This window comes from Adiantum capillus-veneris, chromosome 23 (genome assembly GCF_014529385.1).
Source record: "Adiantum capillus-veneris isolate H3 chromosome 23, ASM1452938v2, whole genome shotgun sequence".
Taxonomy (NCBI): domain Eukaryota; kingdom Viridiplantae; phylum Streptophyta; class Polypodiopsida; order Polypodiales; family Pteridaceae; genus Adiantum; species Adiantum capillus-veneris.
In genome coordinates, this window is record NC_140953.1 from 51,736,056 (window position 1) to 52,024,413 (window position 288,358).

Below are 288,358 nucleotides of genomic sequence, written 5' to 3' on the forward strand. Positions count from 1 at the left end.
CTTAAAAACCCACTTTGTACCAATAGGCTTTTTACCTGTAGGCAAGTCCCCTAGATCCCATGTATGATTCTTATGAATAGAATCAATTTCTTGCTGCATAGCATCTTTCCACTGAACACACTCTAAAGCTTGTTCAAATGAATCAGGCTCATCTGCATCACAAAGAGTGCTAAAGCAAGCCAAATCTACTTGCTCTCTGCCAAAAGTAGTACCAGCATGTGTTTTTCGTGGCAACGGTGCATCCAACTTACTATCCTGCAAAGTTTTTTGAACCCATTTAGGCAAGGTTCTTTCTTCCCTGAGAACTTCTTGCTCTTCACGCACAATTTCCTCTACATCATGAGGTGTCACATGCTGATCAAAAGATTGATCAAGGTTATCAACCTATTGTGATTCTTGATTCTCCACAAAAGAAGGAAGCAAACCTTCAAATACATCATGTGTCTGCATATGAGGTACAACAAAAGCAACCATAGGTTGAGCAGTAGTTTCTGCAAAAATTACATCACGACTTTCAAAAATCTTGTTTGTAGCAGGATTGTAAAGTCTATAACCTTTACTTCCACTACTGTACCCCACAAATATACATTTGATTTCCTTATCATCAAGCTTCCCACGTAACTGCTGAGGGATGTGAGCATAAGCAAGACAACCAAAAACACGAAGATAACTGACTGAAGGTTTTCTGTCATACCAAGCTTCATATGGAGTAATGGTCTTCAAGGCACGAGGAGGACACCTGTTCAAAACATGTGCTGCACAAGCAACTGCCTCCATCCATAGCTTATGAGGCAAACTCTTAGCCTTGAGCATACATCTAGCCGTCTCCATTAAAGACCTGTTCTTCCTTTCTGCAACACCATTCTGTTGTGGTGTGTATGGCATAGTGCATTGGTATTTAATGCCTTTCTTTCCCAAAAAATCCTTAAATGCACCTGACATGTATTCACCTCCTCGATCAGTACAAAGAGTCTGTACTTTGCAACCTGTTTCATTTTCAACCATGGCGACAATGTTGAAAAATTGCAAACACATCTGACTTTGCTTTGAGTGGATACACCCAACAAAACCTGGAAAATTCATCAATGAAGATCACAAAATAAAGGCTGTTTCCTATAGATGGCGTCCTCATAGGACCACATACATCACTGTGTACAAGCTGCAACTTTCGTGTCCCTCTAACTGAACCATCCTGCGAAAATGCAAATATGTGCATCTTTCCAAGAATGCAACCTTCACATACATGTCTTGGTGGCATCTCCAATAAGACAAATCATGCACCATATTATGACGTTGTAAAGTCATCAAACTGCCATAACTAACATGCCCAAATCTAGCATGCCACAACTCAGCATCCTGCATGGCTTGAGTCTTTGTTTCTGCAATACATACCCGAATCTGCTTTTCATAACGATCTAGCACAAATAGTCCATTTTCCAGCGTACCTGTAGTGATAAGAGAATAGCCATTCTCTCGATCTCGTACAACACATCTGTCATCCTCAAAAATGACCCGAAGACCATTTTTTGCAAGAGAGGATACAGACAACAAATTCTTCTTGATCCTTGGAACATATAAGACATCTGGCAAGCATAAATCTAAACCATCTGAGATGGTAATCAAAATCTTACAAACGCCTTTGATTGGATAAGAAGCATTATTTGCACATGTCACCTTCTTTCCTGCTGGAGCTGCATCCAATGAACAAAACAAATCCTTCCTTGAAGTAATATGCCTGGATGCACCACTATCAAAGTACCAAATCATTTGTGTCTCATCAACACTGTAAGCAGAAAAATTTGAATATACTAAGAAAGCATAAGAATCTTGCACAAAGTTTGCAGACTCTTCTTTAGCTATACAAGAGTCGCCAGAAGCTGAAACAACCAAACTTGACTCTTTCTTCTTTTCTTTAGCAATTCGCTTTTGACACTCACTAATGTAGTGACCAGGTTTCTTGCAGTAGTGACATTTACCTTTCTTCTTGGACTTGTCGGAATCACCTTTAGACTTCTCTGAAGACTGTCCTTGTTCTTACGTGATTGATCCTCCTGCAATAGCAAAGCCACAAACTCTTCAAAATGAAGAGGCTCAGGATTAGCTTGCAAAGACATAGTCAAAGAAGTCTGAAAAGTCAAATAAGATGGTGGTAGTGAATTGAGTGTTTTGGAAACCAAGTTCTTCTCTGGAATCACTTCATCAATGCTAAGCAATTTCTCTTTAAGATCCCTGATTTTTGTAAGATGCTCGACGATATCGTCACCTTCGTCCATCTGTATTTTGTCAAGTTGTTTCTTCAAAAACTCTATTCTGGCAGCGTTTCTTCCTCCAAACATAGCTTGCAGAGTGTTCCAAGCATCCTCAGAAGTTCTGCAAGATCTGATATGTAGTGTGATTGTCCTCTTTATGGTTAAGACAATCACAGCCATAGCTTGTGCATCTTTAGTATCCTATCTCTTTGCTCTGGAGTGACTTGTGAGAGTCCTACACCAATAGCTGCACCACGACCAGGCGTGGCAAGTGCAATGCTACCTGGACGAACTTCATCTCCAGATACATAATCCCACAATCCTTTACCAACCAAAACATTTTTGGCCATAAAAGACCAAAGAGAATAGTTGGTACCATCCAATTTGTCTTCGGATGTAAACGCACCAAAAATCTCTTTCTCCGTAGATTGAGCCATACTGTGGATGCACACAAGAGAGCAAATGAACCTCCAACAGATTCACAAATCTCCTCTCCAATGAAAGCAAAACTCTACACAAAATCGCAGCACAAAGCTAAGACAAGCTGATTCCCAAAAGAACTGTTTACCTGAAGAAAATCTGTTAAAAAGCACACCCTCTTGATCTAAACGCCTCCAAAAAGTAACTTCTGCTACGCTGCTCAGAACAAAATTCTGAGGGCTCGAACGGCTTCAAAAGGGGGATAATACTGCAAGTCACCTGTTTAGAATACTCGCGGAACGTCGAAGATGCTCCCACGAGCAAATTTTCCGAAAACTGCCTGAAAACTGCGATTGCACGCGCGGACGCGAAAACGCAAGTAGAGGCTCTGGAAATCACCTTGCTCTGATACCAATTGTTGAAGATGATGAAACAGGAAACAGAAGGAAGATAGCAACTCGGAGTAGGAAGAAGATGGAGAAGGAGAAGACACAGAGCTTGTGTACGAGATCTCTGTAGTCTATCTCTCTGTATTAGAATAATAGAGTATATACAAACTCCAAGCTACAAAGCTTATATGAGACCCTAAGAGATAAGGTGTCCTTTCACACCAGATGTCCAGGGGGAAAAACCCAGTGGGAGAAAAGTGCCCCTGGTGAAGCGCGTATACACACTAACACTACTACATGTCTACATTATGGGCTGATTGTACAACTCATAGCTCAATTACTGGTTATATCCCTTTTGAGTTGATGTATGGTCAAAACCTATAACGCCAATTGAGGATGTAACTCCCACATGGAATGTATTGCCTTGGGAAGATGGAATGAGTAGCAAAGACCTTCTTGCTTTGTGCATACAACAATTAGAAAGAAGGCCCCAAGACATTGAGATTGCAGTAGCACAATTGAAAGATGCAAGGTTGAAGAATAAAGATAGATTTAATAAGAGGCATAGGCTCATACCTAAAGCTATTGTGGAAGCTGAATGGGTGTTGGTGTATGACAACAGTCTTGACAACCAACATTCAACAATAATAAATCTTTCTAAGAGATGGTTTGGTCCTTATGTGGTTCAACATGTACATGGGAATGCGACTTACACCTTGCATGAATTAGATGGGACAAAAGTTAAGATTCCCATCGCAGGGAAAAGAAAGTTATTCAAAAGAAGAGCTGATACAAATCCCTTTGATTTACAGGAAAGTCAGAATGAAGGCTTTGCTGAAAATATTATCTATGTGGATGATGAATGAGAGGATGATGTGTTAGATTTTGTTGCAAGAGATGATGAGATCGATATGTATGTTGACTTAAATGAAGACTGAACCTGCAAAAGATATGTGTGGCACATGCCGGAGGATGTGCAGGTTTAGAGGGGGTGGATGTCATGCTGTGTCACGTTAATAGTGTGAAACTAAAATATTTACCTCACTCTCAATGCTTCTGTTATGTGGGACCGAATTCTATAATGTACATAGTGTGATATATGCGAAAATAGATGCCACGATTGCAGTCATGTACATACCTTGCCGAGCGGGCGAGGCCCTATAAGTGGCACTATGGCATTCCTTTTTCTATAAATATATGCCTATTTTGCTTTAGAAATGTACAAATTTCAAGTGTATTGAATTGGCACGCTTGTTTTGCCTAGAAAGTTCAATGCGGGCAGTTCGATAAAAAATAGCAGGTTTCAGACGTATCCAAAGTGCTTACCAAGTGGAAAAATGAGGTTCATGATGAAATTTGAGCCCAATGGGATTTTTCAATAAATTGAGGGATTTTTTCGAGCTCATTTGGGCTTTTTACGGACAAAAAGGGCCATTTTTGGGCAAAAAAGGGCTAAAAACGGCCTTAAAATGATAAAAATTAGCCTAACAACAGCTAGGAATAGCTCAAAATGCCACATCAATGATAGTTCCATCATTTCCCAAGCTGTGTGGGAAATGTTAGAGCCACAAATTAGCTCATTTGGGCACAAGACAGAGGAGATACATCCATTTCTTTATGGGGTGCTCTTGCAGTCCGGTGCTGCTTCCACTACATGGTTGAGGCTATGAGGCCTCCAATTAGGGTTTCCCCTCCTCAAATAACTACTTGGGCTTGTCCAATGATGTATTGAAGCTTCCATAAAATGGTCACGACAAAAAATCAAAGCGTAAACTTAGGATTTTTAACAGGTCGAATGAGCACTGCATCTGTGTAATTCGGAGCGAGGGTACACCTATTCTAAACACACACAAGAGTTTTGAGTTGATCTTGGTTCATTTTCAAAGTGGAGCTTTCATGGCTGGAGTTTTCTGCTTTTTTAGTGTGTTTTTGGCTTCAAATCATCTATGCCTTGCTTGAATTTTCTACGGATCCCCACGGTCAGAGGCCCGACGCTTTCCTAGTCGTATTGCACACTTCTTGACAACGTACACCCATCATTGGCTGTAATGGAATTTCATCTCTCCGTAGGGGTGGTTTTGTGCGTTGAAATTTATCACATTGTTTGACATAGTTCTCTGCATACCTAAACAGGGTTGGGCACCATATGCCTAAGTGAAGTACTGGCTCAGGTCACACCAGTCCCTTCTAAAGTCAACCCAAAACCTTCATATTGAGTATGGAAATCAATTACCTATTTTGCCCTCAACACTTGTTTGAATATTGAAACATGGGCATATGGATCTCTCGATCAACTATACGTTTTGGGTACACATTTTGCCACTTGAGATGGTCGCATGCGTGTGGACTCTGCAACCATCCTCACCACCCTTGGTCCTCCTGGTGTGGTCTCTCTAGGTTCATAATGTCCCCTTGGCACTATATTTGGTATCATATATGCTATACATTCATCAAGTTGATCTCGTGTAATAGTCAAAAAGATTCTAGTTGTGTAAGTTACATCAAGTGTTGCACTGCCCCTGTGTGTTCATATAAACCCTAGATCCCGTTGATCCCATAGGCCTTGTGTTCGAAAATTTTTCATGTCCAAAAGAATCTTCCACTCTGGTTCTCACTAGACTTACATGCCTAGTTTCTGGTTGCATGTGAGTAGTTGTTGTTTTCACTTCTTTTGGATTTACATAGTATTGGTGGAGTGGCATTCCAAAATATGTATATCGTTCTAACTCCTTATGATCCATAGGAGAGTATTTTTTGCCATACTTGTTCATTATGACCACTTAAACACCTCTCCCCTCTGTGTAACTAGAAATGTTTAGTTTTTTGCGGTCAATCAGATCCTTGATGTGGGGTTCATTAGTCAATCAGTCAGTCAGTTCCTTGATGCAAGGTTCATCACATCTATAATAAAGTGTTTGTTCTCCATTATTAAATTTATATATCCCCACATAAGTGTTGTCTCTATTAATCCACTCTATCTCGTTGGTGCATTTGAGCATCGCGTTTTGCTTATCCATTTTGGTTGGTTCATGTGCTAGCTCTTCATCTATCTTGTCCTTGGTGCCAGTCATCCCTCATTTGTCCACCATAAAGGGGTTATGAACCACTAAGTACATCATTCCCTCTCTGTCAAAATACATATCCCCATCATAATCCACATCTACAAGGTCTCTAAACTCGCTTGGCTTATTTTCCAACTTAACACGGTAGCTGTCCATTCCATCCTTATAGATTTTGGCTTTAATCACATTTTCAAATTGAAACTTCAAGTACAACAATTTTACATCAGATGCAGGTTGAGAAGGACCTGCCCCCATGGAACCTGTTTCCTTAGGGTTCAACTTGTTGGAGTCTTCAGGCATTAGGCTGTATGATCTTTCTGATGAGGTGTTAGAAAATCTTTCCTCCACAATGGGTTCTAAAGGATGCGATGGTCTTTGATTCCCACTACCTTTAGTAGAGTGATTGCTTACCTGGTCTATGATGTTGGGATTCCTATTCAAGTACAATCTTCCTGATCGCAAATTCATGAAGAATTGGTATTGCAAAATCCAAACCGGGTTACCTCATTAGCTAGCCTGAATTTCCCGTTTTGATCTTACTTTTTGGGTAGTATTCTCTAGCACCTGCAATCTGTCAAACAATGCTTGATAGCTGTGAGTTTACAGCCATTCTATTAGTTCTAGCTTTCAATCGACAAAGCTCAACAAGATTTTCCAATAGCACACAATTTTACTCACAACATCACACAATTCAGGTCCAATTTCAATTTTGAAAAAGCCCCCAAGTTCTTGTGGACTACCTCTCTGTGTGGTCAAATTTTTCTTTTGTTCAGACTCAGAGAAACATGGATCACAATCCATATTGGGAAGCCAAATTGACTTTTCATGGTACCATCAGATTGAGCATGATTAGTAGGTACTATGTCATGAAAGTTTTTGGAAATGGATCTTTGGATTAAAAATTAGGTTAATTATGATACTTTGCCAGATTTCTTGGCAGTTTTGGGCTTTTGGTCTCGTTTTTAATATCCAAATTCAGTTTTGAAAAGGCCACTAGACTCCCTATGATGTCCTCTAGCTATGGTGCAAATTTTGTATCAAATTGTGTTAGAGGAACATGGATCACGATACATGTACCTCAGTGCCAGAATGTACTGAAACTTGACCCACATCTAGTCCTTGGTCTACTGAAAGAGGCTATATGGTTTTTGAGTGTTTTGGAGTTTTTTTTTTTGGTCAACCAAAAATCAATTTTAGGGTTTCTTTTAGTGGTTTCCCCTTGATTTGTTTCTTGCCCTTTTGGCCCACGTGCTAATCATTTTGATAAGAGTTCTTTGGGCGAAAGTACTTCAAATGTTATCACTTTTCTACCTGTCAAGTATAAACTTAAAATTCCAAAAAGTGATCCATGTTTGGCCAGATTTTGGCATGTCCTTTCGTGAGTTATTGACAGAGGATATGGTGATGCTCTTCCCCAAATCTTTTTGGATTTGACGCACTTTTTCCAATTCAAAAGCAAGATTTTGTGCCTGCTTGTAAACCCCCTTTTTGCAAGTTTTGTTGGGTTTGGTTCAGCTTTGAAGCTCTCACCATCAATTTCATAACTTTTCAGAGTTACGGTCTTCGACACCAAAAATAAGGTTTTGGACAGTTTTTTCCCTGATCCTTTTGGCCCAAATTGATGGTGGAAATTATTACTTAGCCTACTCCTTTAAACTAAAATAGATGCACAAACATAAACGAATTTAACAGTACAGAAACGATAATGAAGTGTGTGGTGAAACAGTCCTTTCCAAGCATGGGAAAATAAAAGAACGAAATACTCTTTTGTACTTCACTCACAACTTTCTTTGCTTATAAGGAGTAGCATTGGCTAGTCTCGGACTCTAGTCTCTACTAAGCACTAAACCTACATCTAGATGCTTTAATGTCTATGTGTAGACGAAATGGGTGTCACAAGCTTTGGAAGGGATTTTTTTGTACAACTGAGTCATTTACCACCTAAGGATCGACTTCCCCGGTAGCGGCACCAATGCTAGCGGGCCGCTGCGACGACGGATGTCTGCAGCATAAGTTTTTGGTACTAACACAATGTCAATATGCAAGGATGCGACTCAGGATGGGGAACAAAGACTTAATGAAAGTGTCAATGTCAAAAAAGTGAACTCAGAGGGCTATTCATACTACGACAAAAGCAAATCAACCACCTCCTAGTCAGAAAATCAGTCTATGTCTGATCTCACTGCTCTAGGTTATCATGCCTTTTTGGCATCCAAACGAATTTGCAATGCAACGAAACTTAAGGAGAGGTATAACAACACCTAAGGGTACAATCCTACCAAGTTTTGCAATCATTTGGGAAGGTACATAAATCACGATCCATCACAAAAAATATGCAAAAAATTGAAACAGAACTACACGAAAAGGTTCCTCGTAAACATAGAAACACTTATCCATGGTCAAAACATCAAAAAACAACAATTTAAGACCTCAAATAAATGCATTTAGCTCACAAGCAAGACTTCATGAACCATAGCGGAATCAAGAATGATTACACTTAGATTGTAGAGCAAGAGACAAGGAACACAATAAGCTATTCGAAAATGAATTTTGATTACCAGAGAAGGAGAAAAGTGGATTACAAATTGTAGCAGGAAGAGGCTCTCACACTAAATGTCCAATCCTTCTTCAAGCTAATGATAATGTGTTAGTCAAAAACTAAGGGTTTTGACTTAAGAGCTAAGGGGACTTTCCCCCCGGGGTGGTCACTTATCAAAAGCTTCCTATATCACGTGCGTTCAAGAGGTTATTAATAATACCTCAATATACATACTATATTTACACTATGTGTCTATTTTAAAAAACCCCACCCCCCTCTGTATGTATACATTTTGATCTTTTAATAATCCTCTCCGGTTGACTCACGTGATAGCATACACATTCTAAAAAGTGACTGCCCCGGGACTTTCCCACGGCTATTCGGCCACTTACAAGGGGTGTAGACTCATAGGGCCTAATAGGGCATGAAAAAATACATTACAATTGAGAATCCTCATTAGCTGAATTACACCTCTTCTTTAGAAAAATGAGCGACTACTACAAGGTTTGGTGTACATCCTCCTTTTACATGTTAGTTCGTTGTGTCCACTAATGTGTCCACCAAACAGAGGGGAGAGTGGGAGAGAGAATGCAAGATAGCTCCCATTCAGAGACCACCAATTCCTTGTCTTCTTTCCTTTAAAGAAAACCAAAACCTATTCATTACCAATTTTTTGAAAAGACCATTGAAATTGTCGGGATTTGCTATCACATCCAATCAAGAGAACAAGAGAAAGTATGACTATTCCCCATCCCCTCTTCTTTCCCTCTAAGATCTTGCCAAAAACTTTCATTTCTGCACTCTCTTACGAGAGATTTCAAAAAATCAAACTTTTTCACGGTCTCCTTTGAGAGTGAGAGAGAGAGAGAGAGAGAGAGAGAGAGAGAGAGAGAGAGAGAGATTTGGTGCACCTTCAACATGATATTGTAAATATGTAATATAAAAATTTCCCGAGAGAGAGAGAGAGAGAGAGAGAGAGAGAGAGAGAGAGAGAGAGAGAGAGAGAGATTTGGTGCCACACAATGGGATATACCAAGAATTTGAATATGTGGACCCTAGGAAGTCTCTTTCTTGCCCAAACCAATGATTTGAAATGTTTAGATGCTACATCAATCAACAAGGGTATATTCAAGTTAAGCTTCAAGGTTGGTAACGATAAAAACAAGTTATAAAATTGCATAGACTTTAGAAAATTAGAGTTAAAAGCCCCAAAAAAGAACTATGTCATTGGCAAAGGCCTATTTGAGAAGCTTGCTAGCTCTCATATGTAGGCCTTTGATGCTACCGGATTGGGAATAAGCCTCTAACATAGAAAATAGAGGATGGGAGGAGACAACGAATTAAGAAAACAAGATAAAAGGGGAAATCCAGTCGGATAGATGCAGAAAGAGGCATGGCCCTAAAAAGTCTACCATTGATAATAAGTTTGCACATGGCCTCCTCACCTAGAAGCATAATGCAGATAGCCATTTTGAGGTCAAATCCCAATTGCTCCATGACAACAACAATAAAGGATGTCCATAAACTTATGTAGGAGTATTTGGTTTAACATTCCGAACCGCATAGGCAGATATGAATAAAATAGTTGTCTTTTGGGGTTATTGTTTGTTGTGTGAGTACCATATGGTCAAAGTGATGAGATAGAGTGATATTTTATATTATGGATCTAAGCTTGATGCATTGGTTTGAGGTCAAATAATTTCATTTGCATGTTTTTCATACTCCCAAAAATGCCAAAATTTTTGTTTTTTGCATATGTGTGAAGTTATGGTTTATAGTTGACCTAAAGGTCGGAGCTGTATTGTATCATGTTTATGGTGATGTAATGTTATCATATGATGTATGGGAACTCATGGATCGATGTGGATGCCTCATATGAATGGTTATGACTGCTTTCCACCTTTCTAGGTGAAAAAACTAGCCCTATGTGCTAGAGAGGTGAAGTGAGGTGTGATGCATCAACTTTGCATGGTTGGATGTTGCCAAAATTGGATTTTTATATCATGATTAGTTTTTGGTCGGACTCTTTTTATGCAAAAAAGACTCACATCTTAAGGCTCACATGTGTGTGTACTCCTATTGATTGTAGGGGGGGGATGTGTCAAACTACAAGTGTGGGAGTTGGTTCAATGTGATTATGATTCATGGTCAAGGGCTGACATTCCCTCATGGATTATGGTTGATATTCTACGGTGTAAACCAGTGTGGCTCATGGTTTTTTTTTTTTGGATTTGTTTATGCTGCAAAACATTTTGCAGCCATGTTATGTTCTAAAGTGGTTATGTAAGATTGGTCGTGCCTCACCCAAGTTGGGTGGAGTGCTCGCCCGTGTGATGTGATTAGATTATGGTACATGGTTTTGAAATTGAATCATGAAGTGATTTGGATGGTTTATGGTAAACGTGTAAGGTTAGAGACCCTGTACATTCTAATTAAGGGAAACCAAAAGAGCAAGGCCTACATGAACGGTCGACTAGTGCTGAATCAAATCGCCTACCAAGCATTGGAAATGATTGTTGATCTACCACCTGTAGAAGCACAGATAGATTTGATCCACAAATCTAGAAGAGCAGTAAAACCGGTAGCCAGACCATCCACAAGGCCAAAACTAGAGGTTAAACAAACAAGGCAGAGCGCGACAAGGACGGACACCGACAGTGAAAAGACATACTTGGATGCAGTGAATAGCGAGGAAGCGGGGTCTAAGGAAAGAGATACCCCTTCAGAATACTAGTCTTCATATGAGGAGCATGGGAGTGAGTTTTCCATGAGATATAAAAGATTGAAAAAGAGAACAGTCGAGGCGGTAGAGGGAATCCACTTACCCAAGCCAGAAGAACAATGGAAGAAGCGCAAGCGCAAAGCTAAAAAATGTGACAATAGAAGCACGAAGAGAAAATAAATAAGGAAATAGAAGCGGACGATGAAAAAGAGGAAGAGGAAGAAGAAGATGTCCCTTTACTACGCAGGTAGACAATAGCTCTTGAACGGATCAAACAACGTAAAAGACAGGAAGCGGAGGAGAATCTGAATATTGTCAGCCACATGTAGCAACGAATTCAGAACGAGCTCAAACAAAAGATGGAGCAAAGAGAAAGAGAAGAGGCAAAGCAGCCACATGTCGATGATCTTGAATCATCCGAAGAATCTACGAAGGCCAAGGAAAAAGATGATAACCAAGAAGAGAAGGGAAAGCACCTGGGGGATTCACTCTATATATAAAACGAGACACCACCTGCGAGTGGACAACTTTGATAAAACCCGTATATATGACTCATACTAAGGATATCACACCCACTATCTATGCTTATACGACAATCAATGCATAAAATTATCATACCCCTATCTTACATATAAAATTTAGGTCTCACATGATCTAGCTAAGTAAAACTAGTCAAAGAGCGTGTAGCATAGTGACTGGCAACATACTAAGGAGCCACTTATGTTGATAATTGTACCCTCAATGTGTCTTAGTTTGACTCTCAAACTATGTATCCAGTCAGCTTGCACTCTAGGTACTCGTCCAATTCTGCCCCATCTAAATTACTCAAAAAACATGGTCTTAAAGTTGTCTATGTTCTTTGTGTAAATTTGCATCTATACAAACTCTTTATATCTTTCATCCCTAAACAAATGTAATTTAATCACAAAACAAGGAATTGATACAAAGCACTATTAGTTCTTGCATAGATCTTTGTAGCTATTGACTCAAAAGTTCAAGGGCGGACTCTTTTGGGAAGCCATGATTTCGAAACACAAAAACTTCCTCTAATTTTTCCCTTTTCTCACTCCCCCCCCACAAAGCAATAAATATGATACCCCCACCCTTATTTTAAAGATTTGGAGATAAATTATTGGGGGTCTATCCCTAACTTATATGCTTATGTAACTTGTTAAAAAAAACCCCTCCCTTGCACTTATGTGGTGCGGTAAGTTTTCCATGGTGAATCCCCCAAGGGAGAGGAGGACACGATAGACTAACACGGTTATGATTTTGAATCTCCAAAAGACATAGAGGTACCTTCAGAGGCTAAAAGAGAAACAAGAGAAGAAGTTGTAGACCTCCAAAATAAGGGGCAAATAAGATGCTAGCACAAGAGAAGGTGGATCAAGAAAAAGAGACAGCACCATCAGAAACTACTATAGTTTCAGCTGCTTCTCAAGCACTAAAAATAAAGGAAAGAATGACAGAAGAGGTTGGAACATCAAAACAAGGCCAAAAAAGCCAACAAAAACCACGATAGCCTCATTCGCAAGCTGTAGTAGAGGAGGGAGCAAAAATGATCAGGTCATTCAACATTGATGCCTATTTAGAGCATATCAAGCTCCAAGTCCAATGCCAAAGAACTCTCTACAACTTGCGTGATCTAGAGCTGGAAGACACCAAGAAGGAGGCATCTAAAGAAACTGAAAACAATTTGCAGCTATAAGACAAAATAGAGGAGGTGCAAAAAGTTCAGCCACAACTCCAATCAGAGTTGCAAAGAGAATAAGAAAGTGCGGCCTATTACTACAAGGAGGTACAGCAATTTAATGAGGCCAACACTACTCTTCAAGTCGAGCAAGAATGACTAGAGGAGGAGCTAACCATAGAAAGAGAGCAGAGGGAAAAGTTGCAAGAGTCTTAGGTGGTGGTCAGCAAGACTCTGACCCATCTTTTATCCTTGCAGGAGACGCCGAGCTCCTCAAGCTTGACAGCTAAATCAACCTCGCTGAACAAAGAGGTCCAAGATATAAGGGAGGTCCTTGCTCAAGACAAATATGACAGACAAATCATGACAGCAGGACATAGAGCACTACAAAAAGCCAAAGACAAGGAGATTGAAGATTTGAGAAATGAGTTGAGAGAGGCCCGAGGAGATTTGGAGGCTTTGAGGGCAACACAAGCAAAGCCTAAACAAATAGCCCCAATGGAGTTTGAGCAAACAGGAGGATTTGAGCACTCCACTTTTGAAGCTCACCAAATAGATGTGCCAAGTACAAGCACAAGAAAAGTAACACATGAATCTGAAAATCCAACCACGACATCCATCTCCGATTTGGCCAAGGAAGAAATTCAGCACTAGATCTCACGATTCAAAGACCCCTTACACAAAGAATATATGCAATTTAAGTGTTGTAATCGGTTGCCCTGCTCATGATCACTCCAAATGAAGTAGTGAAAAACCTTGGGCATGAGATGATCGCCGTGCCATTGATGCGGCAGGATGCTAGATTATGGAAACAAAAAATGCTAACTGCCCTTGAGCCAAACAATAGAGGGTATTACAGAGATGTTCATATCACCGCAATACAAATTCAGACTATCATTGACAATCAACCTCCTCTAGCAAAATAAATGGTTTGAGTAGCCACCAACAGATGAAACATACTATAGGAATGTTGCGCAGCATCTCAGGATCGACCCGACTTACTGTCCCATCCAACAAACGGTGATCCTGGGACAGCTTTTACTCTTAACAAAGCAAAAAGACCGACAATATTGAACTACCCCATCATAACAAAGCCAAGCAATAACAACCCCCCGTCAGAGAAGTATATGATTCAGTCACTCAAAGGGGTCATCAACATGATGAAGGAGATCCCAGATCTCACATGCCAAATGCTCAAGAAAACTGCCAAGATGCTAATCACCTGCATAACGGCATTCAATGATATAGAAGCAAGAGAGCATCCCTAGCAGGTTTTTGTGGAAGGCACAAGAGGGCTCTGCTCAAATATGGAGACAAAAATCACAAGCAAAAATGTCATCATGTCATTCTATGCGAGAGTCATGTTCCTGCCCTCCCACTACATGAAGACTTTCAAACAGACATTAATGACCGGATTCTTTGAGGTAGACTCCTCCATATTTAATCTCAGCCGGACATGTAACCTATCAAAGCACTCTCATCAATAATCCTTTCAAAGAGCTGGCGACAAAAGTGGAGATTGAGGCAAGAGCGCAAAAGTTCAAGCACCTCACTGCCATGCTAGAAAAACAACCGATCAACTACTAGAAGACACTCAAAGACAGATTGCACGAGGATGTGTAATGGGAATAGGAAGGGGGGAATGTTTGGTGGACACAACGGACTGACACGTGAAAGGTGGATGTACACCAAACCTTGTAGTACTCGCTCATTTTTTTCAAAGAAGCGGTGTAATTCAGCTAATGAGGATTCTCAATTGTAATATATTTGTCACGCCCTCTTAGCCTCTCTGAGTCTACACCCCTTGTAAGTGGCCGAATGGCTGTGGGAAAATTCCCTTAGCTCTTAAGTCAAAACCCTTAGTTTTTGACTAACACTTTATCATTAGCTTGAAGAAGGATTGGACGTTAATTGTGAGAGCCTCTTGCTGCTATAATTTGTAATCCATTTTTCTCCTTGTCTGATAATCAGAATTCATTTCCGAATAGCACATTGTGTTCCTTGTCTCTTACTCTACAATCTAAGTGTAATGATTCTAGATTCTGTTGTGGTTTGCAAAGTCTTGCTTGTGAGCTAAATGCATTGATTTGAGGTCTTAAATGAATTTTTTTTACTATTTTGACCATGGATAAGTCCCGGGGGACTCACCATGGAAAACTTATCGCACCACATAAGTGCAGGGGAGGGGGGTTTTTTTTACAAGCTACATAAGCGTATAAGCTAAGGGTAGGCCCCCAATAATTTATGTCCCAAGCTTAAAAATAAGGGAGGGGGGTATCATATTTGGGGGGGGGGGGGGGTGAGAAAAGGGAAAAAAGAGACGAAGTTTTTGTGTTTCAAAATCATGGCTTCCCAAAAGAGTCTTCCCTAGAACTTGTGAGTCAATATCTACAAAGATACATGCAAGAACTAGCACTGCTTTGTATCAATTGCTTTTTTTTCTATTATTATTTGTTGAAGGATGAAAGCTTTAAAGAGTTTATATATATGCAAATTTACACAGAGAACCTAACACAACTTTATAACCATGTTATTTGAGTAGTTTAGATGGGTCCGAATTGGAGTAGCCATAGTGGAGGCTGATTGGGCACATAGTTTGAAAGTCAAACTAAGATACATTGAGGGTACATCTAGTTATCAATAAAAGTGGTTCCTTAGTACGTTTCTAGTTACTATGCTACACACTCTTTGACTAGTTTTACTCAGTTAGATAATGTGAGATCTAAATTTTATATGTAAGATAGGGGTATGATAGTTTTCTTCATTGATTATCGTATAAGCGTAGAAAGAGGGGTCATATTCCCTAATATGAGTCATATATAGGGGTTTTATCAAAGTTGTCCGCTCGCAGGTGGCATCTCATTTTGTATATAGAGTGAATCCCCCGGGGGATAAGTGTTTCTACGTTTAAGGGGGACCTTTCCGTGTAGTTCTGTTTCAGTTTTCTACACATTTTTTGTGATGGATCATGATTTATGTACCTTCCCAGATGACTTCATAACTTGGTAAGATTGTACCTTTAGGTGTTGTTATACCTCTCCTTAAGTTTTGCTGCATTCTGAATTCGTTTGGATGTCGAAAAGGCATGATAACCTAGAGCGGTGAGATTGGACATACACTGATTTTTTGACTAGGAAGTGGTTGATTTGCTTTTGCCATAGTATGAATAGCCCTTTCAGTTCACTTTGATGAGATTGACACTCTCATTAAGTCTCTGTGTCCCATCCCGAGTCGCTTCCTTGCATACTGACATTACGTTAGTATCAAAAACCTATGATACAGACGTCCATCGCGGCGACCTGCTAAAATCCTCAAACCAAAGGGGATATTTCTTTTGCAGAATTTTGGAAAGCCAAGTACCTAGATCTCTCTCAAGGAACATAGAGGTGAAGAGGACAGAGGATTACCTTCTCTCAAGGAACTCAGAGCTGAAGAGAATGAGAGCTCTCTCCGAAAGTAATGTTATCATCATTTCCAAACATGCAAGTAGGAAGGGCTCCATAACATTGCTCTTGACTGGGTTTGGAGATTATTAATCAACTTGGGATTGCTTTGTGTTTGGGTTTTCATGGTCGAGGTGCATAATGGTTGAGTATGTGTTTGAGTTGTGTTTTTTGACTTCAAAAACCATCAATTGGACTTCATTTTTGGCTATTGGCTCATAACCTTTTCTAGTTCAGATTATTTTCTTCTTCATCATCAATTAGGTATTTGTATGTACAACCCATTCTCTTTATTTCCATTTCACAAAAAAGGCCCAATGCCTATGCAGTTTCCCACAAACATCAGCGCCATGAAAGATTGATTAGGGTGAGAATGTGACAATGGGGTCACATACAGATATGAAGCAGAATTCACAAGAAATTGCATAAATTATCTCAACCTACACGTCCAAAGATGATCAAATGATGCCAAAGTTTGCTAAATTAATGCATATGATTCAAGCTACAGCAATCAATGAAGATACATAGGAAACAATGCACAAAGAATGACTAGGAGTGTATCATATTGATTAAGTACCACTAATTTTGTTATTACTTAGTGAAGCTCGTCTCAAACCCACTAAAATTGTAAAATTGCAATTAAACTTTGAGCTTGCCAATAAGAAAACTGAAAAAAATACACAAGTTTTAGTGAAATTACCAAGAAAAGCTTCAAGTCTTGACCTAAAAATTGACAAATTTTCAAGTTTTCCCATATTTTCATCTGTTAGGAAAATGTATTTCTCTAGCAAAGAAGAGAGAGAGAGAGAGAGAGAGAGAGAGAGAGAGAGAGAGAGAGAGAGAGAGAGAGAAATGGCATGGAGGCTAGGGCTTTTGTGTTGCGGGAGGATGTAGCAGGCATCAACATCAACCCTTGATGCAACATACCTCCATCCTCTATATCACACGTCCACTATTCCTCTTTGGAACTATGGATTCCCTCCCCCCTACCTTTCAACTTGATCCTCGTACCACAGCGGTGTCGTGCAGCTCCGCTTCCATGATGGGAAAAAGATCAAAGAACTACAAGCTAAGCTTTGTTGAAGCCTAAGCATTTATCGAGCAGTAATCAAGGCTTGTTAACAGGCTAAGTTTAATGATTAATGTATGCCAGATGTGGCTTAAAAGGGCCAAAAGATGACTTAATGATGCTTAAAAAGAGTATGTTTTAAGTGAGCACAAATGGGAGTTTATGATCTATAATTGTAGTGCTTGAAGTTCTCTACCAGCCTATCTTTATGGCTCGTCGATTGGAGCTATGGTGAGGAAGTTATGGAAGTTTGAAGTTTGAATTAATGCAGATCCGTACCGGATTGGGCAACTACATCTGAGGTGACAGAGATGAAGTGGATGCACGGGCCTAAAGTGCTCACTTTGTAGAGTGCATCAGTCTTTTCAGATTGGTGATCGGAGTTCTGGTTGCCAAGATATTCATCGTTAAAGATTCATCAGGGGCCGGTCCCCAGTCCCGGTCCGCTTGGTCGGTGTGCCATCTGGGAATTTTGAGCTTCAATCAGAAATGGCCAAAAACCGATATGCTTTGGTAGATATAATGTGGTGCCCGTACGGAATCACATAAGGTTATGAAGAGCTTCATATCCGGAATGTCATCTCTTGGAATGAAATGATTGCGGGATATACCCAACAGAGGCAGGGCCAGGAAGCTCGCTATTAAAGCAGATGCAAGCAGAGGGAACATGTCCAAATTCAATCACTTATACTTGCATATTGAAGGCATATGGCACTGTCGAAGAAGTAATGCGGGCAACAAATTCACGCTGTTATTGTTAGGCAAGGGCTGTTGGACAAAGTGCATGCCAAATGAGGTGCCCTTTGAGAGCCGCCCATGAACTTAAAGGGGTCGAATGGCCGTCCAAGAGCTCAATGGGAAGGGCCTCCCATTATCACCAAAGGCCAAGAGGCATGGCCGCCCGCTTTAAAAAGAAAGTGGAAAATGGGAAAGGGCCCAGGAAGGAGGAAACGAGGGCATGGCGTTCAACAGCGAGGGGCGCAGGAGAGGAAGAGGGAGATGATCGCACTGGCAGAGGTGATGTTTAGACGAGCTCGCAGCACTAACTAAAAACGCTCAGCTCGGTAGGGCGACCATTTTTGGGGCCGATTTTGCTGCAAACGTTGCAGTTAAAAAAAGTCGCTGACGTATCATCGTTTAGGTTTTCATGCCTTAGCAACCACGATGCCGTTGTTGCTAAAGGCTTAAAAAAAGGAACATAAGTGATGGAGAGAAGGTAACAAAGGGGGAAAAATAGGGTAACAAGAGCTCAGCAAGGCGAAGAAGAAAGTAGAAGGGATGAACTCCGACGAAGGCAAGGAGGAGTTGAAGGCTCTTGAGTGGTGAGATCTTCAATGAAGGCAAGCAGGGTCTCTCTCTCTCTCTCTCTCTCTCTCTCTCTCTCTCTCTCTCTCTCTCTCTATCTCTCTTTCTCTCTCTCTCTCTCTTAAAAAGGGGAGGCAAAGAGAAGGCTCTCTCTTGCTCTTGTGTTGGAGAAGCAAAGCGAGGGCTCTCTCTTGTCCTCAGCTAGCAAAACAAGGCAAAGCTCTCTCTCTCTCCCTCTCAACCTTGAGGCAAAAAGGGGAACGAAGAAAAAGGGTTGGAGAAGCAAAGAAGCAAGGCGAGATAGTGTTGGTGAAGCAAAGCAAAGGGAGGTCTCTCTTGCGGGACCTTGAAGCGAGAAGGCAGGATGACACAAAAGGGAAATAGCATGATGGAGTCGAAGAGGCAAGGAAAGGAGCCACTCTCTCTCGCTCGCTCTTCAATCTAAGCAAGGAGTTGGAGAGGCAACGAAAGGAGCAGCTCTCTCTCTCTCTCTCTCTCTCTCTCTCTCTCTCTCTCAGATAAAACAGAGAAACCCTCTTCCTCTCTCTTGAACTGGGAAAGAGAAAGCACCAAGGACGTATAAAGCACGATTGCAATCAAAGCAAAATTATCAGATAAGAAGGTTGAAGATTATTTTGGCAATTAAGGTAGTGCAAAGCACACAAAGTAGGAAGTTGCAAAACAGACAAATAATTGAAGCATGATGATCGACATAGTGAACTTCAATGAATTTTGCAGAATCTTGAATGTAGATGAAGCAAATAAAGCGACAAGAGGAAATTTCCATCATCGGTGCCGTTAACAGCCCGATTAATCCTGTAAAATGGGAGCTTAAACTCTTAATTAGCAGATGATCCAAGTGATGGTGTTGATTGTAGTCCGCCTTGGCTAAGTATTAAGTCATACTCAAAGCATTATTCAATTAATTGATGATCACGATGATTACGAGATCTTTCCGTGTCTACTATTCTCTCTCTTTCACATCTCTCACAGCCAGAGGCCCGGCGCCTACCCGGCTCACTTTTCGAACACATATCCCTCGACCAGTGGGCCATGCAGTGTTGGGTAAGGGATTAGAAGATTTTGACATGCATGTCATGGCTAACATTCTGAAAGATACCCTCACTCTAGAGCCGGAGGTTAAGGGGGCGACGACAAGGTTTTCTTGAATACATTTGTTGTCTCATCGCAACTCTCTTGATTTTAGGAAAAGGTCTTTGGTCCATTCTTAACTAGTAAACTAATTAATCTTGCTGCCATTGCTTTTGATATTGATGCAGGCTTTAAATGCCCTATCATTGATAAGATCTTCTTTTTGAGTTTTGGATTGTTTGAGGTTCTATTCTTCAAAGCTAAGGATAAACGAGCATTTCTCACCGCACCTACTGTAATTCTGTGTGGGAAATTTGTTCATATAATCCTATCAAAACTTATCAAGCTTATTAAAGATGATTTGTTAACCAGATGCTTGGTCTAAGTGGAATTTGTGGATCTTACAAATTTCTTATGACCATGCATAGGAGAGTTAGCTACACTAGGTTGCGTGAATTGTTATTCGACATTCGTTTTATTCGTGAATAATGAGCGATTAATACGTTCTAAATATTTATTCGTGTGTATTATTTGCTGCCACGTCAACTTTTTTCAAAAATATTTTATTGCTTACATATCGATCGATAAACTATCAATCGATATTTAATCGATTGATAAACTTTCGACCGATAGTTTAAATCAATCTATATGTTTTTTATAGATATATTAGTAGTATATAAAGCCTAGGTTTGCGTGTTTTAGTTGCAATTCCCTTCATCAAAGTGTCAGGTTACCTCCGACATAGAAAGGTTGAGTTGTCAACTTTAAAAATATTTGATTTTATAAGAAAATATTATTTTTAATGTTTATACATTAGAAATAAAATAATGATATAGATTTGAATCACCTATAATCCGTAACAATAGAAGTTATCCATTAACTCTATTTCTAAGATTAAATAAATTACTCTAATCAATAGAGACTATACTTTTAGCTCTACTTGTTTAAAAATATATAAATAAATTGTATGCATTAGAGGCTACTTTTCTAGCTATAGTGTGAATGTATAATTCTAAACATTAGAAGCTATACTCTTAGCTCTATTTGTTCTAGAATAGATAGTAAAAGTGATATTTGATGGTTAAAATCTATCATAGCTATAATATGCACAAATAATAGTGTTAGTTCATACATTTTGGAACGTATACACATACATGTAGGGTCTTTTGGTTGTCATGAAAAAATGTTCTTACCTCCATATAGACGTTCTTACCTCCATATAGGCATAGAATAGGTCCACTTAGTGCCTCTTGGTTGTTATGAGATGATTCTCTTACTTCCAAGTGAGGTTTAAGGTATGAAGTAGGATTCACTTGGTTGCATAGAATAGGTCCACTTAGTGCCTCTTGGTTGTTATGAGATAATTCTCTTACTTCCAAGTGAGGTTTAAGGTATGAAGTAGGATTCACTTGGTTGTTAGCGAGCTTATGCTCTTACCTCTAAGTGAATATGGTGGATTACCTATAGAATTCACCAGGTTGTGATCGAGCGAAAGCTCTTACCTCCTAGTGAATATTAGTCATGCATAGTACTTAGGAGTCACATGGATGTTATCGAGCTCATGCTCTTACCTCTATGTTGATATAGAAATTAGAGACCTCAGTTATTTTAGGGTCGATTGGTTGTGTTTGAGCAGTAGCTCCTACCTCAAAGAGACATAGATAGTGGAATGTGAGATGACTCCATCGCTCATCTAGGTTGTCTTGAGAAAACGCTCTTTACCGCGTAGTAGCCAAGAACGATATATCCATTGGTGATCTTCCCTAAAATATTATCTTAACACTATTCATTCATCATTTTAATTTACCAAATCATATCTATAACCTTTTATCTTTCTCATTGCGCTATTATGGTGAAAAATTATAACCATAGTTTATCTATTGATTGTAGTATATATTTTGTTGAAGTCAGAAAGCATGGTGCGAGGAAAAGAGTGGTTGTATGTGGAGGAAAAAGAGAGAAGCAAAACAGTTTCATTTTTGGAATGCAAACATTGTGGGCATAAGTGGCATGGCAATGCAACTCGCACCAAAGAACATTTATTCGGCACTAGTCACAATGTGAAAGAATGTGGAGCACCACCTAACGACATATGGGTCCATTTTGCAGGGTATGTAAGGAAATGCAAACAGGCAGGACTTCTTCCAAAGAGATGGAAGGGTATGACAGGTGCTTCATCTATCAACATAGAAGAAGTGAGTGTGGATCAAGAAGACATGCGACCTAACCAAGGACCTTCAATGGGAACAACCCGAACACCTCAAAGTCCTTACACTTTTCCAAATGGTGCCATGGGAGGGATAGATGCTAGTCTGGAGACATCCAGTAGAGCCGGTACGCCTGGGACTCTACAGCCAGCATTCACTCAATAGGACATGCTCGAATTGCATCCAAAGTGGACACAAGCCTTCATGGCTTGTGGAGTCCCATTTATTGTCATAAAAAAGCCTATTTTCAAAGATGTTTTAATGTCAACTGCAAAAAAAGGATTCATCTATCCTGATTATAATAAAATGCAAACAGAGTATGTTGACAAAGTCAAGAGCAGTACAAAAGCGATTCTCAGGCGAACAGTGCTTGATTTTGTTCCAGTGTTTGGTTGTACCATAGCCCTCGACGGATGGACAAGCTGTCAGAAAAAACCATTGATTAATGTCATGGTAATTTGTCCCAAAGATGCAGTGTTTTTGGAGGCCATTGATACCTCATTAAAAGAGAAGACATCTCTGTACTTGACAAAGGTATATGAGTGAGCTATTGCTCGACTGGGTGGACCGAAGAATGTGACAACTATTGTTATAGATAATTCTTCAAACTACAAAGGAGCGGGTTAAGCCATTATGAAAAAGTACTCAGAAATTACATGGATTGGATGTGCAGCTCACACCTTGAACTTACTTCTAAAGGATATGGGCAGATTATCAATCATAAAATAGGTTCTTATTGATGCCAATCACATAGTCAAGTTTATACGGGAACATCAGTTTACATATGCTTTATTTCGCTCCAAGTATCCAAAAAAATCACTTCAAATTTTTTGTGCCACACGGTTCGCTACATCATACTATGTTTTGAATAATCTCATTGAAGTACAAGCGGCTCTTACAAAAACAGTTGCAGATCACGGTTGGGAGGCTTGGCTCAGCAAGTATCCAAGCCATCATGAAGCAGCTCAAAAGTGTGTGTCCTGGTGCAATCTCCTCTCTTTTGGCAGAACATTGACAAACTTGTTAGGGTTAGTAATCCCTATGTGGAACTACTAAGGGTTGTCTACACAGATAAGTTTGTCATTGGTAAGTTTTATTGGATCATGTCTAAGGCATTGCGTCAAACCAAAGAATGCAACCACTACAATGCAAGAGAGATATCACAAATCGTGCATCTTGTGGAAAAACGATGGGCTCAAATGCACAAACCATTGCATGGTGCTGTATTTGTCTTGGATCCAAAGTTCCAGATGAACGGACAAGCCTCCAACAAAGAAGTGATGAGAGACTTTAGAAAAGTCTGATCGCACTTGTTGCAAGGCGACGATGGCATGGATGCATTCCAACAGAGGGTGGATTATGCCAATGGGGAAGGAACTTTTGGATATCCTTGGGTTCTTAATAGCGTAAAACATAGCCCAGTATGGTGGAAAGAATAGCTTTCGATCGTGGCATCCAGTGGTAATTGTGAGCGCAATTGGTCTTCTTATGACTTTATGCACTCAAAGCACAGAAATCGCTTAAGTCCTGCTCGTGCCGTAAACCTTGTGTACGTCTTTTGTAACATGCGTCTCCTTCATGCACCCACAAAATAGCCACACGTGCGATCAAAGTACACTTTGGAATGCTTCAAACTCATGAAATTGTGGTGGAACAGAGATATGGCGACGATGAGATGGAGTGGGAAGTGGCTACAGAATGTTCAGACAATGAAGAGGTTGATCACCTGGTGCCTGTGATTGATTGCAAAATGTAAACATCTTTTCATGATAATGTATCTCACTTTTTCTCATTGTAGCTCCCTATTGAGCTATATATCTCACTTTTTTTATTTAATAGAAACAACGTCAAGTATTGAAGAGAATTCGCATAAACATAAGTATTGAGGACATTGTTTGGCAATCAAATAAAAATGCATTGCTTGACTCTCAACAAAGTCATCAGTTAGCAACTCCAGAACAAATTCACTACCATAAACATAGAGAGAATACAATGCATCTCGAGAGTATAAGGTAGAGAGTGTGAGCTGTAGACAACTAGAAAGCTCCAAAACCGAAATCGATTGAAAACGTATCTAACAACGACCCGTGTTTTTTATATAAATCTATCATATCGATCGATACTCTATCAATCAATATTGTACCGATTGATACTGTACCGATCAACAAACTATCGATCGATAGATTATAAATTATTCAAAAATACCACGTATTTATGATAATACGCGAATAATGACGAGTTATTCGATATAAATTGCATTATTCGATCGAATAAATGCAACACGGTAGCTGCATCATGGGCCAAGGTCTTGTTCTCAACAAACATACATTGCCCTAACAGAAATAATTTATTTTTTTTATGGAAAACTGATTAGAGATCCCCTGAAATTCTAGAAATTGACTTGGACACTTTCAGGAAGCTTGTTATATATCTAAAACGGGGGAAACTTGTTGGGGCCTATTTCCATTGTGGAAAACTAGGGCACTTTTCCAAAAGTTTCCCAATGGTTAATGAGGCACTTGACCTTATACCCTCTTATATAGGGAGCAAGACGATGATGCCATGGAGAAAATTTATGGTAAAACTTTGGTGAAAGGGGATCAAGGCACATAATATTTCACCCCTTCAAAAATAATACCTCCTACCCCTTCCTATGCTAGGATACCAAGGGCAAGAGCTCCCTCCAATCTGATATCTCTATTAAGAATTCTACAGGGGGAAGTAATGTAGCATCCTCCTCGAATGGTTCAAGGAACTTGGACAAAGGACACAAGTTGTTGACATACAAGGCTTTAGTCCATCTAGGAAAACCTTCAAATCAAAAGGGTTTTCTTCACGTTACTAATCACATAACTTCTATGAGGTTCTCATGGAAGATATTCCATCACCCAAAACACTGACTGCTATAGAAACCATAATGGAGCATTATGAGTCCAATAAGAAAGCTAGATTACATTCAAAAGACGGACAAGGTGTTCAGTTAGAGGTATGATAATGACAGTGAGGATGGGGATACACAAATAGTGCATAACACTTCCCAACGTGAGGGGGATTAATGACCCCACCCGCCTATATTCTTTTAATAAATGGATTCTTTCTTCAATATTGGATGTACGTTTTATTCAAGAGCATAAAATGCATCACAGAGCTGGTAAAGTCTTGCACACTATAGAGGAATGTAGTGTTTTTACGATGAAACACATGCACGATATTCAAGTGCCTTGACATGCATTAAGTCATCACATAACCCTCAGTGGATGTTGGACCACCCTAGTGGTAGCTGCTTAATCTTCTTGGTTGACACAAAATGGGGGAAAGAAACTCTAGTTAACATATATGTTGATAGTGACCAAAGCATAAGGAAGGAACCCTAGGCATGGCTAGCATCAGTAGACCTTCAGCCAGGTATTATCAGGGGGGACTTCAATATGGTATGTACTAGCAGAGATACTACCTCTCCTGCTACAGTTATGTCAAATTCAGAAGCTTAGAATTCGGATGAGTTAACTTCTGGTAAATGGAATGATGCATGGTGAATGAATGGTCACATGCATACTGGGTACACTTTTCATTCTCACTATTACTCATCTTCATGGTCCAGAATGGATAGACTATATTTTATCGAATCTGGCTGGTTACTTGCCTGTACACATTTGAGTGTTGAATTTTAAATGCCATTCTCTAATCCTTTTCATCTGGTTCTCATTTTAAATAATGTCAATATGCAATCATTTAAGAAAGTGGGCTGTAATAGGCCTCTCGTTAACAACACTTTACTGCAAAATATTGGCTTTAAGCAACGTGACACAGTAGCCAATTCTTTAGAAACTTCTCTATCACAGTATGGTATGCAGGAGCCTGTGCAGACTTGGCTTCATTTTTGTGTTGAGATGCAACATTCTATTAGACTTACTAGGAAAAGGGTTGCCAGGGAGAAAAAAAGGATGTAATGTAGGATGCAAAACTTGTAAACCTAATCATGGGTCAGGATGTTGATCAGCTAAGGGATCAATACATTGAGGGTCTTAAGGCATCCAGATAGGTGCTAAAACAATATGAGTCAGAGATGGCCTCTAGGGCTAGTAGACAACATGAACTTAAGGATGTAGATTGCTTATCTAAAATGTTTTTCAAAAAAATACAGACCAAGCATGCTAGAGAATGCATTCACAAAATCACCAAATAAGATGGGGAAACCATATCAAAACCAGCACATGTAATGGAGGAATGTACACAATGCTTTGAGGGAATATTGAATAAACAAGCAGATAAGTCTTCTAAGACAGCAGAATTTTGAGTTGTTGCTTTTAGTGGTAGATCCATGCATTGAGGAACGTAATGCCAAAAGATTGGAAATACCATTTAATGAGAAGGAAATTCTATGGGCCCTTAAGAAATTGGGCAATGATAAAACCCCATGTGTTTGTGGTCTGACAAAGGAATTCATCTTGGCATTTTGGGAACAGCTTAACCATTTGATAGTAGCACTAACCACTAAAGTATGGTAGACACAATGCATGGATCCATTATTGAAGCAAGGGCTCATCAAACTGTTGCCTAAGAAAACTTTTCCTACTTGTCTTTCAGATTGGAGACCCATAATAATGATGGGTATAATGTATAAAATGTTGGCTACGCCAATAGCAATTAGGATTTCCCCATTCTTGATGAGGAAACATTTGCGTGAGGCACAAGCTGGGTTTATTGGGGGAGATCTATCTTTGACAGCATATTTATTGTGATGTTGCAGATTGAGGCTTGTCAAGAAACAAATCAAAAGGTGGTGATGCTACAACTGGACTTTTCTACAGCATTTGATTCCATATTATGGGACTTTGTAGTTAAAGTGATGGAAAAACTAGGAGCCACATCATTTATATAAATGGGATACTTTCAGGTAATTTAACTATAGGAAGATCAGTCAGGGAGGGATGTCCATTGAGCCCTTTGTTGTTTGCAGTAGCTACTCACCCTCTGTTTTGCTTTTTGTTTGCTCAACTTAATGCTGGTAATCTAAAAGGGTTGAAAGTGAGACAAGAGCAAGTGGTGACACTAGGTTTGTTGATGATACCATAACCTTTCTATAGGCTGAAAATGCTAATATTGACAAGTGTGTGAACTATTTGAGTTTCTACTCACTTGCTGTTGGCCTTGAAATTAATTGGGATAAATAAAATCTCATTGATGTTTCTACTGAGGACTTTAACTCTCTGATTTGGAAGGGGCAAAGAATTGCTAGTGGCACTGTGTTCAAACATCTAAGCTATCCTATTGGTGAGGATGAAGTTTTCAAAAAAAATCATGCATGGGTGAAGATATAATTTGTACTAAAGTTGTTAAATGGTTCTGTGATGAATGGACCTTTCATGTTAGAGTCAAGATTTTGCAGTCTATTCTGACTCCTTATGTATTGTACTTTCTACCTTTGCTAAACACGGTTGATAATGTATTGCTTAGAATTAGATCTATGTATATTACGTTTTTGTGGGGAGAATCCCAAAAAGCTTGGCTAGCTTGGGACTCTGACTCTTTGCATGCAAACTTGGAAGGTCTTGGGATTCTAAACTTGAAACTACACATGCTGGCCAAAAGGGATACCCTTTACACATGCTTAACTGAGACAAGTGCTAGTCTTGTTTTCTGTGGTATCTGATTGGAAAAGCTGTTGTGTATTTTCATGGCTCATGGGATAGGGGCATGTGGGATAAACTTTTTATTGCACCTTCTTTGAAACTATGTGGGATAACTGGAAATATGATTTCGCTATCATGGAAAAATATACTTGTTAAACGTGTGTGGGTGGGTAGAGCCGGATACATAGGTAACTCTTTGGGAGTGGAATCTTGTTTTTGGAGTTTTGTTTTAAAAAACCCCCCTACTCTGTTATTGGGGAGGAAAGCTCTCACCTTCTTTACAAGAGGGATCAGTTCCATTGAGCAAGTTGTGGAATCTAACAGCCAATTGGTTGCCTTTTTTTTTTCCAAGAGTATGTATAGATTAGGCAATGGACTAAGAATTCCATGGGGACTGTTAGCAACATGTGTATTCAATATTCAGACTCCATGTAGCTAGAATTCCACTCAAAGGTGCAAAGACTGGGAGTTGCCCCATTCCTCAACAAATTGGTGAAATGTGTGAAATTCAAGTAGTATTGCACATGTACCTATGGGTGTTGCCTTTGCAATCCAAAGCCCTTGGTTAAAATCTACCTTGTCAAATCCCTTGTTTAGACTTTACAAGGAGTCAACTTTGGAAGTCTAAAGTATCCATTATCCCTTGGTAGCTTGTGGACTGCTTTCCTTGAAAGTGCGAGTGTGAAGGTTTCAAGAATTGACCATCAACACTTAAAAGTGATTTAGTAATCACAAGCTGGGTCTTACCCAAAAACTATACTTGTATAAACACTCTTACTGTTATAGATAAAATAGGAGATCCACTCAATTTGGAGTCGAATTCACAATTGGATCTTTTCAAAACTCGAAAATCAATAATCTTGGGTATTTTCTGAACAATCGTGCTATCTGGATTGCTTGCTTCATCTATATACCGTGGTAGAGATAATCATTTACGATCTTGAGACTTTCAAAAACTCAACTTGATCTTCGCACTTAAAGTATGTAGTGCTAAAGTAATGCCCAAAAAAATTCTAATGGCAAGAGTCTTGCGTGTCCATTAGAATCGATTGGTACTCAACTGGATAGAATTGTTCGATCTTGAAAACAATCACTGATTGATTACAAACAGATGGCTCTTAGCCATTCCAAAATAGGTGGCTCTTATCCCTTCACAAAAAAGATGGCTCTTAGCTTTTTCTGTTACCATATTGGTATAGAAATATTTTACTAAAATTATGCTTAGTTTCACTTTTCTAGTAGAGAATCTGGAGAGAGAGAGAGAGAGAGAGAGAGAGAGAGAGAGAGAGAATGCTAAGCTAAGAAAAATCCCTTATTCTATTGTGTTGTATGCTCCTTATGTATACCTCTGTGCAGAAAGTGGTTGTGTGGTAGCTTATCCTATAAGCGTACAACAGTCTGCTTGTACAATGCTCTCTTAGAGAGAGGTAACATAAGTCACATCTTGACCGACCTACCTTGTATGTGGTCACATGAATGTACCAAAGTTACTTAGATATGGCGCTTTTCCTGTAAGTAAATAGAAATAGACATCAATAACTTTTCTCGTCCTTGACAAAACAACTAGTTTTATAGCCGAAGCGTATACAATAATGGAGTGTCATACGTCCATCGTACTATTGTCAGGCATACATATTAAAAAATAATAATCCGTTGGCTTTAATGACAGCCTCAACCATGTGATCCCTTGGTATACATGCCTTGCATGATTACACTAGCAAGGATACATCATAGTGAGTCATTGCATAAATTGTGAGCTTATATCCATGTAGTGCCAAAGATGTGTGTCATTATCATTGTTTCGAATTCAATCTATAATACCTTGGCACATAAGAGAATCCTTCCTTCACATGAAGTCTGACAAAGAACTTTGCTTTACACAATCGAGAAATATTTTTTCAAATAAAAGGTTAAATTACAGAACAAACAAGCATAACTTGAAATTTACTAACCTTGTCTCCACTTGTGGCCAGGTTTTGGTAATTTAGAAATAAGAATATCGCTCAAATTTGGCTCATAGCCATATGTACTGCTCGAGTGAGTTAGCGTATGTATCATATACTTGCTCTTGTGACGTAAAACCTGTAGACATCTTGGCAAGTTCCCCCAAGTTCGTATACGAAATGATGCCAAATGCCGAAAAGGAAGCCTTGCTTCACATAAGTACTCATGGACTTCTGGTGCTCGTAGCTAACAAGTAATATTGCCAATAATGTCATAGCAAAATAAAGTCGACCTTGTTGAATATTCATAGATAATTGACCTTGTCGAATTGTACAACGTATTGAAAGAAAAGAAAAAATAATGTGTGTCACATGACCATGCATGCCAAGCCAGGTGTGCCCTGCAGAATCTTGAGCCTTCCTCTAGTACACCAAATTTTGTTGTAGTCTTAACTATTGTCCTCCCATGTTGGCTCGTGGCCTTGCCAATTTTCCAAGCTGAATCTCAAGCCATGCTCAAAATTGCTCGACCTTGTCATAGCCTTTATGTTGAGAGTGCTCCATGGCAAAGCATAGGGCTTTGTCATTTACAAGTTATCTTTGCCATGGTCGAGAGGTGTGGGAAAACCATTGTAGGAACCCCAAGACCATCTTGAGGTTTATCTTCAGCTTGCATTAATTGTCTACATCTGGTATCCATCATTGACTCTTACTGTACCTGAATTCATTGCATGTTCGAGGGAACCAACCCTTGTGCCATCACCGCTCTACACCATACGGTTATTCCCATGGAATGAGCCCCTTGGTTTGCCCTTGGGTTGCCCTTGGGCACCTTTGGGTGCCCCAAAAATTACAATAAAGTGTGAATCGGTATGGTCATGGCGTTCACAGAGGAGCATTGTCTGTGTGCCAAGCTTTCTTGCTCACGATGGTGGCTAGAAACCCAACAGATGGCCCTATTGAAATGAATTTTCTCCTTGTTCCAGTGTGAGCTCACAGAGCTCCTCAGCGCATGCTTTGGTTGCCATAGAATTTTCCCTCTACCCCCTCCAAGGGTTGTTACATGGTGATGTTATCCGACCTTTCTTCCTCACGGCTCTGTATCAGCAGTTTCCCACGGCCATGTCTTGTTGCTTGATTCAATGCCTTGCACAACGGTTTGTCCACAGCGAGAGAGAGAGAGAGAGAGAGAGAGAGAGAGAGAGAGAGAGAGAGAGAGAGAGAGAGAGAGAGAGAGAGAGAGAGAGAGATCATGAAAAAGGCATGCTAGGGCTTTCCCTCGTCCTTCATAGCTCTCGCCTCCCTTGAGCTCTGATACCAATCTGAGACAGAGGGGACTAGAGCTTGCAACTCTCCACCTATTCATGCCCTACAAAGGCCCTATCTTGCTAATAATAGGGCCCCCTTGACAGCATGGCTCCGTCTTGGCCCTTGGCCTCTGCCCAATCATACCCTAGGCCTAACACATGTGCTGCATCACAAATAGCCTCTCAGGATCATCTACATTCTTGCTAGTGGATGCATAATTATTTTGCTACCTCCTATCTAGATAGTCACGTTGAAAGTGACCATGTATTTCACAACCCCAACATACTATATTTCCATGTTGACCTGCATTGTTACGCTACAGATTTCCATGACCATTTAGACTCTCCGTACCTTGATAGTTTCCTCGATCATATTAGGGAATAAGACGTAGCTAAATAGATATTTGAGTAGATTACTTAATGGAGAGAGATAGATTTCACACACACGAGATTATAGAGTAGAGAGAGAGAGAGAGAGTACACACGATATACGTGGTTCACCGAATGTGGGCTACGTCCACGGGAAAACAGCAACTCAATGTCTCTAGTACTTCAAAACAAGAAGTAGTTTACAAAGGGATTATAGCCTTAATAGAGCTCCCGCTTTGCTTCACTCTCACCACCTCACACTCACCTTGTTGCATCAACTTCACACTATGAAATGCATGTAGAAATGGCCTCCTTTTATAGGCCAAAAGGGTTGTCCTCTCTCATGAGAGGCACGGCTCTGTAGGGGGCGTTGCCCACGGCCATGTCTTGTTGCTTGATTCAATGCCTTGCACAACGGTTTGTCCACAGCGACAGATAGAGAGAGAGAGAGAGAGAGAGAGAGAGAGAGAGAGAGAGAGAGAGATCATGCAAAAGGCATGCCAGGGCTTTCCCTCTTCCTTCATAGCTCTCGCCTCCCCTGAGCTCTGATACCAATCTGAGACAGAGGGGACTAGAGCTTGCAACTCTCCACCTATCCATGCCCTACAAAGGCCCTATCTTGCTAATAATAGGGCCCCCTTGATAGCATGGCTCCGTCTTGGCCCTTGGCCTCTGTCCAATCATACCCTAGGCCTAACACATGTGCTACATCACAAATAGCCTCTCAGGATCATCTACATTCTTGCTAGTGGATGCATAACTATTTTGCTACCTCCTATCTAGATAGTCACGTTGAAAGTGACCATGTATTTCACAACCCCAACATACTATATTTCCATGTTGACCTGCATTGTTACGCTACAGATTTCCATGACCATTTAGACTCTCCGTACCTTGATAGTTTCCTCGATCATGTTAGGGAATAAGACGTAGCTAAATAGATATTTGAGTAGATTACTTAATGGAGAGAGATAGATTTCACACACACGAGATTATAGAGTAGAGAGAGAGAGAGAGAGAGTACACACGATATACGTGGTTCACCGAATGTGGGCTACGTCCATGGGAAAACAGCAACTCAATGTCTCTAGTACTTCAAAACAAGAAGTAGTTTACAAAGGGATTATAGCCTTAATAGAGCTCCTGCTTTGCTTCACTCTCACCACCTCACACTCACCTTGTTGCATCAACTTCACACTATGAAATGCATGTAGAAATGGCCTCCTTTTATAGTCCAAAAGGGTTGTCCTCTCTCATGAGAGGCACGGCTCTGTAGGGGGCGTTGCCCACGGCCATGTCTTGTTGCTTGATTCAATGCCTTGCACAACGGTTTGTCCACAGCGACAGAGAGAGAGAGAGAGAGAGAGAGAGAGAGAGAGAGAGAGAGAGAGAGAGAGAGAGAGAGAGAGAGAGAGAGATCATGCAAAAGGCATGCCAGGGCTTTCCCTCGTCCTTCATAGCTCTCGCCTCCCCTGAGCTCTGATACCAATCTGAGACAGAGGGGACTAGAGCTTGCAACTCTCCACCTATCCATGCCCTACAAAGGCCCTATCTTGCTAATAATAGGGCCCCCTTGATAGCATGGCTCCGTCTTGGCCCTTGGCCTCTGTCCAATCATACCCTAGGCCTAACACATGTGCTACATCACAAATAGCCTCTCAGGATCATCTACATTCTTGCTAGTGGATGCATAACTATTTTGCTACCTCCTATCTAGATAGTCACGTTGAAAGTGACCATGTATTTCACAACCCCAACATACTATATTTCCATGTTGACCTGCATTGTTACGCTACAGATTTCCATGACCATTTAGACTCTCCGTACCTTGATAGTTTCCTCGATCATGTTAGGGAATAAGACGTAGCTAAATAGATATTTGAGTAGATTACTTAATGGAGAGAGATAGATTTCACACACACGAGATTATAGAGTAGAGAGAGAGAGAGAGTACACATGATATACGTGGTTCACCAAATGTGGGCTACGTCCACGAGAAAACAGCAACTCAATGTCTCTAGTACTTCAAAACAAGAAGTAGTTTACAAAGGGATTATAGCCTTAATAGAGCTCCCGCTCTGCTTCACTCTCACCACCTCACACTCACCTTGTTGCATCAACTTCACACTATGAAATTCATGTAGAAATGGCCTCCTTTTATAGGCCAAAAGGGTTGTCAGCTCTCATGAGAGGCACGGCTCTGTAGGGGGCGTTGCCCACGGCCATGTCTTGTTGCTTGATTCAATGCCTTGCACAACGGTTTGTCCACAGCGACAGATAGAGAGAGAGAGAGAGAGAGAGAGAGAGAGAGAGAGAGATCATGCAAAAGACATGCCAGGGCTTTCCCTCGTCCTTCATAGCTGTCGCCTCCCCTGAGCTCTGATACCAATCTGAGACAGAGGGGACTAGAGCTTGCAACTCTCCACCTATCCATGCCCTACAAAGGCCCTATCTTGCTAATAATAGGGCCCCCTTGATAGCATGGCTCCGTCTTGGCCCTTGGCCTCTGCCCAATCATACCCTAGGCATAACACATGTGCTACATCACAAATAGCCTCTCAGGATCATCTACATTCTTGCTAGTGGATGCATAACTATTTTGCTACCTCCTATCTAGATAGTCACCGTGAAAGTGACCATGTATTTCACAACCCCAACATACTATATTTCCATGTTGACCTGCATTGTTACGCTACAGATTTCCATGACCATTTAGACTCTCCGTACCTTGATAGTTTCCTCGATCATGTTAGGGAATAAGACGTAGCTAAATAGATATTTGAGTAGATTACTTAATGGAGAGAGATAGATTTCACACACACACGAGATTTTAGAGTAGAGAGAGAGAGAGTACACACGATATACGTGGTTCACCGAATGTGGGCTACGTCCACGGGAAAGCAACCACTCAATGTCTCTAGTACTTCAAAACAAGAAGTAGTTTACAAAAGGATTATAGCCTTAATAGAGCTCCCGCCTTGCTTCACTCTCACCACCTCACACTCACCTTGTTGCATCAACTTCACACTATGAAATGCATGTAGAAATGGCCTCCTTTTATAGGCCAAAAGGGTTGTCCTCTCTCATCACAGGCAACCATGTGTAGCCGCCCTTGTGTAGATAAGTCCAAATTGGACCCTCCAATCCTCCCACGTGTGGCCGCCCTTGAGAAGACAAGTCCGCTTTTGAATTCGGCCACCGGCCCACCGGCCATTGACTTCCGACCACCGGTCATTAACTACCGGCCAACCGATGGGCCGTTTTCCAACCACTTTCCGGCCGCTGTCCGGCCATAAAGAAATGTTCCGGCGAAAAGGCCCCTGAATTTTGGCTATGAAAATTTTGGTTTCCGGTGAGTGATTTTCCTTCACGCACGATGGCTTCTCCTCATAATGGGGGCCTTACAAATGTGCGCTTTTACCACATAAAATTACAAGGGGTAAATGAGGCTCCATACTTAACAGATCACATGTACTCTATCTTGGATTGTTATCCTGTTGTTATACTTAGTGGTTACCTCTTCCTAGGACCCAAACCTCACAAACAGACTTCCACTTTATCATCGTCATCCACTATAGCACCAATTGATGCAAGTGACTCACATATATTATTTATCTTCAATGAGTGTTCATCGAAGACCAATTTTTCTTCTGCAATGTATTCAGCTCAGTCTTAAATTGTAGCTTCCGTGCCTTTATGTTGGTAACATCCAACGCCAGTAAGGTGTCCCAAACCTCCTTAGGGGTGTGAGCATCTTGTATATGTTCAATCCTAGTGTTGTCCTACACACTCACAAAAAGCCAGTACATGACTTTCCAAGCTCCCTACTTCCAATCTTCAAATATTTTTATATGAGCAACACTTGCACCTTCCTCTGGTAATGGTGGAGTGGTCTCATGCTCTCTATCAATGTACTCCCAATAACCTTTACCCATAAGGAAATTAGTCATTTTGAACTTCCAAGCATGGAAGTTATTCTTGTCTAGCTTCTCACTAACAATCTGGTTAAGTCCCATCATTGTTGGATGACATGTTTCCAACCCTTCATCAAGTCTCTGAGAAACCTGCTAAAGATATCTAATTACCACCTGTAACCACAATACACATACATACACTTGTTTCATAGTACCAAATAGGAAACAAGTACCAAAATAATATTTGTGAACATTGCATCCGAACCGAAGCTTTTTACACCACCAAAATGTAGATCTGCAGAAATCCAAAACTTAGCGTTTTTGTTTGCAAATGCACTCTAACTCCAAAACCAAGTTTGAAAGCGTCCAAATAAATATAACTGGACAATCACAATCCAAAGGACTATATAGAACCCTAAGATGCACATTCTCCAAAAAGAAGCACCTCAATTGGACATCGTTTGATGATTAATCTCAGGAATCCAAAGATTGCTTTCTATTGCTTGCTGCTCCAAGCTCCTCAAAGACAACCAGGATCTGATATCATGAAGAGAGAGAGAGAGAGAGAGAGAGGGAAAAAGAGAGATTGAGCTCACGGGCGCACGCGCGCACACACACACACACACACACATACAAAGATGGAGGCAAGAAACTCGTACTTCTTCTTCTTCACGGGCGCACGCGCGCACACACACACACACATACAAAGATGGAGGCAAGAAACTCGTACTTCTTCTTCTTCACTTAAAATGTTGCAAAAATTTCATATTTCTCTACATGCCTCTAACAATACACACATGAAAGAGAACATATCTTCAGTTCAATCAAGGAAATTTCCAATTCAATGTACATACTCTCATAAAGTCATTTCGCAAAATACTCTCAGTGTCCCGAAAATGTTAAAAACTAATTATTCAATCTAGGCAATCTATGACAAAGGAGCTTTTGTGGCTCTTTCTTTTTTTATTTTCTAGGGTTAGGCTCAAAGAAGAGCACCTTAAATGTAGCAGAGACTACAAGACTACAAGACTTTCGTTTTTAGCATTTTGCATTTTTCAACCAGCTTGGAAAATATAAGGATGTATAGTGGAGTGTAAGTGAAAGTGCCAAAAACACATGGGAGGCACATTTTTCTCTTGACCAGCTAAGGATAAATCTCAAACACCTTTGTACTTCCATTTTATTTAGTACACTAATCATGCATGGTTTGCTAGAGATAAAGTAGGCAACTATAAACCTAAAACGCTTCTAAGGCTACTACCATTAATAGGTAGTTTACCAACTAAGTCCAGTAAATAAACTCACCAGAGTTAACCTCGGGTGAGGCTACCTACCTTTAGAAAAACCAATAAGACTAAAGTCTATGTCAATTACTCAAAACAAACTTCTAGAGGTCCAAGAACCTGTATCATCTATATTGGCAACAAGTAGTAGAATCATGACTAATGTAGTAATGAAACCATAACAGCAACATGCAACAATATTGAAGATCTAGAGAAATCAATGTGGATAGTACACATGCTAAGTTGATGGATGTGTTGCCCATTCCATGAACACATAAGCTAGTCTCAAATAGTCCACTATCGGTTGCACAAAAGAGCACTACACCTCCAAGAGGCATGTGAGCATAGCAAGTGAAAGAATTATTTTAAAAATAATAATAAAAACCTTACCCAAAGGTCTCAAACCTAGACATCCAAAGGAAAAAAAGTGTAAAACAAACCAATAAACTACACAAATAGAGATCATTGAGAATGGAAGTGGTGCAAACCTATGATCAATTTGGTGCAACCATTGTGAAACAACAAAATCGTAAAGGAATTCCACATGTTGAGGTTGCTTGGGCAAGGAGAGGAATGATCTACTATGCTTTTGGTGATATGGAAAAAAAATTATGCAAGAAGCAAAAATGTTGCTCTTGTCATCCCTTCAGTATATCATACAAGTCTAAGGATTGCTTGGAAACCCTACTATGCTCTTTATACAATTCTACAAGCCATTGCAATGTGGTAACGTGCTCCAATTTTCCAAGGGATTTTTTCAAGAAACTTCGTTTTTCCCCTTGTTCTTGCAATAACTCGCTTTTTTTTTTCCTTCTTTTCTAAACCAAAAGCAGGGCATGAATTTATTAGAAAGAAACTAATTTCACATTCGCGCACATGGGGATGGGTGATAGTTATCGAGGAACATAAAAAATTATAGAAGGTGCATCCATCAAGGCAAAAAAAGGGGGTGCAATCATGAACCCATGCTAGTTACTTTTGTAACGATGAATCTAACATCTATATGAAAATCTCCTCTTTGGAGATGCATTTAATGAAGTTTTGTCACAAAAAATTGTGTAGAACGTCCTTTATTCGGCACCACTTCTCAGTCCATTGTTGACGATGACTTGTAGACTTAAGAACTTCATCAACCTCTTTCTAATCTTTTTGCAAAGCCTCATATCAACCGTTCCCTTCACCAAACTGACCTCATTTCGATGTCAAATGTGGAGTATGGCTACACAAGAGAGGAGACAAACACAATGTAGAGAGAACTACCCTAGAGAAATAAATAACTCAAGAGAGTGCTCATACAATTAGACAATGAGAACGTGGGGTAGGGGGGTTCCTTATATACTATTATATAAGTGGCATAGAGTCTTGCAAACAAAAAAACTCTAGGGCGTCTAGTTTTATGTGGAGTCTCCACATCAAGGGAAAGTGACATGGCAAAAAAGCTAATCAATGTACTACATCACCTAAAAATACATGTCATTGGCATAAAAGGTAATATTTATATAGAATGGGTATGTGCACGACATTAGACAAACAATTTGTAGTCTTTTGTGGGTTTTTCTATATAAGACATTGGGTTTGTGTAATTTTTTCTTTGCACAAACAACTTTTGCATCACGTGCATTCACCATCCATGATTGAGAAAAATGATGTTTCTTGCATGTCTTCAAAGAAAATTTTGAGTGGGGACAAATAGGGTTGTGGGATTTCATGACGTATATGTTCTTGTTTAAAAAAGCATTTCAAACATTGTGCACATAATAGTATCAGCTAATGTGTTTGTCGATGTGTCCATTGTAGCAGTTATGTTTCTAGAGTCTTGTTACGTTTGGATGGTAGAGTTGCACGAGCTCCTGCATTGATTACACTCTGTGTTAAGTGTTCAACTACTCAACACCCTTCCTTAGCATATGATATTCCAACACTTTATATGGAAGATGTAAAGGGGGCAAAATACTAACTTGCATAGAGAGAGAAGAAGAAGAAGAAGAAGAAGAAGAAGAAGAGAGTTTTAACGTTGTAGGAAACTATCCAAAGAGACCTTAAAGATCTAGCCGACGAGGAGTTGAACTCAAGACTTGTTATTCAAGAGGGAAATGGGAGAGAGAGAGAGAGAGAGAGAGAGAGAGAGAGAGAAGTGCCACTCGTTAAAGACTTCACAACTAGTTTTGGTACTAGGGAACCTAAAGAAAGAACAGAAACCAATGTCACTCAAGTACACTCCACCTAAACCTCAATCTCTACATGCCTCGAAAGCCTTAAGGTAAAAAAGCCTTAAGATAAAATCTTTTAAGTTTTCCTTATTCTCCCTAGTACCCTACGCCACATTTGGGGCTCGGGTTCGATGGATCCGCTGCCTACCGAAGGGGAAGGGCCGGGTGTAGATAGCTATACCACCCAAAAAAAAAAAAAACAGCTACATTTAAGCGGAGAAACAGAGAAACTGTACTATCACCAGGATCATTACGAGTGGGGAAAACGTCCAAGATACATGATGAACTAATGATGGAGAAGGTCCAGATGATGTTCAAATCAGAGCTAAACTACATGAGAGATGACATCAGGAAGGAAATACACACGAGCGCTGAGAGCTACAGGAACTCCATGTATGGAGACATGATGAGAGAACTAAGGAGAGAGATCCGGGGGATACAAAATGAGGAGATTCAGATCTTGAAAACGGAATTACGAAACCTAATCAAGGCCGAAGTAAATGTAACAGAATGCGTTATGCAAAAGAAACTCGATGAGGCAATAGCAAGTTTTGAAGCATGGAGAACAAATATGGAAAAGCAGATGAGGGAAAAAGATGCAATAATCGAGGAGCTAAAAGGAGAACTTGCGGCTTGCTAATCTACAACTAAGGAGAAGGGAGACGACCAACCTTCGGTGCTGAAGGAGCTCGAGGACATGAAGGATCAAATCAAAGCTCTACGGGAAGAAGATAAACAAAAATCGAAAACGGCATCTTCATGGGCAGAACGTCTTTTTAAGACACAAGAAAAGGTTGATGAAGCAGAGAAATGGATTGAGGATGCGAAGAAAGGGAAGGCCCAGATGCTCGAGACCACACCTACTTCTACCATTATTAATATGACCATTGAGAAAGAGCAGAGCTCTGCATGTGCGGGTAACAGGAGTCAAGGACAAAGAGAATGTAGATGAAGAAGTGAGGGAACTGCTACAACACATGGGCATCACAGAGCCTACTCACACAAGTGCATGGAGAGAGGGCAAGAAAGGAATCGATGAGAAGGGAAACGTAAAGGATAGGGCACTTATTCTCCGCTTCCCGAATATAGAAATAAGGAAAGAATTTCTAAAGAAGAGGCCAACTCTTAAGAAAACCGGTATCTTCCTGGGAGATGACCTTACATTGGCACAAGTGGCACACATACAAGAGTTGATGCCAGAGATCAGGGCAGCAAGAGAAAAGGGGAAAATCGCCTTTTATAGAGGAGGGAAAGTAGTGGTTCTCGAAAAGCGCTCAGCATGACGGTGCGAGACCTATGGGGCGATGCTTCAAATAGCGGCGTGGAATTATAATGGATCATATAGGCTTGATGTAGGTGCCTTTGAAGACAGCTTTAGGGACAGAGACATAGTTTTCTACTCAGAGACACACCAGATACCGGGACAGCGTATGCCACATGTGAAGGGTTATTTATGGGAAACAACTGGTCGACCAGACAAGAGATCTCTACAAGGTAGCCGGGGTTCAGGAGGAGTAGCAGTCTTATTTAAAGAGGAGCTGAAACCACTACTACAGATTATCAGGAAAGATGAGCAAGCAAGGTATATGTGGGTGAGAATGAGAGCCGAGACAGGTAGATTTCTATATATCGCTATATGCTACTTCCCTCCAAGTACCTCAGTCTACTCCTCATCTAAAGGATAGTCCATAGTGAATAATGACATATGGGAGTTCTCTGGAGATGGAGACATCGTTCTCTTAGGAGACTTTAATGCCAGAACGGCCAACTCTCAAGCAGTATTCTATGATACTTCTGAAGAAATGCTCAAAGAAGTGGATTTATCACAGAGGGGGCTTACTAGAAACTCACAGGATAAAGAACACACTGAATATGGGAGACATCTCATGGAGATGGCAACCATACATGGTTTGGCCATACTTAATGGTCTAGAGAATTTCCTGTTATCTGGGGGATTCACATGCTTCCCGCACAGGCATGGGGCCAGTACAATGGATTATTTCATGACTTCACCAAGCTTTATTTCTAGTATCAAGGACTTTAAGGTGGGACCCAAACCGGTTGGGGTTGCAGTCGATCATGCTCTCTTGACCTTATCAATCTCCTTCCAATACAATGCCTCTCAAGTACAAAGGAAGAAGACACACACAAGATACACTTTTATGCCAGAAACTGATTCAGTCTATGTGGAAAAGATCTATAATAGGATGTGGGCATCCGAGCCAGTATATACTGTAGAGGAGATTACTTCTCAGTTAACAGAGATACTACATGGAGCAACACAAGAGGCATACCCACATACTCAACCTGATCAGAAGAGAGGAGCTAGGAACATGCCTCAAAAGAGCTGGTATGACGAGGAATGCAGAGAGACGAGAACCCAGGTCCAGAAAGAGCTTACACTTGGGATCATCACATATAAGCAGTCTTGGATTGCTCTTTGGCGTATAGTACGTCACAAGAAAAGGGCATTTTTAGCCAAACTAGAGAAGGATTTATATCAGCTCTTCTTGAGTCAGGACTCACATGAGGCATGGCGCTTATTTCAAGAGCACTCACCGCCTTCGACGATTACTTCTCCTGAGATCTGGGGTCAATATGTAACATCATTATATATGGTATCTGGACAACCTCCATTACCATATCCGCTAGAGCCATGCCCTACTACTAGTACTTTCTTTACTACGAAAATGGTGGAAAAAGCCATTGATAAGATGAAGACAAGAAGAGCATATGATCATGATGGTTTAGTAGCAGAACATTTGATCCATGCCAGGGATCTACTTTCAGAAGTCCTTGCTCGTCTGTTTAATCGGGTCATCTGTGAAGGATTACCTGAATCTTGGAAATTATCTACTATCGTACCTATTTTCAAGTCAGGGGATCCTATGATACCCGGGAACTACCGTACCATTATGGTAGGTCACACTTTGACCCGATTGTACGCATCCATTCTTGAACAAAAATTGAGTAGATGGGCAGAGAATGAGGACATAAGAGCAACAAGGCAAGCTGGATTCAGAAGGGGTTATTCCACTTTAGATCATATTCTTATGCTCAGAGCCATTATTGAGGAAGGAAGAGCAAACGGGAGAAGGATGTATTGTTGCTTTGTGGATTTTAGGAAAGCTTTTGATACAGTACCAAGGGCCAGATTGATGCCCAGGATGCAAGAGTTAGGGGTCCCCAAAGAGATTATTTGGGGGATCATAGCCTAATACGGGTCAGTAACTGGTTATGTACGTACTCCAGAAGGGGATTTCGACATTGTTCATTCCACCATTGGAGTAAAGCAGGGATGCCCACTGTCCCCTGCTTTATTTGGTATGTACATAGATGAGGTATCAGATTACATTCAAAGAGAAGGTGACAGAGGGGTTCAATTTGCAGGGTCATGGATCCCTTTGTTGTTGTATGCAGATGATATTGTATTGATAGCAGAATCACCATATGGAATGCAGAGGCAGCTAGATGCATTACATAAATTCGCGGAGGACAGTCAACTGTCGGTAAACTTGGGTAAAACCAAAGTTATGGTGTTTAACACCACACCGCAGTGGGTTAGGAGATCGGCACCTACATTTGCATATGGCCAAGATACACTAGAGTACACAGATGCATACACATACCTTGGGGTGGTATTTGCAAGACCGAAGTTTACTCTTAAGAAAGCAGCGGATGCTAGATTATCCAGAGCCTCTGCGGCCTTGGGAGGGTTGGAGAGGATGTGTTCACAAGTGCAGTTTCAAGAACCACGAACAAAACTTTGGCTCTTTGATACTGTGGTGGCTTCGGCTATGCTTTATGGGGTCCAGATTTGGGGACCATCTGTGGACCAGGATAATTGGAAGTCAATGGAGAGACCTTTGGTATCTATGATTTCTCGAATAACTAGAGGCAAGGCCTCCGTACCACACGAGATTACCCGAGCGGAACTAGCGGCCCCTCCGATAGAAATTGAAGCTCTTACCAGATCAGTGTCCTTCATACCTGGTTTGTGGGATACAAAAAATTGCCGATATACTAGACTAGCCCTCGAATCCTCTCAACAATTAGCAATGAAAATGGATACATCATGCTGGTATGCGCAACTGTCCTCGTGGTTTCAGAGACTCGGGTTCAATATGGAAAGATTATCCCCCTTCCAATACTCTCTTGACGCTCCATCATTGGCAATTACACGAATGGAGATTAATAAAATCATCCGACAAGATCTTATACAGTTGGATACTAAGAGGACATGGGTAGACCCTACACAAGAATTGGGCACGAAGATGGCTAACTACAAAGAAAACTTCCTACAACTATGTGAAGATGGATTTCTGAGTTGTTAGTTAGAAAAGAGAAGACCTTAAGGTGTTCAATGCTATATAAAGTTTTTGTTCCTACCGATTCTGGACACAATAAAATGACATACAATATTTGTTAAATTCATAATCCTAGTTTGATTTGTTTCCTTGGAGAGGGAAAAGCTATCAGTTGGATGCCAAAGTCCTTATGTGCTCATTGGCTGGCATGCAACCAGTGCTACATGTTTGAGAGGGAGATTAACAAGGTAAAGATATGAAAGTGTACTCTCAGTTCGAGTAAAATACATATTCTGTTTTTTTGTTAAGAGAAGAGGAGATCAAAATTTTAGTTAAGCCATGAAATACTAGGTGGCCTGATGATTTTATCTCCACTGTTTCCCCCAGCGACGATTTGTATTTGAAGTTGTTGCATTGAATACAAAAAAATAGGTAATGGGATTCATGAAACTCAATCTTAGAACACCAAGTCAGATGACCATTATTTGCACATCATTATGGGACATGGTCCATCTAAAGAATATCATGATGACTGGTAATGCCTTGCACAGTTACCTAACGAGGAAGAAGACAACGGAGATTGGCAATGGAAAATGCCCACACAGCTAGAGCAGCTGCACACCTCTGCAACTGCTCAGGTGAAAGCTTATCGATGGTGTCAGCTTCTGTATGATGATACCTGCCATTTGTGCTGTGTTAGAGCTTTTTCATGGTGAAGGCAACTCAAACCCAAGTAAAAACAAGACCCTTAAGGGAAAAAGCAGGTTACCAGAAATATGCACTCATCTCCATATCTGGCTCTGGATACGGTGGGTTACTAAACTCTAAGCAAGGATTGTTGGCATAGTTTCCAACCCTTGGATCCAGTGTCTTGAAACTCCCACAAGGAACGCCTTTCTCGCACTGCCATTTTTTCACCAAAAAAAAAAAAAAAAAACTTCAGATTGAGAAGGATGTAAGCTTTTCTATACCATATAAATAATTCCCTGATGACAAATAACCATTTTGCTAACTGGTGGGAAAATGGTAGAGCTTGCTAAGGCGGTTCAGAGCAGAACTGCTTGTTCAGGCTCACTTATTGCAGCCTTCTCTACCTTAATATGTACAAATTGAGCCAAGATGGCTTGATTTTTTAAGTTGAAATAAAATAACTAGAGTGTGGGGGACTTCATGAAATTTTTTTCCTCTTTCTCAGGAGCATTGTCTTTGAACTCAGGGGAAAAAAAAGAAAGAAATTTCTCATTAGGGGCACGACCTTAGTACAAGCATTGTATGCGTGGCAAGATGTCTTGTTCATGTCTGTGAAGAACGATAATTGTACCCTTCAAGGCAATTGGAATGCTTTGCATATAGCTTGGGATCCTCGATAAATGTACTCCATGCACAATTCATGCGTCGTTTTGGATGATTATAGCTTGCTATCCAATACTGATGCATGGATTATCATAAGCAACTTTGATAATTCCAAGGATGATGATTGGGTTGTTAGAGTTGTAGGCTTCAGGAGACGACAAACAGTGTATATGAACGAAAGAAATTAGCTTTGCCACATGCGGTAGAGAAAAGTACCATGGCACCATGTTGCCTGATCATTCCCTATGCATTTGTCTCCTTAAAACCTGAACCTATCTTTCCCTATAAGGGGATGCAAGATCCTAAACAAGACATATCAAATGCAAGAGATCAGAGAGTCTAACGAGAAGGTGTGGGAAAAAGGCTAGGGAGGTTTCAGCTGGTAGCTTGGACAATGCTTGATGCCATCGTTGGCAATGGATTTTAGCCTTCATATAACAGCTTTAACAAATATCAGTACACTTTCATGCTTAGCCAAGGAGAAGAGAATATACCACATAACTAATGTCCGTTCCGTAGTCCTCGCCAGACACATTTCCTGCTCCAAGCTGCCCTAGTAGTTCTTGCCCCAGCTGGACAGGAAACAATCCATGATAGTATCAAGAGATATCAAGTTGGAGGTGGAAAAACATTGTTTCAAGTAAAAACTAAGAACTATAGATGTCTCCTATACCTCCAAAAGATTCTTTGGAATGAAAAAAAAAAAAAAAAAACATCATGCCACATAGGATTGTCAATGCACGCATGTGTTGGCCCACCGGTATAACCAGTTCTTGGATGAATTTTGAATGGATGGTCAGGAAAACCACAAATCCACCATCCACCAAGACCAAAAGTAAAAGGTAAAGGCATTCTAATGGATACTACTAGAACAAAGAGCACCGAGACTAAGACTTCACTTCCATTTTCTTGATTGCACCTAGTTTTGTTATTGTGGTCATTGAAAGTTACCTACTTAACCTGTTGTTGTGACCATATGGCTTCAGGGGGTTTGGTGCAACAATTTAGTCCACTCTTTGATCTCTCTTACTCAATGGGTTGGCGAAGTAGCTCATGGTATTCTTTGGGCTCCTAGTTGGAGATGTAGATGCATCAAGTTAGCTGGGTGAAGGACAGTCAGAACAATTTTCGTGCTAGTCTCAAGGTTCGCTCTGAACCTCTGGGTTGCGAGTCCAAGTCCCACAGGGTTCAACTCGGGCTGTAGTGATGTTTCATCTCCGGAAATGTTGATTTCCCTCAATCCCATTCCACAAAGGAGTCTTGTTCCATTGATACATAGTCGATCCATGCCGCAGATTGTATCAGACATCAGATGGTCGTACCCTTTAAGGCCTCGTAAGTCACTTTAAGAATCAAAATCAATATCGCTCTCTCAAGTTTATCGGTTCTCAATCCAGCCTATGAACTTTAAGTCTTCATTCCTTACCTCTCCCCATCCCCTGTTCTTGCTTTCCGTTCCCATTCAACATGCAAAAGCTGTTCTCAGATTATGGTGCACATGCCAAGCATGATTTCAAACCTAAGATTGTTCATTTTCTTATCTTGGATAGATCTTTTACACTTTCTGGTTTGCTGGAAACTCTCCAGCTGCACCACAAATTAAAATTGAACTACGAGAATTTCAAATTGAACTTTATCATTGTGACTGAGCTCATCATAAATCAAGAAAACAATACTCTCTTTGCAACAGAGATATGTTCCTGTCACACATAATGCACCGGCTTATGTGACCTAGCAGTACTCAAGTAAAACGTGTAAGGATAAAGCTTACATCTGTCAATAAATTTCGGGCCTTGTGTGACCCTGAGAAAGAGATACCATATGGTGAAAAATTTCCTTCATCTGTCTCGATGGCAATGCTTGTCCTGCTCCAAAACATCAAAAATTAGATATTTGCAAATCATCTGCTAAATGAGTATATTTCTAGTTGCAAAAATACTCACACACAAAAAAAGATGCACATGAGTACATTAATGAGACTTCACTAATATTTGTCTGAAGCCTGTATGACATGCATTTTTCTCATTCATAGAAGTGACATTCCACATAAAGAACGTAAGGCTCTCATGGACGTTGGACAATCCCAACAAGCGGCATTTCTTGGTTACTCAAGGTAAGCTTCTAGGGCATATTGTATCAAGTGAGTTGCTTTGTCAACTTCTCAGGCACATGACGAATGGTTTGGTTTAGCGAGTTGTAGCCACTTGTGAAGTTGACTTCACAAGTATTCTGTCACTTGTCATTATCCTCCTTGATCAATTATGTAATTTAAACAATTGTTCTGAAGATGTTCATGTAAGAATGTCTCAAGCCTCCAATAGTTAAGAAAACTATTACATGTGCAAGTGGGACCTTCGTATATTTTAGTCTATGAGACATCTTGATGGAAATAGAGATGATCTAATTCTAACTCATTGTGTAAATTCGCCATCACATACTTCAACACATCACCTGCATTTGCACTGATCTTGCCATTTCAATATAATGGCATCGAATAGGCGTGCAATCAGTCATACCATAACTGGAAGAACATGTTCAAGGTATGGTATACTTTCTTTGTTGGAAAACTTTTTTAAACAGTCAATCAATTTAAATTTGATGCCAGCAGTCAAACATCCCAATTTAGTTTTGTTACTTCCCTCTTACCAATTACCTTTCTAAACTTCCATCAACTAATTTGAGATATAATGATGAAATTGTATGTAGCTACATTTAAGAGCTAGTCTTTTCTTCAACAAATCCTTCAAGGAGTGGAAAAAACCCTTTTCTTACAGATTCAACTCATGCACATGATCTGTATAATATTGTTGACCTCCCATTGCTCCATTCTCCTCGTTCACAAAGAGCACAGCCCGTACAGTTCTTTTTGGCACAAGGCCCAACGAATGAATCAAACGTATCGCCTGGTAAAAGAAAATCAAGAGTCCTGGTTGAATTTCAGAACACACTAAAGACGTAGAAATCAAAGTCAGAATGAAGCTAGATCAAGTGCTCTTTCAATTATTATAGACTTTCAAAAGGCCAGGACTATTCTGACAAAACCTAAGGACAGCCTTGATGGTGTGGAAAGCACAGACAAGTGAACGGTATAAAGGATGATAACTTCAGACTGCTTACGCATTTCAGTCCATAAAACCAAGGAACTCTGTACTAAATGCTTTCAACCTTCAACCAGAATTTTGCTAATAACTTAACAACTAGCAACGTGTGATTGCAGACAATGTGAGCACAAAATGTTTCTGAATCCTCCCAAACTTTCAACATTTACGAAACTGCACAAAAAACACAAAGTTAACGATAAATTTATACCTCCAATATGGAACAAGAGAACAGAATCTATACATCCTTTTCACTAAAAAGCCACAAGCAAACTTCCTCAAATTGCTCAATTTCTAAGCCACGGCCCACATGCAAACTTCTTCAAATTGATCAATTTCTAAGCCACAGGCAAACTTCCTCAAAACACTCAATTTCTAATGTAGTCAAGACTTGAATAGATGATATCCTACAAGAAATGAGAGGATTTCAAAAGTGCTTTTCATTTATGATATCCTATGTTTATTAAGCCAATAACAAGTCACCTATCAACCTCAAGTGCTTTCATAACCTCTTTTGACTTTTATAGTGAAGTAGTACGTGTTGGTTATAAGGTCAATGTGCACATGGCAATCCCGTGGCCTGCCGTCCACTCACTAAAACTAACCATTCTTTATATATTATCAACACACACACACAAAATAAGGAGCTTATCCTGTGTGCTGCAACCTGAAGCAGCTGTTCCATCCACCTTGGTGTCTCCTCTCTGCTGTTGCTTACATTCTTCAGCTCCAAGAAGTTGTTTCAGAGATAACAGGTACAGTCGGTGTCAACCTATGGAGCTTGAACCAGCATGGGAGTGAAGCTCACTGGAGGCGTGTGCCTCTATGGGCTTTTTGGAACTCAGAGCAGAGACATTGTGATGCGCTATGTGTGAAGAACTCTACATTACAACAATGAGAACTCCTTACAAATGAAATGAAATTTATATACATCTGCAAAAGGACTAAAAGACCTATGAGACCACAATATTACGTCATTGTCATATAATCGAAATGTCTAGCATAGAAATACGAAAGACTAGGGTAAAAAACTAAAATGTAAACTAATAAGTGAACCAGTAGAGCCAGCTGGTGGCATATCTCCCAAAGCCTGATCTCCTCAATGGGCTGCCACTGTAAGTACCATCCCATAAACTCTCGTGAGCCATTGCATCATGGCATCACTCTCCTCCTCTGCAGAATCTCCTAGGAGCTTATCTATGTCTCTCAACAATGACCTGGATGCAACGATGATCTGCGAGAGAGACAAGGGTCTCGAGATCTACTAATCTCTTTAGCTCTATCTAGAAGAGTCCCATGAGCAGAAAAGTGTCTTGGGGCCTTGCTGAAAACTTTCGCTCTCGAAGAAATCTGTTACCTGCCTCTAAATAGGTCCTCTGCCAGTGCATGTGGTACTCCATAATGAGATGTGTCTATGCCTGTGTGGCTCCGGCAAGAATAGCCTGAGGCATCTCTGATCAACGTAATCCATCACCTTGGACACGTGCCAGAAGCCCTCTCTGAAAAGAAAATAAAATTTCCATACTACCTTGGGCACCGACATATGTAATGCTCCTCTATCTCTGGCTTTGAGTTGCATAGCTGGCATATCCGCAACTCTGCACATACCACGTGTATTTATTTGTCTCTATCTGCAACTGATGAGAGGTGCGAAGCTGTCCTATGACACACGGAAGCCGGTGCAAGAGGCATGAATCCATGTATGTCAACCGTAAAATAAATCCACCATCAATAGTGTGAAGAGAATGCTCTTTGTAAAAAGCCATTCTCTTCCCCCAACAATCGAGAGGAGTCATCCATGTACTCTCTCTATCAATCTACGTGAGATCTTGTCTCATAATCCTGTTCACCTCTAGACATGTGAGTGCGAGTGATGGTGCATCCAAGGAGTACTGAAAGTGTGGATATCTGTCCATCATGTAGCTAAAGCCAGGTTGATGTAGAGCTATTGGTTTGGTGTCATCAGTCGATGAAGCACTTTTGGTGGAGATCACGAGAAGACAAAGAGTGTTTGTCGAGTGTACAATTGCCAATCTAAAAGCTATAACTTTTAGATTGGCATATATAAAACATTAGCTTTCCATATATAAATTATAAATTTTGCGATTTCTTAAAATTTTCTATATGAGACATAAATGTATGTCACCAGGATTCATTATATCATATGCTGAGGACTATGGATAAGAGTCTCTTTCCATGTTGTGTGATGCTTACATTGTTAGAGACAAGTATATTTCCTCAACAAAAAGAGAGAAAACCACAAGGGAAACATCACCATCATGCTTCATTTACAGATTAAGATGCGATAAACATGCAGTGAAGCCTTGAGGTGTGAGAAATTGAAATACAGGTCTTAACTCGTTTTACTATCTTCTGAATTGATCGATCTTCAAATACAAGTCTTAACTCCTATTACTATTTTTTACCTTGGAGGTCCCTCTAATGATGATTTACATTAAAAGGGCCCCAAAACTACCCCTAGCCTAAAAAAACAAAGGATGCTTAGGCATTTTCTAGGCATGCTAAACTGCTTTCACAAAGTGCAGTGCCTTGGAAATAAAATACAAAATAGAACCGAACAGAATGACTTATTTTCGGTTACCTCCCAAGAGACATATGCTCCACCACCATCATCCATGGCACCATCAGCAATGTCCCAACTGTCCATATGTCCACCGAAGACAACGACTTCCTCGGGCTTCTCGGAACCCTTGATTTCAATGATCAAGTTTCTGTACTTCGACACATTTTAACCATCATATATGATGCATCATATTCAAAACATAGCCCTAATCAATCCTGCAACTGATAAAGTCTTATGGAAACAGCATGAGTACCGTGACATCTGATCAGGTAATGTGTGCGCCTGCAGATTATACACAAAAATAAGATGAGACTCAACCAGAAATTCGACAATAATGGAAAACAACCTGAGTTTGTAAAGCTCCCTGCTGTCACCTCCATGTAGAGTTCAATTTCCATCTCTTGTCCGCGTTCTTGCATTCTTGAAAACATCAGTGCATCTTCTTTGGTGATTGCAGCACTTGGTATGGAGGCTGCATTTGTGTACCCAGTATGAACTGTCTGTGGAGTTATTTCATCAAAGAATAACTACCTTAAAACTTGCAATGAGAAAGACCACATATATACAGAGACGAGAAAATGCAATCAGTACCTGAAGACCAAAAGGAGAAACAGATCGTACTAAGGCAGCCACAGCTCCATATTTTTCTGCTCTTTGAGCTCCTGTAAGCCGGTATTTGATGGTGGTACTATAACCTTCAAATATCTCATTGTACACTACAATCCGGCCTGTGACATGTGTGAAAAGCAGACATTTAGCACATAGCAGTTCAAGGGGCATTTTCCATCGTAGAATGTGTCTTTTTGTTTTGTGGAATAAAGAAAATGTATCTGTATTTTTGGACACTTGCCAAGATGTCCCTAAGATTGCAAAGCATAATATTTTGTTCATAGCTTTTTGTGCCATTTTTCATGTCCAATAGCAAATTTTTTCTTGAGAGTGAAGTTGATTTTCATTTTCCACCTTTCTGCATCTGTGTTTGTAGATGCTTGCAACACATATCTAAGATTGCAATTTGCATAAGGGATTGTATTTTGTTCATTGCTTTTGTACCATTTTTCTTGTACATCCCTGTCGTTCTCAACGAGACACGCAAAAAAACATCATCCAATAGTGAAGTAGAATGCAGATACCCCTCTGATCCACTCCAAGGGGGAAGCCATCCTCTGTATAGTGCCCTCTAAGAAACCCAAATCTACTCTATCATAAGCCTTCTCAAAATCAAGAATCATGAAAGCTATGGGCTGGTCTCTCTGATGAGCCCACACAACTGCCTCATAGAATGTGAAGATGTTAGACATCGCTCGCTGCTGCTGCATCACACACCATCGCCAGCCTCATCCCCTCCCCTCTCCCCCCCTGCCCACACCCCCCCCCCCCCCCCCGCCGCTGCGACCTGCTCACCAGCCTACTCCCGCGGCCCCAACTTCACCCTCTCATTCGGCGCTGCCGTCGCCCCTGCTCTTCCCCAGCCCGCTGCCCTGTTCCCTGCAAACACACCCCCCCCCCCCCCAATTTCGGTAGCGCTGCCCAGCCGTGCGCACGTGCTGCCTCTCCATCCCGCCTTCGCTCCACACACTCACTCCCCCTACCTCCCTCATTTCCCCCCTTTGCTGTGGGCTGTTTGCATCCTATTGGCAAAGGAATTGACACATTCGCCCCCTCTTCGACAGCAGAAGACACACAATGGCGGCCCCTGCTCCACCACAGAGGGACTCCTCAGAAGCCCCCTCGCCCGACCCCGCGGAGCCAACCCTAAGACTTGCTCTTTCGCCAGAAGAGCAAGCGAGCTTGATGGCCGAGGTGGAACGCTTGCAAGCTACCTCGGTTATCTGCAAGATTATTAGCACTCAACCTAGCCGAGGTGAGGTTCGTGATTTACTTCAAGCCCGACTCCTCTCCGATGTGGGCAAGATCACCGATGTCCAGATCCTCGAAAGAGGGCATTATCAAATAGAGTTGGAGTCTCCAAAGATGACGGCCAAGGTGATATTGATGAGCCCGCTTGGTATCCGAGCAGCTCGAGCTTACCTCAAGGCTCAGACGATGGCATCATGGCTTCGACCCTACTACACATGTGCTTGAGGCTGGATTGCCTATTTCAGTCTGCTTCTGAAGCCTGAGGAGAGAGTACCTTCCTCTATTTCCTAGGATTGGTTCTATTTTTGGGACACTTCTAGAGTCACCACGCACTACAGCTTCATTTGTGGCCAAGGCCGCAGGTTTACTTGTTGTGCGGGTTCTTATTTGAGACAGAGTGGCAGTTGGATCAAACAAAGTGTGGAGTATTTGGGTCTCCCGAACCAGTGCTTCATTTGCAAGCAGATGGGCCACTTAGCAAAGGCCTGTCCTTGCAAGAGATCTCGACCCACAACGCATGCGCTGTAAGGTGCAGCAGAAGTGAATGTTAAACTTTGCTCAAGATGAGTGCTCCGAACTGTGCTCAAGGTTCCTTTTACTTGTGGAAGCGAGAGCCTTCCGTTCCTTTAGTGAGAGAGTGCAATGGACACAAACAAAGTGGATGAACACTGTGAATGAAGGTACTTAGATTGAGAGATAGAGAGAGAAGAGAATACGACACTAGAGACGTTGTCAAACCCTCCTCCGAAGGCCCCACTCTCTATCGCAAGAGCAGTCTAATTATGATTGCACAAATCTCTACAATGCTTGGACTTGCCGACGATGTCGACGACGATGAGACGGGCTGAAATCTGAAAACGCTAAGGGCTGAAATCTGCAAATCTTGTATCTGCTGAATTCTGACTCTATGTCGATGACGACGATGCGACGACGACACGCTGAAAACGCAGATGCTGAAATCTGCGTTTTCTAGGTTGTATCTGCAAACCTTGCGGAATCTGACCGTGCGGCAAGGAACTGCTGCCGGAAGGTGAGATCTGCAAGGTTCGCGGGTTCTACTGTGGAGTCTGACTGCTGAAAACTGAAAACACTGATGCTATTGTTGCTTCTGTCGCGAAGATCTGCAAAAACGCTAGGTTGTCTGGCAGATCCAAAAACGCTAGGGCTGATCTTGGTGCTGATGCAAAAACGCTGGCTCTCCTACCGTTCTGGTGACGCTAGGGCCTGTTTGTCGCGAGCAAGTCAAGGCGGTAATGATCCGCTACCACAATGGCTATGCTGCGAAGTCGTAGGGCTGAAATCTGAAAAAACACTAGCAGACTTGCACCATGCAAAAACGCTAGGGCTGATTAGTCTCTGATGGGGGGGTCTTGCTGAGAAGGTGCATGTTGAACAAGGTGTTTCTGCTCCCTCTTCTGCCAGAAAGTGCTAGCGCTAGGTTTCTATTCATAGAAACTTAGTAAATTTGCCCTACCTACTTTCCTACAAAAGTCACTTAAAAATAATAAGTGAAAAATGTCAAAAATAGGGAAAATAGGTCTATGCACTGTAAAAATGCTACTGATGGGATTTGACTGGAATCTGATGGTCATGCTGTGTGCAACCAGAGGATATGCATCTAATCTAAGTGTCTAGACATGCACGGTTTGCGAACAGACGCATAAAAGTGCCAGATCACTTCCTATTCTAGACTTGACTTGACTGAACTGAACCCTGGTCATGATGTAGCTTGTCCACGGACACATAGGGTTGGATGTGTCACGTGACATCCCCTCCTTTTCAAAGTGAGGTACCGGTACCGAACTGTATGGCGTCGAGGGAGATCGCCAATAACATCTGGAATCCTCGAAAGGACTCTTCGTCGGCCCACTCTGATGCGTGGGTCATGCGATACTTGAACTTCATAAAGGTCTGCAACGCTTGCTTCTTTGGGCCGCGCCGAAAGCGACACAAAGTCTTCTATGGCTCCTTTGATGCTTCAACTTCGTCTAGAGTTGTGTTTCTTCCGTCTTCAAGAATCTCCATGGCTGAAAATTCCTAAAACCACTTCCAACACAAAAACATGAACATACCCATTCCATGTAAAGTGAGTGGAAAAAATCTAGTCTTCTCTAAGGACTATTCATGCAATGTAGATAAACATAGAAACGGAGTGCCAAACCATTCATCAAACACACGCAAACAATGAGATCGAATCTTGACTTTCTGATCTAAATCAATCGACTGTGGCAAAACACAATGGAAATGCCGATGCTTGGTGCTCATACTTTCTTGTGCTCTTTCTACGAATGTGTCGTGCCAAGGAAGAGACATGGTATGTGACTTCCTTTAATGCATACCTTTTAGCTTTTCACGAGAAATCTGCATACATCCGTGCTAATCCATGAGTGAAACGTGCTCAACGTACAATATGTCATGCCTAGGTCCACCGCCTCTCCCCCTCCACCTTCAAACGCCTCCCTCTCCTGCACCCTCACCCCCACCTCCCGCTCCTCCTCTCTCCCCGATGGGGCCCTCAACCTCATCACCCGACCCATCCCACACTCCTCAGATGCAGAGAGAGGATAGGACACACATCCGCAGCGAGATGATCTCTTGGTAGTGCTTTCGCTACGAGTTGCATGGCTCGAGAGGGACAGCCCAACTTGAGGACGCCACTTCTCGTTCAAACCTCTCCTTTTGTAGCAATCCTCAGGGTTTGACCCGCTTTGACATCCGCAGACGATGGGACTTCTTCGATTACAGCTTCACACGCTTCCTAGGTGACTCTTCTCCCAACCTAGAGGATGCTTGCTTTCGAGTCCACGTCCTCTTTCTAGCATCCCAAAGCACTGAGGCTCTGAATACAGCGGTAGGTTTCTCCTTTCCGTTGTGCTGCAGGGATCATACAGAGTGGACCCTGTACACAGCTCTTGACTGGCTCCAAGTCAAGGCCATTGAGTTCTCACACCACACAAGGGACCCGGGGCTGACAGATTTGGTACAAACACTTTGGCCTTTAGCCATGTTTAGCATGAAGCCGTCGGATGCACCAAGTTGCAGGCACATTGTGGTGCGTTTGTTTGCTGACACTCAGAGCCTCCCTTGCTATGTATTTGTACATGATGATTCTTGGACAGAGGATGTAGCCCTACGGGCTGCACGCTCGGCCTGGGCTTGGGTGGGACAATCACTTCAGACACGTTTGTCTAAAGGTCGCTCAAATGCAGATTACTCCCCATCCAAACCGGCCCCAAAGATAGCGAGGTTGGCTGTTGTTGCAACATCTGTTTTTTCTCACTGACTCCATGAGGATCGTCTCATGGAATGTGCAGGATTAGGAGGGCCCCAGTTTGAGCGTCAGAGGGGTCTGTTGCATCAGGAGCTTCAGTGATGTCTTGTGGATGGTGAGATTGATATTCTTATGCTACAAGAGCATCATCTTTGTGAGAGCCGCATTGGACGATGTGGTCAGATTATGTGTGGTTGCCATGAGACATTTTGATCAGCTGCATTTGGACCTCGAAGTATCCAGAGAGGGGTATGTATGACTATTGCGGATTCTTGGCAGCAGGCCATTGTGGACAGAGGTATTATTGTGTCAGGCAAAGCTCAATGGATTACTATGCAGGTTCAAGGTTGCCTCATGGGTTTCCTTAATATATATGCGCCCAATGTGGCAAGTGCACAAGCAGATTTTTGGTCTCATGTTGTTGAGTCTTTGCCGCATGCAGAGTAGTGGTGTGTTGGAGGACCCCTTTGACAGGATTGGAGGTGGCCATGCTACGGTGCACGGGGCTAAGTTGGCAGCTTGGGAGTGGCTATGTATGACTGTGAGGGTTTCTGATGTTTGGCAACACTCACGCTTTGTGAGAACCCTAGACAACCTGTCTTTCTCTCGCTATGACCGCAGGGTATGAATCTATCTTCGATAGATCGCTTCTACGCCAATGACCACATTTGTGACATGGGGGGATTTGTTTGCATCCTTGCAGGGACTACTTTTTTCAATCATGCACCAGTTCTATTATCAAAGTAATCCACCACATCATGGTTTCTTTGCGCATCAATTTCCAACAAGGGGCTAGACGGAAAGTCAAGCCCATGGAAAACAAAAGACAAGAGTGATGCAAAGGGGAAAACCAATGCCCAAAATTCTTCCCAAGGCAATTCTAACAACAACAACAACAATCGGTCCAAGGAGAAGGGAGTTTACAAAGATAAAAAAAAACTCTCTCCTGAAGATCTTGAAGCTTTTTGCAAGGACCATAAATGTTTTAAGTGTGGAGAGCAAGGACATGGCTATCGTTCTTACTGCAAAATGTTTATGAATCTTCCAAAAGATCTCTACATGAAGCATCATCCAATTCTAAGCCCATGGCTCCTAAATTAATAAAGAGAAATGAAATTGTCGTTTGTGGATGCATTGCCTTCATTATCTTTGAGTTTGTCATCCTTCATCTCATCATCTTCATCATCATGACAATCATCCTCGCTAAGACTTGCTGCCGCCGGACTTGATTCATCGACCTCCCTTTCCTCTGTTTCCACCTCATCCAAAGTCGGAGGTGGAAGAGGGTCGAAGATAGTCTCCACTTCATTAGTGGAAAACATGGTTCTCCCCCGTGGTGTTATGGGAATTATGAACCAAAGTTTTGGTTCGTCTCAGACGTGCCATGTAATCGGAAAATCATCGCGATCATTCTGTGTTCTTGGGAGATCAAAAATGAAATCCATTGCAATACTTTCCTAGGGGTGGGTGGGTATGGGTAAAGGCTGTAACAATCCCTGTGCCTTATACCTGTCAAACTTGACCTTCTGGCATACCAAGCAACTGCGCACAAACTCTTCCACATCCTTTTTGAGTCTCGGCCCAACGAAGTATCTCTCTACCCGCTTCATGGTGGTAGCAATGCCGCGGTGACCCGTAAAAGGTGGACAGTGGCATTTAGTCATAACCTTATCCCTCAACGGCTGTGTAACGCACAACATAGTCTTTTTCATCAAGTAGCCTTCCCGAAGGGAGTATCCAGCTACTGTCTCCCCATCCCGTATCCGTGTGAAAATATCTGCAAAATCTGTATCTGTGGCATACCGATCGACCATATCCTCGAAGCTCCTATGATGTATCGCGGAAACAGCCAGAACCAACGGTTTCCGAGACAAAGCATCTGCCACCATTTTCTTCTGCCCCTGTACATGGACAATCTGGAAGTGGAACTGTGACAAGATGTTCGCCCACCGCATCTGCTTTTCTGAAAGCTGCTTCTGTGACAAGAAGTAGCGCAAACTCTGATGGTCTGTAAAGACAGTAAAATCCGCTCCGAGTAGGTAATGCCGCCACTGAGTAAGAGCATGGATAACCGCCAAAAGCTCTTTCTCATAGATCTGTGTTGTCATCTCCGGCCTAGAGAACAAACGGCTCTCGTAAGCTATGACATGGCCTTCTTGCATCAAGACCGCACCCAGACTACAACCACAAGCATCACAATATACTTCAAATGACTTCTGCAAGTCCGGCAAAGTCAAATTTGGTCCTGTAGTCAATTTCTCTTTCAATGTCCGAAAGGCAGTCACCTCTGTGGGTCCCCACGAAAAAGGTACTCCTTTTTGTGTCAAGGTATGCAAAGGGGAAGCAACCTCTGCAAACTTTCGTATGAACCGCCTGTAGTACGAACACAGTCCCAAGAAGCTTCTAACTTCATGGACATTCCTCAAATCGGGCCAATCACGGATAGTCTCTATCTTGGCCGGGTCCATTTGCACTCCTGCTGTGCTGACACAATGTGTCCCAAAAAGTGTATCTCTGGTAGGAAAAAATCACTTTTCTTTGCATTAATCACTAACGTGTGATATCGTAATGCCTGAAAGACTTGAAGCAGATGATCTCTGTGTTTTGCCTCATTCTTGGAGAAAACAATGATGTCGTCAAAGAAAGTGCCAACAAATACCCTGTACTCTCGAAAAATCCTGTCCATCATCCGGTTAAATGTCGCAGGAGCATTGGTTAAGCCAAAAGGCATCACCAAAAACTCAAATAACCCAAAAGTCGTCTGAAAAGCTGTCTTGTAGACATCTCTCGATGCTATCCTGATTTGATGATATCCACTCTTCAAGTCAATCTTGCTAAAGCACGAGGATCCCTGTAACCTGTCGAGTATATCATCGATCCTAGGAATCGGAAATCTGTTCTTGATGGTGATTTGTTGAGAGCTCTATAATCGATGCACATTCTCCAAGATCCGTCTTTCTTCAAAACCAACAACACTGGAGAGCAATACGGTGAAGTACTAGGCTGGACAAGACCCTTTTCCAAGAGGTCTTTCACTGGGCTCATAATCTTTTCATTCTGTACTCGGCTCACACGGTAAGGTGGCCGATTCGGTGGCGTGCTTCCAGGTATCAGATCAATGGTTTGATCTTCAGGCCCTCTGAAAAGAAATCGGCATGAGTGTGGAGAAAAATCTTGGCGTTCTTTTGATCAGGTCAAAACATATTCAACCTTTATCCAGCGTTCAGTTCTCTCCCAAAAGAACGAGTAAGAAACTGAAGTTCATCAAGTACAATCTCTAAGCCCTTCATTTATCAAAGTCGCTTTCTCAGCCCGGTAGTCAACCACCGCGTAGTTCTTGTGGTACCAAGGGATCCTGAGTAGAACGTCACTCGCGTGCCCTGAACACCCCTGTCATTGCAAACAAAGTTTGCCAATGCTCGGTGTAATGGCAACATCCCATCCGGGTGCCAGTCGAACTACCTCTGCCTATGGCGTCAATCTGTCGGGCGTAATTCCAAATCGAGCCGCCAATTCCAAGTGAAAAGAAGTTGGCCTTGGCTCCTTCAAAAGAGCTTCCTGATCCTTCACTTTGCCCCAAAAGCGGCAAAGTTTGTACTTTCATTCATTAGATTCGATGCAGGTCCCACGCCATGTGGTACCAGTTCTGCTTTTCTATCTGCCTTTTCTGCCACATTCCTCAGTTGCTCTCGAACTCTCAGACCTGTCGTCGTCTTTATCATTTTGTTCTTTCTGTGCCTTATTAGGGCACTTCACGGAGATATGTTCCTGTTCCCCGCATCCAAAGCACTTCCCCTCTCTGATGAAGCGAGCTCTCTCCTCAGGAGTAAGCTTGGGTCGTGCATCATTTTTCTCTGGGTTGCTCTTTTTCTTTCTACTTTCATTCCCAGAAGTCTGTTCGGCTCGTTGTGTCATGGCCTCATCTGTGGGGTAGGTCAGACTATTAGAGTGAATGGCAAAACTCCGCTTCGCATGACTCATCAACTCCTGAATAGAAGCTGACTTCTGTTCCAAGCAGTGGTCTCGGATCTTTGTAGGTAGACCCAAGGTAAACCGCTCAATCTGTTCTCTGAACGAGATCTTCTTGAATGAAGAGGCGGGTAGAAAAGAGTTCCAGAATCTTTCACAATAAGCATTGATTGTATCTTTCTTGGTCATCTGAAGATGGTTCCAAGCAGCTCGTATATCTCGTTCATATTCTTGCGTCAACCAAGAAGATATAAAAAGCTTCTTAAATTTCAGCCATTTAACTGGTGCAGTCTTGTTTAAAAGAAGCGTGGACCACCAAGTACGAGCATTCCTCTTAAAGTAAGAGGCAGCTCTCCGAATCTTGGAGTGCTCTGAATAGCGTCCTCCCGCGAAAGCGATGTCAAACTGCTGAAAAAAGACAAAGCCTTCGAAGCATCCAAGTATCCTGAAAAAGTATCAAACTTGATCGAGTGGCCACCTTCCTTAAACTCTCGGACTTTCTTGCTTTTATCTTCGAGAAAGTGATACTGGTTAGCTTTGTAAAAATTCTTCTTGTTCGCATAAAAGTTTCCATCATCAGAATCTGAGCTGTCTGTAGGTGAGTCCTCAGTAGAACTGTCACTCATTGGGCGAGATGTAGCCTTCTTTGCCTTTTTCTTGCCCTTTCCGAAGCGTTGTTTCTTGCTTCGCTTTTTGCTTTTCTTGTCTTCTTTGCTCGAGTCTGAAGAGCTAGAAGAACTATCAGAAGAAGAAAAAGAAGAACTGGGTAGGTCTTCAAACTTGACGCGCTTCTTCAATTTCTTTGCCTTGTCAAATGTCGACCGACGACCCAAATATCCCGGGAAGTCAGTGCCTTTCTTCTACTTTTTTGCCGTGCTTTTTGGCGTTCTTTTGCGCGTCAAAAAGCTGAGCAATTCGTGCATCAACCACGTTCTCTAGTTCCTTCTCCGTATATTTTCTTGGAGGCAGAAGGTTTCTTGAGAGCGGGTTTCGGGAGTGGTGTTGTGGTTCTCTGCCACTCCATCTGTACCTCTTCCAAAGAGGTCTGGTTCATATATTTTGCCATCTTCAGGTCCTTGGTAAAATTGAGCATCATCTTTGTTGCATCGCCAATCAATTGACGACGCTCCATCTCTCGTTGCTCCGCCTGAGTAGGCCAAGGCGGGCCATACTCTCTATCTGAATCTTCGTTGTGATCCCAGCCCGCATCTCCAGATGCAGAGGGAGTCGACTGATCATTGCCTGAAGCCATAGCTGCCGCGGAAAAAAAAATTGGGGATCGGATTTCCCTTAGAAGAGAAATCGGCCGTGCTCTGATACCACTGTAACAGACTTGGACACTCCAAGTCAAGAATCAACCGCGACAGCACCAAATAACCACTTCAAAACAAGTCACAGATCACAATAGATGTACACTGGCCCGGCGGAGTTCCGTGCCTAGAGATATTGGCCCCAAAGACTCGTGCCCCTTTCGGTATTTCTTTTTATATTAATCAATCATCAAAGTACAAGAGAGCGGTTAGGGTTTCACTCTCAAACTCTACGTCCAGATGCTCTGAGAAGTGAAGCCCTCACCACTAATTTAAAGGTACAAGGGATGCCCAAAAACAGAGCCCCAAAAGCTTTTAAAAGAAAAAGCATCAGTTCTCTCTCTCTCTTAGAGAGTCTTTTCTCTTTTTTATTAAAAAAAAGCAAAATTCGCGTCGCTCATCATTTTCCACGAAAAAAAAAAAAAATCAACCTCCGCGATTTCCGAGAATTAGGGTTCCTGGCAGAAATTAGGGTTTCTGCTATCCGCCACATCATCACTTTGTGACATTCTCATTGGCACATCTGTAACAGACAGACACAAGATTGGGGGGGGGGGGGGGGGGAGGATGCTAGGCATCCTCGAGAGGATCTTGTTGGATCCAGAGCTTAGAGAGCAGGTGGAGGCACTTTGGACAGAGAGGCTAGACACGCAACACACCCGTGTTGATACAGTGGCCTCTGGGCTGGTAGAGCTTAGTTGTTTCTTCCTTCAGGAGTCTGCAACTCGCTTTCGGCTGCAGCCTGGGAGGAGGAGAAGCGTCTTCGACGAGGCATTGTTTCCTTGCAGAGGATGCAGGAGCACCATCTAGACAATCCTTGGTTGGAGGAGCAAATGCAACAGGCTTGACAGCAGTTGGCTAGCATTGAGGAGCGGCGTCATGAGTTTGCTTTCCATCGGCAGGCATCTCAATGGACCCAAGTGGGTGACAGAGTTACTGGAGAGTTTTTTGAGACAGTGGGGCCACATAGCAAAAACGCTAGATCTACTGTTCTGTTGAGAAAACGCCAGGGATGTTGGGATACTGCAGGACACTGCTTATCTGTGCTCCTTGGTCTTCTTCACTCGTCTCTTCTGCTCTTCATGGTGCCCCATGGGCCACATATATAGGCGTTTTTATGCATGGGTTGAGCAGAGCTCCACACAGCCCCCACGATTAGGAAACAAAGTCATTTATTAAAAAATAAGTATAAGAGGTGATTCGTATGCACTTGGGTAAATGCGGTGGAAATATGCTCGTGCTAGGTACTGATGGTAATGCTAGTGATCATGGGTTGTGCAATCAGAGGGTATGCAGCTACTCTAAGTGCCTAAACATGCACGGTGTCACAAGACGGGCACCACGTGCCAATAGAAAAGAACAGACTGAACAGACTTTTAGCACTTCAATAAAAACAGAACTGAGAGAGAGAGAGAGAGACGACACGCGACACGGAGTGGCGGAATTCCACCCCAGAGAGTATTGGCCCCAAACCTTGGCGCCCCTTTCGGTATTTCTTTATATTGCATCAACACAATACAAGCCGGTACTCCAGACTCTGCACCTTCTCCAGGAAGCATGCCAGAGAATGAGCCCTAACCTCATATTTAAAGGCCCTTGGCCTGAAAAGCAATTACAGTACAAAGCCTTTAAAGCTCAAAAGCTTCTGGTCCAAAAAGCAATGCCAAAAGCTGCCAGCATAATTTATGGAAATCCGTACAGCCTGCCACGTCATCAGTTTTTGTGTGTATGCGGGTCTTGCTTTATTTTAGTCCTTTATGTCACTTGGGGCCCCATCGAACGGGTTCCCATAAGTTGGTAGGACTTCTTCTGTTACTTGTTCTTCTTAGGGTTTAGGCCCCTCCACCGGCTTCTGTAAGTTGACTCCATTCTTTAGGCTTTGACACGTCAGCAGTTTGTTAAACACGGCCCGCGTACAAGCTTACAAGGGTGTCAGAACACTTCCTAGGCTACCTAAACCCTAAGAGTAGGAATAGCTTGTCCACATGCACATAGGGTTAGATTTGCACGTGGCATCCCCCTCTTTTCAAGGTGAGGTACTGGTACCGAGCTAGATTGCTTCTTTGTAATCTGCCAACAACTCAAGGTAATCTCTAAAAAATGTTTCATCAACCTACACTACCTCGTGGGTTCCTCGATCTTTGAACTTCAAAAGGTATTGTCGTGCTTGCTTCTTTGAACCATGGCGAAACCGATGCAGCAAAATTTGCTCTGGTTTCATGAGTTATGCTTCATCAATAATCTCAGGTTCTTCTTCAAAAATGTCCTTTGGTGGGTCTCCCTGAAACAACTTCAACCAAGAAACATGGAAAACGTTGTGCATTGACCATGACTTAGGCAACTGCAATTTCACAAAAACCTCATTTATCTTTTTAACCACTTGGAATGGACCATACATACGAAAAGACAACTTTGGACACTTCTTTCCTACTTGCTTGAGACGTTGCCTCATGATCCTAAGATAGACCCGATCCCTTTCCTTGATAGTAACATCCTGACGATGCTTGTTAACCTGACAAGAATAAGACTCTTGAGTCTTGCTTAGCCGAAGTTTCACACTCTTAGTAATCTCATCCAAAGACTCGCTTTCAACATTGTCATCAGGCAATTGACTAACCGATCGAGTCAACAAAGACTGAAACGGACGGCGAAATGCTGCCTCATACGGAGTTCTACCGATGGCACTTGAATATGAGTCATTCAAAATTGCTTGAGCTAACGGGAGATGTTGCACCCAATGAGACTATTGATCATGCATATAAGACTTAAAAACATTAAAAGCCAACTGATTATAGATCTTAGTTTGATCATTGGACTGTGGGTGAAATGGGGATTAAAAATTCAACTTGGTGCCAAAATTTTCAAAAAGTGCTTTCCAAAAATGTGACATGAACACCCTTATGTTGGATGAACCTGGAAAGGCCCGCTGCTGCTGCACGCTCCCCCCCCCCTTGCGCCATCGCTCCCTCTCCCCCCCTTTTCTCCTCCTAACCCTCGCGCTGCCCTCAGCCACCCTTGCGCTGCCCCCCCCCCCCCCCCCCCCCCCCCCCCCTCTTCGCCCTCGCGCCACCGTGCCCAGCCCGCCACCTGCCCATCCCGCCACCTCCTGCCCCCTTCGCCCTCGCGCCACCCTGCCCAGACCCCCACCCTGCCCAGCCCGCCACCTCCTGCCCCTGCTGCCCACCGCCCTCCCCCCCTGGCCCTCCCGCTGCCCCCCCCACTCCTTGCCTGCCGCCCTCCCCCCCTAGCCCTCCCGCTGTACCCGTGCTCGCCCGGCTCTGCAACACCTTTTCTTCAAAACACGTGTTCGGCGTTCTCGGCTGCAGATTGTTCTTCTCCGTCCGCTTCTTCGACTCAGCAGTAGACACAAATGGAGGCTCCAGCTCCGCCACAGAGGGACTCACCTGAAGCCCCCTCGCCTGACCCCGCTGAGCCCACCATTCGCCTTGCTCTTTCGCCGACAGAGCAAGTGAGCCTTGCCGCAGAGGTAGAGCGCTTGCAGGCGACTTCTGTCATCTGCAAGGTTCTCGGCACCCGTCCTAGCAGAGGAGAGCTGCGAGACCTTCTCCAGGCCCGCCTTCTCACAGAGGTGGGCAAGATTTTGGATGTCCAGATCCTCGGACGGGGGTACTACCAGATCGAGTTCGAGACTTCCGAGATGGCCTCCAAGGTCATAGCTATGAGTCCACTGGCTATCCGAGCATCACGCGCCCACTTTCGACAGTGGCGACACGGTTTTGACCTGACTTCGGATGTACTCGTAGAGGAGGCAGACATCCCCATCTCAGTCTGCTTTCCGGGTTTACGGAGAGAGTACCTTCCACTGCTCTCCAGGATTGGCTCCGCCATCGGGACTGTTCTGGAGACACCTCGTACGACAGCATCAGTAGCTGCCAAGGCGGCCGGCATCCCTTCAGTTCGAGTTTTGGTCAGAGATACCCACACACTCCCGAAGGTCATCCTTTTGCCTCGGTGAGTGGAGGTTGGTTTAGGCAGAGTGTGGAGTACTCGGGTCTCCCGAACCAATGCTTCATTTGCAGACAGATGGGCCACCTAGTGAAGGCCTGTCCACGGAGGAGACCACGACCTGCACCTCAGCCTCAGCCCCAGCCTGCCAAGGCTGGGCCGCAGCCTCAGCCAGCGACAGCGCACAGATTCTGAGCCACCATCCGAGCCTGGGGCTCCAGCGGAGGAGAGGTGGCAGCAGGCCCATGGCCGTCGACGCCAGGGGCCACAGCGACAGCCTGGCACTCAGAGTGGCCCTCAGGTGCCTACTCAGCAGCAGTGGGTTCCCACGGGGAACCGCTTTGGTCCTCTTGAGCAGGAGGAGCCTCCTACGCCAGCCTTCTCTTCCGTTTCACCCTCGCCAGCCCCTCCACCTTCAGATTTCCCCTCTTCCTCCTCATCCCCTCCCCCGCCCTTTGCTCCCGCCCACTCCCCACCTCGCCCCCCTGTCTCTGTCGTCCCGCCCCGCTTCTCTTCTCCTCCGCCCCCTCCAGCTCCTTCTCCCCCTCCTCCTGCTTCAGTACCGCAGTCGACTCAGGAGACTGGCCCCTCGCCGGCGGCTAGGAGATCTCTTGGCAGCGCTTTTGCCACGAGTCGCCTAGCGAGAGAGGGTCAGCCCTTCTTGCGGCCCCCTTTGAAGATTCAGACATCTTCCCTTGCAGCTATCCCTCGTGGTCTGACAAGCATTGACCTCCGACGCCGCTGGGACTTCTTCGATTACGGATTCACTCGCTTTCTCGGCGATTCCGCAGCAGACCACGAGGCAGCCTACTTCAGGGTCCACGCTCTGTTCCTCCCCGCTAGGGGGACAGAGGCCTTGGACTCAGCAGTTGGTTTCTCCTTTCCTCTCTGCGGTAGGACCGAGACAGAGTGGTCCCTCGACTCAGTGGTGGGATGGTTGCATACACAGGTTCTCGAGTTCTCTCACCACATGGGAGAACTTGGAGTTACAGATTTGCTGCAGACTTTGTGGCCACTGGCCAAGTTTGCGGTGACACCCCCAGACTCAGCAGGATGTAGGCACATTGTGGTGTACTTTTTTGCTGATACACAGTGTTTGCCTTGCTATGTATACATACATGAGGACTCCTGGACAGAGGAGGTTGCTTTACGCTCGGCTCACTCTGCTTGGGCTTGGGCCAGGCACTCACTACAGGCTCGCCTATCTAGAGGACGCTCGGATGCGGATTACTCCCCATCCAAGCCTGCCTCGAAGATAGCCCGTCTTGCTGCTGCGGCAGCATCTATTCTCTCTCGCTCCCCATGAGGATCGTCTCATGGAACGTGCAGGGATTAGGTGGGCCCCAGTTTCAGTGACAGCGAGGCCGATTGCGGCAGGAGCTTCAGCGTTGCCTTGTGGGAGGAGAGATTGATCTCCTTATGCTCCAGGAGCACCATTTGTCTGAGAGCCGCATCCGGCGCTGTGGTCAAATTTTGCGTGGACGTTATGATACCTTTTGGTCAGCTGCTTTTGGACCTGGAGGCATCCAGGGTGGGGTATGTATAACTATTGCGGACTCATTGCAGCAGGCCATTGTGGGCAGAGGGATTATTGTGCCAGGCAGGGCTCAGTGGATTACTTTGCAGGTTCAAGGTGGCCTTGTGGGCTTCTTGAACATCTATGCGCCCAATGTGGCGAGTGCTCGTGCAGCGTTTTGGTCACAAATTGTTGAGTCTTTGCCACAGGTTGACCATTGGTGTGTAGGAGGGGACTTCAACATGTTGGAGGACCCTTCTGACAGGATCGGAGGAAGCCATGCTACTGTACATGGAGTCGAGTTAGCAGCTTGGGAGAGGTTGTGTATGACCTTGAGGGTCTCGGATACATGGCAGCATTCTGGCTTTGTGAGGCCTCCAGAGAGTCTTGCCTTCTCTAGATCAGACCGCAAAGTGGGAGGAGTGAATCTATCGCGGATAGATCGCTTCTACACTAGTGACCACTTCAGTGACTTGGGGGGATCAGTGGGCATCCTGGCAGGGGCATCCTTCTCGGACCATGCACCACTGATCCTCACAGTGGCAGACAGGCAGAGGAGTGGGAGAACGATGCTTCGCATCCCAGAGCGGGTCTTGTTGGACACAGCACTCAAAGAGAGGGTAGAGGCTCTTTGGACAGAGGGCATGGACAGCCAGGCTCTACTGGCAGACAGAGTGGCCTTAGGCCTAGCTCAGCTTAGCCACTTTTTTCTCCAGGAGTCTTTGGCTCGACGGGCCGCAGCGAGAGAGGAGGAGCAACGTCTCAGACGAGGTATTGCTTCACTACAGAGGATGCAGGAGCAGCATCCAGACAGTCCATGGCTGGAGGAGCAGTTACAGCAGGCTCGACAGGAGCTTGCTTGCACAGAGGAGAGGCGCCATGAGTTTGCCTTTCACCGACAGGCATCTCAGTGGACTCAGGTAGGTGACAGAGTGACAGGTGCCTTTTTTGAGACAGTAGGACCTCGGCACTCGCATGCCAAGGTCACTCAGCTGAGGAGACCCGATGGGTCAGTTGCTTGTGAGCCTGAGGATATGCGTGCAGTTGCTACTGACTTTTACCATGAGCTACTGACGGTTGAGCCCCAGTCAGAGAGACAGGATGCATACAGGGAGCAGGTTTGGGCGCAGATGCCTTGTCTTGTGACTGAGGAGATGCGCCAGAGGCTGGAGATACCTCTTCAGCTTGAGGAGCTGCATACGTCTCTGAGGGCCCTTCCTCGTGGTAGCTGTCCAGGTGAGGATGGGCTGACTCCCAGCTTCTTCTTGGAGTACTGGGACTTGCTTGGCCCAGATCTTTGTAGTGCCTTTCAGTACATTCTGCACACAGGAGTGATGCCGGACAGCATGAGTGAGGGCCTGATTTACCTCATTCCAAAGGAGCGTGGCTCCTTGGATGAGATTCGACAGTGGCGCCCCATCACCATCCTCAACTCAGCCTACAAAATTCTTGCCAAGGCTCTGAGTTTGAGGATTCAGCCACTTTTGGAGAGCCTTATACATGGGACTCAGACAGGTTTTGTCAAGGAACGCAGTATACATCTTCACTTTCTGGGAGGCTTCTGCCCTGGCACGTCTCCGTGGGGAGGACCTTGTGATTCTTCTTCTCGATTTTGAGAAGGCATACGACAGAGTTGACTGGGACTTTCTAGAGGGCACGCTTCGCAGGATGGGCTTTTCAGATGCTTGGATCAGAGGGGTGTCAGCTTTGTACAGACAGGCTCACAGTCAGGTGCTTTTGGCAGGAGGTAGAGGTGAGCGCTTCATGCTCACACGATCGGTCAAACAGGGTTGTCCTCTTGCCCCCTTTCTCTTTATGTTCTATGCGGAGACGATGAGCAGATTTTTGGTGTCACAGCAGGTTGGTTTGAGGGGCTTAGCACTCCCGATACGGGGAGATGAGCTTCTGCACGCTGAGTTTGCCGACGGCTCAGCCTTGTACTTAGAGGGCCAAGAGGCCAATTTACACAGGTGTGGGCAGGCTCTTGAGACCTTCTGCTGTGCATCGGGCGCATTGATCAACTGGAGAAAGACAGTGGCTTTCTCGGTTGGCAGTGCTCCTGTGCCAGAGTGGATGCCAGGAGAGGGTTTCAGGTGGATTCCCCTAGGGACTGCAGTTCGATACTTGGGTTGTCAGGTTGGTTTGGATTTGTCCCCCGAGCAGCAGATTGCTCCTCTTCTCCTGTCCATCAGGAGAAAGCTGTTACACTGGAGTTCAGCACGACTTTCGCTGGCCGGTAGAGTGGTAGTTGCCAACCAGGTGTTGTTGGCAACTATGTGGTACATCACTTCTTGCTGTATCTTCTCGAGTTCTTGTATCAGCCAGGTAGAGAGGCTGATCAGGAACTTCCTTTGGTCATGTAGCGACACTCAGGTTGCCCGAGCCAAGGTGGCTTGGTCGGTCATCACACTTCCTTGTTCTCAAGGAGGGCTTGGGATCATTGATCCAGCACAGCAGAGCAGAGCCCTTCTTGGGAAGTTCGTCGTCAGAGGACTTCTTCCAAGCGAGGAGCCCTGGAAAGAGTTCTTGCTGCAGAGGCTTCGTGCCAGGGTGTCTCAGTCAGGAGGCCCTTGGCAACCTTCGACCAGATGGATCTTTACAGAGTTACGCCGAGTTGGTTTGAGCAGGAGACTGGAGGACCGATTCGCTGTGAGTTTGCTTCACTCTTGGGAGCTCTTACGGCGTGGCCTAGAGCAGAGACAACCGACATGCACGGAGGAGCGCCTACGACAGCCCCTCGTCTGGAACCCCATGGTTAGCACTCAGAGAGGCCACTTGGTTGGGAGTAGGCCTCATGTTTCATGGGGTCCCATGGCAGCAGGTCCAGCGCGCTCTCTAGGTGACTGGCTAGAGTTCACAGGTTTGTCAGAGGAGGTGCAAGGTGTCCAGCTACAGGGCATGAGAGGGGTTCAGAGCATGTGTCAGGACATCTCAGAGTCAGTTCCAACTAAGTGGCTCACGCCTCTCGAGCCAGTAGCACCCCGATGGATGGGAGCCTTCACACGACTGGAGGTTCTCATCTCAGTCAGGGCTTGTTCAGAGACTGTCCCAGCCCTGTTCTTTGAGCTTCAGGGTGGGGGACGTTTACAACGAGTTACAGTAGAGGCCCCGCAGGTAGCAGAGTGCTGTTTCCAGAGGATCCGAGTTGTGGACATCTGTGGGAGGACTTGCGTCATAGACCCTGACCCAGCAGCTCTCGAGACAGGACACTGGAGGCTATGGGCTTGGGAGTGTTGTCCACTGGCACGAGTACAGTGGGATCCTGGTGAGTGGCTATGGAGGGACCCCTTCTCTTCTGCAGACCGCCCAGGAGTCCCTTTCTTCCAGTACACTGTTCGGCTTGGACATCATATACTTGCAGCGCAGAGAGAGGCCCGCCCCGCTGCAGCACGTCATTGGCAGGAGGAGGGTCTCACAGTTGAGTTCTTGGCAGCTTTTTGGCAGAGGCTGTGGGACTCCAGACAGCCGAGGCGCGTCACTTTGTTCCAGTGGTTGGTTGCACACAGAGCCACAGCAGTAGGGAGCTGGCTTGTGCATAGTGGTCTCTCGGCCGCATGTACAGCCTGTGACCAGTTGGTGGAGAGTCAGCGACACTTTCTTTGGGACTGTCCTTCGGCCCAGCAGGTGTGGCTACAAGTTCTTCGGCTGATGCCTGCCCTCTCCGCGGCTCGACAGTACACTTGGGGGGCAGCGGCTTGGTCCACCCTCACGGGCCCGGCACTACAGTTTGAGCTATCTTCCACCAGCAGGATGATAGTGATACAGGGGGGGCGACCTGCACTCCAGCCTGCTACAGACCTTACTCCACAGGAGTGGTGCAGTGAGAGAGAGGAGTGCTGGGAGCTCATCAGCGGCCTAGCTCTTTGGTTCATCTGGCGGGCCCGTTGTTTCCGCATCTTTGAGGCTCGCCCTGTGCCACCAGCAGAGACTGTTCGTGACTTTTGGCTAGAGCTGATCCATACTCTCAAAGGACAGCTTGAGGGACTACAGGGCAGCTCCGACCGCATGCGGGAGCGCCGCGAGGCTTTCCTTCGACTCTGGCGCCCTGGGCCTTTCTACACCATGGTCCAGGGGGTGCTCAGATGGCACTACTGTCCACCTGTGTGGCTCTTCCCTCCTCCCATTTCTTGATTTAGCCCCATTGTATATATGCTGTTTTTTCATTAGGAGAGTCTCCCCATCATGCGTGTTGTAGCCCTCTCTTGCAGAGGTGGATGTAGCCCTATGGGCAGTTTTCATTAACTAATAGAAGGATCTTTTTCTTGGGAAAAAAAAAATGTGACATGAATTTGACATCCCTATCTGACACAATTGACTCATACCAATGTTTAATGCATAGAAGTGCTACATCTTGTGTTGTTATTGTGGCCTTACAAGGAATCAACATGCAAAACTTGTTGAAACGATCAACGATGGTTAGACATTGAGTATTCCTTGAATGCAAACTAGCGGGAAGATTAGTCACAAAATCCATGAAAATATCTTGAAATGGGTCTTCAGAAATAGGCAACGGTAGCAAGAGGCCTTGCTGCTTATCCCTAGGGGCTTTGACTTTTTGACAAATGAAACACTATGTGACATACTTGAACACATCTTTTCGTCTTTAAGGCCTAAAAAAGAATCTTTCTACCTTTTCTACAATGGTATTCATGCCTCTGTGCCCACCCGTGAGTGCATCATGCGCATCGTACAATATGGCTTGCCTAAGAGAAGGCAACACACAAAGAGGGTGACGAAAATACAAAAGACCCTCACAAATGAGATAGTTGCTAGACCCTTGGGAAGCAAGAGCCTGCAACCATTGCTTACCAAAATCGGAATCCGCATACCTGTTCTTCATGCTGTCAAAAAGAGACTCCTTGAATAGAGACTCTTGAACTTGTCTCTAGAGCCAAAATTTGTCCTTTGCAACTTAACGCATCTGATGCTTTCTATGCTTATGCGAGTGATCCCACAAATTTAAGGATTTTTGTAAATCCGTTTGGGATTTTTCGCATCAAAAATGGTCTTTTTGGGTCAAAAATGAGCTGAAAACGGCCTAGTTTTAGTCCAAAGTGGCAAAATGGCCCAAAAATTGACACATCGGCTAATATTGCCATGGGAAGAGAGAGAAGGCTGCCTGTCGTTCTTGAGATTTTTGCAAAGCCTCGCGGACCTTGGCAAAAGCCGTGTCTAAGTCGCGCATATACTCATCCGCTTCAAAAAACTTATCTTTCGTGCTTAGGAAGGTGGGAACCTTCGCAACACCTTCAACAATCTCAAATGGTGCCTTCGTCGAAGAGTGTATCGTGTTATTGTAGGCAAATTCCACCAAAGGTAGATACTTTTCCTATTGATTCTTCTGATCCGAGATATAAGACTTCAATAAATCTAGAACCACTGAATTGGCAATCTCACATTGCCCGTCAGTCTGTGGGTGGAAAGATGACAAGAACTGCAACCGCGTGCCAATGTTCTCCCAAATTGCCTTCCAAAAAGAACTTGTAAATCTAGGGTCCCTATCGGAGACAATCGTCTCAGGCATGCCATGTAATCTGAAAATCTGGGCCACAAATAGTCTCGCTAAGTGATCCGGCTTGACTGTTTTCTTCACTTTGAATGAAATGAGCTTGTTTGCTAAATCTGTCAATTACAGTCCAAATACCATCGTGACCACTCTCTGTTCTTGGGAGATCAAAAATGAAATCCATTGCAATACTTTCCCAAGGGCGGGTGGGTATGGGCAAAGGCTGTAACAGTCCTTGCGCTTTATGCCTGTCAAACTTCACCTTCTGGCATACCAAGCAACTGCGCACAAACTCTTCCACATCTTTCTTGAGTCTCGGCCAAAAGAAGTATCTCTCTACCCCTTTCATGGTAGTAGCAATGCTGCGGTGACCCGTAAAAGGTGGACACTGGCATTCAGTCATAACCTTTTCCCTCAACTGCTGTGTAACGCACAACATGGTTTTCCTCATCAAGTAGCCATCCCGAATGGAATATCCCGCTACCGTCTCCCCATCCCGTATCCGTGTGAAAACGTCTGCAAAATCCGAATCTGTGGCATACTGGTCGACCATATCCTCGAAGCTCCTATTATGTATCACGGAAATAGCCAGAACCAACGGCTTCCGAGACAAAGCATCTGCCACCACATTCTTCTGTCCCTGAACATGGACAATCTGTCACAAGAAGAACAAACTGAACAGACTTTTAGCACTTCATTAACAACTACGCCCCTTTCGGTATTTCTTTATATTGCATCAACACAGTACAAGCAGGTACTCCAGACTCGTGCCCTTCTCCAGGAAGCATGCCAGAGAATGAGCCCTAACCTCATATTTAAAGACCCTTGGCCTAAAAAGCAATTACAATGAAAAGCCTTTAAAACTCAAAAGCTTCTGGTCCAAAAGCAAAACCAAAAACTGCCAGCGTAAATCACGGAAATCCGTATAGCCTGCCATGTCATCAGCTAGCGCAAACATCGAAAATCTGCCCTTAGGGTTAGGGTTAGGGTTTTTGCAGTTTTAGGGTTTCTGGCAGCAAAATTAGGGTTTGCAGGTTTTAGGGTTAGGGTTTCCAGAATTAGGGTTTCAGCAGTTAGGGTTTCTGGCAGAAATTAAAAATAGGGTTTTTGCTCACGGGCAACCACATCATCACTTTGTGACACTTCTTCTGTTACTTGTTCTTCTTAGGGTTTAGGCCCCTCGGCCAGTAGCTCCGTTCTTCAGTAGGCCGACACATCAGCAGTTTGTTACATCTCCCCTTCTTGAGAGAGATTAATCGTCCACGATTACAGCATATCTGCAAAACAACTCAAGTTAGCTCAAAAATTTCCGAGGGTCATTCCGAGGGACATTCCGAGGGACAATCAGTTTGCTCTTTTTATTAAGGAGTTAGCTCTCCTTTCTGCTCTTTTGATCAAGGAGTTAGCTTCTCCTTTCGTCCAAATCGGAACTCTTGATATTCCAGTGTAGTAAAATTAGCCATCACACCCAAACCGCATTGATCTTCCATGGGTGTCTTGATGCACTAAAATTACATACCCAGGCAATCTCATCCAATTAGGAATATTCAGTAATTGGCACATCACAATGCAACACAAATGCTTACATATGCATGTTACAAGACACAACAAAGAGCGCCGCTGAGCACTCCCCCGAGACAAGTGGTCTGCGGTATGAAGCTACTCAAAGACTACCTCGTCACTCCCCCCGCAAATAACCTAAAAAGGTTCGGGCCATGAGCTCAAAGGACTATACAACCAAACGCTCCCCAGACCACAGTCTGCGTCGCTTGGAGATTCAAGCATACAACCAAACGCTCCCCAAGCATCGGCCTGCGTCGTTTGGAGGTTTTCTAGCATACAACGGAACGCTCCCCAAGCATCGGCCTGCGTCGTTCCGAGGTTTTCAAACATACAACGAAACGCTCCCCAAGCATCGGTATGCGTCGTTCCGAGGTTCAAACAAAAACAGTATTTCTCATTTCTCAACCCGGGAGTAAAATCACCAATCATTGAAACCAGAGTCAAACAATTCAAATCGGCACCAAAACAGGTTCAAAACAGATACAATCCATTTCAAACAAATTCCAAACAGGATCACCAAACAAGTTTAAACAGAACTCAAACAGTCGAGCTCGAAAAGTCGACTGACTTTCCATCCTGAAACCTGCATCAAAAATTTGGGTTAGGTTCATTCCATAAGGTCGTAGCCGAGCACAGCATGGTCCATCAGCTTTTGAACAAACAGTGTTTCTTTGGCGGCGATGGTAGTCCCAAGAGATAGCAATCACACCAAACCTCCAAAGTTATCAACTCGAGAAGAGACATCTACTGAGAGATGTCGAGAAATTTCAAGATATAATCTGCTAGGGTTTCCATGGCAAGCATTTCAGGATACCTTACTCTGCCAGAAGTTGCACTCCGAAGGAAGATGTCAGAAACCATATAACTTCGGGCAAAAATTTTCTTGAAAGCTTGCCAAGTACTTCGAGTATGCTGCTTGGTAGGTGTAAACATCAACATCTGCATGGTATTGCTTCTGAAAAAAAAAAAAACAGTGACTTGAAACAAATCTGGATCCTTCTCTTGCAAGTAATCTTAATTGGCTTATGCCCTGTAAGACACTGCGGTGAAGACTGGAGCGCGCCCGATGCGCGATGAAGTAAGGGTGGGAGTGGCTAATAAGTCCGGGGTCGGAGGCCGAAGATACCTCAAATAATAATTCCAATAGCTCTGTCTGCTCTTTCGTAGGACCGGTATGCTTTCAGAAAAGCACACGCCTGATGCTCTGATACCACTGTCACAAGATGGGCATCACGTGCCAATAGAAAAGAACAGACTGAACAGACTTTTAGCACTTCATTAACAACTGAACTAAAAGAGAGAGAGACGACACACGACACGGAGTGGCGGAATTCCACCCCAGAGAGTATTGGCCCCAAACCTTGACGCCCCTTTCGGTATTTCTTTATATTGCATCAACACAATACAAGCCGGTTCTCTAGACTCTGCACCTTCTCCAGGAAGCATGCCAGAGAATGAGCCCTAGCCTCATATTTAAAGGCCCTTGGACTAATAAGCAATTACAGTGAAAAGCCTTTAAAACTCAAAAGCTTCTGGTCCAAAAGCAAAGGCAAAAACTGCCATCGTAAATCACGGAAATCCGTATAGCCTGCCACATCATCAACTAGAGCAAAAAGCGGAAATCTGCCTTTAGGGTTAGGGTTAGGGTTTCTGCAGTTTTAGGGTTTTTGGCAGCAAAATTAGGGTTTGCAGGTTTTAGGGTTAGGGTTTCCAGAATTAGGGTTTCAGCAGTTAGGGTTTCTGGCAGAAATTAGGGTTAGGGTTTTTGCTCTCGGGCAACCACGTCACCACTTTGTGACACTTCCTCTGTTACTTGTTCTTCTTAGGGTTTAGGCCCCTCGACCGGTAGCTCCGTTCTTTAGTAGGTCGACACGTCAGCAGTTTGTTACACAACCTGGAAGTGAAACTGTGACAAGATGTTCGCCCACTGCATCTGCTTTTCCGATAGCTGCTTCTGTGACAAGAAGTAGCGCAAGCTCTGATGGTCTGTAAAGACAGTAAAATCCGCTCCGAGTAGGTAATGCCGCCACTGAGTAAGAGCATGAATAACCGCCAAAAGCTCTTTCTCACAAATCTGTGTTGTCTATGTGGATACATATGGTGATGCAGGATCCAGCCTGGCAGGGGTGATGATACCACTTCTTTTGTATGCAGACGATGTGGTATTGATTTCGAACTCTCCAGAGGGGCTACAGAGACAGTTGGATGCTCTCCAGAGACTTTGTGCAGATAGGGACTTGACAGTGAACGTTGGGAAAACCAAGGTTATGGTGTTCAACACCACACAGGCATGGGTCACTCGAGCAGAGCATCAGTTCACATTTAGAGGGGAGATGGTGGAACAGGTACGGTCTTATGTATACTTAGGAGTGACTTTTACAGGTCCGCGCTTCTCATTGAAGCAAGCAGCAGATGCTAGGTTGGACAGGGGCTTTGCAGCTTTGGGGAGGCTTGAGAGGCAGTGTGCTCATGTACAGTTTTAGGAGCCGCGCACGAAGCTTTGGTTGTTCGATTCGTTGGTCACCCCGGCATTGTTGTATGGATCCATGGTGTGAGGCCTAGCCTCAATACAGAGGAGTGGAGGCGTATGGAGAGACCACTAGTTATGATGATTGTAAAGATGATCCGGTGCAAGGCATCAATACCACATGCTATTGTCAGAGCTGAGATGGCAGCATCCTCCATAGTGACAGAGGCCATATTTCAGAGTGTGACAGGCCTACATCGCATATGGGAGCTCCCCCCAGAGAGAGATTCGAGATTGGCATTGGATTCCTCCAAACAATTAGCAGAAGATGGGGTTCATGATTGTTGGTATGCACAGATGCAGACATGGTTTGGGAGACATGGACTACAGATGGATGCACTTCCACCCTTCCAGTATAACTTGGATTGCCCGCACCTCCAGCTTACGTGCACTGAGCGCAACCGGGTGATCAGATCAGATATTGTGCAGCTGGAGACAGAAAGGACCTGGCAGCGACCTCCAGAGCCATTAGGCACGAAGATGGCCCATTACAGGGACCACTTCTTGCATGTTTCGTTGGAGGGTTTTGTGATTCGGCCAGCATACATGGATGTACATCTCTCAAATGGGTTGCGCAGTGCCATTGGGCAGGTCCGTACCTCCTCCCATCAACTACGCATCAAGACAGGCAGATACATGCAGATGGCCCAGAGAGATAGGACATGTCAGCTATGCCACCAAGAGGTGGAATCTGAGGAGCATTACATTTGCCGTTGCACAGTCTATCACGAGATCAGGAGGAGATACCACTGCCTTTTCAGAGAGGGCTTTGAACCATTACGTCGGGTGATGGATTATGAGGACCAGAGATGCCTCGGACTCTTTTTACTAGAGTGAGGAGGCAAAGGGACAGACTATTACAAGACAGTTCTCCACCAGCAGATCGACAGTGCACTATGCGTGACTTCTTCAGTAGAGAGGGAGAGGACCTTGGGACACAGACTCCGTCTATGGAACAGCCACACCCCCAGGACCACATCCATCGAGGCCTAGAGGAGTCCATCTTGATCAGGCCACTGCACAGGGTCGTACTCGCCGTCCTCGATCACCCGGTCCTCGACCCAGACCCCGCCATTTGCACCAAATCAGAGCCATCATCGCTCGACATCGGAGACGAGTGCCACCTTTCAACGGCCTCTCTATACTGGATCTACCCATCTGGGATATCCTGGGATAGAGGACAAGGAGAGAGAGAGAGTTGATGGTCAGATTTGGATGGGATCAGTCATGTATTTGTACATATTCTCAGTTTTAGCTTAGTTTTAGCTTTGTAGACTCAAACATCACTATGATGTTGAGTAGATCTTTTTTTTTTTTTCTGTTTCAGTAGACGAGAGATGTATTACCAGATGTATAGTTTATTGTCTCATGGGCCAGTTTGGCTCTTTCGAGACGTTAATATATCTCTCTGTCTTTCTTTCTTTCTCTCTCTCTCTCATTCTCAGCACTTTCATTCACAATAGCATTCACTTTGATTGTGATCATTGCACTTGCACTCTCTCTCTAAGAACGAAAGGATCTCCCTTCCGTAAGTAAAAAGGAACCCTTGAGCACAGTTCGGAGCACTCATCCTCAGCACTATCAACATTCACTTCTGTTGTACCTTACACTTCCTCCAGTTGATCAATGCCCCTGATGCACAACAAAACACCTCAATAGCCTGCTCACACCTGTGCAGATTGGCCTCCTGGCCCTCAAAGTATAAGGTTGAGTCGTTGCAAACTCAACGTCAAGGAGCTCATCTGTCCTAATAGGGAGCTCGAGGGCACGCAAGGCAACCTATTGAGAAGTCAAAATTTGCTCATCGCCTCAGCATAGAACAGAAAGAGGAAGGGGCTAGAGGGCAACCCTGTCTGACCCAACGTGTGAACAAGAAGCGTTCCCCTCTTCCCCCTCCAAGAGCACCTGATTGTGTGCATGCCTATAGAGTGACATGCCTCTGATCCAAGCATATGAGAAACCCATTTTGCATAGAGTGCCCTCCAGGAAGTCCCAGTCAACTCTGTCTAGGCCTTCTCAAAATTGAGAAGGAGTATCACCTAATCCTCTCCTCGGAGAGGCGTGAGGGCAAATGCCTTCCAAAAAGTGAAGATGTTGTCAAGGATACTACACTCCTTGACAAAACCTGTCTGGGTCCCATGTACAATGAATGCTCTTTAGTAGTGGCTCAATCCTCAAGCTCAGAGCCTTTGCCAGTCTTTTGTAGGATGAGTTGAGGATAGTGATGGGTCGTCACTCGCGAATCTCATCCAAGGAGCCTCCCTCCTTGGGAATAAGGTAGATCAAGCCCTCACTCATGTTGTCAGGGATCTTGCCACTTTGAAAAACATATCGAAATGTACTGCAAAGATCTGAACCAAGCAAGTCCCAGTACTCCAAGAAAAAGTTGGAATTCAAACCATCCTTCCTTGGACAACTACCTCGGGGGAGTGCTTTGAGGGCCTCATGAAGTTCCTCTAGCTGGAGAGGAAGCTCAAGTCTTTGTCGCATCTCCTCAGTAACAAGGCAAGGCATGTGTGCCCAAACCTGCTCTCTGCATGCATCCTGAGGCTTTGACTGAGGCTCAGCTGACAACAGATCACGGTAAAATTCAGTAGCAACTGCACGCATATCCTCAGGCTCTCAAGCAAGTGACACGTCAGGTCTCCTCAACTGGCTGACGCTGGTGTGCGCATGGCGTGGCCCCACCATCTCAAAAAACTCCCTAGTAACTCTGCCACCCACCTGGGTCTACTGAGATGCCTGCCGATTGAAGGCAAATAGTCACCAGGAAGTGTATTTTTCATGTTGCCTTCTTTAAATATGTACTACATATTTTTATTTATTTTATTTTTACTTGTTTTCCTAGAACCCTTGAAAAGGTGCAAGTGGACATTGCATGGCCAGTGTGAAACGGTTGTGGCCGAACAAGTTTCTCACATCAAGAGTCTAGGTCGATCAGTTTGGGACTGGTCAGGCCAGTTAGCACTGAATTCTGATGAGTATAGAAGCTTGTGTGCGCCATAAGGAATTTGGGCCACAAGGCAAGTCACTTACAGCTTCATAAGTTGGTGGGAGCTAGGGAATTAAACCAAAGGGGCAAATTGGACACATGGCAGTAGGAGAGCAACCTGCAGGTCAAAACACACACTCCAAGCTCTCATGCCAAGAGGGGGCGCCCAAAACTCAGAGAGAAAGCTGATTTTATTCAGTGTGCATTTACAGAGTGTGTGTGAGTAGTGGGTGCAGGTTCACAGCTTTAATGGAAAGCTTGCCTTCTCCGAGAGGGGGGCCCTTGGAGAAGGGTTTGAGAACCGCCTGGTGTAGTATTCTTTTCTCTCTCTCTCTCTCTCTCTCTCTCTCTCTCTCTCTCTCTCTCTCTCTCTCTCTCTCTCTCTCTCTCTTGATGCATTCTCATGATTGTACTACCTTGAGCATACAGACATGCATATACCCCTAGAGATAGAGCTCCATCCCTCCTCAGATACTCCACTACCTACACTCAGCTCAGTTTTGTATCAATTTTGTTTCATTTGTCTTTCCGATAGACGGATGACATACACACAATGTACATTTGATTTGTCTCATAGGCCGATTTCGGCCTGACATAGACGTTAAAAATCTTTCTTTCTTTCTTCTTTCTTTCTCTCTCTCTCTCTCTCACAGCACCTTCATTCACAGTAGCATTCACTTTGTTTGTGATCATTGCACTCTCTCTCTAAACGAACGGAAGGTTCTCCCTTCCATAAGTAAAAGGAACCCTTGAGCACAATTCGGAGCACTCATCTTGAGCAATATCAACTTTCACTTCAGCTGCACCTTACATTGGTATCAGAGCTTTTGGCAATGTTCTGTATCACTCAAGGAAAGAACCACAAGAAATTTTTTGCTTATTGCGGACCCAAGTCCACTTGGGCGTGTCGAATCCTAATCGTGTTTTTGAAGAGTGACAAGTAACCCAAGAAAGAAGGGCTTGTCCAACCTCCCCTTGTTCCTTTTTTCACTCATTGAGAGCGGACCGTGCACTTCGCGACTAGCCAATCGACATGAGGTGGTAAAAAGCAACTTTGGTGTGAGCGCAAGGCCGCCAAGGGGTGCGCCCGTAGAGAAGAGTCGAGCTTGGTGGGTAAGAGAAAAGCCTTCTTAAACACCGATTGCAAGCTAAAGAACCTCATGAACCCAAGAACCTCAAAAACCTCAAGAACACAAGTTCCTCAAGAACTTAAGTACCCAAGATCTCAGTGTATGGTCATCACTTGAAGCGGAATGGATACTTTGTGTGAAGTGATGAGAGTGGAGTTGGTGACAAAGAAGTTTCCCCACCAGGAGGATTTTTTCTTGATCCTCCCACATCCCCATCTATGCCACGGGTTGCACCAAATCCTATGGAGGCTTTGGTCAAGTCGATGATGGATATGATGCTACAACAAGAGGCGCAACGCATAGCGGCCGAAGAAAGGCGAGCGGCTATGGAGTTAAAGCGTGAGGCACAGGGAGACCAACGCATGCAAGAGTTGGTCCTACAGGTACTCACCTCGAAATTCGAGCCAGCCAAAGATGTGGAGAGTTCATCAAGGGACACAAGTAGAGATGCAGACTCCAACAATCCAACCACTGAGAAGTTGACGTTCAGTAAGTATGACGGTAAGATGGATGCTAATGTTATTCATTCTTGGTTGCATCAATTTAATGCTTACTTTGCGACAACTAAGAAAACAGGAAATAGCTAGGTTTTGATGGCAGCCATGTATCATGCCGATGATGCCATTAATTGCTATCAAGCGTGGCAAGAGGCACAGTTGGCCGTGCACCTAGAGGAAGCCGAACACAACGTACCCCTTTCTTTCAATCGGGCCAACTTCCAAGAAAAGCTAAAGGCGTGGTTATGCCACCTCAGTACCTAGCACGGTTGAAAGACGATTGGCGCAGTTTCAAGCAAAAATGGTATGCCAGTTATGACTTCTCCGTCCTCTAAATGATAAGGCTTAATGAACTTCTCACAATGTCGCCGGCGGCGAACCGCCGGCGTCGCCACGATCCAAAAACTTCACCGGACCATTCAATCGGTAGGAGCGACAGGCGGTGTGTACAAAGAGCAGGGACCTAGTCAACGCGAGCTAATGACTCGCGCTTACTAGGAATTCCTCGTTGAAGATCATTAATCGCAATAATCTATCCCCATCACGATGAAATTTCAAAAGATTACCCGAGCCTATCAGCCCAGGTGGTAAACTCATTGAATTCGTCAATGTAGTGTACGTGCAACCCAGAACGTCTAAGGGCATCACAAACTTGTTATTGCCTCAAACTTCCATGGCCTAGACGGCCATAGTCCCTCTAAGAAGTTGGCCACGAAATTATACAAACTCATAACGCCGTTCCTCAATGCTAACCAACTCCTGCCTAGCCTGTTGCATCTACTCCTCCAACAAAGGATTGTCTGGATGCTGCTCTTGCATCCTCTGCAAGGAAACAGTGCCCCGTCGTAGACGCTTCTCCTCCTCCCTAGCTGCAATAGAGCGAGCCGCAGACTCTTGGAGGAAGAAGCTACTAAGCTCAGCCAGTCGAGAGGCCACTCTACCAGTCGGGTGTCCTGCGTGTCCAAGCACTCTGTCCAAGGTGCCTCCATCCGCTCTGGATCCGGCAAGATCCTCTCAAGAATGCGTAGCATCCACCCCCCGCTCTTCTGTCTGTATGTCACAATGAGAATCATTGGTGCATGGTCCGGAGAAAGTAGTCCCTGCGAAGATGTAAACAGATCCCCCCATGTCACAAATGGGGTCATTGGCGTAGAACGATTTATCCGAGATAGATTCACTTCTTGTTGCGGTCAAAGCTAGAGAAAGACAAATTGTCTGGGGGCCTCACAAAGCCTCAATGCTGCCAAACATCAGAAACCCTCAAAGTCATACATAGACGCTCCCAAGCTGCCAACTGAGCCCCATGCACAGCAGCATGGCCACCTCCAATCCTGCGAGAAGGATCCTCCAACATGTTGAAGTCTCCCCCAACACACCACTACTCTACATGCGGCAAAGGCTCTACATCATGAGACTAAAACTCTACTCGTGCACTTGCCACATTGGGCGCATATATGTTCAGGAAACCCATGAGGCGACCCTGAACCTACATAGTAATCCACCGAGCTGTGCCTGGTACAATAATACCTCTGCCCACAATGGCCTGATGCCATGAGTTTGCAATAGTCATACATACCCCTCCGTGGATACCTCCAAGTCCAGATGCGGCTGACCAAAATGTCTCATAGCGACCATGCAACATCTAACCACATCGTCTAATGCGGCTCTCACGGAGATGATGCTCCCCTAGCATAAGAATATCAATCTCACCACCCGCAAGGCATTGCTAAAGCTCCTGACGCAACCGACCCCTGTGACGCTGGAACTGGGGTCCTCCCCTTGCACATTCCATGAGACAATCCTCATGGAGTCAGTGAGAAAAAACAGATGTTGCAGCAACAGCCAACCTTGCTGTCTTTGAGGCCGGCTTAGATGGGAAGTAATCCGCATCTAAGCGACCTCTAGACAACCGCATTCGAAGTGATTGTCCCACCCAGGCCCAAGCCGAGCGTGCAGTCTGTAGGGTGACATCCTCTGTCCAAGAATCCTCATGTACAAATACATAGCAAGGGGGGCTCTGAGTGTCACCAAACAAGTGCACCACAATGTGCCTGCAACATGCTGCATCCGGCGACGTCACACTAAACTTGGCTAAAGGCCAAAGTGTGTGTACCAAATCTGTCACCCCCAGGTCCCTTGTGTGGTGTGAGAACTCAATAGTCTGGATCTGGAGCCACTCTAGAACTGTGTGCAAGGTTCAATCTGTATGATCCCTGCCGCACAGCGGAAAGGAGAAACCTACCGCTGTATCCAGAGCCTTAGTGCCTCCGGCTGCTAGAAAGAGGACGTGACCTCGAAAGCAAGCTTCCTCCAGGTCGAGAGAAGGGTCACCAAGGAAGCGTGTGAAACTGTAGTCGAAGAAGGTTTCCTTCTCCCATATCCTAATTTAGCCGTCATTGAACATATCTTTTTTTTCATCTGGGAGAATCTCCCCTCATGCTGATGTAGCCCGGCAGTTTGTACTATGTAGCCCACTGGGCAGTTTTATTAACTAATAGAAGGATCTTTTTCTTGGAAAAAAATAAAATAAAATATCTGAGATATGAGCTCTACGTCTGATGCCTTGCATACAATTTCCAGAGCATTTTCCACAAAACACGACGAAGGTGTTGCGAACGATGCACTCTAGATGAGTATGTCAATAACAAACACAGCTATCCATATTCCCAAATACAAATGATACAAATTGTTCATCTTGGACTAAAAATTTGGCTTAACCCAAAAGGTTGCACCAAGAACTAGTAATGCCTGCCTCGAGTATGAAACTTGATCTTCAAGGATCCAAGGATGCGTTCAAGTCTGATGGTACCCTAACTTTAGATCCTTGGTGAAATATTTTGCACTTGTAAAAGTCAATCTATAAGGTCATCTCATCAATGGTAACTTTTCAAGCATGACAACAATCCTATAGAGAAAAGCTATTTACAACATAGGCCATCAAACAAAACTTGCAACGGAACTACTACATAATGGAAGAACGTTTGAGAACCTATTCTCAATGCAAATCCCTGTGAGGTGCCCAGGTCCTACCTGCCAAGAAAAAAGGTATCCTAACATTCTTAACACCTTTTCTTCTTGGCAAGTAGGACCTGGGCACCTCACAAAGACACACTCAGCTTGATAAACCCTTCTCAGATTTGCAAGTGCCTACCAATCTCGTCCTCCTCATTCTGGAAAAACTGACGAAGCTACCTAGAGATGGGATTGCTACTATGCATTACGCCTATCTTGTGATCAAAGTCGGAACCATAAGAGCGTGGCGACCCATGTGGTGAATCCAACCAAAATGCATCAACAAACTTTTTAAGGAGATGCTCTACATACTGCTTAGATAAATGAAATGATGATCATCAGACACAAATGCAACTCTAGAGTTACATTAAAAACCAAGAACAACAACCATTTATGCATGAGCATTTGAACATCATAATTTCAATGCAAAGACATTGTTTCATTTAGAGAACTAAAGTCTACATTGAATGCAGTGGTCCTGAGGAAAGGAACCTCAACCACATGGTATCTCTTATTATATTCAGTGAAAATATCATTCATTTTCTAGTCAATAGACAGTCAAGTTCACTCACTTTAAGACCTTGGAATGCCCAAAATAACACCTACATTTTGGCAACTCATAAGTTGGAAGTGTAGAGACTCATGGTACAGCTAGATATGGAGATCCAACTGTCCCTGTCCTTCGATCCAAGCCCTAATTTTCTACATGCCTAAAAAGGTATGTTTCTCTCGCAAAGACCATTTGTATTGTCCCATGTCAAATTTTCTTCATGCAAATGAGCAGTCTTGCTGTCTGATTTGCAAGAGCCCTAGAGGAGTTTTGCAACAATAACAGATGAAATACAATCAAGCTTGGGAGGACAACGTTACAAGTTTCTGTACATCCCCCATATTGACTAGGAGTACACATATCATGTGTGCAAGCACTGAGATATGCTCAGCCCATAGAAACATGGAGTGCAGACCAGGAATGATAAAGGGAAAAGAAACAGGAACGGCCAAAAGGGGGAAACGGGAACAGGGGACCCAGAACAGAGTGGCCATTTTCTAATTGCAAAACAGGTCTGGACAACCAGAATGATACGACAATGCATTGCGGAACGGGGCAAAAATGTGTTCCATGTTTGAAATGCAAGTTGAAACGGCACATGGCCGGAACAGACATTTCGGATCACCACCTGGTCGGAACGCATTCTGAGCATGGGGGAAGGGGGGGGGGGGGGCGGCCAGCCATTCCCTGCTGTTTCTATGATTCAGCTGCACATAGCATCCCCCAATCCCACAATGAATCATAGTACACAGCACATTGGCTATGCAAACATGAACAAATCATATCCCTGTTCAAAAAGCATGAAAGCAAGAAGCAATCAGAAGCCGGCAGGCCTCCAGAGTCTTTAACTCATGGTGGGTAAACTGCCTACTACTATACAGAAACCTTAAAGAACCCCAGTACAGGAGTGGCACAAGTTTTTTTCTCACCAAGAAATGAACCTTTTTCTGAAACTATGTATCTCCTTAATGGCTGCTTTCCCCAAGTCCCCTTCATGCTACCATGTGCTCTATTTGCATTGCCATTCTAACACAATGTTGTTTTTTACTGACAGCTGGCTCACTATGTACTTTTTTGAGAGGAAAGCACTCAAAACTGTGCTTACCATAGAAAACCTCCAGCAAGTAGTGCATACTAATATCTAACAATTGAATTCAGGCTTCCTGAGTGAGTATCAAGTAGCACCTTTTACTTCGTTTTTCCTTGTTTCAAGCTCATCAAAGGAAGAAACAACTAGTACTCGTGCTATCAAAGGTTTCCCATTTGGTGTGCCAATACTGCCGCCTAGGCCTGCTATGCGCACATCTTTCACTCGAGGAGATCTCAAAGTGGCATACTCATGACCTCGTACCCAGCAAGGAACTTTCACAGGCTCTTCTTGCACCTCTAAACCATCCTTAAATATCTCCTCCTATACAATGTCAAAACCAAGTCAGCCCATATTAACAAAATTTTGCGATGACCACGTAGATGCCAACAAAAAATAGGCATTACCTTTGTCCAGTTCAAAGCCTTTTCCAATGCAATGGATCCACTCAATCGAGGACCAAAGGTATCAGTCATGTAGGCAAGTCTATTATATGCAGAGCTGAACATGCAGAGCACAAGTCAACAAAAGCCTTGAAACTTGAAAGTAACAGACTATTGACTTTTTTTTTGAGCTTTATTGCAAAATCTTCTGAAGGTAATTGGGGTTGACCAAATCTAAAACAAAAATCTTTTTAAGAAATGATAACATACTTCTTGTAAGTGTTTTGTGAGCATGTACCAAGCTATGATATATAGCATCGAACATTTATTTAGGAAAGGAGAATAAGAACATAATTGGCTTAATCAAGTCACTAGAAAAGGGTTGAAAAACACCCATGCAAATCTGTTTTTAGGAAAAAAAGAATTTTCTGCAAAGACGAGTGAGTCGCTTTTCATTCGCAAGCGATAATAGGCTTAGAAGTTCCCTCATATGGAGCCATGAAAAGAATGTCACTAAATAAACTTATATATCATGAACTATCCCTCATTTAGCTTAAAATCAAACAAATAAGAAATCTCCCTCTCTTTGAGCCAGCAGACAAACTTATGATATGTGTTTGAAGCATTCTTCAATCAATCAAGAAAAAATGCAAGTGAGAATTTCTGCCATAATTGAGTACCTTGTATTTCTGAATTCGGTCATTTTCACTGTTTTTCAGTGTACTTTCAAAAAATTTAGCTCCTATTTTGAAGTTCTAGCCAGTTGATTTTACATTGGATACCAAAATCATCTAAGGATAGGGGCAGAAGAAAATCATGAAAAGCAGATACTACTGTTGGGTACACACCATCATCGTATTGATTGTTATGGGTTTGAGAAATGGTGAGCTTCTACTGATTTCCCCTATGAAAAGGGTGTTACATGTTACGCTGGAGTGTGAACACGAGGACAGTGTCCTTGGGCCCGTGGAGGACTCCCATCACCTAGACCTACACTCGCTCTCACTACAAACCTAATTGATTATTGCACACACCTTTATCAAACTTCTCTCAACCATCTGAATCTAAAAAATACATTTAATAGACACAATTTGACCTAAAAGTGTACCTAAGAAATGACACTGTTGGGGTTGAGATTATGGCACACTTCCTAGCACTTAACAAAAGTAGCAATGAGCTGTGAGATGCTCCTCAAAGCTTTTGAGAGGTGTGGAACACTAAGGAACTTAGGTAGTGGGCTGAAGATTATGTGGACAACTTTGTTGAAGGATGGAGGAGCATTTGTCATTCCAAAAGGCATCTTGGTTTAAATCAATCTACCTCAGGGAATCATGAATGCTGTCTTGATTTGATCAGCCAGATGGATAGCCACCTGTGTTCATGAAATCGTACAGAGCATGCCGTGCTACATTCTCCAGGACTCTTTTTATAAATGGTGTTGGAAATCCATCTTGGATGGTTGCTTTGTGAGTGCTCGAGAATCCACATAAACTTTGATTTTGTTGGAGTGCTTCTCTCGGGCTATCATATAGGTGAAATCCATTCTGAGTGCTCCACTGGCACTATTACCTTTCCCTCTATTGTTTTCTCCGATCTCTACTTCACTACCAATTGAGCTTGTAGGCTCGCCCATTAACTAGCCGAGCTCATGGGACGAATGGATCTCCAGCTCAATTGGTACGGCTCTAGGTCAGGATAAGTCCAGGAAAAATACATCCTTAAAAGAGTGCATAAATGTGGTTACTTGGTCAAGTAGGAGACAATTGTCCCACAGCCAAGCAGCCAAGAGAAAAACTTCAGAATCCTCTGGTGTCCACATGTTGAAGTCTTTGACTGGGTCGTGGTAAAGTGTGTCACAAATGAGCTGGCGTGGCATGGCCCATGGCCTATGGAACCTTTTTGGCCCCTGAAGGGGTCACTGAAGCAAGAAGTAAAAGCTGGACAAACTCCCCACGACAACCGGATGCTGGCGTGGCTCCGTTATTCGCGCCGCGTTTTATGGGCTGCCACATGGCAGTCCGTACGGATGCTAAGCAGGGCTCTTGACACAGCTTTTGAAGACTACTGCTTTTGGGCTAGTGAAAAGCTACTACGACGCCCAGTTTAGGGACCCCCACATACAGTTTCTAAGCAATGCTAGGGCCTCTCTCTCGGGCAGATTAGCTTGGGAGCACTCCAAAGAGAGGATCTTTGGCCACTGTACTTTGTGAAGCATCACTAAAGAAAAAAATACCGAAACGAGCACCAATGCATCTCGAAGCGGAACTCCGCCGCTTTGTGCTGACTCTCCTTCTCTCTCTCTCTCTCTCTCTCTCTCTCTCTCTCTCTCTCTCTCTCTCTCTCTCTCTCTCTCTCTCTCTCTCTACGACAGAGGACCCATACCATACTGGCGCGACATAGAAGCCGTCCCGGATACCAATGTATATGTATATGATGCCTCGACTGTTAGAGAGCTCCATTGTATCAGCTCACCCTTTGTATTTCCTATTCCCTTTGTGTCAGCTTTCACCCCACCCCTACCCACTATTTTATTTTCTTTTCAGTTCTTTGTACTTTTTGTACCCAGACCTGGTATTACATTCACCACATGTAACCTTTTGGTCTCATAGGTCATTTTGGCCTTTTGAAGATGTTAATATTACATATCTCTCTCTCTCTCTCTCTCTCTCTCTCTCTCTCTCTCTCTCTCTCACCAGATCAGTGTCCTTTATACATGGTTTCTGGGATACAAATAATTGCCGATATACTAGATTGGCCCTCGAATCCTCTCGACAATTAGCAATGAAAGGAGATACATCATGCTGGTATGTGCAACTGTCCTCGTGGTTTCAGAGACACGGGTTCAGTATGGAAAGATTACCCCCCTTCCAATACTCTCTTGAGGCTCCATCACTGGCAATCACACGCACGGAGATTAATAAAATCATCCGCCAGGATCTTATACAGTTGGACACTAAGAGGACATGGGTAGACCCTACACAAAATTGGGCACGAAGATGGCCGACTACAAAGAAAACTTCCTACAGCTATCTGAAGATGGTTTGTGATTCGCCCGAGCTACATGGATACCCACCTGTCTCATGGTTTGAGATGTGCTATTGTTCAGATTCGTACATCCTCACACCAGCTGGAAATTGAATTTGGCAGATTTAGGGGAATCCCACCTGAGAGCAGAATTTGTAAGTTATGCGGAATGGAGCTGGAGACAGAATTACACTACATATGCCATTTCACCGTATACTATGAGATACGTGGGCGTTTCCATTGCCTATTTAAAGAAGCCTTTGGACCTCTAGATAGAGTCATGCAATACCACGATCAAAGATGCTTAGGCCTGTACCTACTGGAACTACATCGGCACAGGGATAATCTAATGAGAAGACAAAGAGCACTACAGCCTCAGAGGCAGATCATAGATTTCTTCGGATCGAGAGAAGCAGGAATGGAAGGAGAAGTAAGAGGCCAGCAGCGAGCACAAAGGAGTACCCACATTCATACCAAAGGCACCCTCATTGACAGGGCGATTGAGCTTAGGAAATCGAGACGACCACGACCGAGATGCAGAAGCACACTTCACCGAAGGAGACTACAACAAAGGATTAGAAGCATTCTAGCCAGACACCTAGAATGCTCCTAAGAAGTTTGATTAATACTTTGTATTTAGTTTTTCACATTTATTTTCACACTTACACACTTTTCACACTTAATACTTTAGTACTAAGGTACCCAGACATTGTAACAGATTCACCACTTTTGTATCACTTTGGTCTCATAGGTCATTCTGGCCTTTTGAAGACGTTAATATAACATTTCGTCTCTCTCTCTCTCTCTCTCTCTCTCTCTCTCTCTCTCTCTCTCTCTCTCTCAAAGAACTAAGGAGAGAGATCCGGGGGATACAGAATGAGGAGATTCAGATCTTGAAAACGGAATTACGAAACCTAATCAAGGCCGAAGTAAACGTAACAGAATGCGTTATGCAAAAGAAACTCGATGAGGCAGTAGCAAGTTTTGAAGCATGGAGAACAAATATGGAAAAGTACATGGGGGAAAAAGATGCAATAATTGAGGAGCTAAAAGGAGAACTTGCGGCTTACAAATCTGCAACTAAGGAGAAGGGAGACGACCAACCTTCGGTGCTGAAGGAGCTTGAGGACATGAAGGATCAAATCAAAGCTCTACGGGAAGAAGATGAACAGAAATCGAAAACGGCATCTTCATGGGCGGAACGTCTTTTTAAGACACAAGAAAAGGTTGATGAAGCACAAAAATGGATTGAGGATGCGTAGAAAGGGAAGGCCCAGATGCTCGAGACCACACCTACTTCTACCATTATTAATATGACCATTGAGGAAGAGCAGAAAAGGAAGAATCGGGCTCTGCATGTGCGGGTTACAGGAGTCAAAGACAGAGAGAATGTAGATGAAGTGAAGGAACTGCTACAACGCATGGGCATCACAGAGCCTACTCACACAAGTGCATGGAGAGTGGGCAAGAAAGGAATCGATGAGAAGGGGTTTAAACGTAAAGGATCGGGCACTCATTCTCCGCTTCCCGAATATAGAAATAAGGAAAGAATTTCTAAAGAAGAGGCCAACTCTTAAGAAAACCGGTATTTTTCTGGGAGATGACCTTATATTGGCACAAGTGGCACACATACAAGAGTTGATGCCAGAGATCAGGGCAGCAAGAGAAAAGGGGAAAATCGCCTTTTATAGAGGAGGGAAAGTAGTGGTTCTCGAAAAGCGCTCAGCATGACGGTCTGAGACCTATGGGGCGACGCTTCAGATAGCGGCGTGGAATTGTAATGGGTCATATAGGCTAGATGTAGGTGCCTTTGAAGACAGCTTTAGGGACAGAGACATAGTTTTCTACTCAGAGACACACCAGATACCGGGACAGCGTATGCCACATGTGAAGGGTTATTTATGGGAAACATCTGGTCGACCAGACGAGATCTCTACAGGGTAGCCGGGGGTCAAGAGGAGTAGCAGTCTTATTTAAAGAGGAGCTGAAACACTACTACAGATTATCAGGAAAGATGAGCAAGCAAGGTATATGTGGGTGAGAATGAGAGCCGAGACAGGTAGATTTCTATATATCGCTATATGCTACTTCCCTCCAAGTACCTCAGTCTACTCCTCACCAAATGGACAGTCCCCTTTCTCCATATTGAATAATGACATATGGGAGTTCTCTAGAGATGGAGACATAGTTCTCTTAGGAGACTTTAATGCCAGAACGGCCAACTCTCAAGCAGTATTCTATGATACTTCTGAGGAAATGCTCAGAGAAGTGGATTTATCACAAAGGGGGCTTACTAGAAACTCACAGGATAAAGAACACACTGAATATGGGAGACATCTCATGGAGATGGCAACTATACATGGTTTGGCCATACTTAATGGTCTAGAGAATTTCCCGTTATCTGGGGGATTCACATGCTTCCCACACAGGCATGGGGCCAATACAGTGGATTATGTCATGACTTCACCAAGCTTTATTTCTAGTATCAAGGACTTTAAGGTGGGACCCAGACCGGTTGGGATTGCAGTGGATCATGCTCTCTTGACCTTATCAATCTCCTTCCAATACAATGCCTCTAGCCATGCCCTGTTGCTAGTACTTTCTTTACTACGGAAATGGTGGAAAAAGCCATTGATAAGATGAAGACAAGAAGAGCATATGATCATGAAGGTTTAGTAGCAGAACATCTGATCCATGCCAGGGATCTACTTTCAGAAGTCCTTGCTCGGCTGTTTAATCGGGTCATGTGTGAAGGATTACCTGAATCTTGGAAATTATCTACTACCTATTTTCAAGTCAGGGGATCCTATGATACCCGGGAACTACCGCACCATTATGGTAGGTCACACTTTGACCCGACTGTACGCATCCATTCTTGAACAAAAATTGAGTAGATGGGCCGAGAATGAGGGCATAAGAGCAACAAGACAAGCTGGATTCAAAAGGGGTTATTCCACTTTAGATCATATTCTTACGCTCAGAGCCATTATTGAGGAAGGAAGAGCAAACGGGAGAAGGATGTATTGTTGCTTTGTGGATTTTCGGAAAGCTTTTGATACAGTACCAAGGGCCAGATTGATGCGTAGGATGCAAGAGTTAGGGGTCCCCAAAGAGATTATTTGGGGGATCGTGGCCTTATACGGGTCAGTAACTGGTTATGTACGTACTCCAGAAGGGGTGTCCGACATTGTTCATTCCACCGTTGGAGTAAAGCAGGGATGCCCACTGTCCCCTACTTTATTTGGTATGTACATAGATGAGGTATCAGATTACATTGATAGCGAGGGTGACAGAGGGGCTCAACTTGCAGGGTCATGGATCTCTTTGTTGTTGTATGCAGATGATATTGTATTGATAGCAAAATCACCAGATGGAATGCATAGGCAGCTCGATGCATTACATAAATTCGCGGAGGACAGTGGACTGTCGATAAACTTGGGTAAAACCAAAGTTATGGTGTTTAACACCACACCGTAGTGGGTCAGGAGATCGGCACCTACATTTGCATATGGCCAGGATACACAGATGCATACACGTACCTTGGGGTTTGGTATTTGCAGGACCGAAGTTTACTCTTAAGAAAGCAGCGGATGCTAGATTATCCAGAGCCTCTGCGGCCTTGGGAGGGTTGGAGAGGATGTGTTCACAAGTGCAGTTTCAGGAACCACGAACAAAACTTTGGCTCTTTGATACTGTGGTGGCTTCGGCTATGCTTTATGGGGTCCAGATTTGGGAACCATCAGTGGATCAGGATAATTGGAAGTCAATGGAGAGACCTTTGGTATCTATGATTTCCCGAATGATTAGAGCCAAGGCCTCCGTACCACACGCGATTACCCGAGCGGAACTAGCGGCCCCTCCGATAGAAATTGAAGCTCTTACCCGATCAATGTCCTTTATACATGGTTTGTGGGATACAAATAATTGCCGATATACTAGACTGGCCCTCGAATCCTCTCAACAATTAGCAATGAAAGGGGATACATCATGCTGGTATGCGCAACTATCCTCGTGGTTTGTCGGAGACACGGGTTCAGTATGGAAAGATTACCCCCCTTCCAATACTCTCTTGAGGCTCCATCATTGGCAATTACACGAACGGAGATTAATAAAATCATCCGACAGGATCTTATACAGTTGGATACTAAGAGGACATGGGTAGACCCTACACAAGAATTGGGCACGAAGATGGCCGACTACAAAGAAAACTTCCTACAACTATCTGAAGATGGATTTGTGATTCGCCCGAGTTACATGGATACCCACCTGTCTCATGGTTTGAGATGTGCTATTGGTCAGATTCGTACATCCTCACACCAGTTGGAAATTGAATTTGGCAGATTTAGGGGAATCCCACCTGAGAGCAGAATTTGCAAGTTATGCGGAATGGAGCCGGAGACAAAATTACACTATATATGCCACTGCACAGTATACTATGAGATACGGGGGTGTTTTCATTGCCTCTTTAAAGAAGGCTTTGGACCTCTAGATAGAATCATGCAATACCAAGATCAAAGATGCTTAGGCTTGTACCTAATGGAACTACATCGGCACAGGGATAATCTAATGAGAAGACAAAGAGCACTACAGCCTCAGAGGCCGATCACAGATTTCTTCGGATCGAGAGAAGCAGGAGTGGAAGGAGAAGCAAGAGGCCAACAGCCAGCACAAAGGAGTACCCACAGTCATACCAAAGGCACGCTAATTGACAGAGCGACTGAGCTTAGGAAATCGAGACAACCACGACCAAGATGCAGAAGCACACTTCATCGGAGGAGACTACAACAAAGGATTAGAAGCATTCTAGCCAGACACCTAGAATGCTCCTAAGAAGTTTATTTAATACTTTGTATTTAGTTTTTCACATTTATTTTCACACTTTCACACTTTTCACACTTAGTACTTTAGTACTAAGGTACCCAGACATTGTAACAGATTCACCACTTTTGTATCAGTTTGGTCTCATAGGTCATTCTGGCCTTTTGAAGACGTTAATATAACATTTCATTTCTCTCTCTCTCTCTCTCTCTCTCTCTCTCTCTCTCTCTCTCTCTCTCTCTCTCTCTCTCTCTCTCTCTCTCTCTCTCTCTCTCTCTCTCTGCCCCTCCTATGGAGATTGAGGCACTTACCAGATCAATCTCCTTTGTGCACAGCTTGTGGGATACTACTAGAGACAGATATGCTAGACTCTCCCTTGAGTCTTTTTTCAGTCACAGACAGAGGAGTTCGAGCAGCCCCACAAACATAGCAGCACCAGAGGCATACTGCTTGATCGGGTGATAAGAGTTGGGGCGGTCCTGTCGCCCACAGATGAGGGGGCCCTCTCAACATCGACGCAGATTGCGACAGAGGATCCATACCATATTGGCGCAACATAGGAGCCGTCCCGACAGAGTGCTTACCTTGAAGGACATTGAACCTCTACAGCCTTTTGGATACTGATGTCTCTACTGTCAGAGAGCTCCATTGTATCATATACATACATATACATATACATATACACACATATGTATACATATACATACACACACACACACACACACACACACACACATATATATATATATATATATATATATATATATATATATATACATACATACATACATACATACATACATACATACATACACACACACACACATATACATATATTCGACGGTCTTGAAAAAGGAAACATAATCCACTTGAACCTACTGAAACATGAGGAAATTACGTGCTCTCCACACTGTCTATAGGACCCTGAATCTAACCCAGCCGAAGAAGCATGCGTATGGCCAAAGTAATGGCAGAAGCACTCCAAAGATCCAGAAAAATCTACCGAAATGCATACCAAGAAAACGCATGCGAAGAGCTGTAGAGATGCACTCCACAAATTGTTGCGTACGAGAACAAGACCACAATAAATGTGGAATATTCTCAATGCCTGCCACAGTGAATACATCTCGAAGAGGCCAATCTTTTGGAGCGCATAAATTTTCCAGTCGGGAGAACCCCAACGATACATCTGCACATAAACAATCGCTCCTTTAGAGGCAACTGAGCATGCCATACTTTACTCCCACCATGAAACACTCTTAGTCATGTTCCATACCTTATTACAGTGATCTTGGATCCAGGAAGATAACTACAAATGAGAGTACACTTTCTTTGCAGAGATCGAACGAATCGAAGTACCAGCATAGAGCCAATCACAAATTCAATTCTCCGCAACCAGCGGTGGAATGGGAGACATCGAGTCTACCAGATCCTTAATGGTGTCCCACATACGCCTATAGTGCATCCCAAGCCCAAAGGAAAGAGTAGCTTGTCTAAACGAGAGCACCTGTCCATTAGTGTCTATCAAATCTATTATCTTGTCAATACCTTTCCGGGAGAGAAAATAAGCCTGTCTAGGAAAGCGTTGAACAAGAGTTCGATCAAAAACTCGACTCCAATGCAAACTCTCCAATCGAAGTGCATTTCAATTTTCCACAGGCATCATCTCTACCATGCCACAACAATTCCTTTGTGACCAATTTCCAATCGGCTACAAGACTGGAAGCAACGGGGCATCTAGGTATTGTAGCTTCAAACTTACCACAAACCACATCCCAATACGACGGCTGCCAATGGAAAAAGCCAGTGTAGAAACCGCATGAGAGCACAGAAATGCAAACAATTGTGTCCGGGGCTGCTTTTGCTCAACCAGCACCAACAACAAAGTAGCCTTCCCTGCTGTAACATGAGAACAAAAATGTAAAATACTCAGACCACCACAACGCTTTGGAGTACACAACTTATCCATCGCAAGCAATCAGAGGCCCTTTTTCTAGGAGGAAGTAGACCAGAAGTGCTCTAGAATCCGAGACATGAAGGTCCGAAGACGACGAGGTAGCCAATGCAACAATGGCAAGAAAAATTGCATGTATGCCACCAGGATAGACTGCACTATTCTGAGTCTTTCATGTAGCGGCCAGATAGACAATTTCCCATAATGAAATTTAGACCTCAATTTATTCTAAACCCAATCCAATAATTTTGCATTGTTAACCGAGCAAGCCAGCGGATATCTAAGATGCCTCACAATTTGATCAGGGTTCACTATCTCATCTGGCCATAATATAGAATTCCAATCCATTTGATGCAGTGGTAACAATTAAAATTTCAAAAAATTCACATGCAGACCTGCAGCCAACCCATAAATATGGAGTGCTTTCATGATGCATCGACATCCTCAGGTCGATTTCTAGGCCAAAACATGGAGTCCTCCGCATGCGCTTGCGCCACAAAATGATCTCGAGATGGCAGTTCCGATCCGTGTAAATGGCCAGATGTCGTTAAGGAGTCCGGATACAACAACAGAGGATGTGTAGCAATAGCATACAACATAGCACTCAAAGGGCGTCCTTGCCCGACCGATCTACCAAGATCCCATAACCGAGTCAGCTCACCATCAAGAATTCCAACAGATTCACTATGCTCATAAAGAAAATAGACCACCCAACGCATTCTTGGCCCAAAGCCCAGAGCCATCATGGTCTGAGTAATAAAGTCCCAATGAACAGTGTCAAAGGCTTTCTCTATATCAACTCGCATGATAAGTACATCTTGTCCAGTATATTTTGTATACTCAATCCCAATGAAAGCACAATATTATCCATAATTTGTCGACGAGGGATGAATCCATATTAAGCTGGATGTATGCCACAGAACAAATGATCATTAATACGTGCAGCTGTCATTTTCGACAACAATTTATAAATGAATGGCATAAGCGTGATCCGACGCCAATGTGAGAAATTTTCACATAATTTGCTTGGGCAACACTTTCACTGGTCCTTCTTTCCACGATTGCGGCACAGATTGTGTAGTCCATACATGATTTATCATGAAAAGTAGAGGCTGCTTAAGGAACTCCCAAAAGCGAAGAAAAAAATTCAACCACAAGACCGTCCCATCCAGGTGATTTCCAACAACCAAGATGCAACAAACTGTTGTGCAACTCAGCCTCAATAAAACTGTCCTCAAGGGTAGTCACATCCTTCAATGCCAATATAGGATGTACATGTGACAACAGCAGTTGTTTGGCTTGCAAAACCTCACATGAGGGAGCCTCAGGCCTAGCCAAAACCCGCTGAAAATGATCCACCATAGAATCCGCTAATTCACACACTTTTATTTGCCGTCCATTGCCCAAAAGCATCCTTAACTCTTTTGATAGAGACAGATTGCCTCGAATGGTGCAAATGTTTAAAAAATTGTTTCGATGAACAACCTTTATCCATAAAAGCATGCTGTCTCGATCTTACCTTCCATTTGTCAAGTTTCCGCAAGTTATTATGCATCAAAAAGGCTTTAGCTACACATAATCTCTCTTGTTCCGAATCAGTAAGCCGTCTAGTGTCTGTAAGACTTTCTAAAGCTTGACAAGTCGCCTTATCTTCCTACACTTTACCTCTCAGCTGACACATGTACCACGAACCATAATCCTTTATAACTGCCTGTATTCGCACGATAAAACGATACCACGCCACATCCACATCGATAAACGTATGAGAGACAAGTGGAAGAATCGCCGCTTCAATCAACTTTCGAAATGCCTTGCGTGAAAGATATGCATTATTAATATGCAACAACCGCTTATAGGGAAGTGGGGAATCTGCATCCAATGCGTCACAGTGGACCAAGAGCCAAAGAGGAAAATGATCAAATAGAGTAAAGGCACGATCAATCCTCACATCACATGCGAACATATCAAATTGTTGAGTGCCTAGTAATCATCTCAATGTCAGTCACACGACCACCTCTATTGAAGGAGGCTCTTTGTGGGCTTATAAACTGCCAAACTTGTCCAGATTGTCACTCAAAAGTTGGTAGAGTAATCATTAAGCTAGATGGCATGGCTTCATTAATTGTGGGATAAGATTGGTTAGTCTTTATGCTTGGTGGCTTGGGACTTCTTCTCTCTTTCTTCTCTAATCATATCAATCTTTTGCCCCATATCAATATTAGGTGATTGCTATTTTGAGGTTAACTACTCCCATCAATGCTAAAGGGGTGTAGAACTTTGTTGGCCATGCGAGAATCATCTTGGTGTAAATGTAGATGTGGCTAGGCCCCTTACCCGCCTCACCAATAGCTCTACTCCCTTCGAGTGGTCTAAGGAGAAATCAAATGCCTTCCACTATCTCAAAAAGAGGCCGACTGACTCCTATCTAGTGGCTCCAAACTAGTCGGACACTGTCATATTGACCCGAATATCTTTGTGGGAGGGGTGGTCCTCACATAGCCTAGTTAAGAATAAACTTGGATAGACCGATCTTGTATGTTAGCTGCATCCAAACTAAGGTTAAAGCCAATTACATCCTGATTGCACGTAATGTTCTTCAAAAGTTCAGAGTCCAAACACTACCTCCTGGTTATACACTTCACAGTCATCACTCATCAACATGCTCCCGGGTACTTACTTAAAAACCTCAAGTTGCTACTAGAGTATGAAGGTGGTCACTTCTCTTCCTAGAGTTTGATTTTGATGTTGTTCTCGGTCGGAAGAACATCATCAAATGGCCAACTGATTTTGAGGATGGCCTACCATATAGTTTCCTCTTCAATGTAGATGCTATACCCGATTGGTTCCTAGATGTTTTACGCTTATTGTCTACAAGGGCCTATCCTCCAGGATAATCTCCTCTAGAAAAAAGGCGCCTTTTTATCAAAAGCAGACCTTGGACTGCATTGAGTGGACAGCTCTACAAAGCAAACTCAGACAACATCCGTTGCAAATGAATCCCCCCCGCCCCCTCCCCCCCAGTTAAGGTCCGAGCATCCTAAACGACGCACATTCTGGTCCTACAGGGGGCCACTACCCAGGTTCCTCAAAGGATTTTGCACAGTGGGCGGTTAGTGGCACTAACTATACACATGCTATTGCCTATGTCAAAGTCTACGACAAATGTCACTAGAGATGGGCCCAAACCAACTAAACAAGCCAACTGCCCATTGCAGGTCTCTTTGGCATGGCTACCCTACCCTTCAGCAGATGGGGAATCGCTAGGTATATTCTAGTGGCCATAGATTATGCTGCAAAATGGGTGGGGGTATCAAAGTTCTTGTATGAGAATATCTTCTGTTCATTTGGATACGTAACACATATCACCAGTGCCCCCATAATGTTAACAGGCTCTTGAGGATGGACACTAGGCCAGAATAGCTGCAAAGCTCCCAGGCTCAAAATAGAGCCCATCGTTAGCTCTATGGCTGGGAGACAAATCATTTGTCAATCCTTACGTTCGCTCATGTGATTGTATGGTTTGTGCCATGTTCATGTTTGCAGCATGGATCCTAGGGAAGCACTAACTCATGAGTTGCTTGGACAATTCCCTAAAAACTAGGCTTGCTCATCATAGATGGGAGCAAGCCTAATCGAAGAGAGCTCTTACAAAATGTAAGAAGCGGGTTTATGAAGAATCATAGGATTGAGACATATGCCACATGCTCATAAGTGGGGCATGATGAGCCAATTGTACTTAATCAAAGTTCATGTTTGCTCATAAGCCCTCCTTTCTGTAAAGCACAAGCCTACCCCCATGCTTCCATAGAATTGTGTGCAATTTAATTTTAACTGCTTGTAAGGTTCAAATTAAATGGAAGAGAACGAGAACAAAAGTCAACCAGTGATTTTGCTTCAAAAATAACTTACTTGGAGGATAGAGCAGCTTCAATAATTGAATGTGAATCTTTCTTAGCATTCTGATCTTTCTGAAGTTCCCAAGAATGAGATGGCAGCTGTATTACAGCCATGCTCAAACTTATCTGCAAAACACACTCAAGGCAATCAGTTGATCATTACCCATGCCTCTAGGGAATAAATATAATCAATTGATTTTAATTTATGGCAAGATCTTTCGAGATTAACCAAAACAGTTGATTTAATCATACCTCAGAAATTATATGTAGATTGATGTGTACAGCTTGCAATTTAGAGACTTATAAATATTTATTTTGCCTATTTGTAGACTGTTGAGATACTTGCAGTTAAGAAACATATTCCTCACAAAGCAATCCATGTACTGACATAGGTTCTGCACTCTTAACAGCTTTGGAGGATCAAATTGAAAGCCAAGAGCTAGAGGAGGTCTTCATGGATAAAGCAAACTGTGTTTTGGTAAGATGTAGACGACATCAAGTAAAATTAACCATCATCTCCTCCCTTTCACATTCAAAACAACCACTTGATTTGAGTGTTGTACAACACAGCTCTAGCCTATGTCTTGGAGAGAGGACCACATACAAAACAATCAGCGGCAGGATTTTTGTAATAACAGAAGCAAGATTTTTGTTCATGAGAGAGTTAACAACATGCCACATGAGAGGTGTAACTTGTTTATATGTAAATAACATTTGAGATACGCAATAGGAGGCCTTGTCATGTTTGTCTCTGTTGTCGCCCTCTACAACAATCCCTCAATAGATGTCCCATCTCATGACATCTAATGCACTGGTTCGGTCTTTCTGTAACCACAGTCCTCTGCGAGTGTAGCACCCCTTTCCACTCAAAGGTGACGGGTAATGGTATATGGAAAGACTGTGGAAGGGGTGGTAGCGACCTTTATCGAGGGCACAAATGCCCAAATCTGTACTGAACGCATGAATGGTATACCAAAGATAGAACCCATCTGTCTCAACATGTCTGGCAGCCAAAACTGTGTGGGAAGCTCTGGAAAAGAAATTGTTACAAGATACTTCGGGACCTAACATCTGACCTCAAAAGCAAATAATGTAAAATCCTCATATCACAGATCCAGAAAAACCAATCTGTCCACAAAGCCGAGAGTGCAGCTGACGACCCTAGAGGCAAGCTTCTGTGATGAGAAAATAGCAATAAAATAAACCCTATAGCCTGTCAAGTATATCATCAATCCTAGGTATTGGAAACCTGTTCTTGATGACGCCCACAGACAGTCACAAAACTGATGATGACTACCATGTTAAACCCACGAGATTGTTGGAGTATGTGACATGTTTCGCACCTCCATATGGAGCCTTTCCCTAGCCACTTATGCATGCTTAGCCATCTCAAATGACGCCAATACATATGTATATGACTCATGGATGTTCTTACACATGTTCCACTTGTGTATGAAGCCAAGAGGTAGGTCAAAACAGCCAATAAAAGGGTGCATACGAGTTTTCCACTTGATTCTCTCCATTTGGGTTGATCCTTAAGCTCTCTCACACCTCATCCATGATGTAAGAAATAAACTCTAGCCTATGCCTATACAAGAGGCACTCTTGTAGTCGTTTTCAAGTTCAATAATCAAGCTCTACTATGTTATTTTCTTCCCATGAAAGGTTCATTTGAATTTCCACCATAACTCTACATCTGATATCAGAGCCTTATGCATGATTAGTGCTTTCTAATCATCTAATAAAATCCTTAGCATTAGCCTTTAATCTTCCCTCTCCAAACCATATGCCTAGTTGAGCTCTAATGATTAGTATGAGCAAGCCTTTGAGTCTTTGAGCTCTTAGGCCGCTACTCTTTGATCATTAGCACCCTAATTAGTGCTAGGCTTCATTAATGTTTACGATTAGGAGCCTTAATCAAGCCCTTTCCGCATTATTCAAGCTTGACTTTGAGCTAGCTTAGGTGCATTCGAAGCATGTTATTTAATTATCATCCTGCACTAGCCTTTTCATTGGAAGAAGCTTGCATCGAAGCCTTTCCAATGAGCCCCTAAGTCTTGCATTCGGATCACATTTGATAACCCAATCATTGTGAGTTTTTGCCTCTGTTTTACAGTGTGTGCAAAGCTTAACACACCTTGTTTTTAGGAGGGGAGCACATCTGAGGTCGTGACTTGGTGGCTAGCCCAATTTGGATTGTCCATTTGTGGGGAGGTCCCATGTTCCAACCTTGGCCACCAATTTTGGTTAGGCAACATGGACGGACACGAATTTTGAACTCAAACTCAGCCTATAAAGCTGTCGGGTCCCGACCACAGACTTCAATCAACTGGGCAGATCCTTTTCCTTCCTTCCGCTCTGTTCCGACTGAACACACCGACTGCCCGTTGTTGCCCGCCGCTACCAACCAAACGCCCTGCTTTGTGAGAGCGCACGCGTGCGGAAGAGAGAGAGAGAGAGAGAGAGAGAGAGAGAGAGAGAGAGAGAGAGAGAGAGAGAAATGAAATGAAATGAAATGTTATATTAACCTCTTCAAGAGGCCAAAATGACCTATGAGACCAAAAAGTTACAGTTGGTGAATCTGATACCATGTTTTTTTTTTTCCGAGAAAAAGATCCTTCTATTAGTTACTGAAAGCTGCCCGTAGGGCTACAACCACCTCTGCAAGAGAGGGCTACAACAAACATGATGGGGAGACTCTCCCAATGAAAGAACAACATATATACAATGAGGCTAAATCAAGGGATGGGAGGAGGGAAGAGCCACACAGGTGGTCGGTAGTGCCATCTGAGCCCTGGACAATGGTATAGAAAGGCCCAAGGCGCCAGAGTCGAAGGAAAGCCTCGCGGCGCTCCCGCATGCGGTCGGAGCTGCCCTGTAGTCCCTCAAGCTGTCCTCTGAGAGTATGGATCAGCTCTAGCCAAAAGTCACGAACAGTCTCTGCTGGCGGCACAGAGCGGGCCTCAAAAATGCGGAAACAGCGGGCCCGCCAGATGAACCATAGTGTCAGGCCACTGATGAGCTCCCAACACTCCTCTCTCTCACTGCACCACTCTTGTGGAGTAAGCTCTGTAGAGTAGGCTGGAGTGTAGGACGCCCCCCCTGTATCACTATCATCCTGCTGGTGGAAGATAGCTCAAACTGAAGTGCCGGGCCCGTGAGAGTGGACCAAGCCGCTGCCCCCCAAGTGTACTGTCTAGCCGTGGAGAGAGTAGGCATCAGCCGAAGAACTCGTAGCCACACCTGCTGGGCCGAGGGACAGTCCCAAAGACAATGACGCTGACTCTCCACCAACTGGTCACAAGCTGCACATGCGGCCGAGAGACCACTATGCACAAGCCAGCTCCCTACTGCCGTAGCTCTGTGTGCAACCAGCCACTGAAACAAAGTGACGCGCCTCGGCTGTTTGGAGTCCCACAGCCTCTGCCAACAGGCTGCCAAGAACTCGACTGTGAGGCTCTCCTCCTGCCAATGACGTGCTGCAGCGGGGCGGGCCTCTCTCTGTGCTGCAAGTATATGACGTCCAAGCCGAACAGTGTACTGAAAGAAGGGGACTCTTGGGTGGTCTGCAGAAGAGAAGGGGTCCCTCCATAGCCACTCACCAGGATCCGACTGTACTCGTGCCAGTGGACAACACTCCCAAGCCCATAGCCCCCAGTGTCCAGTCTCAAGAGCTGCTGGGTCAGGGTCTATGACGCAAGTCCACCCACAGATGCCCATAACTCGGATCCTCTGAAAACAGCACTCTACTACCTGCGGGGCCTCTACTGCAACTCTCTGTAATCGTCCCCCACCCTGAAGCTTGAAGAACAGGGCTGGGACAGTCTCTGAATAGGCCCTGACTGAAATGAGAACCTCCAGTCGTGTGAAGGCTCCCATCCACCGGGGTGCTACTAGCTCGAGAGGCGTGAGCCACTCAGCTGGAACTGACTCTGAGATGTCCTGACACATGCTCTGCACCCCTCTCATGCCCTGCAGCTGGAAACCCTGCACCTCCTCTGGCAAACCTATGAACTCTAGCCAGTCACCTAGAGAGCGTGCTGGACCTGCTGCCATGGGACCCCAGGAAACATGAGGCCGACTACCAACCAAGTGGCCTCTCTGAGTGCTAACCATAGGGTTCCAGACGAGGGGCTGCCGTAGGCGCTCCTCCGTACACATCGGCTGTTGCTGCTCCAGGCCACGCCGTAAGAGCTCCCAAGAACGAAGCAAACTCACAGCGAAGTGGTCCTCCAGTCTCCTGCTCAAACCAACTCGGCGAATCTCTGTAAAGATCCATCTAGTCGAAGGTTGCCAAGGACCTCCTGACTGAGGCACCTTGGCACGAAGCCTCTGCAACAAGAACTCCTTCCAGGGCTCCTCACCTGGAAGAAGTCCTCACTATGAACTTCCCTAGAAGGGCTCTGCTCTGCTGTGCTGGATCAATGATCCCAAGCCCTCCTTGAGAAAAAGGAAGCGTGATGACCGACCAAGCCACCTTGGCTCGGGCCATCTGAGTGTCACGTCTTCACCTAAGTTCCTGATCAGCCTCTCTACCTGGCTGATACAAGAACTCGAGAAGATCCAGCATGAAGTGATGTACCACATAGTCGCCAACAACACCTGGTTGGCAACTACTACTCTACCAGCCAGCGAAAGTCGTGCTGAGCTCCAATGTAACAGCTTTCTCCTGATGGACAGGAGAAGAGGAGCAATCTGCTGCTCGGGAGACAAGTCCAAACCAACCTGACAACCCAAGTACCGAACTGCAGTCCCTGGGGGAATCCACCTGAAAACCTCTCCTGGCATCCAATCTGGCATAGGAGCACTACCAACCGAGAAAGCCACTGTCTTTCTCCAGTTGATCAGTGCGTTCGATGCACAACAGAAGGTCTCCAGAGCCTGCTCACAGCTGTGAAGATTGGCCTCCTGGCCATCTAAGTACAAGGCTAAGTCATCGGCAAACTCAGCGTCCAATAGCTCCTCTCCCCGAATAGGGAGTGCTAAGCCCCGAAGACCAACCTACTGTGACACCAAAAATCTGCTCATCGCCTCCGCATAGAACAAGGGGGCAAGAGGACAACCTTGTCTGACCGAGCCTGTGAGCATGAAGCGCTCACCTCTCCCCCCTGCCAAAAGCACCTGACTGTGAGCCTGTCTGTACAAAGCTGACACCCCTCTGATCCAAGCATCTGAGAAGCCCATCCTACGGAGAGTGCCCTCTAGAAAGTCCCAGTCAACTCGGTCGTATGCCTTCTCAAAATCGAGAAGAATCACAAGGTCCTCACCACGGAGCCGTGCCAGGGCAGAAGCCTCCCAGAAAGTAAAGATGTTGTCAAGGATACTGCGTTCCTTGACAAAACCTGTCTGAGTCCCATAAATAAGGCTCTCTAAAAGTGGCTGGATCCTCAAACTCAGAGCCTTGGCAAGAATTTTGTAGGCTGAGTTGAGGATGGTGATGGGGCGCCACTGTCGAATCTCATCCAAGGAGCCACCCTCCTTGGGAATGAGGTAGATCAAGCCCTCACTCATGCTGTCAGGCATCACTCCTGTGTGCAAAATGTACTGAAAAGCACTACAAAGATCTGGGCCAAGCAGGTCCCAGCTTGAGGAGCTTGGCCCTAAGAGCTGTGTGCAGCTCCTCAAGCTGAAGTGGCATCTCTAGCCTCTGGCACATCTCCTCTGTCAAAAGACATGGCATCTGTGCCCAAACCTGCTCCCTGCATACATCCTGCCGCTCTAACTGAGGCTCAACCAACAGTAACTCACGGTAAAAGTCAGTAGCAACTGCACGCATATCCTCGGGCTCACAAGCAAATGACACATCGGGCCTCCTCAACTGAATGACCTTGGCATGCGAGTGCCGAGGTCCCACTGTCTCAAAAAAAGCACAAGTCACTCTGTCACTGTCACAAAAATACGGAAGCGTAAACTGACGTTTAATTGCACTTCAAATACTCAAGAGAATTAGAGGGAGAGAGAAAACTTGACACTCCATTGGGGACAAGAAGATGGGCTGGTCCCCCCCCATAAAGAGAATATCTATATTACTAAGGGAGAATCTTTACAAGCACAGGAACGGGGCATACGCCCGTCCTCTATTCTTTCTTCTGTTCTGTTCTGACTACTGACTGAGAAAGTGTTTCCACTTTCTTTCTGCTTAGGGGACTTCCCATCTTCTGCGAGACTGGTTGGAAGCTCTCGAAAAGAGAGTCTATCTTCCAAAATAGCTCATCGAAAGCTCTCACCGAGGAGAGTCCATCTTCCGTTATGTGTTGCCTTCATGCTCATTCATTCATGCATCGAACACAAAAGAGAAACAAGCAAAATGCACACGCACATGCTTGCTGTAATTTTCTGCACATAACCTGAAATTCTTACCTGTGCACACCCCTATGCCGAAACAGAGGTCTTCTTCGCGATGGAATCGCGCCAAACTTGATGTAGACTTAGGATAAGGAGAGAGAAGAGAATTTCTATGGCTGATCTGCTGAAAACAGCCCTAATCGAGGTGATTAGGGGCTGAAAACAGAGAATTACAGCAGCCGCACTCTGCTAAGAGAGCGTCTACGTCTTGCTTCTCGCGATGAAACTTCACCAGAAGGTGTCTATGACTATGAGATCCCTTGTTCTTGACAATGGGAGCACAAGGCTACCACATATGTCGCAAGGGGCTGCTCTCAAGCTTCAATGGAGGGCTCCACCGCGTAGAGCACGCTCACATTAGGGGGGGGTAGGTGCACTGCCAGCCCTGAAAATGGGGGAAGGGGGCTCCTAAATAGCCATCAGGGAGAGGGGGCACTAGGAAGAGAGAGAGGGTGAGAGTGAGAGTGAGAGAGAGTTAGTTTGCATTGGTAAGTGTGCCACTTGGCACACTTACTTTAAAAACTTAAAAGCCATTCAACTTTTGACTTTAAAAACTTCTAGCTCATTAATTAAAAATGTGCAACTAACTAACAAATGCTACCAATGATTCTTTTATGAGAACACCAAAGGTCTGCCGACGCAATGCCGCACTTGCACTGCACCGCCTTTACCTGTTCACACTTGTCCGGCCGCCTGCCCGGGCACGGACCGTTAAATTTAATTTAACGAAACTTACCCTAAGGCTTTATTAGCTTTATTAGCCTTAGGGTCACTGTTCTAAGGACCCCATCTCATTCATGTACTTGTACTCACGCGCGTATTTTTCCTGAACCTAAAATCTGAGGCTACTGCTTACCCCTTTCTGAAGACCCGATTTCCCAATCACTAGGGCTTTAGGGTAATTTCTGCTAAGGTCCCTCTGAGGTGTTGTGGCCCGCATTTAGGCTCACCTGAGGCCTTAGAACTGCTAGGTCTATTCTGGTGTGCACACAACTAATTAGATAATTCTTTTCTCGTAAATAAATTAATTATTTACAAAGTCTGACTTAGTTACATCCCTCTTGGTTCTAAACAGTTGACCTCAACTATAGAGCGTCAACATAACTGTGCAAGATGTCAAGGTAGTCCTTGAGATCGGACTCAGTCATCCACTTTGCATCTAAAGGAGTGTAATTCTTGAACTTGACTAAATACTTTCGATGTAGACTCCCCGACTTGAGTTGTCTCTCCGAGTGGTGTATTATCTGTTCAGGTTGAAGGATTTCCTCAGTCTCTTCGACTTCCGGAGGATCTTCTTGTACGGGCGCCACTGGAGGAGGTCCAACATATGGTCGGAGGAGACTGACATGAAAAGCATTGTGGATGCGCCAGTTAGAAGGCAAATCCACTCTGAAAGTCACATCATTGACTTTATCTGTAATTTTGAAAGGGCCGTAAAATCTATGGGAAAGTTTGACAACTTTCCCTTTGCCGACCCGCTTTTTCAATCTAGCTTTCTCAAACCGAAGCAAGACATATTGTCCTTTTTCAAGAGTGAGATTCCTTCTGTGCTTGTCTACTTTTCTCTTCTGTTGCTCTTGAGTACGAAGAATCACTTGCTTTACTTGTTGATGGGCAATATCAATATTGCGCACAAATTCATCTGCGGCGAAGATGTTTTCTTTGGTCACCATAATAGGAAGTAAGAGTGGCTTCCCATAAATAATTTCGAAAGGGGCTTTACCAGTTGAGGAATGTATGGTATTATTATACGCAAACTCAACTATTGGTAAGTACTGTTCCCATTCGGATTGTCGTTCCGAAACATAGCACTTGAGAAGATCTAAAACAGTGGCATTAGCGATTTCGCTTTGACCATCTGTTTGAGGATGATAAGCTGATGAAAAATCAAGCTTAGTTCCCAAGTTTTCGAACAATGCCTGTCAAAATAGACTAGTCATGCGGGGATCTCTGTCGCTCACAATAGTCTTTGGCAATCCATGGTGTTTAAAAATCTGAGCTAGAAATATTCTAGCCATGTGATCAGCTTTGATCGTCTTCTTTACTGGAAGAAAATGGGCTTGCTTACTGAATCTGTCTACTATAGTCCAGATTGCATCATTTCCATTCTTGGATCGAGGAAGATCCGTAATAAAATCCATGGCAATACTTTCCCATGGCGTGTTAGGCACAGGGAGCGGTTGAAGCTTGCCATAAACTTTATGTCTGTCATATTTTACCTTTTGGCAGACTAAACACTCACGTACATATTTTTCAATGTCCGCACGAAGTGTTGGCCAAAAGAAATACCTTTCGAGGGCACTAGTGGTGGAAGCAATTCCCCGATGCCCGGCATAAGGAGAATTATGTGCTTCATCCATCACCTTTTGTCGTAAGGGTTGAGCTATGCATATTTCTTGTTGACGATAGAGTGTATTATCGCTGAGAGATTCTAGTTCCTCATGATAAATGGTTGTTAGTGCATTGATCTTTGGACGCCTGGAGAGAGCATCTGCAACTGCATTCTTTGTTCCAGAAGTGTGTAAAATCTGAAAATGAAACATTGAAAGAAAGTTGGCCCATCTCATCTACTTTTCTGATAACTTTCTCTGTGTGAGAAAGTAGCGAAGACTTTGATGATCTGTCTTGATAATAAAATCAGCTCCTAATAGATAGTGTTTCCAAATGGAAAGAGCATGAATTACTGCCATTAGCTCTTTTTCGTATATGGAGGCATGCAACTCTGCATCTTTAAGGCGCCGACTTTCATAGGCTATCGCGTGACCCTCTTGGTTCAAAACTGTTCCTACACAATCTCCAGATGCATCGCAGTATACCTCAAAAGGTTTGCGAAGATCAAGGACGGTGAGAACAGGTCCGTGACTGAGTAGATACTTAAGCTTTTCGAAAGCTTGTTTTTGTCCATACCCCCAATGGAATGGAATCCGCTTCTTTGTCAGGTCATGGAGGGGACCTGCTATCGCGGTAAAAGCTCGAATGAAACGCCGATAATAAGAACAGAGGCCAAGGAAACTTCGTACATCAAGTACTGTAGTTGGCGTAGGCCATTCTACAACTGCTTGAATCTTATCAGGGTCCATTCTCACCTGGTTGTGAGATACTATATGGCCCAAATAGTGGATTTCTTTTAGAAAGAACTCACTCTTCTTAGCATTCACAAATAATTTGTGTTTGCGTAATTCCTCAAACACTAAGGCGAGATGCTTATAGTGTTCGTCTTCCGTCTCTGAGAAGATTAAGACGTCATCAAAGAAAACGCCTGTAAAGCTTCTGTATGAGTGGAAGATTCTATCCATCATTCTGTTGAATGTAGCTGGTGCATTAGTGAGCCCAAAAGGCATCACTAGAAATTCATACAACCCGAAGGTTGTTCTAAATGAAGTCTTATGCACATCATGAGGCGCTATGCGGATTTGATGATAACCGCTCTTCAAGTCTATACGACTAAAGACACTGGCTCCTTGTAACTTATCAAGAATGTCGTCAATCCGAGGGATTGGAAATCGATTCTTGATTGTGATCTTGTTTAGAGATCTATAGTCTATGCACATGCGGAAGGTGCCATCCTTTTTCTGTACTAGCAAAACAGGTGAACAATATGGAGAAGTACTAGGCCTTATTAAGCCCTTCTCCAAAAGTTCGTTAACCTGCTTGAGAATTTCCTCTTGCTGCATTAGACTAACTCGATAAGGGAGCTGATTTGGAGGAGAACTTCCTGGGATCAAATCAATTGTATGATCCTCAGGTCGCGAAGGTGGGAGTTCATTTGGAAGTTCATCTGCAAAACAATCTTTATATCTTTCTATTAACTTAAGTCTTTTTTGCTCTAAAAAGGAAGAAAGTTGTGAAACAGACACATCTCTCTCTCTTGCAAAAATCAAGTACGCTGAAACACACTTTTTCATTTCTTTCTTGATGGCAATGTGATTGGCGATAGGAATACGCCAATCACCTGCATCTGCAAGTACAAGATACTCCTTTCCTTTATGAGCAAAAGATAAGGTTTTCTGAACATAGTCAGGAATGGGATGCATCTTGTAGTGCCAAGGCATTCCCAAGATAACATCGCATCCTTCAAGTGAAGCTAGTAAGAAAGACTCTTGATCCTTGTAGTCGTCGACCTTTAGATTCAACTTCCCTATGATTGGAGTAGAGTTTGAGTTCTGCCCTTTGAAAGCAGATTGCGCTTGAATAGAGACTCCAAAACGATTGGGCTGCAAGTTCAGGTCGTCAGCTAGCTTGGTAGAGATGAAGTTGTCTGTACTACCAGGGTCAAACAAAATAAGAGCCTGCTAGTTGTTGATACTACCCCATGCTTTGAGAAGAGCTCTTTCTTTTCCATCCTTGGTTATATTTCTCTGTACATCTGGGACTGCATTGGAAGAGGGTGGTTGTGGAGGTTTGGTTGGACAGTCACCCTTCATATGACCAACTTGTCCGCACTTGAAGCATCTTCCTTCACTAATGTATGTTCGCAACTCAGCAGGAGAGAGATATCTCCCTTTCTTGGGCTGATTTGGCTTTGCTTCTGCTTCGGAGGTGGTTCTTTTCTTCTTTTGAGAAGAAGTAGAAGAGGTAGGCTGCTCATGGAGAGCCTTCTGCTTGGCATGGTAAGTGCTTTGCTCCATCTTCCTGGGAATACCCTTGTCATGTATTCCATCAGCTATGCGGGCTGATTCCATAAGTATCTGCAAGTTACCTCGAGGGTAAAGCTTCATAGCCTTTTGCAAGGCTTCATGCAAACCTGCTTCAAACTTGCGCATCTTCTCCGAATCGTCAATCTTCTTGAATGGAGTGACTTTCAAGAGAACGTCCCAAAACCTATCCACATAGCGTGGAACAGTTTCGTTCTCTGACTGTGAAAGTCGATCCCATTCTTTCTTTACCTCTTCCTCATAGTCTGGAGGAAGGAACTGTGCATAGAACTCCTTGAAAGCGGTCCAATCTTGGGGTTTGCGATCTTCTAGGATAAGGGTTAACCACCAATTGCTGGCGGTGCCTTTCAGGTACAAACTAACATGGCGAAGCTTGGATCTTTCTTTAAAATTCCCTTCAGCAAATGCAACTTCAAATTGGCGGATGAAAGCCAAAGCTTTGTCATTATCACGCCGTCCATTGTAGGTGTCGAATTTCACATCTCTATCTCCCGACTTGAATGTTTTCTGCTTGTGGTGCTTCTTCTTATGGTGCTCCTTCTTTCTATGCTTAGACTCCTTGGGGACAGGAGTCCTTTCCCTTGAATGTACTTCTTGTTGCGACGGATCGTCGAGAAACATGTCTTCCGGAGAAACTATGTCTTTCAGATCCTTCATGAAAGAGAACTGAGGGGAATCAAGGGGATCCTGCTCTTGAACTTTTGGATTAAACCGCACATGACGTTCTGGAGATTTCTTTTGCCTCTCGTGCATGCGGGAAGTTCCAATCAAAGGATCTTTTCTTGGTTGTGGCGCCTTTGGGTTCTGCGGAATTTCTCCCGACCCCATCGGCATTTTCTTCTTCCCTTTTTCAAGAGTATGGAGAATCTTTTGGACTTCTAGATAGGAGAGAGCTTTCTCCAACTCTTCCACCTGCTGTTGAAGGAGAGAACTCTATCTCGCGTCCTCCCATTTCTGCAGTCTGCCAAGAGTCGTCAACCCCTTCAGGAAGAGAGAGAGGACCTTGCTCTGATACCACTGTCACAAAAATACGGAAGCGTAAACTGACGTTTAATTGCACTTCAAATACTCAAGAGAATTAGAGGGAGAGAGAAAACTTGACACTCCATTGGGGACCAGAAGATGGGCTGGTCCCCCCCCATAAAGAGAATATCTATATTACTAAGGGAGAATCTTTACAAGCACAGGAACGGGGCATACGCCCGTCCTCTATTCTTTCTTCTGTTCTGTTCTGACTACTGACTGAGAAAGTGTTTCCACTTTCTTTCTGCTTAGGGGACTTCCCATCTTCTGCGAGACTGGTTGGAAGCTCTCGAAAAGAGAGTCTATCTTCCAAAACAGCTCATCGGAAGCTCTCACCGAGGAGAGTCCATCTTCCGTTATGTGTTGCCTTCATGCTCATTCATTCATGCATCGAACACAAAAGAGAAACAAGCAAAATGCACACGCACATGCTTGCTGTAATTTTCTGCACATAACCTGAAATTCTTACCTGTGCACACCCCTATGCCGAAACAGAGGTCTTCTTCGCGATGGAATCGCGCCAAACTTGATGTAGACTTAGGATAAGGAGAGAGAAGAGAATTTCTATGGCTGATCTGCTGAAAACAGCCCTAATCGAGGTGATTAGGGGCTGAAAACAGAGAATTACAGCAGCCGCACTCTGCTAAGAGAGCGTCTACGTCTTGCTTCTCGCAATGAAACTTCACCAGAAGGTGTCTATGACTGTGAGATCCCTTGTTCTTGACAATGGGAGCACAAGGCTACCACATATGTCGCAAGGGGCACATATGTCGCAAGGGGCTGCTCTCAAGCTTCAATGGAGGGCTCCACCGCGTAGAGCACGCTCACATTAGGGGGGGGTAGGTGCACTGCCAGCCCTGAAAATGGGGGAAGGGGGCTCCTAAATAGCCATCAGGGAGAGGGGGCACTAGGAAGAGAGAGAGGGTGAGAGTGAGAGTGAGAGAGAGTTAGTTTGCATTGGTAAGTGTGCCACTTGGCACACTTACTTTAAAAACTTAAAAGCCATTCAACTTTTGACTTTAAAAACTTCTAGCTCATTAATTAAAAATGTGCAACTAACTAACAAATGCTACCAATGATTCTTTTATGAGAACACCAAAGGTCTGCCGGCGCAATGCCGCACTTGCACTGCACCGCCTTTACCTGTTCACACTTGTCCGGCCGCCTGCCCGGGCACGGACCGTTAAATTTAATTTAACGAAACTTACCCTAAGGCTTTATTAGCTTTATTAGCCTTAGGGTCACTGTTCTAAGGACCCCATCTCATTCATGTGCTTGTACTGACGCGCGTATTTTTCCTGAACCTAAAATCTGAGGCTATTGCTTACCCCTTTCTGAAGACCCGATTTCCCAATCACTAGGGCTTCAGGGTAATTTCTGCTAAGGTCCCTCTGAGGTGTTGTGGCCCGCATTTAGGCTCACCTGAGGCCTTAGAACTGCTAGGTCTATTCTGGTGTGCACACAACTAATTAGATAATTCTTTTCTCGTAAATAAATTAATTATTTACAAAGTCTGACTTAGTTACAGTCACCCACCTGAGTCCACTGAGATGCCTGTCGGTGAAAGGCAAACTCATGACCCCTCTCCTCTGTGCGAGCAAGCTCCCGTCGAGCCTGTTGTAACTGCTCCTCCAACCATGGACTGTCTGGATGCTGCTCCTGCATCCTCTGTAGTGAAGCAATGCCTCGTCTGAGACGCTGCTCCGCCTCCCTCGCTGCAGCTCGGCGAGCCAGAGACTCTTGAAGAAAAAAGTGGCTAAGCTGAGTAGGCTTGAGGCCACTCTGTCTACAGGTGAAACCTGGCTGTCCATGCCCTCTGTCCAGAGAGCCTCTACCCTCTCTCTGAGTGCTGAGTCCAACAAGACCCTCTCTGGAATGCGAACCATCGTGCTCCCAATCCTCTGCCTGTCTGCCACCGTGAGGATCATTGGTGCATGGTCCGAGAAGGAAGTCCCTGCCAGGATGCCCACTGAACCCCCCAAGTCACTGAAGTGGTCACTAGTGTAGAAGCGATCTATCCGCGATAGATTCACTCCTCCCACTTTGCGGTCCGATCTAGAGAAGGCAAGACTGTCTGGGGGCCTCACAAAACCAGAGTGCTGCCATGTATCCGAGACCAACAAAGTCATACAAAACCTCTCCCAAGCTGCCAACTCGACTCCATGCACAGTAGCATGGCTGCCACCAATCCTGTCAGACGGGTCCTCCAACATTTTGAAGTCCCCTCCTATACACCAATGATCGGCCTGCGGCAAAGACTCAACAATCTGTGACCAAAACTCTACACGAGCACTCGCCACATTGGGCGCATAGATGTTCAGGAAGCCCACAAGGCCACCCTGAACCTGCATAGTAATCCACTGAGCAATGCCTGGCACAATAATCCCTCTGCCCACAATGGCCTGCTGCAATGAGTCCGCAATAGTCATACATACCCCACCCTGGATGCCTCCAGGTCCAAAAGCAGCTGACCAAAAGGTATCATAACGTCCACCCAAAATCTGACCACATCGCCGAATGCGGCTCTCACACAGATGGTGCTCCTGAAGCATAAGGAGATCAATCTCTCCTCCCACAAGGCAACGCTGAAGCTCCTGACGCAATCAGCCCCGCTGTCCACTGAAACTGGGGCCCACCTAGTCCCTGCACGTTCCATGAGACGATCCTCATGGGGAGCGAGAGAGAACAAATGCTGCCGCAGCAGCAAGACGGGCTATCTTCGAGGCAAGCTTAGATGGGGAGTAATCCGCATCCGAGCGTCCTCTAGAGAGGCGTGACTGCAGTGAGTGCCTAGACCAAGCCCAAGCAGAGCGAGCTGTGCGTAACGCAACCTCCTCTGTCCAGGAGTCCTCATGAATGTATACATAGCAAGGCAACACTGCGTATCAGCAAAGAAGTACACCACAATGTGCCTACATCCTGCTGAGTCTGGGGGTGTCACCGCAAACTTGGCCAATGGCCACAAAGTCTGCAGCATATCTGTAACTCCAAGTTCTCCCATGTGGTGAGAGAACTCTAAGACCTGTGTATGCAACCATCCCACCACTGAGTCAAGGGACCACTCTGTCTCGGCCCTACCACAGAGAGGGAAGGAGAAACCAATTGCTGAGTCCAAGGCCTCTGTCCCCCTAGCGGCGAGGAACAAAACATGGACCCTGAAACAGGCTGCCTCATGGTCTGCTGCGGAATCGCCGAGAAAACGAGTGAACCCGTAGTCGAAGAAGTCCCAGCGGCGTCGGATGTCAATGCTCGTCAGCCCACGAGGGATGGCTGCAAGGGAGGATGTCTGAATCTGCAGAGGGGGCCGCAAGAAGGGCTCACCTTCTCTCGCTAGGCGACTCGCGGCAAAGGCGCTGCCAAGAGATCTCCTAGCCGCCGGAGAGGGACCAGTCTCCTGAGCCAAGTGAGGAATTGGAGCAGGAGGGGGGGGAGAAGGAGCTGGGGAGAGTGGAGGAGAAGAGGGGCGGGATGGGGCGACAGAGGTAGAGGGGCGAGGTGGAGAGGCGACGGGAGCAGAAGGCGGGGAGGATGAGGAAGAGGGGGGGAACTTTGGGGGGGGAGCGGCTGTCGAGGGAGAAGCGGAGGTGGGGGCTGACGCAGGGATCTCCTCCTGCTCAAGAGGACCAAAACGGTTCCCCGTGGGAACCCACTGCTGCTGAGTAGGCACCGAAGGGCCACTCTGAGTGCCAGGCTGACGTTGTGGCCCCTGGCGTCGGCGGCCACGGGCCTGCTGCCACCCCTCCTCCGCTGGAGCCCCAGGCTCGGAGAGTGGCTCTGTATCTGTACGTTGTGCCGCTGGCTGTGGTTGCGGGCCAGCCCTGGCAGGCTGGGGCTGAGGCTGAGGCTGAGGCTGAGGCTGTGGTGCAGGTCGCGGCCTCCTCCGTCGACAGGCCTTCGCTAGATGGCCCATCTGTCGACAAATGAAGCACTGGTTCGGGAGACCCGAGTACTCCACACTGTAGAAACCAACCCCCACTCACCCGAGGTAAACGGATAACCTTCGGGAGCGTGTGGGTATCTCGGACCAAAACTCGAACTGAGGGAATGCCAGCTGCCTTGGCAGCTACTGATGCTGCCGTACGAGGTGTCTCCAGGACAGTCCCAATGGCAAAACCGATCCTGGAAAGAAGTGGTAGGTACTCCCTCCGTAAACCCGGAAAGCAGACTGAGATGGGGATGTCTGCTTCCTCTACTAGAACATCCGAAGCTGGGTCAAAACCATGTCGCCACTGTCGAAAGTGGGCACGTGATGCTTGGATGGCCAGTGGACTCATAGCTATGACCTTGGATGCCATCTCGGAGGACTCAAACTCGATCTGATAATAACCCCGTCAGAGAATCTGGACATCCAAAATCTTTCCCACCTTTGCAAGAAGGCGGACCTAGAGAAGGTCTCGCAGCTCTCCTCTGCTAGGTCGTGTGCCGAGAATCTTGCAGATGACCGAGGTCGCCTGCAATCGCTCTACCTCTGCGGCAAGGCTCGCTTGCTCTGTAGGCGAGAGAGCAAGTCGAATGGTGGGCTCAACGGGGTCGGGCGAGGGGGCTTCTGGCGAGTCCCTCTGTGGCGAAGCTGGAGCCTCCATCTGTTTCTACTGCTGTAGCGTAAGAAGGGGACGACGGGAGGGTGCTGCAATTGGGCGCGCCAAACACTGCTCCAAGGAGTTGAAACAAATGCCGAAAGTGCCGAACTGCAGGGAGTAACCGAGGAGAAGGACCCAAACGGGCGGGCGAACGGGCCGAGGCGGGGGGGGGGGGGATATAGCGGGCTGGGGCAAGCGGGCAGGCAGCGAAAAAAGCACAGGGGATAGGGCAGCAGGCGGCGGCAGCTGGGGCTGAGGGCGGGTGGACGGACTGGGACGGGGGCAGCGCAAGGGGGGGTAGCGGGGGCTAAGGGCAGGCGGGAGGGGGGAGGCAGCCAGCGGGATGGCAAGGCAGCGCGGAGGGGGGGGGGGGGGCGCTAGGGGGGGTTGGGGGGTGGCTATGGCGCAGTGAGGATTGCACAGCAGCAGCGAGCGCGCGTTCAGCCTTTCATGTTAGACTGACTACGGAATAGGGCTCTTCATTACAATAGGATATGGGAGCCAAATGCATTTCTTGTTGACAATGTAACTGTTGAGATAAATGCTATAAGGTAACTCATTGTCATGTTATTGAAATTCTCACTTGTTCCTCTTTTGTGGTTTCACAAGTGGTGCTTATGAATGTTTTTAACCATTGTCGTTTGTTTCAAACAGGGTAGTATTCAATATTCCAACTTATTTGTGCTTATGGCATGTCCGACGTAGTTGGCTCAAAAATTTGATAAAGAAAGTCGAAGATTGGACAACAAGAGCTCTAATGTTTTTCGGCACCTTGGTGCAATCATGAACCGGATAATCTCATGTGGTACCGAGGCCTTAGCCCAAATCATCCGAGCGATCATAGAGACCAGAGAACTCTCCATACATCTCCATCCATCTGTGTTGACAGATCTCCCATGGTGGTCTACTGAGGGTCCCCATACCTAAACTCCATAGAGCATAGCTGGAGTCACCACAATGTCAAAAAGCCAAAGCTTTGTTCGCAGTTCCTGAAACTGAACCTGCGAACACATCCTCTCCAATCCGCCCAAAGCTGCATATACTCTTGTCAGTCTAGTCTCTGATGCTCTCCTTAGTGAAAACACCGGTCCGCCGAAGACTACTCCAAGATAAGTATATGTATGTGTACTCCACGGTCTCTTGGCCATACATAAATGTGGGTGCCGACCTCCTAACCCACTATGGTGTGGTGTTAAACTGCCACAAGCGGCTCTGCACACGCTTTGCATCCGGTTTCAACCTCTCGGCCTGTGGAGAAACCATGCTTCCCACGGCCCCCTTCTTTGGTACTTGGCATGCAAAAGCATACACGCCCTTTTTCTTCCTTGAAGGCAATAGAGAAAATTCATAGCCCAAAGAAAGCGTAAACGAGAGAGAGAGAGAGAGAGAGAGAGAGAGAGAGAGAGAGAGAGAGAGAGAGATCATGCAGCCATGCAAAACCTTTCTCCCTCCTCCATAGCCTCTCACCTCCCTGAGCTCTGATACCAATGAAAGACCATAGGGAGACTGAACTCCGGATCCTCCTCCCAGCCAACCTAATATAGGAGAGCCCATGTCCCTTTGCCTTAAACGGATCCTTTGTCCACATCTTCAGTCGGGCCCTTGGCCTAAGTCCTTGACTCCCCTAGGTCGGGCCCAGTCCTCTAGCCCTTGGCCTGACAAGTGCAATGGACACGAACAAAGTGGTGAACACTGTGAATGAAGGTGTTGAGACTGAGAGATAGAGAGAGAAGAATACGACACCAGAATGTTGTCAAACCCTCCTCCGAAGGCCCCACTCTCTATGGCGAGAGCGGTCTACTATTGTTTGCACAAATCTCTACAATGCTTTGGACTTGCCGACGATGTCGACAACGACAAGATGGGTTGAAATCTGAAAATGCTAATGGCTGAAATCTGCAAATCTTCATCTACTGAATTCTGATCTATGTCGGTGACGATGTCGATGGCGACGATGCGACGATGCGCTGACAACGCAGATGCTGGAATCTGTGTTTTCCGGGCTGAAACTGCAAATTGTGGCTGATCTCACCATGAAGCGAGGATTTGCTGTGGGAAGGTGAGATCTACGAGGTTTGGGACTTCTACTACGGTGTCGGACAGCTAAAAACTGAAAATGCTAGTGCTTCTAATAATTCTGTCGCAGTGAATTTGCAAAATGCTGATTTGTCCTGCTGATCCAAAAACACTAGGGCTGAATTTGGTCCAGATGCAAAAACGCTAGGTGTCCTGCTGCTGTGGTCTGCTAACGCCAAGTAGATATGCAAGTTGCAAAACGCTGGCTGATCTGCAATTGTTGAAAAACGCTCGTTGATTCTTGTTGATGGTTGAAAATGCTAGGTTGACATGCAGGGGGGTGGACTTGTGAGAAGGTGCCTGTTGGATGTGCTGCCTCTATTGCCAGAAAGTGCTAGCGCTAGGGTTTCTTATATACTCACTTGCAAAGTTTTCCCTACCTAGTTCCCAACAAAAGGCACTTAAAAATAATAGGTGAAAATTGGCTAAAATAGGGAAAATAGGTCTATGCACTGTAAAAATGCTCCTCATGGATTCTGATGGAAATCTGGTGATCATGTTGTGTGCAACCAGAGGATATGCATCTACTCTAAGTGTCTGGGCATGCACGGTCTGCGAACACTCACAAAAGTGCCAGAACACTCCTAAGCTAACTGAACTGAACCCATCTCATTAAGTAGCTTGTCCACGTACACATAGGGTTGGATTTGCACGTGAAAACTGTCTATTCAGAGAGGGTTTTGGGCCACTTTCTAGAGTCATGAGATACCAGGATCAAAGATGCCTCGGAATATACTTACTAGAGATCGCAAACACACAAAGGACCTCTTGAAGAGGGGCACAATGAGAGAGATCACATCCCGCCATGAGAAAACAACCTCACACTACGTGGGCACACCCACAAAACAATCCTCACTCCCTAACACCTGTCTCTAGGAGAAACTGGGACCGACTAGACGAATCTAGAGAGATGCATAAACTCTAACAAGCCTCTCTCTCAGTGCGCTCTCACAAAAGGAAAGTGGCATCTCTCATGAGCATTGTATTGTAACAATTTACATAAATAGAGAAACACCAAAAGGGGCGCCTATTCAGGGGCCAATACCACGTAGGGGAGAACTCCGCCTCTTCACCTCTCCCGATCCCGTCTCTATCTCTCAGTCTTTGTATCTCTCTAATTACTCTAACTTATAACTACATTATCTAGGTGCTAAAATTCTGGCTTACAAAGCTGAAATTTATTGTCTTGTTGTCCCGCATCACCTAGACCGTACGCCTGCCATTTAATCGAGGAGAATTTTCCACCTTGTTACCATGATAAAATGTGCGAGGAGGTATGCGAGATTAAGAATCAAGAAAGAGTTTCAGTATTTGATTGTACACCTTATGCAGATTGGGATCACAATGCACGCCCCTCTATGGTGGTTTGCATATTTTGTATATTTATCTTTATATTATTTTAATTTTTAAAAAACTTTGTTAAAAAGTTAAAAAAATAATTTCGAGGTGTAGTGGCTGCCCACTGTTGAGGAGAGGCTTATATGCACCTGTTGTTGCTATTTTCAGCCATGCTATTGCACCTTCCGCTGCCACTTTGACTAAACAAGGCATTAGTGTAATGTGGTTATGAGTGGTATCTAAGCTTGCCACATGACTATGCCAGGTGTTATTGGTGCAAACATGAAAATCACTAGTGCATCGTATCAATCATGCTATTATGTATTGATGAAGAGGAAATTTCTTCTTGATGGATCAAATGCTGAGCTTCACATTCTAACATATATGAGCTAGCTCAAGGGGTGATTGATCAAGAGCCAACCTAGGATACCAGAAGCCTATATATAGGCATGCCAAGGGCAAGTCAAGCTAGACCTAAAAACAACCTTGACCCCACAATATATGGAAAGATGAAAAATGTTGAAAACACAGCAAGTGGAGTCCGTGCAATGATTAGGGTGTGCAATGTTCAGTGGCTTGTGCACAACTGAGAAAACCTAGAGATAACAATCAGAAAGCATCTGGAAGGGGAATCTCCAGAATGCCTTCCTCTACAGAGATATCCTAGGTTGGCTCTTGATCAATTACAGGTATTGCTGCATTGGCAAGATTTCATGTGTATATCTGCCAATTGTATAGAGCGATAGTGCATGTAATTGCCTTCGTTGTCTGAAAGGCTCATCTTATTAGTGCGTAGACTCAAAATTCAATGGGAAGCAACTAAAAAGAAATGTTGCAAAGATGGGACATCACAGGAGATATTACGTATCCAACTCTCCTTCACCTAGCAAACGAATTTCAAAAGTTGAAAATTGCGACTTCTATTCTCCCCTCGTGCACAAATAGGGCATCATGTGGTTGGTTACTTTCACAGCTGAGAGACCCAGAAAAGAGGGATGAGAGAGGCACCTGAAGCTGCAAGAGAAACGAAATGCAGCAGACCCAGACCATCGTCATCTTCTAACCTCAGCCGGCGCTTGAGCTGCATGTACTACAGACTTGCAGTAACCGCGTAACGCCTTCAAAAAAAAATGTGAGCGCCCTTGTACTCTCAGTCGTGAATCTCGTGGCACGCGAGCGACTAGTGACAACGAGACAACCCGGCGGGGAAAAGAGAGCAAGGTGAAAGATTTTTGAATCACTTTTTGGCCTGCTAAAGGCCTTTAGTATCGTGTGGGTGATATGGGTGAAGGTAGAGAAAGAAATCTTGTTCTTTTCAAATGCTATTTATCAAAGTTACATTTTTTTGCCATTTCTCAAAGTTGCATTCATTTTTTTGGCATGCTGAAAAAGGCTTGTATTCATAGGAGTGTGATCTCATGTATTGATTCAATAATATTTTGATTTGAAATAGTCCTTTCATTTAAGAACTTCATAAAGATTCATTTCATTAAAAAAAATTCTTATATTTTATTTATTACATTTATTTTTTATAAGAATATTAAAATACATCAAGGTGATACGAAGCACCTTACAAAGGCAAGTCTTACTTGCTACTAACAGACATGATGGCAAGAGCTGTCTGATTCCACTAGTCTGAGTTCTTCCTTTTTCCAATGGTAAGAATCACCTCCCTACTATCATGGATGGTCTCCACGAAGCTAGCTATAGGCATGTCATTCTCAAATACCCGAGGATTCCTAGGCTTCCAAATGTGCTGCAAGATGTACAAGCCTATAGAGATCTTTATTATTAGAATATATTGAGAAATTACATACGTGGAGGTTCTCTAAAGAAAGAGGTAGTAGTCAAATTGATAATCAATCCATCTAAGTTGGATCTATGTACTTGTGTTTTTCTCTTTGAATGAAATTAATAGACACGTTGAGAAGCATTTAGGAGTGTGGCACGGTCTTGTACACGAGAGTTAGTATACGGAATGAACTTAGTACTACAAATTACAGAATAGTATAGATATTTGACATAAAAACCAAGGAGAGAACTTGCCTGGTTGGTTTTCTCTAAGTGTGCTTAGTCTCAATGGTATGCATGCATTAAGCCAGAATAAAGATAGTAGGCCACATTATGTTCTACATAGCCCTTTGTGAATCATTAGAAGCTAAACAAGTGATCAAAACAACAAAATCATTTGGTTAATGTCATTTGGGATAGACACTTGGATTACCTTTAAAAAATTATAGATTAAAAGAAGGTTCAATTGCTAACTCATTGTCAGAGGGTCGTGAAAATCATGCCATAATAAGTTATAATTTATAAGTACAATGACAATGTGAAATGCTACATTGGTATCTGGGATATTTGCTAAATTATTTATCTTTTTTTTTAGCTAAGTTAGTCTAGGTTATGAACAGTACACTCATCTCTAAAACCTTGTGCATCAATAACTTTACCTATCCAAACGTAGGGAAGACATGTTGTGAGAAATCCTTTTAGCACAAAGAAATAATCTGCAAAACAGCACACTTATTAACTGCTCTCACCGCCTCTTACAACATTATATAATAACAAGGCATAACATTATCAAGCAAAAAGAAGAGGTACCTTAAAGCCACATCTTACCCCTAAGACAAGCATCATATTAGGATCAAATATTGTGCTATTGTCACCTAGGTCATGAGTAGGCTATGGTTAAGGGTCGAAGACCAAAGCTAACACCTAATATTTGCCATATACTCATATATGCCGTGAAAAATTACCTAATATCTAACTCCAACAAAAGACTTTATCATTATTCTTTATGGTCAGTACCATCAGCTAGTACCATGAGCTATATATAATAGGAAAATGGAACATTAACTATAGATAAAAATTCCCATGAGCAACAGATTGATATTTGTTTTTGATGAGTACCATCAGATGTAGACAATTGAAAACTACAGAAATCAAAAATCGGTAACACTTTGTGTGGAGTAAGAAATATTATTCGATTGATGAGTAGTCCGTGATTTGGTAGCCCAACTTATATATTTTGTAGTAACAACAGTGTGCCTTGTACCAACAAGTTGTAGACTTGATAGTTGACCACTGAGACGTGCGACCTTCTAATGAATGGGAGTGGTATCAACAATTGGAGCAGGATGCCCAAGGTGTAAATGTCAATATGCTTATCGTGGAAGAATTTTTGCCTCACCTCTAGAGCCATGTAGAAGGGGTCCTGGTGTACTTGCTCAGCTTGAAGGCATGTTTGTGCAGGAGCGTTGTTACGATGCCCAAGTCGGCAAAGAGAATATCCAACTTCAAAAACATGTTGTGTCGATTGAATGATGTGACTCTAGATCAATATGGCATATGCAGCAAGTCGCATACGATAAAGACCCTCAATGGGATCTTGCTTCCAAATGCTTGTGTCGATGATTGTTGTCACTCTGAGGATACCCATTGCGCTTATCTCGTAGGTGTCATACGTTCTAAAAGTCCTTTGACCACCATGTTTGTGGTTATGATCATTTTTGTCACGATATCTTTGTCTTTTATACCTTCTGATGATGCCTAGCAAGATCTCGATCATCATCTCTTGTGGGACTTCGGTCATCGTGTAGACTATGCTCGTTTTTTATTCTAGGTCTAGAATCACCATTATGTGTTTTTGCTCTTATTCCACTTAGGCTTTTAGTCACTCTTTGACATCAGGGACACAAAGCCTTGGTTGTGTTTCTCGTTCTTGGTGGTTTTGCTTATAGGCGAACAACATACATGAAAAGTGTGGATCATTGAAACGAGAAAGAGAGAGAGCTAACATGCATGTTTGAGGGTGGTTGATGTGGCAAATGCTAGAGTTTGCAGTGCCATAGGTTGCCTTAAGACGACGATAGAGATCTCTCTTGAAGAAACTGACACGCCTGGATGCAGATATCTTGAGTCTTGAGGAGACTTTTCACGCATGAATTAGTAGCGCACAAAAGCACAGAGGACTTGGAGGCTTAAATGAAGCATAGAACTTAATCTTCTATGGCAGGCATGCCATGGTCGGTACTAGAGTTGTTGTAGCTTGAGGATAAAACACAAGTTGCCAACACCACGTGGCATGAGACAAAAGCCCCCCCCCCCCCCCCCCCCACCCCGAGAGCGCACGACGGTAGGCGGGCAAAAGGCGACATCCCCACACTGATATGGGTAGCTCTCCATTCGCCAAGCTTTTGTCACACTGGAATCTCCTCTTGAGCTACCCGTCGCGCTCTGTATCTCAAGCTCGCCTTGCCATGTGGCGTTGGCAGCTTGTGAGAAAGGTTATTGGATGGTCATTAGAGAGAGAGAGAGAGAGAGAGAGAGAGAGAGAGAGAGAGAGAGAGAGAGAGAGAGAGAGAGAGAGAGAGAGAGAGAGAGAGAGAGAGAGAGAGAGAGTTGGTTGCAGTGGTTGGGGTTGCTGTAGAAAGAGAGGAGAAAAAAACTAACGATCGCATGTTAAGTCAGGGGTTGATGAGAGGTGGAAAGGTGGTAGCTTGTGGCAATGTTGCATGGCGATGTGAGCTATGAGTTGACCAAAAAAATTTGTGCGGTCCTCCTATTGCATACGAGAACAAGAACTGCGAGAGGTAGTGGGTGGTTGACGAGGGATTGTCGCCATTATTGGTGGCCATGATGAAGAGATGCTAGAATTGTTGCATGTTATTGCCGCTATGGGTGGTCGTGAGACAAGGTGTCATGTTGCCAGTGTTGGCCTTGCCATTGGATGACGTTTTGCACTGGTGGATGTTGGCCCTGGTGTTGCACCTGCAAGGGTCTGGGCATCGCCAGTGCGGTGATGAGAGGGGAATTGGATGTTGTGACCAATGTTGTCTATATTATAATTGAAGCTATATGCGACATCGAGAGAGAGCGAGGGAGCACGTGTAGATGCACCTCCTAGAGTGGAGTGCTACACCGTCACGACAAGAGAGGAGAGAAAAGAGAAGAGAAGAATAGACATAGGCACTGGGTGCAATCTTCCCTCATGCAAGAGTGGGCATTTTCCTCTAGCATGGATTTATTTATAGATTTCTTGAATGCTCAAAATGAGTACATACTACCCAATCAGACATAATAATGATGATAGCTCATAAAGAGCACTAAATGTGATGTCCTTTTGCATAGCCCATTGCTCTTTCATGCTTTTCCACCTGTCAGTTGCAGTAAATGTGATGTCCTTTCGCATAGCCCATTGCTTGGTCATGCTTTTTCCACCTGTCAGTGGCAATAAATAACAAAATATCAATTTCCATCACACAACTTACACCGATGTCACCATCATTTTGAACATGACCAAGGTGGAGTTGATGGGTTGGGTCGTCTCCAAAGTTAGGTGTGGGGGCAAAGTAGTACACATACCATCAAAACCCCTGCCATATCAATACCTTTGTGGAATGAACTTGGATTCTTTTCATGTGGACTCTCTTACATAGTTGAACTCTACTTTTGACAACCCCCTCGAGTCCACCGTCAAATGGAAGACCAAGGAGTCCTAGTGTTCAAGAAAGGTTTGTCTCGGCTTAGCCTTGAGCCGATTGGAAATCAAGATAACCCTAGTCGCAAACCATGGTAAAGGGAGAAAAAATCGATACAAAATAGAAGAAATTGACTCAAAAGTCCTACAAGTTTGAAATTTTCTACTAGAGAAATCCTACTAGTGTTTCATGTTTGCATCTTGAGAAGGGGGAACCCAATTGTTTAAGAAAAAAGACTTTCTGAACAATGGCAAGGACGTGTCCATCTCAGTCTCAACATGGGTACATTGGTTGCCACCATTGACATGTTTTTGGTTTACCCAAGCTAGCATCCCCTTCGTATTCAATACGTTAATGGCTACCCCATAACCTCTACCACCTCTCTCAAATTTAGAGGATGTCCCTCTACCTACTGCTCTTCCTCCTTCCTGTGATATATATCAATGTTGTGTGCACAACAAATGCGTTCGATATTGATTTATGAAAAAAAAAAACAATTTTTAAGAAGCACAAGAAGGAGAAGGATTGAAATCAATATATAAGCGAGGAGTAGCACTCTAAAGTCTCTTTCATGGGGATGTGCATAAGCACGCATAGAGAAATGGAGAGTCCATTTAGCTACGGTCAAATGTACAATAGTACAGGAAGCACCATCATACAGTTCACATCATCGACAATACAACCCCAATATCGTATTTACTTAGCCTCCAATCATTCCTGTTTTTAACTTCCCGGCCAGAGCCGATCATGCCACATGACTAAGTGACACACAACATTTAATGACAAGGGGTGAGGGGATCGACGGCTCAAAAATGCAAGGGGGGATGTTGAGTTGGGCTAGACTTGGGCAACACAAGAGTCAAGGCAAAAGGGAATCTGAGCATCGCAAAAAATCAAGGCTCGCTGGTGGTTTTGAACCCACCACCTCAGCGCGTATGTTTTGGGTCACATGGGGTAACCAACTCACTTGTGCGCACATGTTGTACCCAGGCCCGATTTTATGATCTTTTAATCTAGAACCCTCCCCCTGAAACATGCACTGCCTGGGTTTAGGAGTTTCAATTTGTGGCCGGGTCTAATTTTAATGTGATGGTTGCAATTGTGGTTGCATAGAATTTCGTGTGTGGACTTGTGAATCTTGGATCCCCTCACCAGCCCTCATTAAATTTGTGTGTTACTTAGTCCTGAGGCCTACCATGTATATACTCAAACCCACTATGTGAAAGAAGAGGCGGCAACACATACAACTTCAACACCTCGTCTATTAGCACGAGCTGTGCGCATGCACACGCTCTCTCTCTCTCTCACACACACACATACACAGCAAGGGCTGCAATCTAGAGGAGCATCCATTTCCTTCTACAAGTAGGACTTTGGGTCGGGCTGAGGAGGTGGTGAAAACATCTGTCGAGAACTGTCTTGTTGTCATCTTAATACACTCCCTTTAAGAATTATACCCTCTTTTCTTTAATGATGACTCCGCTTTGTCTATCAGCCAATTACAAGAATTTTTTATCTTTGTCTTCAAAAGAAAATTTAGCCGGCAAAAAAGGGAACTGATCTCTATGGCCTTTGGCCTAGCCAAAAAGTTGAAAGCACCATGCACAAACTAAAACAAGTCTTTTGAAAACAAAAATAAAAAGGAAGAACTAAGAGCCAAGTCCCACTTTGGCTAAAAAGATTAGTAGCATTTAGGATTTATTGTGGTCTCATGCAAATGTGAGTTTCAATTAGTGGTAGTAAAGATATCAACTCCTTGAAATAGGTGCACCTTTTGAATTGTGTTTCTCCTAAATTAGAGAGGACAATCCCCTACAAAGAAGGTGAACCAAGAATGGGTTAAATGGAAGGCAAGTTGCAATTTTACTTAGTTGAGAAACTTTTATAATACCATCAATCATACTAATGCATAGTGAGACCTTGCTCTAACAAGTGTGTCCTTGATTGTTAGACTTTGATGCAAGATTGAGAGAAATTGTTATGGATTTATAAATGTGAAACAATCAACAATAGGGTTTTGTAAGTAGAGTTGCTTTCCTGCAGCTTGAAAACAAAGTTGCTTTGGTGAAGTTATAAAACTTTATTTTACATCAAAAGAGGAATGGAAAAAAATTATAAATGAGAATTATCTCTCTCTCTCTCTCTCTCTCTCACACACACACACACACACACACACACACACACACAGATCATCTTCTATGTGTTTGTAGTAGAAGATAGTTTCTTCTGCAAATCGTGATTTTGACCTTGGAACGTGTATAAAAGCATCTATATAGGGAGTGTTTTGTGGAAGAAGGTGGTACTAATCAAATATGATCTATTTCAAAAAATTGACTTGCTCCAAATTTTTTGTGAAAGTCATCAATTCTTTCATGTTATTGCGTTGAAAGATTTCATTAACATCTTTATAAATAATTTGTTTATCCTTGTTCCGTTTGGCCAATCCCCAACATTGAAGTAGTATGTGGTAAACGGATCGTTCTCATCAACGTAGTCCTCTTTCTTGTATACATTTTCATGTGTATTTGATTAAGATATCGAGTTGAAGTTCCATCGGTAACTTGTGGTCAAGTAATTGCATTGCTGTTTGAAATTCATCTAGAGCTTCACTTGGGATCGATATAGTAACTTTGTTGGACATTGTAATGATGTTGTATGTTGTGTACATGTAATGAAAGAATGTAGTGTTTTATCCATAAGGTTCATTGCCCTACAATTTTTAAGTATTGGCATATGCCAAAAACAAACGTGATTTTTGTAACAAACATGGAATGTGTGTTGTAAATGTAAAACTAGAATTGAGAGATGTATGCTTCAAATACATGATTTTTGCTACAAACACGAAATGTATGTTACAAATGTAAAATTAAAATCAAAAGATGTATGCTTTCTGAGACTTCATCGGCTATGAGCATGAAGAACAAATTGAGTAGGCCCCACATTTTTACCATTGTGATAAAGTACCCCATAGATGTTTACAATGACATGGTGGTGTCCCTGGCATGTTTGATGATAGTTTGTATCAGATGTTTTTTATAGTGTTTTGGTTGGTTGGGTTCTTGTTTTTCCATCTCTAGGTAGTATCAATGTCCCTTCAAGCAAGGTCATGTTTGCGGCATTTGCAATCATTATGGCTTGTCGTAGCTGGTACATCATCAACAAATAGGGTATGCAGAGAGTAGAGATTGAAAACATAGTTCTGATCTTCATTTGTAAATTATCATTCAAATGCATATCTCCCTTGTAGTGACTTTTTTCCATTGGGAATAAGAATGGGAACATTGCCATTTCTATTGTGATGACTTTCACCTTTGAATGTGGCAATGAAATCCCATTGTATGTAAACTCAATGTTTCACTCAACCATGTATGAGCTATCACGTACTTGTATCGATCCGAATTTGTGTGTATCGTCTGTGTTAAATGCCATTCTTCTTGGTGTGGTATACATATTCTTGAGGATGTTGATGTCAGATAGTGTGTCTAGTCGTTGCGTCAACTTGAAGGATTGTTTATCGATTGTCTTTTTATGATATTTGCAACAGTGTTTGGAGATAGAACACATATTAAATCGTTTTTACTATTAGACTCTGCAATGATCTTGTATTTTTGGATGATTGGATTGTATTTTAGGTTGTATTTTAAATGTCTGAGAAAAAACTGGTTTAGGTGTATTGACGAACAAAAAGAATTGAGGTTTGTCAACCAACAAACTAAAGGATTGTTTAGCAAAGACCTTCTATCCAACATTCCTTTTGCTATTGCATTTGTAGTTGTTGACACACAAATAGTGATGGCTGGGGATAAATTTCGAGCACTCCTCCACGTTGGCAGTGTTGAGAGAGAAAGAGAGAGCATAAAAATAGAACCCCAAAGTGTGTAGAATACACACATGAGATGATGTATATATAGAGGGGACCTGGGTGCCATATATAAAGAAGCCATATATTGAGTAGCTTCACATATAAGCTCAACACCTCCGCTCAATAAAGGTCCCTAACTGTGGATGAAAAAAAAACCCTTGGGGGATCAAGGGAAAAACCCACAGCTCTATATACACCCACCGTTATATTATAAAAATCATTGAATATACAAATGTTCATGAGGAGCTACATCACTCCTTTTACAATGAATATTTTATGAGGAGCTACATCACTCCTTTTACAATGAATGTTTTATGAGGAGTTACATTACTCCTATCCTATCAAATACAATAATGAATATAAAGGTTCAATAAAGAGGTGTAAAGGCTATCGATTAGCTCGTAATCAGAAGTGTCTCCATGAATCTGCTATGTAGCTTGTCATCACTATCACATCACCAAACATATCTTCATGTTGTCATCAATATGGCATCACCAAACATGTCTTCATAAATCTTTTATTGCCACCAAGTTTGTCTTCATGAAATCAATTCTTTGATCAATCCTACATAGATCATAGACTCAAAAAACATAGTCATGAAAATTATTAGCATCGTTAGTGAAATAATTACGTTTACAATGCCATAAGAGATGGTTCACGACGCCACTCTTTTGACGAAATATATACGAACGACAACATATGTGAACATAAAATATGAACATAAAAAGTACAAGATGCATGATATGTGATGCAAATGACATGTGTATATACTACATAAAACGAAATTTATCAACGTAGTGATATCAATGAGTATCATCAAAGCATTAACAAAATATCATCATTGTATCAATAAAAACGAATAAATCATCATGCTATCAACGAAAAGCATCATAGAATAATCATTGTATCAACGAAACAACATCATGGTATCACCGAAAATAACCATGGTATCAATGAAACAACATCATGGTATCATCGAGAATAACCATGGTATCAACGAAACAACATCATGGTATCACCGAGAATAACCATGGTATCAACGAAACAACATCATGGTATCACCGAGAATAACCATGGTATCAACGAAACATCATCATGGTATCAACGAAAATCACCATGGAATCAACGAAATATCATCATGGCATCACTGAGAATAACCATGGTATCAACGAAATATCATCATGGCATCACCGAGAATAACCATGGTATCAATGAAATATCATCATGGTATCAACGAAAATTACCATGACCAAAGTACTAAGAAAACATCGTCATGGTATCAATGAAAATTACCATGACCAAAGTACTAAGAAAACATCATCATGGTACCATCAAAATCACTATGGTATCAACGAGAAATTATCAATAAAACGACATAAACTATATCTCTAGAAGAATAATTATACGAGAATCAATAAACGAGTATATCATATAACAAAAGATCATGTACCAACAGTAGCTCGATAGAATTTGGATGATCATCAACGGCTCGACTGAATCGGAACGATATGTAACTGGCTTCTACAACAAAGTTACGTCAGTAACAAATATATGATTGATCAATAAAAAAATATAATTGAAAAGTTTTCAATTATGAGGAAAATCAAAAGCGAAAAGTAAAATTTTTCTTTTCAAACATATTCGCAGTCCGAGACGATAACCCAAAATCGGTGCAGAATTTAGAGAAACTTTCTTCTGCAAAGCTGTAGACCACATCGATTCCGATGGCTCAGGCGAATAGTTTCTTCAAAATCAGTCTCAATTATAAGAAAAATTAAAAAGAAAACAAAAAATGAAAGTTGCTTTTCAGGCATATATGTACGCAGTCCGCCAACGATAACTCAAAATCAGTGCAGAATTTGAGAAAAAAAAAACTTTCTTCTGCAAAGTTATAGACCACATCGATTTCAGTGCCTTCGCGGGCTGTTTCTGCAAAATCGTTCTCAATTATGAGAAAAATCGAAAACAAAAAGCGAAAGTTGCTTTTCACACATGTATGTAGTCCGCCAATGATAACTCAAAATCGATGCAGAATTTGAAAAAAATTTCTTTTGCAAAGTTGTAGACCACATCGATTCTAATACCTGCGACGGTTAGTTTCTACAAAATCATTTTTAATCAGGAGAAAAATAAAAAACAAAAAGCGAAGTTGCTTTTCAGGCATGTACGCAGTCTACGGACGATAACCCAAAATCGGTGCAGAATTTAGAGAAAATTTCTTATGCAAAGCTGTAGACCACATCGATTCCGATGGCTCAGGTGAATAGTTTCTGCAAAATCATTCCCAATTAGAAGAAAAATCAAAAAACAAAAAGCGAAAGTTGCTTTTCAGGCATGTACGCAGTCCGCCAACGATAACTCAAAATCAGTGCAGAATTTGAGAAAAAAAAAACTTTCTTCTGCAAAGTTATAGACCACATCGATTTCAGTGCCTTCGCGGGCTGTTTCTGCAAAATCTTTCTCAATTAGGAGAAAAATCAAAAACATAAAACAAAAGTTGCTTTTCAAGTATGTACGCAGTCCGCGAACAACAACTCAAAAGCGGTGCAGAATTCGAAAAAACTTTCTTCTGCAAAGTTGTAGACCACATCGATTCTGGTGCCTCCTACAAGTAGTTTCTGCAAAATCGTTTTCAATAAGGAGAAAAATCGAAAACAAAAACGTACTGCTCTGATACCATGTTGAGAGAGAAAGAGAGAGCATAGAAATAGAACCCCAAAGTGTGTAGAATACACACATGAGATGATGTATATATAGAGGGGACCTGGGTGCCATATATAGAGAAGCCATATATTGAGTAGCTTCACATATAAGCTAAACAGGCAGGAGAGCGCCCATTGCCACCTCAACAAGAAACCAGCGTGGCGATGCTCGTGGCCAAAAAAAGTTGCAGAACCCAATCTGCAGGTAATTGTATCGCGCCCTAGCCTATCTCGCAGGTGCTGCAACCTGCTACTTGAGCCCTGCTTGAAGCACGCATGATGAACCGATCGTTGTTGGCCTCGTTTTCCGCCCTCAGGCCCTCCTTTAAAGCCCGCTACCCTTCTTTATTTAGAGAGAGAGAGAGAGAGAGAGAGAGAGAGAGAGAGAGAGAGAGAGAACTTAAAAAGCTTAATGGAGAAAAATTGTGTAAATTTTAAAAAAGTAAACCTAATTTTCTAAAATTTTCTCTTGGAAAAATCAAGGATATGAATTTTGTATGCCGTTTGGAAAAATGATTTTTTCAGAACACCATGTGTGTGTGTGTGTGTGTGTGTGTGTGTGTGTGAGAGAGAGAGAGAGAGAGAGAGAGAGAGAGAGAGAGAGAGAGAGAGAGAGAGAGAGAGGAATTTTGTATGCCGTTTGGAAAATTGATTTTTTCAGAACACCATGTGTGTGTGTGTGTGTGTGTGTGTGTGTGTGAGAGAGAGAGAGAGAGAGAGAGAGAGAGAGAGAGAGAGAGAGAGAGAGAGAGAGAGAGAAACCCCCTTAATCCTCTTCTATTGAAAAGGCCAACCATGTCTCTCTTAACCCCTTGAGCCTTAGAGCCTAATCCTGCACTACTATTAAACCCTCTCTTCTTAACCTCTACATTCTATTCCTATCTAAATGATGTTACTACTTCATTTGCTTAATCCCTCTTTGTTTAACAATGATTTCATTTACTAACCCCTTTTTCATTATCTTCTCTTACGTCCGTATATCTTCTTCATCTCTACATGCTATTGTAGTCCCACTTAACCTCTATGCAACTCATGTCCAAAGTAATCATTCTTGGGTATGAATAATACCTTCTCTTGGCGCATTGGCAGAGGCCATCGGATGCTAACAAGAACCCTCAAAAAGAGCCAATCATTTTCTTCTCCCAGTTTTCCATCCAAATCAACTAATGGCGATTCAAGGTTAGTTTGGGCTAGTTGGTCTATAATTGATTCAATTGATGTAATTGGATTTGGTATAAATATGGAGATTGTATTGCGTGTTTAACCTATTGTTCTAAAAGCAAGCATGCTAATGTCGATTTTGTGTGTGTGTGTGTGTGTGTGTGTGTGTGTGTGTGTGTGTGTGTAGCAATGGCGACCCAAAATTGAACTCTAACATCCACCTGGTGTGTAGCAATGGCGACCCAAATTGAACTCTAACATCCACCTAGTGGTCCCTTCAATGCAAATGAACTCAAATAGAGAAGAAGCGTGATAAGTCTATTTTTGGATATATTCATGTTGCATACTTTCCTTGGAATCACTTGGGTGATTTTCTCAAGGGGGAAGAGACTCTTGCAAACATGGGAACTAATTTTAGGCGCCATTCGGTTGGAAGAAATCAAGTTGGTAGCTTGAAGCAACCCACTATTGAGATCTATTTAGAAGAAGTCTTATTTTGATGTGGTTATGGTCCTAAAGATATGAGTGGAAAGCAAACAATGATTCCACGCACTGAGAAGACACCAAAGATAGGGCCGGAAAGGAAGCCGTCCACACTATTTAAATGGAAATCGAATGTGTGGTTGCCAATGCCACTTCTTCGCAAAGAGATTGTATCTTCTTGAAGATGTCGCTTGCATTCGCTACATTCAGATGCATCATGTTGATGAGAATGACGAGCTTTGCCATAAAGAAGGCATGGTGACAAGCTTATGTCAAAATCTATGCTTTGCACCTTGGCTTTCTTTAGAAATCAAATCATGGGTCTTCGACATGTTATGCAAAGACATGCGTGTTGAAGGTGGAGCTTCAGAGGCTATTGCACTAGATAACATAAGAGATAGCGTTGTAGATTCCTTAAGGGATTTTGCACATGAGAATGCCTTCATTGAATATTTTGTACTTATTGGGTGGGAAAATTTGGTAAGTTTGATTTCTAACTTAAGCACTTGATATCTACCTATTGTTCTCTAGTACTTATGTGAAATCATTTTCTATGCTTGTGTAGAGATGTGGGCTAGAAGTGTGAGGATGCTTCCCCATGCTAATCAAGACACAAATGGAGCCATAGAATCGTATCATGCTACATTGAAGTCTCGATTTTCATGTGGCAAGAAATATATATGGGGTTATAGAATTGATTGGCTCTTAAATAAACTAATAACCTCTTGTTTTCCTTACTTTTGGTACATAGATGAGGCAAAGAAAGGTGGATTTGTTAGAAACAAATCAATACAAAAATTGATTGAGCATTCAATTGAAAGGGCTCAAACAATTCCAGATGGTGATGTGGCTTTTTTCAAGAGGGTTCTAGAGTTACGGCAAAAATCAAGAGCCAATCTTCTCGTGGTGGGGTGCATTACCTTGTGTACAATGCCGATTGTGATTGGGGATGTTATAATTGCCTATGGGCAATGAAGGGTAATATGTGCAAGCATGAAGTCAAAGTTATGCTACTCAAGGGTTTTAATTTGAGCACTATTGTGGGCAAGTGCCTTAACTTGTATCATGATGGACATGACAATATTATTGCTTCTACTAGCAACTCGCCCATAATGGCTCATAGGTGTGAGGAGATAGATTATGTCAAATTGGTATGAAAGAGCAAACCATAAAAAAGCCAAATGCGGCCCAATGCTATGCACATGCTCTTGATATGGTGAAAGAAAATCCGGGTTTAAAAGCACATTTTGATGTTTTGATGCAAAAACTCTTGCTCCATTTGCAAGAGGTGCAAGCAAGGGGATTGGATGGAGTTTTACATCCCGCCAAAGACTTTCAACCAATACAAGATGGATTTGGTAACTCTATACAACGAGCGAAGCCATTCATTGAACGTCATGTGAGAAAAATGACCTCAACAACAACGAGTCACAACACGTCTATGCCATTTCCACGACCAATTGCGAAGAAAAAGCGGTCAATGCAATCTACATTAGACTCCCATGCTTTGGAAGAAGGGGATATGCATTGTTGATGATTGTAGTGTTGGATGTTTATGGACATTTTGAGTTTGGGTAGTATCTCTTTCATCAATTGTGATCTTTCATCGCCAAAATTTCACTTGCACAAATGGCTTTGATATATTTTGAGTATAAATGTAATGGGCACCTCCTTTTGTGGATAATTTGTGGAGTGTAGTGAGGAAAGTGGCAAAAAGTGTAGAAGTAGGGATGTTTGTGTGTGTGTAAAAATTAAAGTGGGTAAAGATGGAGAAATAGAGTGTGTGTGTGTGTGTGTGTGTGTGTGTGCACGCATGTACATGTACCCTCAAAATGTAAAGTGGGTGAAGATATAGAGATAATGTGTGTGTGTGTGTGTTAAAACAATGTACATAGTTGATTTGATTGCCACCAAATTTCTCTCTCTCTCTCTCTCTCTCTCTCTCTCTCTCTCTCACACACACACACACACACACACACACACAGTACACACACACACACACCCACACACCCACACACACACCCAAGCGTGGTAGATTGGTTATGCCATTTCGCTCTTGAATAACAGGTCTTGAGCTCAACCCTCCTCGTCAGCTAGATCTTTAAGATTTAGTTTCCTACGACATTAAAACTCTCTTTTTCTTCTTCTTCTTCTTCTCTCCTCTCTCTCCTCTCTCTCTCTCTCTTCCGGTCCAAAAATTGAGATTTTGTGTATTTGAACCGGCTAATTTTGCAAATACTCGGCTTAGGTTTTAGTCTAAAGATGCCGACAAATGCTTCAAATTGACCTTAAACCCAAAGGTTTAGTATTTAGTGTATTTTTTAGTGGTTTATTTTAAACCTGAAAAGCCCGCCCCCGCACTCTCTGTCTAGACTCTCTCTCTCTCTCTCTCTCTCTCTCTCTCTCTCTCTCTCTCTCTCTCTCTCTCTCTCTCTCTCTCTCTCTCTCTCAATAAAGGTAGGTCTAAGGAATTATTAGGCACCGCAATCTGAAAACGAGGGTAGCGGTTGCCTGGAGCTTTCTGACTCCGAGGTCATGCAGCATTGCAGCGTTGCAACTTTTCGAGGTTTAGCTTTCTATTGCAGGCTGCATCGTACGTGCTTCGGCCACGAGCGGCTCGTCACACTGGTTTATTGTTGAGGTGGCAACAGGCGCTCTCCTGCCAACATGGAGGAGAGCTCAAAATTTATCCCCTGTCCACTGCAAAAATAGTGATATCGATGATGCTCAACAATTGTACATGCAGATAGTTGTGACTCAATATTTCTTGCATGTAATCATTCTACAAAATGATGATGTTTTTTCTCATTTAGATTTTATATAATTCAAGCAGCTTGTCCAATCCATTTTGATATAACTTAGCGCAGGTTTCCAAAGTAATGTTTTATATGCAAACTTCACTCAATGGTTGTTGCTCGATTGTTTTGAATGTCAATCAACTGAAAGATGAAAATGTCACAATCTACACAAATCCATATTTGCATCATTGATTCTATGCAACTTTTTATCCATTGATCACATAGAATATCTATCTTGTGCCGTGATAATAATTTTGGTTAATAGACATACTTCTATGTGTTAAGAGCTGGGTTTTTCAACACGCTCGTTGCTCTGCTGCTCACCCCTGCGCACCTCCCCTTGGTCGCCTATTCGCAGCTTCACCCTCACGTCACCAATGCCCCCATCACTCCCCCCTCCCCCTTTACTTGCACTGCCCTCTTGCATCGTCTTTTGCCTTGCCCGCAACCCCATAACCCGCCACACCCATAGCCCTCCTCGCCCCACCCCCCCCCATCCATCCCCTTTCCCCCCTCATCCCCTCCTCATTTCCCCTTGGCTCTCTCCATGCTGACTCTCGTTCCCTGTTACGGCCCCTCCTTGTGAGGAAGGTCTTTTGGAGCAGATAAGGGGCGTTGACACTCCGTTCATAAGTAGTAGCAGTCACAGATGGAAGCTTGTGCTCCGTCACCAGAGGGACTCAGATGAATCCCCCTCGTCCGACCCCATCGAGCCCACCATCCGACTTGCTTTGTCGTCAGTAGAGCAAGCGAGCCTCGAAGTAGAGGTGGAGTGCCTTCAGGCCACCTCTGTCATCTGCAAAATTATTGGTAGCCATCCCAATTGAGGAGAGTTACGCAACCTTCTACAGGCTCTCCTTCTAGTAGAGGTGGGAAAGATCAATGACATTCAACTTCTCGGGCGGGGATACTATCAGATAGAGTTTGAGACTCCCTAGCGGCCAAGGTCATCTTGATGAGGCCGTTGGCCATTCGAGCGATCAGAGCTCATCTTGGACAATGGTTCCATGGGATTGATCCCGCATCATATGTTCTTGTAGAGGAGGCAAACTTGCCTATTTTAGACTGCTTCCCCGACTTGAGGGGAGAATACCTACCGCTTCTTTCCAAGATTGGTTCCAAGATCAAGACAGTCTTGGAGACCCCGTGCACGGTAGCTTTAGTTGCAGCCAAGGCTGCTGGTGTGCCTTCAGTATGCGTTCTGGTTTTCGACATTCATACTCTCGTGAAGGTGGTCCTTCTACCTAGGGTGAGTGGGGGATGGTTACCCAAGAGAGTGGAGTATTCGAGACTCCCAAACAAGCAGATGGGCCACTTAGCGAAGGCATGTCTTCACAAGAGATCTCAACCCATAACAGAGTCGGAGGCTCCCAAGGTTGAGCATGCTCATGAGAAGATACCCACGACACAGAGACTGGTACCTCGACAGAGCCCAGCAATCAGCCAGCCGGCATTAGGTGCCCTACTGCCATCAACAGGGACGAGCTCGCCACACTGCCCCCGATGGCCAATTTCCTATAGCTTAGTAGCATTGGGTTCAGACAGGGAATCATTTTGACCCCCTCCAGCAGGAGCCCCCTGAGGAGCCCCTCTCCATCTCAATTCCAACACCTCCACCTCCAACAACCTTCCCCCCTCCACCTTCAGACTCCCCCGCCGTTTCGCCTCCTCCGCCTCCCTCACCTCCACCTACACCCCCACCTCCCTCTCCTCCTATCTCCCCGGTGGGGTCCTCAGCCTCATCACCAAACCCATCCCACACTCCCTCAAACGCAGGGGACTAGACACACATCCACAGCGAGACGATCTCTTGGTAGTGCTTTCGCTATGAGTCACATGGCTCGAGAGGGCATTGCCACCTGCCCATGTGAGGGACAATCCCACCCGAGGATGCTTATGCAACCAAAGTTGGTCCGAGCCAATAAGTGTGTTATGTAATGCTATGGGTGCCTACATGTGTGGGACCAAATGCTAAAGCGGGTACGAAAGGCCTAGGCAGGCAAGGTGCAATTGAAATGCATGATTAATGCAGTTTCTTAGGCCAAAAGTTCTCTAAAAAGGGACACTTTGGATGGCAAGACAAGGTGTCAAAAGTGCTTGGAATGTGTCCTAGAATGCAATGTTCAAAACACTCTAGAAGCCCGTTCAAACGGCTCAGAAAACGAGGCCATGGTGTGAAAGATAGAGTAGTTAAAATTTAGAAGATTTTGCAGATTCTCGACGGGCAGGGCAGGTATGAATAGGTGGCCAGAGATGGGATGGGCATATAGGTGTGTAAAGCTTGAATTGTGGAGCATGCCAGTCTTCTCGGATTGTTAATCGAAACTCGAGGGGGAAAGTTATGGCCATCTAAAAATTTGTTGGGGGTCAGTTTTGTGTCCACCTGATCGCATTGGTAAGTGTGCCATCTGAAGGTTTTTGGGCCCCTCTAGAGTTCTCGAGGGTAGTGCACATCATGTGGAGTTAGTAGGAATTGATGATTCCCCAATCAGAGTCTCAGACAATGAGTCATGCCAAGTTGAATTCCGGGCATCGACTCAAAGTAAAGTGCAAGCTGTTTTATGCCAATTTTTGTGGCCTTGATTGGTGGGCGTGACAATGTCCAAGTGTGGCAAGGTTTGTAAGTTTTGGAGTCGGAAAATCAAAGATACAGTGTGACTTGGCCGACGGGGGATCGGAGCATCAGACACCAAATGGCAGTAGTATGAAATGGGGAGGAAAATAAAAGGGGTTTCTTAGAGTTTTTGGGTGGTTGTGGGAGAGTAAAAGGGGTGAGACGAGTAGGGGCCGCCACTTGGCAATCTTAATAAACCCACATGGGGTTTCATGTGATGGAGGCTTGGGGTATCTGCGTAGGTGATGATTGGGGCGGTGCTGCACATACAGGGTGATGATGTGGCATGTAGGCCCACGGGGGTGCATTCAGACGAGAGGTTAAAACCGCCCCTCCCCAAACCAACTTTGAAGGCAAATGCTCAAAGGGAGCAACGACGGCACTGTCGTTGCCCCCTCCCCCCCTTTTGAGTAAAAAGAAGCTCAATGTGCATAAGAGAGAGAGGGAGACAGTGCCTTCAAAGACTTCCAAAGTGGGTTCCTAAAGTCGACCAATGGGGTGAAAGATTCCAAGAAGTGAGGAGTCTCTATAAGAAGGGAAAAAACGTTTTTTAAAAGGAGGAGACTTCTTTTCAAGTTTTTTATTCAGTTCTTCTTTTTCTCTGTCAAGAGGAAGCAAGCCCAAGGAGGAACTTTTCCTTTCGGATGATGGAAGCTCAAGGGAGGATGTTACCATATACATGTGGTAGTGATGCGTGTGAACACACTAGGACCACCGGGGCATTTTTTCCCTCCTTAGGAGGTTTTTTCCCCCGTGCATTGTATATACGCCCATCACTCTAGGGCTATCTATCTTTCCATTGCACACTAAGTTATACACTCTTTATTGTGTGCCTTGAGCTTCCTTCGTCTTCTCCAAGCTGTGTGCATTTCTCTGCAGCCCTAATTCCAACAATTGGTATTAGAGCAGGTTGCATCCTCCCGGGGCTTAGTCACCAGCTGCTCCAGCACACGCCTGCTCACTTTCTCTGATTACAGTGAGGTTTGGTGAATGCTTGCAGGTCGACAAATATTTCGAGTGAGCTCATAGAGCACGCGTCTGCTCAGATTTTTGATTCGGGCTCATTTCAGCCTCCGTTTCCACTACAGGTAGGTTTGCACATGCAATTTCGTCATTTTGTGCAGAATTTCTAAAAGTGCTGTTTTTTTCATAACAGGTGCCTTACACTCTTCTACGGTTTGTGCTATATAGCACGTGTTGTTCCCGCTCAGTTTCTCCTATTTTCGGGCAGTTTTCACATCAGGTGCAGCATTTACCATGGCTGACAACAACAACACAGACGTGTCCAAGATGTTTGCTGCTGAGGAGAGGTTGGATGGGGACAATTACCCTATGTGGGCTTATATGATGCAACACCTTCTTGTGTCAAAGGGCGTGTGGAATATTGTGTAGGGCATTGATGTACGTCCTGGTTCTTAGGATGTAGGCGATGTTGAGGAAGTTCCAGGTCTTGCTGCAAGGATTGCTACCATTAGAATTGTTTTGCCTACGGTAGAGCAAGCTCGTTGGGATGTAAAGGATGCGCAGGCTCATGCATTGATTGCGTTTTCTATGAAGCTCACCATTGTTCCTCACATTCGTTCAGCAAAATCTGCAAAACAGGCTTGGGATATTCTAGCAGGTCTTTATGCAAGCCGCAATGAGGCTAAAATTGCTTTGCTGCGTAAAGAGCTAGAGTCAAAGATTATGCATGAGGAAGATGATATGGACACTTTCCTTGCTAGTATCAAGGATATCAATGAGCAACTTATTTCTACAGGTGAAGTCATTTCAAACAGTTCCCATGTGCAGACTGTTCTTGATGCCTTACCAGATTCTTACCAGACTTCTGCTAGTACTTGGAGACTTATGACCCAAGGAAATCCAAAAGTTGTCAAGTTTGATGCATTATGCACATTGCTGTTGCAAGAGTCACTTTCCAGAAAAAACAAGACTAGACAACGTGCAGTTGAACAGGCTTTTATTGCTTCTCAAAAAAAGGGTGGTAACAGCAATGCAGCCACTTCTTATGGTTCTGCTGTGAGTGGCAAAACTTCTGTTCCTAATGCTTCTGCTGGCAGCACTTTGTCTGGCAATTCTGGTGATAAGGGCAAAAAGAAGATGCGTTGCTATTATTGTAAAGCTAATGATCACTTGATCAAGCAGTGTCTTAAGTTGAAGGCCAAAGAGGCTAAGAAGAAAGAGGGTGGTTCCACTACAAATGTAGCCATTGTTGAGTCTTCTGTGAAAGGAGATTGTGATGCTGATGTCGATGCAGAATGGGCTTTTAGCGCAGAGTGCACTTATAATCCTACTGTCCATGATGCATGCTGTCAGTTGCTGCAGATTCACATGTGTGGTATTTTGACAGTGGAGCTACAAAGCACATCACCTCACATCGTGAATTGTTTACCTCTCTCGAAGCTGTCCCTCATGGGAATTCAGTCACTTGTGCCAACAATGCCTCTTATCCGGTTCAGGGAGTTGGAAAGATTGTGCTTACTGCTGCAAATGGCAGTTCCTTCACACTTGTTGATGCACTTTATGTACTTGGGATTAAGAAGAATCTCTTGTCTATATCCGCACTTGCTAGACTTGGACTTGTAGTCAAATTTGTGGATGACAAATGTACAGTTCATGATCTCAGCTTTGGTGATGAAATTGTTGCATCTGGCCTTTTGTGCCGTGGGCTGTATAAGCTCATTTTGTATGACAAGTGTGGACAAAATTTTGCAAATGCTGTTGCAGATTCAAGGGCTATTTCAGATGCAAAACTTTGGCATGCACGTTTTGGTTATCTGAATTTTGCCAGTTTGCTGCGTTTGCAGAAATCTGATATGGTTGCTTCTTTGCCACCTCTTGAAGCACCTGTCAAACATGTTTGTGAAGGCTGTATTTTGAGTAAAATGCAGCGTTCTAAGTTTCCAAAGGATGGTTCAGTTAGGGCCACATGCAGGTTGCAGCTTGTGCATAGTGATGTTTGTGGGCCCATGCAAACTCCGTCTCTTGGCAATTACCTTTACTTCATGACTTTCATTGATGATTACTCCAGGCATGCATGGGTATTTCCGCTTAAAGCGAAGTCCAAAGTTTTTATGTGCTTCAAAAAATTTCGGGCTATGGCTGAAAATGTTAGTGATTGGTTGCTGGAACCTCCAATCTACCTTCAACCTAGTTGGTTGTCTCCATTCCATATCGAGTATATGGATGGATACTCAATGATTGAGTCATAGTTTGTCGTCAGTCGTGGAAGACTGTCTGTAAGTGGTTGGGGAAAGTACCTCACTCTTACTGCTGTTATTCATCCCACGTTGGATAGGCAGCTGACAAGTATTCTATTTAGTACTAAAGGATATGCTAAGCGCATACGTTAGTAAACCGTGCTAAAGGATCTGCTAAGAGCATATGTTAGCACAATGCATTCTGAATAGGTGATTCTCTCCTTATTCTAGAATTTGCTTAGGTTAGGTTTTCAACTTTGAACACCTGTTGTGGTGGGGTTGGATACCGATAGTTTCATAAGTCAAGGACTTAGTAGGTGTGCTGACAGAGTATGTTGGCATGTAACCTTTGTTAGGGGTGAACATGTGGTTCTGTGTGTTCCAAAATGTTCAGAAGTCTGACATGAGGACACTCCTTATTCTATCTTTCAGTAGCTATAAACTTTTCAAGATACTCACATGAGTTATCATGAGTTACCATTTAGATAAGGGTGGTTGCAAAAGGACAACAATGTTGAAAATCAAGATGTTGCTCTTGGTTTCATTGAACCTCCTCACTGCACCAGGTATCGGTCATATGGAAAATTGGCCCGTGTAGAGGATGCCAATAAGGAAAACATGAGTGTTCTTACGAAGATACTACCACTTGTGTTTTCGAGGACGAAAACGCTTCTCCAAGGGGGAAGTAATGTCAGGCCAAGGGCAGGGCCAAGGGCCAGGACGGACATGCGGTCAAGGGGCGCTATATTTAGGGGCTAGGAGTCTATATATGGCACGGTTGGGTGGAGAGTTGCATGGTCCAGTCCCCCGCGGTCTTACACAATAGGGATCCAAAGGAGGGAAAATAGGGATCCAAAGGGGGGGCCATCTGCAAAAGAGCCATGTGTAACAATGGGCTAAAAAGACCCTAAGGTTCAGCCCATTAAGACTTCCAAAATGCTAAGGTTCCAAAATTCAAAGGTTGTGTCCAAAGGTCAACCATGGGGGGAATTGGATGCTTTGTGTGTGACCCAAAAAGTATTTACAAATCCCTACATAGGAGGGGGCGAGCCTTGGAGTAGGGGATGAGAGAGAAAGTCACACACACACACACACACACACACACACACACAAGCTCCTTTTACACAAAGGGAATGAGGGACACATGTCAGCTCCCTAGCCCAGATGCCCACAAGGTGTACCCAATTCCTATTGGATGGCCTTGGAGGTGGACCACTCAGAATTAGGCTAGAGTAAATCTAGTTTAATTAATTTAAAAGCACTTAATAAAAGAACCAATGAGAATTAAGTCCTCTAGAAGACTATTGGACAGTCTCCCAAGGGGCCCAATGAGCATTCAGTAGCCCAATGGCTTGCCTGATTCCTATTGGCCAGGAGGCAAAGGGATCCAATGAGAGTTTCGTTGAATTATTAAATTACCTTAAGCTCTCACAAAAGGGAAAAGGGGGACACATGTCAGAAGGCTATCACTTATGCTGCTTAATTGTCATTGGCTAGCTCTAGGGAGGTCCAATGGGAGGACAGCAAGAGCAAATAGCAAGGGGGCTCGCCCAAGAGAGAGAGGGGGCTAATTTTTGCAAGGCATTATCACACACACACTCACACAATCTCATGTGTGAAGTAAAGAAGACTCTCTCTCCTTCTCAAGCTTTAATGGAAAGCTTACCACCTACTCCAAGCTTGTGAGAAGGGAGGCCTACACCAACAACTCTTGGCTTTGTGATGCAAATCCAACCAAGAGCCAAGCTTCAATGCATGCTCATCTCCTCTACCATGCTAATTACTAAGCTAAGCTATGCTAATATGAGTGATTATGTGAGGAGATGTACATCTTTCTCGTAAGATACTCCTTCCTCTCAATCTACTCTCATACCCTGCTAGCTCTCACCATGTTTGAAGGTGTGTGAGGTCTTGGGTCTGAGACCGGGGATAATTGATGTTGTGTTTGATAAGTGTTTTGCTTAGTGCATAAAACTTTCATCTTCATTGCACTAGCTAGTCTTGAAGGAACACAAAGAATTGTATTGTACAATGTCTCTCTTGATGGGAGAAACCATAATACAAAGCCTTTTGGAGGGGTGACCGGCTCCATGCAAATCCGGTCCTCAACTGTCGTCAATAGCTTAATTTCTCTCTCTTTTGAAAGTATTGTTCATGCTATCTAACTAGGTGTTATGCTTTTTGTTGCTCTCTCCACCCAAGCACTCTTGTAATTCTCATTAGGAATCTATTCTAATGAAATGCCCACTATGTTCATGTTAATTTCCGCTACACACAAGTTTTTAGGCCATTAAATGTTACAGCCTTCATATGGCACATTGACCGAGACAACCAATCTGGTTCAGAACTAGCCCCCGGTGAAACTTAAACGGGCAGTATCTTGGCAACCAGAGCTCTAATTGCCAATCTGAAAAGATTGACACTCTCCACAAAGTGAGCTCTTCAGGCTCATGCATTCACTTTATCCGTTATCCCTCATTTGCAGTTGCCCAATATGGTACATATCTGCAATCAATCCCAACTTCAGACTGCCATAACTACCTTACCGTAGCTCCGATTGACGAGCCGTAAAGATAAGCATATAGAGCACTTTGAGTACTACAGTGCTAGTCCATAATCTTCCATTTGTGCTCACTTCAAACATCCTCTTTTTTAGCATTATTAAGACATATGTTAGCCCCTTAAAGCCACATTTGGCATACATTTAGCATATAACCTGCTTGTTATCAAGCCCTTATTATTCTTGAATAATCATATAGGCTTCAATTAGGCTTAACCTGTATCCTTTTGCTATTTTTTCCATCATGGAAGCGGAGATGCACGACAACGTGATGTACACTGTTGGTGTAAAACTTGCCATGAACGTCAGACCGCAGGGGAAAGGAGGCTAATACCAGAGTCACAGGGAGCTATTGTAGCCTAGATTGCTTCTTTGGATGTGGCTTGACTGCTCCAATAATACTTTTGTTTGCAGCTTTTGTGCTTGCAAAAACCAATGATAGTCCTGTAGTTCTGCATGACTTTGACCTTAGTACTACAATTATGAGGCACATGTGGAGCTGAGTCACCGTTGCCTAGCGCTTCGTCTCCATGGCAAAAATGGTGTGTGCGTGTATGAGAGAGAGAGAGAGAGAGAGAGAGAGAGAGAGAGAAGAAGAAGAAGAAGAAGAAGAAGAGGACCGCTTTATTGAACAATGCGAGGGAGGGAGAGAGAATCTTCCTAGATTCCTCTCCTTCCTCTTTTTTCGAAATTTTTGCTACATATCTTTTATGAGAGAATCTTCCTAGATTCCTTTCCTTCCTCTTTTTTCAAAATCTTTGCTACATACCTTTTATCTTTTTGAAATTCTTTGAAAAGAAGGTTCAATGTTGTGAAAGGAACCGTTTAGAAATTTCCGTCCTGCTCCCAAAAAGAAAACCTGACAACCCCAGTTGTAGATGTGCATGAGTAGCAGGGGACGGTCATTACAGCCTCTGATGATTTAGGTGCTTTGCCTGTCGTGCTACAGGGTTACGGATTTGAGCTTGCAAGACTTGGAGAGGAGATGGGCGTCTGTGCGAGGCAAGGGCCGCCTCATGTGGACGTCGCAGATAATGTGAACATGGACTTCTCTTGAACGAAAGCTCCAGACGTGAACACGCAGGCGAGTCATGGCATTCACCTGCATCCACACGCTATTGCTACTGCTCGGTCGCCCTTGCAGTACCTTCTGCAAGGCCAAACCCACCCTTTCCTGAAGGAGAATATCGGCGCCCTTCACCTGCAGCTCTACTTGCATGCGATCACTCGGCCCGACGTACAGAGCTGCAGGAATTGCGCCTCTGCCGATGACCTGTGCGCCATAGCTGAGCTCCACAGAGACTTGCTCGTAGCGAAACCCTATCTTACTATTTGAATTTTCCGCAAGTAGTGTGAAATTCACATCGCTTACGAGATGGAGATGGGCGCTCGAGCTTTGTGATGGGCCGCCATCATTACGCTGCTGCTGCTCATGTGCTGTCAAAGCGAATTGGTTGATGTGCGCCCTCGTGATAGAGAAGGTGGGTGCCTTGGGACGCAAGAGCAGGTAAAGCGATGCGCCCACTATGAATAGCAGGAGGAAGAACGCGGCCATAGTCACGCAGATGTAGCAACAGCAGCTGCAGCGAGAGCAGGCCCTCCGCCGCTCTCCATCACCATTGAAGGCAGGCGGGAGAGAATACAGAGGAGAGGCTCGTGTGAAGCCCCTCTTATGAAGCTCATCTCTATCCCCCGACAATGGAAACACTCTATCAGCCATGGCCAAAGTCGTCTTCTTTCCTTGTTCTAGCTCTTCTTGATTTTGTGGTGGGACTTACACTCAACCCAAACACATCGAGGCCTTGCCTTAAACGTTAATATAGATCAGGTTGACCATAGTGCTCAAATTGTGCCCGCTCCACAAGGTATCGATGAGACTCTATCTTGTTACAAGAAATGAGAATGCTAGTATTCGAACTTGTGCCTTGAGGGTTGGCTCTTGAGTTCAATACACACCTATCAATTCAAACAAGATATGATAGGAGTAGATGTTGCTAGTGGTGTGGGACCAATCTACTTGGTGTGGGCTTTTGGTGAAGGTGATTTTCAGCACCATGCCTTTCCTCCTACAACACCAACCACCTTCACTATGTGCCAACTAACTCTAATTTGATCCATTGAGCTGCAAAAAGAAGTTCTCACATATATGCCACTTTGTATCGACTGTAAGTTTCTCGGCTAAAAATGCAAAATCTCGATCGTGATTTCTTTGGCGCTTAATTTCCAAGGTACAAAATTTAGCATTTTATTTATGTGTCTCGATATACACCTTAGATTTTGGCATAAATCTAGACCCTTTATCATGCCCTTAAAAAAGAAGGCCTTAAATCCGGGTTTGCTCAGAGCACTGTGGAGAAAAGCACAAGCTCATCGCATACTCACTTAAACTTATCACCTCTTTGTTTTTTTTGGCCCTCCGATGCTTCACATTAGCTAGTTCGATGGGATTGCGTCCACACACCCACACCCACATGTCGCAAGGGTTGAACCATAGCGAGCATGCTTAAAGCCCCTCGCCTTTACCACTAGCCCAACTCCCCTCAGCAACTTATCATCTCTTTTTAAAAAAATTGCACATGTCCCGTGCGAAGCGATACAAAACGTTTGTGAGCGCTACCAGAGTCGCTTGGCCGCTCTCGAGCCCATGACTTGGGTCATGACGGTTGAGTGCTCAGTCGAACCAAGCTAGCTCCTTTGGACACAACTTATCACCTGTCTCTCACCTCTTAGCTTCATTTTCAAGCTCACAAAATAAACCACTTTTCAAAAGTATTGCTTTCAAAAATCTTGCGTAACAACCCTTCATTTCTTTGGTCCAAACGTGTACTCACTTTTGCTACCCTTACCTACAAAGCCAACAAAACGCACTGAGTCTATTCTAACTATCCTACCACTATTTTTTCCACCAACTCTTGACACTTGTCACCCTTATACAAAGCATTGCCAAAATTGTTTCAGTCTGTCGGTCGACTCACCAATATATCACGCCATTACTTATTTTGATTGGTCAACCGCTACTTAGAGGATGCCTTCAAGAGAAGGGGGTATTTGTTTCAAGTTATCCTCCCTCTCCTCAAATAAGTGCACCTCAGAGAGCTGCAATTAGCATACTCGCATATATTACCCCCATTCTCTTTTCTCATGAAGAAGAATTTATGAACATCTATGACTCCCCCCCCCCCCAACCTACCTCCAGCAACACGTGGAGGTTGTAGATGTATAAAAACTAAAAATATTACATAATAGTCAACAGTACCACGAGGACCAAGACTACCCAAGACTACAATGATGTTTTTATCACCACAAAACAAACCAGTTGAACATGGAATGCTAACCCCAACCATAACAAGACTCAAAACATTGACATACATATTGATCAAAACCATACCATCCATAAAGCCGATAGAAGGGCAAGGCGGAGAGTCCCCATCACCACTAGGAAATATCCACTGGGGTGGTCAGCTACTACTGCCACTAGAAGCCACACCCAAGAGATCACTACAACCAGACTAAACCAACACCCCCCCCCCCCCCCCCCCCCCCCCCCCCCCCCCCCGCGGTGCAAATGAGGCCAAATATGAGAGACCATCAAGGAGAGAGAGAGAGAGAGAGAGAGAGAGAGAGAGAGAGAGAGAGAGAGAGAGAGAGAGAGAGAGACTTGTGAACCAACCAACCTTGGCAATGAATTGATATAAAATAAATTGGGGGTTGAAGATGCTTATATACTAGCCTTGGGAACCATAAATACCCCCCTAAGCAAATTGCCCTACCCAAGATTTGACAAATAAGTAAAATAAATACCTAAATTCAAAATAAATATTGGGATCGCCTTGGGCTATTCACTTGAGATGCTATAAACTGTAACACCCTCTGTGCAGCTCAAAGTGGACATTAATAACGAGACCTGAGAATAATGCCATCCTGAGCACTAGTTGCCTCATAGAAAATTGAGATGTAGACCACACTACGTCCAAGAATCCCCATTCATGAACTGTGAACACATCACGTCCAAACTCTCCAAGATAATGAAGTTTGAAGCACATCCTATCCATAATCCAACCAACAACAATGGATTCATGCACTTATCCATAGTGTTTAAGATACTTGCATTGGTTCCTTGCCAGATGCATGTGCATTGAATTTCGATCCACATTTTCAAACACCGATAACATGAACTTCAACACATGGGTCCAAATTTAAGAAAAGTTTTCCACAGAAAATAGGAATTTTGTTCGACTCGTTTGTGTTTTTTTGCTAAAAAACGATCATTTTTGGGCCAAACATGGCATGAGAATGATTAAAAAAAACCTTTTTTGAGAGAAAAATACACAAAACTTGACACCTCAAAAATTTCCACCGAATTTTAAGCAAGGGGGATTCTTGCTTATGTACGAAAACCAACAATTTTCCCCTTTGTGTGTATTCACTTCATGGTTGCTCTGTGAATGTCTAGTGTAATCCTACTTCTCTACTATCTTGTATATGAGCATGTGAGAGAGTGAATTAGGGTTTCCATTCATCAAAATTGTGTGTGGGCTTCCATATGGAAGCTCTTAAATTTCTAAAATCATAAAATGATAAATGTGACGGTGGAAGCTCGTGATTTCCTTTCAACAGTTTGGAGTTACAATTATGTAATTAGAGGCGAGGCTGCAAGATTCCATGAAAGAGGTTTGGGCTTTGAATGGGATTTGTGCTTGTATGTAAGTTGAGTTCTCATGGCTGAAACTTAAGTGTTTTTTGTTGCTCTTTAAAGTAAAAATGGTAATGAGTATCACGAAATGCTCTTAAATTTTAAGCCATATTTAAGAAGATGGTTGGTAAATACCATCAACAATTTTTCACACAAAGTGTTTGTGACTCTTATCATGAACTCTCATAGCCATGGTTTTGCACCTTCCTAGCTAGATCACAATTTTCTTCACACGCTTTTTGGTGAGGTTGACGCGAAGTAGCTGGGGTAAGGGTTCAAAAGCTTGATCAAAGGTTTTAGTACAAATTTTGAAAGCTAATAACAACACTTTACCCTATACATATGGTAGTGATGTGTGGAAACACACTTAGGACCGTCGGGGCAAAATTGCCGTCTCTAGGAGGTTTTACCTCCATGCATTATATACACGCCCATCATTCATGGCTATCTATCTTCCACTGCACACTAAGTAATACACTCTTTGTTGTGTGCCTTAAGCATCCTTTGTCTTCTCCTAACTGTGTGTGTTTTCCTGCAACCCTAATTCCAACAATTGGTATCAGAGTAGGTTGCATCCTCATGCCTTAGTCGCCAGCAGCTCTAGCACAGGCATGCTCACTTTCTCCAATTTCTGTGAGCTTTGGAGAGCGTTCGCAGGTCGACAAAAATTTCGGAATCATTTCGGTCTCCATTTCCATTACAAGCAGTACTATGTAGGCTATTTCGTCATTTTGTGCAGAAATTTTGTCAGTGCCGTTTTTTGCATAACAGGTCCCTTACGGTCTTCTAGGGTTTGTGCTGTATAGCACGTGTTGGCATTCCTTCTCCTCTGTTTGGGTAGTTTTCACATCAGGTGCAACATATACCACGGTTGACAGCAACACAAATGGGTTCAAGATGTTTACTGCTGAGGACAGATTGGATAGGGACAATTATCCTATGTGGGCTTACATAATGCAACATGTTCTTGTGTCAAAGGGAATTTGGAACATTGTGCAGGGCATTGATGTATGTCTTGGCTCTGAGAATACAAGCGATGTTGAGAATGTTGCAGGTCTTACTGCAAGGATTGTTGTTGTTAGAGTTGTTTTGCCTACGACTGAACAAGCTTGTTGGGATGTAAAAAGATGCATAGGCTCATGCATTGATTGCGTTGTCTGTGAAGCGCACTATTACTCCTCACATTTGTTTAGAAAAATCTACAAAATAAGCTTGGGATATTCTGGCTAGTCTTTATGCAAGTCACAATAAGGCAAAAATTGCATTGCTGCGTAAAGAGTTGGAGGCGAAAATTATGCATGAGAAAGATGATGTGGACACTTTCCTTGCTGGTGTCAAGGATATCAATGAGCAACTTATTTCTGTAGGTGAAGTCATTTCAGATAGTTCCCTTGTGCAGAGTGTTCTTGATGTCTTGCCAGATTCTTACAAGACTTTTGCTAGTACTTGGAGACTTATGACCCAAGGAAATCCTGAAGTCGTCAAGTTTGATGCATTGTGCACATTGTTGTTGCAAGAGTCACTATCCAAAGAAAACAGGACTAGACAGGGTGTAGTTGAATAGGCTTTTATTACTGCTCAAAGAAAAGGTGGTAGTAGCAATGCTACCACTTCTTATGGTTCTTTTGCGAGTGGAAAATCACATGTTCCTAATGATTCTGCTGGTAGCAATTCTTCTAGAAATTTTGGTGATAAGGGCAAAAAGAAGACGCATTGCCATTATTGTAAAGCTAATAATTACATGATCAAGCAGTGTCCTAAGTTGAAGGCCAGAGAGACTGGTTCCACTACTAATGATGGTTCCACTACAAATGTAGCTATTGTTGAGTCTTCTGTGAAAGGAGACTGTGATGTAGAATGGGCTTTTAGTGCAGAATGCACTTATAACCCTGCTGTCCATGATGCATGCATGTTAGGTGTTGTAGATTCACATGTGTGGTATTTTGACAGTGGTGCTACAAAACATATTACCTCACATCATGATTTTTTCACCTCTCTTGAGTCTATCCCTCATGGGATTTAGTTACTTATGCCAACAATGCCTCTTATTTGGTTCAGGGAGTTGGAAAGATTATGCTTACTGCTGCAAATGGCAGTTCTTTCATACTTGTTGATACACTTTATTCACTTGGAATCAAGAAGAATCTTTTGTCTGTATTTGCACTTGCTAGACTTGGTCTTGTAGTCAGATTTATGAATGACAGATGTACAATACATGATCTTAATTTTGGTGATAAAATTGTTGCATCTGGCATTTTATGTTGTGGGCTATATAAGCTCACATTGTTTGACAAGTGTGAGCAGAATTTTGCAAACACAGTTGTGGATTCGAAGGCTATTTCAGATACAAAACTTTGGCATTTATGTTTTGGACATCTGAATTTTATCAGTTTACTGCGTTTGCAAAAATATGATATGGTTGCTTCTTTGCTGCCTCTTGAAGCAACTGTCAAACATGTTTGTGAAGGTTGTATTTTGGGTAAGATGTAGCGTTAAAAGTTTCCAAAGGATGGTTCAGCTTATGCATAGTAGTGTTTGTGGGCCCATGCAAACTCTAGGCATGCATGGGTATTTACACTTAAAGTGAAGTCCAAAGTATTGATGTGCTTCAATTTTTTTTTGGCTGTGGCTAAACATGTCTTAAAATGTACTATGGGCACCCTCCGTTCTGATCGAGGGGGGGAGTATATGTCTCATGCATTTAATGCATTTTTGGCTATTTGTGGGATAAAATATAAATGTACAGTGCCTTATACACTCAACAAAATGGCGTTGATGAGAGGAAAAATAGGTCACTTACGGAAATGGCACGATGTATGGTCAAAATTCAAGCTTTGCCACATTCTTTTTGGATTGAGGCCATCATGTGTGCCACTTATGTACTTAATAGTGTCCTACTTTATCTTTTTAGTCTATTACTCCATATGAAACGGCATGATAGAAAGCCTTCTATTGAGAGCATGCGTGTTTTTGGTTGTTTGGCATATGCTTTGGTTCCACAAACACAAGCAAAAAATTGGATGATAAGGCTGTCAAATGTATTTTTGTTGGTTATAGTGCTGAAAGCAAAGGTTACATGTTGTATCATCCACAAACAAAGCATATCTTGGTCTCATGGAAAGTTGTGTTTGTGGAAGATTCTGCTCAACCCTTGTTGTCATTTGCTAGAGACAATAATGGAAGCTCATAAGACATTTATGACACTTTGTTGCCTCTTTTCAGTGGTGGAAGTTCAAATGTGAATTCCAATGAGGAAAATGTACAACCTATGGGGGTTTTTGAAAATGTTACAAATCAACCTATTACTGATGTAGATGTACATGATGTACTTGATGAGGAAAGGACCGAGGCCTGAGAATGAGCAGGCTAGAGGTATGTCTAAATGGCTGGTACATACTTTGCATGACAAAAAATTGGATGCACCTTTATCTAGTCGTACTCGTTTAGGTTCTCGCCATGCATCTTCTACATCAGATTGTTATGCTTTGTCTTTGCTAGCCTTCATGACATTGAGGAACCTCTGTCTTTGATGAAGCACATAATTCAAAAAATGGGATGGCTACCATGCAGTCAAAATATGATGCACTATAGAAAATGACACATGGACTTTATGTGATTTGCCTCCTACTGGCAAAAAGGCCATTGATATGAAGTGGGTTTACACGTTAAAACGCAAGCCGGATGGTGAGATTGATCGCCACAAGGCTCAACTTGTTGCAAAAGGTTATGCACATAAAAAAGACATAGATTATAAAGAGACTTTTGCTCCCACTTGTTGTATGACTGCTGTGCATTTTATATGGCAGCTCATTTTGGTTGGGATGCATGTACATCAATCTGACATTGTTTCTGCTTTCTTGAATGGTGACATATTTGAGGAAGTTTATGTAATGTAGCCTCACAGTTTTGTCAAGAAAGGGCAAGAGGATAAAGTGTGCAGATGTAAGAAAGCTTTGTTTGGGTTGAAGCAATCTCCTCGTGCTTGGTATGAGAAGGTTGACACTCATTTGGTCAAAGGAGGCTTTTGTAATAGTCCAACAGAAAGCACATTGTATGAAGCATGAGGGTGATGTACTTCTCATTGTGCTTCTTTATGTGGATGATTTGCTGATTACTAGACCAAATGAGAGACATATAGCTGAATTTAAGGCTGATTTGAATGCTACTTTCAAGATGAAAGATTTGGGACTGTTGCATCATTACTTGGATATATAGTTTAAGCAGTGTGATGGTGATATTGCCTTGAGTCAAAAAGCTACATAGAGACATTGCTATGTAATTTTGGACTTGAGGATTGCAAACCTATTACCACTCCCATGGAAACAGGTTTGATTTGAGTCTTCATGATGCTGATGATCCTACAAATGTCACTCTTTACCAAACTATTGTTGGATGCCTCATTATGTATGCAACACAAAGCCGGATATTCAGTTTGCAATCTCACAAGTCAACAAACTTATGCATAGCCCATGGTCTAAGCATTGTCAGGCTGTCAAGAAGATTTTTTGCTACTTGAGTGGTAATTTACATCTTGGCTTGTTTTAGCCCAAGGGGGGATCATTTCCGCCATACTTACATGCTTTTTTGAACTCAGATTGGACTGGTTGTTTTGACATGGGAGTGTCCACAAGTGGTTTTTGTTTCATGCTTGGCAGCATGTATATCATGATTGAGCAAGAAGCAATGTAATGTGGCCAATTCTAGTTGTGAGGATGAGTACATGGCAATCTTCACAGCTACGGTTGAGTGTGTATGGCTTAAATGCCTTATTGTTGATTTGGGTGTTGGACATGACACTGCCAACCATCTATCTACACTGATAGTCAGAGCGCATTGTCAGTTGCAAGGTACCCAATTTTTCATGCTCACACAAAGAACAATGAGGTGCATTACCACTATGTTAGGGAGAGGCTCTCAGTAGGAGAGATCAGCTTGGATTATGTGCCAACACAGGACAACCTTGCAGATCTTTTCAAAAAGGAACACATATTTAGGAATTTTGGGAAAAATGCACAAAGTTGGGACAATTCTTTGTATCACAAGTTTGTGAGGAGAGACTACATGTGCTATGTTGTTGCACATAAGATGGTTGTGGAACATCCTTTAGTATATGTTAATGTTTTTAAAGGTTTCCTTATTAGATATTGTCAAAAATAGTGTTTGGAATACTGAAGCATGACTTAGGAATGCACAAATAAGGGAAAAATGTTATTGTGTTCATATCAATACTAGAGCATACTATGTGATGTTTTACCAAATCATTGAAGCATGGTGGGAGATGTGATTTGTAGAATGTGTTCACATGTATGAGTGGAACCTTATCTATGTACAAACCAGCTAAAAAATCTCAAAAGAATAGACACAGCCTCCATGTTTGTGAGGACATGATGGTAGCTCAAGCTTTGGTAATGATGATGGTGCCTTGTCCACTAGTGTTGCATGGTATCCTAATTTATGAGAGCTGCAGATAGGAGTGAAGGTATGTGTAGCAAGAAAAGGGAAAGATAGGGATGGTGAGGGAGAGGGTGAGGGAGGACCCAAACACAACAATCGGGAGACACATGGAGAATGCTAGTGATAGGAGTAGGGAAGTTTATTTCATAACAATGGAGAGATGCAGTGCGGATGCTGGTGATAGGGGCTTTTCTTTCAAATTCTCATATTTGTTGGGAATCACATGGAAAACTTAATTGCTTTCTAGGAAGTAGAGCTTGTAGGTAAGAAAAAGAAGGGGTTTTGAGAGAGGTTAAATTCTCATATTACAAAGACATTCAAAAGGAAACTACAGGAGAATCAATGTGGTCAAAACTTAAGTGGGGGAGAACAAATAATAGAAAGGCTAACTCTCCAAAGTAAATAGCTATGTTTCATTCATACATAGCCTTGAAGAAAAAATTAGAGAGCTTAACCTCCATCATGAGCATTGAGAAGAACCAAGCTAGAGATGCTTTGGTCCTAGCTTGTATGTAGTAAGTGGAAAGCAAAAAATGAGCTAGACAGGTCTTAGACCTCATCTTGTACTCAATCAACAAAAAATAGTTGAACAAAGATGGTTTTCGGAGCTATGTTAACATTGAACAAAAAAACCAAGCTCCACCACTTTGGTGAAGTGATGTAAGATCGTATGGGATCATAAAACTCAAATTGAAAGATTGAGCAAAGACTTACTTGCAAGAGTTCTTCAAAATGTTACAATTCAATTGTCTTGGGCAATATCATGTTGCATCTACAGGTAGCCATAACTTGAGCTAGCTCGATTGAAGACTTGGGACACAAACAATTATTCATACTACCAAAGAAATTTTTGATGCATTCCCACAATAATTCCCACCTTGTGGATTAATTACCACCACACCATGAGTTTCCATTCCTATCCCCAATCACATCTTTGTCCTTTACTGTGGATATAATGGGGGCGAGCTCTAAAGGGGGAGATAAAAAAATTTGATCCAAAACAAGTTTTTGGTTCATTCCGACTATACTTTCCATGACATGGTTTACCACAATACCATGAGCTACTCCCCCTACCCCAACCACAACTAGCTAGGTATGTGGTCTCGTTCTAGTAGTAGCTCATCATATTGAACACTAAATGGTGATACATGAAAAGGAGTCCCTTTCCCATATGAAAAAGTTTCTAAGAGACCTTCTACACAAGGCACTTCAAGGCCTTGTAGGTCTCCAAACCAAAGCCCAACTCACGGTCCCAGTGTGAGTTTCAAAAATGCATGTGCAAACTTTGCTTGCACATTTTTCTTGGGAAACTTTTCTTGCAACAACAATGATTGGGTAGTGGAGAATGGATTTGAAGAACAATGCACACAAAAAGGAATTATTGAACATGCTAGCACGTCACCAAACTCTAGACGAGCATTGCTGAATACTCAGGCTGATTAGCAGAGTTAAAATCAAGTGCAACGCTTTCCCAAATGAGTCTCAGTCTTAGAGGCTAGAACTATTTCTACTTCTTATGTACTTGATCATGGCTTGAGACGTAGCTTCAAAGTTCACCTACGAACTCAAGTTCGAGTGGATGACTATGGGTCTTAAGGTGCCATTAGTTTTGACGAGGCTTGACGGTAAGCGTTTGAAGAAACGTTAGATTTGAATTCAAATTACATTATGAATTCCTTATGTCAGATGTTTCGTCATCGCTTGCCCTAGACCTTAGCCATCGCTTTGAACACCTGCATGCTTGCATGCCCGCATGAGACTCACGTGTCACTTGCCTACCTAGCTTGGCCGCCAGAGCTCCAACTTGCAAGTCGCTACTCGTTAATTACCTTCTAGGCATCACCTACTGCACCCCAATTGCACCACCCAAAGACAACTCGTCTCTTCCAGCCTCCCACTTGCTGTCGAGAACCACCATTTACTGCCGCCAACAAGGATCACTGGCCAAAGGCAACCATGTCGAGACATGGGATGTTGGAATCCCTCTGCAAGCTACTCCAAAGATCTCGATTTTTGTGCTGCAGCTCGTGCGGCATTGCAAGCTCCCAAGATTACTCCAAAGCTCTCGATTTTCCTGCTGCAGCTCGTGCGATATTGCAAGCTCCTTCATGCTTTACGAAAGCTCTCGAACTTCAATAAAAATCCTTGCAATACTTGCTAAACTTGGACATTAGCAGTGCTAGAAACAAACATTTGAGCAGAGCAAAGTCGGGTTGCGTGAGAGATTGGGTCCTAGCAGTGAGCAACTGAAGTGATGCAGAGAAGTCAGCAGAGTTTTGTAGATGTAGTGGGCATCAAATCAACCAAGCTTGGGGGAAATCAAGGCTAAGATCACGAGCAGCCCATTGTGAGTTGCAAGTCTGCAAGGCAAGTCGGCAAGACGTCAATAAGACGACAATAAGTTTTGTCCCTCATGTTGCCCTTTGGGCCACTTGGTGATAATGAGTGACTACACCTGTTTAAGCGAGTTGCTGGTACGAGCAAGGCCTGATGGAGACACCGGTTTGGTACATGCAAAATAGTGCAAGAGGAGGCCCTGTGAGGGCTGGCTATGGAAAGTGGACAGGGGATGGCTTTGGAAGGACCCTTAAGTGCTCTCGAAATGTATGTTCATTTGCTCCCATGTTTCGTGACTTTATTTATCACTTGTGGTTACTTCAACTTGTTTTATTTCTACATAGGAGGGAACCTGGACTAGATGTGCTCAGGGAGGTCCGACATGGAGACTAGTAGTTGTATCCAATGAACTGCTACGCACAACTATATTTTCAAGATTAATTGATTTTGCCTTAGTGAATACAAGAGCTTAGAGGTCACCTCCTTCATAAGCTCACTGTGTATGAGATAGATATTTTCATATAAATATGTTAAAGTTTGAAGGATTGGTAGATTTTTCTTCTTACAAATTTTATTTTTAAAGATAATCTTTAACTTTTTTTTAAGGTGGGACTACACTAAACCTTAGTATTCGAAGCAGCCTCATAGTTCAGACTCTATCTTAGAGGAGGCTCAAACTTGAGTTCGAGCCTCTAAGTAGCCTTGCAGGGAGATGCTTGGACTCAACCTTAGTAAAGACCCAAACTTGTGCTTCCATATAGGCTCAAATTTAAGAAGGTTGAGCTTGTACCTAAGAGGAGGCTCGAACTTAAGTTCAAGCCTCTCTAAGCATACTTAAAGGGAGAGGTTTGAGCATAGTCTTCGTAAATGTCTGAACCTTTTCTTTATGGAGAGTAAAATTTAAGTAGCTTGAGCCTCTAGTCAAAGGATGCTTGAACTCAAGTTTAAGCCTCCAAGAAATGTCAAACAAAGAGGTTTGGACTCAACTTTAGTATAGGCCAAAATATTTGCTATAATAGAGGCTCAAATTTAAGCAACTTACATCTCTACTTGAGAAGAGGCTTGAACTTAAGTTTGAGCGTCTAAGCAACCTCAAAGAGAAAGGCTTGAACCTAACCTTAAATAGAATCAAATTTAAGCAGCTTGCTTCTCTACCCAAGAGGAGGCTCAAACTTAAGTTCGAGCCTCTAAACAGCCTCAAAGAGAGAGTATTAAGCTTAACCTTGAATAGGGTTTAAATATGTGCTTCACTAGAGTATTAGAATTAAGTAGGTTGAGCCTTTATCTCAGAGGGGGTTTGAGCTTATGTTCGAGCCCCAAAAACTCGATGGAAGAGGCTTGAACTAAACCTAGGTAAAGACTTGAACATGTGCTTCAATAGAGGCTCAAATTTAACTAGCTTGAGACTCTAAATCAAAGGAAGCTCGAACTTAAGTTTGAGCCTCTAGGAAGCCTTGAAGGGAGACATTAGGAATTAATCTTAATAAAGTCTTGAATTGTGCTTCAATATAGGCTAAAATTTAAGTAACTTGAGTTCTTCTTAGAGGAGGCTCAAACTTAAGATCGAGCCTCTAAGTAGCCTCAAAGCGAGAGGATTCAACTTAATCTTAGGAAAGGCCTAAATATGTGCTTCTCTAGAGGCTCAAATTTAAATATTTTGAGCCTCTACTTTAGTGGAGGTTGAAGCTTAAGTTCAACCTTTAAAGGGTTCTCTAAGGTAGATGCTCGATCTTAAGTTTAAGGCGAGTCTACCTCATGAGAGGAAAAGTCTGATCCTTTGAGAAATTTTTGAGATGGAGATTTGAAGTAAAGTTCAAGCTTCTTCTTGAGCAGAGACTCGCATTTGTATGCTAATTTAGAATAACCTGATTTGAAGTAAAGTTCAAGCTTCTTCTTGAGCAAAGAAAGACTCACATTTGTGTAGAGATTTATACATGAATTTCAAGGTTTTAATGAGTGGTTCTTGTGTAGCATTAGAATGTGAGTCTAGCCTCATGAGCTCAATGTAGCTAGTATAACACATGTAAGTGTAATGGAATTGGCCTATTTAATTTGAGAGTAGCGGAAATTAATGAGAGTACTTTTGAGAAATGACTTTGTGAGCATATCGGGTGAACATAATTGAAGATAGCAACATAATCATAGCAATTAGTTAACTTGGCATGAACAATACTTTTGCAAGAGAGAGAATTTAGAGAACATGACAAAATTTGAGGACCGGATTTATGTGGAGCCGGTCCCCCCTCCAATAGGCATTTGTATTATGATTCTCCCATTAAGAGAGACTTGTTACAATACAATCTTTGTGTTCCTTGTGACCAAGGTGATGCAATGAAGATGGAAAGCTTCATGCATCACAAACATAACATAAACTTGAAGAAAGATTTAACTATCCCAAGCCTCAGTCCCAAGACCTCAAACACCTTCGAAGGTGGAGAGAGCTAGCAGGGAATGAGGGTAGGGAAGAGGAAGAAGAAACATTTCGTAGGAGAAAGAATTAGTTCCTCACTTATCATAACTCTTGTTGCTAGCATACATAATAGCATAGTAATGAAGAAGAAGGAGATGGCAAGCTTAAGCATTGAAGCATGGATCTTGGTTGGATTTGCACTCCATATCCAAGAGTGTTGGTGTAGGCTCTCAACCTCTACTTGCTTGGAGAAGGAGAGGGAGCTCTTGCACTTTGCATAGCACACGATGGGAGTGTTTGTGAGTGTGTGTGGGTGAGTATACCCCGTAAGCAACCCCCTAGCTTGCTTGGGTCGACCCCCCCTTGTAGCTCATGCTTGAAGCTCATTGGACCCCTCCAGGCCTAGCCAATCACAAGCAGGAGGCATTACAAGCATCAAGGGTAGCCTTGAGACAAGTGTCCCCCTTTCCCCTTTGAGAGAGAGGGCTAGATAAATGCTAAATCATTTAATTAAATCTCCTAAATTATTATTGGACCCCTTGGGTGGCCAACCAATAGGCTTCAGGCACACCATGAGGGCAACATGAGGAGGAACTTGACAAGTGTCCCTTTTGCTTTATTTGTACCATGCATGCCTTGTGTGAGTGTGTGGGTGTTCTCTCTCATCCCCCCTCATGTAGGGCTCGCCCCCTCCTTGTAGGGATTGAATCTTTGACTTTTTGACATCTGAAGCCCCTCATGCATAGGCCCAATTCCCACCACAAGATTGGCTGATAAGCACTTTAAGCTTGGGCTGGGATCTCACCTCAAGTGCAACCTTAGCATCTCAAGCATGTCAAGCACCTCAAGAATCTCAATAATTAAGCACCTCAAGCATCTCAAGCACCTCAATCATCAAGCACCTCAAGCACCTTAGTCATCAAGTATGACAAGCAGGACAAGCACCTTGAGCTGGGTCGGGTTCCCGCGCCTCAAGCTCAGCCCTAGCTTACCTAAGGTCAAAGGCCATTTACACACATTATTGGAGGTCTTCAATGAAGCTAACCCTAAGGTCTTATGCTCCATTTGTTAACCTTGCTCTTTGATAGAACATCTCTCATTTGGGCCCCTTTACCATTGGCCCCGTGTTGAGATAGATCTATAAGCACATGTCTATATCTTAACACTTGTTCCAGTTTATTATCCCACATTAAGTGATCAATTTAATATGAGAAAATCATTTGGGGTTGGTTAGATATTAGATATTAGATTTTATGACATTACATCTCTCTCGAAATCATAGTCGTCTTCGACTATGAGGTAGAAGAGATAAAGCCTTAGTCATTAGTCAATTTTACTTAGCGGGTAGAGGATCCCTTTTTACCCTACGACATCTTTCGAATATGGATGAATAATCCATTTGGTTCTTGGGAGACATAACTGCCGCAAGCATGTCTGCTCTTTTGTCCATTTCATTCTCCCAAAGTAGAGTGACAAATTCTACTTGGTGTTTGAGAGACGTCGTCATCATAAACATGATTCTAAGCATGCATACTAGTTAAATTTGTGCACAATTAAAAAAAAAGGACTAGTGTTATAAGACAAAAACATGAGTCATTTAAAAGAAATTTGTACATTTGCTTACTCTAATGTAGCATTGTAAGCATTGACAAGGTTCATACTATCCTTAAGCTGTATTCCTTGCATCCATCTAGAATCTTCAAAAGGATAATTTTTGAGCTTAATAAGATACTGTCGGATAATCTTACCATGTCGTAGTACCTTGTCTTCATGCCGAAGGACAGCTTTGGGTTGTAGCACCTCTTCTTGGTCTTCAACTTCGGGAGGGTCTTCAATAATTGGTTCAGTTGGTGGCTCTCCTTTGTAGGGATTAAGTAGGCTTACATGAAAGGCATTGTGTATGAGCCAATGGTTGGGCAACTTGAGTTGATAAGCCGTATCATTGATGGGCTTCAAGATTTGGAAAGGACCATAGTATCTTTTTGCTAATTTAGCATAATACTTTTGATGGTCCGTAGGATTTTTGCCCGTCGTTTGCCTTAATCGAGCCTTAGGAAACTTGAGTAAGACCCAATCATTTTCTTTGAACATTAAGGCTCTTCTGTGCTTATCAACATCAGCTTTTTGCCTTTGTTGAGAGATGGATATAGCCTCCCTAATCTTTTGAAAAGATTCTTGTAGGTCACGGCTATACTCATCGCCCGAGGGATTCACTAGTAGTACTAGGAAGACGTCACCTGCGTGCACCAAAACTGCCATTTTACCCCCTATATACGGTATCCTCCTTTGTAAAATCTACCTTTTTGGCCTCATAAACCCCCCCATTGTACACTCACGTGACACCATACGGTAATCCTTAGTGAAGACCCTGGGACTCATCGGCGGCAAAGATCTTCTCATGTACTTTGAGTAGCAAGGGACTTTTAGGTCTTCCCTCAATGATCTCAAAAGGTACTTTTCCCGTAGAAGTATGTACAGTATTATTATAGGCATACTCTACAAGAGGTAAGTACTTTTCCCATTGTGAGCATTGATCTACTTTGGTAACATAAGTCTTCAGTAGATCGAGTATCGTAAGATTGGCTATCTCACTTTGGCCATCCGTTTGTGGGTGATAGGCCGAAGAGAAATTCAATCTTGTTCCTAGATTTTCAAAGAGACCTTTCCAGAAGTTACTGGTCATTCTAGGATCTCTATCTGACACGATGGATGTGGGTAATCCATGGTGCTTGAAAATCTGAGATATGAAGAGAGTTGCCATTTGATGTGCCTTAATAGTCTTTTTGACAGGAATAAAATATGCTTGCTTGCTAAACCGGTCAACTATTGTCCATATTCCTGTATTCCCATGGATAGACTTGGGTAATCTAAAGATGAAATCCATGGACACTACAAGAGGTTGTGTGCTCTTGTGACGCTGTTAGCGACGGAAATACACTGGGTTTTTATAACCCCCGGCGTCGCTAAAACCGTCGCTAACAGCGTCGCTACGAGAGCGTCGCTATATGCGTCGCTATATAGCGACGCTTATAGCGACGCCTATAGCGACGCCTATAGCGACGCTCTCACAGAAGAGTATAGCGAGGCTACAGAGCCATAAATAGCGACGCTTATAGCGACGCCTGAGAGAATATTTTTTTGGTGGCAGGGCATTGAATGCCCTGCCACCCATCAACCATATTGTACTTGATTCACTTTTTAAAAAAAGTGCAAAGGTAAATAATAGACCCAAAATAGTCACCCACAAGACGCATTGTTTGCAAAATTGACAATTGTACACATCATAGACAAACTGAATTGATTGGCAAATGTAATAATGACAATTGTACAACATCATAGGCATAAAGAATTGATTGGCAAAAGGAATTGCGGTGACAAATGTAATAATATACATGGTTCAAAAAGACGTATAAAATCCGTCTCATGATACATAAGCTATGAGAAACCCTAAACTAATGCTATCTAGCTACGGCTAAACTGACGTCGTTTAATCAGACGTCTCATCGCGTCCAAGCGGCGTATCTGTCGGATTCTGCAAAAAAAGACAATAAGACAGTTTTCAGTAAATATAAACATATAACGACATTTATAAAACAATACAAAAAATAAAAAAGAGTAAACCCTAATACTAACCATGCCGCCGCGAGAACTGAGAATGTCCATCAGGGCGTTTAAGCCCTTCCTGCCTGCGTACTCGCGCTCGTACGGTGTGGGATCACGTCCTGTCATCGACCACTGTCAAAACATACAAAGATTTCATTATGTTAGAACTAAAAAACTCATAAACCCTAAACTATCGAACATGCATAAAGAGCAATGTGAAAAGACTTACAAAATCGGCCTCAAATGATGCCCATCCACCGCTCCCCAAGTGGTGCGAGCTCCCTGCCTCTACTCGCGCTCTGGCTGCATCCTTTTGTTGCTTCCACTTGTCGGGATTCTCGCGCGCTGCTTTCTTCGCATTCTTCCAATCTTCTTTGGCCAGCCAATCTGGCCTATTCCACCCATTCTTGATTGATTTTTGCACTTCGGAACGCTTGTGTTTGCAGTATTCGCACATTCGAATCTTCATCAGGTCTTCATTGAAGCGCTGATCCCGTGTTGGAACGGGAAACTCATCATGAAGTATGCTGATGACTCTGTTTTTTAAATCACTTGGTACTTCACTCCATTTGTTTAGTATATAGTGTCTAAACAGCTGAGAGCAAAGACCACGCATGCGCGAGATCACCTTCTTGCCGTCATCATCCATGATGATGCCGCCGCTGATGTCGACGGAGTAAGGCAAGCCCTCTGGCCGGTGACGCGTGAACCTGGGTGTCCCGGCAGGGGTCTCTAGCGGCGTGTCGATGGGGGTACGGACGTCAGGTGTCTCCACCGGCGTCTGGGCGCCGAAGCGAGGAGTGTCAAGTGGGGTGGCTCCTGGCGGAGTAGGTAGAGGTGTGTAGCTTCTAGGAACAGTCAGCCGTGCAAAACCTGGCGTAGATGGCGATGCTGTGGCTGGTGTGGGGGCGGGCAAAGAAGGGGAGGGTAAAGAGCCTCGTCGAACATGAGGCGGTGTGGAGGCATCGGTGGCGGAATCCCCACAACAACCGCCACCGCCACCACTAGAGCGCCGGTGTCTAGACGAGTGTGACGCTCGTCTCGTCGACGCCGAAGCTTCAGAGCGCGCCGAATGCTCCGAAAGAGAGGGAGATGCGGATGGTGTAGGAACGCGCGATGATGCGCCAGAGCGATGACGCTCCACGTACCACTGTCTCTGCTGCGGTGACAAAGAAGAAAGAAACTCCTCATCATCCATACCTGCATTAAACACACGAATATTTAAACTTAATATTGAATGAATAGAGTAGACAATGACGCAAAGACCATTAAATACAATGACGTAATGACGCATATAAATACAATGACGCAATGAATCGAGTGATAGAAGAGGCAAGTCGAAAACTCAGAATTTTCAATCAAAAGATGTGAGCGCGAGTAGAAAAGAGCGTTACACACCATGGAAGCTACTTAGAGAGCTAGAGCTTTTACAGCACGGAGCAAAATTGTTCAAATACAATATTTGTGGCTTTAAGAGATCTCTCTCTCATCCTCGCATAACTCAGCATAACTTCCTATATCTATATAGAGCTCTCCGTTTAAACACATATCCTCTGTTTCATTTTGTAGCTCCTCTGCATGCACCCCATATAGAGTAGTAGCATCTTGATGCTCGTCTGGCACCACCGCAGCGGCTTCTGATTGAGCATCTTCTCTGATCTCCTCCATTGATGTCGTTGTGATTGGCACATGGTAGCCTTCATACGTCCTTGCACTACGAGGGGCTACCTCTATGACGTACCACCAGTTTGATGTAGACTTTGTAGGATGAAATACTACCTGCCAGAGCCACATAACTTACATGAGAGCTTTCAAGCACATAACTTGTAAAAGGGGGATGTTAACTATTTATATACTTACTTGTTCACAATGCTCGGGTAGTACGAAAGTGTCTCTTAGGTCAGTCCATTTCTTAGTAGAATCCACCTCAAGAAAACCAGACTCTCCTCTACGCACAGTAGCGTTTCGACCCTCCATGATTATCTTGAACCATTGCACGTCGAACAAGTCGACAAAAAATCCTCTGTAATCGATCCTCAAAATCTCTTGCAGCGTGCCGAAGTAAGTGAGTTCCGCCACCACGGGATCTGCATCAGAGGAACGTCGTCGACTAGACTGTTCAAATTTTGCCATGATTCCACAATCTTGAGTAAAACGCTTTTTGTCGATTCGTTCCACCCTAAAATGTCGACCTTTACACCATGCTGCTGTGTATGACTTATACTACAACGAACAAAGATTATGAGTGGCCGTTCAAACGTTTATAAATAAAGTCACTTGCTAGTCGTACATTGCAAACTTACCTTGGTCGCGCAACCCCGAGAGTACTCCCACTCTTCTTCAGTCACTTCGTCACCGCATTGTTGTGCGCTTTTCAATTGGTTGTGCAACCATCTTAAGCTCATGAAGGTTGGTAGGCTCTCCAGAACCGCTGGATAGTGCATCGGTGGTCGTCTTCCCCGTCTCCACTCTATTCGTGCCCTTTGTCGCTCTTGCTTTGCATCCTCATATTGTGAAATCCACTTTTGCATCACTGGATTGTGAAGCATGCAAAATCGGTTGATTTTAGCCTCTAGATCTTCCGTCATCTTCTTCTCAACACCGAGATTGCACATGACAATCCCAGATATGCGCTCATCATCTATGGTTCGCCATAGCGTGTCCCGGGATTTATCAAATCCGTCTAGCCACTCTCCAATGTACACTAGGGACTCTGATACCAACCAACCTTCTGCCATGCTACCCTCCGGACGTGCCTTTTGGCGCACATATCCCTTAAGCGTTTTCATGAAACGCTCTAAGAAGAACATCCATCTGGAATGAACTGTGCCAGCTATTTCCACCTCATCAACTATGTGAACAAGAAGATGGACCTGAATGGTTAGTATTGTAGTAGGAAAATGTTTCTCAAACATGCACACAAGCTCCGCAGCATTTAGTTTGGCGAATGGTATGGAGTCTACGTCGATCTCCTTTTGTGAGATCCATTGCACTAGCTTTGCAAGTTTGTAGATTGTGTTACGGATGTCGAGAGACAAACATCCCTCAATGGCAACCGGTAAAATAAACTGTAAAGTATGTGCAACAATGATATTAAAGTGCACATTTTATGCAATGATATTAAAGTCCACTATGAACGTACCTGACACATTTTATGCCAATCGTGTGACTTCAAACCGGTAAGCTTTCCTTCTTTAGTAAAACACGTTCGGAGTGAGTGCATTACGCCAGTGGTTGTCCGCAAAGATCGAATGGCCTCTTTTACTTTGCGTTCTTGGGCTCCTGTGAAAATCCATGGTGCTTTAGGAAGTTTTATTGATCCATCAGACGCTGTTTGCGGCCAATATTGCTCCATACGATCCACATTTCTAAGGTCAACTCTGGCTCCCAAAGTATCTTTCTTGCCGGTCAAATGGTCCCGTAGTAGATTACCCACATTCTTGAATATGTTCATTGGATCGAGCAAGTGATTGATCACGAGTCGGGGCCAGTATGGTAACTCGTACCATAGAGATAGTCTCTTCATCCCTGGAGGCAATCCGTCATCGCACATCTCCTTCTGCTCTAACCATGCTTGTGCAGACATCCTTGGTGGCTCTCTTCCCAAAAAGCCGTCGCGTAACACATGATTCTCCGGAAGATACGCTTGATGACCTTCGTAGATTTTCTTCTTCAGTGAGGGTGCCCTACGTGCATTCAGTCTAGGTCCACATGTGACACATTCTCTGTATCCGCTTGTTTGAAGCCCTGCATGTATACACATGATAATAGATCAACTATGGGGAAAAACAAGATTTACAGTGTCTGAGAGAGGAGTGTCAATAGATCACCTGAGCATTCTGTTAGCGCGGGATAGTCATGCATGGTCCACATTAGAATACCTCTGATCAAAGCATTCCGTCGTCCTGTGTGTCGGCTCATATCCACCACCTCTATGCCAATCCACAATTGTTGTAGCTCTTCCAATAGTGGACGAAGATACACATCCATGTTCCCCACTTTATATCGCCCTGGCACAATCAAGCTTAGCCATAGGTGCCCCTTCTTCGTAGTCAACCACGGGGAATGTTGTAGTTGACGATGACAACGGGCCATACACTGTAAGATGTTGATCTTTGACCAAATGGATTTACGCCATCCATAGCCAGGCCTAAGCGCAAATTTCGAGCTTCCCTGGCAAAATCCGACCATGTTCCATCTATATGTTTCCAGGCTGCGCAATCTGCAGGAATTCGTAGCACACCATCCGAAGATTTATTCTCCTCATGCCATGATGCTAGGGCGGCCATGGACTTACATTCGAAGAAATGCTTGATGCGAGGAAGCAAAGGAAAATGTCGCAAAACCTTTTGTGGAATTTTTGTTCCGTGGAGATCTACTCGATATCTTTCGGAATGACATTTCGGACACTTCTCCATGTCTGTGTATTCCCCTCTGAAAAGAATGCAGTCATTAGGACAAGCGTGGATAGAATTGTAATCCATCCCCAAGTTTCGCAAAATCTTTCTTGCTTCATCTCGGGAATCTGACATCACATTGTCAGCTGGTAGAATGTGATCTTTCAGCAATCTACACAACATAAAAATACGATACAGTCGTGTAAAAATCTATCAGATCATTATACATTTAGAGTTCTATTAAAGTAAACTAATTGTAATAGATCACCTGAAAAGCGCTGTGACGCTAGTGTCACTCCATCCAAACTTTGCCTGCATGTTGAGAAGAACCAGGAGTGCTTTCAATCTAGACATACGTGCTCCATTATACAATGATGTATCGGCTTCACTTTTCATATCATCATAGATAAGCCTTTCTGAATCCATGATCGTCTCGATCATTTCATCAATCTCGGGCTCAAACATTGCCTCGTTGGGAATGTGCTCTGCATGATCATCCCCCGAGCTGTCAGAGGCTACATCTTGTGGCCTCACATATGCTGCTTGACCAAAGCGCCTGCGAATACGTCTATTGGGTTGCAAGATTGCTGCTTGTTGGCCAGCGTCAGAGTCCGACGAGTTATAATTGGCAACAACTCGATCTATAATAGATGGATTGAACTCGCCAAATTCGCGAACGTGCTGCAAAGAAACACGTCTTGTCCGTCGCACAGCATGCTTGCATTGATTACAAGGACATAAGACCCTCGTTGAGAGATAGGTGTTTCGGTTGGACGGTCCCACATCCTCGTCGCTACTCATAATGAGGATAAAAAACTTATAACCTGGACAACAAATTTAATATTCTATTGGCATTCTTCGTCTTATCTCTCTCTCTCTCTCTCTCTCTCTCTCTCTCTCTCTCTCTCTTTACCTCACATTCTCTAGTCATGTCCAATCCCCGCACACCTCGGTCTAGAGGTGCACGGAGATCAGAACCACCGGGTTATAATCTCGTCTTTATTGGTCAATACCTATATTTGTGGGTACAAGAAATCTAGACACCCACGTCTACATGATACTGCATGTAGTGGACAAAATCCCTTTGCCTCTTCTCTAGCTGTAGCACTTCACTTCATCTGAACATCTTTTCACAGTAGATCTTTTCACTGTTCGTCTAACTCTAAACCCTAAACCGTAAGTAATTCTTGCGTGGACTCGATCTAACGTAAATAAGCGTAAATCTAAATAAACGTAAATCTAACTAAAAATAAAGCTAAATCTAATTTAACGTAAGTCTAATGACTAGAGGTTGTCTAGATGGTCATTGTGTCGGGGATGTAGTGACTCTTGCCGCCCTGAAGATGCACCTTCTTCCCTATCTTCTGAAGACATTTCACCAGTACTTTTGGATCGACGGAGCCCACCATGAGTGAAGGCAGCAATACCCTATATTCCATTGAGGGCTTTCTTCACCCGCTTCATGCAGGCATCGCAGTCTATGGAGACCCGCATCTAATCTAATATAACGTAAATCTAAATCTAGCTTAAATAAACGTAAATCTAGTTAAAAATAAACCTAAATCTAATTTAATGTAAGTCTACATATAACCTAATCTTTAACGTCTTTTAAGATAGTTTCCTACGACGTTATAACTCTCTTCTTCCTGTGTGTGTGCGCGTGTGTGGATGTGTGTGCCAATAAAAAGAGATAAATGGTATAACCTTTCTATCACCCATGCCAAGTATGATAGATTGATTATGCCATTTCCCTCTTGAATAATAGGTCTTCAGTTCAACTCCTCGTCGGCTAGATCTTTAGGTCTTTTAATTTTAATTAGTTTCCTACGACGCTCCCTTAGTTTCTCTTTCTTTCTCTCTCAATGTGTGTGCGTTTTTTTGGATCGTATGCATGTTTTCTTTCTCTTTTCCTCTCTCAATGTGTGCGTTTTTTGTTTATGCATGTTCTCTCTCTCTTTTCCTCTCTCAATGCGTGCGTTTTTTGTTTATGCATGCTCTCTCTCTCTTTTTCTCTCTCAATGTGTGTGTGCATTCTTTGTTTATGTATGTGTGTGCGTTTTTGTTTTTGTTTGTACTCTCTCTCTCTCTCTCTCTCTCTCTCTCTCTCTCTCTCTCTCAAAAACACTATGTGTGTGTGTGTATGTGTGTGTGTGAGAGAGAGAGAGAGGGAGAGAGAAAGAGGGGAAGGGAACATGAGAATGAGGAGAGGGAAGGAGCATACCTGGCTCTCCTTCCTCTCCTCGTGTGTGTGTGTGTGTGTGTAGAAGAAAAAGAGAGAGAGAGAGAGAGAGAGAGAGAGCGAGGGAGAGCGTTACCTGCTCTTTGCTTGAGGGCGCCGAAAAACTCAGATCTGAGATCTGAGTTTTTGGGCGCGCTCGGTTATTTTTTTTACCCCAGCTGGCGTCGCTATGAGCGTCGCTATAAGCGTCGCTATGAGCGTCGCAAATTTACAAAGAAATTTGCGACGCTTATAGCGATGCTCATAGCGACGCCGGGAATTTTTTTTTGAGCGTCGCTGTGTGAGCGTCGCTAATATGAAGAGCCTCTTGTAGTGGGATATACTCTCCCATGGTGCATTTGGAATAGGCAATGGCTTTCTCATAAATGCCCAAGACTCGTTCATCAATATTGAGCCTTTGGCTCTCATCTGCTATGGCATGCCCTTCTTGAAGCAAAACGGCTCCAAGGCAATCACCACAAGCATCACATTGGACCTCAAATGGCTTTGAGAGATCCGGAAGCACGAGGACTGGTTGGGAAGTAAGCTTCTCTTTGAGCTTTTCAAAAGCATTTTGCTCGTTAGCAGTCCATACAAACTTAATGTTCTTCTTAGTTAAGTCGTGTAGTGGTCCTGCTACTTGAGAGAATTTTGCTATGAAGTGTCTATAGTATGCACACATACCAACAAATATTCTTAGCTCATGTAGATTTCTTGGGTTAGGCCATTATTTTATTACCTCTAACTTTGATGGATCCATTCGGATACTGTCTTTAGAGATAATATGACCTAAGGATTGAATCTCTTGAAGGAAGAATTCGCTTTTCTTTTGGTTGAGAAAAAGCTTGTTCTCCCTCAATGCTTGAAAAATCACTTGGAGATGTTGCTTATGTTCCTCCAAAGACTTGGAGTAGATGATGATATCATCAAATAACACTCCAGTGAATTTGCGGTATGGTCTACAAATTTTCTCCATCAAACGATTGAACGTAGCTGGTGCATTAGTCAAGCCGAAAGGCATGACTAGAAATTCATAAAGACCAAACGTTGTGCGAAACGCGGTTTTTAAGATATCTTCATCCACTATCCTTATTTGATGATAGCCACTCTTAAGGTCAATCCTACTGAAGTAGGTAGAGCCTTGTAGCTTATCAAACAGAGCTTCTACCCGAGGTACGGGAAATCTGTTTTTGATAGTGATATGGTTTAGTGCTCAATAGTCCACACACATACGGTATGTACCATCTTTCTTTTGCACTAAAAGGACTGGACAACAAAGGGAGAGGAACTAGGCCTCACCACCCCTTTGTCTACTAGCTCTTGTACTTGCCTCATGATCTCCTCTTGTTGAGCTTGTGAGACTCGATAAGGAGGCTTGTTAGGTGGTGAGCTTCCAGGAAAGAGCTCAATGCGATGGTCATCATCCCCTCGTTTTGGAGGTAATTCCATAGGGATATCATCGATGAACACATCTTGGAATCCTTTTAGAAAATTAGACAAGTCTAACTCTTCTTGATTCCTACCATTTACATTTGATGAAACATTAGTATCTTTTAGAGACTCTTTGACAAAAATCATGTACGCAGAAACTAAGCTCTTCATTGACTTATCAAAAGCAAGAGGATTTACAAGTGGAATAGTGCGACCACGCTCACTAGCATCTATATACATGTTCTTTCCCCTATAGGTGAAGTAGATTCTCTTTTCAGGGAACTTCATGTTGGCAGCCATGCGATCAAACCATGGTGCCCCTAGGATAACATCCTCATGTTGGAGAGGAGAGATGAAGAAGTCTTCTTTGTCGACATAGATTTGGACATGAAGCCTCAACTTCCCAATCAAGGGAGTAACCGAGGCTTGTTGTCCCTTGAAAACTGCATTAGCCACTACTATATCTCCCATCTCAAAAGCTTGAATGCCCAACTTGGTGGCCAACTCTGTTCATATGAAGTTGAGAGTAGAGCCAGGGTCAAACAAGATGAAGGAATCATGCTCTCTTACCTTTCCCCAAGCATAGGAAAGTGATGATCCTTTGCAATGAGCATCCTCTTTTGGAGCTTCGATGGTGGAAGCCCTAGGAGTCTCATTGTGAGTATTCTTCTTGGGGCAAGAACGATAGCCATGTCCTTGCTCCCCACACTTGAAACACTTATGGTCCTTGCAAAAAGCTTCAAGCTCTTCAGGAGAGAGTTTGTTTTTACCTTTGTAAACTCCCTTCTCCTGGGACCGATTGTTGTTGTTGTTGGAATTGGCTTGGGAAGTATTTTGAACATTGGTTTTTCCCTTTGCATCATTATTGTCTTTGTTTTCCATGGGCTTGACATTACGTCTAGCCCCTTGATGGAAATTGATGCGTGAAGCAACCATGGTGTGATGGATTACTTCACTAATAGTACCAGGCCGTTGAGAGTTGATGTATTCGGCCATCTCTTCAGGTAATCCCGCACAGAATTGCTGCCTTTGCTCGGCAAAGTCTATCTTTTGAAAGAAAGTAGCCTTGAGATGTAAATCCCAAAACTTGTCTACATATTTGTGGATAGACTCATGGGAGAGGAGCTTCAAGCTGTGCCATTCGGTAAGCACTTTGTCCTTTGCATCGCTTGCAAGGAATTTCTTCATGATGGAAACTCGTAGAGTTTTTCATGTCTTTGGGGCTTCACCATTGCCACGAAGGCTAGCCCACCATTGACGAGCTGATTTTTGGAAGTGCATAGCTACATGGCATAGCTTGGAGGACTCTGTGAAGCCCTCATCTCCAAAGGCCGCATCAAATTGCTGGATGAAGGCCAACACTTTGTCGGTAGCACTGAAGGTGCCATCATAGGTGAGAAAAGAGATACTCTTTCCTCCCTCCTTGAACTTCTTTAGCTTTTGTGACCTTTGCCATGCAGGAAATGATTTGCGATGTCCTCCCCTCTTGTATTCTCTAGGAGAATAGCCATAACTTTCGTCGGAAGAGGAGGAAGGTGAAGAAGAAGGAGAAGAGGGTCACCTCTTCCTAGCCCTTTTCTTCCTTTGTTTCCTCTCTTGCCTTTCAGAGTGATGAAGGACTATGTGTTGATATTTTCCTCTTGGGAGGAGTGGGCAATCGTCTAGACCGCCGTCTTCGTGGAGCCACATCTTCAGAGGAACTTAAACTTTCATTGCTTTCTTGCTCTTTGGATTCCTCCTCTCGAATGGGAGAGAGTCTTCTTTTGGGGGCCTCTTCAAGAGGCCTCCTAAGATCTCTCTCCTCTTGGAGAGGAAGGGAAATTCCATAAGCACGAAGTTGTTGAGTAACTTCGGCTTGCAAAGCAGGGTTGCCCATAGCTTGCTGCAACCTAGTGACGAGATAATTCACAAACATGGGAGCATCATCATTAGTTCCTTCATGTGCAAAATCAAAGCTATCAATGTTCATTCTACTCTCTTGATTATTGTCAGCCATGTTAACAAAATTTATGTATGTACTTAGTGTATGCTTTGGCAATTCAAAACCTTAGTTGCCACTCCTCTTAGCCTTTGAAAATCGGCTCTTAAGTATCTACACCCACGGCTCAAAGTAGTTAATTATAGAGAGTAGAGGAGTAGGTCTAACATAGCAGAGTTGCCAAGGGCTAGCTCCTTTCAGACTTCTTATGGCTCAATAATGGTAAAGCCGTAGGCAATTCTAAAAAGACTCCATTATTAAGTCCAAAGCTCCCGAGGTGTGCACCATCCCCCACATAGTGGGCTCAACAAAACCGATAATAGATCCCAGTTCCACTTACCCTAATATAACTAACAACATCCACCATTTATAGGCTACTTAAGGACCTCTCTTCTTAAGCAAGAAAAGAGAAACCAAATGCTCTGATACCAATGTAATGGAATTGGCCTATTTAATTTGAGAGTAGCGAAAATTAATGAGAGTACTTTTGAGAAATGACTTTGTGAGCGTAGCGGGTGAACATAATTGAAGATAGCAACATAATCATAGCAATTAGTTAACTTGGCATGAACAATACTTTTGCAAGAGAGAGAATTTAGAGAACATGACAACAGTTGAGGACCGGATTTATGTGGAGCCGGTCCCCCCTCCAATAGGCATTTGTATTATGATTTCTCCCATTAAGAGAGACTTGTTACAATACAATCTTTGTGTTCCTTGTGACCTAGGTGATGCAAGGAAGATGGAAAGCTTCATGCATCACAAACATAACATAAACTTGAAGAAAGATTTAACTATCCCAAGCCTCAGTCCCAAGACCTCAAACACCTTCGAAAGTGGAGAGAGTTAGCAGGGACTGAGGGTAGGGAGAGGAAAAAGAAACATTTCGTAGGAGAAAGAATTAGTTCCTCACTTATCATAACTCTTGTTGTTGCTAGCATACATAATAGCATAGTAATAAAGAAGAAGGGGATGGCAAGCTTAAGCATTGAAGCATGGCTCTTGGTTGGATTTGCACTCCATATCCAAGAGTGTTGGTGTAGGCTCTCAACCTCTACTTGCTTGGAGAAGGAGAGGGAGCTCTTGCACTTTGCATAGCACACAATGAGAGTGTTTGTGAGTGTGTGTTGGTGAGTATACCCCGTAAGCAACCCCCTAGCTTGCTTGGGTCGACCCCCCCTTGTAGCTCATGCTTGAAGCTCATTGGACCTCTCCAAGCCTAGCCAATCACAAGCAGGAGGCATTACAAGTAGCAAGGGTAGCCTTGAGACAAGTGTTCCCCTTTCCCCTTTGAGAGAGAGGGCTAGATAAATGCTAAATCATTTAATTAAATCTCCTAAATTATTATTGGACCCCTTGGGTGGCCAACCAATAGGCTTCAGGCACACCATGAGGGCAACATGAGGAGGAACTTGACAAGTGTCCCTTTTGATTTATTTGTACCATGCATGCCTTGTGTGAGTGTGTGGGTGTTCTCTCTCATCCCCCCTCATGTAGGGCTCGCCCCCTCCTTGTAGGGATTGAATCTTTGACTTTTTGACACCTCAAGCCCCTCATGCATAGACCCAATTCCCACCACAAGCTTGGCTCATAAGCACTTTAACCTTGGGTTGGGTTCTCACCTCAAGTGCAACCTTAGAATCTCAAGCATGTCAAGCACCTCAAGAATCTCAATAATTAAGCACCTCAAGCACCTCAATGATCAAGCACCTCAAGCACCTTAGTCATCAAGCATGACAAGTAGGACAAGCACCTTGAGCTGGGTCGGGTTCCCGCGCCTTAAGCTCAGTCCTAACTTACCTAAGGTGAAAGGCCTTTTACACACATTATTGGAGGTCTTCAATGAAGCTAACCCTAAGGTCTTATGCTCCATTTGTTAGCCTTGCTGTTTGATAGACCATCGCTCATTTGGGCCCCTTTACCATTGGCCCCGTGTTGAGATAGATCTATAAGCACATGTCTATATCTTAACACTTGTTCCCGTTTATTCTCCCACATTAAGTGATAAATTTAATATGAGAAAATCATTTGGGGTTGGTTAGATATTAGATTTTACGACATGTAAGTGAGCTTCAGACTAAAGCTTTAAGCCTCATAGACTAAAGCTTTAGCCTCACCTCCATATAGTGGAATAGAATATGCAAGTTGGATCTTAGTATGGAAGACTCAAGTTTATTGTCCGCGTGATCACATCCATATGCTAATCTAGGTCAAGGATATAAGATTTCATACATTATGTTCTAGGTTTCTAGCTCTTGAGACTAAACTTAAGTTTGACACTCACATTCAGGAGTTAATGTCAAGCTAGCATGTGAGGCTAGCCTAATATGCTTATTATAGTTAGTAATGTGGGGAGATTACTTGTGTGCACTTCCTGACCACCATAAATCTTCTTTTGCGAGAAACTTTTAGCTCTCTTCCCATCAATATTTAATTTTCAATTGAGAATTTAGTATCCATGCACTTGAGCCTCACTTGAACATATTAAATCACTAGGAACTTGCAAGAGAGAAGCATCCAACCAGCCAAGAGGTCCCAACCAAGAGGCATGGAACCTTGTTTCTCAAACAATTAGGTTTGAAAAAGGTTACATCCATGTAAGGATCCACCTTGAGTTCAAGAAGCACTTGCAATGATCCTGAATCTCAAGGTTCAATTTCAAGTTAGGCTCAAACATAAGCATGGTGCATATGATAGCTTTTATCATGGTCACAAAATTAGTACGATCATCACTATGCAACAAATAATATAGCGATACTCAAGGCAACGATCATAGCAACATCAACTAGGTTAAGAAAATAATCCACGAGCGCCAAAACTCAGATCTCAAATATGAGTTTTGGTGCTCTTGCAAAACAGGTATACCTACGCCTCTCTCTCTCTCTCTCTCTCTCTGTGTGTGTCTCTCTCTCTCCCCCACACACATAGACACCAGTAGAGGAAGGAAAGCCAGGTATGCTCCTTCCCTCTCCTCCCTCTCATGTTCCCTTCCCCTATTTCTGTCTCTCCCTCTCTCTCCCACACACACACACACACACACACACACACACACACACACACACACACACACACACACACACACACACACACACACACACACACACACACACACACATTGTGTGTGTGATATGTGCCCATGTAACCTTGCATTTGCAGATTTGGATCCTTAGCCATCCTATTAGAAGCCAAAAATCAACACATAATAGGATTCTTGTTGCTAAGACCCAAGTGGTATGTTTTAAACAAAGCACTTCCATGCTAGGCTTAATAAAAAAATGTAGCCACTTTGAGGTTTTTAACTCGATAATGAACCTCTTCTTACGTACCAACATATGTAGCTTTATTACATGTCTCAAATTTTGTAGTACAATTGATAAATGTAGATATTGGGAATAACCAATTTCTACTAAGAAGAAGAGAACTATTCTTTCTTTTTACTAAAAATATCTCAAGGTAAATTTTTCAAGAGAGATTCATTGTGTGTCAATGAGAATCATGAGAAGTATCAACATAGTGAAAACCTTCAAGACTCATTTGCAAATAAGGGATTACAAGAGAGATTGGCAAAGAGATATGAAAGATTGTAGGTGATGCAAATATATCTTTTTGAGCCTATGTATGGGACAATGGTTAAGTGCTTGCATGTGCATAATCCAATTCCAACATAATTGGAATCAGATGTGATTGCAAGTTGTTAAATATCCAATGAGGTTTTAGCAAACATTGTGATTCAGTGAGCCCTTAATGTGACTTGTCAATGGTCGTGAATGATTTTGAGGTCGTATTTTACTAAGCAGATGATGCCATATGTGTATTTCTATCCAGAAAATTAAATGTTTCTAACCTTTGGAGTCACTTCTTCTGATACAAAGGTTACTAAACCAATGTAATGCTAAATCCCTTTGCATCTATGTGTATGAAGTTATGAATTGGATCTCATATTGGTATTTGCGAAGGCTACATCACTTTGATTGTTGATAAGAAATAAGTCACATCTAGTAATGAAGGTGTATGCATATCTTATTTATCATGCATAAAATAAGGTCTTATTACATACAATGTGCATTTTTGGAATATGTACAATTGTTGGAGAGAGAGAGAGAGAGAGAGAGAGAGAGAGAGAGAGAGAGAGAGAGAGAGAGAGAGAGAGAGAGAGAGAGAGAGAGAGAGAGCCTTGTATTTGGAGTTGGTAGTTTATGAGAATATTAAATCAAATGTCCAATATGACTAGCATTATCCATTAGCATGGTCCTAATTACCTTTGGGAATGGCACTTAGTGTCCTGATTGCATTCCTCCACAATTGTGTAATAAAATAACATAAGACATTTTAAGAAGAAAAATCATGACATGGTTATTTGGATGAGCTTGTATAAAATGAAAGCATGATTTACTTGCATCATCATTGTGGTGGATCAAGCTAGCAATACTAAAATTAAATAACATCTTTTGAACTTTTTTGCTTGCTTCCCATGCAATTGTAGGAAGTCAACGTGAGGGGTTTTGACGCATCTTTATCATGTACTCCACAACCCTTTCCATGCCCATAACCTCACTTGGAAGAGACTCCGACTCAAGAAGTAGGATCATATATGGTGTTTGTGTCTTAACTTGGAGAAAGTTTATAAGAAAAATCTTTTGGACATTCTTAAACTCTTTCCAAGTAGACTTTGAGATGCTCCTGCCCCACACTTCAACTCCATAAAGAAGAATCGGTGTCACCAACACATCAACAAGGTACTTCTTGAGAACCCAATAGTTGATGTTTCCTACATTACACATGTTATCAAATGCATAATATGCTCTCTTTTCCGCTTCCAAACGACGCATAGAACATTTCATGCCACTTGTGGGACGGAACCTCAAGGCCAAGGTACTTAAATCTCTCAACAACTTCAAGTGTCTCATTGTTGTACACAATGCATGGCTTTTTCTTATGGTTGGTTTTCACAAGCATAACCTTTGTTTTGGATTCATTCACAATCAGCCCACTATCTTGCCCACTATGCAAGCGAAAGTTCTAAAGGACAAACGTAAGCTTTTGTGCATCTTCTAAAGTGTGTGCTAGAAGCACTACATCATCTGCATACAACAAAAGCATGATTACCACATTGCAAATAGTGACCTCTTCAATGACTTCTTCTTGCATAAAGTCAAGTACCATTTGTTCCAATTGATCGATGCATAGACCAAAGAGAGTTTGTGACAATGGACATCCTTGTTTAATCCCAATAGTGCTTACAATTTCTTTTGAAATTTCTCTTCCCATGCGAAATTGACAAATCACCTTCTCATAGATTCGAGAAACCGCAAGCATAAACTCACTTGGCACTTGGAGTTCTTCCATCCTTCTCCACAAATTGTTACGTGGAATCATATCAAAGACTTTCTTAAAGTCCACAAAACAACAATACAATCGCTTGCCTTTCAATCGAATTTCCTCCATGAGAACACGAAGAGTGACAAGATGATCAATGGTGCTATGGCATCAACAAAAACCCGCTTGTCCTTTTGCACGCTTGTCATTCTCGTGAGCCCAATCACTCAATTTCATCTCCACTATGCACCCAAACAGCTTTGCCATAAGAGACCCAATCATTATAGTCGGTAGTTGTTTACATTCTCTACATCCCCTCCTTTATGCAAAGTCTTAACCCAATTAGTACTCCAATATAAGGCATACCATGTTGAAGTGCAAGGTTGAGCATATCACACATCCACTCATGGGTAAAATCTCCCATCCATTTGATCATCTTCGGCTTGATACCTTGAAGATCTCCCGCTTTGTGAGTGGCCAACTTTTCAAGCCCACCACATACATCCTCAATAGTAAAAAGAGGGCATACATGGGAGTGAACCATAAAATGGATTTTTTCAGCATTTTCTTGTTCATATAATTGTGTACAATGTGTGTACATATCCACAAGACTCAAGTTACAAAAATTCTCAACCCGCTTGCCCCTCAAGTTTCTCCAAAATCTCCCATATGCATGTGCCTTTTTTTGGACTTGAAAAAGTTGTTTCTTTACTTTCCATCTTCTTCTCTTCTTTTGAATCAATGCTTTGTATGTATGTAAATGACTTTGATAGTTGTCTTTGCCCATAGTTGCATCAAGCTTTAACAAGGACTTTCAAGCATCTTGACATTCTTTATCAAACCACCTTTTGTGTGATCTATCTTTGTTGATACCATGGAGATGCTTTATGGCAAAGCATTCTTTGGCACAAGAGCAAATACTTTCTTGAAAGATTTCCATTTAGTTTCCAATGCTGCATCATATTGAAGCTTTGTCATCCATAACTTTTGCTCAACCATTTCAATGTACATTGGTGCCCGTTTGAAATCCATACATAGTGATAATTTCTCTTTCCTTTGGCTGAGATTATCATTCTTAGTTGCTTCTCCACATGAAAGGTCAATACATAAGGTCTGCTTGTCGAATTCTGGGGTCCATTGGCCAAACATAAAACTCTTTATGCGATACATGATGGATTCGGAGAGTAGCATATAGTCAATCACACTGTCCCCATTATGTCTCCTACATGTAAATCCATTGGTTCCACTCCACAAAGATACACAATTGGTAATGAGCATACCCGTGCTATTACACATGTGTAAAAGTAACTTTCCATAGTGATCCGTCTCTTTCTCATCCATTGAAATACGATCATACAAGTGAACTCCTCCAACTCCCTTGAAATGTATGGCATATCAAATTGTTGAGTATCATGTTGCAATGTTTTTGTGCGAGCATTCATATCCACAAATACAATAACATCATTTTCGCCTTCGAAATAAGCAATGTCATATTCTAAACTAAAAAATGGCTGATCTCTATCCATGCAAGCATAAAAGGGGGAATCATAATGAGGAATGTACGAACCGGCTACAAAAATGAGTGCTCTGTTTGATGTCATAGTTTTTAGCCATATATAACGTTTGTTCTTGTCATCTTTCATAATTGATACAAAATCTTTCAATCCTTTCTTAACCATATATGCTACACCTCACCCTCTTTGTTGCTTGAGATTCTTTGACCACATCAATGAAAGTACATTGTATCGCCGCAGCGGTTACAACATACACTGGGAAATTTGTGGATGTATGACTTTGTGGGAAGTCTATGTACTGTCAGATTTACTGCAGCCTTTGTTGAGGGTCGAGTGAGGTTTTATTGAGCTGGGGGATTCTTGAATGTTGAGATCCTTTCGGTGATACAGGTCTTGTCCTCGAGCACCCTTAGATAGGCAGCTAGGATGTATTGATTGTGAGTTAGACAGTTGGGATTGCATCTTTGCTTTACTGCCGTTGAGGCATTGTCGCAGTCTATGCTTATAGGACAGTGATAGGACAAAGCAGGACAGGTTTACCCACAGCTTACAGTGTCAGAGAGACAGTGGTTTTTTGAGCTATTTTTTGGTCTGTTTTTAGGACACCAGAGCCATTTTACAAAGGAGACTCTGCCAAAATTTCAGCAGAATCTGAAGCTTTCTTTGTTCATTTGACAGGTTGATATTGGTTCAGAGGTCAGTTTACAGGGGAAACTCTGCCGAATTTTTCCGAGGAAAGTAAACTACTGTGAAGCATAGCTATGGCTGGATCACAGGACACTGCTCTTTACAATATCAAGAAGCTGGATGGAACCAATTTCCCATTGTGGAAGCAGCAGATTTGGCACGTGTTGGTACAAAAGAAGCAGATAAAACCTATAAAGCGCAAGGGGATAAAACCAGAAGATATGGACGAAGATGAATGGAGCGAAATGGATGAATTGGCACTTTCTACCATTATGCTGACTTTGGCAGAAAGCGTTTACTTCAATGTAGCAGACGAGATGTCGGCTTATCAAGCATGGTTAAAGCTGAGTGATCTTTATGAGAAGCAGAGTGCAGCTTCACAGGTATACTGGCTTAAGAAGCTTGTTGAATTAAAGATGAAAGAAGGGACACCTATGTCCAATCATCTGAATGAATTCAACACAATCTACAGTCAGTTGTCAGCTCAAGGTGTCAAGTTTGATGAACCTGTTAGAGCTATGTTCCTGTTGATCACATTGCCGGAAATTTGGGACACTTTTCGCATAGCTTTGAGTAATTATGCACCTCCAGATGGTTTGAACATAGCAGGTGTAGAAGGAAGTATGCTTACTGAAGAAACCAATAGAAAGACAATGGACAAAGGCAAAGGAACAGCCTTAGTTGTCAGGGGAAGGACCAAAGAAAAGTACAAAGGTGGAAAGAGGAATCAGTCTCGTAGCAAGTCCCGCAGTGCTAAAGGCAAGAGTGACATAGAATGCTACCATTGTGGCAAGAAGGGTCACATGAAAAGAGACTGCAGAGAATGGAAAGCAGAAAAAGGCAAAGAGAAAGCTGAAGACCATGGTGAGAAGAACAAGTCCTCAGTGAAGATTCAAGAAATAAATGTGACAAACACTGTTGCAGAGGATGACAGCCTAGTGTCAGGAGACATCTACCTCTTGAAGAATACAATGGACTCAGCTCTTCTTACAGCATCTGATGGAAATGCACTGAGTGACTGGATTATAGACTCAGGAGCATCACTTCATGTGTCTCCAAACAAGGAGTGGTTTACTTCTTATGTGACCACTAAAGATCATGTTCGGCTAGGCAATGGGCAGACATGTGAGATCTTAGGTGTTGGAGATTTTCAATTGAAGTTTCAGAATGGCTCTTCTTTCACGCGGAAGAATGTGAGACATGTTCCCGCAATTACAAAGAGCTTGATGAGCACAGGTTTACTAGATGATGCTGTCTACGTCACTATTTTTGGACAGAACATGGGGAAGATATCCAAGGGTTCTATGACAGTAGCACATGGAGTAAAGTCTGGAGGACATTACATGATTTATGTATCAAATGTCTCTAAAAATGTAATCAATGTAACCGAGCAGCCGAACGTTTCTTTGTGGCATAGCCGGTTAGGACATATGTCCAAGAAGGGAATGGAAATCTTGTCTCGTTCTGGTTATTTGCCTGGATTTTCATTTAATGATTTTGAATTCTGTGAACATTGTCTGTATGGTAAGCAAACACATCAGCCACATAAGCATAGAAGCAGTAGAAGAGATACACAGTTGGCACTTGTTCATAGTGATTTGTGTGGACCTATGCCTAACCTATCTCTAGGGGGAGCTTCTTACTTTATGACATTTATAGATGATTACTCGAGGAAAGTATGGGTTTACTTTCTCAAGCACAAGGATGAAGCGTTTAGTGTTTTCAAAACGTTTGTGACACTTGTGGAGAATCAGAGTGGCAAGAAGCTTAAATGCTTACGCACTGACAATGGTGGAGAGTATGTTTCAAAGGCCTTTCAGGACTTTTGTGAGTCAAAAGGTATAAAACGTGAACTTACTGCTCCTTACAATCCTCCTCAAAATGGTGTTGCTGAGAGGATGAATAGGACCATACAAGAGAAGGTCAAAAGTATGTTGTCTAATGCACAACTGCCAAATGGGTTTTGGGCTGAAGCTATATCAACAACTGTTCATCTTGTAAATAGATCTCCTAGCAAGGTTTTGCAGAAGGATTCAGTGCCAGAGATGGTATGGTCAGGCAAAATGCCCTCATACAAGCATCTCAGAGTCTTTGGCTGTGAGGCATATACTCATGTTCCAAAGGAATTTAGGAACAAACTTGAGCCAAAGAGTAGAAAGTGCATCTTTCTAGGCTATGGTAATTCTGGTGAGATGGGGTATAGACTTTGGGATCCCGAATCCAGAAAGGTTGTCCGCAGCAATAATGTTCACTTTAATGAATCTAAATATCATTCTAAACCAGAGAGGGTTGAGGAGATTAGAAGAGTTGTCTTCCAAGAAGATGGACCTGCACGTGTAAGACAAAATGTCAGGGCTCAAGAGGAGCAAGGACAGGATAGAGTGGAACCACAGGTTGTGGCTGAGCCTGATCGAGCCACCTATTGTGCGTAGATCTGGACGTGTCATGTGACCTCCTGATAGGTTTGTTCCATCTATGAACTATGTCATGTTGACTGATTGCAATGAGCCTTCATGTTACAAGGAAGCAGTGCAAATGAAGGACTCCGGGAATTGGCAATTGGCCATGCAGTCAGAGATGACAGCTCTGCATAAAAACCAGACATGGAAGCTAGTTAAATTACCACGGGGCAAAAAGGCTCTACCCTGTAAATGGGTTTACAGGTATAAGATCACCGCTCATGATAGTGAGCCAAAGTACAAAGCAAGGCTTGTTGCCAAGGGCTTTAAGCAAGAACAAGGCATTGACTTTGATGAAGTCTTCTCTCCGGTGGTCAAGATGACTACATTGAGATGCTTTCTTGCATTGGTTGCCATATTAGATTTGGTGTTGCACCAAATGGATGTCAAGACATCGTTCTTGCATGGTGATTTAGATGTGGAAATTTACATGCAGCAGCCAGAAGGGTTTGTTGAGAAAGGCAAGGAAGATTGGGTATGCCAATTGTTAAAGAGTCTTTATGGCTTAAAACAATCACCGAGGGCATGGTACCATAAATTCCACAAGTTTATGCTTTCTCAAGGCTACAAACGTAGTGAGTTCAATCACTGTCTATATACAAAGAAGGCTAAGGATGGCAGTTGGCTGATCCTTATTTTGTATGTGGATGAAATGTTGATTGCTGGCAAGCACTTGAAAGAAATTTTAGCTTTGAAGTCAAAGATGGCAAAATCGTTTGACATGAAAGACATGGGTGAGGCAAGTCATATACTTGGTATGCGCATTGAGAGAGACAGATCAAAGAAGTTGATTTGGTTATCTCAAACAGAGTATATTGACAAGGTTTTGCAACGTTTCAATATGGAGAAGGGAAAGGCACTGAGTGTTCCATTGCCACCATATGTGAAACTTAGCAAACAAGATTGTCCTGTGTCTGAGGAAGAATAGGCTGAAATGGATAAGATTCCATATGCGTTTGCAGTGGGTAGTTTGATGTATGCAACGATTGCTACTCGCCCAGACATTGCATTTGTAGTGGGAGTAGTAAGTCGATACATGTCAAACCCAGGCAAGAAACATTGGGAGGCAGTGAAAGGAATATTGAGATACCTGAAAGCTACAAAGAGTATGCGTATATGCTATGGGAGTCAGGAGCTAAGTGTAAAGGGTTTTACAGACTCAAATTATGCAGGTGATTTAGACAACCGAAGGTCTACGTCAGGGTATGTCTTTACATTGGCTGGTGGAGCAGTATCATGGCGTTCTAGATTACAAGATTGTGTTACTCAGTCTACTACAGAGGCTGAATATGTTGCAGCATCAGAGGCATGCAAAGAATCAATTTGTCTTAATCGACTAGTAACAGATTTGGGAATCAAAGAAGAGATGCCTGTGTTATATTGTGATAGTCAAAGTGCTATACAATTGGCTCGCAATCCAGTTTATCACTCAAAGACAAAGCATGTGGATGTGAAGTATCATTTCATCAGGGAAATGCTCGAGGATAAGCAACTTCAGCTTGTCAAAGTTCACACCACAGAAAATCCTGCTGATCTACTTACAAAAGGACTTCCCTCAGACAGCAGTTAGGTGTAGGGTAGTACATCACTTCTCTACATCTCTTGTATATTAGCTTGTATAGTAGCTTCTCTCACACTTAAAGTACCACATTGGACTTTAAGTGGGAGGTTGTTGGGGTATAAAGCCCAATGTGGTCTCCCAGGTAAGTGGGCGGGCCGCCAGGTATGTACACATATTCTTTTGTAAAAACCTAATAAGAACTCACTATGCTCTACACATTACAGTAGAGCGAGTTCACCATATCGTCGTGCTCTTCTTCTCGCACTCTCTCTCGCGTCGCACTTCCGCTCGTACTCCTTCACCATCTGCTCTTGACCCATCCTTCTTAGCCTTTGCCGCACTGGCTTAGCACCTTCCTTCAGCTCTATATGCATCTCTTCTCCTTTGAACCCTCTAATCTCTTCATATGAAGTAATAAAAAAATCAAGAAAACTAGCCATCATGTGCAAATATATCCCCTTCTCCATAGCTGAGAGGTCTCCAATGATCATTTGTGTCATCAATTTCTACTTCTTCGACAATTCAACCTTGGTTTGCTTCAGCCCTTCAATCACTTCATAACGCCCTTCACTTTCATCTTCAATCTCATTTGCAAATGCAACTAAACCAGATTCATGGATTTCTTTGTCCATCAGAAGAAATGAAACATCAACATCCTCATCACTGCTGGTAGTACTATCACTGTCCTCGTCAGACACTGTGGAATAGTCTTCATCATTAGACTCATCCTCATCTTCATAAAATTCCTCCAATCATTTCCTTGTGTCCATATTATATAGCTTCTGGGTACCTGTCTTTCCATAGAGGCTAATCGTACCATCTTGAACAGTTCCCACTTCACGTAACCATGGTCTACCCAGTATAATAGGATATGTTTCCAACCCCACCAGCATCACATGAAAATCAACCACCACCTTTGTATCATATGCCTCCACTTCTAAGCTCTTTACAACACCCAAACATTTTAGTTTCTGATGGTTTGCCAATCTGATCTGGAAGCCTGACACCCCAGTCACTATAAGACCCATCTTCTCAACGCATGAGTGTGTTATGACATATATTTGGGCTCCACCATCAACATAACCTTGTCCCAAATTTTTTCTTTTGTGTCACACATCTACTATTTGACAAAATTCTGGTAGCTCATCCATTGCCAACACCTTCATTGAACCTCTCTCTGGTTCTTTCTCCATTTGGTTAACCATCCTCTTCCACTGTTGCTTTAGCTTAGGCACCATCTCTATAAGCTGCCCAAAAGTAACATCAACTTTCCTGCTTGTCAGATCCTCCTTCAAGTCATAGCTTAGTTGCCCATTCCCTAGTTGAAAATTTGAAACATGAAACTTGCGACGAGCCCTTCGTTTCCTCTTGGCCTTGACATCCTCGTCTTCATGGCTCTTTCCCTTCTTCTTACTAGGACCTAGGGCATTTCTTCCTTCCTTATGCTGTGTGGTCCTCTTCTCAATAGGCATCACTAATGTATCCTCCAACTTTGTTGCCTTCTTCAAGGTGACCACACTTATCACTTTTGTCTTTCCCTTTTCCTCTTGGGTTAATCCACTGGTTCCTTCTTCTCCCTTAATTTCAATGCCATAATCATTTTACCTAGTTAGCACCTGTCTTGGAAATGCATACATGTCTCCCCCCATCCTTGGTGGCTTATCACATTGTGGGCTGATGTGTCCCAACTCTTTGCAATTATAACACGTGGGCGTCTGCCTCCAGACTCTACCATTTCTTTGTCCAACACCATTCCTAGGTCTTTCTTCACCTCCTGGAAGATTTTCAGACCTCCCTCGACCTCGATTATTTCCCACATTACCTAGCATGTTTAGGCTGAGATTATTCATTAAATCTACCACTTGCCTCATGTCTTGCCTTAGCCCATCATCTTGCACTGCTGTAGTGACCACTACTGGCATAACCTGAGGAGTAATAGAAACCAATGGTTCAGCATGCGACCTTGCAAAGACTCCATAGGCTGAAACTCGGACCTCTTGGGCAAAGACTCTACTCCTAGCTGACTCATTCTTCTCAGCTTTCAATCTTTGTTCCTTGCTACATCTAGTGCATCTTCATATGTCCTAGGCTTCTTTAGCTCCACTCTCCAACATATATTCTCCCAAAGACCAACCAAGAACCTGTCCTTCTTTGTTATGTCAGGTGGGGGTACTTGTGGTGCTAAGGCCTTGCACATCCTCTCCCATGGCATTAAAAACTTACGTATGTATGCATCTACTGGCTCACCTTCCCTTTGCACCAAACCTTGTACTTCTTGCCACACTTTGTTAGGATCTTCTATCTTCACAAACTCCACTTCCAATCTATGCCTTAGATTATCCCAACTTAATCTCATAGGTGTATTAGCCACACGCAACTCCTCTTCAAATGCTTTGGACCAAACTCATGCATCACTCTTCAAACAAATCTGGAGAAGACGTAACATTTGTGCAGGATCATGAATTTGGTCGCTAATGCAGGCAACCTCCATCTTTTCCAAAAAGTCTTCCACATCTTCATCACTTCTTTCATGAAATTCCGGATAAGAGAAAGCCATGGCTAGCCAAGTTTTGATGCTTTGAGAACCCCTTCTAACACAGGTGCAAGAACCCAAAACTTTTTACTGACTCAATCTCCAGAAACTTCAATCGAGCTCAAGCTTTTAGAAAAGGATGAACGTATGCACATCAAATGCGTTTTCATAGTTAATCATCGGAATAACAATAGGCAAAGGAAATTGCAGTATCACTATTAATCTTCTTGGCCCAAACATAAAGATTATGCACTGTTGGTAAAAAATCTTCCTGTCCACATGAACATTTATCTGGATTCTTAGTGCAAAAGGAAAGGGAGTGAATTGAGGTCCGTTGTGATGATCCATTAAAATCCATCCATGTAGCTCCCAAGAAAGCACACTTAACTAATTACCCTTTCATTTTGCCAATATTTCAGTAGCATAACAACATAAATGGCTCAAAAGACCAAAAACCAGCCATCACAACTTGGAAAAATTTTGGTAGAGTTTCCCCAGAAGTAGAGAAGAAAGAACCCAAAATATAGACTGTATATGTATGCATAACCTGCCAGCAATGGTACCCAAGCATCAAGTAGAAATCACTAGTATATAGCCTATGACGAGGTCACAAAAAGGGTGCTCCAACCACCTATATCACCAAAAGGATCTCATATTTGAGAATCCCCCAACTCAATAAAACCTCAACATGACCCTCTCACGAAGGCTAATGCAAATCTCGTATAGTCAAGTCTCAGAAATGACTATCTTCCAGACCAAGTCTCAGAAATGGCTAGGACTAACAAATAAAACCAAGTAGTTCACACTCAGGTGGGCACCACTCGACTTACACAATCCAACTGGCCGAGACAGGGAACACACCGATGGAGTGAGAGGAGAGAGACTATCCATTTTCCCACTCAACATAGACACACACACACACACACACACACACACACACACACCAATGAGAAGAGGAAAGGGGAAAGTAGGGGGTATATAGGGCACTTTGGGAGCCCACAATAGGTGTATCAAAGGTGAGAGGAGCTCTCTCAAGGCTTGGCTATGGGGGCTCATGGGCTCATGGGGAAGGAGATGGAACATTGTTTAGTTCCCACTACCTGCCCAGGTGCCCAGCTTCATTTTTGGTTCATTGACCACTTGCCCCCACCCCATTCCTTGGTCAAAGGGTCACTGACAACTCATTTTTCACCCAAAAAAGGCCAAAATTGGATCAATTAAAAGATGCCTGAGGAGAGAACCTTGTCGGCTAAGAAGAGAGAGAAAAATCTTGGGGATAAAGATAATAAATCCCCCATTTTGATAGTTTCAACACTTGCAGAACTTCCAAAAGAGCTCATTTTTGAGCAAGAAAAAGGTCACTCCATGTTGGAGCGGCCATAACTTCTTCATTTCTTCTCTATTTTTTGTCTATGGATAGTCTATAGACATCTCCACGAGACGAGCTTCTCAAATCAAAAAATGCAAGGAGACGAACAAGTTTTGGATGAAAAGTGCCATTGTGTCCATTTCTCCAAATTTTGAGGAGAAGATCCCCAAAAATTGAGACACAATTGAGAGTGTCAAAAGACAAATCAACAAGAAAACGTAATCAATGATTCACCATATCAATTAGCAATAAACACCACACAAAACACTAATCATATTCTTCTTAATGCAAAACAACCACAGTTAACAAAAATCAATCCTCAAAAATAAAAGCTGTGGCAATTCTTGAATCTTACATGCGTATCGCCTACGTACATATACTCTGTTTTGCTACCATGAATTGAATCGGCGTGTGATCATTACTACTCTGATATCATGTTGATATGTAGAGAGAAAGAGAGAGAGACAAGACAAGAGACACACCATGTATGCTCCCAAAGATGGATTCATATTGAGGACACGATACAAATATATACGTGAGACCAGGTTGAGTAGCGTGAACCATATATAATGATAGCCGTTTTTCGGCTCTTTGTAATTGCCACAGTGAGTTACCTCACCCTACCAAAATCACCCAAACACTGTGGCTATCCCTACCATTTCACTGTACATAGGCGTGCGTGAGTCACGGGACTTTTCCCATATCTTCTTAAAAAACCCTCAATTAGCTAGTCATTGGGCTAGTTGAGCCAAAAAAATAAAAAATAAAATAAAAAATATAAGTATATTATGGTCCATGCGTATGTAAATATTTCTTTGTATATAGGGCCTAAATAAAAGATTTTTTCATAATCATTTTGGTATTTATTTAAATATTTCTACCTAGGTGTGTGTTATTTATGCTCTGTACATTGCCTCACCATTACCACAATTTTTCTTACCATTTTTCATATTCTTTATTCCATATAGAAATATTTTCATGTAAGCTTCTCGTATATTTGGTGTAACTCCACCCCAACAAAAATCCAAAAAAACTAGTTTTATTTATGTGTATATTTTTTCACTATTGTGATTTTTCCCTTCCTACATCTATTTTGTTTTTTTTCTAAAAAATTAGAACACCAAAAATATTTATCTTTTTATGGTAGCCTCATAATGAGAGAGATTTCTTTTGACCCCTTTATATTTTTTTCCACTTATATTATTTATATTTGACATGTACATATTTTTTAGACCCCTCAATATTTGATTTTCTTAGTTGTACTATTCACTTATATCATAATCTCAACAATATCTTCAATTATAGACCTACCAAATAAGGTCAAGGGTAGGTGGCATGCATACATGCACTATGGAGGGCTCACTGTTGGAGGTATTCAAAAGAATCATCCAAAGAAGGACCCCACAAGGACCTTGTGCAGTGGAAAAAAACGGTCGGTTTTGTTGAATTTTTAAAGTTCACTTGCTCTCCGAATTTGAAAAGGTGATACAAACAAAAGTTGTAGCTCGTGGGCTGAACTTTTGCCTCAAATTTTTTCATATTTTTTTGAGTTACGAGCTGTGAGCTATGATTTTATTAGTGGACCCCAGTTTTCCCATGCTATGCAGCCACACTCTCTCTTCCACTTTATCATTTTTCTCTTTCACACACACTTCTCCACTCATCATTCCCACCTCTCTCACCACTCCTCTCTGCACCCTACTCACCTTCTTCTCAACCTTGAAGAATAAGAGAAACCATGGTGAACTCATACCTCCCACACACAATTCCATTCCAAAATTGACCACCTAGTCTCATTTTTCCTCCTCCAAATTACCCATATCTAGCAAAAAAACCACAAAATTCAGCCTCTTCTCTTAAAAGACAGCATCATGGTGGTTGATTACTCAGCTTCAATTACCTTGTCTCTCAAGGAAGGTCAAGAGTGGAGAAAAAATGTACCGTCAAAGCTAGTGGACCGTCAACAAGCGTCAAAATCGGCCCTACTCAAGACACTTGGAGCATCAACCTTGTAAGAAATCCACCTTTTCTTACCTCTTAAGAGTTTTTCTTCCTTATTTGTATCCTACATGGATACTCCCATTGTAAATATCCAATTCCATTTGTAAATTAATACTAACTCTACTAACACTAACCCACTATGAAAAGTCCTATCACCTCCATTTCTCTCCTCTCTCTTTCCCCACCAACTTCTTGATAATTCCAAGCAAAAGAAATTAGATAAATTGCTGAAAATCTAACCCAACCATGGTTAGAGGAGTAACCCTAGCCTTCAAAATTGCTATAAAAGGAGGGTGTAGCTAGCACAAAAAGGGGAGAGCCATAAGCAAGAGCACTATGCTATAGCTTGAGAAGCCAAGCTCAACCTCTCTAGAAGGAGCTCTTGAGTGGAAGCTCATTGTCTTATGCATGTGCATGTGTTGTAATAGGGGATTAGCAAGGGAACTCTATGCCATTGTAAGAGAGAGAGTGATCATTCAATTGAGAGTAGGAAATCTATCATTTCTCCTACTAGTGTAAGCCCAACATTTGCTGAATCAAGGAGGGTGGATTTGGACTAAGCTTGGATACTTTGTCTCCCTTCCAACGTGAAGTAATGGACAACAATGATGCGTAAGTGTCTTGGTGTTTTTTGTTAAGTTCTTGATAGCTTGTCTCTGGTGTTGTCATCAATCTAGCCATAAGTCCCACATACTGTAAGAGGGCGACAGGGTGGAGAGGACTCCCCTGGCCTTAAGACAGTGATTGGGGTGGCTTTTCTTGTGATGTGTTGTGGTGAAATTTACGCAAGCTATGTTGAACAAATACTAATCTCACTTTGATTTGTCATGACAGATTTGTAAGAAGGTATTAATGCAACAAGCACCCCCTCCCCCTTTCTCTCTCTTTCTTAAATATATAGTTGTGTTTGCTTGATCATTGCCGATACGTTTCAAAGCAGCCCAAGCACTATCTCTCTCCCTCTATCTCTCTCTCTCTCTCTCTCTCTCTCTCTCTCTCTCGTGTTTTAGTGTGTGAGAGTGTTCCATTGGTGTTAGGGTTAGTGTAAATTCCTTGCTTGTTTGTGGGTTGCTCTAACGATTCTCGTCTTTTGCGTCCTAGTTCGCTCTTAAACTAGGTGGTGCCCCTTGTGTAGTTGGGATTTGGCTGTGGGTTTGTTGTTTTGGTTTGTGTTGTGTTGTGCCCCAGCCCCATTGAGCAGCACGGGAGCCTTGAAGGGTGTCTAGAGGTTGCTCTTCTTGTTGCCCGCCCCGGACCGCATCAAATTGGTGCCCCCACTGAGGAAAACAACTCGTGTATGTTGTGAAGGCTCAACCTTTAGCATAATCAAGTAGCTTGCATGAATCACGAGAATTTGTATGATCCCTTTATTCCCATTGCAAGGCAAAAGGTACACATAATTGTTAGTACTAAGTTGCAATTTCAGCGAGTAATTCGTAGAATTTTAGGTCCTCTTAGGTTGGTAGAGATAAACGCATTTGTAAATCCTTTTATTTTGCCTCTCATTAGGTACGACCTTAGTTTGGACGTCTATATTTTTGTTTTGTTTTAAGAATTAGGTCATGCATAGACCATGGATAATGGCCCAGGAATACAGGTTTTTCCCTTTCATTTCACTCCACACATTAGAGTAAACATTGCAATTAGTAGAAAAATCCATTTTCAACAGCGTATGGTATTCATGTTTGGTGCCCAAAGAGTAGGAGAAATTCTCGCGTCACCAAACCCTGTCATTCTACCTCTTATTGATTATCATAGGTCATTTGATGTGAATATTTTTATTTTGTTGTAGAATAGATTGCATTTAGAAAATATTATTGTGTAAATCTTTTAAAGAAAGAAAAAACAAAAACGCATCACTTTGAAATCAATTCAATGGAGAGCCAACGCCAAATGTCTGGATATCCTCTTTTCTTTGGAGAGCCTGGAGAGGATGCAGAATTATTTCTAGCGAATTTCAAGATGTCTTGCCGTATCAAGAGGATAGTAACTGATCAAGAACGTGTAGAAATGTTTGAGGTGGTCCTTAGGAAAGATGCTAGTACTTGGTTTGACTCTTTGCCTGAGGAAGTTAAGGGGAATTACACAGAAGTTTTGAATCGTTTTAAGAGATACTTCTTTGATCCCCAAAACACTCAAAAACTATGGCAAGACATTGTTTCTCATAAGCAAAAAGACTTAGATGACTACTACTTGTACAAGCAAGAGTTTCTACGTCTTTGGGCTCTATGGATACGAAATGTTGCTAACCCTGGTGATGGTGCAGAATTTTTAAAGAAGGAGAGGTTCATAGCCGGACTCTTTCCTGACCTTAAGGTAAAAGTTGAGGCGGGTGCACCTGCTACCTTTGATGCAGCGGAAACTAGGGCTGCTGAGAAGTATAGGAAACTCAAGTGCTTAAGGGGAGAGGTTCCAATAGAAGGTCTTAGACCCAAAGGTAAGTCACAAGCATCAACATCTAGGGAGCTTCCTGAGGTAACGGCTGAAGTGATTGAGAAGTTAAATGAATCTTTAAGCAGCCTGTCAATTCACCTTGCACAAGCTGTAGGTCCAAAGGGACAAGCAAAGAAGTCAGAAGAGAGAGAGCCACAAACTAGGAGAGTCTTGCAATGTTGGAATTGCGGAGAGTCTGGACATGGGATGTATAATTGTCCTTGGCCCCGTGGAGAGCCAGGGAGACCTAACTTGAATTACCCAGTGATGAATGCAGGAGAAGGAGCTGGTCAACAACCAAGGCTTCTACAAAGGCCAAATGGACCAAGACCACCTCCACAAGGGGTAGAAGGAGTTCCACCTTTGCCAGATCCAAATGTGCATGTGGTGGAGGTGACAAACTCAAATGAGGTTGACATGGAAGCAAATGGCATTAAGCGTGGCCGAGGAAAAGGTAAAGAGAAAGAGGGTGTCCCATCACAGAGTGACCATGGACAAGGCAAGAAGGAAAAGGAGACCAAGGAAGCTAAGAGGACTCGACGTCGTATCAATCTCCAAGACTTCCCTCTTGGACATGGTATGGCTCCATACAACCTGTTGGAAGACATGCGAGGTAAGGGTCCTGATATCTCATGGCCTCAGTTTCTTGCATTATGCCCACAAGTTAGGAGGGATTTAACAAAGGCAGTTAGCACTAGGAGAAAGGTAAAAGAGAGTTTTCCTGTTGTAAAAATTGCACATGCTGAAATGAACGAGGATATTACACCTGTGCTAGATTGTTACATAAAAGGAAGATTGGTTAGGAAAGGTCTAGTGGATGGGGGTGCACAAATTTGCATCATGACAGAAGGGCTCATGCAAAGACTAGGCATGCACATCCATGAGACACCTGAAATCAAAGTGAAAATGGCAAACAATAGCAAGGCTAGGTGCGTAGGCATTTGTAAAAATGTTTTTGTGGAGGCCTTTGGCATTAAGAAGGCAGTGGATTTCTATGTCATGTCTACCAAGGGAAATGGTTACCCATTTATCCTAGGAAGACCATGGCTAATGAAAATGCGAGCTTTGCAGGATTGGGAGAGTGGAAAGCTAATTTGCAGGAATGACAATCATAAGAAGGTTGTCTTTGACATGAAGGAGCAACGCCAAGAGGAGCTCCATGAAGAATCATCTCAAAGTGAGACGGAAGAAGGTTGGACCGATAGCACTTCAGAAGAAGAAAGTAGCGGCAGCATTACTGAAGAGGAGTCTTCCATCGAAGTCATGGGGGTAAGGTTTAAGCCAAGCAACCAAGAGACCTCTTGTCAAGGCTTGGAGGAGGTAGGTCCTCAAGAGAACGAAGGTGTTCAAGATGAAGGGATGCTGGAGGGTATGCTATCAACAACACTTACAAAGGATGAAAGAGAGGAGTTCAAATGTGTGCTAAGGAAGTTTCCTAGGCTTTTTGCTAAAGACTACACCGATGTGCGTGGAGTAGATGTTTTTCAACACAAGATTGAGTTGAAGCCAGAGGCCACACCTAAGGCTCAAAAGCTACGAAGGCTAGGAGTCATTAAGGAGCAGGCTCTACTCAAGGAGGTAAGAAAGCTTCTAGCAGCAGGTTTCATTTATCCAGTGGAGAATTCAGAGTGGGTCTCTCCCGTTGTTGTCACTCCTAAGAAAAACGGCAAGTGGAGGGTGTGTGTGGATTATCGTCCACTTAATGAGGCAACAAAAAGAGATCACTTTCCCCTCCCATTTCAGGATGAGATACTAAATGAAGTAGCTGGTCATGAGAAGTACACTGTGTGTGATGGCTACTTAGGTTACTTTCAAATAGGTATCGCATTGGAGGATCAATTGAAAACAACCTTTATCACTCCTTGGGGTTGTTATGCTTTTAGAGTCATGCCATTTGGCCTGACAAATGCTCCTGCAACTTTCCAACGCTTCATGAACATGGTGTTTCAAGCATTCTTTGGAAAGTCAATTAGGGTGTTCATTGATGATTTTTGTATTTATAGCTCAAAATCATTGCATCTACAAAGGGTAGAAGAAGGTTTAAAGAAGCTCTACGACATGGGAGGTCAACTCAACCCCGACAAGTGCCACATAGGTGAGGATGAAGTGATCTTGGTCGGTCACAAGGTTTCCTATAAAGGCATTGAGGTGGATCCTTCAAAGGCAAAGGCTCTTATTGAGCTCCCATCACCGAAGAGTCTTAAGGAGGTCATCTCTTTCATTCAGAAGGTGAAGTATATGTCACGCTTCATTCACTTAGCCTCGGAGTTGCTTCATCCTTTGCAAAAGTTGACACAAAAAGTAGAATTTGCATGGTCTGATGAGCTTGAAGAGTATTTTTGTAACATTAAAATCATTTTGTCAGAGCTACCAACACTCATGCCTCCTTGTTGGGAGTACACATTCTTTGTTAGCTCTAGTGTTGGGAGGGAAACAATTGGTGCTGTGTTGCTACAACAAGATCCCCACAGTACAAGGATGCGACCCATCTACTTTGCTAGTAGGGTCATGAATGCTTTGGAGAGAGACTACATAGAAGCAGAACTCATGATGCTTTCTCTCATGTTTGCGGTGAGAAAGTTTAGATCCTACCTACTACCAAAACCTTTTGTAATTCTCACTGCAGAAAATTTGTTCCCTTGGGTGTCATCTCAAATGAATCTTAGTACTAGGATCTCAAAGTGGATTATGGAGTTGCAAGAGTTTCAATACTCTTTCAAGGTAGAAGATAGTGTGCGTGCACAATTGGCAGGGATTCTCACTTATAGGGTACATGAGAAAGAAATTAAGGTGCCTCAAGTAAAGACCCTACCATTGCCACCACCAAAAAGTATTCCCAATGCTTTTACCTTATTCTTTGATGGAGCTTTTCGACGAGCCACAGGGAAAGCAGGGGGAGGGCTAGTGTTGCTCAACCCAAGTGGAGAGGTGGTCATGAAAGAGAAGTTCAATCTACCAAGTTCAGCTAGCAACAATGAAGCAGAATACGACACACTAATTCATGGTTTGAAGATGTGCATTGGCCAAGGGATACAACGCCTCATGGTAAAGGGAGATGCACTTCTCATTGTTAAACAGATTTTAGGTATTTGGGCATGCAAGAATGAAAGCTTACGGACAAAGGTTCATGCCATTCGTAGATTGTTTAATCAATTTGAAGAAGTGCAACTATATCATATTCCTAGGAAACAGAATGAAGATGCCGATTTACTTGCACAGCAAGTAGTTACATGTGTTGAGAAAGAAGTGCAGGTCATCATGGTGGCAGCAACTGTCAAGCAACCAAGATACCAGGGATTGGAGTCATTGACTCCCATTATTAGCTACATTTTGGAGGGCGAGTTTCCACAAGACTTCACGAAGGCTCAGAAGAGGAGACTCATGAAGAAGGCAAGCGCATATCTCTTCCTAGAAGGCTCTCTCTATCAAAGAGGGAGGGATCAAGTATGCAGAAGAGTACCAACTATTGAGGAAATTCCAGCCATTCTAAAAGGTTTGCATGAAGAAGCATGTGGTGGTCATTTTGCCCAAGAATTAACTGTGAAGAAGATTTTGCTTGCGGGGTATGTTTGGCCAAGTCTGCATGTGGATGTCCAACATTGGTGTAAAAGTTGTCACAATTGTCAGGTAAATGGGAATAGAAGATTGGTTTATGGTCCAAGGCAAATCGTGCTTGCAAATGGACCCTTTGAAAAGTGGGGCATTGATGCTATGGGTCCTCTGCCTAGGACAAAAAATGGTAAACTCTACATTCTAGTGGCTGTAGACTATATGACTAGGTGGGTGGAAGCACAAAGTGTGGCAAAGGTAAATGAGAAGACAGTGAGCAAATTCGTCTACACTCACATTTGTTGTAGATTTGGCACACCTTTGGAGATTGTTTCTGATAATGGTCCAGGGTTTAGAAAGGGATTGCTCACAGAAGTCTGTGAAGAACTTCACATTCTACATCGTCACAGTACACCCTACTATCCCCAATCAAATGGTTTTGTGGAGAAGGCTAATGGTGTCATTGCAGGAATCATTAGAAAGATGGTGAAAAACAAGACAAAGTTGTGGGATGACTTCTTGGATGGTGCCTTGTGGGCGTATCGAACCACATATAGGGAAGCCATGGAGTTCACACCATTTCACTTGGTCTATGGTCAAGAGGCTTTACAGCCAATTGAACTAAACATTCCAACAATGCGACTTCATGGCAAATCAGCACAAGATGATCAAGAAGCATGGATGGATCGACTTCTTACCTTAGCTGACCTTGAGTGGAAAAGAGAAGCAGCATATAAGAGAAAAGCCACACAGACAAAGGAGAAGCTTGACAAGAAACTGAAGGACAAAGGCATCAATGAAGGAGATCTTGTGCTAAGGTATGACAATAGACTCGATAATCGTTTTGATGCCAAATTTGAAACAAGATGGAAAGGGCCATACATAGTCAAGAAGGCTTTCAATTCAAGTTACTATCAGCTTATGGACTTGAATGGTAAAGAGCACTCCAGGAAAGTAAACGGGTATCGCTTGAAGCCCTATTTGAGTCGCCTTCTACCAAAGGATCTACCAAAGATCTGTCAAAAGGCCACTGTCTCATGTAAGTATTGTTACATGAAGCATGAGTGTAACTCTAGCCAAAATTCCGAGGGGCCAAACAATGAAGATCTTGTCAAGGACTCTGAAGCACTCTCTTTGGAAAAGATGCTCTATGATGGTACATGAATATACCATCATCCAGGGGGAGGGCTAATGATAGCCGTTTTTCGGCTCTTTGTAATTGCCACAGTGAGTTACCTCACCCTACCAAAATCACCCAAACACTGTGGCTATCCCTACCATTTCACTGTACATAGGCGTGCGTGAGTCACGGGACTTTTCCCATATCTTCTTAAAAAACCCTCAATTAGCTAGTCATTGGGCTAGTTGAGCCAAAAAAAAAATAAAAAAAATAAAAATATAAGTATATTATGGTCCATGCGTATGTAAATATTTCTTTGTATATAGGGCCTAAATAAAAGATTTTTTCATAATTATTTTGGTATTTATTTAAATATTTCTACCTAGGTGTGTGTTATTTATGCTCTGTACATTGCCTCACCATTACCACAATTTTTCTTACCATTTTTCATATTCTTTATTCCATATAGAAATATTTTCATGTAAGCTTCTCTTATATTTGGTGTAACTCCACCCCAACAAAAATCCAAAAAAACTAGTTTTATTTATGTGTATATTTTTTCACTATTGTGATTTTTCCCTTCCTACATCTATTTTGTTTTTTTTCTAAAAAATTAGAACACCAAAAATATTTATCTTTTTATGGTAGCCTCATAATGAGAGAGATTTCTTTTGACCCCTTTATATTTTTTCCACTTATATTATTTATATTTGACATGTACATATTTTTTAGACCCCTCAATATTTGATTTTCTTAGTTGTACTATTCACTTATATCATAATCTCAACAATATCTTCAATTATAGACCTACCAAATAAGGTCAAGGGTAGGTGGCATGCATACATGCACTATGGAGGGCTCACTGTTGGAGGTATTCAAAAGAATCATCCAAAGAAGGACCCCACAAGGACCTTGTGCAGTGGAAAAAAACGGTCGGTTTTGTTGAATTTTTAAAGTTCACTTGCTCTCCGAATTTGAAAAGGTGATACAAACAAAAGTTGTAGCTCGTGGGCTGAACTTTTGCCTCAAATTTTTTCATATTTTTTTGAGTTACGAGCTGTGAGCTATGATTTTATTAGTGGACCCCAGTTTTCCCATGCTATGCAGCCACACTCTCTCTTCCACTTTATCATTTTTCTCTTTCACACACACTTCTCCACTCATCATTCCCACCTCTCTCACCACTCCTCTCTGCACCCTACTCACCTTCTTCTCAACCTTGAAGAATAAGAGAAACCATGGTGAACTCATACCTCCCACACACAATTCCATTCCAAAATTGACCACCTAGTCTCATTTTTCCTCCTCCAAATTACCCATATCTATCAAAAAAACCACAAAATTCAGCCTCTTCTCTTAAAAGACAGCATCATGGTGGTTGATTACTCAGCTTTAATTACCTTGTCTCTCAAGGAAGGTCAAGAGTGGAGAAAAAATGTACCGTCAAAGCTAGTGGACCGTCAACAAGCGTCAAAATCGGCCCTACTCAAGACACTTGGAGCATCAACCTTGTAAGAAATCCACCTTTTCTTACCTCTTAAGAGTTTTTCTTCCTTATTTGTATCCTACATGGATACTCCCATTGTAAATATCCAATTCCATTTGTAAATTAATACTAACTCTACTAACACTAACCCACTATGAAAAGTCCTATCACCTCCATTTCTCTCCTCTCTCTTTCCCCACCAACTTCTTGATAATTCCAAGCAAAAGAAATTAGATAAATTGCTGAAAATCTAACCCAACCATGGTTAGAGGAGTAACCCTAGCCTTCAAAATTGCTATAAAAGGAGGGTGTAGCTAGCACAAAAAGGGGAGAGCCATAAGCAAGAGCACTATGCTATAGCTTGAGAAGCCAAGCTCAACCTCTCTAGAAGGAGCTCTTGAGTGGAAGCTCATTGTCTTATGCATGTGCATGTGTTGTAATAGGGGATTAGCAAGGGAACTCTATGCCATTGTAAGAGAGAGAGTGATCATTCAATTGAGAGTAGGAAATCTATCATTTCTCCTACTAGTGTAAGCCCAACATTTGCTGAATCAAGGAGGGTGGATTTGGACTAAGCTTGGATACTTTGTCTCCCTTCCAACGTGAAGTAATGGACAACAATGATGCGTAAGTGTCTTGGTGTTTTTTGTTAAGTTCTTGATAGCTTGTCTCTGGTGTTGTCATCAATCTAGCCATAAGTCCCACATACTGTAAGAGGGCGACAGGGTGGAGAGGACTCCCCTGGCCTTAAGACAGTGATTGGGGTGGCTTTTCTTGTGATGTGTTGTGGTGAAATTTACGCAAGCTATGTTGAACAAATACTAATCTCACTTTGATTTGTCATGACAGATTTGTAAGAAGGTATTAATGCAACAAGCACCCCCTCCCCCTTTCTCTCTCTTTCTTAAATATATAGTTGTGTTTGCTTGATCATTGCCGATACGTTTCAAAGCAGCCCAAGCACTATCTCTCTCCCTCTATCTCTCTCTCTCTCTCTCTCTCTCTCTCTCTCTCTCGTGTTTTAGTGTGTGAGAGTGTTCCATTGGTGTTAGGGTTAGTGTAAATTCCTTGCTTGTTTGTGGGTTGCTCTAACGATTCTCGTCTTTTGCGTCCTAGTTCGCTCTTAAACTAGGTGGTGCCCCTTGTGTAGTTGGGATTTGGCTGTGGGTTTGTTGTTTTGGTTTGTGTTGTGTTGTGCCCCAGCCCCATTGAGCAGCACGGGAGCCTTGAAGGGTGTCTAGAGGTTGCTCTTCTTGTTGCCCGCCCCGGACCGCATCAAATTGGTGCCCCCACTGAGGAAAACAACTCGTGTATGTTGTGAAGGCTCAACCTTTAGCATAATCAAGTAGCTTGCATGAATCACGAGAATTTGTATGATCCCTTTATTCCCATTGCAAGGCAAAAGGTACACATAATTGTTAGTACTAAGTTGCAATTTCAGCGAGTAATTCGTAGAATTTTAGGTCCTCTTAGGTTGGTAGAGATAAACGCATTTGTAAATCCTTTTATTTTGCCTCTCATTAGGTACGACCTTAGTTTGGACGTCTATATTTTTGTTTTGTTTTAAGAATTAGGTCATGCATAGACCATGGATAATGGCCCAGGAATACAGGTTTTTCCCTTTCATTTCACTCCACACATTAGAGTAAACATTGCAATTAGTAGAAAAATCCATTTTCAACAGCGTATGGTATTCATGTTTGGTGCCCAAAGAGTAGGAGAAATTCTCGCGTCACCAAACCCTGTCATTCTACCTCTTATTGATTATCATAGGTCATTTGATGTGAATATTTTTATTTTGTTGTAGAATAGATTGCAATTTAGAAAATATTATTGTGTAAATCTTTTAAAGAAAGAAAAAACAAAAACGCATCACTTTGAAATCAATTCAATGGAGAGCCAACGCCAAATGTCTGGATATCCTCTTTTCTTTGGAGAGCCTGGAGAGGATGCAGAATTATTTCTAGCGAATTTCAAGATGTCTTGCCGTATCAAGAGGATAGTAACTGATCAAGAACGTGTAGAAATGTTTGAGGTGGTCCTTAGGAAAGATGCTAGTACTTGGTTTGACTCTTTGCCTGAGGAAGTTAAGGGGAATTACACAGAAGTTTTGAATCGTTTTAAGAGACTTCTTTGATCCCCAAAACACTCAAAAACTATGGCAAGACATTGTTTCTCATAAGCAAAAAGACTTAGATGACTACTACTTGTACAAGCAAGAGTTTCTACGTCTTTGTGGTCCTTCAATACTAGCTAGTGCAATGAAGCTAGAAACTTCAAGCACTAAGCAAAAACACAACATCAATTCCCTTACGGTCTTAGACCCAAGACCTCACACACCTTCAAAGATGGTGAGAGCTAGCGGGTATGAAAGTAGATTGATAGGAAGAAGGAGTAGTCTTACGAGAAATATGTACATCTCCTGACATAATCACTCATACTAGCATAGCTTAGCTTAGTATTTAGCATGGTAGAGGAGATGAGCATGCATTGAAGCTTGGCTCTTGGTTGGATTTCCATCACAAAGCCAAGAGCTGTTGGTGTAGGCCCCCCTTCTCACAAGCTTGGAGTAGGTGATAAGCTTTCCATTAAAGCTTGAGAAGGAGAGAGAGAGTCTTCTTTCTTCACAGATGAGTTTGTGTGAGTGTGTGTGGATAATGCCTTGAGAAAATCAGCCCCCTCTCTCTCTTGGTTGACCCCTCTTGCTATTTGCTCATGCTGTAACCTTATTGGCCCTTTCCAGGCTTAGCGAATGAGTATTAAGAACCATAAGTGATAGCCTTCTGACATGTGGCCCCCTTTCCCCTTTTATGAGATCTTTAGGTAAGTAATAAATGCAACTAAACTCTCATTGGACCCCTTTGCCTCCTGACCAAAAGGAATCAGGCAAGCCATTAGGTTGATGAATGCTCATTGGACCCCTTGGGAGACTGTCCGATAGTTCTGTTGGATTTGAATGCCAAGAAACGAGTGAATTTCTCTAAGATCCACCGTATCAAATGCAGAAGACAATAATTTTCTCACTTGCTGAAGAAATCCTAAATCATTGGAAACAAGGATGGTATCATCCACATAAACAACAAGAATCACAAAACTGCTACCTTAGCATTTTATGTATAAGTTGGGGTCTGAAGAGAAAGAGATGAATCCTTTAGAGGTGAGAAAAAGATCCAAAGATGTTGGAGCTATATATGGCTCACTCTACTCAACTTCGTCTCACCTATATATTTGTATCTTGTCCTCAAAATAGAGTGACGTGAGATGCAAGATTGACGGCCATAATATGAATAAAGCTAATTTTTCTCAAAAAATTTAATACCAAAATTAGAAAAACGATTAAGGACGCTTCACGAAGACGCACGATGAAGAAAGTTGCGTCAAGCTCAATTTTTGCAGTAAAAACAACATAAATTTCTGCTGCGAACTCCGATTGACGCAAACCTAGAACTCAAATCGAAGAGCTCGAGGAGACGAATAAGTTTTGGGTGAAAAGAGCCATTGCGCTACGTTGAACGGTGCTTTTCCCATTTCTCCAAATTTTGAGCAAAAGACCCCCAAAAATTGAGACGAAGTTCAGGGTGTCAAAAAACAAATCAACAAGAAAATGTAATCAATGATTTATCATATAGATTAGGAATAAACACCACAGAAAACACTAATCATATTCTTCTTAGCACTAGGTTGGTAATGGGACACTTTTATGTCCTGTGAAGTAACCATTTTCCTTGAATTATGTCAAGAGTTTCAAAATGGATTTGGAGGTGCTATCTGTCTACAAAGTTGTCTCATGAGTTGAAAAAAACTTGACATTTTTTTGGAATATCAATTCCATCTTTAACCTTGTCCTTGCACAACATTTCACAACCTAAACTGTGTGAAAAAACGGGTTCTGTTTTTGGCTTTTTTCAACTTTTTGCAACTATACCACTCTAGAATTCATGTTTGTGAGGTCTATAATGCTAGAGAACTATCTTTGGTAGTCCTCAACATGTCCTGATGCTTCTAGGGAGAAATAGATGTTAAAGTTGTAAGTTATGACCAAATTACAAAAATTGTCAAATCCTGTTTTTTAGCAAATTTTAGCTTTTCTATGATTTTTTTGGTGGCTTTCATGATATCCAAATGCAGTTTTGATTCTCTATGTCGCATATTGTAACATAAAGCTAATATTCCTTGAGTTTTGGGGCACCTAATACCCTATTTTGCATAGTAGACAACGATGGTTGATTTTTTCAATTATAGAAGAAAACGAAACATTCTAGTATATCAAGTATAGCTTTTTCAATATTGTTAGTTTCTTGTGACAACTAAATGCATTTTGTAGGTAGTAACCATATCTAGTCATAAGGATCAAATTTGGCTAGATATTGAATAGTTTCTATGGGATTCTACAACTCATAATGTTGAACCTAGTTTTTTCATGTTTGCTGTATTTAGCACTTCATCTTTGTCCCCAAGATTCCCCTTGGTAAGAGATGTATTATTCTTTTGACATGCTCCATGGCTCCTTATGAACCTAAAGGACAATAGGGAACTAAGAAAACATGCATATATTATTTGTATTGAGCGTGGCTATAGAAACTTTGATGATAGGTTTGCAGAATGGTAAAAATTCAACCTTTTTGTACCTATTTCTTTTGGCAAAACAAAAAATATTGAGTGAGAAGCAATCATATGTTCTGATCACCAACCCATTGAATTTAACTAGGGAATTTATCTCAAGTCCTACAAAAATCCCTAATCTTATTTTTATGCAACAAAACGTAAGAAATGACTGTTTTGATGAAAATGTACTGGTCCATCAACTTTGGAGGCTTGGTGTGACCAAAAGATGAGAAATTTTACAAGTTTCTTATTTTTTCCATGTGTAGTAGGCCTTGAACTATAACCTCATGAAAGGATTTTACAAAATGAATGGATCTACTATGGTTTTGGAGGTTTTTTTCAAAACCCTGAAAGGACACTTTTATGTCCTGTTAGGTTACCAACCTAGTGTTAACACAAAACAACCACAATTAACAAGAATCAATCCTGAAAAAATAAAAATTGTAGTAATTTTGAATCTTACATGCGAATCGCATACACATACTGTTTTGTCATCATGAATTGAATCGACGTGTGATCGTTACCGCTCTGATACCATGTTGAGAGAGAGAGAGAGAGAGAGAGAGAGAGAGAGAGAGAGAGAGAGAGAGAGAGAGAGAGAGAGAGACGAGACAAGAGACACACCATGTACGCTCCCAAAGACTGATTCATATTGAGGAAAATATACAAATATATAGGTGAGACCAAGTTGAGTAGAGTGAGCCATATATAGCTCCAACAAGAGAGAGAAACAAAAACCAAATATAGAGAGACAGAGAGAGAAGACGAAAAGAGAGAGGTAAGGGGAGAAAACAAAGAGAGAGAGAGAGAGAGAGAGAGAGAGAGAGAGAGAGAGAGAGAGAGAGAGAGAGAGAGAGAGATTATAAAAGTAGAGAAAATATGAAATTAAATATTATATTAAGATTTAGAGTTAGGTTAAAATTATAATTACATTTAATTAAAATTAGGTTAGACTTAAGATTACATTAAGATGCGAATTAGATTTAAGATTAGATTAGATTACATTTAGATTTATGTTTATGTTAAGTTTTAAGATTATGTTATATTTAAAATTAGCTAGGTTAGATATAAGTTAGACTACATTTAGGATCAGGATTTAAGATTGGATTAGATTTAGGTTTATGTTGAGTTTAAGATTATATTAGATTTTGATTTAAGATTAGATTAGATTTATATTTAAGGTAGATCATATTTAGGTTTAGGTTAGATTTAAGATTAGATCGATTAAATTTAGGCTTATATTGAGTTTAAGATTAGATTAGATCTAGATTTATGTTCGATTTAAGATTAATTAGATAAGATTAGATTTATGTTAGATTTTAGGGAATGTCAATGAAAGCTTTGCCCAAAGAGCAAACACTAGTTACACAACAATATGTATGTTCCCATCAAAATCTGACACCTATTAACTCACCCACTAACCATGTTCAATCACTTCAGAATCACCATATGTTCAATTAGGTTAGATTCAAGATTAAAGTTTGGATTTAATTTTTATATTAAAGTTTACCTGCGGGATTATGAAAAAAAAAAGAGTTAGGCGAACGGTGATCCCTCTCTTCCTCACTACGGATGCGATCTTAAGTTGGAAAGCTTTCAACGGCATGATACTCAAATTGGAGCCAACATGTAATGTGCTATGTAACCCCTCGAACAAAGATCTGTTGTGAAGAGATGTTAAGATGCTGTGAATTGCTAGAGGTAGACAAGAGGGAAAGGGGTTCTGTCGACTACATGTACTATCATGTAGATGTGGGTGTGTAGATTTTTCTCGTACCCACAAATAACGCATTGATCAACAAAGATGAGATTATAACCCTATGGTTCTGATATCTGTGCACCTCTAGACCGAGGTGTGCGTGTTGAGATGTAGAGAGAAAGAGAGAGAAACGAGACAAGAGGCACACCAAGTACGCTCCTAGAGATTGATTCATATTGAGGACAAGATACAAATATAGAGGTGAGACCAAGTTGAGTAGAGTGAGCCATATATAGATCCAACACCCCCACTCAAACAAATGTCTCTAGATTTGGATGAAAAAACCCTTGGGGAGTTCAAGGAAAAAACCCAAGCCCCTATACAATGTGAAAATATGAACCACCGATGATGATGTGAAAGTGAGTTGTATATCTATATACAAGTATACAAGTGACTCAAAGATCACAATGTGGAGTGTGCATAGTGCATGGTACCTATAGGATTACAATGTCATATGTACAAAGCTACCACAATAGCAGAGAAGCTAATCTAGAAAGAGTGAGGATGAAACGTGACTCGTTGAGGCCTTTGGTAAGAATGTATGCAATCATATGGTCACTTGGGCAGTGTTCACCCATAATTGTTCCTTTGCATACTTTCTACCTGGCACAATGATAATGGACATCAATGTACTTTGACTTATTATGTTGAACATAGTGTCTTGCAAGACTACTAGCACTTTGGTTGTCACACCGTAAGGGTGTGCTAGAAAGAGGAGAGTGACCAATATCAACCAGCATTTGTCGAAGCCAGATCAGCTCATGAGCTGTAAGTGATGTCGCGACATATTCTAAGTCAGTTGTAGAAACTGCAACACAACGTTGTTTCTTGCTGGTCCAAGAAGCAAGACAACCATTCATAAAGAAGCATTTTTCACTAGTAGATCGCATAGATAAATGTGAGCTTTCCTAGTCTGCATCTGTGTAACCCAAAAGAGAAAGAGATTTCATGGAATCCGATGTGAGTTGTCAACGATAAACCAAACCAAAATCTGTTGTGCCTTTCAAGTATTTCAATACACACTTTGCTGCAGACCAATGCTTAAGAGAAGGACGTGCAAGGTGTTGTCCAAGATAATTAGCAACAAACAAAATATCAAGACGATTATTCATGCCAAGAAACTAAAAACATCCAATCAAGTTAGCATAAGGTTGATTCGTGAAAAGTTCACCGCCATTGTCAGAAGTGTTCTTCGTAGAGCTCACAAGACAAGGTGTGTTGACCAAATGTGTGGATTCCATACCAGATTTTTGAATAATATCTGCAATAAAATTTGACTGTTGAAGGAATAAAATACCTTTTGTACGGTTTTGTTGGATCTGAATGCCAAGACATGAGTGAATCTCTCCAAAATCCACCATATCAAATGTAGAAGACAATAACTTTTTCACTTGCTGAAGAAATCCACATAAAGAGAAAGAATCACAAAGTTGCTACCTTGGCGTTTTATGTATAAGCTCGGGTCTGAAGAGCAAGAGATGAATCCTTTAGAGGTGAGAAAAAGATCAAATTTTGTATACCAAGATTGCGAAGCTTTTTTGAGACCATATAGTGCCTTATGGAGTTGAGAAACAAGGTCTTCTTTACCTGGAATAACAAACCCTTCTGGTTGTTCCATATAAATTTCCTCTTCCAGGTCACCATTAAGAAAAGTAGTTCACACATCCATTTGATGAGCTTCTAAATCAAATTGAACAGCAAATGCCAATAAAACTCGAACACTTGTAATGCGAACAACTGGTGAAAAGGTCTCTTGAAAATTAACACCAGCTACTTGGGAGTAACCTTTTGCAACTAGATGTGCCTTGAACTTGTCAAAAGATTCATCTGATTTTGCTTTTGTCTTATACACCCACTTACACTTAATAGTTTTACGACCAGGAGGTAGTTCAGTAAGTATCCATGTACCTTTAGAGATAAGAGAATTGTACTCTGCTTCCATAGCCTCTTGCCATTCATCCTTTTGTGGTGAAGAGATAGCTTCATCCTAAGCAACGGGATCTTCAGAAGTAGAGAAAGCATTATTGACAATATCGTCATCATAAACATGACATGAGCCATGTTCAAAATCAATAGGAAGATCAACAAAAATATCAATATCATCATTGGCAACATTCGGAATGGATGGTTGTGAAGAGGAAATCTTCTCTATAGAAAGAGTTTTATCATCTGAAAAAAAAAGAAAAGCCTGAAGCAATGATTTAGTATCATCAGAATCATCCATGGACCATGAGCTTCCCATAAGTTTTCCGTTAAAAGTGGCATCACCAGTCACAATTACTTTCTTGGAGGAAGGGTCATAGAATTTGTAGCCTTTGGAAGTGTCAGAATATCCAATAAAAATAACTTTAAGACCAGGAGCATCAAGCTTTGTTCGTGTTTCTTTAGGAATATGAATATAAGCAATGCATCCAAAGGTTCGAAAATGAGATACAGAGTTAATGTGACCTGTCCATGATGTGATGGGCATCTTACTAGAGGGTGGAGTAGTAGGAAGATGATTCTGATGAGATAAACCAAAATGAATCAGCATACATCTTACAGCATTGAGAATAGAGCGATTCTTTCGTTCAGCAATGCCATTCTATTGAGGTGAATATGGAATAGTGTCTTCATGATGAATTACATTGTCAGCACAGTAACTCACAAACTCTCGCGAATCATATTCGCCTCCATTGTCACTATGAAGCTTCTTAGGATGATGATCGGTTTGAAAATCCCCAGCCTTGTAAAATTGTTTGAAAACAGATAAGGCCTACATTTATGTCTAAGTATAAATATAGTCGTATACCGTGAGAAATCATCAATGAAAGTAATGAAGTAGCGATATTGTGATCTCGAAGAAGGTAGAGGTGCACATATATCAGTATGAACAACATCCAATATGTCATGAAAATAAGTTGTGTTTGAAAGAGGAAAGGGTTTATGATTGTGTTTTCCAAGAGCAAAAAATTCACAAATTCCCATATGGGGATGGGCTTTATGATCCATGCCATGAACAAGACCATGACGTTGAAGATCAAGGAGTTTTGAGAAATCAGCATGAACAAAACGATGATGCCATACTTTGCAATCATGATCACCTGGAGCAATGACAAGATTTGCTACAGCATCGTTGAGAAAGAGTTCAAACAAATTACCATTTTGAGGAGTAGTGGCTATAGTCTGTCCATATTTCTCAATTCAGTATTTGGTATGATCAAATCCAACAAACAGACCAAGATCAACAAGTCTAGCAATTGAAAGAAGATTACGCTGAAGATCTTGTACATGTAATACTCCTCGCAAAATTTGAGTGGAAGAAGATAAGGTACCAAGATATAAGTCTCAACCTTTACTTGACAAGTAGTATCATCAGCAAGATAAACAACACATTGAACCGGTAGTGGATGATAGCTATGGAGCCAGTTAGACTAATATGTCATATTTCCTGTAGTACCAGCATCGACAATAAAAAGTGATCCATCACGTACATAAAGTATTCTGTTTCGAGCAACTGAACATAGGACGCAGCTTGTTTCTGGTACAATATTGTTTTCACATTCAGTAGCATATGCTCTATTACGATCTGTGTCGAATCGACGCTTATAGTACATATAAGTGGGATGATCAGATTGTTCACAATATTCACAAGAAGAAGAAGAAGAGTCTCTAGATAAACGTGGTTGTTTCGTGGTAATATTGTGTTCTTCATCATATTGACGTGCCCAACAATCATCTTCACTATGGCCATTTTTGTTGCAGTAACAACATTGCTTATTGGAAAATTTGAGACGAGAGAAAACATTACCGTGACGGCCACCTCTGCGATTTCCTCGTTGAAACGGACGCCTTCGAGCATAAAAAGCACGGTCCATTTGTTGTGACTCAGTCTCCTCTTGTGAAATCATAGTTGTATCATGACCAGCATTACGACGTTCTTAACGTTGAGAGTATTCAATTAAAGACATGCAGGCTTGGTCGAAATCCAGACCATCTTTATTGGAGAGAATAGTAACAATGTTATCATAAGAGGAGTCCTTCAATGTATCAAGAAGAAGTGTAATCACTTGTTTTTGTGGAGCAGGATCACCGGCAGCAGCAGCAGCAAGTTGATTAATAATAGATTTAAAAGATTCAATATGTCCCGTCATGGAAATACCAACTTCATATTGTAACTTGTTAAGTAACCCTCTCAAATAAAGTGTTTTTATAATAGATTTCTTTTGAAGTTTGCAATAAGGTACTTCCATACGCGTGGGAAGTAGGCAGTTCATACATATCAAGCAAAAGGGAATCAATAAGAGCAAAAAGAATATACCGATGAGCTGCTTTATCATGTAATTTCCAATCCGTATTGCCAACATTCCAATCTTCAAATATAGGTCCTTCAGTGATAAGCACGCTACCATTATCCATATCAACAGGCTGAGGCGGACAAACACGATTTTCAAGAACAATATCAGAGAGTTCATCGCCTTCAAGAATTAAAAACATCTTTGCTTTCTAGCCTAGAAATCCTTTGCTTTGGAAAGGAGGAACAGAACGCTGGTCAGAAGGAAAGTCGTTGACAAGAATAGTCATAGCCATATCTTGTTGCGAGAAGATGTATAAGATAAGATCACAAAATTTGCACACCATATATGGTGAAGATCGTAATTGAGAATTAGAGAAATATGTGGACTACGTGAACTATCAACGACAAACGCAAGCGAGAGACGTCACCCAAAAAAGCAGGGAAAAGGAGACGTTAATAATAAAAGAGTCCTCAAAATAGAGTGGCGTGAGATGCAAGATTGACGGCTACAATATGAATAACAAAAAGCTAAACTGGCTTGAAAAGCTCAACGCCCAAATTAAATAAATGATTGCAGACGATTCAAGATGATTCACAAGGACGAAAGCTGCTTCAAGCTCAATTGTACTAAAAACAACAGAACTTTCAGTTGCGACCTCTAATTGACGCAAACCTAGAACTCAAATCGAAGAGCTCAAGGAGACGAACAAGTTTCTCTAAATTTTGAGCAGAAGACCTCCAAAAATTGAGATGAAGTTCAGGGTGTCATCAACAAAAAAATGTAATCAACGATTCATTAGATTGATTAGCAATAAATACCACACAAAACACTAATCATATTCTTCTTAACACAAAACAACCACAGTTAACAAGAATCAATGCTCAAAAATAATATTTGGAGCAATTTTGAATCTTACATACGAATCACATACACATATCGCATACACATACTGTTTTGTCACCATGAATTGAATCGGCGCGTGATCGTTACCGCTCTGATACCATGTTGAGATGTAGAGAGAAAGAGAGAGATACGAGACAGGAGACACACCATGTACGCTCCCAAAGACTGATTCATATTGATGACAAGATACAAATATATAGGTGAGACCAAGTTGAGTAGTGTGAGCCATATATAGCTCCAACACATGTACGTGAAAACAATTGTCACATTTGTAGTCATGTACATACCTTGTTGGGTAGGTAACCATAGATGTGGTGGCACTAATGCATTGCCATTGAGCTCACAAGTACTTGAAATTTACAACATGTAAGGCAAATCACATGCTAGATATAAAAGATACATGCCATATTCAAAACAAAGAGGACCACTTAGAGCTAAGATACCTCCGCAAGCTGCATGATGATCGATGCATGCATGACAAAATGTATAGAAGGCAATCCTTCATAATAGAGTTTTGAAAACATCTCAAATTGAAAATGGATAATCATGTGTTCTCACTCAAGATATTGTTTCCAAAAGTAAATTGTTGATAATGTGTTCATTACTTGAACAATGAAAATCATGTGACTCCATTCTCAACTTGCACATCTCTAGCTCTTGCTTACAAGAACTAGTAACACTACAAGAGGCTATTCATATTAGCGACGCTCACACAGCGACGCTCAAAAAAAAAAATTCCCGCGGTCGCTATGAGCGTCGCAAATTTCTTTGTAAATTTGCGACGCTCATAGCGACGCCGGCTGGGCTAAAAAAATAACCGAGCGCGCCCAAAAACTCAGATCTCAGATCTGAGTTTTTCGGCGCCCTCAAGCAAGGAGCAGGTAACGCTCTCCCTCTCTCTCTCTCTCTCTCTCTCTCTCTCTCTTTTTCTTCTCCACACACACACACACACACACACACACACACACACACACACACACACACACACACGAGGAGAGGAAGGAGAGCCAGGTATGCTCCTTCCCTCTCCTCATTCTCATGTTCCCTTCCCCTCTTGCTCTCTCCCTCTCTCTCTCTCTCTCACACACACACATACACACACACACATAGTGTTTTTGAGAGAGAGAGAGAGAGAGAGAGAGAGAGAGAGTACAAACATAAACAAAAACGCACACACACATACATAAACAAAGAATGCACACACACATTGAGAGAGGAAAAGAGAGAGAGAGAGCATGCATAAACAAAAAACGCACGCATTGAGAGAGGAAAAGAGAGAGAGAACATGCATAAACAAAAAACGCACACATTGAGAGAGGAAAAGAGAGAGAAAACATGCATACGATCCAAAAAAACGCACACACATTGAGAGAGAAAGAGAGAGAAACTAATTTAACGTCGTAGGAAACTAATTAAAATTAAAAGACCTAAAGATCTAGCCGACGAGGAGTTGAACTCAAGACCTATTATTCAAGAGGGAAATGGCATAATCAATCTATCATACTTGGCATGGGTGATAGAAAGGTTATACCATTTATCTCTTTTTATTGGCACACACATCCACACACGCGCACACACACAAGAAGAAGAGAGTTATAACGTCGTAGGAAACTATCCTAAAAGACGTTAAAGATTAGGTTAGATGTAGACTTACGTTAAATTAGATTTAGGTTTATTTAAGTTAAATTAGATTAGATTTAGGTTTATTTTTAACTAGATTTACGTTTATTTACGCTAGATTTAGATTTACATTATATTAGATTAGATTTAGGTCTTCATAGACTGCGATGCCTGCATGAAGCGGGTGAAGAAAGCCCTCAATGGAATATAGGGTATTGCTGCCTTCACTCATAATGGGCTCCGTCGATCCAAAAGTACTGGTGAAATGTCTTCAGAAGATAGGGAAGAAGGTGGATCTTTAGGGCGGCAAGAGTCACTACATCCCCGACACAATGACCATCTAGACAACCTCTAGTCATTCAACAGCAACTTCAAAGTTAGTAACAAGAGCAAGAACGGTCTAAAGGGCCAATTGCTGTCGTAAGATGTGGATGGAGATGAGGCAGCGTCACCGCCGGAAGTTAACTCTCACATCTTTAGTGATGAGAATGCCAACTCTTGCCGAGTTATGTGAAAAATTATGTGTTAAATCAGTTTTAAGGTTCTTATAATCCATGTTAGTTTAGTTCTTTGTTCTTAATATAACATAATTTACGTTAGATTTAGATTTATGTTATATTAGATTAGACTTAGGTTTATTTAGGTTTACCCACACACACACACACACACACACACACACACACACACACACACACACACAAGAAGAAGAGAGTTTTAACGTCGTAGGAAACTATCCCAAAAGACGTTAAAGATTAGGTTAGATGTAGACTTACATTAAATTAGATTTAGGTTTATTTTTAGTTAGATTTACGTTTATTTAGATTTACGCTTATTTACGTTAGATCGAGTCCACCCAAGAATTACTTACGGTTTAGGGTTTAGAGTTAGATGAACAGTGAAAAGATCTACTGTGAAAAGATGTTAAGATGCTGTGAAGTGCTACAGCTAGAGAAGAGGCAAAGAGGTTTTGTCCACTACATGCAGTATCATGTAGACGTGGGTGTGTAGATTTCTTGTACCCACAAATATAGGTATTGACCAATAAAGACGAGATTATAACCCGGTGGTTCTGATCTCCGTGCACCTCTAGACCGAGGTGTGCGGGGATTGGACATGACTAGAGAATGTGAGGTAGAGAGAGAGAGAGAGAGAGAGAGAGAGAGAGAGAGAGAGAGATAAGACGAAGAATGCCAAAAGAATATTAAATTTGTTGTCCAGGTTATAAGATTTTTATCCTCATTATGAGTAGTGACGAGGATGTGGGACCATCCAACCGAAACACCTATCTCTCAACGAGGGTCTTATGTCCTTGTAATCAATGCAAGCATGCTGTGCGATGGACAAGACGTGTTTCTTTGCAGCACGTTCGCGAATTTGGCGAGTTCGATCCATCTATTATAGATCGAGTTGTTGCCATTTATAACTCGTCGGACTCTGACTCTGAAGATTCGAATGCGCGAATACTGCAAACACAAGCGTTCCGAAGTGCAAAAAGCAATCAAGAATGGGTGGAACAGGCCAGATTGGCTGGCCAAAGAAGATTGGAAGAATGCGAAGAAAGCAGCGCGCGAGAATCCCGACAAGTGGAAGCAACAAAAGGATGCAGCCAGAGCGCGAGTAGAGGCAGGGAGCTCGCACCACTTGGGGAGCGGTGGATGGGCATCATTTGAGGCCGATTTTGTAAGTGTTTTCGCATTGCTCTTTATGTTCGATAGTTTAGGGTTTATGAGTTTTTTAATTCTAACATAATGAAATCTTTGTATGTTTTGACAGTGGTCGATGACAGGACGTGATTCCACACCGTACGAGCGCGAGTACGTAGGCAGGAAGGGCTTAAACGCCCTGATGGACATTCTCAGTTCTCGCGGCAGCATGGTTAGGATTAGGGTTTACTCTTTTCTATTTTTTGTATTGTTTTATAAATGTCGTTATATGTTTATACTTACTGAAAGCTGTCTTATTGTCTTTTTTTGCAGAATCCGACAGATACGCCGCTTGGACGCGATGAGACGTCTGACTAGACGACGTCAGTTTAGCCGTAGATAGATAGCATTAGTTTAGGGTTTCTCATAGCTTATGTATCATGAGACGGATTTTATACGTCTTTTTGAACCATGTATATTATTACATTTGTCACCGCAATTCCTTTTGCCAATCAATTCTTTATGCCTATGATGTTGTACAATTGTCATTATTACATTTGCCAATCAATTCATTTTGCCTATGATGTGTACAATTGTCATTATTACATTTGCCAATCAATTCATTTTGCCTATGATGTGTACAATTGTCAATTTTGCAAACAATGCGTCTTGTGGGTGAGTATTTTGGGTCTATTATCTACCCTTGCACTTTTTTTAAAAAGTGAATCAAGTACAATATGGTTGATGGGTGGCAGGGCATTCAATGCGCTGTCACCAAAAAAAATTTCTCTCGAGCGTCGCTATAACCGTCGCTATTTATGGCTCTGTAGCGTCGCTATAGTCTTCTGTGTAACCGTCGTTATGATCGTCGCTATGAGCGTCTCTATATAGCGACACTTATAGCGACGTATATAGCGACGCTCTCGTAACGACGCTTTTAGCGACGCCAAGGATTATAAAAACCCAGTGTGTTTCCGTCGCTAACAGCGTCACAAGAGCACACAACCTCTTGTAGTGTAACTACATGTAGAGTAGAGCACATGTGTACACTACGGTTCAAAACAAAGAAGTTCAATTAGAGTTAAGATGTTCTCACGTGTTTCATGCTAACCCATGCATACAAACACAACATAAATAACTGAAAATCCTCCATGATGGAACTCCAAAAATATAATTCAATTGAAAAATGATAATCATGCATTCTCCCTCAAGTTAATTATCTCAAATGTAGCTTGCTAAGGAACGATATTTATGGTTGTGTTATTACGTAAAAAAATAAATGTATATGTGCAACATTACAATGACAAGGTTCACGTACTACAAGTGATCATTTTGATCCCCAAGGGGAGCCTTACTTTTGGCTCTATGAGGACTCCATCGTTAGCTTCAAGAATTCATGGTTTCCATTGCAACTATCAATAATGGAATATAGAGTAGAGCACATGAGATCAACCTTACACACTACCTAGGATTGAAAACAAAGGAAGTTTCCTAGAGTGTGATACCTTGGCATGCTCGATTTGACCAATGTGTTATTTACGATCTTGTTATTACTTAATCAATGGATGTGTATGTGCACACAAGAACAATGTAGATTGATCAAATGAGTGCTGTAATAATGAAGGAGTTGACGTCTTACCATTGGATGTACTTACAATCCCCAATTTGAGCTCAAGGTCCAATTCCCATGCTAGCTCCATTTTCAACTCCAACAATTGTGGCTCTCGCTTACAAGTATTTGATACTACATACCAAGAAGAGAGAATATGTGAAGACCAACTTACACACTAGGATTCAAAACAAACGACCCTACTTACAGCTGAATGTCCTCACAAGTTTCATGCTAATGCACCCATAAGAAAATGGATGCATATGTGACATTCCTTCATAATAGAATTCTAGCGATAAACAGGATTGAAAAATAATAATCATGTGTGTTTCCAATAGAAAAAATCAATATATGATGTCAGAATGGGGGTGGGGAGGGGGGCGGGGGGGGGGGGGCGGTCGTCAAGTTCTACCATTGGATGTTGTGATCCCCAAGTTGAGCTCTATTTTTTCATCTTCTGTTGACTCCACCTTTAGCTTCAATAGTTGTAGCTCTTGCTTGCAAATATTTATTATTATTTCTAGAGCATAGCACATGTGAGATCCAACTTACACAGTAAATTAAAATCACAAGAGGTCTCCATTTGTGGTTGAAGTTGTGCCTCATGCTCCACGACTTTGTGGAAGTTATCCTCAATATGGGATGACGGTGATGGCTTTACAGGAGTGGGCATGATGGAGTCCTGCCTTCTTTTGCACCACGTGGTGTATATTTTTCACATCTTTTGGAAAATAGAGGCGACTAGCTAATTTGTGACGCTCCTCACACTGATGAATAAAGGCATTGAGGAAGTCATAGGCCTTGGTGGTGTTGCGAGCCGATGAGATGGAAACCGACTTCAAAACCGCTTAAGCGCCCTAACTTAAAATTTTTTGGCACTCTAATCATGATTTTCCATGACCTGGTGGTGTCTGACCCCGTTACTTGTGCTGGTGTTGCTGTTTCTCCTTCTCATTGTCAGACGCTCAAAGAAAATGCAGAGTGATTTGTAAATATGCCATATAATTAAGTAATGGGATCACAGTGGGAAGCTCAATTGAGATACCAAAACTCTATCGAGAACCCTATAAAGAATTTATTTAAACTACCAATCGCATCACACAAGAAGGGAACACACTCAGAGGGGAGTGGGGGCAGTATGTATAGAATTTTGTTTATTGTTTACGTTCAAGGATTACTTTCGAAACCCTTTATCTGTGAATTTTTGGCAGATAAAATATAACCTTTTCTTATTCAATCTGTAACTTTTTCCCAATTCCATTTTATGATACCCTTATGTATTTGAAAATGCAAAAAATAATAAAAGATAATAATTCCATATTTTGCGCTCATGCGATAGTCACATAATTATTAAGTGACTCCAAGAGAACATAGGATGTGCAAGCGAAGAGTTGTTGATGATTAAGGACCAATGGAGGGGAAATCCTTTAGCGTGTGCAAATGAATAAGATTCAATAAGATTGAAGGTGAGGGGGAAATAGATTGAGATTACTCAATTGAAGTCTATCTCCATATGGGCGTACTTAAGAAGGCAAGTAATACTTGAAAAAAAAAATCAATCCAATCTACACTAAGCTTGTGTGTAGATGGTTGAATGGAAGGTGAAACCACTGGATTTTCTAGAAGAAGAAAGGGCTCTGTCTCTCCCTCTCTCTCTCTCTCTCTCTCTCTCACACACACACACACACACACACACACACACACACACACACACACACACACACAGAGCGCTAACCCTAGCCTCTCTTCCTCTCCCACAATCTCCCCCTGGGTGAGGGGCAGCCCCGGGCGGGGGGGGCGTTAAGGTTAAACCATGTCTTACTCTACTCGATCTCCCATCCCAACACCCTGCAATTCTGGCGCGTGTCCTACTCGCGTGCTCATCCTAGCCCCGTGAAACCTTGGTGACTCCTAGCTTTGTAGATGCAGATATAGTCAGCTAGCCTCAACTGTGCCAGCAAACTGTGTGGGCCACCTCAGCTGACCTTGAGCCCGCCGCATTGGACTTCAACAGCTCGGCTTCTTTGTTTTTGAGCTAGGTCATTTGACCCGCAGTAGCCACTTCTTACGTAGTTTTGCGACGATGAATACTCCTAGCACACCGGCTTCATGTGCATGCAAGTGTTTTCTTGCTGTGGCAGTTGCCCCCAAGAAGGACTCCTTCGCTCGTCAAGAAGCCAGAATCTCACCTCTTGAGACCCAAATCCAAGAGCTCATTAGGGAAAATGTAGCCCTTAAGAAACACTTACATAAGCTCGAGGTCACAAAGGAAGAAGAGAGCCAGACTCTCGTTACAAAAGCACAAGAGGTTGAAGCCTCTATTGTGGAGTCTGTCACGAAGGTCCAAAACAGAAATGGCATCACAAAAAAGATTGGTACCGAGTTAAAGGCCGCCCTCCAAGAACTCCATCTACGAGAATCCCTCGGTCTTAAAGTGAGGATCGAAGGTCTCCCATCACCATGGTGTACCACTGAGGACACTCTTGAAGAAGCGATCATCAAGCTCAATGACATCTTATAGTCAATCACTATTGAGCCCAGCACAACCTCTTGGCTCAATGACACAAGCAGACGCTTGCCACCTGGGCAAGGAACACTTACCTTCAAGGACAAAGAAGAGCGGTTGAGGCTTTTGCGCCAATCCTACCTCCTCAAGGGAACGAATTTTTGGATCGCTTTTGAGGAGTTAACTATGAACCAACTTAAACTCAAAGCAAGCGAGCTCAAGAAAATGCATGATGCTCGTAAACAAGGAAAGTGGGTAGTCTATCAAGATGGGCGAGCTCTCATTTAGGATTTTTGAACGCCTAAGGAGACCCCGTTGCTACCGACAATAGTAACCACTTAGGTTTTTTTTTCCCCTTGTTTTGTCATTTTGTCCCCCTCCTTCCCATTTTAGGATCCGCGGTTCATGTGACCATTTATATGACCCCCTTAAAAGCTAGTACTCCCACGTCGAGTCTTTACACCAACCAATTGCGTTGTACTAGTCATATGATAGAGCTACCTTTGTAATGTGTATATTTGGTCCCATAGGTCATATTTGACCTTCGAGGACAATAATCAATCTCTCTCTCTCTCTCTCTCTCTCTCTCTCTCTCTCTGTCCAAGGAAATGTGTACAAACACTTCCATACAAAGATCCTGAATGCTCATATTGTGAATGCTACTTCTACTTATCTGCCCTTGCCTAGAAAATCTAGTGACTTCGGCATGAGATGTAGGTGAGCCCATTTTAGGAGCTGTCCTTGAGTCTTTCTTACATATATACTCTTGCCAAGGAGGCTATGTCCATAGGTTTATTAGACACATTATGAGTGACACATGAAGCATTTGTGTCTCTTAAGATTTCTCTAGCTCCCAAAAGAATATACTCATAAGGGTGCCCAATATTTCCACCTTGAAACTGGATGAAAGTTGAGCATGTTCCCTTTCTGTAAGCACTAGTTGTCCAGCTTATCCTACGTAAAATGCCTTCTTGTGCAAACTTCCTAATGCTTCAAATAATGTTTAAATTTTATATCCTCCTTGTAAATGTTCTCACTAGAGTATACAATGTAACTCAGCACATACATGACCTAATGTAAGGGGAACAAGGACTTTTACAATATTTACCACGATGATCGTCAAATGATTATACAATTGATCTTGAAAACAATGTTCTTAGCAATCTGCTTGTGAAAAAGGTTTTTCACTAAGCGCAAAGTCATTATTAATTTTGTGCATTGATGAGAGCACAAAAAATGTAAACTCTAGGAATATTTACACCATTGAGGTTCATAGTAAAAGAGTTCATGTAGAGTTTAAATGTCTTTACATGCTTGAAGGTACCCATGCATACAAGACATGATCCATCAGAATAAAATTTTGACAATGTAGAAACATCAAACAAGATAACAATTTGTTCTTTATCCGAGAGATAGAGTCTCCAGACATGAGAGTTTCTTGTTTGTACATCAACAAAACAAGTGACACATGTGAATTCAAACTAAAGATATCGACCAATCAGATCAATGATGAGGTAATGAGGAGGTTGTGTTTCCATTGTATCTTTTGATCCCCAAACTAAGCTCTATCTCTAGCCCTAACTTTGGAAAATGTTGCTCCATCTCTAGCCCTAACTTTGGGATACAAGGAGTTGAAGACCCAATGTTTTTTACCATGATCTGGAAACAATCTTCTCAAGTGGCTACAAAATAGTGTTCTCAGCAAGCTTTATATAATAGAAACATTGCCAATGATCTCACAAGTACTTGAAATTTACATGTAAGGCAAAGCACATGTTACATATGAAATACACATGCCATACTCAAAAAAAAGGAGACCACTGAGAGCTAAGATGCCTCTACAAGCTGCATGCAAGACAAAATGTATAGAAGGCAATCCTTCGTAATAGAGTTTTGAAAACATCTCAATTTGGAATGGATAATGATGTGTTCTCACTCAAGCTAGTTTTTTCCAAAAGTGAATTGTTAATAATTTGTTCATTACTTGAACAATAAAAACCATGTGGTGGACATAAGAAGAATGCTATCTAATGAAATAAGTGTCATAACAATGGGGGCGCTCATGTACTGCTATGATTGCACCTCCTAATCCTCAATCGGAGATCTAGTTGTGGGTCTTGTGTGGACTCCATTCTTAACTTCCTTAGCTCCAACTCTTGCTTACAAGAATTAGTAACTACATGCAGAGTAGAGCACATGTGAGAGACAAATTATACCCTACGGTTCAAAACAAAGAGGTTCATTTAGAGTTAAAATATTCTCACATGTTTCTTGCTAACCCATGCATAAAAACACAACATGCATAAATGACAATCCTCCGTAATGGAACTCCAACAATAATCCAATTTGAAAAATGGTAATCAGGTGTTCTCCCTAAAGTTAATGCTCCCAAATGTAACGTACTAAGAAACGATAGTTATGATTGTGTTACTACTTACACAGTGAATGTATGTGTGCATCGTAACAATGATAAGGTTCACGTACTACGAGTGATCCTTTGATCCCCAAACGGAGCCTTACCTTTGGCTCTTGTGAGGACTACATCGTTAGATTCAAGAGTTCTAGGTCTCCCTTACAACTATCAGTAATGGCATCTAGAGTAGAGCACACACATGAGATCAACCTTACACACTACGTATGATTGAAAACTGAGGACGTTTCCTAGAGTTGTGATACCTTCACATGCTCACTTTGACAAATGTATTATATACGATTTTGTTATTACTTGAACAATGGATGTGTATGTGCACACAATGAGAGTGTAGATTGATAAAATGAGTGACGTAATAATGAAGGGGTTGATGTGTTACCATTGGTGGATGAACTCTAGATCCCCAATCCGAGCTGTAGGTCCAATTCTGATGCTAGCTCCATTTTGAACTTCAACAATTGTGGCTCTCGCTTGCAAGTATTTGTTGCTACGTGCCAAGAGGAGATAATATGTGAGGAACAACTTACACACTAGGATTCAAAGCAAAGGACCTCACTGACAGTTGAATGCCCTCACAAGGGTCATGCTAATGCATGCATAAAAGAATGGATGCATATCTGCTGACATTCCTTCATATTGGAATTCTAGCAATAAACGAGATTGGAAACTAATAATCATGTGTGTTTCCAAAAAGTAACATGATTAGATAAGATATGAGTTTATGGTTCTATTATTACTTGAAAAATGGACGTAAACGTGCACACAAAAAGAAATTCAATATATGATGTAAGAATTGGTTTGGGGGGGGGGGGGGGGGGGGGGGGGGGGGGGGGGGTCGTCAAGCTCTACCATTGGATGTTCCGATCCCCAAGTTGAGCTCTACCTCTGCCTCTTCTGTCTCCGCCTTCAAGTATTCGCTCTAGCTTGCAAGTATTAGTTACTACATATAGAGCATAGGTCTCTTAATTAGAGTTTAGATGCCTTCACATGGTGGATGTTGACTATGTTGACATGGTTTACATATAGACAGCATGCGTATAGGACAATCCTTGACTATGCAAAATTAGCTTGTAAGAAAGATATTTTATGGTTTCTTAATTACTTGGGCCAGTGGACGCATATAATATATGTGCAGACTAATCAAATGAGCAAAGTAACAATGAGGGGGTGGTGCTAACAATATTGGACCTTCCGATCCCCAAGCTGAGGTCGAGATGTGGCTTGGCCTCGGGCTCTGGCTCGGGCGCCGGCATAAGCATGAGCTCTCGTAATTCCCATGCGGGCTCCAGACGTTGCGGTTGAATTAGTGATGAATAAAGGCCCTGAGGAAGTCGCAGGCCCTGAGGACTAACTCCAAAATCGCTTAAGCGCCCTGCTTCAAAACTTTTAGGCAGTCTGACCATTGTCCGCCATGACTTGCCATAACGTGTCAGTCCCAGGTATTTGGTCCCGTTACTTGTGCTCCTATTGGCGTCCGGCGTTGCCATGTAATTTTATTAACGCTGAAATGCGACACGATCTAAAAAAAACGCACAATTACAACCAGGTCAAGCGCAGTGATTTGCAAAAACACACACACACACACACACACATATATATATCTCAAAAAATTCCCAAAATAACTCTGTAATTTGTGGAACTTCCCATTACAACCCCCATATTTAACCAAAAAGTCCCAAAATGCCCTTCAATTTCTCCTAAATGCCCAAAATACTCCTCAATAACATCCACTGGCAATTTTTTTGCAAATATTCTAAGTGTTTTGCGTCGATACACATCTTTACAATTGTCAAGGTTTCGAAGAGAGAAGCATATATGGCTCAACGTCGATAAGACTCGAGGTTCATAATCTGCATCCAAACCTCCATGTGTGTGTGTTGCTTGGACCAAACTACTAGACTATGGGATGCAGCCTGACACGATTTTTGTTTCTTATAATTTCTGTTACTTGTGCTCCTATTGGCGTCCGGCGTTGCAGCTGCTGCTTGTTGTGAGCCACCATGTTTTATTAACGCTGCCGCTAATTTGAAATGCGACACGCTCTAAAAAAAAAACGCACATTGATTTGCACACACACACACACACACACACAAAATACTAAAATACCTCTGTAATTTGTGGAAATTTCCATTACACCCCCCATATTTAACCAAAAATTCCCAAAAATGCCATTCAATTTCTCCAAAATGCCCAAAATACTCCTCGATAACATCCACCATCAAATTTTTTGCAAATATCCTAAGTGTTTTGCATCCATACACATCTTAAAAATTGTCAAGGTTTTGAAGAGAGAAGCATATATGGCTCAACGTCGATAAGACTCCAGGTTCATAATCTGCATCCAAACCTCCATGTGTGTGTGTTGCTTGGACCAAACTACTAGACTATGGGATGTAGCCTGGGACGATTTCCATTTCTTATAATTTTTTGGGAGACACATTGCCAACTCTATATTATACTTTTGTGTGACCTCTTTGTCTCAAGATGCGTGGTGAAAAGTTTATCTACTCAAATTGTTTTCTTGTCAATTAACAAAAACAATGTCCTCTACCTTGCACACTCGAACAAGACCCATATACGATGACCAAATTAGTAGTGTACTTCAGTTTTTGCACTTCACCATTGCTTTTTTTTTTTTTTGTGTTTTGCAATTCTCCATTTGCCTCACTCATTTTTAACATGAAGCTAAGGGGACTGGACTATGAGGGGCGCCATGGATCGGATGATGACCTATACTTCAAGCTACCTTGCAACATCCATCCAAACAAAGTGTGATTTTGAGCTTTCTAGTAGGATTCATAGATAAAACCCTTTTTATGATCAAAAGGGGAATGACGATGTTTCTTTTTGTGTTTCCATTGCTACCTTGTCACTATGCGAGCAATCCTCCCTCCTACCTGGAGTCCATGTAAGTAACTATGCCATGGAGCCCTGCCAGAGTGTTAGACATGTTCTCAAGGTCGCAATGGACTTTCAGAGTGTGACATCCACAAAGAAATGGAAAATTGTGATGCACAAAATTTATTTCTACAGCTTATGCATGTAATGATCTAGAGAAATACATAGAGTAGGGGGCCAACCCTCAACAAGGGGGCGCTCTTCAAGCCCAACACAAATTTTGAAATGTGACCCGCAAATAAAAAAACGCACAGCTACAACCATGTCAAGCACAGTGATTTGCAAACACACACACACACACACACACACACATATACATCTCAAAAAATTACCAGAATACCTTTGTAATTTGTGGAAATTCCCATTACACCCCCCATATTTAACCAAAAATTCCCAAAATGCCCTTCAATTTCTCCAAAATGCCCGAAATACTCCTTGATAACATCCACCAGATTTTTTTTTGCAAATATTCTAAGTGTTTTGCGTCCATACACATCTTTACAATTGTCAAGGTTTAGAAGAGAGAAGCATATATGGCTCAATGTCGATAAGACTCGAGTGTGTGTGTTGCTTGGACCAAACTGCTAAACTATGGGATGCAGCCTGACACGATTTCCATTTCTTATAATTTCTTGGGAGACACATGGCCAACTCTATATTATACTTTTGTGCACAAGGAACTTTAAATAAATTCCTATATAGGAGAAACTTTTGTATCTTGTAAAACTTATATGTTTTCCTGCTACTTGTACCAAGGTGAATTTCTTATATATATAACTAGGAAAAGGAAATGTCTACATAACATATTGATTATATATAGGAAACTAGGCGGGTTATCCACTTCGATAGAAGAAATGTTCATTTTCTATTTCTTATATAGGAAAAGCATAGTTGATATGCACACTTTTCCATAAGGGGAAGAATAAGCACATCAAAAATAATAGAGGGTCATGCTCACTAATAAGTAATAATAGAGGCTCTCTTTTAATAAGTGCAATCTTCTTAATACATAAGAAATATCATAATGATTGCTTAGACATAGACTATAGTTGGTACATAAATTCTCTCTCTCTCTCTCTCACACACACACACACACACACACACACACAAATTCTCTCTCTCTCTCTCTCTCTCTCTCTCTCACACACACACACACACACACACACACACACACACACACACACATGGTCACTTCACTCGGCTATGATTGATTTATCTGGCTACAATCTAGTGGTTTTCATTGTATGTTTTCTTTTACAAGGAACTCTCATGCTTATGGAATTTGACTTTTGTTAAGAAGCTACAATTGGTTTGTACGACAGAGGAGAGTTAGACTTGCAAATAACCATCCAACCATCCTATATATAGGCCCTTGGACCTCTCTCTCTTAGCTATATATAGACCCCTATATTGCAAGTGGGTCCGAAAATTTGCCACGGATGTGCCCTCCTAGTCCTACCCTTGGCATGACATTTTTCCCCCCTTAGAGAAGTGTTTTGGTCCTCTAAAACAAAAGTGGTAAGATCTTTTGAAGAACACTTATGTTTTTCAAAGTGGCACCTCTAAGAGATCCAACTATTCATGTGCCCAATACAAAATTCATTAGACGTCCAATAAAACCAAGAGAAACATCTTGATTTCTCACATTCTTGTCCATGTGAAACTGTTGGTGTAATTGGTGTCATGTCACTCCGCTTCCATGATGGAAAAAAGAGCAGAGGCATAAAAAATAAGCTTCTTTGAAGACTATATGTTTATTGAGCAGTGACCAAGGCTTGATAACAGGCAAGGTTTGATGCAATATGCATGTCAGATGCGGCTTTAACAGTAGAATGGTAACCTAACAGGACACAAAAGTGTCCTTTCAGGGTTTTGGGAAAAAATTCCAAAACCATAGTAGATCCACTCATTTTGAAAAATCCTTTCATGAGCTTATAGCTCAATAACTACTACATATGGAAAAAATGCGAAACTTGTAATTTTTCTCATCCCTTGGTCACTACAAGCCTCCAAAGTTGATGGACCAGTGCATTTTGCCCAAAACAGCAATTTCTTACGGTTGATTGCATATAAATAAGAGTGGGGATTTTTGTAGGACATGAGATAAAATGCCCCGTTAACTTCAATGGGTTGGTGACCAAAACATATGGTTGCTTTTACCTCACTAATTTTTTTTGGGCAAAAAAAATAGGTACAAAAAAGTTGCTTTTTTGCCATTCTGCAAGTGTGTCAATTCCTATCCTTGTGTCAGCAAGTGACCAATGCAGAGAAAGGAGCTGAATGGAATGGTAAGGATAGTTAGAAATCCTCTAGATTTGAGAACACTTTTGGGCAAGAGAGAGATAAGATCTATGTTAAGGTTTTTGAACGTATCTAGAAGTTGACAGTGGAGCTGGATGATATCAGACGAACATTAGTAAAAGCTGCAAATTTTATTACATAAAAAAGAAAAGCTGAAGTCGAGCTAAGGGCAATAGACCTCTCCGAGGTACAAGACGATGAGGTACCAGTCATTCAGGCTGATAATAAGTTGAGGAAATAATGGGAATCTTTACTGGGTGTGTTATTCTGTACAGAGGTTCCGAAGTCAAGATACCGGGGGAACATATAGGGCATCAGTGATTCAAAGACAACACCATTCAAAGTGAGATTGAAAAACCATTTGGTAGTACAGGGTATTGGTCGATCAAATGAAGGCTAGTATGGCTCCAACAATACAAAATGAATCCTAATTATGCAAAGAAATTCAAGGAGGAGATATATAATTTTCTTAAAGTAGGATTCATTATTACTGAAGTGGGCATTAGTGAAGTGGTTATTTGCAATAGTGGTGGTTTCAAGGAAGAATGAGAAACTGAGGGTTTGTGTGGATTGCAGAAAACTAAATGCCCATACTATTAAAGATCCATTCCCATTACCATCCACAGATAGAATTTTGAATGAAATCGTAGGCCATGAAATGTATAGCTTTATGGAAAGATATAGTGGCTATGACTAGTTGAAGATAGCACCCAAAGATAGAGCCCATACTACCTTTATTACTAAATGGGTAGCATCTAGTAATTCCATTTGGTATGTGTAATGCTCCTATGACGTTTCAACACTATACGATGGAAATATTTATTGAATTCCTACACAAGTTTCTAGCCACCTTCATGGATGATTTTACTGTCTTTTCTAAAGAAGAGATGCATTTATTATTCCTAGAAATGGTCTTTGAAAGGTGCAAGGAAGAAAGAATCTGCCCTGAATCCATTCAAGTTAGTTTTCATGGTCTAGAAAGGTCAACTTCTAGGACATATTATGTCCCAAAATGGTATTGAGATGGCCTCTAATAAGGTGAAATGTGTCCAACAAGCTAGGGCACCCAGAATTGTGTTTGAATTAAGTGCATTTTTTGTCTATATCAACTTTCATAGAAGGTTCATTCATATGTTTGCAACCAAAGCCCTACGTTTATATGATCTCACTAAGGAAATCAAGACTATAGTGGAAAACTATGATAGACATTAGGAAAAGTTTGGACTAAAATATGGGCCTTGTAAGAATTGTTGATGTGGCATAGCTTTCAAAAAGTGGGGATCGGTAATTTTTTTGCAAATAAGATCCAAACTTGTCGGAGGTTGGATATTTAGAATCTACTCTTCAAATGCTATCTATTGATATATAGCATGCATGTATCGGACATTGTCTTCATGTAGATCTAGAAAAAGGTGATTTTAGATTACCGTAACGGTAACAAAACCTAGCTGATTGAAAAAAAATGGCAAAACTTTCATAGAAGTCATCCAAACTTTTCGGACCTTGGCTCTTTAGAATCTATTTTTCAAGAACTTTCCAATGATAGGTCATATCATGGGGTTCTAAGCAATATTTAGAGGGGTCTACCGGGTTGCTTTTTTTTGTACAACTTTGATGATGTGGCACTCTTAAAAGGCCCAAAAATGAGTTCAAAATTTTCCTAATGTGATGTTAGGGAATTGTGCAAAACTTTTGATGCATACTATAGGATGGATAGACCTACAAGAGAAGATCTGACGCCTCTCACTCTAGTACAACCCTTGGGGGTATTTATGAAATTGGGTCTAGATTTTATGGGGCCATTTAACACTAGAATGGTAACCTAACAGGACATAAAAGTGTCGTTTCAGGGTTTTGGGAAAAATTTCCAAAACCATAGTAGATCCACTCATTTTGAAAAATCCTTTCATGAGTTTATAGTTCAATAACTACTACATATGGAAAAAATGAGAAACTTGTAGTTTTTCTCATCCCTTGGTCACTAGCCTCCAAAGTTGATGGACCAGTGCATTTTGCCCAAAACAGCAATTTCTTACGGTTGATTGCATATAAATAAGAGTGGGGATTTTTGTAGGACATGAGATAAAATGCCCCGTTAACTTCAATGGGTTGGTGACCAAAACATATGGTTGCTTTTACCTCACTAATTTTTTTTTTGGGCAAAAAAAATAGGTACAAAAAAGTTGCATTTTTGTCATTCTCTAGACCTATCATCAAAGTTTCTATAGTCACGCTCAATACAGATACTATATACATGTTTTCTTAGTTCCCTTTGGGCCTTTGGATTCAAAAGGAGCCATGGAGCATGTCAAAAGGATAATGGATCTCTTACAATTGGAACCTTGGGGGCAATGATAAAGTGCTAAATTTAGCAAACATGAAAAAACTGGGTTTAGCATTATGACCTCTAGAAACCCATAGAAACTACTCAATATCTAGCCAAGTTTGTAGTCTCTGATTAGATATGGTTACTACCTAAAAAATACACACAATTGGTCTAAGAAACTAGCAATATTGAGAAAGTTATACTTGCTACTCTAAAATGTATCGTATTCTTCAGCAATCAAAAAATTCAACCATCATCATATACTATGCTATCTAGCATATTAGGTCCCCCAAAACTCAAGGAAGTTATCTTTATGTTATACATTACACTTACACAATCAAAATTGAATTTGGATATCAAGAAAGCCATCAAAAAAATCATAAAAGTGCTAATTTTGGCCAAAAAATAGGATTATGCAATTCTTGTAAATTGGTCATAACTTTCAATTTTAACACTTAACTCTCCCTACAAGCATCAAAACATGTTGAGAACTATGAAGGCCTAACCTCTAGCCATCTAAACGTCACAAACATGAAGTTTAGAGTGATATAGTTGCCAAAAATTGAAAAAAAAGCCAAAAACACGACCCGTTTTTTCACACAGTTTAGGTTCAAAAATGTTGTGCAAGAGTAAGGTTAATGGTGAGATCGATACTCCAAAAAAAATGCCAAGTTTTTTTCAGCTTATAAGGCAAATTTGTGGATATATAGCACCTAGAAAATCATTTTCATACTCTTTAAATAATTCAAGCAAAATGGTCACTTAACAGGACACAAAAGTGTCCAAGGACATAAAAGTGTCCTGTTACCATTCTAGTGTTAAAGGGACAAAACCTATGTTTTTAATGCTAAAATTGGGCATATTTGAATTTTATGGACTAGACTTGCAATACTCAAGGTGCTCTGCACGGCTGTCCTTACGGATCATCAATTGGAGCTACGATGAGGAAGCTATGTCTGTTTGAAGTTGGGATGGAGTGCAGATCTGTATCAGATTGGGCAACTCCAAATGAAGGATCAGTGATAAAGTGAATGCATGGGCTTGAAGTGCACGTCAGTATTTTCAGATCGGCAGCTCTGGTTACCAAGGTATTGGCAATTTAAGTTTTACCGAGAGCCTATTCTTTATCAATTTGGTTGCCTCGATCAATGTGTAATTTGGTGGGTTTTGGGCTTCAACTAGGTTCTGAAATGTTATGGAAATGTCCTATGAACTTTGAGAATAGTGGAATTAAGAGAATTAGAGTAAGAATTTTTGTGAGATTACTTTGAGAACGTAGCGGGTGAACTTAATTGATGGTAGCAACATAAACATAGTACTTAGTTAACTTGGCATGAACAATACTTTTGCAAGAGAGAGAGAGTATTAGAGAACATGACAATAGTTGAGGACCAAAATTACTTGGATCCGGTCCCCCCTCCAAAAAGCGTTTGTATTTTATATTCTCCCAACAAGAGAGACTTGAAGGAGTTTGTATTATACATTCTCCCAACAATAGATGCCTCAAACACCTTTGCAGGTGGAGAGAGCTAGCGGGGAATGAGGGTAGGGAAGAGGAAGCAGAATCATCCATAGGAGAAAGAAATAGTTCCTCACTTATCATCACTCTTCTTGCTTAGCATAGCATAATAGCATAGTAATAAAGATGAAGAAGATGACAAGCTTAAGCATTGAATCATGGCTCCTGGTTGGATTTGCATTCCATAGCCAAGAGTGTTGGTGTAGGCTCTCCACTTCTCAAAAAGCTTGGAGAAGGAGATGGAGCTCTTGCACTTTGCACTCCACCAATGGGAGAATGTGTGTGTGTGTGTGTGTGTGTGGAGAGTATACCCCCTTCTCATGCTTGGTCCACACCTCTCTCTCTCTCTTGTATTATTGAATTATATCATTTGGACATGTGTCCTCTTTTTCCTCTTTGAGAGAAAGAACTTAACTATTTATTTTTATGCATCTAAATTCTCATTTAACCCCTTTAAAGCATATCTAGTAGGATTTAAACACATCATGAGGGATACATGTGGAGGATCATTTGGACATGTGTCTTTTATGCTTATTAAATCATTCGGTTTGAATTCAATACTTTAAACACTTAGTCAATCGAGCATGGAAACCTTTTATGCCTCTTGAGAGTTTATCTTTGAATTGAGCACTTCAAGAACCTTAGCGATTTAAGCATAAAAATCACCTCAAGCTTTGGGCAAGATTTCCACAAACACGTTAAGCAATTTAGTTAGCAAGCCGACAAGCACGTCATGCTTGGGTAAGGTTCCCACCTCAAGGTTATCCCTAGCTTACCTAAGGTCTTGCGTAAGGTCACAGGACCTTAACGCTAACTTTTGGAGGTTTTTAATGAAACTAACGCTAAGGTCTTTAAGCTCCATTAGGTAGCATTGCTCTTTAACATACCATCTCTCATTTGGACCCCTTTAATCTTGGCCCCGTGTTGAGACAGATCCATAAGCACATGCCTATATTCCAACCCTTGTTCCCATTTATTCTCCCACATCGAATGATCAATTTAATATGAGAAAATCATATGGGTTGGTTAGATATTAGATTTTATGACTGGAAATATGGTAATTTAACAATGATTTGGCAGCGATGTACCCTAAAGGTTATTCTTGGCAATGCGTAGAGGGTAGGAAGTGCTTGAGGAGCATCTTGGTTGGAATGTCATCCCATACAGTGCATTGAAAATGGGGTATACTGCCAGCAGCGCTACTGTAGTCGATATGTATGGCTAATGTGGTGATTGGTAGTGTTTGGTTGGCAATAATGCTTTAGCAGATATTTATGCCAGGGGTGATGCAATTTGACGAACATTGACTACAAGATATGCTGGACCAAGCTGTGGCAAAGAACCTCTCGTGTTTTCAATCGAATGCAAAGGGAAGGTCTTTCTCCAAATGCAATCACTTACTTGCATCTTGAAGTATTGTTCATGCCTATCTAACTAGGTGTTATGATATTTGTTTCTCTTCCTACCCAAGCACTCTTGCTATGCTCATTAGAAATCTATTCTAATGAAGTGCTCACTATGTTTATGCTATTTCCCGCTACACACAAGTTACTAGGCCATTAAATGTTGCAAACAACATCTTCACCCAGAAAGATTTTTGGCATCCATAATAAAGAGAAAGCAAGTAGCACTTAGGTTTAGAGGCCAAGGGAATTTAACACCTATGTATAGGTATAGTTTTGTAAGGTAATTTCTACACCAACTTCCACAACCCTTATGCAGGATCTACAAATGCAAATGCTTTCCTTGGAGCCCTTACCTTTGAATTGCACTATAGATAGGGTCCTCAATTGGGAAGCTCAAAATGGTGGGGAATGAAGGATAACTTGAGACTCCATGTGTTCCAAAAGAAACCTCACCCAAAGAGAACCATGCTTTGTAGATGCTAAACATCAAAATTGCATGCATTGCCTCACGCTCTTTTGCCTCTTCCACCCCTCTGTCAAACACTTTCTCTCTTTTGTCAGGAAGCTTTGATGCCAACGTCTCTTTTATCACACTCTTTGCAAGAGCACTACCATTGAGCAAAGTCTATGAGAACATTTAAAGAATTGACATATGGCATACATGAGAATTCAACACTTGTGAATCACAAAATTACAAAATGTTTAGCGTATTTTAAATGGGCTAAAACTGCAAAATCCTAGCTAGATTCTAAGCTTTCATTGAAGAAAACCGGGAAAATTTTGCAAGTTTTAGGCCCTTGTAAGACAGGAGCGTTGGACATAGCCCTAATAAAGATATTTGGGCGCATTTGCTATCACACAAGGCAGATATAGAATAGAACTTTATTTTTTAGCATATATTTTCAATGAATGGGCATAGTGCATATGGTAAAGCAGCCTTTTTTGACTCCCGATGTTGTCTAATCCACCTCGGTAAGCGCATTTTGTGCTACTGCTTTTTGGTGTGCCTACCATGAAGCGGGGATGGGCAAGGGGTCTATTTTTTTTTGTGGAGCAGCAGACACGGCCTTAAAGCAATCACTTTCTACCATCTCAATCCTACACACACCCGGGTGGACCATAGGCCTTAGTGTAAATATTGGAATATTCTTCAAAATTTGGCCTCAAAACTAAGAATTGAAAGAGTTTTAACCTTTCCATCCGTAAAAGAAAATGTGGCCCTAAAACTGAAAGAGTTTTAATTTTGCCCTTGCTTACTTCTACTTACCTTGTAGCCTAGGTGCGGGATGATAAAAAAACCTAAAGAAAACGCAAAAGCTCAGGGGTAGCAGATAGGGCTTTGAGCGCAAATAGAGAGGGGCGCGGGACGCATCGTCCCTAACTTCTCCATGAATGGCAGCAACAACGGCAATAGCCTCTGAATGCGGATGAGGGTGTCAAAGGTGAGGTTTTCACAGTGGTCCCTGCAACGTGGCTAATCATGATCAAATGATCTACAAAATTGTGAGCTATGTAATCTCTACCGTACCTAAACCAAGTTTTCATTTCATGTTTTTTTGTACAGAAGGCGCTATAAATTGCTACATGATGGGGAATTTCATGTTCCTTGTTGATTGGCCCCCTTAATTCAAAGTGTTCTTTGGTGCTCATAGGATTTGTAACACAAGATTGCCTCATGTTTTGATTTTTGGGAGGTTCTCTAAGTCTTTTTGATGTTTTTTTTTGTTGTTGATGATAATCTCTTTTAGCAATCTTCTCATTCCTAAATCACTTTGTTGTACAACAAGTTGATAAAGGGACAGAGATGATAGCCACGGCCAAGATGGATATTGAATTTCATGTCAGAGCCTGGTAGAGAAGGTAATATTTGGATGGAATGCAAATTTATGGCCATGAAACAGATTTTATATGTGACAAATGATGGTGATCATAATATAATAATTATTTTAAGGTTACACTTGCAAATTTTTGCCATTCAATGTATGAAAACTAATGGACCTGAAATTATCAAATTATATAGCTGATTGGATTGCCAATGGAGCATCAATAGGTGCTTAAGTGAGACAGGGGTTTTTCCTCCATGTGGATTCAGTAGCATGCCTTCTCACTCATTGGGGTTCAATGGTGGCTTTGTCACTCTGCTCGAACAATGCAAGGTCAGTAGGAGTTGATTAACCATATCCTCTAGTGCACATTAAATCAACCAAATGTCAAGATTGATGGAATGACTTAGTACAAGATCATTGGCACTTGCTGCTGCTAATGCTCCAAAAAACTAATTAATATTAGTGCTTTCTTTTATCTTGCAGACCAGCAACCCGTAGCCTACCATTGTATACGCCTCATCAAGAAGAGTATATGGTCTAAACTCAAAGGTATTTAGTGCTTACCTTGGCTTGTCTCACCTCTACATGAAAATTCGTATTTAATTGATCTTGTTGATCTATGGTTCCACTTTTTGGAGATGATAGGACAAACCACCTGGAAAGACTTTATGCTACTACTAAGGTAACAAGACCGTCTAAACTAATGTTTCTTTTTCTTGAATCCTATATTCATTTAAACGCTGAGATGTTCCAATTTGTGCGCTAGAAAGTTGATAAAGTACTAGCTCACACTTACAATCACATCTATTGTCTCTCTATTACATCTTTGATGTTGGATTTGCATTTAAAGGATTTTTAGAACTGTGGATGAGTCTTATCCATTGGCTGTTCAACATGTTTGCAGATTTATTTCAATTTACAGTTTAGGGGAGGCGAGACATGGCTTACTTTTCCTTCATTCTCAGAGATGTCACTCTCCGTAAGGCTGACGGATAGCAGCTGCATTAAGCTGAGCACTTTCTTTGTGATCTCGGCTACAAAAAGTGCTCCATGCCATGTTATAGAGGCATGTGTGTAAGAACTAGGGAACTAGACCTTGAGATCCTCCTCCCAACCTCCCTTTATATAGGAGGGCTCCTAGCCCCTTGCCCTAGATGGATCTCCTATCCACACTGCCTAGCCCGACCCTTGGCCGTAGTCCATGACTATCCTAGTTCTTAGGGTACAGGACCCTTGTCCTCACATTACTCCCCCCTTAAAGAAGATTTTTCGTCCTCGAAAACAAAGGTGGGAAACTTCTTCTTAAGAACACTAATGTTTCCCCAAGTGGCACTTTCTTTAGGTCGGTCTTTCCACTTGATTAAGGCTTGTTGTCGTACATGATGTTGTGTACGCAACTCATGATAATCCATAACACGTTCAGGTTCATGCGGTAAAGTAGGAGGTTTAATGTAATCGACCAAAACCTGTTGGTCAATGACGTTGTCGTCCCCATGTAACCGCTTTCGTAGACGGCTTACATGAAACACCGGATGAATGCGACAATGTGATGGTAGTAGTAGTTTGTAGGCACAATCACCAACTCGCTTGAGTATTTTGAAAGGCCCATAATATCGGGGAGATAATTTAGGTGTCGGTCCAGTTTTCAGAATTTCTGAATGTTCTGGCACACGTAAAAATACTTCCTCCCCTTCTTCGAAGGTAACTTGCCGACGTTTCTTATCAGCGTATTTCTTATACCGATCCTATGCTTCTCAGACATTTTGACGTGCAAGTTTCAGCATATCCATGTGGTCTTGGAGAAAATCCTTAACCTGTTGGAGTTTTTTGGTTGCCAACCCCACCGTAAATGGTGACCTAGGGTGAAACCCGTACATGAGCATGAAAGGATTGAAGCCTGTTGTGACATGCTTAGAACTGTTTTAGGAAAACTCGAGAATAGGTAAGTATTCTTCCCAGTCTGTCTGTTTTTTGCTGACGTATGCTCTTAGCATATCCTCTAGCACCTCGTAAACCCGTTCCGTTTGACCATCTATTTTTGGATGATCAGCTGTACTGAGGTTGAGTTGTGTACCCAATCGTTTAAATATAGCTCTCCAGAAGTGGCTGTTAAACTTGGGTTCACGGTCACTAACAATATTACTTGGCAACCCATAAAATTTGTATAGATTGTCCACAAAATAACCTTGCTAGTTCCCATGTCTTAACCATTGATTTGGTTGGAATAAACTTACATAGTTTAGTCAACCTGTCTACGACCACGCATACTCAGTCATGACCTCGTATAGTGGTTGGTAAACCTACAATGAAATACATGGAGATACTTTCCCATTTTCCATTGGGAATTTCCAAAGGATGTAAGAGTCCTCCTGCTTTCAGGCGCTCTGCCTTGTTAACTTCACATTTTTGGCAATGCAAGACATAAGCTTGAACAAATCCATGTAGACCTGGCCAGTAAAACTGTCGTCCTACGAGAGAATAAGTTTTTCTAATCCTCGGGTGCCCTGCACTTGGAATATCATGATATTCATAAAGAATTTGGCACCGAATGTCAGTGTCCGTCGGTACACAAACTCTCCCCTTGTGAAGTAGGTACCCATTGTCGATGGTAAAATGCTTCCATCACTGTAGTTAATCACTTGATAAAGTAGAACTAGGTGTGGAGGTTAACTGTACACTACCTGCGTTGGAGCGAGAAAGATCCCTCTTTTGAACATGGATCCACACTTTGGAATATGTTTCATATTGCTCATATTTTCCCTTGAGAGATTCTAAAAATTCACTACAAAGTTCCGTGAACAAGAGCGAATCGATCTCTGGCATTCGACTGAGAGCGTCTGCCACTATATTGTATCGGCCTTTGCAATACCTTATCTTGGCGTCATATTCCTGAAGAATCTCGGCCCACCTAGCTTTTCGACCCTTTAAATCTGTTTGTTGTGTAAACTATTTGATGCTTTCATGGTCAAACAAAATCTCGAACTGAGCACCATACAGATAGTGACGCCGTGTCTTTAAGGCAGACACTATTTCATAGAGTTCGCGTTCATAAGCAGAATAATTCTGCTGAGGTGCATCCAGCTTCTTACTTTCAAATGCAATTGACCGTCTGTCTTGTAACAGGACTGCTCCAATAGCACGGTCACTGGCATCCGTTTCCAAAAGGAATGGTTTCAAAGGATCTAGAATAGCCAGTATAGGAGCTATAGCTAATGAATCTTTCACTACAAGAGGTTGTGTGCTCTTGTGACGCTTATAGCGACGGAAATACATTGGGTTTTTTAAACCCCTAGCGTCGCTATTAGCGTCGATACGAGAACGTCGCTATAGCCGTTGCTACCGCAGTCTCTATCAGTGTCGCTATATAGAGACGCCTATAGCGACACCTATAGTGACGCTACAGGGCCATAGATAGCGACGCTGCAGTGCACAATTTAGCGACGCCCGAGATTAAAATTTTTTGGTGGTAGGGCATTTAATTCCCTGCCACCCATCAACCATATTGAATGTTTCATTGGTCTATTTACCTTTGAAAAAAAAGTACAAAGGTAAATATAGACCCAAAATAGTCAGCCACAAGACAATATAATCATTAAATCCATCATCCATAGTACGTATTGTTTGCAAAATAAAGATACAAAAATGACAAGCGTGAATTGATGAAAGTAAATAAATGACAATTGTACACAGCAGCAAAATCACTTGATTGTTAATCATTGCAAATGTAATAGTTATAAACCATTGTCATTATTTAAAAAATATACATTGGTTTCAAAAATACATAGTTACATGGTCTCATGATACAGAAGCTAGGACAAAAAGAAACTAATGCTATCTAGCTATGGCTAAACTGACATCGTCTAATCAGACGTCTCATCGCGTCCAAGCGGCGTATCTATCAGATTCTGCGAAAAAAAACAATAAGATAGCTTTTTGTAAGTATAAACATATAGCGAGCGACGTTTATAAAACAATACAATAAATAGAAAATAATAAACCCTAATACTAACCATGTCGCCATGAGAAGTCAGGATGTCTATAAGGGCGTTTAAGCCCTTCCTGCCTGTGTACTCACGCTCGTACGGAGTGGGATCACGTCCTGTAAACGACCACTGTCAAAACATACAAAGAATCCATTATGTTAGAATTTCAAATCTCATAAACCTTAAACTATCAAACATAGATGCAAAAACACTTACAAAATCGGCCTCAAATGATGCCCACCCGTCGCTCCCCAAGTGGTGCGAGCTCCCTGCCTCTACTTGCACTCTGGTTGCCTCCTTTTTTTGCTTCCACTTGTCGGGATTCTCGCGCGCTTCTTTCTTCGCATGCTTCCAATCTTCTTTGGCCAGCCAATCTGGTCTGTTCCATCCATGCTTGATTGCTTTTTGCACTTCGGAACGCTTATGCTTGCAGTATTCGCGCATTCGAACCTTCATCACATCTTCATTGAAGCGGTCATCCCGTGTTGGAACGGGAAACTCGTCATGAAGCATGCTGATGACTCTGTCTTTAAATTCATTCGGTACTTCACTCTAGGTGTTTAGTATGTAGTGTCTAAACACCTGAGAGCAAAGACCGCACATGCGCGAAATCACCTTCCAACCGTCATCATCCAAGATGATGCCGCCGCTGAAGTCGATGGAGTAAGGCAAGCCCTCTCGCCGCTGACGCGTGAACCTGGGTGTCTCGACTGGGGTCTCTAGTGATGTGTCAACGGGGGTACGGACGCCAAGTGTCTCCACTGGAGTCTGAGCCCCGAAGCGAGGAGTGTCCACTGGAGTGACTCCTGGAGGAGTAGCTAGTGGTGTGTAGCTATGGGGAACGGTACTCAGCCGCGCAAAACCTGGTTTGATGGCGATGCATTGGCTGGTGTCAAAGAAGAAAGAAACTCATCATAATCCATACCTGCATTAAACACACGAACATTTAAACTTAATATTGAATGAATGGAGTAGAAAACATGGACAAGTAGATAGAGAGAGAGAGAGAGAGAGAGAGGAGGAGGTGCTCGTCGTCTCTGCTAATGAGAACATACCTAGAGCATACGTACCTGGAGTGGACGCAAAGACCATTAAATACAATGACGCAATGACGCATATAAAGACAATGACGCAATGATGCAAATACTTAAAGAGTCGGAGAATCGTACAAGAACACTCCAGTGCTTGTAGCTTTGGAATGTTCAAAGGCTAGCAACAACCGAAAGCGTTCTTCTTCTATTCAACTTGAGTGATGAAAGAGACAAGTGCATAACTCTGAATTTACAAAACGGAGCACACTTGTTCAAATACAATATTTATGGCTTTAAGAGATCTCTCTCTCATCCTCGCATAGCTCAGCATAACTTCCTATATCTATATAGATCTCTCCATTTAAAGAGATGTCCTCTGTTTCATTTTGTATATCCTTTGCATGCACCCCATAGAGAGTAGCAGCTTGATGCTCGTCTGGAACCACCTCCACGGCTTCTGACTAGGCATCTTCTCCGATCTCCTCCATTGATGCCGCTGTGATTGGCACATGGTAGCCTTCATACGTCCGTGCACTATGAGGGGCTACCTCTATGACGTACCACTAGTTTGATGCAAACTTTGTGGGATGAAATATCACCTGCCAGAGCCACATAACTTACATGAGAGCTTCCAAGCACATAAATTCTAAAACACACGTTAACTATTGACATACTTACTTGTTCACAATGCTTGGGTAGTACGAAAGTGTCTCTTAGGTCAGTCCATTTCTTAGTTGAATCCACCTCAAGAAAACCAGATTCTCCTCTACGCACAGTAGCATTGCGACCCTCCATGATTATCTTGAACCATTGCACGTCAAACAAGCCGACAAAAAATCCTCTATAACCGATCCTCAAAATCTCTTGTAGCATGCCGAAGTAAGTGAGTTCCGCCACCACAGGATCTGCATCAAAGGACCGTCGTCAACTAGACTGTTCAAATTTTGCCATGATTCCACAATCTTGAGTAAAACTTTTTTGTCGATCCGTTCCACCCTAAAATGTCTACCTTTACACCATGCTACTGTGTATGACTTATACTACAACTAACAAAGATTATGAGTGGCCGTTCAAGCACAATCTGAAGGAATCCGTAGCACACCATCTGAAGATTTATTCTCCTCATGCCATGATGCTAGGGCGGCCATGGACTTACATTCGAAGCCATGATGCTAGAGCGGCCATGGGCTTACATTCGAAGAAATGTTTGATGCGAGGAAGCAGAGGAAAATGTCGCAAAACCTTTTGCGGAATTTTTGTTCCGTGGAGATCTACTCGATATCTTTCGGAATCACATTTCGGACACTTCTCCATGTCTATGTATTCTCCTCTAAAAAGAATGCAGTCATTAGGACAAGCGTGGATCGAATTATAATCCATCCCCAAGTTTCACAAAATCTTTCTTGCTTCCTCTCGAGAATCTGGCATCACATTATCAACTGGTAGTATGTGCTCTTTGAGCAATCTACACAGCATAAAAATACGGTAGAATTGTGTAAAAATCTATCAGATCATTATACATTTAGAGTTTTATTAAAGTAAACTAATTTTAATAGATCACCTGAAAAGCGTTGTGACGCTAGTGTCACTCCATCCAAACTTTGTCTGCATGTTGAGAAGAACCAGGAGCGCTTTCAATCTAGACACACGTGCTCCATTATACAATGGCGTATCGGCTTCACTTTTCATATCATCATAGACAAGCCTTTCTGAATCCATGATCGTCTCGATCATTTCATCAACTTCGGGCTCAAATATTTCCTCGTTGGGAACGTGGTCTGCATGATCATCCCCCGAGCTGTCAGAGGCTACATCTTGTGGCCTCACATATGGTGCTTGACCAAAGCGGCTGCAAACACGTCTATTGGGTTGCAAGATTGCTGCCTGTTGGCCAGCGTCAGAGTCCGACGAGTTATAATTGGCAACAACTCGATCTATAATAGATGGATCGAACTCGCCAAATTCACGAACGTGCTACCAAGAAACGCGTCTTGTCCGTCGCACAACATGCTTGCAATGGTTACAAGGACATAAGATCCTCGTTGAGAGATAGGTGTTTCAGTTGGACGGCCCCACATCCTCGTCACTACTCATAATGAAGGAAAAAATCTTATAACCTGGACAACAAATTTAATCTTCTATTGGCATTCTTTGTCTTTTATCTCTCTCTCTCTCTCTCTCTCTCTCTCTCTCTCTCTCTGTGTTCACACTGTAAACTACCTCACATTCTCTAGTCATGTCCAATCCCCGCACACCTCGGTCTAGAGGTGCACGGAGATCAGAACCACCGGGTTATAATCTTGTCTTTATTGGTCAATGCCTATATTTGTGGGTACAAGAAATCTACACACCCACGTCTACATGATACTGCATGTAGTGAGAAAACCCATTTACCTCTTCTCTAGCTATAGCATTTCACAACATTTTAACATCTTTTCATAGTAGATCTTTCTTTTGTAGCATACAGGTACGTCATTCTTGCAATGTAGCTGATGTCTGCTCAAGGCACTTAATTCTTATTCTAGATTTGACGAGATGTGGTGTGTGTGTGTGTGTGTGTGTGACCCTTGGAATCGTCATCTTGCATCACTAATTTCTGTGTATGCTCAATTTTCTCTTCCATTAGCTGAACATGACGACTTATTGTGTGGTAGCAGCAGTCGAACATGCAGGTGGAATTGCTGGTCTGCATGGACTGTCGAGGCTGTGAGCGCAATAAATTTTCTCTCCATTTCTTCTAACCTTATCTTAAACGATTTCTTTGCCATTTCTTCTAACCTTAATTAAATAACCTAAATCTAATTTAATATAACATATATAAACCTACATTAATAAACCTAAATCTAATCTAATATAACGTAAATCTAAATCTAACGTAAATAAACCTAAATCTAATCAAACGTAAATATAACTAAAAATAAACCTAAATCTAATTTAATTTAATTTAAATAAATCTAAATCTAATTTAACGTAAGTCTACTAAAATCCCAATTAATCTTTAACGTCTTTTGGAATAGTTTCTTACGGCGTTAAAACTCTCTTCTTCTTGTGTGTGTGTGTGTGTGCCAATAAAAAGAGAAAAATGGTATAAACTTTCTATCACTCAAGTGTGGTAGATTGGTTATGCCATTTTCCTCTTGAATAACAAGTCTTGGTTTCAACTCCTCGTCGGCTAGATTTTTAGGTCTCTTTAATGTTGGAGCTATATATGGCTCACTCTACTGAACTTGGTCTCACCTATATATTTGTATCTTGTCCTCAATATGAATCAGTCTTTGGGAGCGTATATGGTGTGTCTATTGTCTCGTCTCTCTCTCTTACTCTCTACATCTCAACATGGTATCAGAGCGGTAACGATCACGCGTCGATTCAATTTATGGTGACACAACAGTATGTGTATGCGATTCGCATGTAAGATTCAAAATTGCTACAAATTTTATTTTTGAGCGTTGATTCTTGTTAATTGTGGTTGTTTTGTGTTAAGAAGAATATGATTAGTGTTTTATGTGGCGTTTATTTCTAATCAATCTAATCGTTGATTATGTTTTCTTGTTGGTGACACCCTGAACTTCATCTCAATTTTTCTTGCTGTTCTGCTCAAAATTTGGAGAAACGGAAAAACGCAATGGAGCGTAGCACAATGGCGCCTTTCATCCAAAACTTGTTCGTCTCCTCGAGCTCTTCGATTTGAGTTCTAGGTTTGTGTCAATCAGAGTTCGCAGCAGAAAGTTATGCTGTTTTTACTGCAATTGAGCTTGACGTAGCTTTCTTCGTCCTACTTCTTCGTGAAGCGTCCGAGATCGTTTTTCTTATTTTGGCGATAACTTTTTCGAGAAGATTTAGCTTTTTTCTATTCGTATTGTGGCCGTCAATCTTGCATCTCACGCCACTCTATTTTGAGGACTCGTTTATTATTAACGTCTCCTTTACCCTGCCTTTTTTGGGTGACGTCTCTCACATCTGTGGACGTTCCTTGAGCATCCTTCTTACATTTATCGTTAACAGAATGCAGTACTCATATCTCTCTCATTCTCAATTGCGGCCTTCACCATATATGGTGTGCAGATTCTGCGATCTTATCTTATACGTCTTCTCGCAACAAGATATGGCTATAAATATTCTCGTCAACCGCATTCTTTCTGGCCAGCGTTCTGTTCCTCCTTTCCAAGGTCAAGGATTTCCAGGCTGGAAAGCAAAGATGTTGTTAATTCTTGAAGGCGATGAGCTCTCCGATGTTGTTCTTGGAAATCGTGTTTGTCCGCCTCAGCTTGTTGATACGGATAATGATAACGTGCCTATCATTGAAGGACCTATATTTGAAGATTGGAATGTTGCCTATACGGATTGGCAACGACGTGATAAAGCAGCTCGTCGGTATATTCTTTCTGCTCTTACTGATTCCCTTTTGCTTGATATATATGAACTGCCTACTTTCCACGACGTATGGAAGTACCTTATTGCAAACTTTCAGAAGAAATCTGTTACAGAAATACTTTATTTGAGAGGGTTGCTTAACAAGTTACAATATGAAGTTGGTACTGCCATGACGGGACATATTGAATCGTTCAAATCTATTATTAATCAACTTGCTGCTGCCGGTGATCCTGTTCCACAAAAGGAAATGATTACACTTCTCCTTGATACGATGAAGGACTCTTCTTATGATAACATTGTTACTATTCTGTCTAATAAAGATGGTCTTGATTTCGACCAAGCCTGCATGTCTTTAATTGAATACTCTCAACGTCAAGAACGTCGGAATGTTGTCCACGATACAGCTATGATTTCACAAGAGGAGACTGAGTCACAACAGATGGAACGTGCTTTTTATGCTCGAAGGCGTCCATTTCAACAAGGAAACCGCAGAGGTGGCCGTCGCGGTAATATTTTCTCTCGTCTCAAATTTCCAAATAAGCAATATTCTTACTGCAACAGAAATGGCCATACTGAAGATGATTGTTGGGCACGTCAATATGATGAAGAACACAATATTATCACAAAACAACCACGTTTATCTAGAGACTCTTCTTCTTCTTCTTGTGAATATTGTGGACGATCTGATCATCCCACTCATATGTGCTATAAGCGTCGATTAGACACAGATCGGAATAGAGCATATGCTATTGAACATCGAAACAACATTGTATCAGAAACAAGTTGTGTCGTATGTTCAGTTGCTCCAGACAGAATACTTCATGTACGTGATGGATCACTTTTTATTGTCGATTCTGGTGCTACAGGAAATATGACATATCAGTCTAAGTGGCTCCATAACTATCATCCACGGCCAGCTCAACGTGTTGTTTATCTTGCTGATGATACTACTTGTCAAGTAAAGGGTATTGGAGACTTATATCTTGGTACCTTATCTTCTTCAACTCGAATTTTGCGAGGAGTATTACATGTACCAAATCTTCAACGTAATCTTCTTTCAGTTGCTAGACTTGTTGATCTTGGTCTGTTTGTTGGATTTGATCATACCAAATGCCGAATTGAGAAAGATAGATAGACTATAGCCACTGCTCCTCGAAACGGTAATTTGTTTGAACTCTCTCTCAACGATGCTGTAGCAAATATTTTCACTGCTCAAGGTGATTGTGATTGCAAAGTATGGCATCACCGTTTTGTTCATGCTGATTTCTCAAAACTCCTTGATCTTCAACGTCGTGATCTTGTCCATGGCATGGATCTTAAAGCCCATCCCCATATGGGAATTTGTGAATTTTATGCTCTTGGAAAACACAATCGTAAACCCTTTCCTCTTTCAAATACAACTCATTCTCATGACATATTGGATCTTGTTCATACTGATATATGTGGACCTCTACCTTCTTCGAGATCACAATATTGCTACTTCATTACTTTCATTGATGATTTCTCAAGGTATACGACTGTATTTCTACTTAGACAAAAATATGAAGCCTTATCTGTTTTCAAACAATTCCACAAGGCTACGGAACTTCAAACTGGTCGTCGCCTTAAGAAGCTTCGTAGTGACAATGGAGGCGAATATGTTTCTGTGCTGACAGTGGAATTCATCATGAACACACTATTCCATATTCACCTCAACAGAACGGTGTTGCTAAACGAAAGAATCGCACTATGCTCAATGTTGTAAGCTGTATGCTGATTCATTCTGGCTTATCTCGTGTTTTCTGGGCTGAAGCTACTTTGACAGCAACATTTATTCAGAATCATCTTCCTACTACTGCACCCTCTGGTAAGATACCCATCATAGTATGGACAGGTGACATTCCTTCTGTATCTCATTTTCGAACCTTTGGATGTATTGCTTATATTCATGTTCCCAAAGAAACACGAACAAAGCTTGATGCTCCTGGTCTTAAATTTATTTTTATTGGATATTCTGACACTTCCAAAGGCTACAAATTCTATGACCCTTCCTCCAAGAAAGTAATTGTGAATCGTGATGCTACTTTTAACGAACAGCTTATGGGAGGCTCATGGTCCATGGATGATTCTGATGATACTAAATCATTGCTTCAGGATTTTCCATTTCTTTCAGAAGATGAAACTCTTCCTGTAGAGCAACTTTCCTCTTCACAACCATCCATTCCAAATGTTTCCAATGATGATATTGATATTTTTGTTGATCTGCCTATTGATTTTGAACATGGCTCATGTCATGTTTATGATGACGATATTGCTGATCATGCTTTTTCTACTTCTGAAGATCCCGTTGAGGGCGAGCTGTTTGAAATGGGGCCTCTAAACCCAAATCAATGGGCCTACCCTCACAAAATGTTCGTAAAGAGGTACGCACACTACTTGGGGCACCACCTTCTTTTGGGAGTGGAGAAGGAAACCAATCAAAAAAAATAACACTTGCACTCACCCACCCAAGCAACACACTTAGAAAACCCCCTTACTCTATATACACTTTGGACACTTGAACACCATCAACGACTATGCAACCCAATGCCGTGCATCAAAATGAAATATGCAATTTGTGGAATAGCATTCACCTTCTCCCCATAAGAATACCCATAATACATCCAAACTCTTCCTCTCTCAAGCACTCATAAAAAAAAATCATGCGCGCAAGACTTGCCTCTCAAACACACAAGAGAATCACTTACATCAAACTAACACACTTTGCATAGAGAGCTCATCTCCATCTATGCAATGCCGTGACACAAATAAAATCACCATGAGAGGTAGCCACATGCATATGTAATGAAGCAAAAGAGAGTTGGAGTGAGAAATTTCTTTAGACCAATTGAATAAGTGTGGAGAAACAAACCAATGGTAAATTGAGAATAGAACACTTACTTGATTTCTCGCACACCTTTTAAGGGGAGGACAGACGCTGGCTAACCATCACGAATTGCGACACTTGAAAGTTTTTGAAGATGATTTCATGATCATTAACATAACCATGAGAGAGATCATGATGTATTTACAAGTTATTGAGGTGCTACAAATGATTTATTGGGTTGATGGAGTAAGAGATTGTAGAATGGAGAGAGTGGAGAATAGAGTTGCACTTCCTCCAAAGAGGAGGGTTAGGAGGGAGGATGTGAAAGAGGGAGAGTTGGGGTTTTCTCTACTATTGATCAAGAAACAACATGAAGTTGAAAATATAGGTGTGTGTGTCCTTGAGTCTCTCCAAGGGGGGCTATTTATAGTTGTGTAGGAGTGGGATTATGCTACACTTAATTAGAGTAAGTGATTAGACCTAATTAAGTGTCCTTTGACCACTCATTGAATATTGGAAATAAAAGGGACTATTTATTCACCAAAAATATCATTTTAGACCGTAAAGGCTCCATAGGGGTGCATAATGTAGGTGGGCCCACTAAAGAATTTGAAGGTAACTTGGAAATATGTTCCTCCGTGGGGGCACCACTTTATGAGGGCGAGCTTTTTGAAATGGGGCCTCTAAACCCAAACCAATGGGCCTACCCTCACAAAATGTTCGTAAAGAGGTACGCACACTACTTGGGGCACCACCTTCTTTTTGGAGTGGAGAAGGAAACCAATAAAAAAAAATAACACTTGCACTCACCCACCCAAGCAACACACTTTGAAAACCCCCTTACTCTATATACACTTTGGACACTTGAACACCATCAACGATTATGCAACCCAATGCCGTGCATCAAAATGAAATATGCAATTTGTGGAATAGCATTCACCTTCTCCCCATAAGAATACCCATAATACATCCAAACTCTTCCTCTCTCAAGCACTCATAAAAAAAAATCATGCGCGCAAGACTTGCCTCTCAAACACACAAGAGAATCACTTACATCAAACTAACACACTTTGCATAGAGAGCTCATCTCCATCTATGCAATGCCGTGACACAAATAAAATCACCATGAGAGGTAGCCACATGCATATGTAATGAAGCAAAAGAGAGTTGGAGTGAGAAATTTCTTTAGACCAATTGAATAAGTGTGGAGAAACAAACCAATGGTAAATTGAGAATAGAACACTTACTTGATTTCTCGCACACCTTTTAAGGGGAGGACAGACGCTGGCTAACCATCACGAATTGCGACACTTGAAAGTTTTTGAAGATGATTTCATGATCATTAACATAACCATGAGAGAGATCATGATGTATTTACAAGTTATTGAGGTGCTACAAATGATTTATTGGGTTGATGGAGTAAGAGATTGTAGAATGGAGAGAGTGGAGAATAGAGTTGCACTTCCTCCAAAGAGGAGGGTTAGGAGGGAGGATGTGAAAGAGGGAGAGTTGGGGTTTTCTCTACTATTGATCAAGAAACAACATGAAGTTGAAAATATAGGTGTGTGTGTCCTTGAGTCTCTCCAAGGGGGGCTATTTATAGTTGTGTAGGAGTGGGATTATGCTACACTTAATTAGAGTAAGTGATTAGACCTAATTAAGTGTCCTTTGACCACTCATTGAATATTGGAAATAAAAGGGACTATTTATTCACCAAAAATATCATTTTAGACCGTAAAGGCTCCATAGGGGTGCATAATGTAGGTGGGCCCACTAAAGAATTTGAAGGTAACTTGGAAATATGTTCCTCCGTGGGGGCACCACTTTATGAGGGCGAGCTTTTTGAAATGGGGCCTCTAAACCCAAACCAATGGGCCTACCCTCACAAAATGTTCGTAAAGAGGTACGCACACTACTTGGGGCACCACCTTCTTTTTGGAGTGGAGAAGGAAACCAATAAAAAAAAATAACACTTGCACTCACCCACCCAAGCAACACACTTTGAAAACCCCCTTACTCTATATACACTTTGGACACTTGAACACCATCAACGACTATGCAACCCAATGCCGTGCATCAAAATGAAATATGCAATTTGTGGAATAGCATTCACCTTCTCCCCATAAGAATACCCATAATACATCCAAACTCTTCCTCTCTCAAGCACTCATAAAAAAAAATCATGCGCGCAAGACTTGCCTCTCAAACACACAAGAGAATCACTTACATCAAACTAACACACTTTGCATAGAGAGCTCATCTCCATCTATGCAATGCCGTGACACAAATAAAATCACCATGAGAGGTAGCCACATGCATATGTAATGAAGCAAAAGAGAGTTGGAGTGAGAAATTTCTTTAGACCAATTGAATAAGTGTGGAGAAACAAACCAATGGTAAATTGAGAATAGAACACTTACTTGATTTCTCGCACACCTTTTAAGGGGAGGACAGACGCTGGCTAACCATCACGAATTGCGACACTTGAAAGTTTTTGAAGATGATTTCATGATCATTAACATAACCATGAGAGAGATCATGATGTATTTACAAGTTATTGAGGTGCTACAAATGATTTATTGGGTTGATGGAGTAAGAGATTGTAGAATGGAGAGAGTGGAGAATAGAGTTGCACTTCCTCCAAAGAGGAGGGTTAGGAGGGAGGATGTGAAAGAGGGAGAGTTGGGGTTTTCTCTACTATTGATCAAGAAACAACATGAAGTTGAAAATATAGGTGTGTGTGTCCTTGAGTCTCTCCAAGGGGGGCTATTTATAGTTGTGTAGGAGTGGGATTATGCTACACTTAATTAGAGTAAGTGATTAGACCTAATTAAGTGTCCTTTGACCACTCATTGAATATTGGACATAAAAGGGACTATTTATTTACCAAAAATATCATTTTAGACCGTGAAGGCTCCATAGGGGTGCATAATGTAGGTGGGCCCCACCATGAGGCCCTACGGGTGGCTCCTGCGGGGTATCTCAACTTGTCTGTCTTGGCATTTAGAAAGCATCTTTAGGTTGGTCCCATCACATGCAAGTAACCTTGAACACTCATTACTCTTCTAGAAGATGAGTAGGGGAAAACTAAGATCTCACTCTCTTGATTTACTTGATTTACAGTTCCCTTTTGCTGCGAATTTGACAGATTTACACTATTTTGACCATAACTTTTTACCTGTAGCTCGGAATGACATGCTTCAAAAGGCAAAATTGACCTTCTCAACATGTTTGATATGAATTTGGACTATTTTTCATGCCCATGCACCAAGGAATTCGGTTTGGAAGGTCCACACTAGCCTAGGGAACCTTTTGCTTCAAAGTCTTCTTGTATGGGCCCTTTGCTTGTATGCATCCAAGAGGAATCATGCTTTTTCAAAAGGCTATGATGCTTAAACAAATAGAGGAGGACCCAATATTATTTGCTTGTGAAAAGAATATACAATTGGAGTCTTTTTGAAAGGAGAGAAACTATATGTATATTCTTAAGAGATATTGGGCCACCTATGTAGGGGGCATAGAAGACTTGTAGAGAGGGACCATAATCTTTGGTAAAGACAAGTGGAGAGTTGATTTCCATGGGAATTTATCTATAAGGGGTGGAAGATGGATATATTATTTTTCTACTACTAATTCACAAGAGGTAAGAAAGTTTGGGGGTATATAGTTGGTTATTGTATGCTTATTCTATTTACAAAGCAAAAAAGAAAAGGGTGGTAATATAAATATATGACTAAGGTGACATTTTTGGGAAGAGTATAATGTATGTGTCGCCACAAAGGTTAAACGAAGAGGGGGAATTTACTCTAGATAACTTAATAGCATAGAAAAATATATACACATATGAGGAAGAGGACGTTGAGTAGGCTGACAAATGTTGCAAAAAGATGGTTACCATTTTATGCCACTCCTGTTACTTATGATGAATCTATCTCTTCACCACAAAAGGATCAATGGCAAGAGGCTATGGAAGCAGAGTACGATTATGTTATCTCTAAAGGTACATGGATACTAACTGAATTACCTCCTGGTCGTACAACTATTAAATGTAAGTGGGTGTATAAGACAAAAGTAAAAGTAGATGGATCTTTTGACAAGTTCAAGGCGCGTTTAGTTGCAAAAGGTTACTCCCAAGTAGCTGGTGTTGATTATCAAGAGACTTTTTCACCAGTTGTTCGCATTAAAAGTGTTCGAGTTTTATTGGCATTTGCTGTTCAATTTGATTTAGAAGCTCATCAAATGGATGTGCGAACTGCTTTTCTTAATGGTGACTTGGAAGAGGAAATTTATATGGAACAACCAGAAGGGTTTGTTATTCTAGGTAAAGAAGACCTTGTTGCTCAACTCCATAAGGCACTATATGGTCACAAACAAGCTTCGCGAGCCTGGTATACAAAATTTGATCTTTTTCTCACCTCTAAAGGATTCATCTCTTGCTCGTCAGACCCCAAATTATACATAAAACGCCAAGGTAGCAGTTTTGTGATTCCTGCTCTTTATGTGGATGATACGATCCTCGTTTCCAATGATTTGGGATTTCTTCAGCAAGTGACAAAGTTATTGTCTTCTGCATTTGATATGGTGGATCTTGGAGAGATTCACTCTTGTCTTGGCATTCAAATCCAACGAAACCGTACAAAAGGTATTTTATTCCTTCGACAGTCAAAGTTTATTGCAAATACTATTCAAAAATTTGGTATGGAATCTGCACATTCATCCAACACACCTTGTCTTGCGAGCTCTACAAAGAACACTTCTGACAATGGCGGTCAACTTGTCACAAATCAACCTTATGCTAACTTGATTGGATGTCTTCAGTTTGTTGGCATGAACACTCGTCCGGATATTCTGTTTGCTGCTAATTATCTTGGACAACATCTCGCATGTCCTTCTCTTAAGCATTGGTCTGCTACAAAGTGTGTATTGAAATACTTGAAAGGCACTACAGATTTTGGTTTAGTCTATCGACGACAACTCACATCGGATTCTATGCAATCTCTTTCTCTTTTGGGTTACACAGATGCAGACTGGGCAAGCTCACATTTATCTATGCGATCTACTAGTGGAAATTGCTTCTTTATAAATGGTTGTCTTGTTTCTTGGACCAGCAAGAAACAACGTTGTGTTGCAGTTTCTACGACTGAATCAAAATATGTTGCGACATCACTTGCAGCTCGTGAGTTGATTTGGCTTCGACAAATGCTGGTTGATATTGGTCACTCTCCTCTTTCTAGCACACCCTTGCGGTGTGACAACCAAAGTGCTATTAGTCTTGCAAAAGACTATGTACAACATAATAAGTCAAAGCACATTGCTGTCCATTATCATTATGTCAGGTATGAAGTACGCAAAGGAACCATTATGGTTGAACACTGTCCAAGTGACGAGATGATTGCAGACATTTTGACCAAAGGCCTCAATGAGTCACATTTCATCCTCTTGCGCTCGGAGCTTGGAGTTGCTTCGGCCTCACTCTTTCTAGATTAGCTTCTTTGCTATTGTAATAGCTTTGTACATATGACATTGTAATCTTTTAGGTATCATGCACTATGCACAATCCACATTTGCACATTGTGATATCTAAGTCACTTGAATATTTGTACATAGATGCACAATTCACTTTCACATCATCACCGCGCTGGTTCTTATTTTCACATTGCAGAAGGGCTTGGGTTTTTCCCTTGAACTCCCCAAGGGTTTTTTCATCCAAAGCTAGAGACCTTTGTTTGAGTGGGGGTGTTGGAGCTATATATGGCTCACTCTACTGAACTTGGTCTCACCTATATATTTGTATCTTGTCCTCAATATGAATCAGTCTTTGGGAGCGTATATGGTGTGTCTCTTGTCTGGTCTCTCTCTCTTTCTCTCTACATCTCAACATTTAATTAGTTTCCTACGACGTTAAATTAAACTCTCTTCTTCCCGGGTGTGTGTGCACGCCAATAAAAAAAGGAGAAAAATGGTATAACTATTCTATCACCGAAGTGTGATAGATTGGTTATGTCATTTTCCTTATGAATAACATGTCTTGAGTTCAACTCCTGTCGACTAGATCTTTAAGGTCTCTTGGGATAATTTCCTACGATGTTAAAACTCTCTTCTTCTTCTTCTTCTTCTTCTTCTTCTCTCTCTCTCTCTCTCTCTCTCTCTCTCTCTCTTTCTCTCTTTTCCTCTCTCAATGTGTGTGCATTCTTTGATTATGCATGTGTGTGTGCGCTTTTTTGGTTTATGCATGCTCTCTCTCTCTCTTTTCCTCTCTCAATGTGTGTGTGCTTTCTTTGATTATGCATGTGTGTGTGCGCATTTTTGGTTTATGCATGCCCTCTCTCTTTTCCTCTCTCAATGTGTGTGTGCTTTCTTTGTGTATGCACGTGTGTGTGCATTTTTTGTTTACGCTTGTGCACTCTCTCGTTCTATCTCTCTCTCTCTCAAAAACACAATGTGTGTGTGTGTGTGTGTGTGAAAGAGAGGGAGAGAGAAAGAAGGGAAGGGACCATGAGAGTGAGGAGAGGGAAGGAGCATACCTGGCTCTCCTTCCTCTCCTTGTGTGTGTGTGTGTGTGTGTGTGAGAGAGAGAGAGAGAGAGAGAGAGAGAGAGAGAGAGAGAGAGAGAAGGAGAGAGAAAGAGGGGAAGGGAACATGAGAGTGAGGAGAGGGAAGGAACATACATGGCTCTCCTTCCTCTCCTCGTGTGTGTGTGTGTGTGGAGAAGAAAGAGAGAGAGAGAGAGAGAGAGAGAGAGAGAGAGAGAGAAAGAGAGGGAGAGCATTACCTTGCTTGCTTTGAGAGCGCATCGAAAACTCAGATCTGAGATCTGAGTTTTCGGACGCTCTCGGTTATTTTTTTAGGCATGTCGGCATCGCTATATGTGTCGCTGTGAGCGTTGCTATCGCTAATGTTAAGCATGGCTTGTAGTGTTCGAGTGTTTCAAAACTGTGCTATTGAGCGGAACCCCACTAAAAAGCCTTACCTCTGCCTTTTAGTTGGTTCGTCATAGGTACAGCAATGCGAGCATAGTTTTTAATGAACCTTCGATAAAAACCTGCAAAGCCTAAAAATATCTGTAATTTCTCCAAATTTTTAGGAGGTGGCCATTTTCGGATGGTATCCACTTTGGATTGATCCATGTATAGGCCATTAGCTGAAATGACATGCCCTAAATAATGAATTTCTTCCTTGAGAAAATCACATTTAGATTCCTTGGCAGATAACTTGTGTGCACGTAACAACTCAAACACTTGCCTGAGGTGTTGAAAGTGCTCTTCTTCAGAAGCACTATAAACTAGAATGTCATCGAGGAACACAATGAAAAATTTGCCCAAATATGGTTTCAAGACACTATCCATAAGTGTCATGAATGTCGCGGGCGCATTGGTTAACCCAAAGGGCATCACCAAAAACTCGTAATGTCCAAACTGTGTTCGGAATGCAGTGTTAGGTATATCGGCAAGCCGAATACGGACTTGGTGATATCCTGACTGCAAGTCAATTTTCGTAAAAATGCGAGCATGAGTTAGCTTATAAAATAACTCATTTATCCTTGGCAATGGGTATTTGTTCTTAACTGTAACTGCATTTAAACCTCGGTAGTCTATGCACATGCGCAAACTGCCGTCCTTTTTCTTCACCAAAAGGATAGGCAAAGCCCATGGTGAAGAACTGGGTTGTATAAACCCTACTAAGGTAGTCAGCAAGCTGACGTTCCACCTCATCAGCCTCTGAGTAACTCATACGGTAAGGTGGTTTACTAACAAGTTTACAGCCTGCAGCGACGTCAACACCATGTTGCACTGAGCGTGTTGGCGGTAAACCTGATGGCAAATCATTAGGAAAGACATCTTAAAATTCCTTTAACAATTTTTGTAACTGATTAGCAATGTTTGCTTGTGTAGAATTAGAAATTGGCGGAATAGAGGAGAGAGAAGCATGCGGGGTTGAGGAATGTTCAACAGACTCAATGTTAGAAAGAAAATGAGACAGCGAGTAACACAAGAAAACCTGTTCTATTTCATTATAAAAAACAAGCTGCATAAGCTCGGCAGTACAAATCAGTGGTGATGATGGTATATCCTTTTCTCCTAACAACAACACATGTGTGCCATGGGAATCAAACATCAAACTATTGTGCTCATAGCTACGCATCGGTGATGGTCCTAGGCTATACAACCACTCCCTACCAAGAATCACATCAGCCCTTTCCATGTTCATAACTTGAAAATACAAACAAGTAGAGTATCCTTGTACTTCCAATATATGGAACAACTCGGTATTGAGTATCCCATATGTCACTATCATATCCATTCTTCATGGCTACCTTGTAGCGGTGGGTACTCGGAGTTTGAGGCAGTTTGAGCTTTTTCACCAATCCGTAATTGATGAAATTGTGCATAGCACCGTCATCTACCAAGATGTGCACCTTGTGCCCTTGCAGATATCCGTGCATACGTACTAACTCATGTGGTCCAAAGGTTTGTTGCCACATGGAAGCTGTGAGACAACATTCATGCACCACCTCAGTGTGTGTTACTTCCACTGAAGACTCGAGAGGCAGTAGTTGCACCGTGTGCACTGCTTTCTCCTTCCCCTGGGCAGTAGATTTCCCCTTGGGACAATCCTTTTTTCCATGGCCTCTTCCTAAGCATTGAAAACATAGCTTCTCTTTCTTGGCATTATCAAAATCCTCAGGGGAGAAAGGACCCCTGGACCCCTTGGGTTTTTTAGATGCATCTAAATTAGCAACTATAAATTTTCTTTTATTGTGCCCATACTGAGTGCGTATGTTACTATGTGTACTAGCAGGCATGTTACTGTTATGTGTTTGCTTATCATCAGGGTCATCATGAATATGTGCTTTCACTATGGATTCCTCAAGTGTTTTAGGGTCCTGGGATTTGACATACTTCTTAAGTTCTGGAGTCAGACCTCGTATGAACCCTTGTACTTGTTGAAAGGTATCCAAGCCTTCCAACTTGAGGATGACGAAATATATTCAAGGAGTGACGGATATTGGCGCATGATGGAACACGTGTCCCAAGCGGTCCAATTCCGATCGACGTCATTTGTAGGCAAACATTCCTTGCTAAACATTGATTCAAAGGCTGCCCAAATCTATGGTATGATGTTCTTCTCCTTGAGAGACATCCACCATTTGTAGGCCTTTCCTTCTAGAGTTAAGCTCCTTTGCAGAGTTCTTACTGCATCCGAAGTTCGCCGTAAGGCATGAATTCCATCCCATTTACTGAGAAAGATGTTCACTGCATCCTTATTGCGGTCCCGGTCTTCGCCCTTGAAAACTGGTGGTTTAAAATTCTTCAACAAATCATCTACCTCTTTGGCAGTGAGAGTATGCAGTGTTTCATTAATTGGGCCTTGCCCTTGTGTTCCAACATGCTCATGCATGTGGGTGTCAGTCGGACTCTTAGTCTGCTGTTGCATCAATTGAATGACTAATGTAGAAAGTTTAGTAACATTTTCATTTAAAGCCTTAAAATTTTCATCCATGACTGTCATGCGTGTCTCAAGTGCATGAAATTCTTGAATATTGAGCAATTCATAAGTATTTTCTCCTACCGTAGCATCGCGGGTACTCTGCTTGAGAGGTTCCGACCGCAAGCCATCATTGGCAGGGTCGGGAGTACTTTTCTCAAAATCGAATGTCATGTTGATATCCAAATCCATGGCTACACACTGCAGTGAAAGAAGTACTCCGAAAAAAATACCTGATTTTGATAGCACTGCAAAGTATAGTGAACTCCCCTTTGCGCGTCGTAGCACTTAATCGTCGAATAAACAATAATTTGTACCAGCGGTGTACAAATCGAACTCTCCATTATCACCCATGGTTCAAAAGATGACCAAACGCGTGCCGTGTAGATGGTTGAAGCTTCTCCTTTGAAAAGAAGCTTAATTGTTGGAAGCTTTGGCTATTATGTTGCTTGAACGCCTCTTAAATTCATCGCAATCAGAAAAATTAGGTAGGTTCTGGAATTTCCTACAATTACTGAGCGTAGTCTGACTTCGTGAGATTCTATGGGAAGCCGAGTGTTTGCTTCGTCTTGCTTGTGCTTCTGTGGCTTGCTTGACCACCTTGGTTCGCCAAATTTCATGTGGGAAGGGCCACTAGTAGTGGCCAAGGTTCAAAACCAATGGCCCAAAGGCCTTTCAATGTGAAAAATCGATTTTTTTTGAAGCCCAAAACGCAGGCAGTGGGCTGTGAGCAGCGCGAGTAGGAAGAGATGATGGTGTGGCTAGCTGAGGCCGGCTATGGCTGCAAGCTCTTTGGCAACCTCCCTACCTCCCCATGGCGCTGCACTCAAGCCAACCACCTCGCGAAGACATGCACCACACACCCCGTTCCAAAACGGGAAAGGTGGCCCGATTAGGCAAAAAAATAGGCTATTTTTGGAAAAGCTCCCCAAAAAGGCACGGTTCTCACCTAAAGAGCTTGATTTTAGGGACCTAAAGAGACCACGCCTAGAGAGAGAGAGAGAGTATAAGAGAGACTCCTAATCTCTGATACCAGTGTAAGAACTAGGAAACTAGACCTTCCTGCTCCCAACCTCCCTTTATATAGGCGGGCTCTTAGTCCCTTTCCCTAGACGGATCCCCTGTCCACACTACCTAGTCCGACCCTTGGCCGTAGTCCATGACTATCCTAGTTCTTAGGGTACAGGACCCTTGCCCTGACAATGTGAGGAGAGCTTGAGGAAGAAGGTAAATTGTATATCTTCTTTGGTGCTCTCATATGGTTTGTTGATGTGGAAATAAATCTTTGAAAGAAGTGTAGATATTAAATGAAGGATTTTTGTTGATGCTGCAAGAAACATAGCAGGTTTGGTACTTGGAAGCTTGAAAATTCTAAACATCCATTTTAGGAAATCTGGCTACAAACGACTACTATAAAGGTTGAGGTTTCAGCATTGATTTCATGTTGACATGTTGGTGTATCATGATATTGACTTAATTTGCCCCATTTCACATCGTTTTCATGCTCTTTGCATCAATTTTTCTCCATCATAAATTACATTTTCATGATGGGTTCCTCATAGTCCAGTCTTATGTCTACTAGAATATATCTATATAGACTTTTAGTTTGCTAGATGATGATGTAGGAAAAGGTTCCGTTTTTACTAGTTTGGACTTTTCCTACATACGTTCATTTGTATGTAGGAAAATATTTTTTTCCCTATGTAGGAATGGGGTTAAAGTTGCTTGTGGTGTGACCTCCACTATATGGTTTGCATTTTCTCTCTTTGTCTTCAAGTTGCGTGGTGAAAAGATTATCTACTCACATTGTTTTCTTGTCAATTAACAAAAACAATGTCCTCTACCTTGCACACTCGACCAAGACCCATACACGATGACCAAATTAGTAGTGTACTTCAGTTTTTCACTTCACCATTACTTTTTTCTCGTGTTTTTGCACTTCTCCATTTTCCTCACTCATTTTTAACATGAGGCTAAGGGGAATGGACTATGAGGGGTGCCATGGATCGGATGATGACCTATACTTCAAGACCTTGCAACATCCATCCAAACAAAGTGTGATTTTGAGCTTTCTAGTAGGATTCATAGATAAAACCCTTTATATGATCCAAAGGGGAATGCCGATGTTTCTTTTTGTGCTTCCATTGCTGCCTTCTCACTATGCGAGCAAGCCTCCCTCCTACCTCAAATCGTATGTCTATGGAGTCCATGTAAGTAACTATGCCATGGAGCCCTACCAAAGTGTTACACATGCTCTCAAGGTCGCAATGGACTTTCAGAGTGTGATATCCACATAGAAATGGGAAATTGTGATACACAAAATCTATTTCTACAACTCATACATGTAATGATCTAGAGAAATACATAGAGTAGGGGGCCAACCCTCAACAAGGGGGAGCTCTTCAAGGCCAACCCAAATTTTGGGTATCCAAATCCCATTCTGGAACACAATGGTAGCTATATATGTAGATATAGAGAGAGATGAGGCAAGCACTAAACATACGGACCCAATGTGAGTGGGTAGGTAATAGGAGGGGGGGTGTCACCCAAGGTAGTTTCCTAGGGATTATGATGAGCCAAGTGACTATCACCACAAATATTCCAGTGTTGGCCCCAAGATCTTTGTTTCTTTTGAACCCCCAAGATACGAGACGGCCAACACCCCAGCCACTTTAGGAAGGGGAAGCTTGTTTCTATATAGTAGCTATCAATATGTGATAGAATCCCCTTTAATTCACGTGGGAGGAACATGGATACTATCTTAGTAGTAGTGTGGAAAATGATGTGTCATTTTATGGGAGACGCATCTTCTAGCTAGTCCAAACCCCCAACAATAGGCTATATAAAGAGCAAGGCATCCCTAGAAGAGAAGGACAAGGAGAGAGAGAAAAGCCAAACCAATTCTCCCCTTGAAAAATTGTTCCATTGGAAGCTCAAAGTACTACAATATTTTTTTTCAACCTTTACCATGTGAGAAAGCGTCTATTGTTTTCAACCATTTTTCATAGCCTTGGCTATGAAACATCCTAGAATCCTCTTAGGCGGTCTAGTGTGCTATATGATTATCTATGATATTTTTCATCTTATTTTCATGCTGTGAAAGGACACGTAGAATGCGCTAACTATGGTCTATCGATGAAAAGAAGCCTCCTACAGAGGTTTGTGTTGAGCTATATATAGATGGTCTTTAACAATATATGCAGTTGAATTGATGCAAATTCTTCAATATCTTTGAAAACCTTCAATATCTTTGAAAAACCTTCAAAATCTTTGAGCAGCTTGAATATCTTTGAGCCTCTATACACATTGCTTGATGTGACTTTCATCCTGTAAACAATATCAACTCAAGAAACATATCGAAACGTGAAGGTTGGAAATAATTACATCACATTGTCCTTCAAGACGGTTCGCGACGCCGTTCTAGAGACGACATAGAAACAAACGTAACGATGATGCAATCACATATGCAGACGACATAGAAACAAACATAATATCAATGTAATCACACATGCACACATATATACAAAGCCGGTATGTAATAAACATATTGGGGCCCCCAAGATCTCAAATGACAGTAATCATCATCATGGCTTTACGTACCATGGCATTAGAGACGCTTAGAAAAACTTTGAAATAAGAATAATGATTATGGATTTACGTACGATGACATCAAAGACGCTTTCAATAAACAAAACTTTGAACTAGCAATAATCATCATGGATTTACGTACCATGGCATCATCGTTCTCATCATGGCATTAGAGACGTTCAGAAAAAATTTAAAATAACAATCATCATGGCTTTACGTACCATGGACTCAGAGACGCTTCCCATATAAATATAGATCCATGTCGTTACCATATTATAGCTCAAAACACCATAGATCCACATTGTAACTATGCAGGTTCAAAGTACCCTGCATCAACTCCTCACCGGAAAACCACCAAGAAGCGCAACACCGGCCCTTAGCAACTCCGTGTAGCACAAGGCCTTGACAACGATGATTCTACTTGACATATGATCACATGCGTTAGTATACCTTCATAAAATTATCATGAAATTATATGAAGTATTTCATCAAGTAGCAAATTAGTTCAACATTTATGTCAAGAAGGCTAAAATCAGTAATATTATGATCTCTCCAAGAACTTTGAGAAAATTTAAATGTAACTTGTGCAAACTTCAGCCTGATAATCCTTTAACGCATGCAAAAAAAATATGGTAGGCCGATAACAATTGCCAAGGTTTATAATCGTTAATGCACACAGAAAAATAAGGCATAGGAAGTCTGACCATTCAGAGAGCATTCATGGTCTACATAAAATAAATAGAAGTATATGGTAATTCTATTTCGCACTAGCCGGTAAAGCCGTGCTCGTAGAGATTTCATGAGCGCTCAAACCAATCAGTAGACCAATAAAGCCTTGTTCGATTATGGTGCATGCTGCAAGGAAAAGCTGAGCGCCTCGCTATATTTGTGAGCAGCAAATTTAAATGCCGAAAATATAATGTTTGATTATGGTCCTCTATATTTAGCACAAGACAAATCAGAAAGTTACACAGCTCCAACTGTGGCCAGTAGAAACGACGCTAAACACAGCAGGTAGATTATATCCTCCTCTGGCGCATGAAATTCACCTCCTAAACCACCTGCGCTAATAATCCCAAGATACGGTCGCTAGGAAGCCGGAGCTTTCTCTAATTTTGGCATCACTCAAGAGTTGATTAGAGATGCGCTAAACTAGGCAGCAAAACAGGTTCTGCTTCTGCCGCCACTTTTTCTCGCCTCTTCTGGTTTATTGTAGAGCTATGCAATAGGGATAGCTAGCAAGGGTGAAAACCCCATCAGCAACAATAGTGTTTAACTGAATACCGTAGATGCGCAAGTTTAAAATATTGACAAGCTCGGTGGCTCCTTGGGAGGCACGATGTCTCGTCAGCATCTCCTTAAAATAATGCGGGGCAGAGCAAAAAGCAAGCAGTGACATTAGAAGCAAAAGCATTATGGGCCTCCGATATTTTTAGAGCTATTTGATCCTATAATTAAAGCTACACCGCCTTGTGCTGCCTCGTGCTCACGACGCTTAATTACGATAATCCCATAGGAGAGATCAACATAGATGCTCTATTGGCTTAATTGCTCGACTGATTATTTTCTTCCTCTGCCATGCTCCTTGGCTTGCGGTGAACTTGTTCAGGCCTCTATTGCAGCAGCGACACAAGCGCCGAACCAGAGTGTGCGTTTCTCACACGTTTCTTTTGTTGGCTGCCACACAGACATAATCACAAGCACGTCCTAACCAACTTACCTTTTCCTAACACACATCCTAATCAACATACATTCTCATAATACAAAGCTGAGGCCAACAAGAAACTGTTGAGCAAGAAAGCAACATAACAAAAATTGGCAATACAAAGCTTCTCAGAGCTTGCAAAATGATAAAATTCACAACAAAACTTATCTTTTATGGGCGTGGTCTCCATAGCTCTGATACCATGTTGAATCGAAGACGAGACATGAGACGGGGGAAAAGAGAGAGGGAGACAACTCCAGATCTGCAAACCCCAAAGTGTGTGTACTGATCACACGAGATGCGTTTATATAGAGGGGACCAAGGTGCTATATATAGAGATACTATATATAGCTCAACAGTTTGAATAGTATTTTCACTTTGGTTAATTTTCTAGCATCATTGCTGTAAGCTAAAGGAGTTTTTCATCTCGCACACGGATTCCAATATCACATAAATATTTTTTCTTGTGTTTTGGGGCCCCTAATGACCCATCTCTAACCCATATAGCCAAAAATGTAATGTTTTAAAAGTTTGATTGGATAAGCATAGGAACTTTGTAGCTAATAATAAGTTCTCATTGTAGGTTTCAATTTGGCTATATGTTGATAATTTTTCAAGGGATTGTAATGGCCACATTGCAAAAGTTGAGATATTTCATACATGTAATTTTAGTACTAATAGACTTGTCCTAAATTCTCCTAAGTAGGCATGTTTTAATTGTTGAGCTATATATAGTATCTCTATGTATAGCACCCTGGTCCCCTCTATATAAACGCATCTCGTGTGATCAGTAGACACATTTTGGGGTTTGCAATTGTGGAGTCTTCTCTCTCTCTCTCTCTCTCTCTCTCTCTCTCTCTCTCTCTCTCTCTCTCTCGTCTTGGTCTTCCATCGTCAATATGGTATCAGAGCTGCTTGTAGAGGAAATCATGAAGATAAGTTTGTACTTGTTCAAATTTTTGTTTAATATTCTGTTTGAATTGCCTGAATCTTGTTCGTATTAGTAAAAGTGAAAGATGTTGTGCTGCTCGTTGGCTGCGCTTGAGAACTGCTAATTGCTGAACTTTAGCTCCTAAAAGCCAGACACACTGCATGTGTCTCGTGATGGCTATCATATAAACGTGTTTTGCTAAAGGAGAGTTGGAGCAGAGCGGATCTCTGCACGTGAAAGAGAGAAGTTTCTCATGCTTTTGTTGCTGATATAATTAGCACCCCAGGTGGAGCACGAGAGAGATCAGAACCATCTCTTAAGCACTCAGTCCAAAAATAGTATATTTGCGGGAATATTCTCTTACTGATATAAGTAGAGTAGTGCTCAGTTCAGTGACAGTATATTTGCGGCAGCTTTTGCCTGCAGCGTGCACCATAATCAGACTATTATTAGATATCAAACTGGGCTTGTCTGCTCTCTGCGCCCCTAATGGTTGGCTTCTTGTATTATTACTGCTTTGCCCTCGAGGCCCCGACCCTAAGTCATTGTCACTAGGCACCACTCTACAGCTACTTCGGGCTCACCTACGCAAAACTTCATAGTAGCAATGCTTAGCGGTGGTAGCAACTGCAACGATATCTCGCACAGACCGGCCCCAATTGCATGTCCTAGTGCTGCCTTGCAGGGGCTAGAATCATCTTTGCGCTAAATATAGCTGTTAGGTGTTAAAAAAAAAAAACTGTGGTGTTGTTTTAATGATGAGGAGCGGCGAGGGTCTGCTAGTTAGTGACAGCGCAGACAAAGGCATGCGCACCTACAACCGGGCCAAGATGTTTGCTCGTCCCCTCCAATACAAACCCCAAGATGCTATAAATATGGCAGCACTTTCTGAAGCGAATAGGCTAGATTTGCTAGCTCTTCTAGAATGGCACTGTCTCAGCCTCTTTGTTTCTTTGCGCTGCCATAGTCGTTCATGCACGGTTGTGTTTCGGGTCTGCAGTCCTAGTGTATTGGAACTGAGTTCGCGTGCAAGAGAGGGCATGATTGTGTGTTGTGCAAGCTGAGTTGAAGTATGGTGAGAAAGAGAATCATGGTTGTGTGTGGTAGGCAGGTCGTGTGTGCGCCCAAGATTTCTTCTCAGGCCGTTGCAGACTTGTTTCGAAAGTGTGCATCGATTACTGGTTTGTAGTGTGATTGATAAAATAAGCTTGAGGTTCTCTATTCTTGGCCACACTACCCTCTTTAACAACCTATTTTGGGTGTATACATTCATGGCTGTATATGTTAGTCTATTTTTGGCAGTGTATTTTCTTCCAAGTTTCAAACTTTTAACATTGTTCTTTTAGTTTTATATTTAACAACAACTCTTCACCGTCTCATCATAGCTCTTCACCGTCTCATCGTGCCAATAATTTTTTCCCTATTCATAGCACTGGCAGTGCTGCTATACAATTTGATTGCTATCATGAGATATTCTCTTTCATTTAATTTTCATATAGACAAAGCCGCATCCTTACTTCATTGGCAAATTCGTTACTGGCTTGGTCAAAATGAGATATGAATATGTTGTGCTCGTCATTGGTATCATCACAACTAGTTTTCTTGATATTGATGTTTTGTATATTTGGCTTTGATGCAGATGAAATACGTCTCAAGATCATGGCTATGCATTGTTAATCATATGCATAAGTACGTCCAATGCCATGTTACGGTATGGAAACACGTTCAAATTATGTCGTCAAAGCCTTCTCTTATGGCTAAAAGGATTTCTTCTCGTCTCGTCAAAGCCGTGTGTTATGGATAACACGAAGCCTTTTGACATGGCAAAATGACTTATGTTATGGCTACATTGAAGTTTTGTCGTCTCGTAAAAGATTGATGCTACCGGATCGGCATAGCTAAAAATCTATTGTCTTGTTTGGCAACTGAACATATATCTTCTCGTTTGGCTACTGAAATTCTATCTTCTCGTAATCTATCATCTCGTCAGCCTTATGTTATGGAATGCATTTTTTCTACTTACAAGCATACAAATAATCTAAGGGCCCCCATCATGTTTTTATATGTCGGCTTAGTATATATGTGTGCACATGTGATTACATTGATATTATGTTTGTTTCTATGTCGTCTGCATATGTGATTGCATCGCTGTTACATTTGTTTCCGGCATCGCGAGCCGTCTCTATAAGGACAATGTGATGTGGTTATTTCTAAGCTTCATGTATCGATATGTTTCTTGAGTTGATATTGTTTAGAGGATGAAAGTCACATTAGACAGTATGTATAGAGGCTCAAAGATATTCAAGTTGCTCAAAGAAATCGAAGGTTTTCAAAGATATTGAAGAATTTGCATCAATTCAACTCTATCTATAGGGTTGTTAAAGACCCTTGAAAGGGCACATTGTAAAACAGGAGTGATGTAGCTCCTTTGAACATTGTAAATGTATATTAAAAAATATTTTAATATAACGGTGGGTATATATAGAGCTGTGGGTTTTTCCCTTGAGCCCCCAAGGGTTTTTTCATCCACAGTACTTAGGGACCTTCATTTGAGTGGGGGTGTTGAGCTATATATAGTATCTCTATATATAGCACCCTGGCCCCCTCTATATAAACGCATCTTGTGTGATCAGTAGACACACTTTGGGGTTTGCAATTGTGGAGTCTTCTCTCTCTCTCTCTCTCTCTCTCTCTCTCTCTCTCCTTGGTCTTCCATCGTCAACATTAATGCTTTTGAAATTTTATATGGTAATTTTTCAACTAAAAGGGAAAATTTAAGAAGAAACTGCATAATTAGTAGAAATGATGCTACTTGGTATAAAAAAATTGATAATATGCTAGAATAATGACAAAGTTTGATTTATTTGTACCTAGTTACATGTCTAAAAAAGACATATTGGGGCATCAAATAGATTGTGATGAACAAAGATTAAAGGTTTTACAAAAATAAAAAGGCCGATCTCCTTGTCAGCTCCTTGAACTCCTTAGTATGGGTTTGAGCTCGAGATATTTCCATTTTTGACAAAATAAAATATTACACCTACTTTGAAGGCTTGCGTGGACAAAAAGCTAAGGAAATTGGAAGGCTTATCTTTCTTATGTATTTTAGCTTTACTTTGCAAAAATTATTGTAAATTAATCACAAGTCTATTGTGATTATTTATAATTTTCCTTAGAAACATGGAAGGATATTTTATGTCCTATTAGTTACAAACCAAGTTCTAAAATGCTATAGCCTTTGAGAACCCCTTAGATATGATTCTGACATAGAGTCAGGCCAATATATTTAGAAACCAACTGATCCCTTCCACTTGAACAGAGGAAGAAGGGCATGATTTCTACATAATCACCACACCAAAAAAGTGCAGATCAACAGGATGAACAACTAGCAATGCATTTTTGGGAAGAGGTTAGCTAATAGCTCCATAGGGGTGAATTTCTTTTCTCACCTCCACTCTTTACAATATTCCTCTTCAATGATGGTACAAGAATGAGGATATGGATTATAAATACTATATATATATATAGAGAGAGAGAGAGAGAGAGATAGAGAGATAGAGAGAGAGAGAGGGGGGGGGGAGGCATCCTGGGGTGTTACATGCACTAAATTCACCTTGACCTTTGGACTGTTTTCTACTACACATGAAGCCACACTATTTTGTATGACTTCGTATAGGGCCTGGTTTATATGGTATGTTAGAAATGTTGGGATCTTTCATGGTTAGTGCATGTTCAAAACAACCGTTCCCACTTTAGTTCTCAAAGTTTAAATTCTAGAGGATATATCTACTATAGTCAATAAGGCATTGCAAGATAAGTGATATCTTACTCTCAACAAGATGTAGCAGAGATGAAACATTTGTATATATGACATTTGAGAGAGAGAGAGAGAGAGAGAGAGAGAGAGAGAGAGAGAGAGAGAGAGAGAGAAGGAAGACACATATGCTCCAAATAATTAATTTATACTAACTCGGTGTCAAATATATGTAGGTGAGACCTAGCTTTAGAGGTTGCTCAATTTATACAATGCAAAGGGGAATGGAGACACACACACACACACACACATGTGCATACACATATATATATCTTAGAAAATTACCAAAATACCTTTGTAGTTTGTGGAAATTCCCATTACACCCGCCATATTTAACCAAAAAATCCCAAAATGCCCTTCAATTTCTCTAAAATGACCAAAATGCTCCTCAATAAAATCCACCGGCAATTTTTTTGCAACTATTCTAAGTGTTTTGTGTCGATACACATCTTTACAAGTGTCAAGGTTTGAAAGAGAGAAGCATGGCCCAGTGTCTATAAGACTCGAGGTTCATAATATGCATCGAAACCTCCATGTGTACGTGTTGCTTGGACCAAACTACTAGACTATGGGATGCAGCCTGACACGATTTCCATTTCTTCTTGAAAGACACATTGCCAGCTCTATAGTATACTTTTGTGTGACCTGCACTATATGGTCTGGATTTTCTCTCTCTGTCTCACTGCGTGGTGAAAAGTTTATCTTTTCACATTGTTTTCTTGTCACTTAACAAAAACACTTGCACACTCGAACAAGACCCACATACAATGACCAAATTAGTACTGTACTTCAGCTTTTGCACCTCACCATTGCTTTTTTCTCGTGTTTTTACAATTCTCCATTTGTCTCACTCATTTTTAACATGCAGCTAAGGGGACTGGACTATGAGGGGTGCCGTGGATCGGATGATGACCTTTACTTCAAGCTATCTTGCAACATCCATCCAAACAAAGTGTGATTTTGAGATTTTTAGTAGGATTCAGAGGCAAAACCCTTTATATGATCCAAAGGGGAATGCGGATGTTTCTTCTTGTGCTTCCATTGCTACCTTCTCACGTGCCAAAAATAAGGTTTCTACCGATCAAGTGTTCCAAGGGATGCAACAAGAAAATTGAGCTTCAAGCTAGTATGCGAGCAACCCTCCCTCCTGCCTCAAATCGTATGTCTATGGAGTCCATGTACGTAACTATGCCATGGAGCATTGCCAAAGTGTTACACATGTTTCTCAAGGTTGCAATGTACTTTCCAATATTTCTACAGCTTATGCATGTAATGATCTAGAGAAATACATAGAGTAGGGGGCCGAGCCCTCAACAAGGGGGAGCTCTTCAAGGCCAACCCATGTTTTGGTTATCCAAACCCCATGTCCGAATACAATGGTAGCTATATATGTAGATGTAGAGAGAGATGAGGCAAGCACTAGAGATAGGGACCCAATGTGGGTGGGTAGGTAATAGGAGGGGGGGTGTCACCCAGGTTACTTTCCTAGGGATTATGATGAGCCAAGTGACTATCACCACAAATATTCCAGTGTTGGCCCCAAGATCTTTGTTTCTTCTGAACCCCCAAGATAACGATACGGCCAACACCCCAACGAATTTAGAAAGGGGAACCTTGTTTCTATATAGTAGCTATCACTAAGTGAGAGAATTGTTGAATAGACAAAGAAGGAGAGACGTGACATCGAAAGTGAGAACCCCAAAGTCTGTTGAATACTCACATTAGATGATGCATATATAGAGGGGACATGAGTGATATATCTAGAGTAGCTTCATATGTAAGCCATCACATGGAGTAGCTTCACACATAATCTCAACCCCCCCACTCAAATAAGGGTCCATAACTGTGGATGAAAAAACCCTTGGATGCTCAAGGGAAAAACCCACAACTCTGTATACACCCATCGTTATATTCAAAATATTATTGAAGTTACAAAGAATGTTTATGAGGAGCTACATCACTCCTATCAAGTACAGTAGAGAGATATCCCCTTTGTGTAGGCTGTCAACATCTATTCATCAAAAACGTCTTCAAAACTTTTTGTGTAGCCCGCCAGCATGACTTCACCAAACATGTTATAATAAACTTTAGCTTTTGCTCAATCCTCAATAGCACCACTAATATACATGCCTGTAAGTATCATAAACTCAAGAAAATCAATCAAGATAACCTTAGCAACGTTAGTTAAATAATCAGAGCCACAATCTTGTAATAGATGTTTCACAACGCCACACTCTTGACTACATATATAGATATGTAATAGATATGTCCACATGTATATAACACAAAGCCGGTATACAAACAACATAATGGGGCACCAATTTCTCATACATACTTTCAACAAGATAAATGGAAAATCATCATTGCATCAATGAACATAGGCATAGTATCAAAGTATAAATTCATCTGTCAACAAAAACAATGAGCATGGCATCAATAAACATAGCCATGGCATGATAAACGAAAACAATCATGATATCAAAGCATAATGTAGTCCTTGAAGAAGAATAATAATGGCGTCAACAATCACAACCATGGCATCATCAGATCATGGCTCATCACCATGGAATCATAAAATACATTTTTAAATGATAGCACCGTCATATCTTGAAATGATTTCATCAAGTAATTAGTAGAAACGATCCACACTGCTGCCCTTTAGAAAACATAACAACGGATAGAATATATGTACATATGACGAAACAATAATGTATCTTCACACATAAACACAAGTTGTCATATAAAATAAATGACATGAGATGATGTCCATATGATATTCAAGACATTTACCATAGCAACAAGACAATTGACAATGTCTACGACAATATTTGAGATGACATCCAAGATGATGTTCATAACAACAAAGTTTTTTTTAAAAGTGGCAAGATGACAAAATATGAATGTGAAGAGTATGTCACTCTATAATGATCATCAAGACACTACCATAACAACGAGGACATGATGATTAACGATGTTCAAGATGATGTCCATAAAAATAAGTTTTCAAGTGGCAAGTACGACATATTGAGCTCTCAAGTATGTATCAAACTAGTCATGTTCATGGAGCACTGAGCTCACATATAATAACAAGGACATGACGATGAACAATGTCTGAGACGATATACAAGATGATGTCCATAACAACAAGTTTTCAAGTGGCAATAGTACGTGACATATTGATCTCTAAAGTATGTATCAAACTAGTCATGCTCATGGAGAGCTCACATATAGCAACGAGGACATGACGATTAACGATGTTTGAGATGATATACTCAAGTATGTATCAAACTAGTCATGTTCATGGAACACCAAGCTCACATGTATGCTTAAACTTTGACTAGTGATAGAGCACCGAGCTCTCCGATATTGTTCACGAGAATCATAAAGTGAAGACAAAATGATCCACACAATGTCTAAAGAGAATTCAATAGTATTTCCACTTTGGTGAAATTTTTAGCATAATTGATGAAAGATAAAGGCATTTTCCATATCGCACATGGATTTCAATATCACAAAAATATTTTCTCTTGCGTTTTGGGCTCCTAATGACCCATCTAGATAAAGATGTCATGTTTTACTAGTTTGATTGGAGAATCATATGAACTTTGTAGCTAATGATAAAATCTCCTTAAAGGTTTGAATTTGGTTATATTTTGATAATTTCTCAAGGGATTGTAATGCCCACTTTGCAAAAGTGGAGATATTATATACGTGTAGTTTTAATACTTACAGAGGTGTCCTAAATTCTCCTAGGTAGACATGTTTTATTTCATTTTAAATTTTATATGGTAATTTTTCAATTAAAAGGAAATTTTTTAAGAAGAAAGTGCATAATTAGTAGAAATTATGTTTGTTGGTATTAAAACATTGATAATATGTTTGAATAATGACAAAAATTTGATTTATTTGTACCTAATTCCATGTCTAAAATAGACGTAATGGGGCATCAAATAGATTGTGATGAAAAACGATTAAAGTTTGGAAAAAACAAAAGATGTGCTTCAGCTAGAGAATTTTCCAGTTTTGATAAAATAAAGTACTACACAGATTTTGGAGGCTTATCTGGACAAAAAGCTGAGGAAATTGGAAGGCTTATATTTGTTCTCTTAGTAGTAGTATTTTAGCTTAACTCCAAAGAAATTATTTTTAAATAATCATAGCTCTATTGTGATTATTTAAAATTTTCGGCAAAAACTTGGAAGGATACTTTATGTCCTATTAGGCTACAAATCAAGTGTTAAAAAGCTCTAGCCTTTGAGGAAACCTTATATATGATTCTCACATAAAGTGATGCCAGTATGTTTAGCAACCGAGTGGTCCCTAGTACTTGAAGATATGAAGGAGAACATGATTGCTACAAAATCACTGCACCAAAGAAGTGGAGATCAACATGATGGACAAATATCAATCCATTTTTGGGAGGAGGTTAGCTAATAACTCCATAGGAGTGAAATTTGTTTCTCACCTCCATTCTTTACAATATCCCTCTCCAAAGATTGTACAAGAATGAGGATATGGATGATAAATACTATATATATATGTGTGTGTGTGTGTGTGTGTGTGTGTATATATATATATATATATATATATATATATATAGAGAGAGAGAGAGAGAGAGAGAGAGAGAGAGAGAGAGAGAGAGAGAGAGAGAGAGGAATTTGTTCTGGGGATGTAAATAAGTTACAAATTGGTGGACTTGTTTGGCATACAAGTGGAATGACTTATGGGGTATTACATGCCCTAAATTGACCTTGACCTTTGGATTATTCTCCACTAGAGATGAAGCCATGCTATTTTGTTTGTCTTCGTTTAGTGTCTGGTTTATATGGTTTTTGTGGCATGCCAAAAATGTGGGGATCATTGATGGTCATCGCTTGTTCCCACTTTAGTTCTCAAAGTTAAAATGTTGAATGATGTATCCAATATAGTCAATAAGGCATTGCACGATAACTGTTATCTGATCCTCAACAAGATGTAGTAGAGATGGAACATTTGTAAGTATGGAATTTGTTTTTCAAAGAGAGAGAGAGAGAGAGAGAGAGAGAGAGAGAGAGAGAGAGAGAGAGAGAGAGAGAGAGAGAGATGACACATATGCTCCAAACAACAGAGGTATACTGATATGATGGCACATATATGTAGGTGAAACCTAGCTCAATTTTGGGTTATCTCCTACATCATCACCCAAAAAAAGGTTGCTATCTACAAATGAAAATCCCCTTGGGAAAGATAAGGTGAAGATCCTATCCCCCATAAAAAAATTTACAATGTAGGTCAAGGAGTTTTGAAGTGCACATGCACAATTTTATGATACAATCTTTGATGTCCACGTGGTGTTAAGTTCTATAGTAATCTGGTTAATGTAAGATACTCCAAATTTCTCTTCATTCTGCTTGCTAACCTCCTTCCTCCCACTCGATCTCACCCCAATGACCTATCTCACATCAAACGGAGTGGAAGATAAGCCAAATGGTTGCAATAGTGTGCATCGCTAACAAGGGGATAGGCTCAAGCATGTAAGTGTGAGTAAGATTTGGGTGCATTTTAGACACCCCATTTTTTGTAAATTTGTACATATGAACATGATGCCTGATCTCAAAAGTGTGTGTGGGTTTTACTTTTTTGGTGTTTTCTAGCTTGAATCAACAAGCACATGTACATGTAGGGTAGGTTTTTTTTTTCAAAACTCTAGAAAATTGTAGGTTTGAGCTTGTTGTGCCTCCTTAATGGTTTCTGTTGCAGTTTTTGCCCTCGCCTTGCCTACTCTACATGTGGTCGTGTTGGGATGTCTCCTTGTTCGCGTCAATTTTTCATGTAGCAGCATGTAGATTCAATTTTTTCCATCTTCAGCTTTCTCGCCAGTCGTTCAAGATTTCTATCAAGCTTTAAAATTCCCCAATTGGAGTTGTGATCTTCAGGTTACGACTAGTTCTCTACAGGGTTGTGGCTATGGCAGCCTAGTAGCGAATTCTGTGCAGACAATAAATTAGGAGGACAAGTATCTATGAATTGTGGAATTTATTTTGAATTTGTTTGTTTGTGATGTTCAATTGTGAAAGGGGTGGCCCTTGTATTCATATGCATTGGTGAACGTGTGCTGTAAATCCATGCTTTGACAGGGTTTTGCTCCTATGTGATATAGTCTCTTGGGTGGGCGACGGCCAGTAAATACTCTTGTTGGATTTGTGGTGTTTCAAATGGGTTTCCTAAAGATTTTGGTGTTCTTGTAGTGCTCATTCAATGATCTTGAGTGACATCACTATAGAGGTGTTCCATCTTTCTTCTTTCCCAACAGTGTTTTGGTGCCCTCCACAAAGGAATCGCTTCAAGTTACCTTCTGTTTACAGGTTTTGGAAGACATAACTGCTTTCCTTCTTATGGACAAGCAACACCCAATGTTGGTGCTACGAATCTTCTACTTTTGTTTTAAGGGAGATGCCTAGGGAATGGTGGAAGACTATGAAAAGGAGCTACAATTAGCCCAACCTCCTCAAGTTATGACTGATGAAATGGTAAGGCATGCTTATCTTACACACTTTCAACAAGTGGAATACCCACAAAAGGTATGGAAATCTATTCAAGGCTCGGTACAATGCAAAGACCAGACCATAGAAGACTTTGTGAAGGCATTCAATGCATTATGGACAAAGTGGTGTACATCTTTGGGGGCTGAAATTCCTCTAGCCATGTTCAAGAAGGATCGGTTTCTTGCAAGCTTGAGGAGTAACCTACACTTGAAGGTAGAGCTTAAGCAGCCAAGGACCTTTGAGGAGGCAGTTGAAATTGCAAAGAATAAAGAGTGGAAAGTAGAGCGTCTTCATAAACTTGGAATCAATGACGAGCAAAAGGTTGGAGTGAAAGTTGTAGAGCAACCAAGGGTCCTCATCAGGGAATTGGGTTATGATCAACAAGGTTCTCATGATGTGAATGATTTTCTCAAGGAGATGCAAGAGGTTGTAGGTCTTATAAAGAATCTTGGTGTGCATATGATGAGAGGTGGAAGAGGTCAAAGCAATGGATATGGACATGGCTATGGAAGCAATGAGTGGTTTATAGCTCATAGAGAAGAGGCATGGCTTGAAGAGGGGATATATTTGAATGTTGCAATTGTGGTGAATGGGGTCATAAAAGCCCTCAATGTGACAAGCCAAAGAGAATGGGGGCTGATGTTTCTTCTTCCTTCACAAATTCCTTCTCGAGCTCAAGATTACGGTATTGATATTAAAGCAAAGGCAGTGCCGATCGGTTTGACAACAACTGAAGATAAGTGCAAAACAAAATTGGTAAGCATAATCCATTTAAAGAAGAAAAGAAAGAGGATGAGTTGGTGAAGGATCAATTCCTATCCTTGTCTCAGTAAGTGACCAATGCATAGAAAGGAGCTGAATGGAATTGTAAGGATATTTAAAAATCCTCTAGATTTGAGAACAATTTTGGGCAGGAGAGAGATAAGATCTATGTCAAGGTTTTTGAACGTATCCAGAATTTGACAGTGGAGCTGGATGATATCAAATGAACATTAATAAAAGCTGCAAAGTTTATTAGATAAAAAAGGAAAGTTGAATTCAAACCAAGGGCAATAGACCTCTTCGAGGTACAAGACGATGAAGTACCAGTCATTCAGGTTGATAATAAGTTGAGGAAACAATGTGAATCTTTATTGGGTGCGCTATTCAATATAGAGGTGTGCTATTCTATATAGAGGTGCCGGAGTCAAGATACCGAGGGAACATATCCAGGGCATCACTGATTTGAAGACTACACCATTCAAAGTGAAAGTGAAAAACCATAGGGTAGTACACAGTGTTCAAAAGAAGACTAGTACAGCTCCAACAATACAGAATGAATCCTAATTATCCAAGGAAATTCAAGGAGGAGATATATCATTTTCTTAAAGCAGTATTCATTACTGAAGTGGGCTGTAGTGATTGGTTATTTGCGATAGTTGTGGTTTCAAGGAAGAATGAGAAATTGAGGGTTTGTGTGGACTACAACAAACTAAATGCCCATATTATTAAAGATCCATTCCCACTACCATTCACAGATAGAATTTTGAATTAAATCGTAGGCCATAAAATGTATAGCTTTATGGAAAGATATAGTGGCTATGACTAGTTGAAGATAGCACCCGAAGATAGAGCCAAGACTACCTTGATCACTAAATGGGTAGTAATCTAGTAATTACATTTGGTACATGTAATTCTCCAGAGACGTTTCAACACTGTATGATGGAAATATTTAGTGAATTCTTCCACAAGTTTCCAGCCACCTTCATGGATGATTTTACAGTATTTTCTAAAGAAGAGATGCATTTATTATTCCTAGAAATGGTCTTTGAAAGGTGCAAGGAAGAAAGAAGCTGCCTGAATCCATTCAAGTTAGTCTTCATGGTCTAGAAAGGTCAACTTCTAGGACATATTATGTCCCAAAATGGTATTGAGATGGCCATTGATAAAGTGAAATGTGTCCAACAAGCTAAGGCACCCAAAATTGTGTCTGATTTAAGTGCATTTTTTGTCTATATCAACTACCATAGAAGGTTCATTCATATGTTTGCAACCAAAGCCCTACCTTTATATGATCTCACTAAGGAAATCAAGAATATAGTGGAAAACTATGATAGCTAATGTTAGGGAATTTTGCAAAACTTGTGATGCATACTATAGGATGGGTAGACCTACAAGAGTAGATATGACTCTCTCACTCTAGTACAACCCTTGGGGGTATTTATGAAATGGGGTCTAGATTGTATGGGGCCATTTAAGAAAGTTACTCCCAGAAGGAATCAATGCATTTTGATGGCTACCTGTTATGCAGAGGCTCTTTTGGATAATACTGCTAAGTCTACTGTTTTTTTCATTTTTGAAAATATCATATGTCGGTATGGCTGCCCTATCGAAATTGTATCTAACCAAGGTAAACATTTCATTAATGATACTATGGAAATATTGATGGACATGATTTCAATCAAACATAAAAAATCCACTTCATAATATCCCCAATGCAATGGGCAAGCAGAGAGCAGTGGGATGTTAAATTGGAGACTACTTTATAGGCATACCGAACGGCTTATAAGGTTACCATAGGAATGGCACCATGACAAATGATATATGGAACAAAATCAGTCGTGTGAATGAAGTTTATTATTCCCAGTCTCTGACTGGCAATGGATCATGGCATGGAATTTAATCATTACACTGGAAGAATTGCTACAACTAGATGAGTTAAGGCAATGGGCAACGCTAGAACAAGAGGTGGTTCAATAGAGAAGGAAGCATTGGCATGACAATAGAATCAATATTAGAGAATTTTAGAGAGAAGATCTGGTTCTATTTTACTAGTCTAACTTGGGGCCAAAAAAATCAAACCTCAAGATAGCCTAATTTGGTCCATTTGAAGTAGACTTGGTTTTCTCCAACGATACAGTTATACTTTGTGATCAGTATGGAATACTATTTCTTAGAGTGTATAATGGAGCCAAAATCAAGCTTTACTATTCCATCAGTGAAGGGGTTCTAGAGAATGACAGTGCTGGTCCTTCTGAGCCAGTAATAGCATCACTTTTAGAGCCAATAGATATTTAGGACTAGACACAGCCCAAGTTAGTCTTAGGTAATGGTCCAAAACAAACCAATGATCAGATCATTAAGAAGATTATGTCAGAAAAATTTGAGAGAAGTGACCAATGCATGTGTGCCACGTCAAGTCCACTGCAGATAAACCCACAAACGGAAAGTAGTCGAGATTTTATGGCACGGACTCATATAACAATGAGACCTGTACGCATTTTCATGCACAAGTCTCCTGCACGATAACTTTTTGTTGTTGCTCATTTACCATCTCCAAGCTCCGAAACTCCCACAGTACTACCTATAACCTTGTTGTCATCTTCTACAACACAAATCTGCTACCTTGGCGTTCTATGTATAAGTTGGGGTCTAAAGAGCAAGAGATAAATCCTTTAGAGGTGAGAAAAAAATCGAGTTTTGTATACCAGGCTTGCGAAGCTTGTTTGAGACCATATAGTGCCTTATGGAGTTGAGCAACAAGGTCTTCTTTACCTGGAATAAAAAACCCTTCTGGTTGTTCCATATAAATTTCCTCTTCGAGGTCACCATTAAGAAAAATAGTTCGCATATCCATTTGATGAGCTTCTAAATCAAATTGAGCAGCAAATGTGTGCACTTGTAATTCAAACAACTGGTGAAACTGTCTCTTGAGAATTAACACCAGCTACTTGGGAGTAACCTTTTGCAACTAGACGTGCCTTGAACTTGTCAAAAGATCCATCTACTTTTGCTTTTGTCTTATACACCCACTTACACTTAATAGCTGTACGACGAGGAGGTAGTTCAGTAAGTATCCATGTACCTTTAGAGATAAGAGAATCGTACTCTGCTTCCATAGCCTCTTGCCATTGATCCTTTGTGGTGAAAAGATAGCTTCATCATAAGTAACGAGATCTTTAGAAGTAGAGAAAGCATTATCAACAATATCGTCATCATAAACATGACATGAGCCATGTTCAAAATCAATAGACAGATCAACAAAAATATCAATATCGTCATTGGCAACATTCGGAATGGATGGTTGTGAAGAGGAAATCTTCTCTATAGGAAGAGTTTCATCATCTGAAAAAAATGGAAAAACTTGAAGCAATGATTTAGTATCATCAGAATCGTCCATGGACCATGAGACTCCCATAAGTTGTTCGTTAAAAGTGGCATCATGATTCACAATTACTTCCTTGTAGGAAGGGTCATAGAATTTGTAGCCTTTGGAAGTGTTAGAATATCCAATAAAAATAGCTTTAAGACAAGGAGCATCAAGCTTTGTTTGTGTTTCTTTGGGAATATGAATATAAGAAATACATCCAAAGGTCGAAATGAATTACAGAAGGAATGTGACCTGTCTATGACGTGATGGGTATCTTACCAGAGGGTGCAGTAGTAGGAAGATGATTCTGAGTAAATATTGTTGTCAAAGTAGCTTCAGCCCAGAAAAAACGAGATAAACTAGATTGAACCAGCATACATCTTACAACATTGAGAATAGTGGGATTCTTTCATTCAGCAACGCTGTTCTGTTCAGGTGAATATGGAATAGTGTGTTCATGATGAATTTCATTATCAGCACAGTAACTCACAAACTCTTGAGAAACATATTCGCCTCCATTGTCACTACGAAGCTTCTTAACACTAGAATGGTAACCTAACAGGACATAAAAGTGTCCTTTCAGGGTTTTGGGAAAAAAATCCAAAACCATATTAGATCCACTCATGTTGAAAAATCCTTTCATGAGCTTATAGTTCAATAACTACTACATATGGAAAAAATGAGAAACTTGTAATTTTTCTCATCCCTTGGTCACTACAAGCCTCCAAAGTTGATGCACCAGTGCATTTTGCCCAAAACAGCAATTTCTTACGGTTGATTGCATACAAATAAGAGTGGGGATTTTTGTAGGACATGAGATAAAATGCCCCGTTAACTTCAATGGGTTGGTGACCAAAACATATGGTTGCTTTTACCTCACTAATGTTTTTTTGGGCAAAAAAAAAAAGGTACAAAAAAGTTGCATTTTTGCCATTTTGCGGACCTATCATCAAAGTTTCTATAGTCACGCTCAATACATATACTATATACATGTTTTCTTAGTTCCCTGTGGGCCTTTGGGTTCAAAAGGAGCCATGGAGCATGTCAAAAGGATAATGGATCTCTTAAAATTGGAACCTTGGGGGCAATGATAAAGTCCTAAATACAGCAAACATGAAAAAACTGGGTTTAGCATTATGACCTCTAGAAACCCATAGAAACTACTCAATATCTAGCCAGGTTTGTAGTCTATGATTAGATATGGTTACTACCTACAAAATACACACAATTGGCCTAAGAAACTAGCAATATTGAGAAAGTTATACTTGCCACTCTAAAATGTATCGTATTCTTCAACAATCAAAAACCTCAACCATCATCATATACTACGCTATATAGCATATTAGGTCCCCCAAAACTCAAGGAAGATTAGATTTATGTTATATATTACACTTACACAATCAAAATTGAATTTGGATATCAAGAAAGCCCCCAAAAAAATCATAAAAGTGCTAATTTTGGCCAAAAAACGGGATTATGCAATTCTTGTAAATTGGTCATAACTTTCAATTTTAACACTTAACTCTCCCTACAAGCATCAAAACATGTTGAAAACTATGAAGGCCTAACCTCTAGCCATCTAAACCTCACAAACATGAAGTTTAGAGTGGTATAGTTGCCAAAAATTGAGAAAAAGCCAAAAACAGCACCCGTGTTTTCACAAAGTTTAGGTTCAAAAATGTTGTGCAAGAGTAAGGTTAATGGTGAGATCGATACTCCAAAAAACATGCTAAGTTTTTTTTAGCTTATAAGGTAACTTTGTGGATATATAGCACCTAGAAATCCATTCTCATACTCTTCAAATAATTCAAGCAAAATGGTCACTTAAGAGGACACAAAAGTGTCCAAGGACATTAAAGTGTCCTGTTACCATTCTAGTGTTAAGGCGAGGACCGGTTTGAAGTTCCGCAGCCTTGTGAAATTGTTTGAAAACAGATAACGCCTCAGATTTCTATCTAAGTAGAAATACAGTCGTATACCGTGAGAAATCATCAATGAAATTAATGAAGTAGTGATATTGTGATCTCGAAGAAGGTGGAGGTCCATATATATGAGTATGAACAAGATCCAATATGTCATGAGAATGAGTTGTATTTGAAAGAGGAAAGGGTTTATGATTGTGTGTTCCAAGAGTACAAAATTCACAAATTCCCATATGGGGATGGGCTTTATGATCCATCCCATGAACAAGATCACGATGTTGAATATCAAGGAGTTTTGAGAAATCAGCATGAACTAGACGGTGATGCCATACTTTGCAATCATGATCACCTGGAGTAGTGACAACATTTGCTACCGCATCGTTGAGAGAGAGTTCAAATAAATTACCGTTCTGAGGAGAAGCGGCGTGCTTTTTATGCTCGAAGGCGTCCATTTCAACGAGGAAACCGCAGAGGTGGCCGTCGCGGTAATATTTTCTCTCGTCTCAAATTTCCAAATAAGCAATATTCTTACTGCAACAGAAATGGCCATACTGAAGATGATTGTTGGGCACGTCAATATGATGAAGAACACAATATTATCACAAAACAACCACGTTTATCTAGAGACTCTTCTTCTTCTTCTTGTGAATATTGTGGACGATCTGATCATCCCACTCATATGTGCTATAAGCGTCGATTAGACACAGATCGGAATAGAGCATATGCTATTGAACATCGAAACAACATTGTATCAGAAACAAGTTGCGTCCTATGTTTAGTTGCTCCAGACAGAATACTTCATGTACGTGATGGATCACTTTTTATTGTCGATTCTGGTGCTACAGGAAATATGACATATCAGTCTAAGTGGCTCCATAACTATCATCCACGGCCAGCTCAACGTGTTGTTTATCTTGCTGATGATACTACTTGTCAAGTAAAGGGTATTGGAGACTTATATCTTGGTACCTTATCTTCTTCAACTCGAATTTTGCGAGGAGTATTACATGTACCAAATCTTCAACGTAATCTTCTTTCAGTTGCTAGACTTGTTGATCTTGGTCTGTTTGTTGGATTTGATCATACCAAATGCCGAATTGAGAAAGATAGATAGACTATAGCCACTGCTCCTCGAAACATTAATTTGTTTGAACTCTCTCTCAACGATGCTGTAGCAAATATTTTCACTGCTCAAGGTGATTGTGATTGCAAAGTATGGCATCACCGTTTTGTTCATGCTGATTTCTCAAAACTCCTTGATCTTCAACGTCGTGATCTTGTCCATGGCATGGATCTTAAAGCCCATCCCCATATGGGAATTTGTGAATTTTATGCTCTTGGAAAACACAATCGTAAACCCTTTCCTCTTTCAAATACAACTCATTCTCATGACATATTGGATCTTGTTCATACTGATATATGTGGACCTCTACCTTCTTCGAGATCACAATATTGCTACTTCATTACTTTCATTGATGATTTCTCAAGGTATACGACTGTATTTCTACTTAGACAAAAATATGAAGCCTTATCTGTTTTCAAACAATTCCACAAGGCTACGGAACTTCAAACTGGTCGTCGCCTTAAGAAGCTTCGTAGTGACAATGGAGGCGAATATGTTTCTGTGCTGACAGTGGAATTCATCATGAACACACTATTCCATATTCACCTCAACAGAACGGTGTTGCTAAACGAAAGAATCGCACTATGCTCAATGTTGTAAGCTGTATGCTGATTCATTCTGGCTTATCTCGTGTTTTCTGGGCTGAAGCTACTTTGACAGCAACATTTATTCAGAATCATCTTCCTACTACTGCACCCTCTGGTAAGATACCCATCATAGTATGGACAGGTGACATTCCTTTTGTATCTCATTTTCGAACCTTTGGATGTATTGCTTATATTCATGTTCCCAAAGAAACACGAACAAAGCTTGATGCTCCTGGTCTTAAATTTATTTTTATTGGATATTCTGACACTTCCAAAGGCTACAAATTCTATGACCCTTCCTCCAAGAAAGTAATTGTGAATCGTGATGCTACTTTTAACGAACAGCTTATGGGAGGCTCATGGTCCATGGATGATTCTGATGATACTAAATCATTGCTTCAGGATTTTCCATTTCTTTCAGAAGATGAAACTCTTCCTGTAGAGCAACTTTCCTCTTCACAACCATCCATTCCAAATGTTTCCAATGATGATATTGATATTTTTGTTGATCTGCCTATTGATTTTGAACATGGCTCATGTCATGTTTATGATGACGATATTGCTGATCATGCTTTTTCTACTTCTGAAGATCCCGTTGAGGGCGAGCTGTTTGAAATGGGGCCTCTAAACCCAAATCAATGGGCCTACCCTCACAAAATGTTCGTAAAGAGGTACGCACACTACTTGGGGCACCACCTTCTTTTGGGAGTGGAGAAGGAAACCAATCAAAAAAAATAACACTTGCACTCACCCACCCAAGCAACACACTTAGAAAACCCCCTTACTCTATATACACTTTGGACACTTGAACACCATCAACGACTATGCAACCCAATGCCGTGCATCAAAATGAAATATGAAATTTGTGGAATAGCATTCACCTTCTCCCCATAAGAATACCCATAATACATCCAAACTCTTCCTCTCTCAAGCACTCATTAAAAAAAATCATGCGCGCAAGACTTGCCTCTCAAACACACAAGAGAATCACTTACATCAAACTAACACACTTTGCATAGAGAGCTCATCTCCATCTATGCAATGCCGTGACACAAATAAAATCACCATGAGAGGTAGCCACATGCATATGTAATGAAGCAAAAGAGAGTTGGAGTGAGAAATTTCTTTAGACCAATTGAATAAGTGTGGAGAAACAAACCAATGGTAAATTGAGAATAGAACACTTACTTGATTTCTCGCACACCTTTTAAGGGGAGGACAGACGCTGGCTAACCATCATGAATTGCGACACTTGAAAGTTTTTGAAGATGATTTCATGATCATTAACATAACCATGAGAGAGATCATGATGTATTTACAAGTTATTGAGGTGCTACAAATGATTTATTGGGTTGATGGAGTAAGAGATTGTAGAATGGAGAGAGTGGAGAATAGAGTTGCACTTCCTCCAAAGAGGAGGGTTAGGAGGGAGGATGTGAAAGAGGGAGAGTTGGGGTTTTCTCTACTATTGATCAAGAAACAACATGAAGTTGAAAATATAGGTGTGTGTGTCCTTGAGTCTCTCCAAGGGGGGCTATTTATAGTTGTGTAGGAGTGGGATTATGCTACACTTAATTAGAGTAAGTGATTAGACCTAATTAAGTGTCCTTTGACCACTCATTGAATATTAGACATAAAAGGGACTATTTATTCACCAAAAATATCATTTTAGACCGTAAAGGCTCCATAGGGGTGCATAATGTAGGTGGGCCCCACCATGAGGCCCTACGGGTGGCTCCTGCGGGGTATCTCAACTTGTCTGTCTTGGCATTTAGAAAGCATCTTTAGGTTGGTCCCATCACATGCAAGTGACCTTGAACACTCATTGCTCTTCTAGAAGATGAGTAGGGGAAAAATAAGATCTCACTCTCTTGATTTACTTGATTTACAGTTCCCTTTTGCTGCGAATTTGACAGATTTACACTATTTTGACCATAACTTTTTACCTGTAGCTCGGAATGACATGCTTCAAAAGGCAAAATTGACCTTCTCAACATGTTTGATATGAATTTGGACTATTCTTAACGCCCATGCACCAAGGAATTCAGTTTGGAAGGTCCACACTAGGCTAGGGAACCTTTTGCTTCAAAGTCTTCTTGTATGGGCCCTTTGCTTGTATGCATCCAAGAGGAATCATGCTTTTTCAAAAGGCTATGATGCTTAAACAAATAGAGGAGGGCCCAATATTATTTGCTTGTGAAAAGAATATACAATTGGAGTCTTTTTGAAAGGAGAGAAACTATATGTATATTCTTAAGAGATATTGGGCCACCTATGTAGGGGGCATAGAAGACTTGTAGAGAGGGACCATAATCTTTGGTAAAGACAAGTGGAGAGTTGATTTCCATGGGAATTTATCTATAAGGGGTGGAAGATGGATATATTATTTTTCTACTACTAATTCACAAGAGGTAAGAAAGTTTGGGGGTATATAGTTGGTTATTGTATGCTTATTCTATTTACAAAGCAAAAAAGAAAAGGGTGGTAATATAAATATATGACTAAGGTGACATTTTTGGGAAGAGTATAATGTATGTGTCGCCACAAAGGTTAAACGAAGAGGGGGAATTTACTCTAGATAACTTAATAGCATAGAAAAATATATACACATATGAGGAAGAGGACGTTGAGTAGGCTGACAAATGTTGCAAAAAGATGGTTACCATTTTATGCCACTCATATTAGCCCTCCCCCAAGCCTAGAGATATTCATATCTTTAGGAGGACGGTGTTGCTTCTTTTCTTTTTTTTTTTTCTCTTTTTTTTTTCATTTTTCCTTTTCCACTTTTTTTTTTTCAATAGGAGGAGTGTCATGCACTCTTTTACTCCATTAGACCTGCTTTTCATTACCTCAATCCCATAAATCGGAGATGGGAGGGTTGCCTTGGGTATGTTCAGATTCCAAGTCTGGTTCTTCTTTGCACATCAAAGCTTTTAAAATAGGTGGAGCATTTGCCAAGCCGAAGGGAGCCATGCCAATTTGGAGCTTAGACGATGAAGGCAGATGACTGCCTATCAACGGATTGATACGTTGAAAGTAGGGCTTTAATCTCCATCCATTGACTCTGGTCTTGTGAAGTTTTCCTGATAAATCTGCTAATCTGTAACTACCATTCCCAAACTTTGTTTTTATCATGAAAGGTCCCTCCCATCTTTGCAAAAACTTTTTGTCAAGTCGAGTATCAAGTCGGTTATCATAGCGAAGAACCAACATACCTTCCTTCAATCCTTTCTCCTTGAGCTTCTTGTTGATTTTATCCCTTTGGCTTGTCGCTTTGGTGATGTAGTGATCAATGGACTCTTCTCTATCTAGCTCAAGTCGTTGGAGATCTAAGATCCTTTCATGTAGAACCTCCTTTGGTTTTTTTTCCACTCTTGCAAGAACGCGCAAGCTTGAGAGCTCTACCTCAATGGGGAGAAGTGCTTCCTGTCCATAAACTAGATGAAAAGGGGTGAATTGGGTAGATACCTTGAAAGATGTCCTATACGCCCAAAGAGCAGCCGTCAAATGGCGATCCCAATCATTAGGCCGGTCCACAACCTGTTTAGAAATGATCTTATATATCATTCCATTCACTTTTTCCACCAATCCATTGCATTGAGGATAGTAGGGTGTGGAATGCAGGTGTTTCACTTTTAACCTCCTCAAGAGATCATTCAGAAGGTCAGCCCTAAAACCCGGGTCTCGATCTGATAAGATTTCTAGGGGTGTTCCAAACCTACTACAAATATGATCAAAAATAAACTTTGATACCTCTTCAACTGTGATTCGGGCTGTGCTTGTTGCTTCCGCCCATCGTGTCATGTAGTCAGCACCCATGGTGATGAAAACCTTCCCTGTAGAAGTACGAGGTAGGGGACCTATTGCATTCACACCCCACTTTTCAAAAGGGCCATAAGATATTATTGGGACTCGAGGCTCATATGTTAGTCGTCTATCCCCAGCAATTTGGCATGGCTTACATGCTTTACACCAATATTGGACATCACAATGTAAGCTCGGCCAAATAAACCCTGCTTGTAAAATCTTCCTACTTGTAATATCTTGAGAAAAGTGACCACCACAGACATCATCATGACATGAAAGAAGAATTTTCTCTGTCTCTTGCACACCTGGTACTCTCCTCAAGACCAAATCTTTCCCTTTGTGATATAAATCATCCCCGATCAACTGGTAAGGTGTGGCCTTCTTAACTAGTCTATGTATTTGCACCTTGTCTAAGTGTTTGGGACACTCACCTGCTTGTAGAAAGAAGATAATGTCTTTTAGCTCCTCTTGACCTTGATATTTGGGTTCATATAGTTTCACACCTCCTACCGCCATTTGAAGCTTTTCATTTGCGAGTAAGTCTGCTTCCTTGTTATGAGTTCTCACAATGTGTTGTACCTGTGTTGCTTTCAAACCCTTCATCAAAGCTCTTACACTACTAATCCACTCAAACAATGTACGATTCTTGCACCTCCAAGTCCCTTGGATTTGCCTGACCACTAGCAAAGAATCACCTTTTATAATAAGTCTTTGTATGCCTAATTCTTTGCATTCTTCTAACCCAAGGGTTAGAGCAACATACTCAGCCTCATTGTTAGAGTGAACATTGGGTATAGTGATACCTTTTCTAACCATTACCTCCTTTTGTGGGTTTAAAATGAGGATCCCCCCTGCTGCTTTGTCTTGTTGGCGTTGATAGGCTCCGTCAAAGCATAAAGTATGGGCATTATCAATCTCCTTCACTTTGAACTGTTTTGAGCCTTCCTCTCTTTGTAGTCGTGATCCTTCCCTTTCTCTCACTTTGTAGGTGAGAATGTCTGCAAGTCCTGCTCTTGTGCTATCTTCTACAAGGAAAGTGTATTCAAATTCTTGGAGTTCAAGCACCCACTTTGCTATTCTAGATGAGAGGCTCATGTGTTGTACTACATATGGTAGATTGTGCTCTAAGGTGAGAAAAACAAATGGCACAGGGAGAAGATACGATCGAAACTTCCTTACCGCAAACAAGATTGCAAAGACCACTTTCTCCATTTCAGTGTATCCCTTCTCGGCTGGAGTCATCACCTTGCTTGCAAAATAGATCGGCCTCATGTATGATGTTTTAGGATCTTTTTGCATAAAAAAAACACCAATTGCTTCGAAACCTACACTTGGAGTGACATAGTAAGTCTCCTTTGGATCTGGTGGCATTAGGATTGGGAGAGAGCTAAGAATGCCCTTCACTTCCTCAAAACATTTTGCATGTTCCCTCCCCCATTCAAATGTAGATTGGCTTGCCAACCTATGCAAAGGGGCGATGGCTTCTGCTAGGAGATGGATGAAGCGAGACATGTACCCCACTTTGTGGTTGAAGGTCATTAGCTCCTTTGTTGTTGTTGGTGGAGATAATGACAAAAGGGCCTCTACTTTAGAGGGATCCACTTGAATTCCTTGTGAAGAAACCACATGGCCTAGCAAAACCACCTGAGATTCACCGATATGACACTTCTCTGGGTTGAGTTGTCCCCCAAATTGATGGAGCCTCTTAAGCCCCTCTTCAACCTTTTGGCAATGAAGTGATCTACAACTATAAATATAGAAATCATCCATAAAGACTCTTATAGATTTTCCAAAGAATGGCTGAAATACAAATATTGTGAATCTCATGAAGGTGCTAGGAGCATTGGTGAGCCCAAAAGGCATTACTCTGAATGCAAAACATCCCCAAGGTGTGATGAAGGTGGTTTTTGGTTGGTCCTCTTCTGCTATTCTAATTTGAAAATATCCTGAATACCCATCACACACAGTGTAGCATTTGTGACCTGCTACTTCATTCAAAATTTCATCTTGGAAAGGGAGAGGGAAGTGGTCCCTCTTTGTCGCAGCGTTGAGGGGTTTATAATCCATGCAGACCCTCCACTTACCATTCTTCTTGGGAGTGACTACAATAGGTGATACCCATTCGGAGTTGGATACTGGATAGATGAAGCCAGCCTTCAAGAGTCGATTCACTTCCTGTAGGAGAGCCTTTTGTTGCACAGATCCTAGTCGCCTTAACTTTTGAGCCACGGGTTTGGTCCCTGGTTTCAATTCAATTCGATGCTCTATTACATCTACACCTCTTATTTGTGAGTAGTCAGTGATAAACAAATTGGGATACCTCCTTAACATATTGATGTAGGACCTCTTCTCCTCACAAGTAAGATCTTTTGCAAGCATCTTCTCAAATCCTTCTTCAAGGTGGTGGCATCTTTCATCCCCTCGTGTGTGATTGTCTGTTGGCTTTTCTTCTACTGGAACATCTTGAGTGTTGGCGTTGAATACAATTCCCATTACCTCCAAAGAAGACTCCTCTTCACTGGTTGATGCTTCCTCATCACTTGAGTAGGGACTCTCCTCCTCGCTTTCTTCATCTGCCGTGGTTTCATAGTTGATATCTAGTTGCTTTCCTTCTCGCCAATCATACACCATCGGTTGACCCTTCTTAAGAATCAAACAACCACTTCCCCATTTTTGATCTGCATTCACAGCAATGAGCCAAGGCCCCCCTAGGATGATGGGATAGCCCTCCCCCTTAGCTGGCATGACATACATATCCACTCGTGCATCTATGTTACATACAGAGACTTTTACATTTTCAATGATCCCCAAACACTTCACACTTGAGTTGTTGGCTAGCCTAGCTTGACAATTAGAGGACTTTGTAATTTCAAGCCCTAACTTGTTCATTGATTTTTCCGTGATCACACACATTTGAGCTCCACCATCAACATATACATTAGACACCTTTTTACCCCTTATGTAAGCATCCACAATGGGTTCCACATCTTTTTGTAGCTTTGAGGCCACAACCTTAATGGAAAGATTTGCTTTCTTTTTTGGAATTCTTGTACTTACCAACTTTGGCCATTGCCTTCTTACTTTGGCTGATAGGTGTAGATGTTGAGGCCATGAAATGTTTGGCTTTTGGGTTTGTAAATCCTCCAAGATGTTGTAGGGCTCTAGCTCCTTTCCCAATGGGAAGTCGTTGATACCAATTTCCCTTCGCCTTGATCTTTTCTTCCTGCTACTTTCAGCTTCTTCCATCTTTGACTTCTTCTTCTTGTCCCTTCTGGCTGAATTTGTTCCTTCACTTCTCATGTCTTCATCCTTATCATGTGCTCTTGTGCGTTTTTCTGCCGGCATAACATCAAAGTTTAGAGTATGCTCATCTATTACCTCTTCTAGCTTGATGATGTTGACTCCTCTTTCTTCCTCCTCATGTGGGACGGGAGGTATATTTGCTGGTGGTGGTGGTCGTCGAAGGATTTGTGGGCCTTGAGCTTGTTCTTGTTGCACAGTGAGAGGAGGCGGTCTAGGGGGATATATGTCTCCCGAAAGTCGCCTTGGATGTGGACAATTGTACATGCCATGGCCCATTTCATTGCAATTCCAAAGAGGGATAGTCTTCAAGTGATACCTGCTTATGCCCAATAAGACATTTCCATAGTCCTTCAGAAGTATCACCTTGCCCGAACTTGGAGAGGAAGCTTGCTCGAAGTCTCTCCCAATTGGACTTGATTTGGGGTTGCAAGGTCTCATACCATGCTTTAGCTTCTGCTTTTAGAACCAACGGGAAGGCTCATAGCTTTACTTCCTCTTCATCTCTCCCGGATATGAGATGTGCCATCTCCAAGTTGTCAAGAAACTCTTGCGCATCTTCCCCACTTCTTGCATAGAACGTGGGAAAAGAACTTGACATTTTGTTTAGACTTTTTTAAATCTCTTTTTTTAAAGAAACTTTTCTCTTACAGGCCGCACAAGATTATTGACACTATAAATCTGATTACATTAAAATGAAGATGTACACATCCATTGTTAATTCGTACTTTATCATAGGTAGAATAAATAGATTAATTGAAGCATTGATTTCATTGAGGCGAGTGGATCCAAATATCCTCCTTATGATAGACTGAAACCTAAACTTAGTTGCAATGATTATATGAATGGATTGCCGAGCAATAGGCCTAAAAGGTTCATTATTTTGATCGTGATTCATGTGCTACTCCTCGTTGTTGGTTTGAAGACCTCGTTCCTTCATATGGCCCTTGAGCACCCCTTCACCACTCCTTGTTCCTGCCTTTAAAACAAAATGAAAACGTGAACATCAAAAGAAGTTTCATAATTGATGATTGGAAGTATAATTGGATTGGGTGATGCCAGTATTTCTCTAAGTCTTTCTGCACCAAACATAAAAACAATGCGTTGCTAGAAAAAGACTTTTCTATCTATGTGAACATTTACTCTAATGTGTTGTGTAAAATGAAATGGATAGATGGGAACTCCATTGTTCATCACTAAAGAATTTGAAGGTAACTTGGAAATATGTTCCTCCGTGGGGGCACCACTTTATGAGGGCGAGCTTTTTGAAATGGGGCCTCTAAACCCAAACCAATGGGCCTACCCTCACAAAATGTTCGTAAAGAGGTACGCACACTACTTGGGGCACCACCTTCTTTTGGGAGTGGAGAAGGAAACCAATAAAAAAAAATAACACTTGCACTCACCCACCCAAGCAACACACTTTGAAAACCTCCTTACTCTATATACACTTTGGACACTTGAACACCATCAACGATTATGCAACCCAATGCCGTGCATCAAAATGAAATATGCAATTTGTGGAATAGCATTCACCTTCTCCCCATAAGAATACCCATAATACATCCAAACTCTTCCTCTCTCAAGCACTCATAAAAAAAAATCATGCGCGCAAGACTTGCCTCTCAAACACACAAGAGAATCACTTACATCAAACTAACACACTTTGCATAGAGAGCTCATCTCCATCTATGCAATGCCGTGACACAAATAAAATCACCATGAGAGGTAGCCACATGCATATGTAATGAAGCAAAAGAGAGTTGGAGTGAGAAATTTCTTTAGACCAATTGAATAAGTGTGGAGAAACAAACCAATGGTAAATTGAGAATAGAACACTTACTTGATTTCTCGCACACCTTTTAAGGGGAGGACAGACGCTGGCTAACCATCACGAATTGCGACACTTGAAAGTTTTTGAAGATGATTTCATGATCATTAACATAACCATGAGAGAGATCATGATGTATTTACAAGTTATTGAGGTGCTACAAATGATTTATTGGGTTGATGGAGTAAGAGATTGTAGAATGGAGAGAGTGGAGAATAGAGTTGCACTTCCTCCAAAGAGGAGGGTTAGGAGGGAGGATGTGAAAGAGGGAGAGTTGGGGTTTTCTCTACTATTGATCAAGAAACAACATGAAGTTGAAAATATAGGTGTGTGTGTCCTTGAGTCTCTCCAAGGGGGGCTATTTATAGTTGTGTAGGAGTGGGATTATGCTACACTTAATTAGAGTAAGTGATTAGACCTAATTAAGTGTCCTTTGACCACTCATTGAATATTGGACATAAAAGGGACTATTTATTTACCAAAAATATCATTTTAGACCGTGAAGGCTCCATAGGGGTGCATAATGTAGGTGGGCCCCACCATGAGGCCCTACGGGTGGCTCCTGCGGGGTATCTCAACTTGTCTGTCTTGGCATTTAGAAAGCATCTTTAGGTTGGTCCCATCACATGCAAGTGACCTTGAACACTCATTACTCTTCTAGAATATGAGTAGGGGAAAAATAAGATCTCACTCTCTTGATTTACTTGATTTACAGTTCCCTTTTGCTGCGAATTTGACAGATTTACACTATTTTGACCATAACTTTTTACCTGTAGCTCGGAATGACATGCTTCAAAAGGCAAAATTGACCTTCTCAACATGTTTGATATGAATTTGGACTATTCTTCATGCCCATGCACCAAGGAATTCGGTTTGGAAGGTCCACACTAGCCTAGGGAACCTTTTGCTTCAAAGTCTTCTTGTATGGGCCCTTTGCTTGTATGCATCCAAGAGGAATCATGCTTTTTCAAAAGGCTATGATGCTTAAACAAATAGAGGAGGGCCCAATATTATTTGCTTGTGAAAAGAATATACAATTGGAGTCTTTTTGAAAGGAGAGAAACTATATGTATATTCTTAAGAGATATTGGGCCACCTATGTAGGGGGCATAGAAGACTTGTAGAGAGGGACCACAATCTTTGGTAAAGACAAGTGGAGAGTTGATTTCCATGGGAATTTATCTATAAGGGGTGGAAGATGGATATATTATTTTTCTACTACTAATTCACAAGAGGTAAGAAAGTTTGGGGGTATATAGTTGGTTATTGTATGCTTATTCTATTTACAAAGCAAAAAAGAAAAG

The 288,358-nt window shown here is 42.0% G+C and overlaps 3 protein-coding genes across 3 annotated transcripts; all 3 read right to left on the reverse strand.

Annotated features, from left to right (window-relative positions):
• Nucleotides 1-43,516: 43,516 nt before the first annotated feature.
• On the reverse strand, nucleotides 43,517-120,255 carry LOC147427778 (uncharacterized). The gene is made up of 13 exons (XM_086497232.1): nucleotides 120,045-120,255; nucleotides 99,033-99,145; nucleotides 85,352-85,445; nucleotides 85,043-85,268; nucleotides 50,780-50,916; nucleotides 50,563-50,688; nucleotides 50,442-50,470; nucleotides 50,207-50,336; nucleotides 47,279-47,409; nucleotides 46,278-46,371; nucleotides 45,001-45,078; nucleotides 43,923-44,056; nucleotides 43,517-43,832 (listed from the first exon to the last, which is right to left on the reverse strand). The coding sequence occupies exons 1-13, from the start codon at nucleotides 120,090-120,092 to the stop codon at nucleotides 43,709-43,711; spliced, it is 1,464 nt and encodes a 487-aa protein (XP_086353358.1). The 5' UTR covers nucleotides 120,093-120,255; the 3' UTR covers nucleotides 43,517-43,708.
• A 24,248-nt stretch (nucleotides 120,256-144,503) lies between these two features.
• On the reverse strand, nucleotides 144,504-145,815 carry LOC147427779 (NDR1/HIN1-like protein 26). Its single transcript, XM_086496958.1, has one exon. The coding sequence runs from the start codon at nucleotides 145,614-145,616 to the stop codon at nucleotides 144,840-144,842; it is 777 nt and encodes a 258-aa protein (XP_086353084.1). The 5' UTR covers nucleotides 145,617-145,815; the 3' UTR covers nucleotides 144,504-144,839.
• Nucleotides 145,816-146,914: 1,099 nt separating this feature from the next.
• On the reverse strand, nucleotides 146,915-163,009 carry LOC147427780 (uncharacterized). Its single transcript, XM_086496773.1, has 3 exons — nucleotides 162,623-163,009; nucleotides 162,424-162,525; nucleotides 146,915-146,992 (listed from the first exon to the last, which is right to left on the reverse strand). The coding sequence occupies exons 1-3, from the start codon at nucleotides 163,007-163,009 to the stop codon at nucleotides 146,915-146,917; spliced, it is 567 nt and encodes a 188-aa protein (XP_086352899.1).
• Between the last annotated feature and the right edge of the window lie 125,349 nt (nucleotides 163,010-288,358).

Excerpts from the sequence above, each read along its gene's own strand:
- LOC147427778 (XM_086497232.1), bottom strand. The coding sequence starts at position 120,092 with ATGACGATGGTCTGGGTCTGCTGCATTTCGTTTCTCTTGCAGCTTCAG. Across the intron at positions 50,337-50,441 it reads TTACCTGATCAGATGTCACG|AAACTTGATCATTGAAATCA; the intron begins GTACTCATGCTG and ends GTCGAAGTACAG. Across the intron at positions 46,372-47,278 it reads CATGTGCATGAGTTGAATCT|GACAAGCATTGCCATCGAGA; the intron begins GTAAGAAAAGGG and ends GTTTTGGAGCAG.
- LOC147427779 (XM_086496958.1), bottom strand. The coding sequence starts at position 145,616 with ATGGCTGATAGAGTGTTTCCATTGTCGGGGGATAGAGATGAGCTTCAT.
- LOC147427780 (XM_086496773.1), bottom strand. The coding sequence starts at position 163,009 with ATGCGTGGTCTTTGCTCTCAGCTGTTTAGACACTATATACTAAACAAA. Across the intron at positions 162,526-162,622 it reads CATCATTTGAGGCCGATTTT|TGGTCGATGACAGGACGTGA; the intron begins GTAAGTCTTTTC and ends ATGTTTTGACAG. Across the intron at positions 146,993-162,423 it reads TCAGTTCTCGCGGCGGCATG|CTCTCTGAGGTGCACTTATT; the intron begins GTTAGTATTAGG and ends TGCTAATTGCAG.